At 39.5% G+C, this 243,793-nt stretch overlaps 1 protein-coding gene and 1 pseudogene across 3 annotated transcripts; both read left to right on the forward strand.

Annotated features, from left to right (window-relative positions):
- The first annotated feature begins 86,850 nt into the window (after positions 1-86,850).
- Positions 86,851-243,373, forward strand: COL8A1 (collagen type VIII alpha 1 chain). 3 transcript variants are annotated; one of them, XM_060010532.1, is made up of 5 exons: positions 86,864-86,956; positions 122,321-122,375; positions 187,171-187,290; positions 235,654-235,984; positions 238,802-243,373. In XM_060010532.1, exons 4-5 carry the CDS (start codon positions 235,657-235,659, stop codon positions 240,706-240,708), a joined length of 2,235 nt encoding a protein of 744 aa, XP_059866515.1. In that variant the 5' UTR covers positions 86,864-86,956; positions 122,321-122,375; positions 187,171-187,290; positions 235,654-235,656; the 3' UTR covers positions 240,709-243,373. The 3 variants fall into 3 exon arrangements, with proteins under 3 accessions (XP_059866516.1, XP_059866515.1, XP_059866517.1); XM_060010534.1 differs by lacking the exon at positions 122,321-122,375 and adding an exon at positions 170,689-170,751 and having other exon boundaries at positions 86,865-86,956; XM_060010533.1 differs by lacking the exon at positions 122,321-122,375 and having other exon boundaries at positions 86,851-86,956.
- LOC132424649 (mitochondrial fission regulator 1-like pseudogene) lies at positions 182,367-183,188 on the forward strand (annotated as a pseudogene).
- Positions 243,374-243,793: the final 420 nt, after the last annotated feature.

Genomic DNA, 243,793 nt, shown 5'->3' on the forward strand with positions numbered 1-243,793 from the left:
TTGTACATTAAAGTAGTTTACAAAGTGTTCTCACATATTTTTTCTCATTCTTACGTGACCTCCCCAATCCTCTGATGTAGATACAATAACAAGTATTCAGGTATGTTAATTTAACATCTATTATCATTATCATCACCACCACCATCACCTCTACTATCAGTAGAGTGAGCACTTACTATTTGCCAAGGTCTACACTAAATGTTTTATGTGGATCATCTCATTTAACCCTCACAACAACTCTATGCAATTGCTATTATTATTATCTCAGTTTTACAGATGAGAAAACATGGTTGATTGGGGCCTAGAATCTGGGGCTTCTGAGTCCAAGTCCAGTGTTCTTTCCACATTGTTTTAATAATATAGTTAAAGAAGAACAAAGAGAATGCTAAAGTTTCCAGTTCATTTCAGACAAAAATAAAGCAAGAAAGGGACCATGAAAAGAAAGTTAAATTTTCAGCCTCTTCCCAAAATAAATACAAAAATGCAGGAGGCAAAAATATTTGCCAGACTCTGGAGCTTTTGTAAATTGCAGTAAGGTTGCAATTCCACTAGCAGCTAAATGCAAAATTCTACTTTTAAACCTGCTACTGACCAAAAAACAAACAAAAAAGCTATGAAAAAAGAAAAGAAAGAAGACTTTGTTGAAAAGCCTGACAGTGTGGGGTGGCCTAATGTGACTGACAAAGCTCTTGTTTCCAAACCACCCTGGTTGCAGCTTGGTTGGTCTTTGGCTATATCAGATTCAATTTCTACTCAGCAAGTATTTAATGAGTGCCTACTGCATGTTTGATGCTGAGGGATATGGTGGTGAACAGGACATTTATTGTTCCTGCCTTTCTGGAGATTATGAACCAGAGGCGGAGACAGATATAAGAGATTATTTATAGTATAGTAAGTTCCACAACAAAGGATTCATCCTAGCCTTGGGAATCAACGGAAGCTTCCCTGAAAAAAAATGACATTTAGATGAAACCCGACAGAATGTAAGAGATCATCCGATAAAGAAGTGGCATGAGGACTCAGGGAAGAGAGAATCTAGGGAGCAGAAATGGGGGTCATTCACAAACTTGGAAGGATATTTACATCCTCCATGAGATGAAGGGGGTTTCCGAGGTTTCCATAATCTACTCCAGGGTGAAGGTTCAGAGGAGTGGTTATATAGGACCCTACACACCTACACACACACACACACACACACACACACACACACACACACACATATATGTGAATATATGTATATGAATATATATAGTCCATCTTTAAAATATTTCCCTTACTTAGCCAAGAAGTCCCACATGCTTAAAAAACTAGCCTATAACTCCTTTACTCTGGAAGGAAGCTGAAGGAAACACACTGATAGTTCTTCAGCTAATTACAGCAGTGATTTTATCAATGTCAGAAAAAAAAAAGTATTTATTTAAATGGATGTGAGAAGATAAAATGGAGATAGAAAAGGAAAGATGATTGGGGTAGGGATGTAAATATAGAAAAGGAAGGAATACCCTAAATGAAATAGAACCACAGCAATGAAAATAAAAATTTTAATATGATGAGCTCTCAGTTACCTGCCTCTGGCCTGAAGAATTCACAACTCATTATTCATTATTCCCAATTTATACCATACTTAGTATCACAAGAGAAGACTATACAGTGCAGCAGATTTACTTTCCTATGTTCTGGTTAAGTTTGTGAATGAAAAGTGAATACACTAGAACCCTTGATTCTTTTCCTTTACTTCATGTGTTAGCTCCCTGATTCATCTGAACACTCACATAAGTGTTAGTTTTGGATTGTTAAGGACACCAGATAACAGGATAAGAAAGCACCCCAAAGAGTATTAGGAAAGGAGGAAAATGACAGTTTCCAGAGGTAATTCAAGTGCTAAGTATTCTCTATATGTCCATCCAGATACACACATCAATCTTTTCTACCTTGCTCTGTGCTTAAGAGGTTGACCTGCATCAAGGCATTCCCTTGGGCTTCCAACTGACTGTGGTCAACAGGAGGTACCAGTAGGAGATCAGAGGATAGGAGACCAGTGAGACTGAGGTGCTTCCCCATCCCTAGTTGGTTTTTATTAACTTTGCCCACAACGTTGAAAATAGCCCCTCCGTTAATCGCTCCTTTATGGCCTAAGTTCAATGGGCCATCCCTTTCTTCACGCTGCCCACCCCCCACCCCCCAAATGGAAAAAGACAATCTAGTTACCCAGAAGTGCAATTCAAGTTTAGGGCAAGCATAATTGACAAGGAAAAAGTACATTCATGAGATAATATGTTAGAATAAGAAACCCAGCTGAAAACATCTTTGGGGTTATGTCCATCAATTTTTCTTTCATATCAAGAAGAGAGAGAAATAGCACTGCATTGGGAGGAGATGAGAAAAGAGACAGCTAGAACCATTTTACACAGTGATTCAGGATAACCATCAAGGGATGGAACAATGGGAGGAACTATTTGGAAAGAGTTGATGAGAGGTACACTGGACTTTTCTGTAGCATCTAAAAATAGTAGAGCCTTCCAAACACTTATCTCCAGTGCCCATTTCCCTCTTCATCCAGGCTAAGGTAAGCCCAGCCAGGATGACCTCAGTGGCCTTTTTCTAACCCTTCTTTCCAAAAATGAATATTTTATAAGAATATCTAACAATTTGGCAACAATTTTATTAAGTTACAGACCTCAGGCTGCTAATAATATAAGGAGAAAAGAACTTCTTATCTCTTTACTACCACTGTGGTAAAGTTCTACTGGCTTTCTCTTAGCTATAGGCATTAGGGTAATACAAACTTAGCTAAATGTCAGGTACTAACCAATAAATGAATCTCTCTCTCTCTCTCTCTGAGAGGTTTAAACCAATCACCAAATGTTTATCTCTGCTTCTTAGGTGAAAAAAATATATATTACATTATTCCAGATAAAGCTGCTCATTCTAATTTCTGCCATCTTCCTGTGTTGCTCCTTCAGTAACAATGACAGCTAAATTATTTTTTCTCAGCCCAGGAGTAATGTGTTAGGCTTCCTTTTTAGTGACAACAATCTTTTTGTTGCCAAATGCTTCATGTCTTAAATAATGGCTTGAATCTTGGCTGCAATTATAAGATAAGATTTTTCTCATAACGTTTTCACAATGGATTTTCATCAGCTCCTTTGTAAAGGAAATTAAAATTTGCATTTGACTTCAAGCTCATTTATCCAAAATTGGACACACCATTGGCACATTCAGACATGGTATTTAAAAAGGAATAAAATTTGCTTTATAGGGTTTTGTTTAATATTTTATCTCTAAAGAAAAAAGAGAAGAGAAATCTAATTGAAATTCATGAAGAATCAACAGGCTGAATGGTAGAGTGACTCAAAAGATAATAATTTCTGTAAACATAGGGTGCTAACTTCTAAATATGCCCAAAAGAAAATCTATCTACCTTCCAAATTTTCTCAGTAACATTTGAGATCCAGACAAGATGGCTATAAGCAGATTTGATGTAAAACAGAATACAAATCACCATATAATAAAGGCCACGATGGCAATAGGTTCCATACAGTGAGTAACACCCTAATTGTTCAGCGTAGACAACACAACAGATACAGCCTAATAAAAGCAAGATGTCCCCAGGAACTAGGAAGAAACTCCTTTCAGGCAAAGTAGTCAGCTCATTTTTTCCAGAACCCAAGCTGGGATTTTGCATAACCTGAGAGTAAACATCCCTGACGCCAGAACTTGAGAAATACCAAACTCTAAACTTGTGGAGAAGTGTCTATCCCTGATTCTGGATTCCAGATCCCTGGCTGGCCCCAAATGTCTCCTTCCTTTAATGCTGAGCAAGTACTTCCAGCTTTGATGGTAGGGGAGATTTGCCCATATGATGGTCTCAGATAGGAGAAAACATTTAAAATGAGACAATGGTTAATTCAAAGGCAACATCTGTCGGAAATATGATTGCAAACTAGGAAAGCAAGTTGTCTATCAGGAGACAAGTGATTCATAAACGTTTCTGGCAGGGGCTCACACAGATGGAGTCATGCACATATGCTATTTTTTCCCAGTGGGATTTTTGCCCAACAGAGTAAGTGATTGCAGACCTGAGTATGCATTGTGATCGAAAGCAAATGTAATAAATTTTCTGATCAAATCTCCATTGAATCTCTTCCCTTGTGATATTCCCCACTCTGGCTCCTTCCCTTCAGTAGGCAACTTGGGGACGTTCTTGACTGAAATGTTTGTGCAGATGCAAATGTTGTGACTTCCCTACTGGCAGGGATCTCAACCCTGACAGACTACAAGGAAAAGAAAAATCCCATGTCCACTTCCCAGCAGCTCTAGAAAAAATGCCATCAATCCTATTCGGGCCAAATGAGGTGTGGGAGTTGGTCTCTAGAGTGAAGACACCACGCACACAGAACCTGGAATGTTAGAATTGGGATCTTAAGGCTCGCAGACCAGACTTCTCGTAATACAGAGACTAAGACCCAAGGAGGTCAAAATGGCGTGCCAAATGCCTCATAACTAGACAATGACAGAACCAGGGTTATTAATCCAGCTCTCCTCATTCCAAGTTTAGTAGGCTTTTTCTCCACTTTAGCATATAATTTTTTCATTCATGAATTCATTTATACATCAAATTTTTTTTCAAAGCCCACCATATTGCAAGCAATATTCTGAGTGCTGGAAAAAACAGGAAACAAGAAAGACAAAAATCTTGACCTTAATTAGCTTACATTCTAGGGGGAGAAAATAAAATTCAGAAAAAGAAATAAATATATAGTATGTCAGATAATGGTCAATGCTCCAAAGAAAATAGACAAAGGTCAAAGGACAGAGAGTGATAAAGGGCAGCTATTTAAGAGAGGGTGGTATTTGATCAGAGCCTGAATAAAGTGAGGCTGCAAACCACACAAATAGCTGAGGGCAGAACTTTCCAGGCAGAGAAGAGTGAGTACAAAATCCAGGGAGTTTGAATGAACTTAGTGTGCTTTGGCGGAGGTAAGGGGGGGTGTTGCATGAACTAAGTGAGGGGGAACAGTGGAGGTGAGGTCAGAGGAGCCACTAGAGGGCTGATCTTACTTAGATGATTTTTTTTTTTTTTTTGCGGTACACAGGCCTCTCACTGCTGTGGCCTCTCCCGTTGCGGAGCACAGGCTCCGGACGCGCAGGCTCAGAGGCCACGGCTCACGGGCCCAGCCGCTCCGCGGCATGTGGGATCTTCCCAGACCGGGACACGAACCCGTGTCCCCTGCATCGGCAGGTGGACTTTCAATCACTGCGCCACCAGGGAAGCCCTTACTTAGATTTTTTTAAACAGGTTATTCTGGCTGTTAGGTGAAGAAAAGACTAAAGAGAGGGGAGAGAGAAAGAAAAGATCAGGAAAGGCAATAAGGAGGAATCTCCTTAAGACAGAAACTAAATTCCTTGAGAACAGGGATTCTTATTTGGCTTGTTCATTGCTGCAAAATCAATACCAAGAATAGTGCCTGGCACACATTGGGGTTTTAGAGGTATTTGCTAAATGAATGGATGCCTGAGAGGTAAGACCAAGGAGAAAGTTGACAGTGGCTTGAATTGAGACAATAGCAACAGAAACAGTGAAAAATGGATGGATTTAGGGGATGTTTTGAAAGTAGAAGTGACAAGAAAAGGTTCAAGATTGGATAAGTATACTTAGTAAGAAAGAACTCAAGAATGACCCCTAGGTTTTTGTCTTAAGCCCTCCGGGTAGATAGTGGTGACTTCTCAGGGAAGAACAGATTCAGTAGGGAAGATTAAAAATTCTGTCTTCATCATGTTACATTTGAGCTGTATATTGGTCTTTCAAATGGAAATGTTGGGTAAGCAGTTGAATAAAAGTGTCTGGAGCTCAGGGAAGAGATTAAGGTTGGAGATAGCAGTGGATGCACTTAAAACCATTGAACACCATAAGGTCACCCAAAAGATAAGTATACATGGGGAACTGAAGGGGTCCAGGGACCCCTAGGGCATTCCAGTGTTTCAAAGTGTGCAGTGGAAGAAGAATCAGCAGAGAATTTTTTCCCATAAAGAAGTAATACAGGCAAAGAAGTCTGCTGAAAGAGGACAACCAGAAATTAAGGTGTCCTAGAAACTAAGTGATATAAAAATGTTTCAAAAGGAAGGAGTGATGAACTGTTTCAGTTGTTCCTGAAAGGTCAAGGTGAGGACTGAGAATTACCTATGAGATCTGGCCACACTGAGGTCACTGGTGACACTAAGAAGTGCAGTTTCACTGGCATAATGGGGACAAACCCTCATTGGAGTGAGTTCAAAGGAAAGGAGAGAAAAGGAAGGGGAGACAAAAATAGACAAATTTTCTAGGAAATTTGCTACAAAAGGAATAAAGAAATGGGGAAGAAATTGGAAGAGGATGAGGGGGTTGAAGGAGGGTTTTTTTTTGTTTGTTTTTCAGATGAGAGTCATGACAACAAGACTGTATACTGATAGGAAGATCCAGTAGAAATGGAGGAATTCATGTAGGAGAGAAATGGGATACTTGCAAGAGAACAGTCTGAGTTAGACAAAAGAAAATGGGACCAATGCGCAAGTGGAGGACTTAGCTTTAGAGCAGAGCTGGCACAGTTAACCTGGAAGGGAGGAAAGGCAGAAAACACTGGGGCAGATATGATGTGGTGGTAGAAAAGAGAGGAAGTCCTGCTCTGATTGTTTCTTTATTACCAGTGACATAACAAGAAAGGTCATCTGTTGAGAACATGGAGAAGGAAGGAGTGTCTGCAATTTAAAGAAAGAGAAGGTGAGGAAACAGCTGTAGGAGATTGATTCCCAGCAAGACGCTCTATGCAGCACCTGCATAAAGTAGAATAGCCTCGATGAATCAAATACAGTCACGGAGGTGCCAGAAATTGAGGGACACTCTAGGAGCCAGGTGTGGGCAGTTAAGGAGGAAGGGGGTGAATCCAAATAAGAAATAGGTGCAGAAACAGGAGGCGGGAAGTATTTTAGACAATGTTCTCCTACCTCAAAAATTTGGAAGAAAACACTAAGATGGAATAGATCAACATTGCTCTTCACGGAGATGCAAATATCAAAAATTAGTAACAAATTTATTTTTGTGAATTCAGGAGGAAAACATTTTTCACCAAAAAGCTTTAGTTCTTTCATTTGAATAACTCATCATGAAATAATTAATATAAAGCCACACTGTGAACCAACAACCGTGTATCCATAGTATTACACCATTTAATTATATAGTAATACATCTTGTACAGGACAAAAGATTAATAACTTGTTAAGTTGAAGCAATTATCTAATAATAACAGTAATAATGACAGAATTATACGTTCTTTCAGAGTGCTTCAGTGGGCAGGAACCGGAAAGACTCATTTAATCTGAAGAGTTCTATTTATTCTCTATGGTAGTTTTATTTTTAGCTGCCTGCTTCTTTTTTTAGTGGAAGGTTTTGATTAATTCCTTTCTGTTTTATAAATGTCTCTCTTAAGTACAGTTTTAGATAGCAAAGCAGTTCAAATCTTTGAGTAGTTTGAAGGTTTTCTTTTTCCTTCAACACTTCTAAAGCACTTAAGTTCCAATGTGAGGTCCAAAAAAAGCAAAATAAATAGCTTAGCAATTTTGGACCTCCTCTAGGTTAAAGGAACCACCGCATTGTCATTTTCAAACTGGCTTCTTACACCACTTTGTGAGGGAGGGGATTAAATAATAAAACACACACACAGTCGTAGTTTTTGGGGGCTGCTTTAACAAAAATATCATAAACTGGGTGGCTTAAACAGCAAACACTTATTTCTCAAAGTTCTGGAGACTGAGAAGTCTCAGATCAGGGTGTCAATATTGTCAGGGACTAGTACAACCTGCTGACTTCTTGCTGGGCCCTCACATGGTGGACGGGGTGAGGGAGTTCTTTGGGGTCTCATAATCACATTCATGAGGGTTCCACCTTCATGACCTCATCACTAATCCTAATTACCTCCCAAAGACCTTACCTCTTAATATCATCATATTGGAGGGTAGGGTTTCAACACACAAATTGGCGGAGCAGGAGACAACAAAACATTCAGCATGTAACACATACACATATACACACACACACATCTCGCAGCTTTTTTAAAAAATTCAGAGAGATTTAGGACAAGTCTTTGCCTATCCTTTAGATTTCATTGCAAGGAAGTGTCCTCATAATTATTTTTGTTTTTATTCTGACCTTAAAATGAAGTTTATATTTAAAACATCTTGTGCTCATTCAGGTCTTAATAGAATGTTTTCAAAGTGGTTCAATGCATTCTACTAAGTTAAAACTCTTTTCTGACTTTCAAAATCTCCTTTATTCCCGCTGTTTAATTTCTTTTACCTTTTGCTGGTCCACACTCCCATTGTGTTTCTGGAGGAACGTCACTGCACACACAAGATGGCACCTTCATGCACCCATTTGGATTTCTCTGGGTGAAGTAGAAGCCCTCTTGTCCCATGTAGTTAAGACTACAACTAGGTGACTACTCTTTTGAATGAGCTGAATTCAGCAGGAAAGAAAGACAAAAGGAATATTGTTCTATAATGTTCACTCTGCTGTGATCAATGCCCTCTATCTAAGCTACTGTAACAAAGTAAGTCACACAATATGGGGGCTAATCAGGAATCTGAGCAAACCAGGACTAGATGAAATAAAGGCTTGAGAGTCCAACTGAGATGCAAAAATGGGCCTGGATTGGGACAGTTAGCCAATACAAAGTCATGTAACATGAAGTAAAAAGCTCAGTCTTTGAAGTGAGACTTATGTTCAAGTCCTAGCTATACAATTTGATGGGTGTTTAATCTTTAAAATGTTATTCAATTTCTCTGACCTTAACTATAAAATGGGGATAAAAATGGCCATACCTCAGAGAGTTGTGAGCATCAAAAGAGATGATATCATAAGGCAATTAGCATACACAAACATGTGTTATGCTTTTGTTGGCCTAGTTTATAAAGGAGGAAATGGATCTCAGTTAATACTCAAAACAGTCTTATGAGGTAAGCTCTATTATTACCATCTCTATTTTATAGACAAATAAATTGAAGCACAGGGAGCTTGAGTAACTTGCTTAAGGACACACAGCTAATCAAAGCCACAGACAAAAATCTAAACCCAAGCAGTCTAGCTCTGGAGTCTGTCTTCCTAACCACTACAAAAAACTACCTTGCAAAGTTCTTTGTTTTGAAAGGTCTGTTTGAAATGGGAGGTAAATCTGTGACAGGTATTAGTCAGTGGGTGGAAAAGAAGAGGATATAGCAAAAATGATGCCAGGCAGAAGTCAACATTAGGACACAGATAGGCAGTACTTGCTCTTATGGATGACATGTCTGTACAAAGATAGACACCAGAAAGTAGGGTGAGAGGCAGGAAAGACTGGAAGAATCTTTGGGGGGGGACCCACGTCTATCTGGTGTCCAGTGCTCATAAGGTGAAGCTTCAAAGTGGGGAACAGACATGCAGGTAAGGCTTCAACTACAAGATATGTGGGAAGAGATGCCACCATATTGCCCTGAATCCTAAGTCTGATTGGTGGGGAAAGTGACTTGGTACACAGAAGACAGCTATAGACCTTAAAGAAAGACAAATCAAAGCAAGGACTGGTATCATGCATTCCAGGGCACCATCCATAGGATTTGTTGAGACCACCCTCCATCAACAGCAGAAGATTTTATCCTTTGTTTCCACTGATTAGCACTTTATGATGATTGCAGATGTAAGATATTAGTCTGGATGTGCTTGGCTGAGTTTGCTTAATAGAAGCATGACTCATGGCTCCAGTTAAGACATAAAAGGTTATGCTGGTTTGGGGCTTCTTTTTTCTAAACCTCTGAGTGTCTGCATCTTTTTGTACAACCTTCACCCCTCTTCTTAAACCAAAGCAGTAGCTTGAGGTTGTGGAAATGTAACTAAACTAGTTTTACCATGGTTCTGACCTCTCTAAAAGGCTGTTTTCTTCAATGGGTTACTGGATACATGGCAAAAAATCCCAGGATCAAGTTGTATCTGGTTTCCTTCATACAGTCAAATTAGTATTGGGATTCTCTCTTGATTACCTACAAAGGGGCTGAAAAACAGCAGCCAAACTGGACATCTTTACCCAGTTCAAATTTATATCTTTATATTGTTCCTCTCCACTCCTTTCTTCTCTCTTCCCGTCCCCTCCTGGTCTCTTCTCTCCTCAGGTGTCTCTAGATGGGACTCACCAAGACCACCAGCCTATTAACACACAACTTCTTCCTGTTCCCTGTAGGGCAAAGGAGCTGTGGGCAGTCAGCACCAAAACTAGGGACAGCTCCTTTCCCTGGGGCTTCCCAGCCCGGTTCCCAGTTTTGGTCTTACTGCAGGACTGTAGCTGGTACCTAGGAGGTTCTCTGATCTCCCACGCTTATCATGGCTTTTAGTATAAGAGTCTGGCTGAACCGTTAAATTTGTCTTCTGCAATATTTTCAGATCTCTCATGGTCCAATGGTAGATAAATGGAGTCAATAGAGATTCACAGGAAACATCCAGTCTTAGCATTTGCAAATCAAAGATTCTTCACTGACAATTGTTAATCTAATAAATCTCAGATGCTGGGTACACTTAGAATCACAGAAGGGGTGGAAAAGGAATAACAACTCCACATCAGCATTTCAGAGTCCATCCTGATCTGAGTTGAACTTGCTAGGCTGGACTCCTGGAATACCTCACTGCCTCTAGGTCCTCACCAACTTCTCTTGATGCTTCCATAAACTTCCAAGAGGACAGACTGACTGTTCCAGCACTATGTGGACAAACCTTAGAAGCTTGAGCTAGCAGTTCTAGAGTTATTTGAGCATATTTCAGGACATGTTCTCTGAGATATTTTAGACTGTCTCAGGGATTACCATCTCAGGTTCAAAAGTCCTCTGTGGGCATCCAGAGGACTGAATTGGAATGTCGTTTTGCAGAGTCTGTGTGCGGTGGGGAAGCTTAAGGAGTCAGTTAAGACTCTATAGGTACTAGAAGGTACTCTGAAAAGTATTCTTATTTGGGAACACTGGTTTCTCCAGGTATAACACAGAGTATTGAATTGTAGCAGGGCAGTCACTAGATTTTTCAAACTACCTGTCCTTGCTCACAGAGAAGTTCAGGACCTGTCAAAATGGAATTCTAAGCATATATTTCTCCTTTATTAACATAATAATAAAACACTTGATTCTTCACTGACTCTCTTGTTTGGGTCTAGCACATCTTTGTATATATTTTTAGGGGGAAGTAAGCAAGAGCTCAACTGGTATGGACTCCTTAGGCTAAAAACACTTTCTACAACAAATGGCTTTCTCAGATTCAGTGTGTTTAGCTGAGACTATGCAAGACAATGCTAAGTGAGCAGACTGACACTTGCCCTCAAGTGAAATAGCAGATTCAGTTAAGTGAGCGTGTTTAGAAGAATTCAGAAAATTAGAATCTAGGTCCATCTGTGCAAGAGTGATAAGTGAGTGTGTAGTTACAGTTGCAAGGACTCAGTGATATGAGTCCAGCTAAAAGAATGGGCCTTATTTGGCCATCTCTAGGTTGAGGGAGGAGGTCCATTGTATTAATTTCAGGGACTCCAAGGAATCTCTGGATCTGTATTTAGAAATGACTGCTACTGGTGGATCAAGGCATTTTGCAGGGACAGTACATGTTCATCTTTAAGTTCCTTGAGGGAAGGTCCTTGCTTCAGCTGTTTACTGTTGAATCACTGGATCCTAGAACATGCCAGAACATAGTAAATGCCCAGAAATGTTTGCTGACTGATTGACGTGGCAATCCAGAACACAATTCAAATGCCCCATAAGCTTTGACCGATATGGTCAAAGGAGGCTTAAGGCTTCAGGAAATCCAGATAAATAAGGCCTGTGTCTCAGGGTATTTTCTGTGCATCAAGATCATTCTGGTAGCCTGTTAAAATGCATGTTCTAGAGCCTCTACCCCCAAATTCTGATTCAATACATCTCTTAGAGTGGGGCATTAGAACTTTATATCAGGCACCCTATGAGGTGAATCTAAAGTAGTCTGTCATTTGATAACCACTGCACTAAAACCTCCAGAGATGTAACTGAGTTGGGCTCCAGTCCTAGAGTGAGGGGCATGATTAGATTGGGAAAGGAGTACAGGGCACTGGCTTAGGTCTCTTTAGGCCATCTCTAGAACAAACTCTTCTCCCAAGAACACCCAGAAGCTTGTCTGAATGCAACCAAAGACATTTGAAAACCTATGTTCAAAGAACTGCTTCAAGTACAGGTAGGGAATATGAATTTTTATGGGCACGTCATTTGGATGATGAGTATGACAGTGCCTTTTCCATCCTGAGTCTAAGGAACAAATTTCTCTATAATTTCCAGGCATCCATAATAATAAAATTACCCTAGTTTCATATCTTTACATTGTCTTGATGACGAGAGCTTGTTCTGGGCTCCAATATACCAAATCAAATTGAGATATAGATATTCCCCAAGTATTCAAGTGGGGCCATTGTGACTCCACAACATATCCTATCCTACCACTAAACTCACTCACCTCTGTTTGATGGGAGAGCAGAGGTGAACTGTGTTCTAGAAAATGTCAGGAGCAGCCAGTCAGCTACAGAGATCTCAGGAGATGGAGAAGGACATTTCCAGGCACTTTTACTGAAGTATCTTATCTATGGCTGGATAAGATATGCATTCACATGTGAGTTCCTCTGGTGAGAAGTCATGAACTTATTATAAGGTAGGGCACAGCAGAGTGATTGTGATCCTAGATTTTTACTCAATAAACTCCTACATAATTCCAGAAAGAATACTTAGGGAAAAAGTTTCTCCTGCAAGAATTGTATTAATAATTTTAACATTTTCCACGTACCCAACAGTAACTCGTATACATGTCAAAGTTACTTGAGGTAATGGTGTCTTTGAATGCTCTTATAGCTCAGCTGGATTCCAAAGTGAAGCCTCCTGTAACCTCAGGCATGGTGAGGGAGCAAAAGAAATAGTGGAGGTATGATCCTTGGAAACTGACTAACTACAGACAAAGTCTTGGCCAAAGCAGCTGAACACATATACTTTTGAATTATTAGTGTGTAGAGGTCAAGTGATACTCTGCTAGAATTGGCCTCTAGTTGAAGTCCCTAGAAGCTCCAGGAGTGTATACATGGATTGAGAGCTCAAGAACAAAGCCAGAGCTTCAATTTAATTCCTTATTTAATCCACAAGGCAAAGATAAACTTCTAAAATCTGATAGGGCCAAGAGTTTTACCGAAAAACCACAAGTGGATTTAGAAGGTCTGTCAGTCAACTATTACTAAAATAATGCTGCATAACAAACATCTACAAAACATCAGTGCAACACAATAATAAGCACTTAGTTAGCTCATGCAGTGTTGGTTGACTGGAGGTTAGCTAATCCAGATTGAACTTGGCTGGATGTTTCTGTTCCGCATGTCTATCAATCGTCTCCTGAGACTAGCATTAGTCTGGGAATGTTTTTCTCATGACTATAGCAGAAGCACAAGAGAACAAGTGGATACACAGCAAGTCTCTTAAGGCCTAAGCTCAGAACTGGCACAGTGGACTTGCACCTGATGCTATCAGCCAAAACAAGTCTCAATGCCAATCCCAAACTCAAGGGGTGGGAAAATAAACTTTAGACCTTTAATGGGAGAAACTGAACAGTCATATGGCAAATTAGATGAATGCATGGAAGGTAATGTGATCTGCCACAAAGGTGATCAACAAGCATGCCAGATGCAAAGGGGACCATGATGGGACTTCTGCACAGATGTGAAGATGACCAACAGACCTGTCGTCCTAGGTCAGGCTGCTTCTGCAAAATACATTCCCCTCACATACTGACCTTTGTTACTACTGACTCCAGAGCAAGAATAATGAATATTGAATCAAATCTCCTCTGGTCAATGTATACCTTCTGAAATAGCTCTACAAGAATGAAACTAGTGTTCATTCTTCCCCTTAAACGTTATTCTTTAAATTCACTTCGCATATCATTAATACTTGTGAATTAGCATATCACTAATACTTTGGATAACAAATCAGTTATTATCTGGATGTAGAGGGGGCTTACTACTTATTGTACAATAATTACACACAGAAGGAATAAACAGCCTCTCTGCCTTTGCCAGACTTTAACGTTCTGATCATCTGGGTGTGGAGAGAATGAACTTCAAAATCTCGCTTCAGAGACTTCCAAATGCATTAAATTCTCAGTAGGTTTGGCAGTAACTGTAAAAATAATTGTGTTATGACTGCCAAAGGAGAAAGCTGTGTCTATCAGTTGGCTACCCAGGAATTATTATAAAATTAAAATCAGCTCAATTGGGTCTTGGCAACTAACCATATCCTTGAATTCTGAAGAGTATGAATCTATTCAAATTGCCTTTCTGCAGATTTCATAGAATCACAGAGGAATTAAGACACAACTTGTCATTTCTTTAATTTTTGGATCATACCTTAAAGATTGTTCTGTGTCTTCACAAACTTTCTTCTTTTTCTCTTTTATGTGTCTTACCAGAGAATTTTATCTCAGAATACTTCACCAAGTACAACTCAGCAGCTGTTCTCAGTTAATAGATTAAGTCAGTACACAAAATGTAAACTAAAACCTGCTTTGGGTGTTTGTTTTTAAAGTCAGAAAGTACATACACAGCTTTGAGACTTGCATTTTCCTCACAGGAGTTTCCAAATCAGGATGTTCCAAAGAGATCAATTAGGTAACTGCACTTGGAAGAGTGGGTATAGTTTTCAAAGAAAAAAAACGTCATTAAGGGAAAATACAATGTGTATTATGTTGGTTACCTGGATAATCAATGACTATTATCAATACTAGAAAAATGGATCTGCCTGTATAACCATAGTTTCACAAAGGCATCTAGCAACATTAAATAAAATTTCATTCACTAGATAATCCTCTTTATTTTTCTAAATAAGGCATGCCATCTAGCTTCCAAGGAAAGAAGTAGTATTTCAAAATACTCTTTCTCCAACATGGCAGTTACAAATGTAAATTGACCATACATAAGGAAATCATATGAGGGTTCTTTATACCTTTCAATACTTGTTGAAGTAAGGAGTTAAATGACCAAAAATTGCCACAGATAGGACATTTGTGAATGTGCAAACAGAAGTCACAGTTATAACATAAGCTCATTACTCCATGTAGCCACTGCCTAGACCACTGGCTTTCAAAATTTTTGACCATGACACACAGTAAAACACAAATTTAACATCACAATTCAAATACACATATTCACATCCTCAAACACACACACATAAACTGAAATAACAGATTCAGGAAATGGGTACTTAACTCTCATTACATATGGTACACGCTGATGATTTGTTTCTCCTCTATTTCATTGTTTCCAAATGCTGATAGCAATGTGTTATAAACAATTTTATAGCCTACTAATAGGTTGTGATCCCTATTTGAATTTTGGAGAAGTTGTTGAGCCTTAGTGGGTATCAAAGTCCAGGTTCCCTGGAAATCAGACCCCAAAGAAAAGCTTTAGTGCTTTGAGAGTTTTTATCTCAGGAAAGCAAGAGTGAGAGGAAAAGGAAGTGAGTCAGGGGAAAAGGAGGAACACATATAAAGTGGTACATTACTGATTTGGCCACAGCTTCATAAGAAAACACAGCTGGTTGCTTGGTCACAAAGGAGGGACATCTCCAGAATATCTGCATAGAAAAGTCCTTTGTAGAGGGTGGAGGAGGAAGGCAAGCTTTAACTGTAAACTCCTTCTCATATATAGTCTCTAATTGGTCAAAATTCACCCCATTTCAACTCCCTTACATTTCTGGATTATGTCGCCCAGTTCATCTGGGCAGAACCTCTTCCAGTAAGGTCAGACCAGGTGTTAAGGCAGCTGGGTGGGGTACCTGCCCATGGACCAGATGCCGATGCCCGTATCTCGTCCTTGAGGGAGCCTGAGACAACCTGAGATGAAGGGATGGTCATGGCAGCCAGTCTTTAAGACCCTGGAGAGGACAAAAGTTGTCACTGTTCTTTAGCCAGGAAGTGGGACAAGGCCCAGGAGTCCTGTAGAGCTGAGCACACGTGGGAGGCCCCCAAATCAGGGCCACTGTGTTGGGGAAAACACAGATCTTGGAGTTGGACAGGCCTAGGTTCATACATATCCATCTCCACTTTCCAGCATGTGATATCTATGTAAGTTGCTTTACTTTTTTGATCAATGATAATTATATCCTTATAATTTCCTCCAAAAAGGCCTTTCATATCTTTATTATACTTATTCTTAGTTATATTTTTATGCTACTATAAACGGTACCTATAAACTTTATTTTTGTTAATTAATGCAATTAACTTTATATATAGCAAACTTGCTAAGTTTTTATTAATGCTAATATTTTACCTGTAGTTTTTAAAATTCTCTATGCAAAGAAACCATATCTGCTATTGATAATTTTGTTTACTACTTTTTAATCCCCTAATACCTTTTAATTTTTTTTTAACTTTACTTTCTAGAGTCTTCAGTACAACATTGAATAGAATTGTAAAAATAGGCACACTTGTCTTATTGCTAATATTGAAGAGAAAACATTGTTTCACATTTAAATTTGATATCTGCTGTAGGCTTTTTTAAATTATAGTTGCTCTTTATCAAGTTAACAAACTCCCTTTTACTTCTAGTGTGCTGTTTTTTTCATGAATGGATGTTGAGTTCTATCAAACCATTTTTCAGCATCTATTGACAATATTTTTTTCTTTGATCTGTTAATATGGAGAATAAAGTTGATTTTTATACTGCTTTTTAAAAGCTTGCATTTCTAAAATAAACACAACTTGGGTATGATGTATTTTTTTTTTAGACATTGCTGGATTGGCTCTGCTAATATTTTGTTTAAGATTATTGTACATATGTTCCTGAATGAGATTCACCTGCAATTTTCCTTTCTTGTTTTGTCCACATCAGGTTTTTGGTATCAAGGTTACACTGCCCTCATAAGATGAGTTGAGAAATATTCCCTCTTTTACTCTACTTCAGAATAGTTTCTGTAAAATTGAAATTATTTGTTCCTTGAATGTTTGGTTGGACTCCATGGTAAAACCATGTAAGGCCTGGAGTTTTCTCTGTGGGAAGATCTTTAACTATCTGTCAATTTTCTTAATGGTTCGATGACTTTGCATGTGTTTTATTTCTTCTTGAATCCGCTTTGGTAAGCTATATTTTTCTAGGAATTTGTTCACTTCATACAAATTTTCCAATTAACTGGCACGAAGCTGTTCATACTACCTTTTTATTATCTCCTTAATGCTTGCAGTTTTATCCCCTTTTTCATTCCCCATTGTTTGGTTGGGACAGCTCATTTTTTCTTGATTAATCTTGCCAAAGATTTGTCAATTTTATTAGTCTTTCCAAACAACCAAATTTTGTTTCTGTTCATCCTTTTCATTCAATGCTCATTTTCTATTATGTTAATTTTAGCCCAAGTCTTCATTATTTCCTTCCTTCCATATTCTTAGGGTTTAATTTGCTATTCTTTTCCTATCCTCTGAAGATGAATGTATCACTCATTGACTTTCAATCTTTGCTTCTGTTTTGATATAATCATTAAAACCTAAAATTTCTAATTGCTGTTCTATTTGCATCTCATAAGTTTTGATAGTAGTATTTCACAATCATTCCGTTCTAAATATTTTCTACTTTTATTATGATATTTTCTTTGATTCGTGATCTTCTTAGAAATATACTTCTTAATTTCTCAATATGTGGAGTGTCTTTGGTTATTGATTTCTAGCTTAACTGCACTGTGTCCAAAGAACAATACAGGAATTTAAAAATTATTGAGACTGCTCTATGGTCAATTTTTTCAAATGTCCCTTGTGTTCTTATACAGAATGCATATTCTGTTGTGGGGATATGTTACTATCCATGCCCATTAGGACATGATTATTAATCATTATTTAAATCTTCACTTTCTTTACTGATTTCTTTTCATCCCATCGCTAAGTTTCTGAGAGGTACATTAAAACCTCCTTTTATAACTGTGGACTCATTTCTCTTTTAGTTCTATCAGTTTTTGTTTTATTCCTTTTGAGATATATGAGGTACACACAAATTTTAAATTATTATATTTTCCCCATGAATTAAATATTCTATCACTAAGAAGAGATTATCTAATTATGTTTTTTACTTTAAAGCATATTTTGGCTGATATTAAAATAGCTACAGCATTTTTCTTTTGGCTACACTTGCCTGATACATTTTTCAATCCTCTTCCAATCTATATATTTTAGCTGAAGCATTTATTTCATTTACATTTTTTGTAATTATTGACTTTCACAATTGTATCTACTATTTTTTTTGCAGTACACGGGCCTCTCACTGTTGTGGCCTCTCTCGTTGGAGAGCACAGGCTCTGGACATGCAGGCTCAGCGGCCATGGCTCACGGGCCTAGCCACTCCACGGCATGTGGGATCTTCCCAGACCAGGGCACGAACCCGTGTCCCCTACATTGGCAGGCGGACTCTCAACCACTGTGCCACCAGGGAAACCCTGTATTTACTATCTTAATTGGTGTTTTCTATTTATTCTACCTTTTCCATACTCCTATTTCTTCTCATTTCTTGCCCTTTTAAAATTATTTTCCTCATTCTTATTTTCCTTTGCTAGTTTTGAAGTTGTATACCCTATTTTTATCCTTATAATTGTCTTTCTAAAAATTATAGCATGTATACCATAAAAATCAACATTTTTACCTCCCTCTCAAACAGTACAATTTCTTTTTTTTTTACTTTGTTGCATGTATATTTTAATAGAATTTTAAAAAATTTTTTATCCACACCAAAAGTTGAGTGCCAGGCTGGTTTTCTCCTGCTTCAAACAACACAATTTCAACTTCAGCTACTTTCTTCCCAACTGTAGTTCTATTGATTTCCAATATTTTAGTTTTGCCCTTTATTTCAGTATTTCAGTTTTAACCTACTCTTCATTCCCATCTTTATTTAAATTTACCATTGTTTTTGCCCACCATTTCTTACTGAAGCTCAGATTTTTTCATCTAGGATCACTTTTATCATTTCTGAAATACATTATTTGGAAATACATTCTTTAGAAATCAGTTTAGTGATAATATTTTGGAAGTAAACTCAGTTCAGACTTGCCTGAAAATGTCATTTTGCCTTTGATTTTACAGAATAGTTTTACTGGGTTTAGAATTCCTAATTGACAATTATTTTTGCTTAGCATACTGAAGATATCACTATACTGGCTTCTGGCTTCTATTACTGCTGTAAGAAACCAGCTGTCAACCATTCCTTTGTAGGTGGCCAGTTTATTCCTTCTGACTGCTTTAAAGTTTTTTTTTTTTCATTTTTCATGTTCTCTAGTTTCAAACTAATGCATTTGGGTTAGGATTTCTTTTTTAATATCTGCCTCGGATTCTTTGGGGTTTATGCATCTGAGGATTTATGTCTTTCAATAATTCTGAAAAATTCTCAGCCATCATCTTTTTGGATATTGCTTCCCGTTCTCTTTATTATTTCTTTATGAAACTAAAATTACAATTCTGTGCAATATCTCATCCTCTCCTTTGTGTCTCTTAATCTTTTTCATATGTTCCCTGTATTCATCTCTCTGAGTGGAGGGGCAGCATCTACAGTTCATCTTTATGCTGAGGGTAGAGTGCTCTTATCCCAGCTTCTGGGAGGAGGCTCCTTTATTAGACTCCACACCTGAGTTTTGTTTCCTGTCTCATAACTCAATGAGGAAATCGAAGCTGAAGATTACTAGGTTCAACAAATGTCCTCAGAGGGACTTCCCTGGTGGCCCAGTGGTTAAGTCTCTGAGCTCCCAATGCAGGGGGCACGGGTTTGATCCCTGGTCGGGTAACTAAGATCCCGCGTGCCCTATGGTGCAGCCAAATAATAATAATAAAAAAAAGTAAAAAAAGAAAAAGTTTATTTTCACCAAGGGGGGAAAACCGTGGTGTGGTAGGGATGGTGGTGTGCTGAATTGGGTGATTGGGATTGACATGTATAAAATTGATGACTAATAAGAACCTGCAGTATAAAAAACAAAACAAAAAAACCCACAAATGTCCTCAGAATTAAAGTGAAATTTAGAGCTAGCTTAGCACTCTGGATCTCTGTCTTCACCTACCAAGATTTTAGCCTGATAATTCCTTTCTTTGTTGCTTACTCATTGATGATTTTAAGTACAATTACATAACATTTTTAGTAGTTTTCAATGGGAGGGTTGGACTGCATGTCTGGCCCACCATATTATCAGAAATAAAAGGTGATATTGTTCATGTAATTATAAGGCATAGACTAGGCATTCAATAAACAGTAGCTATTATTATTGTTATAGCTTATTCTCCGAGCCTAACCAACATATCTGTTACCTTCTTCCCCTCATGGAATCATCATACATGAAAAGAAATTAGATGTTTTTAAATCAGTAAGGAACTAATTCTTCATTGGTCTTTTTATTAACAGAATGCCAAGGCTGAGTCCTGAATTCGAGTAATTTGAACTAAAAAAGTAAAATGCCATGGCCATACATATATTCCAAGGCTCTCTAATCATAAGACAGGAAAAAGAGAACCAGCTCCCTTTATTTAGGTTTGAAAACAATACTTTTGATCATGCAAAACACCGTTAAGAACTGAAAAAAAAAAAAAGCAAAAAAAAAAAAACCAGATCAAATTATGCAGCAAAATCTTTTCCAGAAAACAGAAAATGAAAGACCCATTTTTCCACATAAGTCACTAACATCAATTGGTTAATATAAAATAAAATGTTTTTCGTTGCTCTGTGGCTGCATCTGATCAAAACTCCAGTGTTTGGTGAGTGTTGCTGCCTCTGTCTGCAGGAAAAGGAAAGAGGTTTGACACTATAATTTCAGAACTTCTAAACCAGACAGGGTCACTGTAAGGATACATGAAAGTCCTCATAATCTTAAATCACAAAAGTAAATATGAACATGCCTAAATGCCAATATCTTCTTAGTATTATCTCTTGCCAAGTTTGTACTGACAAATCAAATTAGAGGAAAAGTGACATTTTTCCACATTTATCTCATTCGTAAAATATCAACCACACGACTAGCTTTTGAACTGTCAGGATGATGGCAACATTTAACACTTCTCAAGGGAAGATGTCAAAGAGAGACCCAAGCTGTTACTTAATACTGTTGCCCCTTTTCAGATGTGAAGCAATGGTTCCAAGGACAGCAGTACTCCAAGAATGGCACATCTGTAGAAACAGAATCAATCATGATAGAACAGTTCTTTTATTTGTTTATTTGGTTTTGACCAGATATGTTATATGGATCAAAGTTACTGAAACCCTAAACTCTCCCAGTTCTGAAATGTGAAATGGTCATTAGCCATCCTATCAAAATTTAAGAGTACTTGGATATTTCCTCACAAGTACAGGAATCATAATGGATGTGAAGTTTGGGGTCATTTAGGGTGCATCCCCATTCCCAGCCTAGAGATAAGCAGTAAAAGGAAGGGAAGTAAGCCAGTCAGAAGACAGTTTGGAGTTAGTGCAAACTATAAAGGACCAGTCATTTGTGGGTTCCCAGAACCGGCCTGGGGAGAGAAACTGAGAACTAGGACCAGTAGAGATCAAAGGAATGAGGAGGCAGGCTTCAGACACCTGCCTGGCACATGGGGGAACTTCACCCTAGAGCATCAAAATGCAAAGGCAGGACCAGGGCACCCTGCACAATCTCAAACAGTTACAGGGGGACAAATATTTGGTAACTATATGTTGAACACTCATACAAGTCACTAAGGGAAAAGCACTAGTTAAGAATAGTTACATTAAATTTTTGAGAAGCAGATATAAAATAACTTCTGAGTTTGCTGATTTTTGTATCTGCTCCCAGCCTTACAACCTGGAACATATGTTGATGGTTGGGGCATTTGAACCATGAGCCACAAAGACTCATAATTAATCTTAGTTCCAGAACCAAAATAGGAGTTACATATTTTAAAGGGAGAAAAAAAAAAAACCTAAGCATTTAAAAGATTTTTTTCATCTTCACTTACAATATAAATTGAAGGCCAAACCACGAATCAGAAAGTATTCTCTAAAGCATAACTTCCAGCCCACACTTAAGTCTTTAGTTCTTTACTCCCTAGCACTGTGTACTGTTCAGCCAAGTGTATTTTAAAGCTATTCAGTTTAGTAGGACAAATAGGAGTTAGTACCAACTGTGTGCCAGGAAGGTTTCATGAGACAGAGAGATGAATAAGACATGGTCTTAGCCATTGGAGCAAACATTCTTTATACAGAGGCCATCAAGTCTCTGAGAGGAACCGTGCATAATTACTTATTTTTAGTATTTATTTAGTGTTTGTGCCCATGTAGCTCTAGACATTTGGACACAAGGCAAGAGCTCCATAAATGTCACTGAATTAAAAAGTACCACTAATTTGGCTCATGTATTAGTTTTGTAAATAAACACAAACTTAGTGGCTTATAACAATACCCACTTACTATCTCGCAGTTCTGTGGGTCAGAAATTCAGGCACAACATGTCTCAAGGTATTTCTATTCAGGGATCACAAAGCAGAAATCATGGTGTTAGCTGGGCTGGGATATTATCTGGAAGCTCTGGGGAAGATCCCACTTCGAGGTAGAATTTAGTTCACTGCTGTTGTAGGAATGGGATCTCCATTTCCTTGACAGATGGCCTCTTCATCTTCAAGCCAAAAACACACCTCAAATCTATGACTTCCTCTTCTGCTCCAGCCAGAGAAAGATCTCTGCTTTTCAAGGGTTATGTAATTAGATTAGGCTTGACCACATAATCAAGGATAATCTCCTTAGTTTAAGGTCAGCTGATGAGTAAGCTCAATACATCTGCAAAACCCATCATGCCATGTAACATAACATATTCACAGGAGTAACATCAGGGGGACCAAAATTCTGCCTACCACCGTTCATTTGACTGCAAGTGATATAAATCTGCCCCAAGTAGTTTAAGCCAAAAGGAAATGTATTGGCTAACTGGGAAGTTAGGAGTGATGCTGCCTGCATCATAGATGGATCCATGACTGAAGACATTAGACCTCAGACTCCATCTCTCAGCTCTGTACCCTCCTAAGTATTGCTTCATTCTCTCCTACTGCAGGTTGATCTCCATCAGTTCCAATTTTGTATGTTCTCAGATTACTGACCCACAGAAAAAGGGAACTACTCTATTCTGATATCCAGTCAGAGTCCCTCTTTTTGGACTTTGGATGTAAGCAGAGTGTTCCAATAATGACGAAATCGCTGGTGCTCTTTCATTCCAAAACCATAATAATTCATTCTTGATACTGAGACCCACTATGTCCTCCAGAGCACTCTGGGTTTTGATCTTTTCTGAGTCTTACCTCCTTGCCCTCCTTTAGTAGATGTTGTGGTACCCTAACCAGATCCCCTTTACCAGCCAGGGTATTCATTATCCACCTGCTATGTGTACTGCACCTAGCAGCTTTTACCTGCAACTTTCTCCACAGCGTCACCCTTAGCTGACTGGGACACCTCACTCAGAGATATCTGGGAGGATTCAGTATCCTCTACCCCAAGGCAGCCAATAATGGACTGGTAGGGAGGTACAAAAGTTCAGCCTCCTTGCCTCAAAATACACACTTTCAAAGTAAGAGTAGACTTTACCTGAGACCACATCCTTGCTTAGCTCCTCACACTTACTTATACTGTTTGCCTTCTTCCTTACAAGTTTTCCTGAAGAGCAAACCCTCAATGAATCATGGGACCCTCAATCTCTATCTCAGGCTCTGCTTTTAGGGAAGCAGATACTAAGCTACTTCCTATTAACTCTGCTGATTGCCTAATGCCCCACCCAAAGCCCAATTTTTGCTCGCCTCAGCAAGAATTCATTTCTTTTGCTTAAAATCTAGGAACTCCAACTAATATCCTAAGAACAGATAAAGGAAGGAAAGGGGAGAGTGTTCCATAATGACAACTGCACTAAAGCCACCTGCAGCAGAGAAAAATGTTGCGATGGGAAAAGTGTTACTTCTGAGTATCTTAAATCCTTGACTAATTTGTATGATCCAGGAAATCAAGAACCATGTTCTAGTAACCTTTATATCCTCCATAGCATGTAGCAGAAAGCCTTGCACAAAGCAGATGCTTAATAAACATGAATGGATCAGTCTCACAAAGGTAAATCCCCCCCGAGTGATTACTATCCAAAAGACAAAGTGGAAACAGACAAACTGAAAACGAATAGAAGTGTTTTTCTTACATGGATCACATTAATTACAACTAACATTTACATAGTAAATTACAGTTTACAAAATATGTCTACATTCATCATTTCAGTTATTCGTTTCAGTTATCATGCAAGATGAGTTAGCAACAGGCCCATTTTACAGATGAGCCTCAGAGAGGTAGAGACTTGCCCAAAATAGTATAGCTAGTGAGCACTGAACAAGAATATCTGATCTGGGCTTCCCTGGTGGCGCAGTGCTTGAGAGTCCGCCTGCTGATGTAGGGGACACGGGTTCGTGCCCCGGTCCGGGAAGATCCCACATGCCACGGAGCGGCTGGGCCGGTGAGCCATGGCCACTGAGCCTGCGCGTCCGGAGCCTGTGCTCCACAACAGGAGAGGCCAAGACAGTGAGAGGCCCGCGTACCGCAAAAAGAAAAAAAAAAAAAGGAGTAAGGAAGACCTCATGCCATTCAGAGCTCTTAGGGTTAAGTTATATTGTTACTCTCCTCTAATTCCTGGCATCTATTGTTTCAGCTGCTGAGCACTTTTGAGTTTCTTCCCCAAGAAAAAAAGCAAGGCCAATCCAATTTCTCTTCAGTTACATAGTTTCACTCACATCCTTTAAAGTGTAATTAATCAGGGTGGTGTGTGGCCACCTCCCACCCAACCAGGAGCCAAAACTTTCCCTTTAACCATTAGGAAAACATCTCCCACCAGGGAGAAAGCTCTCCTTGCTTATTCTCAATGCCAGAAAGCAGAGAGTGAGAACAGGTCATCTGTCTTGAATCCATAGGTATCATCTGGACCCCATGTCTGGTCTTTGAGGTCCAAGAAAACACAGAATTTCATCTAAGTAGCTCTTGAAAAATCCTCTGCAAATCTGTCTGAAACTGTCTGCTGACGAGTTTTCACACTCACACCGATAGTGTCTGATTTTCCATTCTTTTCTTTAATAACGTTTTTCTACCTGAGGCGGCTGATTTCAAACCATTTTATTTTAGGGCTGTTAGGCTTCCTACCAGCTGGAAAAACAGGAATACCCTCCTGTCTGGCACCAGGCTTCCGCTGCCCGCCCACCACCCCTACAGGCTCAACAACAATCATGATCTTGTCTGGCAATGTCCTCAATGTCAGCCAGATGATCCTTCCAAGTGAAATCCAAGTACACATGGAAGACAAAATTATCTGCCCCTATACATTTGTCCTTTGACCAAGAATTTTAAAGCCTCTTCCAAGAATCAAAAGGTGAAATCTCCCTCCATAGACAATATTTTTTTGGCCAGTATTGCTACAGCCAAAATGGTCCCAGTCACACATTTGCCTACATTCTGATTTAAGGGTCAGAGAGGGTAAGGGATACGCCCTAAATCATCCAGGCATTCAGCAATCAAGGGTTTCTTGTCCACAGTTCCCTCCCTAAGGTTCAGGTTGGTTGTTTATAAACACAATTTTCTTTGAAAGAGCTTGTTTTTCTTAAATCAAACCAATTATCTTGGTGCCAGATACCAAATAAAGGACTGCTTCACCACCTCTTCTTTTTCATCTTCCCTATTTAAAAGGTTTTTTTTTTTAACTGAAATAACATGTAGTGCTCATATTTCACAGAGAAAAGGCATAGGGTTGAAGAAAGAGGGACTAAAATCCATTGGAGGTCCCAACAAGAAAGTGGAGACATACTCAAAATAGGATAATTCAGAGCAAGGCTGTATTCCAGAGGCATGATTCACAAATGTGTGGGTTTAGGGAGCTACAAAGGTAAGTGCAATGACCTGGAGGCAGCTGAGATTTTAGCACCAGTGGGACTGAGGATAAAAGGGAGGAAGCCATATCAGAATCCAGAAGGAGAGAGAGCTGGGTGGAGTCTACCTTGTGAAGAACAGTGACTTTTGGTAGCAGCACACAGTTTGGTCTCACAGGGAAGGAGCCAAGGGAATACATCCTTGAGCTCACTGTCAACCCCCACACACAGCTTCCTGCAAGAGCTTTCCTTTGGCCAAAGGCAAAAGAAAGCCTGAGGGCTTGGAAAACCCTCTTGATTGAATCCATACAGGTCAGCCTCTCAGGATTAATAATTTTGCTGGGTTGTGAAGATTAGAAATTACAAAAAGAATCATTCCTGGTATGTACCAGGCACTAGTACTTTATTTCTTCTAATCCCTTTACCACCCTCTACTGTGCGTATTTTATCTCTATCTCACATATGTGAAAACTGAGGCTCAGAGACTTTCAGTAACTTGCTCAATGTGGTCACACAGCTAATAAGTATCCCATCCTGATTTGAACTCCATTCTGTTCTTTTTAGGATGTCCCACTACATATAAAGTGCCCATCATTGTGCTTAGTACACAATGAGTTCAGGCAGGTAATACTGGGTTGACCCAAAAGTTCCTTCAGGTTTTCCAAGTTACGGAAAACCCGAATGAAATTTAGGGTCAACCCAATGCTATTAATGATGGTAAGAAAAGAGCTGCTTCTTATTATGCAAAACTATGTGCTATGCTAAGCCCTTTACATACATAATCTCAGTTAATCTTCATAGCCACCAACAGATCTCATCCAAGAAAAAAACCTTTCCTTGTCACTGAAGAGATACACAAATTTTGACCAAGGACTACATGGTGACCATGAGAATCTGCCTCTCGGATTTCCCTGTGTAGGGAGTGTAACTGACTAAGAGCTCCAGGGGCCACACTCTAAAATGTCAACCCTGCCTTTGCTCCGAGATCACACTTCCCACCAGCTACTCTCAGCGACTGAGTACAAGTAGGATACTAAGTCATGCCGTTTCCTAGAAGATGGAGAATTCCTTTGATAAGCAACTTTGACTTCAGGACTCCCCAGTGGCCTCACCAAACTTTTCTTAGAACTGCAATTCAGTCTAACATGTTTCCACCCACCTCCCTCCCTTTCTTCTTTCCTTCCTTCCTTCCTCCTTCCCTCCATTTCTTCCTTCCTTCCTTCTTATTCTCTCTCTCGTTTGGGGTCAGACCTGCATTATACTCTGATGTCTCTCCCCATTTTTGCTCACAGGCATTTCCCCTAAATTTTTCTTGCAAGTTTAATCCTGCCTTGGTGTCTACGTTTTGGCAGACCTGCCTCTTGGAAGACCCTACTAACATGGACCATGGCAGTCTCATTGAAATTTGTCTTAAATATAGTATTTGATAGATGATTATTGAGTATTTGTTGAGTATCCTTTACTGAGTTGCTAGAAAGGACAAGAGAAATCAATCAAGCACTTATCCACAAGTAGCTTACAATCTAGCAACACATTTAATATGTACAAAGATAGCTGTCAGCTAGTTACCTGATATGACAGAAGAGATCACACTGGATGGTCAGATTCCATCCTTTTGTGTTTTATGCTATTATCAGTGGGAATTCCATGCATGTTCCCTGGCAATGTTTCTTTGAAAATTTGGTTCTGAATCCAATATCAAACTGTGGTTTTTTGAATCCTAAGTGGAAATGGCTTGGCAAGAAGAAAAAAAATGAACGGCTGTCTTTGTCCAACTATTTAAAATATGTATTTTCCAAGTATCCCGTTCTTTCCACTGTTTTTTTGTTTTTTCAACAAAGACCCCACAAAATATGTTTGCACTCAGAAAGTCCTCTTCTCTTCTGAGACAGATAAAGATTAGCAAAAAAGTCATTGGTCTAAGCATTCTTTTTATTTATATAACAGGCTACTACGTGCATCCCCCCACCCAAAGAAAACAAAAACTTTCCCTGATATTTTCTTATGTAGATATTTGACCAACATTCTTCTCTTTCTTCGTAATGAATTTTGGGGGTGTATGTGATATACACAAAGAGAGAGAGACACACACACGTACATACACACAGAAAGACAATTCTGGTTATCTTTGTTGTTGGGTATAAAATATATCTTGCACAAGTCAAAGAATTAAGAAATGAAAGACAATTCCAATTTTCTATTATTTTCTCACTTGAGGGAATTCACAGTCTTTTTGTTTAAAAGAATCCTAAAGTCCTAAAAATAACTACCACCTTTTTAACATGCATAGAGTCTATAACAACTAATTAATCACTCTGGAGACAGGATGAAGTATCTAGAGATAGACCATTTTAGTAACTTCCAGTTATGTTAAGTTAATTTACTTAGTGATTCAAGTGATTTCTCACCTTTGATATGTTTTTGAAAAACCGAACAAAAACTTTGTCAAACTATTGGCTGAAATAAAAAGGGAGCCTCCAAAGCTTGACATATGTCTTCATAATTTCCAGGATACCCATTTGTACTGAAAACAGCCTACAAAATGTAAGCAGGAAGTTAACGGAAAAAGTCTCTGCTTTCCTAAGGGTGTCTAAGTTATGTGGCCAGATGTCTTCAGTTATACTTGGGGCATCCAGCTGATTCTGAGAATCCCAGCATGATTGTGGATAAGAACTCAATGAAACATGGGTCCTAAGGAGTTATCTCCTCAACTGTGATCACAAGTGATATCTCATCCAGCCTGACCACAGATCAGAGCAGAAGCCTCCCTCAGCTGCATGGCATTCAAGACACCTATTCAGCTGAAGGGGCAGAATCTTCTCTACCTTCCCTTTCACACACCCCAAAGAATTACCCTTATTTGAAAATAATTCTTGACAGAGCAGAAGGAAAATATGGGAGGGTTTAAGATGAAATGAGGAAAATGGCCATCTCTGGTCAGTTTCATAAACTTCATTAGAGTTCAATAAACGCCTATTCTTTTTATAGAAACTTGCCTCCCTTCTCTTGGTCTGTAAAATTTCACAGCCTTAACACAGAATTTAGTCTGAATCTGTTTTAAATGAATCTGTTTTATACTTATCTTCCTTTAATGTAGCTTCTTGAGGGTTAGAACCAGGCTGTGTCCTCCCTCCCCCTAAACCACCCCTCCCAGCAAAGTACACAGTGGTTTGCACTTAGTAGACCAATAATTAGGTAATAAAAATTGGATGACCAAGAAAAATAAATCAATTACTTTTGCCTTCACGTATATTTTAACTTTCTGCATTATTGATTCATGAGTAATTAAAAGAGAAGAGTTTCAAAAATTCATAAAGATCTTTTATGTAAAAAATAATATATATATATATACACACCAATATTTGTAAACTGAACAATATTTTTCTTTAAATTTCTGTGACCAAAACTATCTGTGTGACCACAGAATTGTTAACTGGTTATTTTTGTCATTTAGAGTCATTTTTTAATTTTCTTTCTCTTTCCTGGCTCATTTTCCTTCATTAAGTCTTCCTGGGAAATTTCCCTTTCAGATTGGGTCAGAAGGCTGTGGCTTTTCTACTTTCTGTGAGGCAGCCCACCAGAGAAAGATGCTAACTGACCAGGAGGGGTAGAGATAAGATTCCTCTGAGGAATAGTTGAACTTTAAGAATTATTCTCCAGGGCTTCCCTGGTGGCTCAGTGGTTGGGAGTCCGCCTGCCGATGCAGGGGACACGGGTTCGTGCCCCGGTCCGGGAGGATCCCGCATGCCGCGGAGCGGCTGGGCCCGTGAGCCATGGCTGCTGAGCCTGCGTGTCCGCAACGGGAGAGGCCACAGCAGTGAGAGGCCCGCGTACCGCAAAAAAAAAAAAAAAAAAAAAAAGAATTATTCTCCAATGTTATATGGAATGACATTTTGAGATGGTTAAGTCAGAATTGTGGTCATGGGAGGGAATCAAGATTACCGTAGGAAGGTTAAAGCAGTCAAAAGCTGAAGCAGAAATGATCAAGATTTAAGGAGCTGGGCTTCCCTGGTGGCACAGTGGTTAAGAATCTGCCTGCCAATGCAGGGGACACGGGTTCGAGCCCTGGTCTGGGAAGATCCCACATGCTGCAGAGCAACTAAGCCCATGCGCCACAACTACTGAGCCTGCTCTCTAGAGCCCGTGAGCTACAACTGCTGAGCCCATGTGCTACAACTACTGAAGCCCGTGCACCTAGAGCCCGTGCTCCACAACAAGAGAAGCCACTGCAATGAGAAGCCCACACACCACAACGAGGAGTAGCCCCCGCTCACTGTAACTAGAGAAAGCCCGCACACAGCAACGAAGACCCAACGCAGACAAAAATAAATAAAATAAATAAATGTATTTAAAAAAAGATTTAAGGAGCTATCTGGGAAGTAATTCTGACTCCACAAGCAGCATTTACCAGTCTACCCGTTTTGTTTCATGCTCAGAATTTTTGGAGAGATGATAAGAGAAGAGGCAGGGCAGGAAGAGGGTAAATGCTTAAAGAAAGCTTGCCATGCCAAAAGCTTTTATCTTCCTTATATGTTCCCTTAACTAAGCAACAACCCATAATTCGTATGAAAGATAAACACAACAGTGGCCATTTTCACCTAAGAGTTGCACTCTATAGCTGAAGCTACCATGTCTTTTCCCAGCACATATGGTGTTACTAATGACCTGGAATATGGAGAGATTTTTCCAATCCCTCAAACAAAAGCAAAAGTGGCCACATCAGTATGCAGCACTAAAGAGAATTTTGAGCATCTTCAGTATTTAAGTAATTAAGATGGCCCAGAATATATCGGTCTGTTATTAAGCACAGATAAAAATGAAGTAGTTTCCACAATTTGAAGATGCACTCCCCTTCTTATCTTACTTGTATCCTCTAGAGCAGGGGTCTAGACCTGGGCCGTGGACCAGTACTGGTCCTCGTCCTGTTAGGAACTGGGCTGCACAGCAGGAGGTGAGCGGCAGGCAAGTGAGCAAAGCTTCATCTGTATTTACAGCCACTCCCTATCGCTCGAATTACTGCCTGAACTCCACCTCCTGTCAGATCAGCAGCGGCATTATAGGAGTGAGAACCCTACAGTGAACTGCACATGCAAAGGATCTAGGTTGTGTGCTCCTTATGAGAATCTAATGCCTGATGATCTGAGGTGGAGCTGAGGCAGTGATGCTAGCGCTGGGGAGCGGCTGCAAATACAGATTATCATTAGCAGAGAGGTTTGACTGCACAGAGACCACGATAAATCAATTGCTTGAAGGTTCATAACAAAACCCCATCAGTGAGTGGCAAGTGACAATTAAGCTGCATCTCGTGGCAGGCTTTATAGTGGCAAGGGAGTTGATGTACTTCAATTGTACAGCTGCATCTGGTGGCAGGTTTTAAGTCAGAATCTGACACTTATTTTAGTCCTCACATAGCCCACCCATTATTTTATTCACCACTTCCACCTGAGCCTCTTTCCCACACTGTGCACTTGTCTCAGGCACAGTTTTGGTAAGCCCACAAGCTAACCCTAGTCAAAATGAGTAAAAAACAAATGTCACTGTAGGGCTTCTTTGAAAAGGGGGAAAGACCCAATGATGAGACAGCAGAAGATTCTAAGACTGCCAACAAAAAGAAAGCTGCATTTAAAAAAATACCAAGAGTCCTACTTAAATTACGAGTTCATTGCAACAGGTGATTCACCTTCTCCAAGCCTGCTTTGTGTAATATGTGGCGACTGGCTATCCAAGGAAGTCATGAAACCTTCAAAGCTGCTTCGCCCCCTGGAGACCTAGCACTCTGCGTTAAAAGACAAGCCTTTGGAGTTTTTCAAAAGAAAAAAACGTGAACACAAAGAACAAAAGCAATTATTGAAGGCCACCACTTCATCAAATGTGTCTGCACTGAGAGCATCATTCTTAATGGCTCACCGCATTGCTAAAGCTAAGAAGCCCTTTACTATCATTGAAGAGTTGCTAAGGATATTTGTCGTGAACTTTTAGGAGAGGCTGCAGTTCAAAAGGTGGCACGTGTTCCTCTTTCGGCTAGCACCATAACTAGATGAATTGATGAAGTAGCGGAGGATACTGAAGCACAATTGTTAGAGAGGATTAATGAGTCACCGTGGTACACAATCCAGGTTGACAAGTCTACCAACTTTGACAATAAAGCAACAATGCTTGCTTTTGTGTGATATATTTTTCAGGAGGATGTGCACGAGGATATGTTATGTGCAGTTTTGTCGCCAACCAACACCACAGCTGCAGAGCTATTCAAGTCCTTGAATGATTACATCTCAGGAAAACTGAATTGGTCATTTTGTGTCGGTATGTGCACACACGGAGCCATGACTGGACGGCTTTCTGGTTTCACTACTCGGGTCAAAGAGGTCGCTTCTGAACGTGAGTCTACACACTGTGTCATCCATAGAGAAATGCTGGCTAGCCGAAAAATGTCACCTGAACTTAACAACGTTTTGCAGGATGTGATTAAAATTACCAGCCACATTAAAGTACATGCCCTTAACTCACATCTGTTTGCGCAGCTCTATGAGGAGATGGACGCAGAGCACACACGTCTTCTCTTATACACAGAAGTGAGATGGCTTTCTAAAGGTAGATCACTGGCCAGAGTTTTTGAGTTATGAGAGCCGCTCCATAGATTTCTTTTAGAAAAACAATCACTACTGGCAGCACATTTCAGTGTCACAGAATGGGTGGCAAAACTTGCTTACTTGCGTGACATATTCAACCTGCTCAGTGAACTCAATCTGTCACTTCAGGGGAGAACGACAACTGTGTTCAAGTCAGCAGATAAAGTGGCTGCATTCAAAGCCAAACTGGAATTATGGGGGTGATGAGTGAACATCGGGATTTTTGACATGTTTCAAACATTGGCGGAGATTTTGAAGGAGACTGAGCCAGGGCCTTCTTTCTCCCGGCTGCTGCATGATCACCTATCTCAGCTTTCAAAAGAGTCTGAGCATTACTTCCCAATGATAAAAGACTCCTGAACTGGGAAGGAATGGATCCACGACCCATTTGTGAATAAGCCAGGTGAATCAACTTGTCTGTGCTAGAAAAGGATCAACTGCTTGAGATCACAAATGACGGTGGCTTTAAGAATGTGTTTGAGACAACTTCAAACCTCCAAGCATTCTGGGTTAAAGTCAAAGCGGAATATCCTGAGATTGCCACAAAAGCACTGAAAAGGCTGCTTCCGTTTCCAACATCCTATCTTTGTGAAGCAGGATTTTCTGCAATGACAGCAACCAGCGACAAAATGAGATTACGGAGTAGACTGGACATGAGCAACACACCTTGGGGGTCACTGTCTCCCATCACCCCCAGGTGGGACCCTCCAGTTGCAGGAAAACAAGCTCAGGGCTCCCACTGATTCTGCATTATGGTGAGCTGTATAATTATTTCATTATATATTACAATGTAATAATAGAAATAAAGTGCACAATAAATGTAATGAGCTTGAATCATCCCAAAACCATCCTCCCCGCATCCATGGAAAAACTGTCTACGAAACCGGTCTCTGCTGCCAAAAAGGTTGGGGACCACTGCTCTAGAGGTTAAGCCCTGGACTTAGAGTTCCAAGAACTGTAACTGAGCTCCAGTACCACTTAGTACCTTGTAACTTTGGGCAGGTTACTTAGTCTCTCTGAGCCTGAATTCCCCCACCTTCAAAACTGGAATATGTTTATCTGCCTTAATTAGACAAAAGAGGTTTTGTAAGGCTCAAAATGAGAAATGGATGGAAAAGCATTTTGTCAATTATAAAGCACTTCGCAAGAAATTGTATTAAATGGATTATCTGTTGGTGGGGGCCCTTTGATGATCTTTACTTGAGTTCCACCAACCATTCAACAGTTGATCGGTCCTGACATGACCACCATCCAGTCCTTGGGCCGATCTTCCATTGCCTAAATACAGCACCGGGTAGGGTATAAATGAATTGAGACCAAAATCTGTGTTCTCCTCGTTCCTGACAGATCTCCTGGTAATCAGAATTCTAGAGTTGTTTTCAAAGATAAGTGTTGGGAGAGAAGTCATAATTACATCAGTTTAGGTCCTTAAACTGTAGGGGACTGTCTGTTTCATGTATTTTATTAAATTATTTTTGGAGAGCCCAAATTAAATTATATAAGTTTATGTATTTCATAAGAATGTACATAAATATTCATGTTCTTTGCTCAAGTTCTAGAAAACTCTTGTGAAAAGTATTCCTTTGCCCCTTGGATTTCAGTAAAGATGTTTTATTCTTCCTTTTAAACCATTTTAAATTATGTTCCACACCAGCAGTGTATGTTACATATCCTGCCAGCCAATAGCTAGACTGCAATGGCATTCATCCAGATTCTCATTTGTACATAAATTGTTTTAAAACACGTTCTCTATATTACATCCTAATCTCATTCCCAGCAAAATATACATGATTCAATATAATGCAAATAATATGATGATGAGAAAAAGTTACCAAGGAGCCAAAATGGTGTTATAAAGTCTGACTATAAAATCCATATGCTCACTCTGAAAATGTTCCAAATAAGCACTAGAAACTGACAGTTTAATGTGGTACTGAAAAGGTCATATCAAGACGCAGGAAGGCTCATGAAACTGAAGCACATGCAAAGGAGATAGTCAAAAGAGTATCAGAACTCCTGTCAAGAATTCAGTATAACATGAGGCCCAAACTTCTAGTCCCAAACTTAATATACTTCTGTTCATATCAGAGACAAAATATCCTATCTGTATTAGAAACATTGGGAAAGCAGAGTAACATAGGTATCGTATGTTTGCACTAATCCAAATCAATGAAAATTTTAGCCACAAGATTCCTTCCTTAGAATTAATAAATGTGAACAACTAGATTTTAAATTTCCCCACATACCAAGAAATTATACATCCATCTGCCATTTAATTCACTTGTCTGATGAGAATTCTTCATGTGCATGATACTTGACTATGTCTTCTATACAGTTTGCTGCTGGCTGTGTTAGGATAATGTTTCAGGCATGGTTGTTGGCTTATATATTCCCATGGTGCTTTCTCAAGATGAATCTCTTAAATAATTTTTTCTTAAGTATAGCTTCAAATGTGCATCTTATAAAAAGGACCATGAAGGATTTGCCAAGGCCTTTTAATTATTTTAAATTTATGGTCTACTATAACACCATCCCTATATTTCACCACATTTCCATATTCCAGATGGAGAAACTGAGGCAGAAAAAGGAAACTCTGATTCAGAACATTCAGTGATTGAGACAGAACTGTTGTTTCCAAATTCCAAATTTACAAGAGTTTTCTGGAGCTGCCTTAGAAGACCTTCCTCCAGGCATGATCAGAACTCTGACACACAACTAACTGCTTTTGTAAACAAGACAATGGCTACTGGAACGCCCTCTAATTGGCATGAGTGAAATCAAAAGCCAATAGAACCAAATAACCTTGGCCGAGGCTACATGACAATTCTGACAGTAAAACTCTGAAATGCAAACATGCAACCATTTAGCAGAAAAAATTAGAAGCTTCAACATGTTTTTCAATCCAACATAAATCAAAACAAACATTAATGGAGTCATGAGATGCTTCCAAACTGGCCTGGACAGAGCAAATCACTAAGCTGCAAAATAAAATATTCGAGGAGAAGCCCTCTTCCTTGAATGAGGCAGCAGACCCCAAGGTAATGTGTCCTTCCGTCTTCTACTTTTCCCACCAGTGTAGTCAACTGACTCAGTCTGAAATGGAACTGCTGCCTCATGCACTGGGTCCCATGGGAAGTAGCAGCCAACCTTCAACCTCCATTTAAATGAGAACAAGAGACAACACAGTGTTAAATCGGATATTTTCTGTATTGAGGAAAAGCCCAAGAAAAACAAAAAGAACCAGAGAAATCATAGGGGGAAAGTAAGCTATCCCAGCATTCTCCTACCCTGGGATGAGAAGTTGGTACAATGACAAGAGGAGACAGAATTTTGAGGATTATCTGGTTTGCGGCTACTGCTACATACTCTTATGTTTTGATTCAAACTTTATTAACTCTTACAGCAACATTGCATAATTAGAAATTGGCTTTTAATTCTAAAATTGAGATACTATTTCTCCCTCAAAAAGTATCCTAATAAATTAAGAATTAGAAAAAAATACAAATAACAATGTCAAAGCAATCAATTGTAAGTCTCTAAAACTGATAGTAATAAAGGTAAAAATCCTAACTCACGAGCTCAGACACACTGCTCTCCCCTTTCAACAACGTTTGTTACAGCATAGGTGTAATTTTATGTCTACTTCGCAATGTGTTTCATGATAAATTCTTCCTCAGTTGAGGGATCATTTTGAAAATATTTTGAATGGCAAAGTGCAGAATTCAGGGCAGCGACTTCCCTGGTGGTCCAGTGGTTAAGAACACGCCTTCCAATGCAGGGGACATAGGTTTGGTCCCTGGTCGGGGAACTAAGATCCCACTTGCCACGGGGCAACTAAGCCCACATACCACAACTACTGAGCCCACACGCCACAACTAAGACCTGATGCAGCCAAATAAATTAATAAATAAATAAATTATATATATATATATATATATATATATATAAAAGAATTCCAGGCAAACTAAAATATGTAAAACTAAATTTTATACAGCTCCTAGATTTCTAAATTGAAAGCTATTTGAAGAAATTATCTGTTCACATATATACTAGTATTCCATCTGTTACAAATTCATGACTTTTTGAAAGGAAACAGTCCATTAGGAGCATAGACTCATAAACCTGATAAACTAAAGCGTTTGGAGACCACTGATTACAATCCCCCAATAGAAGAAGGAAACTGGGTTAATAAGCCAAATCCTAACCTTCAACATGACACACTCAAATAGAAAATAAATCTATCAGCAACTTGCTAATGACCTTTTAAAACACGTTGCAGGATCTTGCTCTTCCATTAAAGGCTCGTTCCATTCCTCTCCCACTAACTCCAAAAAAGAATTCAGATTTGACATCTCTTGTAACTTGCTCCCTTAATATAAGAAGTTATGTGTACACTCAGCAAGTTCTTTGTAATTCTGATTCTCATATATTTTTTTTCTATTTTCTCATCCCTTAGAAGATCTTTTTCAAAGTTATGTATGGGAAATGTGGGGAGGGTTAGAAATATCATGAGCACAAAGGAAATCTGAGTAGATGTCTCTCTGTGGCCATTGGAAGAAAGTAATGACTAGTATTCATGGCTGCATGTAAAGAATTTTCACTGCTGAACTCATTGTGACATTTCAAGGAGAAAAAGTCCCCAGATACCTAAATAGTTATACTGAATGTATCATAAATTACACCAACTGGTTGTGCTCTCTTCCTGCAAAGAGAATGTATTAAATTCGTAAACATGAGCCAATACATTAGAATGTGCCAGCTCATGGAGTTCCTTTCACCCAAAGAAGAGACTCCATTTGATAACTATTCTTCTACTCCAAATAAATCCAGATCGGAAAAACACACCTTTCAGTAAAGTTGAAGGGCAGATACAAAACAGCATGATTCCTGCAAATCCTCGGAAACAAGACAGAAGCTTATCTGTCAAGGAACTGCAGGAATCCTAAAGGTCAAGACCATCTTGTTGAAAATCCTCACTTCAAAGATGAGAAGCCTAGAGAGGTGAAGTGCCCTGCTCAATGTCACAGACAATAAAGGGTGGTTCCTAACTAGAACTCTGAAGGCCAAGCTCCTGGAGTTCTCTAGTCATTCTTCTGACTAGTTCTGTGAGAGGACATAGGTCAGGTGATTAATTGTCCTTCCTGAAATCAGAATGTGACCTATATGTTTACTTGAATTGACTTTTTCATCTGTGATTCTTGGTACTCAACTATCATGTTGAGCTGACACTCACATGTTTATAAAATAAGCCTAAACTCCAAATCCTCCACACTATTACTATTAAAAATATTTATCTTGTTCCTTCAAACTCTGTAAACCTGCTCTTAAAACTTTTACATAAAAGTCCCAGACACGAGTTGTGGAAAAAATATTTATTAGATTTATAGATAGAATAAGATTTGTAGTCTGAACTTAAAAGCTTAAAGAAAAAAAATACTTCATTTCTTCAATATATTGAATATCTTAGAAACCAAGTCATTGCAATCAGTCCTTCATGAGCACAGAGGTTGCCCTCAAGGACCCAGAAAACTCCTACTGTCTTCTCCTTGGGATTTGTTTGAACTGAGGCAGGGAGAGAGCCTCCCTTTCCCCACCAGGCTTGAGCTGAGAAGCTGGTGGTCCAGGGCCGTGGTGTGAAGCAGGCTTACTGCTTTGAGAGAATAAGGGGGACGGGGAGAGTGTGTTCTGGGTATTTTGATCCCAGGTTCCTGTCAGCCCTAGGGCCAGCTCTGCTCCCACCTTTATCATGAGCAGTTTAGGTGAACCAAAGTATTCTCCTTGTTAGCTTTAGCTGGTTGGTTTGGGTCTTCCAACTAAAGAGTCCTAATTACTGTTGAGGAATGAAGGGAGAGACCTATGTTAATGCCCTTGTGGGTAGAATTAAGCTGTATAATTTGGAGAAAAAACCCCATAATGACACATATTTAATATTTGGGTCCTCATATAGCTTCTTCCTGAGGAAAGTTTTTCTCCCATCTTCTTGCCTTTTGACAACTCTGCAGGTTTGACCCCTCTCTGCCCTCTCCAGGGATTCCTCTCACCAAAGTCAAGGATCTGGTGGCACCAGGATGAGCCAGAGGGCACGGTGTGGACCATTTCCTCCTCCTTTCTTCTTCCTTTTGGTTCTGGGATATGAGGGAACCACAGTCACTGTGGATATTTTCTCAGCTTATTATGTGACTGGTCTCCAGATTTAAAAAGAAAATACTCTGGAAGAGTTATCAGTCTCTGATGAAGACATTAAAACTGTTTAAGCCCAACAGAGTACAGAGTTCGGATGGTGCCTGCATCCTAACTTCAACAGCTGGGGGACTATGGTGCCATTAATTGAAATTAGAAACTCAAAGGGGCAGATTTAAGGATAAAAAGGGTTCTGTTTGGTACAAAAAGAGTTTGAGGTGCTGAGTGATACCCCTTAGGTAGTGTGGTACATGGTTCTAAAGTTCAGGAAGCCAACTGGTGTTGGAGTAGCATGTTTTAGAATGATTGCCATTAAGTTGGTTTCTTATGTTTTGACTCCAAGTTGCTCGTTGTAAGACATTTTGTTAAGTGCTGGGTAGGGCACTGTATCTATTCTAGGAATGAGTTTGGAGCAAGAAATATAAAACCATCGTAGAATTGATCAGCTAGATAGTGATTTCTTTCTTTTTAAAAAAATATATATAATTTATATTTTATTGAGATAAAATTGACATATAACACTATTAGTTTTAGGTGTACAACATAATGATGGGACATATATATCTCAAAATGATTACCACAATAAATTAACATCCATCACCAAAATTTAAAAAAAGTCCCCCACACTACTGTATATAAAATAGATAAACAACAAGGACCTACTGTATAGAACAGGGAACTATATCTTGTAACAACTCATAATGGAAAAGAATCTAAAAAAGAATACATGTATAACTGAATCACTTTGCTGTACACCTGAAACATTGTAAATCAACTATACTTCAATAAAAAATAAAAAATAAAATTAAAAAATTAAAATAAAAAATTAAAGTCTCACCTATAATTTAAAGAGTATCTTAAATCAATCTCCTCCATGATTTTCTGCAGTCTTCAGCTGGAAAGGGAACTTTCTAAGCCCTAGGATACCTAACTTACACCTCTTATTTAGCATTTGCTACATACTTCCTTGTATTGCTGTTATTCATATATGCATTTCATCTGCCTTGCTGTGTCTAAAACACTTAGAGTTTAGGTCAGGACAGTGCCTCTCCCTCAGTTATACTCCTAAAATACACTTGTCTTTTGGGGAAGCCCATCAGCCCTTTGGAAGTCACTATCTGATTTGTATCAGAGTGAATTACTTATGGATCTGGATCCTGCAACAAATTAGGATGTCTGCTGATTTTCCACCATTTTGTCTGTTTTGTTGTCATTGTTGTTGTTGTTTTTAAAAGCTCCCATTGCACTTATTTTTGTATCCCACACTTAGGGAAATTAAGAACTAAAATAACATCATGCCTGGCATAAAGCATGTACTCAAAAAATATAGATTTACAAAACTGTGGAAATCCTTCTAAGGTGCTATTATAACACTAATCCATTCTTTTAAAAGCTGTGCAGTATTCCATAGCATGAATAAAGCCACTTTATCCAGTCATGTCCCTATTGAGAGTTCTTTGTTTCCAGTTTTTGGTCACTACAGAAAGAAAAAAAAAATCCTGCAATAAACAGCCTTCCACACTAAGTTCTGCTATAACATGATATACGCATCCCTAAAACTCACCTGGCTATGCAAAATTGTGCAATAAAAACCACAGGGCTTCTGCAAAGTATGCGGTTTGGGAGCACAATGTACAAAAACCTTCCCCAAGAAAGCAACATATTGAAAACTAGGACCCTAAAAACTGGTAGCACAATTTCACACATGATAAATGGTTAAGAAATACATAAATACTGCAATAGCTATGTCACTCAACCTTGAAAAAGACCTGAAATCTGCTTTAGGAAATGGGCATCAGAAGGGTTGTTGCTTGTGAGTTATCGTGAAGTGGTGGAAGAAGGGTTATCTGGAATCAGATAGAAAGTTATAACGCCAGATGTGGACGGGTGTAGCTCCTAACACACACAGTGAACTAAGGTAACTGGAGATGTATGAGGTGTATTTTGTGTTTTCCCAGGCAGCTGGGTTCAGCTGGGTGCAGTTTCCTGCCATCCCTTAGTATTTTTTGCATAGGAAATTGTGTATAAGCCAAAGCAAAACTCATGTTATGCTCAAAGTGTTCCCTAATATATCAATTGCATTGGAACAAATTCACATTTTCAGAGTAAAGTGTTATAGCAGAAGTGACTGCATAGGTATCTTTAGATGCCAGTGTTTTCATTCCTGTGGGTTAGATTTCCAAGACAGAGATTGATGGGTTGAAGGATTTGTGCCCTATGTTGGTTTTTAGATACTGTCAGATTGCATCCTAATCAGTTTTAACAATTTTAAGAGATTTTCTATTTTCATATCCTCAGAGAAAACAATTCAGTCCCAGACTCTACACCCATTTCTTCCCCAATTTGAGATAACAACTCTCCGACTTCCAAGAAGAGACCATGGACCCTGCTTTGCACTAGCCAAAGCAGCCAAATGGTTAATTTAAAGGACGAGGCATTTCCTGGGAAAATCAGGGAAGAAAGCTAGTCCTACTTACCTGCCCTTCGTCTCTGTCTATGCTGCTAAGGGAGAGAAATAAAAGATTCTTCAGACCCCCAGGTACTTTTTAAAAAAAAAGTTTTTAAATCTCTTTTGAAAAAGGTTGAACTACATAAAACAGAGAAGGAAAATAACATTTACTTATGACTCTACCAAGTAGAGATAAGCATTTTTAATATATTGGTGGGCTATGTCTGTGTGTTATGACATCATGTAACATTTAGTTTATCTTGACTACCTCATGTCATCATTATCATTAAGGTGCTGCTTATTAACACTATATACCTGCATAATTCTCCATTTTACAATGTACCATAATTTACCTGGACACTTTTCTATTGTTAAAAATTAGATTGTTTTCAAACGTATTCTCTCTCTTCCACTGGTATTTTTCTGTATATATAAATACATATGTGATTCTTTCTTTTATATATATATAATATAGTCATATGTAAATAATTATATGTAATTACTTCTTTAGAATAATTTCCAAGAAGAAGAATTTCTCAAACATAAAGAATACGTTTAAGGCTAATGACATAATTTGTAAAATTCCTTTTCAAAAAATTTACACCAATTTACAGTTCCACAAGTCCAGCCTTAACCAGATTTTAATATTATCTTTTGTGAACCTATCTTACTTTGATGTTTGAAATATTACATGCTCTCATAATTTGCATTTCTATTACTTGTAAGAATAAAATATTTTATCCTGGGCTTCCCTGGTGGCGCAGTGATTGAGAGTCCGCCTGCCGATGCAGGGGAAGTGGGTTCGTGCCCCGGTCCGGGAAGATCCCGCATGCCGCGGAGCGGCTGGGCCTGTGGGCCGTGGCCGCTGAGCCTGCGCGTCCAGAGCCTGTGCTCCGCAATGGGAGAGGCCACAACAGTGAGAGGCCCGCGTACCACAAAAAAAAAAAAAAAAAAAAAAAATTATCCTGTTTAACAGCCACTCGCTATCCTCTTCTGAAAATTTTCAGGTTCTGTATCATGCCTTTTATTAATATTCAACTTTAAAATAATGGTACTAATCCTTTGTCTATTGTATTTACTGCAAATATTTTAACAGTTTATTGTTCATCTTTTTATTTTATGAGGTTTTATAATATTAGAGATTTTACTAAAGTTTAAAATTTTTATCTAATGAGATTTGTCAGTTTTCCTTTCGTCACTCCTATTTGTTTACAGTTTGAGGATTTCTTTTTAATTTTTCAATTTACATACAGTAAAACTCACTCTTGTTGTACAGTTCTGTGGGTATTAAAATAAATGGAGCCCTATGATACCATCACAATCATGATAGAGAATGGTTCCATCACAGCAAATGTTCCCTCCTGCTCCCCTTTATTGTCAACAACCACTAAGCCTTAATTCCCAGAAACCACTAAGCCCTAATTGCCAGCAGCCACTGCTCTGTTTTCCATCCATGTAGTGTTGCCTTTCCCAGATGTCATATGATGAAATCATACAAGCTGTAACCGTTGGGGTCTGACTACTTTCACTTAGCAAAGCAAATTTGAGATCCATCCTTGTTATTGTGAATCATAGTTCATTCTTTTCATTGTTGAGTAGTAGTTCATGGTATGAATGTACTACAGTTTGTTTATCCCTTAACTAGATGAAGGACCTCTCAGTTGATTCTAGTTTGAGGCAAATATGAAGCTACTATAAACATTTCCATACAGAAAACATGTTTTCATTTCTCTTGGATAAATATCTAGAATAAATTCTGGATCATGTGGTAAGTATATGTTTAACTTTATAAGAAAATATAAAACTGTTTTCCAAATAACAATAGATTTTTGCATATCTATCAGCAGTGCCTGAGAGTTCCAGTTGCTCCAATCCTGGTGAGCACCTAGTACTGTTACTTTTTTTTTAGTCATTCCAATAGATAAAGTAGTATCTCATTATGGTTTTAATTTGCATCTCCCTATGACTGATGAAGTTAAGTGTCCTTTCTTGTGCTTATTTACCATCTGCATAATCTTCTTTGGAGAAGAGTGGGTTCAGAGAGTTGTTGTTGCTATGGTTACCCTCAGTGAACCTCAGGCTTCAAACCGAGGTTTGAAGAACTACTTTGTGTTTACGGTGGGGATAGTTTCCCCAGATGGGTTTTCTCAACATCTAATCTGCCCTCAGTCTTAGGTCTTCCCTTTGCATTAACCTTAGAGAAAGTATGGTTCCACACTCTTGAAACTCCCCCAGGAATTTTCCACTAATATTTGTTACTTGACATTTGCTGGCCTAGGGTGGGCATGTGGATGTGGGTGTGGGTGTGTGTGTGTGTGTACGTGTGTGAAGGGGTGGAAAAGGGTGGAAGCCTCTGTTCTGATTAAGAATCAGTGTTAGACATGCACTTTGACCCTGGATCTGGAGCGTGTGTTATTCTCAGTGTCCCTGCCCCTCCCTCAGGGATAGAGGATATTTTTCTATTCACTTCCCCCAGATGCAAACACTTTTTACCAGTGCCCTCCTCCCTGCCACCCCCCACCCCACATAAATTAAGCCTTTGGAGGATATAAGAAAGAAGTGTCCTGGTGGGGTTTTGGACATTCAGCAGTGATAGGAGCTCTATCAGTCTTCATGAGTGGCAGCCCACGCTCTTGGGCTCATACATAACGGCCAGCACTAGGAAGACCATCGTGTTCGATGCTCCCTGGTAAGAATGAATATCTGATAAAGAGATCTTCGCACTTTTTTCCCACCCCATAGATCTATTCATGTGCCTCTTCCCCAGACTTCCTTCTAATATTCCAATGTTTCTCCTTTCACCACACCTACCACACCCTAGTTCAACCACAAAACCATTAACAACTCAGGAGTCCATGTATATTCTTACCTCAAGCTGCTTTTCCTTCCACATAAAGTAGATGACTAAAGCTCTGCTCATTGAATTTTCCCTCACTACTGTCTTTCAGGGTTATCCCAAGTGGGGCTTCAGGGCAGCAGTAATCCTTTTCTAACTTGCCCCTATATATCAAGCCTACACTTACACGAAAAAAACTCTTTTTTCCTCCCTCTATTGGCTGATTTTAAGGAAACCCCATGATTGGAAACTGAATGAGGGGCGCTGGTGCAAAGTTTTAGATGGCAAGTGAATACAAAACCACTTGCTCTTGGGACTTCCTTGGTGGTCCAACGGTAAAAAAAATGTGCTGGGTCACTGAATCTTCAGAGTTTATTTCCTACCGTGTATCTTACCAAGACCTCCAACATTCTTGTTTGTCTGGTACAATTAACATGGTATCAGCAATAGATCAATGTGATGTTTTATGGAACATCCAGGTGGTCCAGATCCTGTTGGTCCATATCATGACAGAAGGTAGGAGAGCTAACAGGGCCCTGGGGTAAGGCCACAAATGTATACTGTTTTTTATCATGTGAATGAGGCTTGCTTCTAATCCTTCTTCATAGGTATGTGAAATAATGCATTTCTTAGATCCGTGGTTACATGCTTTGTACCTGAGGTGCTTTGTTAATCTGCTCTAGCAAAGATACAGAAGCTATCACTGGAACCACCCCTTGACTGATTTGCTGCCATCCTCTGGGATCCAGTTCTTTCTTTTAGGGGCCAGACAGGTGAATTAAGCGAAGATGTGATAAGGAACTCCTCTTCTGCATTCTTTAAATCTCTAACCATGGCATTCATATCTGTCACCACCCCTCTACCTGAGATGTGTATTGTTTTATCTCACTGTTCTAAACCCAGGCTCAGAACCCAATATGTGTATTCTGCCATCTACCATGTATGGCTGTTCATTCAGGGATGGGGTAACTAACAATAGGGTGAGCCCATGGCTCTAGTGAGTCCATGTGAGCAAGACTGCGGCCAGGACTCCAGCTCTTACCAGCCCCTATATAACCCCATTCTAACAAGGTACCATGATGATTCTTCAGACCCTTTTGTATCAGAGTCAGCTTGGGCCCTGTGTCCACTAGTCCTCAGAATATCTGGTTATTACCCTTTTCCCAATGAAGTTATCTGAGTAAATAGTCAAGTTCCTTTGGGGAAGGACTGAGGGAATTACGGCTATATATACTTGCCATGGTGTTTCAGGGTTCTTCCTTGTAGAGACCAGGCCTCTCCCTGTGTCAGTGCGTCCAGGAAGCACAACTTTTGTTCAGGTGTCTGCTTTGGCATCTTGATCACTCATTCTTGATTTGTTTGTGTAAATTAAATAATAACCTCATTGGCTCCCCTGGGAACGCTGAGTGTTTTTCAACCGGGGCCAGAGCCCTCTGCAGGTAAAGGTCCCTGGCTGCCATGCTGACTGTGATATTCATTATGGTAACTGCACCCACCTGGCTTATTATGGTTAGTGCTACCACCTGGTCTTTTTACCAGCCTCCACTTAAAGAGGACAGCTACCAATTAGCTTCTCAACCATGCAGATACACCTCTCACAAGCAGATTTTTCATCACCTAGGTAAATAACATGTCGTTCGGGCTCTCCCATGCAGCACAGCCAGCTGGTGGTTAGCCTAACTTAGATGTCCACCCTGCTGGCCATGTCCTCTCCAGCCTTTTGATCCCGCCTCCTCCATCGGCCATAGAAGTCCTGACATTTCTACTTCACTTCACGTGGGCCATGATTCCTCCCTAAGCCTCCAAGAACCATCTTAGGAGCATATTCGCCCCATCTCCTGCGTTCTTGATAGGGTGCTAAATCCTGTAACCTGGGAGAGTGCTCTCATGGAGATAGATTTTCCCTTATCCAGCCTAATGGTCTACCTCTTTGCCTTGATCCAGCACCCTAAGGATACACACACACCCACCCTCCTGGTTCCTGCCAATACATATTAGCCTGGCCAAATAGTTCCTTGGGTTTAAGACTCTTTACTCCCTTAGCAGGTGCAGCACTCCTTGACCGCTTTATATTGTGAATTAACCTTAGGTCTTGGGCCAGTGTCCAGAAATGAAGGTAAGGATAGCACTGAAGGGAGTGCGTGTTGTCTCTCAAAGCCTGTGTGTCATCTTCAAGCAGCAAGGGGGACTAGTATCTAACAATGTGGAGTGGGCCCCTTCTGTGGGTCCAGAGTTTTAGGAAATCTGAGGACTCAAGGATTTGGAAGACACAGATGTCCCCATTTCAAGTCTTCAATCCTACTACTTTCTAATAAGGGCCTTTATCTCAGTATACCAGACTTGCTGGGGTTGAAAATTCAACCTTCTCTGAAGTTCCACTACCCTCATAATCAACCCCTGGGCTTGATCTTCAACTTTTTCTTCCTCTAGTTGTAAGAGACAAAATTTTATTTGTATTCTGTCAAGAAGACCCTCTGGCTTGCATACTTTACCTTAAAGTTATGAGTTATTACCTCTTAGCCCTTGCCTTTCTCCAATGCACTGCTTGCACGTAGTAAAAGCCATCTGATTGCATTTGTCTGATAATTACTACTTTACCAGAACCTCTCAAATGCCTAAGGTATTGCACCTGGCAGGGCATTTCTTCCACTGGATACTACCCTGGTTCACCACTTGTGCAAGTTCTAAATGCACTGCTACGGATCCCTCCACCAGGGATGGAGTTCTCACTGCCCTCCAGATAGCAGGTAATCCAGCTCCAAAATTCCATTGTACAGTCTGGATCCTCAGACCACTCCTGATACCAACTAGTATTTAAGTTGGGTTCCCCAGAAAACAGATTTTAAGGCTGAACAACACCTGTAAAGGAGTAAGGAAGGAGGACTGAGCAAAGGGAGAAGCTGAACTTCTGCAGTGTAGTTCTAACAGGGGCCTTAGCCAATCCTTCAGGAAGCCCTGGATCTAGAAAGGTCTTTCAGAGTTTTCTAGAATTAAGGCAAGGAGGCCAAGTCTTTAAGGTACACCCACATAGACCAATTACTTAATTGTGAGCTGTCTCCAGGGAGTGGGTATAAACTTGAGCAAAGAAGCTATCTTTATTCTAGAGCAGTTTCCAAAGAGATACTCAGCTGTGAGATATTTGCAGCCATTACTCCCTGCAGGTGTGGGAACAGGGGCCACAGACCTGCAGGGAGAATCTGGGTGACACACTACAACACCCACTACATACTTCCACAACAACAACAAAGTGGTAGTTGGAAAAGATGTTCATGGAGGTCAGTATAATGATCATGTAGGAGAAAAAATGATGTTACAAATGGGGAAATCAATAAGTTCAAGCAAAAGGGGAGTTTTAATATTAAAATTATCAGGAAAGATGTTCATTAAAATCATCATAATGAACAGGTAGAAGAATTAATTGTATTATAAATGGAGAAATTAATATAGATAGCCACCAGTAAGTAAAAATAGGACCAAACCAACACTGGCTAAGAGATAAACTCTCCTAAGCACAAGATGTGTTCTGAAGCTGCACAACTGCCTCACCCCTGAATCAATCTTCATCTTAAAGTTGCTGTGCTGCATCTACACAAATGTTCATCTGCCTTCCTTCCATGCTACTACTAGCTGTGCTCAGACCCACAGGCAGGAACAGCGGTAATGGTGGGAGGTCTTGGTTTCCAAATGGATATTGTTTTGTGCAATTACACCAACCAGCACTATTCAGTCAGCTCTCTGCTTTAAGTGGGATGATGAGGGCCTGGGGGATGGGGTCTGGTTTCTGGTTCCTCGTGTAAGGAGCTTGGAAGCCATAATCCCATTCTAACAATAAGTGAAAAGCTGAAAAGACAACAATCAACAACTCATCCTGTATCCATAACAGAGGAGAGGACACAGGGCAAACCACTGCTGCCAAGCTTAGAGAGACAGGCAAATATAAGGAATTACCTTTGGGAACCAAGTGTAGGGCAGGAAGCCGGGAACTGTAATTGACGAACTGATGGCGGTTCAGCACGGACAAGTCTGAGAGTTAAAAATCTCCACGGAAATCCAGTAACAGGGGGATTTACCTCCAAGAACCCGACCAGATTCCCTCATAAAACATCAGAGGAAAATCCTCTCATGCTTCCAGCAGAGAGAAGGAGATAAGGAACCATTTTGAAATATCCCACAATGCTCTGTTCTTGATAGGCTTGCCCTCAGGGGAAACTAGTTAACCAGAGCCTCACCTGCTGGGTATTAACAAAACCTAACTGACTTGGGGGAAGGGAAATACCCAACTCCAGCCCACTCTAGCCATCCTGTCCCACCTAAGGAGAAAAAAAACAGAAAGCTTGTGAAGTTCACAGTCCAGAAGCATAGGCTCACCAAAAGACTGAGGCCTAGTGATTGGACTACAGAATGCTTCCCCTCTTCCACACCTCACCACCTCGTTACTACAGGCTTATTTACAGCAGTTCCTTTTACCTGTTACAGTCATGTTCAGCTACCAAGAAAAAATAACAAGGCATACCAAACAGCAAGAAACACACTTTGAAGAGACAGAGCAAGCATCAGAACCAGACATGGCAGGGCTGTTGGAATTATCAGACCAGGAATTTAAAACTATCATTAATATGCTAAGGGTTCTAAGAATAAAGTAGACAACATGCAAGAACAGATGGGCAATGTAAGCAAAATCCTAAAAAAGGACCAAAACGAAATGCTAGAGATTTAAAAAAAAAAAACACTGTAACTGAAATAAAGAATGCTTTTGATGGGTTTATTCAGGTAAGGAAAGAATCTCTGAACTTGAGGATGTCTGAATAGAAGCCTCCAAAACTGAAAGCAAAGAGAACAAAGACTTAAAAAAAAGAACAGAATATCTAAGGGCAATTACAAAGGGTGTAACATATGTGTAATGGGAATACTAGAAGGAGAAGAAAGAGAGAAAGGAACAGAAAAAATGTTTGAAACAATAATGATGAGAATTTCCCCCAAATTAATGTCACATACCAAACCACAGATCTAGGAAGCTCAGAGAACACCAAGCTGGATCAATACCAAAGAAAAGAGATTGAAATTACTTGAGTCCTCTTCCCTCCCATCTGAGGGGATTGCTTTTTAATTGGAATATAGTTGATTTACAATGTTGTGTTAGTTTCAGATGTACAGCAAAGTGAATCAGCTATACATATACATACATCCACCATCTGAGGGTTATTAATCAGCATAGATTATTGTAGGAAGTGTTGTCGAACCCAAGTTCATGTGCCTGATGCACAGTGAGGCCAAACAAACTGAAATGTCAGACTTCAAAGCAGAGAAAAGTTTATTGCAAGGGCCAAGCTAGGAGAACGGGTGGCTCATGCTCAAAAAGACCCAAACAGGGGAAAATTTTTAAAGGCAAAATATGGAGTGAGAGCTGCAGGGTGTGTGACTTTCTTCTGATTGGTTGGTGGTGAGGTAACAGGGTGGTGCTCCAGGAATCTTGCACTTAGCCTCAAGTTACCATCCTCTACTTGGATGGGAGCCTAAGTTCCTGCAGAAGAACTCAAAGATATACTTTTATGTATATTCCTTGAGGAGGAACTAGGTTTCACTGCTTTTCCTTTGTTTCTGCATTCCCTCATTTACCTGATTAGTAACTGTTTGAATCTGCCCTTTGGAACTCAGGGAAGGTCTAGGAGGGCTGAAGCCTTTTCCCTACAAACCAGAAACAGGGGACACAGAAAGGCTTTTGTACCCAGGAGGGACCCACAGGCCCTGCTTGATTTCAGAAGCATGCTTTTCAAAATTCTGTGGCCTGGATTATTCTTACCAGTTATCTAGATCAGTCTTCTTCATCCAATTTGGCATGTAAACTACTCTAGTTAGAGACTCTTAAGACCCACCAGTCCCACTTCTGTTTCTCCTGACAAACAACATTCTTAACCCCATTAATGGTAGGAGCAACACCATTTTAAATAAAAAGAGTCAAATGAGGTGGTTTCTGAACTTTATTAAAGTCACAGATAAATTATCATGCTATAAAAATTATAGAAGTTATTATATTGTAAATATAAATATTCTACTAATCCTCCCAAGGCCAACTTTCAACTCTCATGAGAACTGGCAATATTGAGACAGGAGGGAAGGAGACAGGGCACAGCGATTAAAAGAATGTCACATCCATTGAGAAGAAAAGGACACAACAAAAACTGGTTAGAATCTACTAGGCTCAAGATGGTGAAAGATTCAAATTCAAGTAGACCTTGAGCCTCATTATACGCTTGTTGTAACGCATAAGCGTGCTAATGATACACTCACAGGAGCCATGACAGTTCCAACACTGACCATAAAAGGCCAACACAGTGGGCAGTGGCCCAATTCCTGGAAATCTCCACCCCTCCCCCCAAATAGTTAAAATATTCCTCCCACTAGTTAGCCTATGCAATTACCCAGTTCATAAAAACTAATCACCCCATATTCCGGGGCCGCCTCTCACCCTCTGAGACGGCACACACTATCTATGGAGTGTGTTTCTCTCTAAATAAACTTGCTTTCACTTTATTATGGCTTGCTTTTGAATTCTTTCCTAAGCGAAGCCAAGTACTCCCACTTTGGCGGCCCATTCCAGGGAGTCAACAGAGACCGGGGCTGTGACCATCCTCTCACGTCCCATTCTCCTGCAACAGTATGACCTAGCCTGGTCTTTGGACTTAAATAAACCTCAGTCCTGGCTCTGCTATCCTGTAACTCTGTTTTTATGGGCAAATCATTTAACTTGTCTACACTTCATTTGTCTCTTTCATAAGCTAGATATATTAATGATACCTACTTCATTGAGTTGCAGTAAAGATCATTTTGCAATAGCATAAGCAAATAGCATTGGACCTGGCACAAAGAAAGCCCTTAATTAATGATACTTATACTAATTAGTATTATATTTAGTGTACGAATTACTATTATTTGTGTTACTATTAGTCACTGTGTAAGCAATCTCCTTTCTCGGTGTTCTTGGGTTGTCAGAACACAGCTTAACAGAAGCAAGAGTTGATCTTTTCGTGTTGTAAATTGTGGCCCTCCAGAGGAACAGCAACTCAACCCTGCTTGTTTAATGTGGTCTGTTCTGCACCATATGCGTGTGGGCTATTAATAAATGATGTTTGATGATGATGATGAGTTCCTAGAGACAGAGCTGCATTCAGCAGAGTCACTACATTATGCTTGGCCTAGCTTTCTGCTACTCAACTCCAGGAAGGCTCTTGTGAGCAGTACAGAAACTTCTGAAAATTTCCATTTGAGGTGAAGTACCATTGCCAGCAAGCCTTGTGAAAGGAGTCATTAACCCTCACCCTTTTTTTCTTGTGGCTCCTTCCAAACTGACCCTAGAAGGAACTTCTCTGCAGGCTGCCTGGTTCTCAGTGGTTCCATGCATTCCACAGCAGTGCTATCTGCCGTGAGCTCAGTGGGCCAACACCCAAAGTCCAAACTATGGAGAACAGTTTACCACAACTTCACCAAAAGGAGAAACAAAACCAAGGACTCACAGTCTTCAGTCCCTAATCCATGCAAAATGAGCTTACAGCTCCAGGGTCTCAAACAGGGTTCAAACTTTTTTGAAATGTTTGCATTAAGAACAGTGACATGTGAGCTTCCCTGGTGGTGCAGTGGTTGAGAGTTCACCTGCCGATGCAGGGGACACGGGTTCGTGCCCCGGTCCGGGAAGACCCCACATGCCGCGGAGCGGCTGGGCCCGTGAGCCATGGCCGCTGAGCCTGCGCATCCAGAGCCTGTGCTCGGGAGGGGCCACAACAGTGAGAGGCCCGCGTACCAAAAAAAAAAAAAAAAAAAAAAAAAAAGAACAGTGACATGTTAAACACCAAGGCTGAAAACTGAGATCAAGTGCAAAGACTTTTTTCCCCCATAACTTACATTAAAGTGACTGGGAGGCAAGAAGGGCTTTTTATCCAATGGCGATCAGGCCACATGAAAGAACACAGGCTCTTTTCCATAGGTAGCTCGCTTTCCAATCCAAGAAGAGTTTTCGACTTAGTTTTGTGTTGGTAAGTTCTCCTCACTACTGTAAAACTATATTTACCAGCTGTATTTGAATTAAAAGTCTCTTTTGTTTCCAACGTGTCCCCTTATTTTTAGAAGATAAAGAATTTCTTCTAGGGTGAAACGTTAACTTTCTTACCTAGGAAACTTCTACCCACCTGCCCAAGAGTTGTAGTTGGAAAGGGTCTAGTGACCCCTGGTACAGCCTTCCCAAGTAAGGATGCTTTGGACAGAGTGCTGTCGATGAACAATGCTTCCTTTCAGACAACCTTGGTTCTCCAAACACAGAGATAGCTGTGATGCTTTGCCAGATCTGGAGAGAGCCTGTGTTTAACAGTGATGACCTGGACTGGCAGCAACATTATGAGCTTTGCAGACAGTCTGTCTATGCAGGCTTGGACCTGGTTTCTAAGGTTCATTGAGACTATTGCCTGAAATAGAGGGGAAGAGTGAAAAGAGATTCAAGAGAGCAGAAGGACATCAAATCACATTTGGGGGCAAAGGGGACATAGGGAGAGGCTTCAGACAACTGTGCATCTCCTTGGTAAACAACAAGAAGCCTATGAGTTTAATGTTGCAAAAGTCACAGAAATGAGAAATCTTGCTTTGCTGCACCTAAGTTTATGTGTTTGCTGTTACACTCCAAGCCACTCTTTGATCCATTTAATCAAATTGTATAGCCACTTGATCAATCATTTCATCAAGCTTTTAAATTCATCCACAGAGACTTTGCAACATTATTCCAATTTTTTTCTTTTTTTTCATTGTGGACAAGTCTGTTGTTACTGGCAATGTGTGCAGGAACTAGTCCTGGTGACCTCTCTGTGAACCCACCTAAAAGTCAAAATTTGCAATTTCTTGTGCAGTGTAAAGCTGAGCTTTGACCTTGAGGACTTTGTTGTGGTGGCTTTCCCCAGGAAATCAGAGAGACTGGTCATTTCCCAAGTCCCCAGAAGCAGCTCTGTTGTGAGAATCTCTCAGGGGCCTCTGAGTAAGAATCTTCCAACTTAAGGGTTCAAGTACCAGTTTTCATTGGTATACAGAGGCTATAAACTAAATCTCAAGTCTTTCAAGAGGTGAAAGGAAGACAAAAGGAAGAGAAAAAAAAAAAGAAGAAAACTGTTTCTGAGAAAAAAAGAGGTGAGATAATATAAAACATAATAGGAGGGGGTAGGTTTGTGCTGCATGACCATAGCAGTATTTGCATCCTTTGGGAGTGTCTCATTTCTTTTGTCAGCCCCCTTCCATTGTTCTTGCCGGCTCTTCTCATGTAGAGAGCAAATACTTTCTCTGCCAATTACAATTGAATCTCTTACACTTCTGCTGGGAACAATCTGTAGGTTGGACTTTACTCCAGTTTACTTGGATGCCCTTCCTATTGGCCTTATTTCCATTGTGTATCATTTATCAGCTCTCCCTGAGAAATTAGGTACTGCTAATCTACACCTCACTCAGATATTGACATAACTTTTTGTCACCTGCAATTCTACTTGTAAAAAGCAATTGTGTACGCAATCAGATGTCCAGAGCCCAGCAGATCATCTTTACGATACACTTCAGCAAGATGCTCAACTTGTAGATTTATTCACCCATATCCTTCTCCTCTTGTTTATCCAACCCATGAGACCACTTCTGTCTCTTAGAACCACATGGCTTTGTGAGGGCCAGGATCAGTCAGTAAGTATTTACCTTTATTTGCCAAAACTTTGTTAGATAAACAAAATATATATCATCAACAGAGCTAAGAAAGACACTACAGGTTTAGTCTAAAAGTGTCATGTCTCATACAAAGAAATGGAGATCTAGAGAGGTAAAATAATTTTTTCAAGTCACCCTACAATATTGTGGTAGGACTAGGACATGAAAACAGTTCTTATCACAACTGCTGAGTTTTCACATGTTCATGGGGCTTCCAACTAAGTTGCAATGACATCTTAAATTCTATAACATCATAGCCCCAAAACATTTCCATGTGAACTTACATAGTCCCCTCTAGTTAAAAACTTCTATGCTGTTTGAAAATGCTTATCGATGCCTCATCTTCCTAATGTTTTCCACAAAAGCAAACTCTAAAGAGAAAGTTAATGATTTCTTATATATTTTTCATGGTTCAAATTCTCACTCACCTCATAGGTCCTGGGAAATCTTCCCTATCAACAGTCCCAAAAAAGTCATAAAGTAACACACAAGTCAGCAGGGACCTCAGTGAATACAGAGCTGCATTGGACAGGAAGTCTGTGATGAGGAAGCCTCAGAATTGTATACAGGGATTGAAAGATGGTAACTCTTATTCTGATCAATAACAGTTCTGGTAAATTAGGCAAATAAAGCATGCAGTCAAATCCAAGCTAATCCATTCACTGCTAAACACATGTGCCTTAAGTCTGGTCCAAGGTCCCTTCAAAGCAAGCATGCACATGTGTGTGTGCATACATGTGTGTGTGTTTCATCCACACAACTTTCACTTAGTGAGAATTTGTAGAACAACTACAATGTGCAGAATAGAGGGACTTAGAGAAGAAATGAGAGCACAGTCCCCATGTTTGAAGCCATCTTGCTCAACCTTCAAACACACCTGCCTTCATCCAGGTGTCTCATCATTTGACTTGGACTAGATATATCCCAGGTGCTGAGAAGAAAACACATGAAGAGCAGCCTCTCCTTCAAATGGCTCCTTTCAATACTTATTCTATGCTGAAGTTCATTCTTGCTTCTGGTATGTGTAGTCCCACTTTTTCAGATCTATTGAGTCAGATCCTTAATCTCTTGTACAAACCTTTGGCTTGTATTATTAATACTGTATCTTCTGATACTGCCTGGACCCTTGAGCCCTTAAAGGTCTCTCATTTTCCTGGCCTGGGTTCCCTGTCTCTGTAGCCCCCGTTTCTTACTGACTTTAACACAAGACACCTTCTTGCTCTCTTTGAATTTGACATAGTATGCTCTTGATACAGTAATTGCTAGTGCCTTTCTGACTTTCCAGTATCTTCTATTTCTGATGTTTGAGAAAGAGATTAATATTGACAAACAGAAGATGTGAGTAAGGTCTTAAAGAATATCAGGCTGTGGATAAAACCCTCTGGGGCACAAGCGTGATCAAAAGTTATTTATTAAGATTTAGAACAGCTAGTAAATTAGCAGAACCTGCTTAACTCTTACTTTCAAATAATCCAAACATTTTTTTTAACATGTTCAGCCTATTGTTAGAAAAGTTAACAAACTTACATAAGGAATTGGTCTAAAAATTTTCTCCCTAAATGTATGTCCTGGATTCAGTATATATTCAGAATGAGCTCTTGCATTCCATATATTCAATTCCAGAATCTCACACCAACGGTCCTAGAGCAACGATAGTCTTTTCTTCATTGATTTAAGATTAAAATGGCCACATGACCTTGTGCAGACATAAAGTAGTAGCAGACATTGATGAGTGTTGGAATAATTTTTAATATCAAAAGTTTGGCCCCTTGGACTTCCCTCGTGGCACAGTGGTTGAGAATCTGCCTGCCAATACAAGGGACACGGGTTTGAGGCCTGGTCCAAGAAGATCCCACATGCTGCGGAGCAACTAAGCCCGTGCACTACAACTACTGAGCCCATGTGCCACAACTGCTGAAGCCCGTGCTCCACAACAAGAGAAGCCACCACAATGAGAAGCCCACACATTGCAACGAAGACACAATGCGGCCAAATATATAAATAAATAATAAAATATGACTCAATAGGAACGAACCTATAAAGTTAAAAAAAAAAAGTTTGGCACCTTAATTTTTCAGCAAAAACTAATTAAATGGACAACACTAACTTCTAATATTTCAATTAACTGAAATTTTAAAATATTTAACGTAAACATTGATTAAATATTTAAAATATTTTAAGATATTGAATACAGTGGAAATCTAGTATAACCTAATTTGTTAAATGAGTTTTTGTCTGAGAGCTGAATGTCAGTTCCCTAAAATATGCCTGCACTGAGATGACATCACTAATCTTGCATCAATCAGTAACTATACTTAATTAAGTAATTTAAGGTCTTTAAGCCTCAATTCTCTCATGTGTAAAATAGGCTGGTAGGTGTTCAACTAAATGACACTTTAAATTCCTTCCAACTGTAAAGTTATTTGATTATGTGAATTCTGTAACACTGTGTCATATCATAAATATCACCAAAATATTAATCCTGTCCTCTGGCAATAAAAGGAAAAAAAAAAAACATAAGCACAAAATAAAGTCTCATACATTGTCTCCAGTGTGCTAAATAAAAGCCTGTAATTCTCATTGACTCTAAAAGGAGTTCTGCAGATGTGGAAGGAAGAACATAAATACTGTGCCTCTGTGAACTGAAACTGAATGACTGTGAACCAGACAGCTGCACCAAGAATGAGTTCACTTGAGTTGAGTTTTTGTACCTGGTACTCAAACCAGCTATGCACAATCTCAGATCCAATTTTATTTGCAACAAGAAAGTGTTAGGAGGTACAAGGGAGACAATGTATTTACCTGCAGGAGATTAGAGATTGAGAGATACCACAACTAACTTGCAAGTCATTGGTGACTATAGGAAATTTCTCAAACAGAAATATTTGCTAGGTTTTTCTGTTTTGTTTTATTTTGTTTTAAACCAATATCCACTTGAGCATCTACCAAGTCCCAGACTCTGCAGAGAAAGGATAAAGAAAACAGCTCTTGCCTTCAACTCTGTAGGGGAGATAAGACATACACAAACAGATACATATACTACATAGATATAAATGATATGTATACACACACATACACACACACACACATTACAAGTCAAGAAGTATGACCATGGTAATTAAACATTTTAAGAAAACAATAATGAACTGGATAAACTTGGTGAAAATTCAGTGAGCATATAATTATAACCCTAATGACTGTTTTATCTCATTAATAAAAGTGTTGGCACTTGTTTTAGCAGAGATTTGTAAACCTGTTCAAATCATTTCATATGTATCCTTCTATTACATAAAATATTTCTTGGAAACACTAAACTAAGAGCAAAATGGATGACTCCACCCCAACACACTGTTCCTTGGAATTTCTGACAATCTTGTTGAAAACTTAGAGGATTAAAATTTCTAATCTTGTTTTTTCATCTAAATAGTTTTTAACGAAATCTTTAATATCTTCAGTGGAAATAGCACACTAAATAGAAAATAAAGAATAAACCTGAATTTCTATATACCAAGAGATTAAACTTCCTTATAAGTTTGGCCACATGCATATAACTCTTCTCTCCAAAAATGTGCTAAAATATCAGTAGAGGTATTACCACTGCCAGCATGGCAGTTCCTTCCTTTGCCTGCTGGTCTACTGGAATGGGGATCCCAGAATGCCATAATGTGGCCTTTGTAGTTTTAAATTAAGTTAGATTCTTATTATATTCCCAGGTGGAAGAATTCCCCTTCCAGGAACCAGGATCGCTAGACCCACAGAACCAAGGGTTGCATAGTGATGGTGAGCTGGGTTTTCCATACATCCTGTAGGTCTCAGATGCTTATAGGCTACCTGCTAGGGACAATGCAACATATAAAGGTCACTGGTTTAGGACAAATACCGGATCCTGAAGGACAGTGTCCACCATATGCAGCTGTCAACAGGTCCCTAAATTGTGCCATCAAGAGGTCATTCCAGGGGCTTCCCTGGCAGTCCATGGTTAAGAATCCACATCCCAATGCAGGAGATGTGGATTCGATCCCTGGTCAGGGAACTAAGATCCCACATGCCGTGGGGCAACTAAGCCCATGCGCCACAACTACTGAGCCCACGTGCCTCAACTAGAGAGCCTGAGCACCACGACAAAGAACCCATGCACCACAACAAAAGATCCTGCATGCCAAAATGAAGATCCCACGTGCCACAACTAAGACTTGATGCAGCCAAAAAATAAAAATTAAAATAAAATAAAATAGGTCATTCCAGTGCTCTATCAGTCCAGCAGCATCTGAAGAAGACTGCAGATGTAAGCCATTAACAAAATAACACCCCCTGAAGCTGGGGGATGCAAGCACCAATCTATTAAAGGGAATCTGGCAAGGCACCTACAGCATCTGCTACGGGAAGATCAATAAGAATTGAAAATTGAGCCGATTCAAGTTTCAAAAACCCCAAAAGGCTAAGGACTCCAAGGAAACAAGTAACACAGGGAACAAAAAAAAGAATCATCACAAAGTTTAAATTCTCAAAAAGGTAAGAAAGAAATGGCATTAATTCAACCAGAGAGGGAGCATTAAAAAAGAAACAATCCAAAAATAATAAAGAACTCAGAGAAAGTAGAAATGTGATAGACAAAATTTTAGATTCAGTGGAAGGATTAGAAGATAAATCAAGGATATCTCTCAAAAATAAAATGAAAAACATTAAATGGGCTGAAAGTTGCTAAGAGTAAATATTAAATTCTCATCACAAGAAAAAAAATTTTGTGACTATGTATGGTGACAGATGTTAACTAGACTTACTGTAGTGATCATTTTGGAATATACACGAATATTGAATCATTGTGTTGTACACCTGAAACTAAAATAATGTTGCAGGTCAATTATACCTCAGTTAAAAAGAATGAAATGATTGAAGAATGAAAAATAGAATAGATAGAATGACAAGTTCAGAATTTTCTAATATTTGATAAATGAAAGTTCCAGAAACACAGAACAGATTAGGGGAAAATTTATCACTGAAATACTTCAAGAAAATTTCCCCAGCAAGACATGTGTCCACAGATTAAGAAAATTCACTAAATGCTCACACAATGAATAGATCTATAGGGCACGTATCATCACAAATATCCACAAGCATCCAGGATAAAGAGTGCAGAAACTTCCAGAGAATAAAAGGGGGGGGGAGGTGCAGTACATGCAAAAGAATTAGAATTGTATTCAAATTCTCAAGCGATACATCAGATGCTGAAAGACAGTGAGAAAATGCCTTCAGAGTCCTGAGGGAAGATTATTTTCAACCCAGAATTCCACATCTAGCTGAACTATCAATTAAGGATGAGGAAAAATAAATTCTGCCTTCCCGGCATCCTTCTTTGGGAAGCTGCTAGGGGACGTGCTCCAGCCAAATAGGAAAAGACAAGATGCAGGACATGGACATGGAACATAGAAAAACTAATATGGAGGTAAAACCCAGCATAACAGCTATGCAGAAGGCTTGAAGAATAATCAGTCTAGAATGGAACAGAAGTACAGAGACCTCAAGGAGAAAGGTCCCAAAAGAGAAAAAAAAATTATATGTTAATCAAAATGTGTCACCATTCGAGAAAATATACTGATGGGTATATGACCTATCTGATAGAACAAATGAGAAATAGAAAGAATAGGTACAAGAAGACTGTGTAGTATAAAATAAAGGTACATAATTAACTTAAGGAAAAATAGAAAGATGCACAAGAAAGTAAATGAACCCACAATACATTGTAACAGAACAGTGGAAATATTTGCATTATTTTCTGTTATTGTTATTTTGTGTTATTATTGGTATGACCACTGTCTACTGATTTAACTAAAAATCTTCCTTTATCATAAAATAAAATCAACGGATAAAGGCTAAAATAGATAACCCTATATAAGAATTATTATTTAGGAACACAGAAGCAACTACCAGAAGAAGTATCTTTTTAAGAGTTGAAAGTGTTGTCTCAGAGAGTGGTGATGATTGAGGGATAGATCAGAGAATTGCTGACGATCTTTATAAGCCTTGTCTATAAATATTGCATTATCTAACCATGTGTATGCATTACCATGATAAAAATTTAAACATTATATTAAGAAAATGAGATAATCTGTGATAACAAAAAATGTTTTACATTTATAACTGCCCTGTATAGATAATACAGGTAATTCTCAACATGCTAAGAAGGAACATATGAGCAAAGTTTAGCAAGTAGAAAAACCAAAGGTAATCAAATGAGAACCTGAAAGCCTAACTTGACCCCCTCTTAATTCTCTATCTGCTTAAGATAGCACTAATCTTCATTTGTCTTCAGAATTATTTTTATAAGCTTAGTTTGAAGTATTATTAATTATTGTTTTATGTATTTATAAAGTGCTTAGGACTATATTCATAACTTTACAAATCAAATTGCACAGAATATTGATAAAGCATATATCTGATAAAGAACTTGTATCCAGAATATAGAAAGATCTCTGATCCAATTTATAAAAGAACCAAATTTTTAAAAATAGGCAAAAGATTTGAACAGATACTTCACCAAGGAGATATATGGATGGCAAATAAGCACATAAAAAGATGTTTGCCATAATTAAACATTAGGGAAGTGAAAAATAACCACAATGAGATACCACTACACACCTATTACAATGGTTAAAATTAGAAAGATTGTCCATACCAAGTGTTGGTAAAGGTATTGAGAAAATGCAATACCCATAAACTGTTGCTGATGAGAATGTAAAATGGTGTGCAATCACTTTAGAAAATAGTTTGGAAATTTCTTTTTTTTAATATAAATTTATTTTATTTTATTTTTGGCTGCGTTGGGTCTTCATTGATGCACGCGGGTTTTTCTCTGGTTCGGCGAGCGGGGGCTACTCTTCGTTGTTGTGCGTGGGCTTCTGATTGTGGTGGCTTCTCTTGTTGGGAGCATGGGCTCTAGGCATGTGGGCTTCAGTAGTTGCAGCACGCGGGCTCAGTATTTGTGACTCACAGGCTCTAGAGTGCAGGCTCAGTAGTTGTGGCACACAGGCTTCGTTGCTCCGCAGCATGTGGGATCTTCCCAGATCAGGGCTCGAACCCATGTCTCCTACATTGGCAGGTGGGTTCTTAACCACTGAGCCACCAGAGAAGCCCTGGAAATTTCTTAAAAATTCAAAAGTATACCATATTTAAACATCATACCATAAAATATAGCCATTCTACTCCTAGGTATTTACCCAAGAGAAAAGAAAGCATACTGACCCATACAGAGACTTGTATGTAGTTCAAGTCTCATTGAAGCATGTACACTGTGAACAAGATACATTGTTCATAGTATCTTTATTTGTAATAGCCAAATGCTAGGAGCAACCCAAATCATCAATAGGTGAATAAACACACAAATTTTGGTATAGCCATATAACCAAATACTACTCAGCAATAAGAACTAGTGAATTTAAAAAAACAGAAATGAACTATTGACACATGCAACAACAAGTCAACATGGATGAATCTCAAAATAATTATGCTAAGTGAAAAAAGCCATACAAAAAGAGTATATATTGGGGGCTTCCCTAGTGGCGCAGTGGTTGAGAGTCCGCCTGCCGATGCAGGGGACGCGGGTTCGTGCCACGGTCTGGGAAGACCCCACATGCCGTGGAGCGACTGGGCCCGTGAGCCATGGCTGCTGAGCCTGCGCGTCCGGAGCCTGTGATCCGCAGCGGGAGAGCCCACAACAGTGAAAGGCCCGCGTACCGCAAAAAAAAAAAAAAAAAAACAAGAAAACACTACCTTTGTGTCCAACTGGGATCAGAAAGTCTAGCAGTATAAAGAAAAAAAGAAAATTTAAAACAAGAAGAAATGGTGTAAAAAGCAAGGAAACTGCTTTAAATAGACATTTCTCTAAAGAAGATATGCAAAAGTTAACAAGCAAGTGAGAAGATGCTCTACATTATTAGTCATTATGGAAATTCAAATCAAAACCACAATAAGATACCACTTCATACTCATTAGGATGGCTATAATCAGAAAGACAGACAATAAGGTTATAATAAAAAAAGACAGGCAATGACAAGTGTTGACTAGGATTTGGAGAAATTGGAACTCTCATCCATTATTAGTGGGAATGTAAAATAGGGCCACCACTTTGGAAAACAGTCTGGCAGTCCCTCATACAGTTAACATAGAGTTATGAAGTGACCTAGAAACTCCACTCCTAGGATATACCCAAGAGAAATGAAAACATGTTACTACACAAAACTTGTACATCAATGTTCATAGCAGCATTATTCATAACATCCAAATAGTGAAAACAACCCAAATGTTCATCAACTGATAAGTGGTAAACAAAAAGTGGTACATACATGCAATGTAATATTATTTGGCAATAAAAAAGTAGCATGATGTACAGATATATGCTAAAACATGGATGAATCTTGAAAACATTATGATAAGTGAAAGGATCCAGACACAAAAGGTCACATATGTACGATTACATTCATATGAAATGTCCAGAACAAGCAAGTCCACAGAGATAGAAAGTAAATTAGTGGTTTTCAGGGAAGTGGAGAAGGATAAAATGGGTAGTGACTGCTAAGAGTATGTGTTTTCTTTTGGAGGTGATAAAGTGTTATAGAATTAAATAGTGGTATTGGTTGCAAAACTTTGTTAATACAGTAACAATCACTGAACTGTACACTTTAAAACCATTAATTTTATGGTACATGAATTAAACCACAATGAAAAATACAAAAAGGAAGCAAACCACATAAAATGGCAAACTTATGCAAAGTAATCTTTATAAAAACAAATTTTAATGGTGCTGTATATAACCTAATACAAAGTGAAATGAAATATTAGTACCCATTGAGTCTCATGAGGGAGACTGAAGGAAACCAGTGTTTAAGAACCTCTGTGGGCCAGATACCAGCATAAGTGCATTTCCTGTTTTCTTATTAATCTTTTGAGGACTCTATTACTCATTATACAGATGAAGAAACCAAGTCTCAGAGAAGTTAAGTAATTTTCCCAAGATCACACAGTAATAGAGAACAGACCTGGGAATCCTGTTCAGAAGCCTAATTCCAAAGCATATTTTTTTCACTCTAGCACAAAACTCCTTAGATGGTTTTCAAATTCCATAAAATTCATACTTGTAAGTTCCTTCAGAAGTTGTGAAGTAAACTAGAACAGACTTATTTTCAAAAGCCTATGCAAATGTTGGACAAAATTAATAAGCCCAATGCATGCCCTGATTTGTCCCACCTGACTTCCTGACCACCTCCTGCATGACTGCCAAAGTTGGGGACAGCAGTTTACCCCAGAGCTTCTGCCTATAGCCAGTGGATACTGTATCCCTGCAGGATGTCTAGTTCATCGTTATAGTTCCCAAGCACTCAACTGTACTTTGCATTCAGTGGGGTTCAAGGCATGATTGTGGTGATTGAGTAAACAAACATTTTCTTCCCCTTAAAGTTCTTATAATCATTGGAGGTGTAAGCTGAGGACACAGTAAAATAACCACTTTACAATTCCATGGCCAGGTGCACCCAAGAAACCTCTTTTGCAGGAGAACACAGCTGTGGACAAACTTAACAGATGTGAAGTTATTCCCGAGTCCTTCTGGGAGAGGATTATAGACTGATGGCAATGGGCATTTTCCACATAAATGATAGGCTTATACTCTACAGCCCTCTTGGGTGAGACCACATGGCTAGGCTGAAAGTCAAAGGGGCAGACGTTACTTCTGGACTAGGCATAATTGCTGACCTCTTGTGCAGCTCCTTACCGCTGCATAGTGGCGGGCAAGTGCTGAGATGGTAGCTGTTCCACCAGGCACACGAGGAACTGTGGAGCAGAGCTCTCAACACACGCATGTGGGTATTTTATAAGTCACTAAAATTTTGAGGGTTTTTTGTTTCTATAGCATGACCTACCCTGTCCTGATTGGTTCAAGTCTCTAAAGTCAAGATTACATGCAAAAAATAGGGAGAAGTACAATTTAACTGGAATAGGCTTTACCATGAGGAACTGGAGGAGATAGGATCTGAAAGATAGTTTGGGGTCAGATAATCCAAAGCTTTGAAACCTAGTCTAGTGTAGAAGGTCTACTGAAGGAGGAAAGTACTATAGGAGTACTTTATGTTAAAAAAAAGTACTATAGGAGTACTAGTTATGTTAAGTCCAGAGAAACTATTGTGAGAAAGGAAACTAAAAGCTGAGCAATGCACAGTTGGTAGCAGATATCATGGCATGGATGATGCCCTCACTCTGAGATCCAAGAAGGGCTGAAGGCAGTCAGCTGAGGTCAGTGTAGAGGGGCCAGTAGGCAGGAGATGCCAAAAGCCAATCTGAGAAGTACAAAAGCCCATGGCTGTGAAGGGAGCTGTATTAGTTTTCAATGCTGCCATATCAAGTTACCCCAAATTTAGTGGCTTGAAATAACCCAGATTTATTATCCTGCAGACCTTAAATGAGAAGTCTGACCTGGACCTCACTGCCTAAAATCAAAGCATCAGCAGGTCCTTTCTGGGGGCTCGAGGGGATAATCCATTTCCTTGCATTTCCCAGCTTCCAGAGGCCACCTGCATTACCTGGCACATGGCCCCCTCCCTCCATCTTCGAAGTCAGCAAGGTCGCTGCCCTCTGACCCTTCTTTTGTAACATCTCTTTCTCTAAACAAGCTAGGAAAGGTTCTCTGCTTTTAGAGACTCATGTGATTATACTGGGCTCATTCAGATAATCCAAAATGATCTCCCCATCTCAACTTTCTTAACTTCATCACATCTGTAAAATCTCTTTTGCCACATAAGGTAACATGTTCACAGGATCTGGGGATTAGGCATGGCCATATTTGGAAGGCCATTATCCTGCTTACCACAGTAGCCAACTATTAAGAATGAGGAAGAGTCAAGGTATCAAGAAACAAGAGTGTGGGACTGGGCAGGACGATGACTTCATTTTAATGTACTCTGAACTATAGCGGGCCAGCCCTGTGTCCAGTGGCTCTTGTTCTGAGACCCCTAAAGGGCAAGTTCAGTGGTCTAAATGAGAAATGATTAGGCCTGTACTTTGCTTGTGGTAGGGGATGTTGTAGACAGCAGTGCCCACGATGCCCTGAGATTAACCCTTTGCATGCACAAAGTAGAGGCCCAATAAATACAAGCTGATGAATGGGTGGGTGAATGAAATGTTGCCCAAATAAACAAGACTTGACAACAGTCTGGATGCAAAAGGTGATAAAGAAGGAGAAGAATGAAAAAAGTTGACAACCAAGGAAGCAGCCAGGAGAGGGGCAAGACTAGACATTGAGGAAAAACATGGAAGGGCGTTACATGGGCTTTTTTTCCCAACTGTGCTCTGAAATTTCATTGTTTTTCAGAATTCCTGTTACAAAGCTGAAGGAGTAAACATACTGGCAAATAGATGTAAAGCTTGAGAAATTTAAGAAACTATATTAAATGTATGTTTAGAAAAGGATTCTTGGGCAGATATTTTTCAGGAAATCAAAAACTAGACATAATATTTGTGGAAAAGAATGGGGGGAACTTCTAATTAGGAGAGTAGGATCATTTTTAAAGGAGATTTTATATTCAAAGAGATCTAAAGAGATAGAACTATGTTTTAATTGTGAGACGATGTTTTTGAACGTGTGTGCCCTAGATCTTTCCAGTTAGGTATGCTGCATCTGGGTCCATTGACTTAGTGAGATGTGGTGGAAACTGAAAACTATAATAAATCACACCCCCTGTGGGCAACACCCGATTAAATTTCTTTCTGGCTTTTGCACAATGGTGGCAATGGCTTTAATCCAGAACATAAACAAAAAGCCATATGGAAGCAACAAACACATTAAAAAAATCTTTTATTATTCCCCAGTCCAAAGAACTTTTTGTCTAAGACTTTGTCTGTGACTTATTTATATTACTGAGTAACTCCATGCAAGAACGTAAAGCACAGATGACTACAAAAAGGCAGAATTTACATAGTCTAATGATTCCCATATAAGGGCGATAGATGTGCACGCCAAGAAGTTTAGCAATTCCGTTTTGGAAATTGATTTAATAAGATGGTGATAAGATGGTCAGTCCCATGATAACCCAGACATTTCTATTCTCATCTCCAGAAAATCAAGCCCATTCATTCTCCATTACCAATGTGCTTCAAAGCAACATGTAAATAATGGGGAAACTGCCACATGTTGAGTTTGCTAAAATCAGTCCCATGGTATAAATAGAAACCAGAGCTATAACCACTACTAATGCAATATGATAGTTGACGAGAATGACACAAGTCTTAAACCTCCTGTTTCTTGAAGCTTACCCTAGGGACTTGACAAACATCGATAAAGACCAGAAAGAATCAATTCAGCCTGCCACTTGCATTATGAGTTCTTCCAGATATCCACAATGAATATCCTACTAATGTAAATTGTCTCTGGTTAAACTTTAAATGTATGCTGGTTTTTCCTGCCATGCAATACATTCTTGCTGACAGCGGATCTGTGTATGAGAGTGCTGCTTACCTAGGAACACTATCTACACAGGAAATGAATCAAGATTTGAAATTCCCATTAGATCTTGCTACTTTTTTTATCAGTATCTAAAGGGGTTTGCATCATTGGGGATTTTATAAACATCGGTCAGGAAGAACTGATCCCACACTGTGGAACAGTTAACAAGTATATGCCGGCATGCAATACGTCTAACATAAAACCATGAGAATGTATATCTGAAGTTTACCACCAATCCATTTAGCCTTTAATGAGGGTGGCTAGAGCCATACTCTCAACACACTCTTGGTTTCCTTCTGTTTCTGTTTCCAACCCTATGTCACTTTTAATCCATCCAAAACCTGGCACCATGAGGTTTTGTCTTTTCATCTTTAATGCCCTTTCAGACTCTTAGCACAACACCTTGATTTCCAACTTGCCTTTCCCCATCAGACTTGGTATTTTTACCTGGTGCCCTTGCCATTTTCATTCATCAATCCATATTTTCCCATAAATATTAATTGAACCATGGTAGGCACTGAAAATATATTGGAGAGCAAGACACCAATGTTTGACCCACAGCTTCACTAACAGATCAACCTTTAGCCTGGTTTCTCCAGGTATGCCCCCTCAGTCTTGAAAGGTTCAAGAGAGTCCCTTGGCCCACTATCCTGCCACTGATTATGATGCAAGTATCATAGCCAAGCTGACCCTGATCCTCCAGCAGGGACATAGAGGAGATCTATAGAATGTCAGGGCCCCTGGCCTAGATTGGTCCTTCAGCATCCCACACTGCACTGTCTCTTTTTGGTGTCAGGGCAGATTCTACAAAGATTTGTAGGCACTCAGCCTGCAAGTGTTCAAAGGTCATTGCCTAAACCATGGTGGAAGAACTCTATTGCTCTTAGGTATTTTTTCACTTTGGTTATTTTTTTTTATTTCTGCTGTTAATGGCTTTGCTTAAATCTGTGCCATTCAGGGACATCAGGAAATGAGTCTCTTTGATACCACTCACTGCCTTTATACAACACTAATGGCTTTCGCTTCAAAGGAAGAGGGATGTAAATGGGAAAAATGGATTAGGTATAGGGAGGAATGCCTTTTTAGAGAAATGTTGTCTGGAAGACTCACTCCCATTACTCACAAGCCCTTTTCTCTCTGTCTCTCTCCAAATGTCCTTTCAAAGGAAAACAAGAAACAAAAAACTCTGGTTACTAAACTAATTCTATAGACTTAGGTAATTTCTATTTAACTTCTGCTTGCCCACAACATGTTGTTTACACCCACCCATTGAAAGTAGCTTCATGTTAGTGTCAAATGGAGAAAATCATAAACAGTTATGGAAATTTAGTGCAGACTACACACATCAAAAATATATGAATTTCCAAATACAAATTGGGGACAGAGAGAAGTTTCTAGAGCATCCCAATGAGTGGTCTGTGTTCAGAATTTCTAACAAATCCGTAAAAAATTCTCTGTTATGAATGAAATGCTTTGGTCAAATTTCAACCTTTTCCTCCAATTTTCTCCCAATTGTATTACGGTCTGTTTTACATAGGCAAATGCACTTGGCACACTGACAGTGAGTCAAACCATCTGAAGTGTATCACCCTCCACATGGGACAGTGTCTGAAATCATGTGGATATCACCTCACGCAGTAGAAGAGTTTCCTCTGGGCAGGGCGCTGAAAGGGAGCAAAATGTTTGCAAAATAAAAAAACAGAGAAAAATCCTACTCTTTATACTTCCAAGGATTTTCTAGACATGGACCTGTGTTCTCTTTACCCCTAAGCAACTCAGGAATTCTCTGACACACTACGGCAGCAACTATTGGGATAATGTGTCTCCTTTCTCATCTACTAGGTTGATAAATTCATACTTGCCCTACCCTAATCACAGCTAATGAAAATGACATGAGATAATACATGTGGAAATGCTCCAAAAAGCATCAAGTGCTATCTGTACTTAAGAGGGAGTGGTGATGTTGGTATGAGTGTTGGTCCTGGTGGTGCCGGTGTGGCAATTTCTCTGACAGGATTTCCCAATTTAGGGCCCACAGAGCACTAGTTCTGTGAGAAGTCCCTTGGAAAGAGTGGGGAAAGAGTGGCTCAGTGTGGGTAGGTTCAAATAGTCTTGGAAAACACTATGTATAACATCTGCATTTTAGAATTTGAAAAAAACACATTAGCCATGGAAGCTTGGAATAGCCCTGCTGTAAAGAACTCTATCTAATTTTAATAATCCAGAATTTCTGAAACATAAATGTATTGGAAGTATTTTTTCATACATATAACACCTATTAATATTCCAAGGCACCAGAGTCCCACAGAGAATTATTATTATTCAGAGGGGAAAGAAAATTAGATTCTCACCTGGACCAAATGCTTAAGGTATCCAGTCATCACTGTGGGTCCAAAAATAAGTGGTAATGAGTAACAGGCCAACTCTTTTCCCTCATGAGAAGGTATGCTAACAGCATGAAAGGAGGGATATTTTTATTTTAACAACTTTATTGGAGTAAAATTTCTTTACCATGGTGTGTTAGTTTCTGCTTTATATCAAACTGAATCAGCAATACATATACATGTATCACCATATGTCCTCCCTCTTGCATCTCCCTCCCACCCTCTCTATCCCACCCCTCTAGGTGGTCACAAAGCACCGGGCTGATCTCCCTATGCTATGTGGATGCTTCCCACTAGCTATCCATTTTACATTTGGTAGTGTATATATGTCCATGCCACTCTCTCACTTAGTCCCAGCTTACCCTTCCCCCTCCCCATGTCCTCAAGTCCATTCTATACCTCTGTGTCTTTATTCCTGTCCTGCCCCTAGGTTCTTCAGAACCTTTTTTATAATTTCTTTTCAATTCCATATATATGTGTTAGCATACAGTATTTGTTTTTCTCTTTCTGACTTCCTTCACTCTGTAAGACATACTTTAGATCCATTCACTTCACTACAAATAACTCAATTTCTTTCCTTTTTTTGGCTAAGTAATATTCCACTGTATATATGTGCCACATCTTCTTTATCTATTCATCTGTCGATGAACACTTAGGTTGCTTCCATGTCCTGGCGATTGTAAATAGAGCTGCAATGAACATTCTGATACATGACTCTTTTTGAATTATGGCTTTCTCAGGGTATATGCCCAGTAGTGGGATTGCTGGGTCATATGGTAGTTCTATTTTTAGTTTCTTAAGGAACGTCCATACTGTTCTCCACAGTGGCTGTATCAATTTACATTCCCACCAACAGTGCAAGAGGGTTCTCTTTTCTCCACACCCTCTCCAGCATTTATTGTTTGTAGATTTTCTGATGATGGCCATTCTGACTGGTGTGAGGTGATACCTCATTGTAGTTGTGATTTTCATTTCTCTAACGATTAGTGATGTTGAGCATCCTTTCATGTGTTTGTTGGCAATCTGTATGTCTTCTTTGGAGAAATATCTATTTAGGTCTTCTGTCAATTTTTGGATTGGGTTGTTTGTTTTTTTGATTTTGAGCTGCATGAGCTGCTTGTAAATTTTGGAGATTAATCCTTTGTCAGTTGCTTCATTTGCAAATATTTTCTCCCATACTGAGGGTGGTCTTTTCATCTTGTTTATGTTTTCCTTTGCTGTGCAAAAGCTTTTTAGTTTAATTAGGTCACATTTGTTTATTTTTGTTTTTATTTCCATTTCTCCAGGAGATGAGTAAAAAAGGATCTTGCTGTGATTTATGTCATGGAGTGTTCTGCCTAGGTTTTCCTCTAAGAGTTTTATAGTGTCTGGCCTTACATTTAGGTATTTAATCCATTTTGAGTTTATTTTTGTGTATAGTGTTAGGGAGTGTTCTAATTTCATTCTTTTACATGTAGCTGTCCAGTTTTCCCAGCACCACTTATTGAAGAGGCTGTCTTTTCTCCACTGTATATTCTTGCCTCCTTTATCAAAAGGTGACCATATGTGCATGGGTTTATCTCTGGGCTTTCTATCCTGTTCCATTGATCTATATTTCTGTTTTTGTGTCAGCAACATACTTTCTTGATTACTGTAGCTTTGTAGTATACTCTGAAGTCAGGGAGCCTGATTCCTCCAGTTCCATTTTTCTTTCTCAAGATTGCTTTGGCTATCCGGGGTCTTTTGTATTTCCATACAAATTGTTAAAATTTTTGTTCTAGTTCTGTGAAAAGTGTCATTGGTAGTTTGATAGGGATTGCACTGAATATGTAGATTGCTTTGGGTAGTACAGTCATTTTCACAATGTTGATTCTTCCAATCCAAGAACATGGTATATCTCTCCATCTGTTTGTATCATCTTTAATTTCTTTCATCAGTGTCTTATAGCTTTCTGCATAAAGGTCTTTTGTCTCCATAGGTAGGTTTATTCCTAGGTATTTTATTCTTTTCGTTGCACTGGTAAATGGGAGTGTTTCCTTAATTTCTCTTTCAGATATTTCATTATTAGTGTATAGGAATGCAAGAGATTTCTCTGCATTAATTTTGTATCCTGCTACTTTACCACATTCATTGATTAGCTCTAGTAGTTTTCTAGTAGCAGCTTTAAGATTCTCTATGTATAGTATCATGTCATCTGCAAACAGTGACAGCTTTACTTCTTTTCTGATTTGGATTCTTTTATTCCTTTTTCTTCTCTGATTGCTGTGGCTAATACTTCCAAAACTATGTTGAATAATAGTGGTGAGAGTAGACAACCTTGGTTGTTCCTGATCTTAGTGGAAATGCTTTCAGTTTTTCACCATTGAGAATGATGTTGGCTGTGGGTTTGTCATATATGGCCTTTAATATGTTGAGGTAAGTTCCCTCTATGCCTACTTTCTGGAGGGTTTTTATCATAAATGGATGTTGAATTTTGTCGAAAGTTTTTTCTGCATCTATCGAGTTGATCATATGGTTTTTCTCCTTCAATTTTTTAATCTGGTTTATCATATTGATTGATTTGCATATATTGAAGAATCTTTGCATTCCCACTTGATCATGGTGTATGATCCTTTTAATGTGCTGTTGGATTCTGTTTGCTAGTATTTTGTTGAGGATTTTTGCATCTATGTTCATCAGTGATATTGGCCTCTAGTTTTCTTTCTTTGTGACATATTTGTCTGGTTTTGGTATCAGGGTGATGGTGACCTTGTTGAATGAGTTTGGGAGTGTTCCTGCCTCTGCTATATTTTGGAAGAGTTTGAGAAGGATAGGTGTTAGCTCTTCTCTAAATGTTTGATAGAATTCCCCTGTGAAGCCATCTGGTCCTGGGCTTTTGTTTCTTGGAAGGTTTTTAATCACACTTTCAATTTCAGTGCTTGTAATTTGTCTGCTTATATTTTCTATTTCTTCATGGTTCAGTCTCGGAAGGTTGTGCTTTTCTAAGATATGTCCATTTCTTCCAGATTGTCCATTTTATTGGCATAAAGTTGCTTGTAGTAATCTCTCATGATCCTTTGTATTTCTGCAGTGTCAGTTGTTACTTCTCCTTTTTCATTTCTAATTCTGTTGATTTGAGTTGTCTCCAATTTTTTCTTGATGAGTCCGACTAATGGTTTATCAATTTTGTTTATCTTCTCAAAGAACCAGCTTTTAGTTTTATTGATCTTTACTATTGTTTCCTTCATTTCTTTTTCATTTATTTCTGATCTGATCTTTATGATTTCTTTCCTTCTGCTAACTCTGTGATTCTTTTGTTCTTCTGTCTCTAATTGCTTTAGGTGTAAGGTTAGCTTGTTTATTTGACATGTTTCTTGTCTCTTGATGTAGGATTGTATTGCTATAAACTTCCCTCTCAGAAATGCTTTTGCTGCATCACCTAGGTTTTGGGTCATCGTGTTTTCACTGTCATTTGTTTCTAGGAATTTTTTTTTTGGTAACATTTCTTACATGTTCTTTTTTTAAAAAACATCTTTATTGGAATATAATTACTTTACAATGGTGTGTTAGTTTCTGCTTTACTGTTTCTAGGTATTTTTTGATTTCCTCTTTGATTTCTTCAGTGATCACTTCATTATTCAGTAGTGGATTGTTTAGGCTCCATGTGTTTGTATGTTTTACAGATTTTTTCCTGTAATTTACATCTAGTCTCATAACATTGTGGTCAGAGAAGATACTTGATATGATTTCAATTTTCTTAAATTTACCAAGGCTTGATTTGTGACCCAAGATATGATCTACCCTGGAGAATGTTCCATGAGCACTTGGGAAGAAAGTGTATTCTGTTGTGCTTGGATGGGATGTCCTATAAATATAAATTAAATCCATCTTGTTTAATGTATCATTTAAAGCTTATGTTTCCTTATTTATTTCTTTTTGGATGATCTGTCCATTGGTGAAAGTGGGGTGTTAAAGTCCCCTACTATGATTGTGTTACTGTCAATTTCCCCTTTTATGGCTGTTAGAATTTGCCTTATGTATTGAGGTGTTACTACGTTGGGTGCATTAATTTTTACAATTGTTATATCTCCTTCTTGGATTGATCCCTTGATCATTATATAGTGTCCTTCTTTGTCTCTTGTAATAGTCTTTGTTTTAAAGCCTATTTTGTCTAATATGAGGATTGCTACTCCAGCTTCCTTTTGATTTCCATTTGCATGGAATATCTTCTTCCATCCCCTTACTTTCAGTCTGTATGTGTCCCTAGGTCTGAAGTAGGTCTCCTGTAGACAGCATATATATGGGTCTTGTTTTTGTAACCATTCAGCTAGTCTATGTCTTTTGGTTGGAACATTTAATCCACTTACATTTAAGGTACTTATCAATATGTATGTTCCATTTTCTTAATTGTTCTGGGTTTGTTCTTGTAAATCTTTTCTTTCTCTTGTATTTCCTGCCTAGAGAAGTTCCTTTAGCATTTGTTTTAAAGCTGGTTTGGTGATGCTGCATTCTCTTAGCTTTTGCTTGTCTGTAAAGATTTTAATTTCTCCATTGAATCTGAATGACATCTTTGCTGTGTAGAGTAATCTTGGTTGTAGGTTGTTCCCTTTCATCACTTTAAATATGTCCTGCCATTCCCTTCTAGCTTGCAGAGTTTCTGCTGAAAGATCAGCTGTTAACCTTAGGGGGATTCCCTTGTATGTTATTTGTTGTTTTTCCCTTGCTGCTTTTAACATTTTTTAATTGTATTTAATTTTTGATAGTTTGATTAATATGTGTCTTGGTGTGTTTCTCCTTGGATTTATCCTTTATGGGACTCTCTGCACTTCCTGGACTTGATTGACTATTTCCTTTCCCATATTGGGGAAGTTTTCAGCTATAATCTCTGCAAATATTTTCTCACTCCCTTTCTTTTTCTCTTCTCCTGGGACCCCTATAATTCGAATGTTGGTGCGTTTAATGTTGTCGCAGAGATCTGTGAGACTGTCCTCAAGTCTTTCCATTCTTTTTTCTTTATTCTGCTCTGCTGTAGTAATTTCCACTATTTTATCTTCCAGGTCACTTATCCGTTTTTCTGCCTCAGTTATTCTGCTATTGATTCCTTCTAGAGAATTTTTAATATCATTTATTGTTCTGTTCATCTTTGTTTGTTTGCTCTTTAGTTCTCCTATGTCCTTGTTAAATGTTTCTTGTATTTTCTCCATTCTATTTCCAAGATTTTGGATCATCTTTACTATCATTACTCTGAATTCTTTTTCAGGTAGACTACCTATTTCCTCTTCATTTGTTTGTTCTGGTGGGTTTTTACCTTGCTCCTTCACCTGCTGTGTGTTTCTCTGGTTTCTCATTTTGCTTAACTTACTGTGTTTGGGGTCTCCTTATCGCAGGCTCCACCTTCATAGTTCCCGTTGTTTTTGGTATCTGTCCCCAATGGGTAAGGTTGATTTAGTGGGTTGTGTAGGCTTCCTGGTGCAGGGGACTGGTGCCTGTGCTCTGGTAGGTGAGGCTGGATCTTGTCTTTCTGGTGGGCAGGACCTCATCCGGCTGTGTATTTTGGGGTGTCTGTGACCCTATTATGATTCTAGGCAGCCTCTCTGCTAATGGGTGGGGTTGTGTTCCTGTCTTGCTAGTTGTTTGGCATAGGGTGTCCAGCACTGTAGCTTGCTGGTCGTTGAGTGGAGCTGGGTATTAGTGTTGAGATGGAGATCTCTGGGAGAGCTTTCACCATTTGATATTACATGGAGCTGCGAGGTCTCTGGTGGACCAATGTCCTGAACTCGGCTCTCCCACCTCAGAGGCACAGGCCTGACACCCAGCTGGAGCACCAAGATCCTGTCAGTGACATGGCCAAAGTCTACAGCTGCTCCCAAAGTCCACCGCCTCAATTTTGGGATAATTCGTTGTCTATTCAGGTATTCCACAGATGCAGGGTACATCAAGTTGATTGTGGATATTTAATCTGCTACTCCTGAGGCTGCTGGGAGAAATTTCCCTTTCTCTTCTTTGTTCGCACAGCTCCCGGGGTTGAGCTTTGGATTTGGCCCCGCCTTTGCGTGTAGGTCGCCTGAGGGCGTCTGTTCTTCGCTCAGGATGGAGTTACAGGAGCAGCTGATTCGGGGGCTCTGGCTCACTCAGGCCGGGGAGGAGGGAGGGGTATAGATGCAGGTCGAGCCTGCAGCAGCAGAGGTCAGTGTGACATTGCACCAGCCTGAGGCGCGCTGTGCATTCTCCCAGGGACGTTGTCCCTGGATCGCGGGACCCTGGCAGTGGTGGGCTGCCCAGGCTCCTGGGAGGGGAGGTGTGGATAGTGACCTGTGGTTGCACACAGGCTTCTTGGTGGCTGCAGCAGCAGCCTTAGCGTCTCATGCCCGTCTCTGGGGTCCACCCTGATAGCCGCGGCTTGCACCCATCTCTGAAGCTCATTTAGGTGGTGCTCTGAATCCCCTCTCCTTGCGCACCCCGAAACAATGGTCTTTTGCCTCTTCAGCAGCTCCAGACCTTTCCCTGGAGTCCCTCCCAGCTAGCCGTGGCGCACTAGCCCCCTTCAGGCTCTGTTCACGCCGCCTACCCAGGTCCTCTCCCTGCGATCCGACCGAAGCCCGAGCCTCAGCTCCCAGCCCCCACTGGCCCCGGCGGGTGAGCAGACAAGCTTCTTGGCCTGGTGAGTGCCGGTCGGCACCGATCCTCTGTGCGAGAATCTCTCCGCTTTGCCCTCCGCACCCCTGTGGCTGCGCTCTGCTCTGTGGCCCCGAAGCTCCCTCTTCGCCACCCGCAGTCACCACCCGCAGTCTCCATCCACAAAGGGGCTTCCTAGTGTGTGGAAACCTTGCCTCCTTCACAGCTCCCTCCCTCTGGTGCAGGTCCCGTCCCTATTCTTTGTCTCTGTTTTTTCCTTTTTCTTTTGCCCTACCCAGGTACGTGGGGAGTTTCTTGCCTTTTGGGAGGTCTGAGGTCTTCTGCCAGCGTTCAGTAGGTGTTCTGTAGGAGTGGTTCCACATGTAGATGTATTTCTGATGTATTTGTGGGGAGGAAGGTGATCTCCATTTCTTACTCCTCTGCCATCTTGAAGGTCTCTGCGGGATTTTTTATTTATGAGTAAAGTCAGTGATACCGTTCCTCCTTCAAAAATTATGACTCAGGTTGGGATCTAAGAAGAGGGTCCCAAATACCTACAATTCATTATTTTTTAATAATATGCCTATAACTACTTTTGTCATAAAGAGAAATAGTCAGATGCAAATATATTCATGGATTTTAAAGATGTGCCATCTTCAAAGTCTGAAAACACAACAAATCAACAAGTGTTTATTAGTGCACTTAGCCCTATGCTGGTACTTTGAGCAACACAGATTTCTGCTTTCAAGGAGCTTGTAGACTTTTTAACTTCTCAGTTTGAGAAATTTATAATCTAGAAGGCAGAAGTGAAGAAAAGATTACACAAATTAAAATAACAAGTAATATCCATGTCTGCTGATATAAACATGGCTTAACTTCAGAAATGTCCAGTATGAAACCCTCTTGGTCTAGTTGTAGAGAAAGTGGGGATCGGGGAAGTCCATCTGATCCTGAACAGTGTTCTTCCTGTGCCAGATGGCCAGATGTGATCTGAGTACCTACCTGAAACTCTCTGGAAAGAAATCCAACACAGAAAGTAATAAAAATGAAGGTTCCAGAAAGGATACAAAAGACATACAACAAAACTAAATTTAATTGAAAACTAGGAAAATGAAGAAATTGGAACATGGAAGAAATGAGGATATGAAAAATAAGATGAAACCAAGATAGCATGACACAGACACCTTCTCCAAAATCCAACAGGACCAAAACTATAAGTAGCAAGTTACAAGAGTTCCATGGGACCTGGCCACTTTTTGCACAGGAATTTAAGTCTCACTTCTTAACAGGCCACTTGTTTTCCCATTCCCCTACGTAGTGATCTAGAGCCCATTTACCCACATGTCAATAGCTGTGATGTTTTTAATGTTATCTTGCAAATAGACTTGCCTATTTCCTTATACATAGAGTGAAACTCGAAGATTGTGACTTTCCTTCTAGGAAAATGAGTGGACTACCAGATATGAAGAGATCTCATATAGGCACACTGAGTGTGCTCACAAAACCATGTGGTGGCCCTAAGCAGAAATTACAGTGGCCAACCATTATATGCCCCCATTTAGTAAATAAATTCATGAATAATACAGAAGCCAGCACAGAACTCTAAATTGTTGCCTTTGTTGTCATGGAGACTCTCTAAGGCTATCTTGGAAGATGTTTGCCTTTAAAGGAAATAGATGGGAACCAGATACCCTGAGGTGGTGTCCAGCCATCACAGAGCATCCAAAGACAAGTGGCACCAACTCTTTTTTTTTTTTTTTGCGGTATGCGGGCCTCTCACTGTTGTGGCCTCTCCCGTTGTGGAGCAGTTTCCGGACGCACAGGCCCAGCGGCCATGGCTCACGGGCCTAGCCGCTCCACGGCATGTGGGATCTTCCCAGACCGGGGCACGAACCCGTGTCCCCTGCATCGGCAGGCGGACGGTCAACCACTGCGCCACCAGAGAAGCCCAGCACCAATTCTTAAGTGCATTCAGCATGAGGTGCAGCCTATTATTCCTTCATTTAGTCAGTCAAAACTCTTAGTGTGTGATGGTGTATAACAGGAGAGTGTATTCAGGTCCCCTTTTTCTTTTATTTCAAAGCAATATTGAAACACATCTACTCAAATAAGCATTGCACATTGACTGAATTGCCAGGCAGGAAGGCTCAGTGTTCAGGTCAACATGCAGACTGATCCTCCTGGTCCCACACCAAAAACACAAAGCATATCATTGCATTTTCCCCCCAGCAGGCACAGAGAAGGACCAAGCTTTCCTTTTTTGTGTGCTTCTTGATGCCATCCTAGCATTCAGAGTAACCACCAAAGATTGCCCTCATGAGCAAGGATCTTCTCTGAAGGTCCTTCTCTGTGCCTGCTTCTGGTGCCCAGAACTTAGCTCACCCATAGTATTGACCATATTGCATGGAAATTGCCTAGTTATCTCTGTCTCCCCAAAAAGACTGTTTAAATTCCGCAAAAATGGGAACCAAGCTATAATGGTCTTTTGAACCCCGGTTTCTATGACCCTGCTAGAAACATACTAGCAGCTCTAAAATTTTTTTGAGTCAAATGGAGTAAAAGGGGCTAGGAATAGAGAAAGATAGGAAAGGATTTAATGATTAATTTTCAAAAAATGTCCTACAGCTCCATTTTTCATTCTCAAGATTGCTTTGGTTATTCGGGGTCTTTTGTGTTTCCATACAAATTGTGAAATTTTTTGTTCTTGTTCTGTGAAAAATGCCAGTGGTGGTTTGATAGGGATTGCATTGAATCTGTAGATTGCTTTGGGTAGTAGAGTCATTTTCACAATGTTGATTCTTCCAATCCAAGAACATGGTATATCTTTCCATCTACTTGTATCATCTTTAATTTCTTTCATCAGTGTCTTATAATTTTCTGCATACAGGTCTTTTGTCTCCTTAGGTAGGTTTATTCCTAGATTTTTTGGTGCAATGGTAAATGGGAGTGTTTTCTTGATTTCACTTTCAGATTTTTCATCATTAGTGTATAGGAATGCAAGAGATTTCTCTGCATTAATTTTGTATCCTGCTACTTTACCAAATTCATTGATTAGCTCTAGTAGTTTTCTGGTAGCATCTTTAGGATTCTCTATGTATAGTATCATGTCATCTGCAAACAGTGACAGCTTTACTTCTTCATTTCTGACTTCAGACTATACTAAAAAGCTACAGTAATCAAGACAGTATGGTACTGGCACAAAAACAGAAATATAGATCAATGGAACAGGATAGAAAGCCCAGAGATAAACCCATGCACATATGGTCACCTTATCTTTGATAAAGGAGGCAGGAATGTACAGTGGAGAAAGGACAGCCTCTTCAATAAGTGGTGCTGGGAAAACTGGACAGGTACATGTAAAAGTATGAGATTAGATCACTCCCTAACACCATACACAAAAATAAGCTCAAAATGGATTAAAGACCTAAATGTAAGGCCAGAAACTATCAAACTCTTAGAGGAAAACATAGGCAGAACACTCTATGACATAAATCACAGCAAGATCCTTTTTGATCCACCTCCTAGAGAAATGGAAATAAAAGCAAATATAAACAAATGGGACCTAATGAAACTTCAAAGCTTTTGCACAGCAATGGAAACCATAAACAAGACCAAAAGACAGCCCTCAGAATGGGAGAAAATATTTTCAAATGAAGCAACTGACAAAGGATTAATCTCCAAAATTTTTAAGCAGCTCATGCAGCTCAATAACAAGAAACCAAACAACCCAATCCAAAAATGGGCAGAAGACCTAAATAGACATTTCTCCAAAGAAGATATACAGACTGCCAACAAACACATGAAAGAATGCTCAACATCATTAATCATTAGAGAAATGCAAATCAAAACTACAATGAGATATCATCTCACACCAGTCAGAATGGCCATCATCAAAAAATCTAGAAACAATAAATGCTGGAGAGGGTGTGGAGAAATGGGAACACTCTTGCGCTGCTGGTGGGAATGTGAATTGGTACAGCCACTATGGAGAACAGTATGGAGGTTCCTTAAAAAACTACAAATAGAACTACCATATGACCCAGCAATCCCACTACTGGGCATGTACCCTGAGAAAACCATAATTCAAAAGAGTCATGTACCAAAATGTTCATTGCAGCTCTATTTACAATAGCCCAGAGATGGAAACAACCTAAGTTTAGTCCATCATCGGATGAATGTATAAGGAAGATGTGGCACATATATACAATGGAACATTACTCAGCCATAAAAAGAAATGAAATTGAGCTATTTGTAATGTGGTGGATGGACCTAGAGTCTGTCATACAGAGTGAAGTAAGTCAGAAAGAGAAAGACAAATACCGTATGCTAACACATATATATGGAATTTAAGAAAAAAAAATGTCATGAAGAACCTAGGGGTAAGACAGGAATAAAGACAAAGACCTACTAGAGAATGGACTTGAGGAACTGGGGAGGGAGAAGGGTAAACTGTGACAAAGCGAGAGAGTGGCATGGACATATATACACTACCAAACGTAAAATAGATAGCTAGTGGGAAGCAGCCGCATAGCACAGGGAGCATAGCACAGGGAGATCAGCTCGGTGCTTTGTGACCACCTAGAAAGGTGGGACAGGGAGGGTGGGAGGGAGGCAGATGCAAGAAGGAAGAGATATGGGCACATATGTATATGTATAACTGATTCACTTTGTTATAAAGCAGAAACTAACACACCATTGTAAAGCAATTATACTCCAATAAATATGTAAAAGAAAAACAAAAAAAACGTTAAGGAAGAGTTACATGTACAAATTAAAAAAAAAAAAAATAGAACTCAGGCCCATCGGACCTACTGAATCACAATCTGCACTTTTACAATCTCCCCAGTGTACTTGTGTACCCATGAATAGTTGAAAGGTACATTTCTACCTCGACATGTCTTTTCTGTCTGAGAAATACACGCTTTTTATCCAATTTGATGTAAATAAAACACTCAAAAATGCAAAAAAAAAGTCCTACAATTCACAAATATATATTGACTACCTATGCTATGCTAGGCCTAGCATATATAGTCAATATATATTTCTTTTCAGCGGAAGAAAAGGTTAAGCCTTCAAGGAGGGAGCAATTAATTTGAGGAGAAAATAAGTGAGTATATGTAATAAAATAGTAAACAGTGGAAAATGTCTTAAGTACCAATTTCCCTGGGAGGTTCAGAAAAAGGATCAGAAAACATTTCCTAAAGAAGGTGGTTCTGAAGTAATAAAGAATTTGAGCAATTGTCCATATTGATCTGGCAACCGGTGCTCCATCGACCATAACATAGAAGATGAAGAGCTGAGCGCACGGATATTGTGAAAAGCAAATTTTTTCCCCTAGCTGAAGCACAGGGTATATAAATGAAATTGTAAGTGAAGACTGGGCTTGAATCTTGGAGTGGGGTCTTAAATGCCAGAAGATGAATTTGAATTTTTTAATTGAGGTATAGGTGATTTACAATATTATGAAAGTTTCAGGTGTACAACATAGTGATTCACTATTTTTAAAAGTTACACTTCGCTTATAGTTATCATAAAATATTAGCTATATTCCCTGTGCTGTATAATATATGGATTTCTTTATAAATAGTGTGGTGTCACTAAAGGTATCTGAACGAAGACATGACATAATCATTGCTGGGTTTAGGATGACTGCTGTGGGAGCAACAGGCAGGTGATTTGGGGATAGGACGTGCCAGTCTAAGGTCAGGAAAACTGTTAGCCCTCTTATCTCAGACAAACATTTTTGCCTGTCAAATTGGAGTTTTTCATGAAAATCTTAGGTTATATAAGATATAACTCAGCAGGAAACATGGGATTTATTAAAATTGAACATGAGGTAAATATTAATAAGAGCATAAGAGAGTAAACCACAATTAGAAAGAGTGGAAGATAGAAAATAAAGCAGAATTACGAATTATTCAGCAAGGGAGCTCTAGGGTCAAGACATTCCCATTTTTTAGATAGGATCAAAGATGGCACATGGTAAGAGTGAACTACACTTCTCTATTACCTTGGAAAGCTTTTACTTTTCCACTCTTGAGTAAGAAAAAAAAAAAAATCCCTGGACTATATTTCTCCCTCTTCATTGCACTGCCCCCGTGAGAGAATTCCTACAATGAAATTTTTCAAGAAACAGAAAAAGAATGGAGTGACTTAAGGTGTCACTGGTTATGGGGAGGGTAAGAGCTGGAAAAAGGTTCAGAGATCCTAGTAAAAGTCTATTAGTTTGAGAAACTACAAAGAACTATAATAATTTAGTCTATATTGAAAAGGGCAATCAAAGTTTTCCTAACTAAAAAAATAAAGAGGTGAAGCACGAGGGAGAGGGAAGAATTCACAGTGGGAGAAGAGTAGAGAGCTTCTTAGGAAATCAAATCAATGTATTTGGACATCAAGCAAATCTGGCACAAGAAATAGAATTTTCAGAACCTGGGGCTCTATGTGGGCTGGTTACATTTACATCAATCAAAAGGAGAATTACTACTTGATTCAGAAGAAGAAAGTTAAAAGGCCTCAAGGTTTAGAGGCTGATGGCTAAATCTGGGAGACTTCTGCCAAGTCCTAGACCTAGAGAGACAATGGTTACTGTTAAGTGACAACGGTATATTCCACCTTTGGGGATTCTCTATCTAGAATACAGACCAGGTTTAATGTTGGGGTGTGACCCCCTTGTAGCAAACACTGGACTAATGTATTATGAGTTCTTACTCCTGTGCCTAAAATTGAGCACGTGTATCATTGAATATCAGGTTGGCTTCATGGGCATGTTGAGTAAGAGAAGCATCTACCAACTAGTACAGAGCAGGCATCTAAAAGGTGAAAAGAACTTTAGAGAATGCCTAGTTAAGCCTCCTTATTTTACATACAGACCCTGAATCCAAAAAGGATAAAACATCTGCCCCAAGTTTTCATGGGTCATTAGTGACCCAGCTGGGACTAAACCCCATATTTCCTGACTCTGTGTCCAGTGCTCTTTATAAAGCCAGCGGGAGCTGTGAGGCAGTCATCTGTGGGATCACCGGAGTCAGTCAGCTCTCCACCATCTGGGCCAACAGGGAAACAGTGACTCACAGAATCCAAAGTTCCTTTGGAATGCAAGAGAGGTGTGCCTTTCTTCTGTGCTCTGAGCCTTTTCAATTTTTGTAAATAAAACCCTACTTTAAATGTCCTAGGAGAGCTGGCAATTGTAAGTGCCTTGCGGTCCAAGATCATATTTGGTGATACTTAGCAGAAGCTTAGGCTGCTGACTGGTGGGTCATTTGATAGATGGTGAATACATTTCTGTACATCGAACTTCAAATCATCAGTGATTTTTGTTTAGCCCCAAAGCCATGTTCATTTGCATTTTGATGCCCTCAGGAGTGGCAGGAAAAATTGGACTTTGAAATTTGCCAAGGGTAACACACAGGAAATAATTCAAAGTATTAAAAAAACCCCATAGATGTGATGGTATAGTTTTTAATGCCAGGGTCCACTGTTTCCTAATCCAGGAACATTGAAAACGCAAGGATCTCTACATCAGACCTATTATCTCGGGACTGATACTTTTTGACAACATTAAAGCTACAACAGGTGAAGAAAAGACTGGTTCCTCTGACACACAGAGCAGCTCCACCCTTCACATTAATCCCATCTATCATCCTGGCCACACCCTGGGAGAATTCTGCCTTCCCATCTTCTTACAGTCACCCAGGACACCGTAGGGACACTCTGGGTGAGAACCACCATTGCTTCTGCCACCTCACCCAGACTTCCAAGTCTGCAGGACACAGACGCTCTGTTTTCTCTGTTCCTAAGTATGCTAATGGCCCTGGACATACTGGCAAGCATTTATATGCAAAGCTACTATAAAGAGCCTATTCAAAGAAAAGTAAATTCTTAATAATATGCCATTTCCATCATACCATTCTACTGCTCAAAAGTCTTCAATGACTCCTCATTGCCTACAGTATACAGTTCAGACTATGAGGTGACATTTAATGCCTTCCCCGGGCTGACTCCATCTCTCCTTTCCTGCTGCTTAGCTTCATTGTTCTGCTACACAGACCCTTCACTTAAGTCATGCCGGCCATTCACCATCGCCCAAATATTCCTGTGCCTTCCCTAGTTGTATACATTTCCTCCCTTGTTGTACTATTCATCACTCATCTATCCCAATGTTACTTTCCACAGTTAGCTCAAATGCCAGCTCCTCCCTGAAGTCTCTTTGCTACCCAACTCTCAGGAATTTCATGCTTTTTTTTCTTCCATGAGAGTAAATCTACATACTTGTTTTCCTCTGCTTTGAATACCCCACACTGCCTGTATCCATTCTTAATAAATATTTGTTAATTGAATAATTCTAAATAAGAAAAAAAAAAGCTTCCATTTTCAAAGCCCTTTAAAATAAGGTAATCATCTGTAGTTGTTATTATATTCACACAATGGAAACTTCAGAGCCATCTAATATGTTGTCATTGGATTCCTTTCTTTCTACAAAAGACCAAACTAGGTCATTTCAAACCTAAGTCACTTTCAAGAGATTCTAGAAGGGCACTCTAAGAGTCAGCAAAGAGATCACATTCCTGGATTCCTGACTTGTTGTCCAGATCTGCTACTGAATCAGATTCAGGCAAGTGTGAACTGGAGAAACAAACTAATCTTTAGCACCATCCAAACAAAATGAAAGGAGCTCTTTTGTTACCGTGGCTGGACATTCAGGTTTGAAAGGAGGAAGTGGTGGAGGAAAAAGGAAAAGAAAATACAGCCATCAATTGCCTTCCCTTTGAACGTGCTTTTCTTGCCTTCTCTGTTTCTTTTTTTCACAACTATGTGATGGAACTGGAATGTTTGGAGGCATTAAATCAGAACTGAAAAGATGATTTGCTATAACCTGATGAGGCTATCTACTAATACGTTTATCACTCAGACGTGCCTCTAACTGGGTCCTATTTAGTTTGCCCAGAAAACATTTCTTTGCTAAATTATAAAGTTCCAGAAGTGGTACCTTCCCTGTAAAATCCCATTTGGTTTCAGGGGTCAGCCCCAGAAGAGTCAATGCAGTTTTATTTCTAGGTCCAGTTACAAGGGTTGTTCATATCATAGACTTCTTTCAGTGGATTTAGCCACGTTCTCAAAACACAACATACTATTTCTGAAGAGGGTCTAGAGATGAAAAATTATACCTATTAAGGCAAATAATTAATGTCATGAAACATCATGAGTAACATTCGAATAACTGTTCTAACATCAAATTTGTGTTTATGACAAAGAACTTAAAATTTTCATCTCATACATCACTAATCCTCCTTCATACCCTGGGCACATGGGAGTCTACGACTCCCAGGTGTAACCAATTGAGAGTAAGCTTAGTTACAAAGAAAGCAATTGAGACTTTGAAGTCTAGAGGCAGACAGATGGAAATATGAATATGTAAAAACTATGTCCAGTGTAACCTTAACACATATGGCAGCTAATATTACTATTATCCAAATGCCACTTTGGGGTATTTTCTTAATGGATTTCTTTAAAATCCTTTTACATAGTTGTGGACCTTTTAAAACCAATGGTTCTTAAAGGGAGGAGGGTACTTTTGCCCACTGCCCCCCCCAATTTGGCTAAGTGTAGGGACATTTTCAATTTTCATAACTCAGGGAGAAGGGTGCTACTGGCATCTGGTGGGCAGAGGCCAGATAAGCTGCTCAACATCCTATAATGCACAGGAAAGATTCTCACAAGAAAGAATGATCTGGCCCAAGATGTCAATAGTACCCAGTTCAACAAATCCTGCTCTTGGCCATCATTTTTCCTTCTCTTGGAGTCTGGTAACACCCCGTCCCCCCAAACCCCCTCTCCACACACACAAAGACATCAGGACCTAACCTGTGACCGGGCTAGGTGTTCTATACGGTGGTCTGATGCGCAGAGTGCACATGCTTTGCAAGATCACCAGCTGTGGCTCCCCCTCTTGTTAGCCTGAGCTAATTGCTTAACCCTTTGAAATTCCTTTCTTAAAAAACGAGAAAAAAAAATCTACACAATATGAATCATACCTAACCTCGTAAGGTTGTGGTGAACACTGAATCAAGTTTTATATATGCATATATATAGCTATACATATTGTATAGTTATGTATCAATATTTTCAGTAAAAGTTATTTCCCTTATTCTTTTCAGCCCCACCCATCCATCTCCCGGTCCCTCCCCGCGCCTCCCCCCCCCCCCCCCCGCCCCCGCCGTCAGTGTCCCTCATCCCCTAGGGTTCTCAGGTTCTCTGAGGGTTCTCATCCCTCAGGTTCTCTCTTTTAAAATGCCTTAAGTCCTTTGGTGGCAAAAATCAAGCTTGGACTAGGAAGTGAGTCACCACTCAGCAGCTAAAGGAGTTTGTTTTTCTTTCTCTGAATGTACTTCTTAAGAATTTCAGCCTGATCCTTCAGCCTCTTGTTGGTTGAATCCTCTCTTAATGTTTAAGACACACAAAGAGAGAGCTATGGCACCAAGACGCTTTCCAATTGCTAGGAATGAAAGTTTTTGAAATACCGAAAATAACCAGAGGGCAGAGAGCCCTGAAATCCTGTTACATAAGCAGATGTTGGAGGACCGGGCTGGTTTTGAGGTTCCTTTCTCCAAACGCCAATCTCCGCTGATCCTTTCCAACCTTTGCTGGATTTGCCTTAATGCTGCAGAGAAGTCTCAAGAGGGGCCTCTGGATGCTGCTCACTACCGGCAGCACCAGGAGAACTTGCTTGTCAAAAAGCACAGCCAGGAGTGTTGAGTGAAGGGCCGGGTTTTACCAGCGGCCGGTGGGAGACAGGGGCTTCGGGGCGCAGCGGGCAGCGGGATCGCGGCCGGCGGGGGAGACCTCTGCCCCGCGCTCCGCCTGCTCTGCGTCCCCCAGCGCCTGGGATGTGCCACTCCGACGGCCAGCTTCCCCGCCTTTCCCTCGCCTATGAACTCTTCAGTAGCCCTGAACCGTTATTTAGCTTTTCAAATTCGCAGAAAACACCTTTTGTTATCACGATCACCCACGACTCCCGCCCCCCACCATCATCAAAAATGTCATACAAGGGCTTCCCTGGTGGCGCAGTGGTTGAGAGTCCGCCTGCCAATGCAGGGAACACGGGTTCGTGCCCCGGTCCGGGAGGATCCCACATGCCGCGGAGCGGCTGGGCCCGTGAGCCATGGCCGCTGAGCCTGCGCGTCCGGAGCCTGTGCTCCGCAGCGGGAGAGGCCACAACAGTGAGAGGACTGCGTACCGCCAAAAAAAAAAAAAAAAAAAAAAAAAAGTCATACAAAATGGAAAATAATCCATTTCCCCTTTCCTTCTATATATTGCTTGTTTGACTGTCTCTGTCTCCTATTCATTTTCTCCCCAACCCTCTCCCTGTCTGTGGGCTACATCTCTTTGTCTATATCTATTTCTCTTCGTCTTCTCTCTCTGTCTCTCTCTGTGTCTCTATCTCCCTCTCTCTCTCTCTTTCTCTTTCTCCCTCCCTCTCCCGTTTCCACTGCTTCCTCCACTCCTGCACCCCCCCCTCTCTCCCTCCCTCCCCGTCTCTCCTCCCTCTTTCGGGCTCTTTGCTCTGCCCTCCCCGCCCCTCCCCAGAGAAGAGTGTCCAGCTCCCCCCGGGGCTGCTCGCCCGCCGCTCCTTCTCTGCCCACCTACTGTGAGGGGCAGCTCCTCCCACCTGCGCATAAAAGCCAAGTGCATGTTACCAGCAGCGGATCAGAGCACTTTCCCGGTCCTCTCCTGTGGGAGCCCCCGGCCTCTCTTCTGGATCTTACGTGCTCAAGGTAAGATAACACTTCTGCAGGCATCTGACCTACTAGGGGTTGCTTCGGGGGGAATAAATTTCCTCTGGTCAACATGCTTACTGTTTGGGTAGAGCTGATTCTTACGGATTCCAGATCAGCTGCTCCTTTAAACCAGCAACTGGTTTGAAAACAAACTTCTGTTTGAACGGTAGAATAAAAGTTCATTTGGGGCAGAAACAGCAGCATAAATATTGCAAAAACCTTTTCTCCTTCTAAATCACTTTTCCCCTTTTGCCGGCTGTTGCGGAGGTTAAAGTGTATCTGTTGGGGTGCTTTCCTGACCGTTTTTCATTGTAAATATTTCACATATCAGTGGGGCAAGGAAAACTTTGTCCCATTGTCAAAAATGTACTTTAAAAGAACACAATGAGTTTCCTAAAAATAGCACAGTCAAAGGTCTGCTAACAATTTTGCAATGTTTTCCAAACCCCCAAGACAGCTTCTGTGAGTCCTTTAAAAAAATATCTTTCCAGGTTTAAGTGCTTGGAAAAAATGATGCGAATGGGTGCCCTTTGCACAGAGACGGTAATCAGGTGGCTGTTAGATAGGAAAGAACAAATCCAAATTGACAAGCTGGGGCACAGTGTGAGAGCGCATAGCTATCTTTTCAAGACGTCCTAAAATGAGAATTGTGTTGGAATAAGAAAGTGTATAAAAGAACTTCATGAATTTCTATACACACACCTGAACATAAAGCGTTTCAATGTGTTTCACAGTCAGAGAAGAATACAGGCCAGATTATCCAATACCTCTGTTTACACCAGAGGGTTGTAAAGAATGATTAGCTAAGAAGCCTTTGGAAGTTTGATCCCTGCTTGTCACCCTCTTTTCCCTCATCTAGTAAAAATTGACCTGATTGGCACCCGATTCTTGCAGAGGTATCATCTTTAAGCTACTCTAATTTTTAAAGACTTCAGTCTTTACCTTCTGATTTCTGAAGTCTGAGAATGAGTGTTGTGCACCTGTGAAAGGAAAAACGTCTTCCGCAGCTACTTCTGGAAAACCAGACACTTGGTCCATGAAGTCTGCCTTCAGAATCTGTGGGCTGTGTGGGATGAAACTCTTTCATGTGGGAGAAAAACCCTCTTCAAATATTTCCTCTGGGGAATTGCAAAAGGCTGCTTAGAGACAGCAAACCAAAGCTGGCAGTCAGGAAACCAAACCACTATTTCAGCCCTCAAGGTTCTTAAAGTAAGAGAGGAAAAGTTTTACTTTTTTTTTTTTTTTTGGTTTGCTTATATTGTTTCACTTGAAAGGGGAAAACTCCAAAGATGTAAAAAATTCTTCACTATTAAAGAAAATAGAATCATTAGAAGTCTAACTGAGGGTCTTCCAAACCTTTCCTCCTTGTTGTTTGCATATCAAAAGAAATAATAAAGGTATTTTAAATGCCTATTTGGCACAGAGAGGATTCAATGCTATTATTCAAATGAAAGAGTCATATGTAAAACTTTCTGTCATGTGAAATTTTGCTTCATTGGAAAAAAATTATTGCTAGGAGTGCGGTTTCCTTTAAGAAAATGATATAAAATTACTATTGGCCATGATAATATGTGACCTGAGCATATTAAAATACCTTTTATCTTGAGCCACAGTGCAGACTGCTTGCTTCATATTTGCAGTAAGTGGGTAATCAACCATGACAAGAGCACAGGTATGGGACCAGGCCAAACCAAGTATGTGGTATGTCCAAGCTAATTCCTCTTTTATGTTAGTGCCGGACTCACACCCATCATCACAAGGGTGAAAACACACTGCTTCATTCACCAGATCCCCTTGAGGAAAGCTATCTTTTCTGGGAGGAAAAAAAAGTGCTGCTAGTGTAAAAGAGCTCCCTGTTATTCCTAAATTTGGGGATGAAAAGTGTTCTCCCACGGTTTGCTTCTGCTTTTCCTGGCAGTTAATCCACTCTACCGGCTATGAACCATTTAACCGTAACTGCCTTCCCCATGTGCCATCACATTCAACACCCTAAATAACTGGGTGAGATCATTCTAGGCTGCTTATGATCTAACTTTCCCAGGGGTCTTTACCAGACACTCAAAGTGATGCTTTCTCCACACTTTCCTTCTTAAATGTATAGAAAAATCAGTGGTGGGGTTTCATGGAGTTACCCCAATGTCTCTCCCTTTGCACAGGATGTGGAGGCATGAGTCTCATCTATGCCATTATATAGCTGCCCCCGGATTGGCTTCATGGCCATACCTACCCAGTACCATTCCAGCAGGCTTTGAGTGACTCTTTTAATGTTTCTCATAAAAGAAAAGATAAGCAGCTGCCTGTTTCACTAGAGACACGGGGAGAGCGCTCTGTTGATGTTGAGGGCCTGCTACACTTAGGGAGACACACATTTCAGATCTTCTGCTATTCCCAAAATTATAAAACAATATTCTTTCAATGATCAGAAAGTATACCCCACCTTAATTCCATTTGTGAAACAAATATCAAGGAGGGGAGGATGGGGGTGAGCAGAGAATTGAGAGAGAAGCTGGGCGGAATCACTCCTAGGAAGTACCCCAGAAGAGAAAGATCAGAATCTCTGTTACAAATGCAGCTGCTGTTTGCTCTTATTTATGTGGAATATGGGGAGACACTGAAGAGCAAAAATCCGTATCTGCTTTTGTTTTTTTTCCTTAAATCAGTGAGAGTATTTCCAGTAATAAGTTAAGATCCATCTCTACTATGTCCTTCTCTAACAGAAGAGAACAGCTCGGTTCTAAAGACCAAAATGATTTCAGGTCTGCCCCACATTAAAACCCACAGAAATGGAGCTTCCCTAGTGGCGCAGTGGTTGGGAGTCCGCCTGCCGATGCAGGGGACATGGGTTCGTGCCCCGGTCCGGGAAGATCCCACATGCCGCGGAGCGGCTGGGCCCGTGAGCCATGGCCGCTGAGCCTGCGCGTCCGGAGCCTGTGCTCCGCAACGGGAGAGGCCACAACAGTGAGAGGCCCGCGTACCGCAAAAAACAAAACAAAACAAAACAAAATGCAGAAAACCCACAGAACTTTGCCAGTTATAATTTTAAAAGCTACATTATGAATATAAAAACCTCAGAACATATTTTTAACTAATGGGTGGTTCACATCAACAAATCCACCCCTAACTCTCCCAAAGGGCCCCATGTTCAGTAACTACACACAAGTTAGAAGTTACAGGCAGCAGTTTACTCCTTCCTATCCATGGTCTTCCACTTTGATATGGCAACTTGCAGCGCTATTGAGATGCAGCCGTATTTCCCAACCTCTGGTACTCCAAGTATCCCTCTGAAAATCAGGTCTTTCTTCAGGCCTTGGCTTTCTTCTCTTCCACCAGGCCCCCATAAACGTACATATGCATAATTCAAAGAAGGTATAGATCTCCAGACTAGAGTGCACTCTTCTGAGAGTTTCATTGTTCTAGCTGTTGAGTGAAAAGAAAAAAAAAAAAAGAGACAGAGAGAGAGAGGGGAAGTTAAGAGAAGAATGAACACCCTATGGAATTTAGAGAATCTTTCATTTTAACATTGTGTAAAAAGAACCCCTTACTACCCAAAGCATCTAGAAATTTAAATTGAAAAAAAAAAAAAAGGGCCAGATTACAGGTTGTTACAAAATGCTAAGGATATAATGAAAAAGATCTTCCAATGACCTGGCAGTCATTGACATCAGTTTATGCCCCACAGTACCAAATTAGAGCTCTGCTAGACTTCCCCTTTGCAGAGACCCAAGGAGTGAAAACTGGGAAAGAATATTAACCACATTTCAGCACCAAGAGAGAAGCCACTAATTAGACATTCCACTATCACTTTGGTAACTATGTTTGCTGTTTAAGGAAGGAGGTTCTTAACAGTCTATCCTCAAGCAAATGGATTTGCAGCAAGAGGGCTAAAGAGGGTCACACACAAGGTCGGAATGTCTATGATCTGGGGGCCCTATGAACACAAATACACAAAGCAGTTGGAACTGCATGGAATCAGACTGAAGTGAATGAAACAAAAATGTTCCCAAGAACTGATCATAGAGTAATCAGCTAAAATAATAATGAATTCTAACTTCTCAATGTAACAAAAAGCAAAAGCACCTCAGGACACCCATAGCTGACTATGTAAAACATTAAAACACACAGATGGTCCACTTTCAATCTCCTCTATTAATTTTGGGCTCACTTCTATTGCCCTTCCTGGAAAACAAAAGCTGTCCTTCTCTCCTTCAGCACAGGGTTTGCAGATGTGGTCATGCCCCTCTGTGCTACCTCCTTTTTTTCTTTCAGTGGAAGAAATCTCTTTTCAATGCTTATAGATCAAGTTTCTGGAGTACCACTCATAGTTGTGTCATTTCTCATTATCAAAAGTCTCATACTTCTCTTAAACAGGATGTAAATTTTCACTCCAACAAATAAAAAGGCTTTACATTTTTCTAAACCATAATTCATATACCTAGAAGAGAGGTAATTTAAACTTGCTACATGCCTCCAAACTGAAATGAAGTTTCTAAGCATTTTATTTATCTAGGCCCTATTCTAACTTCTTGGGGTTTAAAAATTTATTTAGGGAATCACACAGTATAAATGCTGGAAGGATCCTCAGAGCTAATTTTAACTAAAGTTAATTTTACAGATGAGAAATGTCAGAGAGGCTGATGTCTTGCCTAAGATCACCCAGATGTGTGTAGGAGAAGCAGGGCTGGAGTTCATATAGCCAAACTCTCTGATCAGCACTCTATCTGGAATAACTATAATGTGTCTTCCCCGTATAGTGTGTATCTAAGATGTTTCTAACTATGCCGAGAATTCTGTTGGAACATAAAATATAGGATTCTCAGAAACCATAACCTGGTAGAGGTTTGGGGCTGCAACTATACCTCTGCAGAATATTTGGAAACACTGATACAGCCCCTTGTGAAGAGTGAAATCATTGTCACCATCACAGGGACCTTGTGTGTTTTCTTCATTCCAGGGTCTGATACATAATAACTGCTTGGTAAATCTGTGTTGAGTGGGTGAATGAATGAAAAAAAAAAAACCAAAAAGCCTAAGTATAAAATATCCATATTTCTTAACTCCTTCCATAAAAATCCTTATGAGTCTATAGGGACTTAGAGAGACTCAAATCTCAAGTATATCAAATTTAAGATTCCTTTGTGCTTTAGGAAATGTAGGAGAGTTCATTTAGCCTTATCAATGGCTAAGCCCTTTCCCTGCCTGCAGTGTTTTCACTAGTCCTTACATTTGCCCGAGTTCTAGAAATAGTACTAATTTTTGCAGCAGGCTTAAGATCGAGTTCCAATTTCTATGTGGCAGAAATAATGTATTATTTTTATGTGATGATTTACAGAATAACCTTCCTCCTCTCCTACCACAATGACAGTGTGTTGCCAATATAGCCACCTAGCATCTCCCCAGGTCTTTAATGAGAGAAAGGGCAAGATATGCATAATGGACCATCAGAGGAAACTTTGAGGGACATACTGGTTGAGGGGTGTAGGCATGAGAAGTGTTATGACACAGGGGAGGGGTCATCAAGGGGCCAAGAGTATAGAGAGAGGATAGTGCAGTTAAGAGGGTCCATTCCTCTGAAACAGAAGAGGGAGAAACTCTGGAGAGTTTTGAGGTGCTAGAAAAGAGACTTTTAATACGATCATCTGAGCTAAGACCTACTCAAAGTTTTGGGAGGTGAAATCCTCTTTGGGGCAGGCTTCTTTCGGTGTAACACCATTCAAGGACTGCCTCACATTGGTGAAAGCTTTATATGCTTTACATCTATTAAAACTCTTCTTAACCCTTAACTGGACTTCCAGTTAAGAAAGAAAAGAGACCTCATTGTAGACCTGACTCTGACCCAGAGTACTAACTCCATGGATGTCATGTCATCAAAATGTTCTCTGCTAAGATAGCAATACAATTTTTAGGAATACATAAAGTTACCGCAATGTGGAAAATGATAAAGGTAGAAAAGAATATTCTTGGATGTTTTCTAGAAAGAAGTTACCCTGTGGACAGATGTTACCCCAGATGCTTGTTCACTTTCCTGTGAAGCATGCCTGACAATTGCGTATCTTTGAAACAGTCACTGTGTTTCTGAAATTGACTTATTGTGTGTTAAAATTTACATGGTCTATGACTAAGCATCCTTGTGAAAACATAGTTTTAAGTAAGTCTTTCTTGAAGACTGTCTTTCTTAAGCTCTCTTGATGTGTTTACATCTCAGGATGTTTAGCCGTTGGCATCATTTGATGTGCTGAGGTTAAAGACAACTAGTCACTTCATGTACTACTTTTCCAACTCTAACTGAATAGGCCTGGGTGCGGGTGTCAGCTGTTGGCTTCTCCAGGAAATAAAAGGTATCAGCCTGTTGGGGAGCTTCTCCAGTCCTCTCTGTTAGCGAGATAAAATAGAAATTCTGGGCCATCATTAAGGTTTCATGTATTAGGGCAACTATGGCTTGTTTATGCAGATATTTCACTACCCAGTAGCAGAGTGGCTAAGCCACAGCTGTCCTCAGTTCAACAGGAGGACAGCAAACTTTCAGAGCTGGTTGAAGGGCGTTGTCCAGGACAGCTGGGAGATGTTTTGTCAGCTCTCATCCCATTTACTGTGTTCCTCTATCATGCCACGTGCACGCTAAAGATAAATCTAAATTTGGTCCGTAAATTCAAAGTGATGGCTGCACATTATTATATTTCCTTAAAGATCTGTACTTAACAATTGTCCTGTCTTAAAGTCCAAAGGTCATGGTGTTCATCAGTGCTATAAATGCAAACAAGTGGCCTCTTGTTAAAGGGCAGACACAAGGTAATGCCAAGGACTACATGAAGGGAGACGCTAGGTAGGGCTAAGAATTTGTGGCTGAGGCGGCCAAGACTGTTGAGGTTGGAACAATGAGGGAAGAAAAGGGATCTGCAGTAAAAATATGCTATTGGAGTCACAACCCCTAGTCTAACATCTTGTCTAGTTCCCCACCTAGCTCCCAGTTGATTCCAGTCCCCTGCTGTTCAAATGAGTGGGGAGGGAGGTTATGACCAGTAGAGGGAGCCAGGGGGTTGAGTGTCTCAGGATAGAAAACTGACTTGTTCCCAGAGGGAGCCTTTAGATTTGCATTTTTCTGATAAAAGGCAGAACAAGGTGTCCTTTTCAACCAGTGGCTAAAATGTACCACAGGAGTATATCACATTGTTGGTTTTCTTTAAAAAAAAAAAAAATCCCAATTTAAGCCTCTACAAATAAATCACCTGCATTTCAGCAATGCCAGAAATGTCCAGGCTTGTAGAAGTCTAGTTGAAAGAAAACCAAGGCAATCTTAGAAAACTTTCCTTCCAAGGCCACCACCAGCCAAGACTAAATGCTCAGTTCAGTAATAAATAAACCACAGCAGCTGGGAGTCAGTGAGAGACAAGTGCAGAGAGAGCAGAGAGCCGAGAAGATCTCATGGGTTCCAAAGGGAAGCCCCAGTGTCCTGCCAGGACCAGCCCCTGGTCACCAGGACAGGGGAAGGGAAATGCAAGAAAGATGGAGGCGGAAATGGGCCAGACAGGCTTCTCCAATCGAGATGGCCCAGAACCTGCACTCCAGGATCCTGGTCTCTCCAGGAGCAGCCAGAGCGTTGCCTAGGCCGAAGTGAATACCCTTCAGTTGAACAGTTCCATTGCGCAGTGGTGTGGGGATGGCTTGTTAAGACTTGAGACAATTGCGTGAATTCAGAACGCTCTGGAGGATAGAGATCAATTAGGACCATTAAAAAAAATCCTTGGCATACCAGGGAAGGGCCGCTTGCTTTGTAAAAATTATGACATTCACAGGAAAACAGAGCAGTCCTCTCTCTAAGACTATTACTGATCTCAATAGAAATGAAGCTGTGAAGTTCGTATGCGTGTGGCCTGAGAATCCCGTTTCAGAAAATCTTCAGTGTTTTAATTCCCAGAACACCTTGCCTCATTCTGAGGCCTTGATCATCTGTGTGCCTTAATTTATTTATCTTAAATAGAAGAACCATTCTCAAATAACCACTCTCTTTACCATTTAGAGACACTAGAGGTCTTGCCAAGTATTTTACAGAATGGTGCTGCTTACGCATACACACATAGTAAACGGATTGTACTCACGATACCTGGAGAGGGCTCTTGGTATTTATTCAGAACCAAGTCGAAAGGGAATACAATTCCAAATAAGCAGGCAACTCGCCAAGATGTACCAAGGGCATTTTTATTTCTTAGAGTACCAAGAACAATTCTGCATGTCTCAAGGGGCCAGATAAGGTCAAGGGTAAGTAGAAAAAGGAAAAGAAACAGTAATTAAACTATGACTTAAAGAGTCTCCAGAGGCCTATATGTTCCCCTATCCATATTTGACACCAGTCAACAGATAATTCCTCATATAGAAAAAAAGGTTTTGTGATTTTAAAATTCTATTTTAACTGGAGAAAGATATTTTTAATAATGACGGTTACATTGTATAAAATCTCTGAATGTCACTGCTTCAACATTCTCCAAAGTGTGTTTCAAAAACAGTAATACCTGGGATAGTAAAGCATTTATGCAGAAAAAGGTTCTGTGGCCAAATAAATTTTAGAAATACTCAATGAAATAATATGACCAATTTTATTCACTGCAAGATTTCACAAAGAGCTTAATATGCTCTGTATATTTTCATTCTTCAAAAACGTTACAGTAAATAGTGTGCCCTCAACTTGTTTGATGACAAAGCTTCCCAACTTGAGAGCATCTTCCTGGTATTCTATGGTACGGCTTGGGAACAGCTTAGGAATCACTGTCCTATTTCATTATTTCAATATCTACTGGGACATGGTATTTTCAGTGTTGCTAGTTAATATGTAATACACATGGAGTGTCAGTATATATTATGTGCTATGTCAAACCATAAAATAAGAAACAATCCCAGTGTGATTTCCAAACCCAACGGAAAAGGGAACAAAAGAAACAGATGACTATGTCTTGGTCCCATGGCTCAGTTCTTTATAATAATAACTGCAGAAATGTCAGAATAATTTGTTCGTTACATTCAATAGGTGAGAGAGAAAAAGGGGGGTGGGGAGTGATAGGAAGAAAGAAATATAAAGGAAGGAAGGGAGGGAGGGAAGAAAGGAGGGAGGGAGAATATTGGATAGATTGAAATGATCTCTTCCTTCCCTCATCTTTCCCTGTGTCTGGATATTGTTACAAATAGAGAAGTGGCCAAGAATGAGCAATAAGTCAGTAAACAAGAAGCCCAGATAATTTCATGAATTAGCTCAACAATCTCTGAGCTGATAATTCTGTTTCATCATAACCACCACTAATTAACCAAGATCATTAACCAAACATCTTTCTTGAGCATTTACTTTTTCACCATCAAAAGGGAGCTAATTCCTGGAATAGGAACACACTGATATTCTAGTATATCTTGCTACATCGGATATTATTTGTTTACCTGTGACACTCAGACCTCCTGCCCCCACCAAATTGACTATATCTCTTAGGGCCCTACTCTGGGACTTCTCTTTTCCCTTTACAAAGATAATGCCTGGAGGCCAGTATCCCAAAGGCAGTGTGGTATAGCACCCTCTGCTTTAAGAAAATAAATAGCCCACAGTCATCCAAGGGAGAAACTCAAACTCATCATTACTAGTTATAGTAATAGATACTATCTAGTAACGTACTGCTCTCATTATCTCTGTTCCTTACATCAACCCTACAAGGATGGAATTACATTCCCAATTTAAAGATGAGAAAAATGGAGCCTCTATTTGGTCAAGCAATTTGCCCAGGCTCACACAGCTGGAAGTGGCAGAGCCAGGACTCCTGTCCAGGTCATGCTCCAAAGCTCATAGTTTTCCTGCTTCTTCATGGTGCCTCTCGTGAGGTCTTGTCATATCTTAAAAGGAAGAAAAAATACTGACTCCCTCTGTCACTACCTCTGACTCATAAAGAAAGTGAGAGAATTCCAGTGGCTCTGTTCCTAGACACTGCCAACCGGCTCAGCTTTTTGTTTAACACTGTGATTTTAATTTCTTTTTTTTTTTTTTTTGTATTTTTTCCTAAAAGCATGCTGCCATTTCAGAGCCAAAGAAGTAAGGGCTGTGTGACTAGAAAAATAAACAAAAAAAGCTATCAATTCTCCCTAGGGTGATTTATAAGGGCTAAGGTTTCTCCATAAATTCTCCCCAAGTGATCCCAAGTTGCCTGGCATGAGGCTGGGAAAAAGAGTGACAAGCTAGCATGTCATTCCTCGGGCAGGAGAAATTCCCATGATTATATGAGAAACAGACGAGAACAAAGGCACTATGGCATGTTAAACAAACTTGAATCCAGCACCCCATATCATTCTCTTTGGCGTTACTCTTACTATATTCCATACCCAGGTGATGAGAGTGAAGACAACTTAACTGAGGTCCCAAGCCACGTGAGTCACCTAGACAAAAGTCTGTGTTGTCTACACCGGCTGCTTAACCTGTCTGAGCTTGTACAGGTGTCCCCCGCTTTCTTAAAGTTCACTTTGTTCCACTTCACTTTTACGAAAGACCTACATTAGTTCTTGTTTTCGCTAATGAAACCCAGAGGATTTTCACTTTTATGGAAAAAAGCGAAAAGCAAAAATATCACCCAGCATCCCTTTTGCAGCACCGCCAAGCTCCTTCCTCAGGAACGACACTCAGCATCAAGCCACCATGGCTTTGAACTGTGTCTGGGAGCACGTGTGCTTCATCTGGATTTATATTTTGCATCTATTAACAAGATGTGTCCCAAGGTGCTTGCTTCTTCGCTTTACGCCATTTTGCCTTATGAAAGGTTTCATGGGAATGCTCTGATTTTGGAGAGCAGAGGAAGCTTGTATATAGAAAATAATATACTTCGAGCCCCTCCTTTGTGCTGTGCCAAAGACAGAAGAGGAAACAAGGTCTAGCTCTTTCCACGTGGTCACATTCTGATGTACTTCTTTGCTTGTGTACTGGATCTTCCCTCTCTGCCTGGAGCATTCCCCATTTGATCTACTGAATTTATTTGTACTCCTCCTCCAAGATTCAGATCAGGAAAAGACCCCCCCTCTGAAAAGACCTGCCTATACCAGGCCTGTCTTGTCTGCATGTGAACCTCCCCAGGCACCCTAGTACTCTGTGCACAGCCGTGTCACGGCCATGTCCACGCTGTAATGGCATTAGCTAATTTTTTGTATGAGACAGTGAGCTCCTTGCAGGATTCATGTCTTGTTTATCTCGGTGCCTACAATGCTTAGCACACAATAGGAGCTTAATAAATGTTAAAGGAAAAAAAGGGATGTGGGAACAAAATGTAGTGATGGTAAATGAGAAGGCTCTAAATATGCTTTTCTCTATCCCCATAAATTTTTCCAAGAGATACATTCTCATGCACACTGCTGTGCACGCATGCACACATGGTGTTACTAGGCTCAACTCTGTAGCTAACCGTGAAGCACAGGATGAACTCCCATTAGTAGGCTAATATTAACTATAAGCCATCTGTGTACCAAATTACATGAGGAAACATTATTTTCTGGGTAGTGCCACTGTCCCAGGACTGTCAGTACCCTACTCAAAACCATTCAGTGGCATTAGAAAACAGGACTAACACCTTAGCTTGCCAGCCAGTCCCTCTGTCTCTCACCCCAATCCAGCTTTCCATCTTCATCCCTCCCCAGCCTACACCAGGAATTTGACCTAAGCCAGATGGACTACTCTTCCCCTAAACATTCTTTTCTCTTTTCTCTTTTCTCTACTGAATATCCCCTACTGCCCTTTACGCTTGTCAAAATAACCATAAATTCAGGTCCTATTAAAGTCTTCCTAAACATTGCCACCTGCATTGATTTTCCCCTATTCTCAACTGACAAGCAGTTATTATAAATGTCACCTATGTGTTGCCTATACCCTGTATTGAAGAAATCGGGGCTGTCTACTAGAACTTTCTGCAATAATGGAAATGTGTTATATCTAGGGTAGCCACCAGCCATATATGGCAACCAAGCACTTGACATGTGGCTAGTGCAACTGAGGTACTGACTTTTTAGTTTATGTTTTTGTAACCTCTTTAAATTTAAAATTAAATACACACATGTGGCTAGTGGCTACTGTACTGGACAACACAGAATATTTAACTTTTCATGTGCTATGTCTCGTATCCTCGATGACCATATAAACTATTGAAAAAAATTGAATAAGATGCTTTTTTTGTATCCCCAGGGAATGCCATGACCACAGTAGTATTCATTAAATATTGTGTTCAATGCATTACTGGCTACTGGGTCTGTCTCTAATAGCTATAGTCTCCTAAAGAAGTCCTCTCCCCTACATATAAAATTTTAATAAAGTAGCACAGATTGTATTTGCTTTTTTTTTTTTAATGGTTTAAACTCACTTAGAATGGCACTATATCACTACCTGGATCCTTTAGCACTCTACAAACGAAATAAGATGAAGAATGATTTGAACTGAGTCTCTGAAAGAGAAAGTTCAATTATTCATTACTATCTCATTTTTTTTCCTCTTTGGGGGGAAACATGTTTTAAATGTTTTCTAAATATGTTTCAGACCTGCTGAGACATAGAATTGCTTCAATTTTCAATATGACCTTTTCTACAGAAAAAGACTGTCCCCAGGGACCTGAAACAAGCTCAGCCACCAGATTTTTGCTTTTCTCTCCCCCTGAAGCCCCATCACTTTCTGAAGGAAGGTGGTTCTCCATCACAGATTTTCCCAGGGTATTCTTGTCTCTATATCTAGTGAACAACCTGAGCCTCTTTGAAGAACCTAAACCTCTACCAGCAGGTCAGTGGAGGTCACAGGTCTTTGGAATTTGAATGATGTGCCCCTGGCACTTGCTGGCTTACCGATGGCCCTTCAGGAATCATCAGGCCAACAGACCAACCACCCAATAAAATCCCATGCCTGGCAAAGCCAAGAGCAAAGTGATCAAACAGTCTGGCTGAGATTAGATTCTGACTTATTAATAAGCTTTCAGAAGATAAACCAGAATGTGTCTCTAACAGCAACAGTTTACAGGAGATGTTTAATGATTTTGGAGGTGGGCCACACCACATGCCTTCCTTCTGACTCAGTGAAGACTGGGACAAGGGCAGAAGAGACGCACGAAGCCAGGGCAATCCGCTGTATCTTTTCCATTCACAGCTAAGTTTATTTGGAGTGACTGGAAAAACATTCAATGAAAACTGTTTTTCTTTAACATCTTTATTGGAGTATAATTGCTTTACAATGGTGTGTTAGTTTTTGCTGTATAACAAATTGAATCAGCTATACATACACATACAACCCCATATCTCCTCCCTCTTGCATCTCCCTCCCAACCTCCATAACCCACCCCTCTAGGTGGTCACAAAGCACTGAGCTGATCTCCCTGTGCTATGCGGCTGCTTCCCACTAGCTAGCTGTTTTACATTTGGTAGTGTACATATGTCCATGCCATTCACTCACTTCATCCCAGCTTAGCCTTTCCCCTCCCGGTGTCCTCAAGTCCATTCTCTATGTCTGTGTCTTTATTCCTGTCCTACCCCTGAGTTCTTCAGATCCATTGTTCCTTTCTTTTTCTAGATTCCATATATATGTGTTAGCATACAGTATTTGTTTTTCTCTTTCTGACTTCCTTCACTCTGTATGACAGTCTCTAGGTCCATCCACCATGCTACAAATAACTCAATTTCATTTCTTTTTATGGCTGAGTAATATTCCATTGTATATATGTGCCACATCTTCTTTATCCATTCATCTGTCGATGGACACTTAGGTTGCTTCCATGTCCTGGCTATTGTAAATAGAGCTGCAATGAATATTGTGGTACATGACTCTTTTTGAAGTATGGTTTTCTCAGGGTATATGCCCAGTAGTGGGATTGCCGGGTCGTATGATAGTTCTATTTTTAGTTTTTTAAGGAACCTCCATACTGCTCTCCATAGTGGCTGTATCAATTTACATTCCCACCAACAGTGCAAGAGGGTTCCCTTTTCTCCACACCCTCTCCAGCATTTATTGTTTGTAGATTTTTTGATGATGGCCATTCTGACAGGTGTGAGGTGATACCTCATTGTAGTTGTGATTTTCAGTTCTCTTATGATTAGTGATGTTGAGCATCCTTTCATGTGTTTATTGGCAATCTGTATATCTTCTTTGGAGAAATGTCTCTTTAGGTCTTCTGCCCATTTTTGGATTGGGCTGTTTGTTTTCTTGATATTGAGCTGCATGAGCTGCTTGTATATTTTGGAGATTAATCCTTTGTCAGTTGCTTCATTTGCAAATATTTTCTCCCATTCTGAGGGTTGTCTTTTCTTCTTATTTATGGTCTCCTTTGCTGTGCAAAAGATTTTAACTTTCATTAGGTCCCATTTGTTTATTTTTGTTTATATTTCCATTTCTCTAGGAGGTGGGTCAAAAAGGATCTGTGATTTATGTCATAGAGTGTTCTTTCTATGTTCTCTTCTAAGAGTTTTATAGTGTCTGGCCTTACATTTAGGTCTTTAATCCATTTGGAGTTTATTTTTGTGTATGGTGTTATGGAGTGTTCTAATTTCATTCCTTTATATGTAGCTGTCCAGTTTTCCCAGCATCACTTATTGAAGAGGCTGTCTTTTCTCCACTGTATATTCTTGCCTCCTTTACCAAAGATAAGGTGACCATATGTGTGTGGGTTTATCTCTGGGCTTTCTATCCAGTTCCATTGATCTATATTTCTGTTTTTGTGCCAGCACCATACTTTCTTCATTTCTGTAGCTTTGTAGTATAGTCTGAAGTCTACGAGCCTGATTCCTCCAGCTCTGTTTTTCTTTCTCCAGATTGCTTTGACTATTCGGGGTCTTTTGTATTTCCATACAAATTGTTAAAATTTTTGTTCTAGTTCTGTGAAAAATGCCATTGGTAGTTTGATAGGGATTGCATTGAATCTGTAGATTGCTTTGGGTAGTAGAGTCATTTTCACAATGTTCATTCTTCCAGTCTAAGAACATGGTATATCTCTCAATCTGTTTGTATCATCTTTAATTTCTTTCATCAGTGTCTTATAGTTTTCTGCATACAGGTCTTTTGTCTCCTTAGGTAGGTTTACTCCTAGGTATTTTATTCTTTTTGTTGCAATGGTAAATGAGAGAGTTTCCTTAATTTCTAATTCAGATATTTCATCATTAGTGTATAGGAATGCAAGAGATTTCTATGCAATACTGTTGTATGTTGCTACTTTACCAGATTCATTGATTAGCACTAGTAGTTTTTTGGAAGCATCTTTAGGGTTCTCTATGTATAGTATCATGTCATCTGCAAACAGTGACAGCTTTACTTCTTTTCCGATTTGGATTCCTTTTATTTCTTTTTCTTCTCTGATTGCTGTGGCTAAAGCTTCCAAAGCTATGTTGAATAATAGTGGTGAGAGTCGGCAACCTTGTCTTGTTTCTGATCTTAGTGGAAATGGTTTCAGTTTTTCACCACTGAGAATGATGTTGGCTGTGGGTTTGTCATATATGGCCTTTATTATGTAGAGGTAAGTTCCCTCTGTGCCTACTTTCTGGAGGGTTTTTATCATAAATCGTTGTTGAATTTTGTCAAAAGCTTTCTCTGCATCTAATGAGATGATCATATGCTTTTTCTCCTTCAATTTGTTAATATGGTTTATCACACTGATTGATTTGCATATATTGAGGAATCCTTGCATTCCTGGGATCATGTTGTATAATGTTTTTAATGTGCTGTTGGATTCTGTTTGCTAGTATTTTGTTGAGGATTTTTGTTTCTATGTTCATCAGTGATATTGGCCTGTATTTTTCTTTTTTTGTGGCATCTTTGCTTTTTGGTATCAGGGTGATGGTGGCCTTGCCAAATGAGTTTGGGAGTGTTCCTCCCTCTGCTATATATTGGAAGAGTTTGTGAAGGATAATTGTCAGCTCTTCTCTTAATGTTTGATAGAATTCGCCTGTGAAGCCATCTGGTTCTGGGCTTTTGTTTGTTGGAAGATTTTTATTTTCAATTTCAGTGCTTGTGATTGGTCTGTTTATATTTTCTATTTCTTCCTGTTCAGTCTTAGAAAGTTGTGCTTTTCTAAGAATGTGTACATTTCTTCCAGGTTGTCTATTTTATTGGCATAGATTTGCTTGTAGTAATCTCTCATGATCCTTTGTATTTCTGCAGTGTTAGTTGTTACTTCCCCTTTTTCATTTCTATATCTATTGATTTGAGTCTTCTCCCGTTTTCTCTTGATGAGTCTGGCTAATGGTTTATCAATTTTGTTTATCTTCTCAAAGAACCGCCTTTCAGTTTTATTGATCTTTGCTGTCATTTCCTTCATTTATTTCTGATCTGATGTTTATGATTTCTTTCCTTCTGCTAACCTTGGGGTTTTTCTGTTCTTCTTTCTCTAAGTGCTTTAGGTGTAAGGTTAGGTGTTTATTTGAAATGTTTGTTGTTTCTTGAGGTAGGATTTAATTGCTATAAACTTCCTTCTTAGAACTTCTTTTGCTACAGCCCGTAGGTTTTTGGTCATCATGTTTTCAATGTCATTTGTTTCTAGGTATTATTTGACTTTTTCTTTGATTTCTTCAGTGATCTCTTGGTTATTTAGTAGTGGATTGTTTAGCCTCCATGTGTTTGAATTTTTTACAGATTTTTTCCTGTAATTGATATCTAGTCTCATAGTGTTTTGGTCAGAAAAGATACTTGATAGGATTTCAATTTTCTTAAATTTACCAAGGCTTGATTTGTAACCCAGGATATGATCTATCCTGGATAATGTTCCATGAGCACTTCAGAAGAAAGTGTATTCTGTTGTTTTTGGATGGAGTGTTCTATAAATATCAATTAAGTCCATCTTGTTTAATGTATCATTTAAAGCTTGTGTTTCCTTATTTATTTTCATTTTGGATGATCTGTCCATTGGTGAAAGTGGGGTGTTAAAGACCCCTACTGTGACTGTGTTGCTCTCAATTTCCCCTTTTATGGCTGTTAGCATTTGCCTTATGTATTGAGGTACTCCTATGTTGGGTGCATAAATATTTACGATTGTTATATCTTCTTCTTGGATTGATCCCTTGATCATTATGTAGTGTCCTTCTTTGTCTCTTGTAATAGTCTTTATCATAAAGTCTATTTTGTCTGATATGAGAATTGCTACTCCAGCTTTCTTTTGATTTCTATTTGCATGGAATATCTTTTTCCATCCCCTCATTTTCAGTCTATATATGTCCCTAGGTCTGAGATGGCTCTCTTGTAGATAGCATATATATGGGTCTTGTTTTTGTATCCATTCAGCCAGTCTATGTCTTTTGTTTGGAGCATTTAATCCATTTACATTTAAGGTAATTATCGATATGTATGTTCCTATTCCCATTTTCTTAATTGGTTTGGGTTTACTCTTTTAAATCTTTTCTTTCTCTTGTGTTTCCTGTCTAGAGAAGTTCCTTTAGCATTTGTTGTAGAGCTGGTTTGGTGGTGCTGAATTCTCTTAGCTTTTGCTTATTTGTAAAGGTTTTAATTTCTCTGTCAAATCTGAATGACATCCTTACTGGGTAGAGTAATCTTGGTTGTAGGTTGTTCCCTTTCATCACTTTAAATATGTCCTGCCACTCCCTTCTGGCTTGCAGAGTTTCTGCTGAAAGATCAGCTGTTAACCTTATGGGGATTCCTTTGTATGTTAATTGTTGCTTTTCCCTTGCTGCTTTTAATATTTTTTCCTTGTATTTAATTTTTGATAGTTTGATTAATATGTTTCTTGGTGTGTTTCTCCCTGGATTTATACTGTATGGGACTCTCTGTGCTTCCTGGACTTGATTGACTATTTCCTTACTTATATTAGGGAAGTTTTCAACTATAATCTCTTCAAATATTTTCTCAGTCCCTTTTTTTTTCTCTTCTTCTTCTGGGACCCCTATAATTTGAATGTTGGTGCATTTAATGTTGTCCCAGAAGTCTCTGAGATTGTCCTAAATTCTTTTCATTCTTTTTTCTTTATTCTGCTCTGTGGTAGTTATTTCCACTATTTTATCTTCCAGGTCACTTATCCAATCTTCTGCCTCAGTTATTCTGCTATTGATTCCTTCTAGAGGATTTTTAATTTCATTTATTGTGCTGTTCATCATTGCTTGTTTGCTCTTTAGTTCTTCTAGGTCCTTGTTAAATGTTTCTTGTATTTTCTCCATTTTATTTCCAAGATTTTGGATCATCTTTACTATCATTACTCTGAATTCTTTTTCAGGTAGACTGCCTATTTCCTCTTCATTTGTTTGGTCTTGTGGGTTTTTACCTTGCTCCTTCCTCTTCTGTGTATTTCTCTGTCTTTTCATCTTGCTTAACTTACTGTGTTTGGGATCTCCGTTTTGCAGGCTGCAGGTTTGCAGTTCCCAATTTTTTTTGGTGTCTGCTCCCAGTGGGTAAGATTGGTTCAGTGGGTTGTGTAGGCTTCCTGGTGGAGGGGACTGGTACCTGTGTTCTTATGGATGAGGCTGGATCTTGTCTTTCTGGTGGGCAGGACTGCATCCAGTGGTGTGTTTTGGGGTGTGTGTGACCCTATTATGATTTTAGGCAGCCTCTCTGCTAATGGGTGGGTTTGTGTTCCTGTCTTGCTAGTTGTTTGGCATAGGGTGTCCAGCACTGTAGCTTGCTGGTCATTGAGTAGAGTTGGGTCTTAGCGTTGAGATGGAGATCTCTGGGAGAGCTTTTGCCATTTGATATTTGTGCGCCGGGAGCTCTCTGGTGGACCAATGTCCTGAACTCAGCTCTCCCACCTCAGAGGCTCAGGCCTGACACCCAGCCAGAGCACCAAGACCCTGTCAGCCAGATGGCTCAGAAGAAAAGGGAGATAAAGAAAGAAAGAAAGAAAATAAATAAATAAATTTTTAAAATAAAGTTATTAAAATAGAAAAGAATTATTAAAAATGAAAAAGTAATAAGAAAAACTAAAGAGAAAGAAAAAAGAGAGCAACCAAACCAAAAAACAAATCCTCTAATGATAACAAGCACTAAAAGCTGTACTAAAAAAATAACAAACAAAAAAAAACAAAACACAGACAGTCAGAACCCTAGGACAAATGGCAAAATTAAAGCTATATAGACAAAATCACACAAAGAAGCATACACATACACACTCACAAAAAGAGAAAAAGGAAAAAAAGAAAAATATATATATATATAAAATAAAAAGGGAAGAGAGCAACCAAATCAATAAACAAATCTACCAATGATAATAAGCTCTAAATATTAAACTAAGATAAACATAAAACCAGAAACAAATTAGATGCAGAAAGCAAACGCCAAATCTATAGTTGTTCCCAAAGTCCACCGCCTCAATTTTGGGATGATTCGTTGTCTATTCATGTATTCCACAGATGCAGGGTACATCAAGTTGACTGTGGAGATTTAATCCACTGCTCCTGAGGCTGCTGGAAGAAATTTCCCTTTCTCGTCTTTGTTCGCACATCTCCTGGGGTTCAGCTTTGGATTTGGCCCTGCCTCTGCATGTAGGTCGCCTGAGCGTGTCTTTTCTTCACTCAGACAGGACAGGGTTAAAGGAGCAGCTGATTCAGGGGCTCTGGCTCACTCAGGCCAGGGGGAGGGAGGGATACGGATGCAGGGCGAGCCTGCAGCAGCAGAGGCCAGCATGACATTGCACCAGCCTGAGGCGCGCTGTGCGTTCTCCCAGGGAAGTTGTCCCTGGATCGAGGGACCCTGGCAGTGGCGGGCTGCACAGGCTCCTGGGAGGGGAGGTGTGGATAGTGACCTGTGCTTGCACACAGGTTTCTTGGTGGCTGCAGCAGCAGCCTTAGTGTTTCATACCTGTCTCTGGTGTCCGTACTGATAGCCACAGCTCACACCCGTCTCTGGAGGTTGTTTAGGTGGTGCTCTGAAGTCGCACACCCCAAAACCATAGTCTCTTGCCTCTTAGGCAGGTCCAGACTTTTTCCTGGACACACTCCCAGCTAGCCGTGGTGCACTAGCCCCATTCAGGCTGTGTTCACAGAGCCAACCCCAGTCCTCTCCCTGGGATCCGACCTCTGAAGCCTGAGCCTCAGCTCCCAGCCCCCGCCCACCCCGTCAGGTGAGCAGACAAGCCTCTCAGGCTGGTGAGTGCTGGTCAGCACCGATCCTCTGTGCAGGAATCTCTCCGCTTTGCCCTCCGCACCCCTATTGCTGCACTGTCCTCCGTGGCTCCGAAGCTGCCCCCCTCCGCCACCCCCATCTCTGCCAGTGAAGGGGCTTCCCAGTGTGTGGAAACCATTCCTCCTTCACAGCTGCCTCCCACTGGTGCAGGTCCCGTCCCTATTATTTTGTCTCTGTTTTTTCTTTTTTTCTTTTGCCCTACCCAGGTATGTGGGGAGTTTCTTGCCTTTTGGGAGGTCTGAAGTCTTCTGCCAGTGTTCAGTAGGTGTTCTGTATGAGTTGTTCCACATGTAGATGTAGTTTTGATGTATTTGTGGGGAGGAAGGTGATGTCCACGTCTCACTGCTCCGCCATATTGAAGGTGGCCCCCCAACCTTTTTTTAAAATAATAAAATAAAAGAATTTACCCTGCGATCATCAGCCAGACAACGTCAAGAAATAATTATGGGTGTGTATTTTCCTCTGCCTTGTAAAATATTTACAAATTGTAGGATAAGCAAGCCTTAGAGTATAGTAAAGATAGTAATAACATTTCAATTGTAAATTTTTTTATATTTAGTCATAAAAGAATCACCATGTGTTTAAATAACATTTGAATATATATAAATAAAATTCTCATCTGCAGACAGGAGCCAGTGGCTAAAGAAAGAATCCATGACTCCTTTGTAACAGAGCAAGCACTCTGGAGAGGTTTAGTATCTTATTTTTATAAACTAGAATTCATTATCACCATATGAGCAAGAGAGTGTTAGCGATTATCTTAATTTGGGGTCTTTTAAACATGAAGATAGTGATATGATAATAACCTTTGTAGAGAAATTTACAGTTTATGACATATATTCTATATACTTTCTTTTATTTGAATTAGAGATTTTTATCTATATTTTACACACGAGGCTGTGGAGACTTAGAAAGATTAAGTAAATTTCACATCATTTAGATACTAAGTGTTGGAGCTGGAAGATGAGCCTGAAGTCCTCTTCTTTCTACTAACCTAGGCTGAGACTTAATGGTGTCACGTCCAGGAATGGTCCTGGCAGCATAAATGAGAAACTGCAGCAAAGGAAAGCAAAATGATCTTTAAGGGTTACTTATCAGATTCAGTGATAGAGAATGTGCTTTTCAAGAAGTTAGAACCCAAACTCCCTACAATGATAGCAGTTAATGTGTATTGAAGGTTTACTCTGTGCCAGTCAGAATGATGAAAGCTTTTTTTTTCTTATGTATTACTGCATTTTATCCTGATCACTTTCCTGTGAGACAGGAAATGATGTGAGAGAGGTTAAATAACTTCCTCAAAGTCACATAGTTAGAAGTAAAGTTAACCAGAATATGAAACCAGTAGATCAGATTCCTGAGCTCTCCTCTTTAACTGCGACATCATTGACATTTTGTGACATCAGTGACATTCACAACACCCTATTAATAATCTGGGGACAAACAGATTTGCAGTGGTAGAAGGACCAGCAACATAGGAAATGCCATTAATAATCATCAGGAATAGTTTTGTAGGTTGTTTTCTGTACAGCTTACGATTTTAAAGAACACCCAATTCACTTGAAACCCACCTGTAATTTGTAAAGGGTATTTTTAAATCCCCCTTTTAATTAATGCCAAAATGCATGTCATTTACAGGAGAAAAAAATGAAACATCTTAAATCATCGATGAGAAGCCACTGTCATAAATAAAAGCACTAAATTTTGCATAAGAAGTCACGGGTCATGTACTGCCTCTGCTACCTAGCAACACAGACACACTGGGTGAGACAGTGGGTCTCATCCAGTGTTCGTTTTCTTTGCTCTGAAATACGTCTACCTCTCAGGATTGTTACGATGTTCAATAAGATAACATATGAGAAGAGTTTGGCACTCATTAGGTACTCAGTAAAAGTTATTTGATAATAATGACTACGAATTATTGAGGGCTTACTTAAATATTGCTTTCTACATAATGCAAATAAGGGCACTAGGGATCTCTTTGCCTTGTAATTCATTTGATGAACTCTGGACTCCTACTCCAGGGTGCTTCTTTGAGCTCATCATGGTGGCAGTGTGGGCTATTTATAGGCTCATCTGTAATTCTGGTCTTCTGAGGATTTTTGGTTTTGGAGTGTAAGAGGGTTGTTTTTGTTTTGCTATTGTTGTTATTTGTTTGTTTGCACTAAATGGCACTACATCAATGTCCCCACCAGTTCCCCAGTGGAGGTTTCTGCGATTGCATAATCCCTTTCCAGTTCAAGGCCACATCCCTCCCTTCACCATGACAATGTATGTCACACACAGGCAGTTGTGGTATCATCAGAAAAAAGATGGCCATCCTGGGTGCCTCATCTAAGGTCTTAGCTCATCCCATGGGCTTCTGGAGCTTTATGCTGCTATGCCCTGTACACTCCCATTGAGGCTGCTAGCATCCCAAATGCATTTTGATCCCTTCACTTTGATGGAGTAATATACCTTCTTTTTTATTGAAGTATAATTAACTTACAATGTTGTGTTAGTTTCTGGTGTATGGCAAAGTGATTCATATATATATTCAATGTAAATATTCTTTTTCAGAAGTAATATACTTTCTTAAGCCATGCCCACTCTCCCTACAATGTTTAATGTCAGCACATCAGGATCCTGTCTTATGTGAATCCCATTTTCCTATTTTAAAAAGCCCTAGTCTTCTTATCTCTGTGCCTTAATTATCAAGAAGACTTTCCATCCAGTCTCTCTCAATAAATGGCTCTAAGAAGCCCAATGTCAGAATAAGAAAAACTGCAAGCTATAGTGAAGGCATTTTAGTTCATAAAGACAAAGGAAAAGGGGCCATAAGAGTTTTTAAATACTGTCTCTCAAGTTCAATTACCCTAGTTTTGTTTGTTTAGGACTTCAATCTCAACCTTACTTACTCATTCACTCAACATATAGCTTTTGGGGACCTATTATGTGCCGAGTCCTGTGCTAGACACCATCAAGGACTGTTTCACCTGCACTTATGACTAGCAGCTGAAAGGCCTAGAAACCAATAAAAAGCCACTTGGAGCATAAATGCACAGGGAATATAAGAACTCCTTTTTTCTTTTTCTTCAAAGGGGAGGCCACTTTTTGGGCCTTTTTCATGTTGGTCATGTGTTCTGAGCCTTCTTAGGGGCCAGTGTCCTCTCACAACACACCCATCCTCACTCAGCAAAAGGCTTTCACTCAACAACTGTCAAGGATTCAAGCCCCATCCCACTTTCTAGGTGCCAAAAATGTAACAAGTCAGTACCTTAATAGACACACTTCAGACATTCAACACACATACATAAAAATGTACAAAACAGTAAACTATCTTTTTTATGGTATTCTTTCAACTAAAATTGTTATGAAATCTTCTTAATTTTGTTGCCAACAAGATAAAATGAATAGTGAGTGTCCTAGGGATGACCCCAAGACAGTGAGAAATCCTAGGGCCCTGGAACAGAGTCAGGCACTTTGCTTTCCAATAAATGCTGGTTGGATGAATACTATCTGAATCACTGGGAAAAAATAAGTTATTCCAAGCTGGGTTTCAGAATTAAAATATATTTAAGGTAACTTTTCATTTATCTAGCATTCCAATTTCTGAAAACTTCAACCCTACAGAACGCAACTGAGGACAAAAAAGTAAGTCAAAAGTGCTCAGAGGTGAAAAGATGGTGGTCATTAAGGTTCATATTCCTAAGCAATTACAAGAAGTCCTCGCATCGAGCCTATTTACTTCTATTTTGCAAATAATTCTAACAAACTTAGTTCTCTGAGTCCTGAGAACATAGCAAACTTGAAGTACCGAATTTGAAAAGGGAAAGGGGATGCAATAAGTAAGTGCACTAACAGCAGGAAGAAATAGAATTGTAGAAGCCTAGCAATACAGGAGGAGGAAAAGAAGCTATAAAATGATAAGAATTTCTAAGGCGTATAGCATTCATTGAGGAGATAAATTGTTGTAAAGCTTTAGGAAGTTCCTGGGGGAACCACTGAATCACAGCTGAATATAAATATTGACATATTGAGTAGTATCTTTTAAGAATTAAGGAAATTCTATATTTCAAATATATAATATCAAAAATATCAAAATAATATCAAAACAAGAATATTTTGGTCCTGATGGGTCTAAAACATCAGCTATTAGGAAAATTTTAATTATCCAAAATGTCTCATTCCCTAAAGACTCAGGAAAGTTGATGTTATTCTACTACGTATGAGTGTGTATGCACGCACATATGCACACATGTATGTAAATTATATGAAGTAGAATTCCTATTACGATAGAATTCCTAACATGTAGTATAATGGATTATTAACTTTTTGGTTGTCAGCTTCCTATAAAAGCATGATCAAAGTGGTTACCTGGAATCCAAAACCTTGGGTTCATGCTATCTTTTTTTTTTTCATGTAATACAACTGAGATCAGGGAAATTACTTCACTGCTCAGTGACTCCATTTATCTATTTGTATAATGAGAAAAACAAAAGCTTAGCTCACAAGGGTCTGGTGGACTGTTTCCATTTCAAAACCTGGAAATGTTTAATGTAAATCCCAATAATACCCTGGTTTGTTTTTGTTGTTGTTGTTTTGTTGTTGTTGTTGTTTCTTGCGATACATCCCGGACGGGGGCACGAACCCGTGTCCCCTGCATCGGCAGGTGGACTCTCAACCACTGCGCCACCAGGGAGGCCCCTGGGGTTATTATTTTTTAAGCAAACACTGTTAAAAAAAAAGATGCAAAGGAAGTCAGTCTTTCTTTCTCCACAATCTTTCCAAAGAACACAACAAAGAAACAAAGAGCCAAACGCTCTGACTCATGTCTTTTTCTAACCGTGTTGTGGTTAATTTGCTCCTGCATAAAAAAGTAGTCATGGGGCTTCCCTGGTGGCGCAGTGGTTGAGTGCCATAGCTCTTGTCTTTTAGGGCGTTCATTCACACTGTTCTGTCTTTTTGCCTAGAACACTCCTCCTTCTCATCACTTCCCAACTCCCTAAGCATTCCCAGAAGCCTTCCTTGAACCCCAGAACTGGATTAGGTGGCCCTGCTCTATGCTCAGACATTGCCCCAACATCCCTCTATGGCATCTAACACTCTCACCATAACTTTTTAATTAACTGACTCTCTCTCCTGCTGACGCCATTATAAATCCCATGATGGTCTGAATTGAGTCTGTCTTACTAAGCAGTGTGTTCCCAGCACTGAGCCTAAAACCAAGCACAGATATTCAATATTTGTTGAATGAAAGAATGAGTGAAAGATACACAAATGATAATCAGAGAAGCACAGATATCAGAGACAAATCAGCAGATTCAAGAATCAACCAGGGTTCTAGAAAAAGTGAGTGGTCAAAAGTCTGGTCAAAGAAGTCAGAAATCAAGAAGTGTTTAACAACCAACAGTGCAAGTGGGGAAGAAAAGGTCTAAGACAGGCCCTTACCAATAACAGCAAGCAAAATCTGATAGTCACAAAGCCCAGCCAGTCCCTCATGCTCATCCTGGGCAAAGTTCCCCAGAGTATTAGAGTGTGGTACAGGAACTATGTGCATCATGAGTCTACATCCCCAGCTAGCCTTACTGACTCAGAATCTCATGGGCTGGGGCCATAAATCTTCACTTTCAACCAGCATCCCAAGAGATACTTATGCACCTTAAGGTCCTAGGCTGGAAGTGGGCATAATCACAATAGCTGATTGAGTAGACAGAACAAGAGTGAGAAGCAAACACCCTTCCCTGGTGGTGTCTAGCTCAGCATCGTGAGCCCCCAGTTGCTCTCCATGTGGTGTATGACTCGTGGATAAGGATACTTTTGCCCTGGTCCATCCATAATGAGCTAATGCACAGCTGGTCCATGGTTGACCCTTGAAGTTCCAACAAGGGCCATGTGCATTGGGTGGGGGGGGGGGTCCTTTCACGGCACTTTAGTCATAACTCCCACTTAGCTTCTCACTGTGGCCTCCCTTCTCCTATTTGGGGCGTGGCCCAGTATAATCCATCTCTGCATTCTGTCTGGACAGAATGAATATTTAACCAACATTCAATAGACAATATTGCTTTGTCCATGACCTGGACAAAGGGCAAATAATAATAATAACTATGAAGAATTCATTGTAAGTTATCACTCCTCTGAGGAAAACAAAAATGTCCCCTTTAGCCCCACTAAGCCTGTGGTTTTAAAACCCTTTCCAATTCTGCGTTATTGTCAAAGAAAAATAATTAGATATGGATGACTGAAAAAAAACATCTAGAAAGTTCTATCTGAGGAAAAGAAGTTCACCTCAAACCAAAATTTCCTGTTTTGATCTTGTGCTCCAAGCAGTCTCAATTTTTCCTTTGGGTTTTACATATAGTTTTGTCATTTATGGTCATGCCTGTAATCTGTTATGCTCACAATGAGTCCAGGATAAACACTGATTTTTGTTACTATTCTATTATTTATAGCTTAATATTACTCTTCACCTTTCTCTCAAGACTCTATTCTAACACAGCCATTTGACGTCAGTACAAAGCACCTTAAGTCCCCAATAAACCAACATGTATGTGATGTGGGCAGGAAAAACAATGCATCTTGACTTTCCCAAAGTCATTTGAATCAAATGTTTTAAGTGTAATTGAAAACATATTTTTGTAAGCAAATAGAGCCAATAAACTAGAAAAGCTCTATGGAAACACCAGGCTCCACTTCTCTGGTTTTTAATAAACTGCAGTAGAGGCCCTTAGGAAGAGTGAGGCAATTGTGTCCCTACATGGAATCACACAGGAGGACAAATGCTCATCCACAAGCATGGTTCATCTCTCACAAGTGCTCTAGGTAGAAAGTCTAGCAGGGAAAGAAGAGGAAATATGTCAGGGCCCCAAGGCTTTGTATAACCTCCCTCCTGTCAGTGTGCGGACCTGATATGCCTTTATACAGGTGGTAAGATTAAGGGGGAGAACCTCATTGCCTTTGTGCCCCTATGACCCCAAGATCTAAAACCATGATTATCTTCCTATAATTATTTTTTTAAATAAAACCACAAAGGAAATATCCTCGTGGGCCAGGTCCCTTTCTCGGTTGCAGTGACGCAACTCCCACTAAATCTGTGTGATACCATCATCTTTCTTCCTAATGTCAAACATTCTGCTTGGTCTTTCCAGCCCCTGAAACTGGAATCCTATACTGGTGCAGTGGGGCTGGCACTGGGAAGGATTCTGAATGATGAGATTGAATCCTTGGCACACATTGAATCATTCTGGCACGTTGGCTTTTCCTATAATTTCTCTAGCTATGAATTGGAGCAGATTTATTTACTCAATTTATAAAATGGCACGATTCATTAAAGTAAATCACTTGATGTAAAAGAACTAATTATAGAGCTTCTAGTAAAAATAAGTAAAAGCTTTTTACCCTAGCGCTGGGGGCAGAACCAATTTCTGAACTATAGGTTTTTGCTGTGTGTATGTGTTAAAGTTCCAGGGGACATGATTTGACCCAAATTTGTTTAATAGCTAAGCATGATGTAACAGGCTTTTACTTTATGAAGAACAGAATAGCTATGTAAAAAAATATCCTTTTCACTGTCTATGTCTATGTCAATTTCTTTCCTTTTTTTTTTTTTTTTTTTTTTTTTGCGGTACGTGGACCTCTCACTATTGTGGCCTCTCCCGTTGCGGAGCACAGGCTCCGGACACACAGGCTCAGTGGCCATGGCCCACGGGCCCAGCCGCTCCGCGGCATGTGGGAACTTCCCGGACCGGGGCATGAACCTGTGTCCCCTGCATCGGCAGGCGGACTCTCAACCACTGTGCCACCAGGGAAGCCCGTCTATGTCAATTTTTAAAAATGGATCTCTTATGCAGTGCTGACAAGGGAATGGAGATAGGGAAATGATCATACACTATTGGTAAGAGTCTAAATTGCTACAACTTTTCAAAGTTGAACTAGTAACTCCACCCCAAGAATCTATCCTACAGATATACTCACATGTTTGTTTTAAGATATAAGAATGATGATGTTCATCAAAGGACAAAAATCAACAGAGTGACAAGGCAACCTTTGGAACGGAAGAGAGTATTTGCAAATCATATAGTTGATAAGGGGTTAATATCCAGAGAACTCCTACAACTCAACAACAAAAAGTAAACAACCCAATTTTAAAATGGGCATAGGATTGAATAGACATTTCTCCAAAGAAGATGCCCAAATAGCCAACAAATACATGACAAAGATGCTCAACGGCACGAATCATTAAGGAAATGCAAATCAAAACCACAGTGAGGGGCTTCCCTGGTGGCGCAGTGGTTGAGAGTCCGCCTGCCGATGCAGGGGACACGGGTTCGTGCCCCGGTCCGGGAAGATCCCACATGCCGCGGAGCGGCTGGTCCCGTGAGCCATGGCCGCTGAGCCTGTGCTCCGCAACGGGAGAGGCCACAACAGTGACAGGCCCACGTACCGCAGAAAAACCACAGTGAGATACCATCTCACACTCATTAACATGGCTAACTATTAAAACAAAAACAGAAAATAAGAAATATTGGTGAGGATGTGGAGAAATTGGAACCCTGTGAACTGTTGGTGAGAATGAAAAATGGTGTCACTACTATGGAAAACAGTATGGCAGTTCCTCAAAAAATTAAAAATAGAATTACCATATGACCCAGAAAATTCCACCTCTGAGTATATACCCCGAATAATTGAAAGCACAGTCTCAAATATAAATGTTTACATTCATGTTTGCTACATAGCAGCACTTTATTCACAATAGCCAAAAGGTGAAAACAAGCCAAGTGTCCACTGATGGAAGGATGAATGGATAAATAAAATGTGGTATACATATATAATGGAACATTATTCAGTCTTAAAAAGGAAGGAAATTCTGACACATGCTACAACATAGATGAAACTTGAAGACATTATGCTAAGTGAAACAAGTCAGTCACAAAAAGACAAATATTGTATGATTCCATTGATGTACCTAAATAGATACCTAAGTAGTCAAATTCATAGAGACAGAAAATAGAATGGTGGTTGCCAGGGGCTGAGGGGAGGACAGAATGGTGAGTTATTATTTAATGGGTATAGAATGAGAGTTTTGCAAGATGAAAAGAGTTCTGGAGATTGTCACAACAATATGAATGTACTTAACACTACTGACCTGTACAGTTAAAAGTGGTAAAGATGGTAAATTTTATGTTATGTGTATTTTATCACAATTTTTTTAAAAAAGAATAATGGTGTTACAGTAATCATGAAAAACAGAAAACATGCAAATCCTTCAAATGGAAAACAGCTATTGAATAGAATTCCATGCAACCACTGAAAAATGTTGTATATATAAAGTTATTAACTTGGAAAGATGTCCAGGATCTATGTTTTGAGTCAAAAAGCAATTTTCAGAGCAACATGCTTATATTGACTGTATTAGTTTGCTAGAGTTGCCATAACAAAGTACTACAAACTAGATGACTTAGAACTGTAGAAATGTATTGTCTCACAGTTCTGGAGGCCAGAAGGCTAAGACCAAGATGTCAGAAAAGTTAGTTCCTTCAGAGGACTGTGAGGAAGAATATGTTTCATGCCTCTCTACTAGTTTCTGATGGTTTACTGGCAATTTTTAGTGTTCCTTGTCTTTTAGACAATGCGTTACCTGAATCTCTCCCTTCATCTTCACATAGTATTCTCCCTGTGTGCAGGTTTATCTCTATGTCCAAATTTCCCTTTTTCATAAGGACACCAGTCATATTGGATTAGAGGCCCACCCTACTCCTGTATGACCTCACCTTAACTAATTACATCTGCAGCAAACTTATTTCTAAATACGGTCACATTCTAAGGTATTGGGGGTTAGCAGTTCAATATACGAATTTTGGGGGGACACAATTCAACCCATAAAAAGGACCTTGTTTTTTTCTTACTAGAAAAGCTATACACATGTACATATGCATATATGTATATAAGTGGGTAGATGCATATATGAATATATAAAGGACTGAATGGTGCACATCAAACTGCTAACTGGGGTTACCCTCTAGAGAATGGTGGGGAGTGAGGAGGGTGGGTAGGCAGTATTTATACTTTTAATCTCCACACTTTTGAATTGATTGAAAAATGTTCAACGGGCGTGTGTAACTATTGCAAATTTAAGCAAGCAAATTATAAGTTTTTAAGGCACCTTATAGGTGTTCATCAAGGTATATAGTTAGGTTGCCTTGAAGAGAAGTGGGAACTACAACAATTAGGTGATCCAAACTTGTTGGAGTACTTTTCAGCTATCAAAATGCGAAACAGTAATATTTCATATGTTCCCCCCAAAAAGGGCTTATGAGTCAGCGGCAGAGTGGAAATAGCACTGTACTTGGAGTCCAGAGAGCCAGAAGGAGCTCCATTTCCGCCACTAGCTGGCTATGTGACCTTAGGTTCTTAACTGCATTGGCATTTGCACTTTCATCTTTAAATGTTTCTGTAAATTCCAGATATGCAGTCCCTTGGTCTATGTTTATTCCTATCTGGCTTATACATGCATGTTTTATGTCACAACAAAATTTGACCGAGCCTAAAAATAGCCAACCATCACTTCTCTCAGACAAAGATCTGAACACAGAGGCCATTGATTTGAACTGTGTGCTTGAAGGACAGTATGTTGATGATCTGTTATATAATCAGGTGGCCTGATTCTTCCACTCTGCCTCTGCAAAATGTCTATGCCACCCTTTGCTATTACTGTGGGAAGGACAGCTTCCACTGCAGACCCATATAACAGAGTTGAACCCCACAAACCTACGTCAGTCTTTCAGAGCTTTTCTTCATTCCTCCGTTCAATCAGGAAATAATTATTAAGTACCCACTGTGAGTCAGGACAATAGCAGGCCCTGGGGATTCATTGATCAGCAGAATAAACAAGGTCCCTATTCAGCCGAATGAGGTCAAGAAAACACGTAATTACAAGGCAATGTGGAATGTGTTTTGGTAAAGGAATTGCAGTGTGCTCAAGGGATTCCAGTTCTCTGAGTTAGGGGCCCCTAACTCAGACAAAGTTTTCGAAAGACTTCTTTCCACAGAATTGCATCAACTCAGCTTTGAAATCATGAGTTAGGTAATTTTGCCCACCACTGGCTTTCCAAGAATTCTGTCTTTCATTTGGGTCTGTGGTTGCTGGGGAGAGGCAAGGCCCAGGAAGGGAGTAACCAAGCCCCTGTTGTTCAGCTGCCCAATGAAGAGAAACAATGGCATCTCTGACTGGGAGGCATTCTTCCAACTTCCCGGATGGTGCCATGTTTTCACTCAACGTAGGAGAATCCACTCTGCCAAGTTCAGGTGTAAAAGGGGTCAGATATTTGATCACAAGGCCTGAGCATAATGAGAAATACTTATTCCTTCCTCATCAGAGTCAACATCCATCACAGCCCACTCCTCAGTTTTACGAACCAGTACATCAAACACAGTTTCTCTTTGAAAGTCTATATGACATTCTGAAAGTCTTTGGAGGGCGCGTTTGCTAGTTTCCTCAGGCACAGCACATGACAAGGTGATATGGCTCTGGTGTCTCTAAGTCCCCTCAGAATTCTTGTTTCCTGTCCCCATAAGGCTTCTCTACGTTGACCTGCAGAGCTCAAGCAAATATACAGTTGTGTTTTGTAACATTTTTTAAAAGGAATTCTGATCAAAGTGGTAGTGGTAATATTTTGTTTTGTCTTGTCACTGCAATAAGCTCTACAAATTTACTAAATCCCAATGTAAGCTGATGTCTGACTCTTTGACATCTTATTTTCCAGAAATGCCCACTGTCATTTTTTTTCCATGGCAAATCTACACTAGAGGAAACAAGCTTGATAAAAAAGGGATGGAGATGATGAGGTTTTTTTTCCCACAGACAAGGATATACCTGTATCCCTTATTGAAGCCAGGTTTCTTTGGAATTTTTTAAAATACAGACAATTTTTAAAAATTTCCTCATGCATCTAAGAAAAAACAATTGGTTAAGTTTTTTCCTAATCCTGCCTCAATTCTATAAATTCCTGTACCAGAATTTTCTGCATACAATGGACATTTCATCACAGTTCCTTGATTTGGAGGCTCCAAAATCAAAAGGCCTACCTCCAATTACCAAATATTCACTGCATATAGCAGCAACCTCAGACCTCAGTCTATCCATGGGATCTATGTAGGATTCTATCACACTGAACGAATAAGTACATCCTCCCACCATAGAAAGGATGTGGTTATGTAGAATCCAATGTGCCACTATACTATTGCCTGTTTTTTATTCATTATTTGTTTTACCCCACTTGAATGTAAGCTCCAAAGAGCAGGGTCCTTATTTTGTTCCCTGGTGTCTCCCCAAGGCCTGGAGCAGTGCCAGGTACAACATAGGCCCTCAACTACTATTATTGAATGAATGACTATAACAAGGTTATTTTTCTCCAATGGCAGCTCTCAGACTGGCTCTTCTGAATCATCTTTATCCTTTGATGACATCCTGGCTAGATTCTGTAACTTTCTGGTCACTTTCAGCAATGAAAGGCTCAATCCAGTTTAAAACTTCAACCTCAAATCCAGTGCAAATCTTTCTTTCTCTGCTCTTCCACTCTTCTTCCCAGCTATGGATGCTGGCATGACCCAGCTCTCCTTTTAACACCCTTTTCTACTCCCATTTATGGAGGCCTAGCTTTTGAAGTGTTTGGGGTAGGAGGAGGGAGAAGAAATGGACCAGCTTTTTTTAACTTAACCTCCTATAGTTGAAGTACTTTTTCTATTGATTAAAGCATCTTTGCTGGGTAACAGGTACCTTCTATGAAGTCCACCTGAATCCCAAGAAACTAACACATCCTCACCACCAAAAATGGAAATGGGAGCCGTTCCATGTCCTTTCGTCCTCCTTGGTATTCCCATCTCTCAGATTAGAAATCCAGGGTGCCAGGCTTCCCTTCTTGCAGGGATTCTCAACTTATTATAAGAGAGGTTCGTGAAGACCCCCACCTTTCTGGCCCCAGCCTCTCTCTTGGCTTTGAGGAGTGGAAAGCACCCACCATCTCCCTCCCTCCCCCAGGAAGAGCTTCTCACCATGAACACACTCTCCCTCACAGGCTGATGTTCTCAGTTCCCAACCCTTCCCATCTCCTTATACTCTCTCAGATAGAGTGGGGTGGGTGTGGGGGGAGGAATAAGGAATGTTAAGTATGGTTGCCTTGGGGCTGGCACTTTGGGGGTCTCTCTCAGTAAAGCCACACTGAGGTGTGAGGAGAAACTGGTGAGTCTTTTTAGATTTACCACCTTTTTGTTTCCCACTGGGACCCTACACGTCGACTTCAATGCAACAGGAAAAGTCCTATCAACATCCTGTTATTTCTGCTCCAAAACTGACTGTCTATCTTTTAAATTTACACCTCTCTCCAGGCCTGGTATATGCCTTGTTCTGTAGCAGTTACGGAGACATTCAATAGATATTTATAAAATTCTTAATACAGGATGAGGTACTTGAGATGTTGACCAGAAATTCTAAACTTCAACCTGAAAGCTGCTGAAAATACCTTATGGGAATCAATGTTACAAATCCTGTTGAAACCACAGAGACTTCAGACCCATGCAGGAATTTCTAAACCCCGCTCCAAACGTTTACAGGATTCAGGGCTGGGGTTCCCCAAATGCTCCAATCATCAGAAAATCTCCCATATGAAGCAAGAACAGGGACAATATTTTTTTAATTAAGTACATGCTTAGGGAGAAATTAAAAACAGAAACATCTGATAATGAGGCAGTCTTTTATCTCTGTTTGCTGCAAGCATCTTGGGCTTCAAAATGTCTCACTGGCTACTGAAACCTAATGTCACCAGAGTCCCAAAACAGATATATTTTGCCACAAATCGCAGATGCTTAGGAATCCTCCTCCTTGAGATTCGATTCATATCGTGTGCCTTGACACTGAGTTTTCTCTCTGCCACAACTCAGAAAAAGTTGGTGGTCTATATGGTTTTGCTTTCACATTCACAGTTTTACCAGCTTTCTTGGATCCTCAATTATCACATTAATTGCATCCCTCTGTAATATATGCATTCAGGGAACAAAAGTTCAGATCAATGTGGAAAGTTATTGGGAAGGGTAGATTAATCTAATTTTGTTGGTTTCGACTTTCCATTGAAACTCGTTTCCCGTCATTATATAAACCAGTTTCCCTCTCTGTACTTTCCTTGCTCTCTCAGTAATAAAGGACATCTACTTTTCTCAAACAAATACTATGGCAATTTAATTGAAGAATAGATGGAAAACAAAACTTGCAGTTTATGGAAGAAATCTCCTTTCTTCCAGCAAAAGTTCTGTAATTAACCATACATCCTTTGGGAGATCTTAACCTCTAATCTTCATTTTCCTCATCTGTCAGTTTAAGGCCAGGCTCATGTATTGTCCATTTATTGTCTATTCTGTACCATTTATTGTCTATTATCTGTCTGTTCTATGGAGAGCATTTATCATGTTACTATTTTATTTTGTATTCAAAATAACTCTATATAAAAGGAATTATAATCTGCATTTTGTAGATGAAGAAACAAATTTAGAAGGTTAAGTGATCTGCATAACATGTGGCTTGGCCAGTCGAAGATAGAACCTGAATCCAAACCCTCGTTTCTTTAGTTCTAAAGCCCTAATTCTAATTGCTGTAACATGCTATCACCTAAATGAGCTCTGAGAGCCCTAAACTATTCCTTCAGGTTCTATGTTCTGAGCCATGGAACTATTTCATGTCATTGCAAGAGGCATTATTGGTAAATTATTATTCCTGGCTTTATATAGAATAAAAAATAGTATACCTCAATATTTTGTAACTATTTTTGTATTGTGAATGGTGGAGAAAAAAGAACTATCAGGTAGCTTCATCTTCTTTTTCTTCCAAAAATATTCTACCTAAACAAATGTTTTTTTCTTTTTTTAAAGACTCCCTCAAATAGAGATGATACAGCCTTCCTTAGAAGACCACCTATTGCTTAATATTGGGAAAAAGAGTTTTTCTCTGTCTGGTGTGGCTCCCTTCAATTCTAATTTATTGTCCGTACATCAGAGTGAATTTGATCATTGTTTCTTATCCCTTTTTCTTGTGGGAAATAATAGGACAGGATGTGCTTAAGGGGAGATATAAAAATATTGTATTGAGACACCACAAGGAATGTTAATTCCTTCTTGCAGTCAGTGTTTTAAGGGGTGTCTGTACAGAGTAAAAATAGATGGACAGATGAAGAGTGCAAGTCTCATGTAAAAGGAAAGTATTCATCTTCTACTCTTCTTTTAAATAACAAAATTTCAATATCATCCGTGCCTAGGTTTTCTGGACTTGGAGAAATAACACTTAAGGAAGAGGGTGGAGAGGAAGGAAAGGTAGGTCCAACTGATAGTTAACTGATTTCATCAAGAATTATCTAATGTGCTTAATAAGAATTATCTTCTACATATGTGCTGGCCTAGAAAATGAAAAACGTCTTGTCCATCAGTCTTTGAAGAATTGAATCATCATTTTCCTATCAGCTAAACACTCAGTGTAAGAAAGAAACATTTGAGAAGATAATACAGCAAATTTAAAAAAAGATAGAAATGAATGAGAATTTGTAGACCTTTTTTTCACTTTGGCAAAGCTATTATAGATAGTATTTTTTCGAGCATCTGGCTAAAACAAAACAAAGGTTTCCTGTCAGCATGGAAAAAGCAATTCCTGTCTAAAATTGTGTTATCTGTTTTTTAGTCCACTTAATTAAGAAAGCTGCTAAATGTCATGCTACATGTCATCAAATGCCCTTTATAAAACTGATTTCAATTTTTCATGGGTTCATCCAGTTTTTGTGTTCTCACTATTTAATCCTTTAGGGTTTTTTTAAATGAGAGTCTTCATTTCTAAAAGTCAAAGATACACTATTCTTGTTATAATTACTTTTTGCACATCACAGTTAAAAATATACCAGAATATAAAAATCCATTGAAGATCAAGTCATCTACTAAAATATAATATGGTCTCACACATATCATTGACACTTACTTTTAAAGAGGAAAACTCAGATATGGAAACTGCTTGAGTTGAATTGAGCTATATTAAGTCTGACCCTCTAATTTTTCACATAGAAAACCTGAGTCTCAAACTTGAATGAAATGTAGATCGCAAAGTTAGTAGTGGAAAGCTGACATGAGCCTGCTTCACTACTACACTGTTCAAAAAATATTTAACTAGTTATTCTGTGCCAGGTGTAGTGTTAGGTTTTGATGATTCAAAAGTGAAAAAGACAGGGTGTTCAGTCTGAAGAATCTTGTAATCCAATGGGAGAGTAAAGTAAATAAATTGACAAGTAAATTTTTGTGTAAAGAGTAACTTACACACTTAGTAGCTTAACAAATTTACATTTATTATCTCACAACTTCAGTGGGTCAGAAATTGAGTATTTTAGCTGGATCCTCTGCTTTAGGGTCTCTTACAAAGTTTCAATCAAGGCATCAGTCAGAGCTGAGGTCTTATCTGAAAGCTCAACTGGAGAAGGCTATATTTTCAAGCCCATGTGGTTGTTGGCAGGATTTAGTTCCTTGTGGTCTGCCAGACTGAGGTCCTCAGTGTCTTGCTGGCTTTTGTCTGAAGGCCATCCTCAATACCTTGCCACGTGGACCTCCCCAACATGGTTGCTTCTTTTATCAAAGTGTGTAAGTCAAAAAGGCAACAGTGAGAATCTGCTAACAGGATGGAGGCAGGGATAATTGGGGGCCATCTTAAAGTTTATCCACCACAGAATTTTATAGTAAAACATGACAAATGTTGTGAAAGAGAAAGGCACAGGGGTAGTGGGAGCACAGGAGATAGGATCTAAACCAGACTAAGGAGGCTGGGCTATCATTTGAGTTGAATTTTAAAGGATGAGGAGTCATCAGATCAATGAAGAAGGAAAGATGGTCATTCCAGGCAGAAGTAGGGCCTATAAATAGGTAGAGGCATTAAAAAGTACATTTTTCATGTCTTTGTAGGTAAGTTGGAATGGCACAATATTAAATAATTAGGAAGGATGCTTTTTGCTTAGGATCAGCAAATTTTAGAGTTGAAGACTCCAGATGGAACAACTAAGGCTCAGAGATATTAAACCTAGCACATGGTAGATATTTAATAAATGTTGAACAAATTAATGAAATGTCTTTGTAGCACTAGAAATGAGCTTCCACTCTCATACCCCAAACAGTAACCACATAAGTCAGCCTCCATATCTTTAAGAAAAATAGGAAAGATAAAATTAGAAGTGCTGGGAGATAGATAGAAGAAAAGTATGTTTTATAGTAAAAAGAATTCTAGAGACAGCCAGAACCTACTGGAAAAGAAACAGAAAGTTAGATTTCAATTCTAATTTCTATTCATAGAAGTGAAAATAAAAGGGGAATTGCTATGATGTGATACCAGCCAGCTCTTTGGGGAAACAAACAAACAAAAAAGCTTTACAGACATATAGGTAATAATGAAATTTTTGCAACTAATTCTTTCACGTCATTCCAAAGGAAAAAAAACTTTTCCAGAGTCTTTTTCTTGAACTTACCAAACTGCTATACAATTTCTGACTCAAACACAATACACCACCTCTAGGATCCAAAAAAGAGATGGCTTATATTTCACATATTTATATCAGGCTTAGCATTTTTTTCCTCGGTCTGAAATATACACGTTTTATATTTCAGCTGAAGAGCTTATTTTCCAAATGAGGTTAAAAAAAAGCCAAGGTACTATCACTCTGACATTAGCAGTAGTTACCTAAAAATATATATATATTTTTAAGTCATAACCATTTTAGGAAGTTTTTGAACCAAAGAGGAATTTGAGTGATAATCGTCATATATCTTGTTGCATGTCAGGTATGATTGCCTGAAATGCGGTGAATGGAACGACACATTTATGATTCTTTCATTCATATAAAGTTAGCCTAATGTTGGTCAAATTCAGTCATCCTGTTGTCCCATGCTTATGGGTAAACCCACTTGGAACCAGCTTTTGGAGAGAAAGCAGGGGACTGTTAAATCTATCAGTGAAGAAGATACCCTCTTTTCAATGCCTCTGGAGATGCTGGATTGTTTGCCTTCTTTACCTCTCCGTGTGGCACACCCAGTCTCTCCTGTTGTGTGTGTGTGTGTGTGTGTGTGTGTGTGTGTGTGTCTGTCTGTCTGTCTGTCTGTGTGTGTCTGTGTGTCTGAGTCTGTGTGACTGGTGGGGAGGGAGTGTTTAAAACGTGTAATTCCTTTTTATCAATTCTCTACAAATCTGCAAACAAAATCCTTGAGGAAAAACATTTTAAAGAGTATGGAGCATGTATTAATATATTTAAAATAGATAACCAACAAGGACCTACTGCATAGCACAGGGAACTCTGCTCAATATTGTCTAATAACCTAAATGGGAAAAGAATTTGGAAAAGAATAGATACATGTATATGTATAACTGAATCACTTTGCTGAACACCTGAAACTAACAGAACATTGTTAATCAACTATACTCCAATATAAAATAAAAAACTAAAACAAAGAAAAACGAAAAAATAAAAAAGAATATGGAGCATGAATCAGGGGGAAGGAAGATGATTTAAAAGGAATAGGAGTAAAATTATTTTTTAAATATGAAAAAGTAAAGGTAATAATTAAGATGTATGTGATATCAAAACCTTCTTTGAGAGTATTATAGAAAAGACAATTCTTCAGATGCTTTACAGCTCAGAAACATTTTTTAATTTCTTTGATGAGAGGATGTTTTAAAGTAGAAAAGTTAAAACTCTTGATTATGTACACCAAGTTTTAAGAGGAGTAAGTACTCAATTATCTAGACCATCTCTCCCAAATCTGCTACAAAAGTAAAAAGCAGGACTTTGGGAACTTTGGCTATTCATTTGATTGTCTTCTCTATAGAACATCCTAATTAAATTATATGGAGTTATCCACTTTAGAGCCTGAGATCTTTTAAAGAGAAAAGACACAAGTAATCTGGAACTATTGATACCTGAAGGGCTCCACAGAGGCAGTCAGCAAATTAATCCATAGGGAGCCTCCACAGCTCAGAGCAGGAAAAATTAATTAAACTTCCACATTTCCAGAAGAGCTATTGAAAAGAGAGGTAGAAAACCTATTCTCTATTTCAATATCTAAATTCTTTTTTTCTAATTGAAGCATAGTTGATTTACAATGTTATGTTCATTGCAGGTGTACAGCAAAGTGACTAAGTTATACATATATATACATATTCTTTTTTCGTATTCTTTTCCATTATGGCTTATTACAGCATATTGAATGTAGTTCCCTGTGCTATACAGTAGGACCTTTTTGTTCATCTATTTTATATATAGTAGTTTGTATCTGCTAACCCCAAACTCTTAATTTATCCCTCCCCCACCCCTTTTCCCCTTTGGTAACCATAAATATTTTTTCTATGTCTGTGAGTCTGTTTCTGTTTCATAAATAAGTTCATTTGTGTCATAGTTTAGATTACACACGTAAGTATTATCATATGGTATTTGTCTTTCTCTTTCTGACTTACTTCACTTCATATGATAATCTCTAGGTCCATCCATGTTACTGCAAATGGCGTTATTTCATTCTTTCTTATGGCTGGATAGTATTCCATTGTATATACGTCCCACATCTTCTTTATCCATTCATCTGTCAATGGACATTTAGGTTGCTTCGACATCTTGGCTATTGTAAATAGTGCTGCGATGAACATAGGGGTGCATGTATCTTTTCAAATTGGAGTTTTCTCTTAGTATATGCCCAGGGGTGGGATTGCTGGATCATATGGCAAGTGTATTTTTAGTTTTTTAAGGAACCTCCATACTGTTCTTCATAGTGGCTATACCAATTTACATTCCCACAAACAGTGTAGAAGGGTTCCCTTTTCTCCACACCCTCTCCAGCATATGTTATTTGTAGACTTTTTAATGATGGCCATTCTGACCAGTGTGAGGTGGTACCTCATTATAGTTTTGATTTTCATTTTTCTAATAATTAGCTTCAATATCTAAATTTCTTATATGTAGGTGACATTGCTGCTTCTTTTATATAAAAAATAACTATTACTTTGATTTATAGGGAAGATTTTTGTACTTCCATTAGATGTATATTGGAACTACTCTTTCCTGTCTTCCATGTTTTCTTAACTTCTCTGATATTTTCCATCTCCTTATCTCTCTGGTCTTCATTCTGAGTGCTTTCCTTATGCCTTCAATTTATCTAGGTTTTTGTTTAACACATCTCTTGGGTTAGACTCTAGTTGTGTTTCTGCACTACTTGGGTTATTCAAACTCAGGTCCCACAAGAAGCCTGGATTTGGACTTCCAATTTCCACCATGGCCAGGGAAGATGATCTGTTTCCAAGCCATATCCCCATGCTATATCCTAAGCCTGCCTCTGGACTTCTACCTCCTTGTATGAATTAGACAGGCTATTCCCAAATATATTTCCCCATTGCACAAAGTCCTTTAGACATTAGCTTCTAAAGCATATATCCATGCTAATATCCTTGGCCCGCATGGCATCAACCACCACTCATTACAATGATTTAAGTTCCCTCTATTTCTTGCTACTTAAAAGATTTCCCTTTCTGGCTTTTGAACTTAGCTTTGTAGCTAATAGTTTTTAATTTATATTATAGCTGGCATTACTACATAGTTCGAGTTAGAAGATATGCTTCCTACATCTGCTTAGTCAGCCAACCTTTCCAGAAATCAATTTTGATGCTGCAATAAATAAATCGGGGGATTTTTGTAGCTAGATATCTTATTAAGGTAGTGCTTTACAAGTAAGAAACAGATTCACTTCTTTGAATTAACAAACTTTCACTTCTGTTGACGCTTCCATTTCTGGTGGACTTTTTTTTCTTTTAACATTTAAGAAATGCTTTGTAGTGAAAAATAGTACAAGGTCATAAGTCCATCAAAATTACTACATGTGGTTATTGAATGGGCAACACATAGTTTAGTATCACATAATTTGGCACCAAAAGTTGAGGGAGAAGGGCTTGGTGGACCTCCTTGATTAAAGAGTAAAATTCCTTGAATTTTCTAGTGAAAAAAAGGCTGAGTGAATTTTCAGATTCGGATATTAGAGACATCCTCGTTGCCTTCAAAATCTATTATGAGACTACCACCACCCATGAATTTGCCTAAATCATTTTATATTTCTTTATAACAGTTTTAAAAACAATTTTTTGCCTTTGGTACAAATAACTTGAGTTTATTATTCATTAAATTAAACAGTTTCTCTATTATTTGTCCTTAACATTTACATGAAAGTAAATTTTATACACTACTTGAGGAGAAAAAAATTTTTTTGTTTTTCATTATAATTTTATTTTCCTGCCTTTGTTTCACTCCTATTCTGATTCTGAGGCAACTGTTGATCTTCAGGTATTTCTTTTAAAATCTATCTTATGTTCAATTTTAAAGAAGTAGCAGAGCATAGGTGTTGAGATTCCCAGTCAGATTGCTTGAGTTTGAATCCAGTCTCCACCACTTACTACTAAGTGTGCAACTGTGGGTAAGCTTTTTAACCTCTGTGTACCTCACCTTCCACGTCTGGACAATAGGGATGATGATGATGATGATGATGATGATGATGATGGTGGTGATGATGATGATGATAGTGCCTACCACATAGGGTGTTATAAAGACTAAATGAATTAATATAGAGAGAGCATTTAGAACAGCCCTCAATGTACATTAATTATTATTGTTATATTTCAAATTTCCATGTGGCTTTTTGCACAGGCACCTCTAAGAGAATGTTTCTAACCATAACCTAGCCTAATGATTTCATAGTTTTATGGAAAAGTCTCAAGGTACAATATCTTGAAGCATATTAAAAAAAATCTATCCTTAATGCTATCTCTTTTCATGATCACTTGCTTTTTTTCATGAATGGATGCCTTAAAGGTAATGAACCCACATAACCCTTCCTTTTTTCTATCAAAACCCTTCGTTGAGACTGTTGACAGGAAATCCCTTGGGAATGGAGGGAGTTGAGGCAAAAGAAGAACACTTCAGTTTAGTGGCCAGAGGGGGCCCTCACACTCCCCTGCTGGTGCTTTGAGCCAAGATAAACAGGCTTGGCAAGGGGTGCCTTACTCACTCCATCCTGTCAACTTGGAGGTGAAGGTTTTCAACTGTGGTATTGCTACTCCACCCAACTTCTGTTCCATTTTTAATATACCTTTGTGATAAAATGTACTGTATCCATTAAAAAAGTCTTGAAGGTGTGGCTGACAAGAAGGAAAGCAATATCCTGCCAATGCCTCAGACTTGAAAGGCCCTCCAGCCCTAGCTCATGGACCACCCTCTCTATTCTGGCTTGTACAGCACAGGCTCCACATTTTGTTCAGTAAAAGCAACAACATCCACATACCTCACCACCTGGGAAAATGCCATAAATTGTCCCTAGTCATGTGTGCCCTGGCAAACACCCAGGTAAATGACTGAGCTCACACTGGCCAGTCACAGAAAGAATATTAGTGTACCTTGCTTCCCTCAACAAATGTGTTGCTGAAACTGCATGAGAATCAAGTGTTTGCAAATTAAATCACTTCTTGAATTCACCAGGAATTTGCTACTTAATAAATGCTCAGCGGGTTACTTACTGAATAATAAAAGTCCTTTGTAAAGTAATAATTACCCTTTAGTTTATCTGTTTTCACATTTCAAATTTTGGAATCTGGTTTTCCTTAAAGCAAGACACATCTGTAGCATTAGTTTCTCTACTATAGGTGTCACTTAATCTTTGAGGGCTCAGTTCTTTTTTAGGGGAATGTTAGGACACCAGACTCAATGACCTCTACAGTCTCTCCCAGCCCGAAATTCACTTTCCTACAAAGGCAGTCTAGGAATAATTATAGAAATGTCTTTTTGTTTGGTTATTCTTTCTGCTTTTATCATTCCATTCACAGTCTAAGGAAAGTGTGCTCCCAACATCAGTTTCTGGAACAGTTCCTTCTGATGCTTCACAATGGCATAGAGAGCTATAGCCATGGTCAACTGACATTTTGAAGTTCCTCAGAGATCTCTTTCCATTGCTACCTTTCCTGCTTTAGTTTTGGCCCAGAGAAAAATTATCAAAGATCAGAACTGCTTCCATCAGCTTCATAGGCTAAGACCTTCTTTCTGGATGTTGCCTGGAGCATAAGGCACTACATACAATATCTCATTATTTGCTATAAGCATCAATGATACACAAAGGGAAAATCATGTTAACTCCACTTCATATCTTGTAAAAGAGTACCACAAGATACTTAGGTTACTCACCCAAGTCACCCAGTCAGTAACTAATGAAGCTAAACATGATTAATTTTGTGACAGAATTACTAGCCTATGCTGCTTGAAGTTGAAATAACTAACACCAGAAATATTTTAGTAAAAACTTCCCTTATCATCCCCACTGAACATCACACTTTTCATTTAGGGAATCTATGCATTTACCAACACATCCTTGGAATAATCTCAAGAACAAAAGGCAACTGAAAGGTGATATTTATGAGCTATTGGCAGTATGCCTCAGGTTATACAAGCCACAAGTCTCCAAAAACAAGTATAACTAGCATTTGATTCCCCCTGTGGCTGAAGAAGTACTTTCATATTAAATGTAAACATTTGATGTCACAGAGACAAAAAAGAGTGTGCTATTCATGTCAGTATTATTTCACCTCATTTAGTTGTGTAAATTTTTGTGATAATAGGAAATGGCTTGGCAAACTTCAAGAACTGATCATTGTATTTGGCATTATTACTGGTTGTAGAAATAGCATTGTAAACTACCAGCTAACATTTAAAAGATTATTAAAAGATATTATGAAACACTTTATGCCAGTAAATATGACTATTTATATGAAATTATTACCAGACTGACACCAAAAAAATAGAAAACCTGAATTGTCTGATATTATGAAAGAAATTAAAACTATTTTTATAAACCTTCCCACAAAGAAAACTCTACTTTCCAGATAGTTTTGCCAGTGAATTATCTCAGAATTTAAAGAATAAATAACATAAATCTAAAACAAATATTTCCAGACAGTAGAAAAAAGGGACAAGAGACACTTTTCTATTATTTAACAGCCCAGCAGAACCTTACAAGGACATTACAAGAAAGAAAAATAGCAGACACATAGATGCAAAAATCATAAACAACCTTAGCATGACCAAATGGACTTTTTTCAGGAATGCAAGGATGGTTTATGATTCACAAATCAATCCATGAATTTACCACATTTATAGAAAAAAAGAGAAAATCACATAATAAATGTAGTAGTTTCAAAAAGCATTTGATAAAATTCAACACCCATTGATAATGAAAGTACTTAGCAAACCAAGGGGACTTTTTAAATCTGTAGGACTTACAGAAGTCCTACAACAAACATTTTCCTTACTTGTGACTTTTGGAACAAGGCAAGGATGCCTACTATCACCATTTTTGTTCTAATTATACTGGAGGTCCCAGTCAATGCACAAGACAAGAAACAGAAATAAAAGGCATAAGGATAGGAAAGGGAAAATATATAATTTTTGTTATTCATTATTAGAATTAATAAATGCATATATCAAGCCTGTTGGATACAAGGTCCAATATCCAAAAAGCAATTAACTTCTATATGCAAACATTAAACAAATAGAAAATGAAACTTTTAAAAAGACATCATTTACAATAGCATTTAAAACATTAGCTTATCAGGTATGTGAAAAGGAATTTAGAGAATAGACCTCAAGAAATTACTGTTTTAAGAGTAATAATCTGATGGGACAAGTGCTAAAAAAATAGATCAAAAATCCATGTAAATACAACTAAATTGATAGTAATTTTCTAAAACCAATCCTCATATCTTTCTTCCTCTTTCTCTCTTTTGTTAGCCCCTACATTTCTTAAAAGCAGGATATCACAGCTATTTGAATATTCACCAGTGATTCCCTGATAACATCAGAAAATAAAAATGGACTTTAGGAAAATTTCCATTGAAACCACTGGTTTTAAATTGGTTTTATGTTTTAGAGGGAGAGTACCAAAAGGAAAAAAAATAACACATGATGGTCAAAGGTCTTTCTGGCTCTCTTAAAATCATGTAATCAAATAGCTTCCTCATGCATAACATCTTATATCACATGAAAATATACAAGGTGTCTAAAGAAGCAGTTTTGAATAGAGGATTTCTGAATACCATCTCAGGCAAGGTCTAGAGAACTCAATATTATGTGATTTTATGATAAATTTTCTAGACAGTATGGCCAACTACAAGTCTTCCTTTGTACTTTTCTGTACAGTTCCTCACTCAGAACAGATCTAGCTGTCTATGGGAAGGTTCTGCAGGACAAAGAGCTAAGATTTGGCCACTTACACACAGACCAAAAATGAATTACCCAGGGTATGCTAGCAGAGGGACTTGAACTTAAGGACAGGGGAAAATCTGCACAAGTTGCCAATGGTTTGTCAGAGTTGTAAGAAAAGAAATGGGAAATTAAAAAAAAAAATTCTTATTGGCATAATTTACATTGGACAACATGAGCACATTCCAGTCAACCTACTTCACAGACATGATCTCATTGGTCTCCCCAACATCCTTACAAGGAAATGAGGGGGACAAGTGTGACTCCACCCTTCAGGCCAAAAGCCCCATTGCTCACTCCCACTTGTGGGTAGGAGTGGGTGGAACACCTTTATACAGGGGAACAAATTATCACCTTCCTGGCTTCCCTGCAACATGTGGGTGAATAAGTTTGCCTTTCTCTCCTTGAGGCAATACAATTCCCAAAACAATTTGTCTGAAATGTTGGGGACTGAGTCACTGGCCAGTGATATTCTCAAACAACTGCTGGGTTGTTTCTCAACCATTGTTTTGTCATTATGACTTGGACTCGATACATCATGTAACATAAGTGCCTGTGATGAAATTTTTCTCATTGGCCTAGAGGAGACTTTTAAGAAAGGGAAGACAATGGTAAACATGGAAGAGGAGTCATTTTACACTTTTGCAATAGAAGGATATGTTACCAGCACTGAGCTCATCTAGAATATAAGATTTGAGAACAGGTAAAGTCAGAACATTGAGTATCCAGAAGTTCTCTCATATAGTAAACTAGATATGCAATGTTCTGGGTGTTGTTTGTTGTTGTTTTTGCAACTAGATTGCCTCTCAAGACTATTTTCACTCCTCCCTTTGTGTGCTTAAAAATAATGTCACATGGGCTTCCCTGGTGGTGCAGTGGCTAAGAATGTGCCTGCCAATGCAGGGGACATGGGTTTGAGCCCTGATCCGGGAAGATCCCACATGCTGTGGAGCAAATAAGTCTGTGTGCCACAACTAATGAGCCTGCGCTCTAGAGCCCGCGAGCCACAACTACTGAAGCCTGTGTGCTGCAACTACTGAAGCCTGTGAGCCTAGAGCCCATGCTCTGCAACAAGAGAAGCCACCGCAATGAGAAGCCCACACACCACAACAAAGAGTAGCCCCCGCTCACCGCAACTAGAGAAAGACTGCGGGCAGCTACGAAGACCCAACGCAGCCAATAAATAAATAAATAAGTAAATAAAATAAATCTATATATTAAAAAAAAAGTGGCAGAACTGTTCAAATTCTCCATCAAAACAGTTACTAGTAATTATAATTTTGAGGAGAGCTCTTTGGGAAAGAGAACATTTTAATAACAAAAATCCACTGGAGAGTGTTTTTCACATTAGGAAACACAGGATAATTTATTCAAAAACCAGCTTCTTAGGACTCACTGGAGTGTCCTATACTTAAAGATATGTTTAGATTTTTCTTTCTCCCACTACAAATAAAGTGTTCCAAATACTGAGGGATGAAAAGCACAGGAAATCATTCTCCATATAAATGTTGACACACAAACTCACTCTAACCACATATGGATATCTCTTACGGATATAGAACTCAGCAGCTTCTAGCAGTCATCTGAGATGAGCACCATATGTGACATAATAATGCATTATTTCACTAAAGCTTTCAGAGCTTAAGAAAATAGCCTGAGGAATAAGACTGCTCCTTTCTGAGCCAAGGTTGCAATCTTCTAAGTCTAAAACGTGCTTAAAGACAGACATTAGGTAATTGTAAAAGCCAAGGGAGATCAGTTTAAGAATATGGAATAATATTACTACCAACTGCCCTTTTCTGTGTTCAATCCAAATAGAAGCTGGACACATAGGAAGTGACATTTGTATAATAACAAAGAAAAGGAGAATGAGAGAGAAACCTTCCCACCTATATTCTTTGTAGGATTTTATTACTATCTGCTCTTTATAACCCCAGAAAATGGGAAAATTATATTTGTTCAAAACATTACAGAAAGTCTTCCTCTGTCTTTCTATGACATAGTTTCAGGTCATTATTAGGCAATTTCATTTCATATATCAATAGTAGCCTATTTGTTTATTGAAATCAACATAAAAAGCAGCTCTTGATATCAAATAAAGAGCCTTGAAGTCAGAATACTTCACTCCCACTAACTTGGTGTATGGTCATGAGACATGAGATAAATTATCTCAACAGGTCTTTCCAGAATTATTCTATTCTTTTTGCAAATTGGTTTATATTTGTAGAAAAGGTTCAATCTGTTTCTGGCATGGCAATGGCCAAGTCAGAATCTCTATTTGACACAGTCAGAAAAATAGGCCAACACATTACACATTTACAAGATGAATTACTGTGGATAAAATATACATAAACATGGATTGGGGTGTATTTTTAATATCCAGGGAAATTTTCATCCCTGAGTTATTTCATTAGCAACTGTTTCATCACATATCCCTGGCTGAGAGTTTCCAGTAACTCTAGGTCAGCAATTGTAGACTCTATTTTCAAAGAAAAAATCTCTTATATTTTCCATCTGCAAAATTTTTACACCAATGGCCTTGTTCCTTAAGGGTCCAAAAAAGACTGAAATATTAGACGGAGGGAAAAAAAAAAGATTTATGTAGAAAAACTTTCTGACTGGGGGGTGTATTTAGTCTAGAAACAAAAACTCTAAAGTGTGGCTGGCTTAATAAAAGTCATCACGAATATGAAAGACCAGCTGCTCTGAATTTCCTCAGAGACTAGAACCCGAGGAAATGGCCTTCAATTACAGCAGAAAGTGGTGCTTTGGGTTAGACGCAAAGAAGAATTTCCTGGTTGGGTCTCTGAAACAAGTCACTAAGGGAGACTGTCACTGCCTCTCAAGGATATTTTGACACTTGAGACAGATATTAGCCCATGTGTATGAAGGGCTTCTATATTCAGGCTCCACATTAAGCACGTATGTTGGTTATCTCCTTTCATCAGTACGGCAGCTCTATGAGAGAAACGTTATTGTTGTTCTCATTTCATGGATGGGAAGACTACCGTTTGTTAAGTAGCTAGCAAGCAGAGGAGCTGGGATTTGAACCCAGAGAGTTGGACTCCAGAGCCAGCTCTTTTCACCATTAGGATTGATGCAATGGCTATGCAACAAGAAAGAGAAGCTATTGGATTTGACCTTCAAGTGTAGGGAGACCCTTAATACAAAGAAATATAATCTGATATTCTCCATCTCCATCCACTCTGAAATCACTGGAAAAGGTTTAAGTGGCTTAGAGTTGTGTAAAGGCCACAGAACATATAAGAACTTACCAGTTTTGTGATTTAAGGCATGTCACGTAACCTCTCTGATGCTGTTTCCTCTTTCACTTATTTAACACTATTCATTGAGCACCTATTACACCAGAAATTCAATGGTGAATAAAATCTTGAAAATGAGAAAAATACTAACTACCTCCCGCTGGCCGTGGTTACCACTCAGTCAGCACCAGTTCCCCTCCCACTCTCCCTTCTACCAGGGACTCAGGCTACAGAGGAAGAACTTTCTGACGTTAAGTTTTGTGAAATATGCTTCTAAGTGCAGAAAGAAAGAATAGAGAATTGTTATCTTCTGAATGAAGGATGAGTTTTGCAGAAAAAGTTCAGAGAGAAAAAGCACCAGATTTTAAATTATTTGTTTTCTCCTTTGTACTTTCATAGAATTTTTCATACCTCTATTATAGTGCTTATCATATTTTAATTATTCTTTCACATGTCTTTCTCCCCAGTGAGACTCTGGATTCTAGAAGACAAAGTTTATCCTTTGCTCCTTTCCATATTTACCAAAATCATACCAAGCCCTGAGCCTAGCATATTGTAGGCACTCATAAAATATTTGTTAAATAAATAAATATTCCTGGTCGGAAAAAGGAGAATAAAATCATAGGAAAGAAAATATAAATTTAACCTTACTTCATATACTAAAATTGACAGACCAGTCATTGAAAACGGAAATTCTTTTTTGCTTTATTTAGATGTGGGAAGAGCTATAACTAGGCACAATACATAAGCATCTTTGATGATTGTTTAATACCTCCAGAACTCCTTCTCAGCAGCTCTTAAGGGATAGGACAAATTCTGGTTTGTGAAAGGGAGTGTGGGTGGTCCTGCTGGGAAGCAGGTGGATAGGACCACATGATATCTTCCAGCCTGAGCTTCAGTGATTCAGTGATTCCAAACGAACCCTTAGGAATCCTTCCAATCATATGATTCCAGTTACCCTGACTGTGCCTCAAATAAACTCATATAAAAAGAAGAGTCCCGGGGCTTCCCTGGTGGCGCAGTGGTTGAGAATCTGCCTGCTAATGCAGGGGACACGGGTTCGAGCCCTGGTCTGGGAGGATCCCACATGACGCGGAGCAACTGGGCCCGTGAGCCACAACTACTGAGCCTGTGCGTCTGGAGCCTGTGCTCCGCAATAAGAGAGGCCGCGATAGTGAGAGGTCCGCGCACCGCGATGAAGCGTGGCCCCCGCTTGCCACAACTAGAGAAAGCCCTCACACAGAAACGAAGACCCAACACAGCATAAATAAATAAAAATAAATTAATAAACTCTTACCCCCAACATCTTCTAAAAAAAAATACAAAAGTCCAGCTATTGAACCCAGTATTGTCATGTTGTAAACATTCTGATTTTACATCAGTGGCTTCTCTCAGCCAAGCTAAAGTGCTGTGAATGTCGACTAGGAGAGTCCGTGACTTTGCCTCTATATGATCAGAAGAGTAGGCTGAAAAGTCAAACATTTCATGAAACCAGGTTTGGGGGCCAAGACCTGAAATGAGCTAAATTATTTAAGTGGATTCACTAAGTAACCTCTTCAGAACAGTCAGACAGGTTCAGGTTCTGGGACCCTACCACGATGTCATCAGGTCTGAAATCTCAGAGTGTCCTGCATTCACTCAGGCTTTCAGTATCAGATGATGTAACCCAAACATGCAATGGGGACCACACTTAGAGTATGAGTTTACAAGAAGTGCTGTCTTCTCAAGTTTAATCACTGTGCATTGAGCATCTTCTGGGTGAATACGATTGCACTAGACATTTTATATACACTATCTGTAATCCTAAAAACAATCCTGGAAGGCAAAGGTCATTATTCCCATTTTATATCTGTAGAAATAGGGCTTCAGAGAGGTTATACAAACTGCCTGGTACTGTCCAGCTACTAAGTTAGAGTCAGGATTCAGATTCAAATGCCTCTCTCTGCTTGCCTTCCTAAAGGAGTGGGGTGGCACACTGTTGATCATTTATAAGCATCTGAGCCCAAAAGCTGTGAAAAGATAGACCAGTCGACTTAAAGCATTATTGAATGGGGAGTTGTTTGTTTGGTTTTTTGTTGTTGTTGTTAATGAGAGTTTGTCATTTGGTTTAAAACAGTTGTACATCTTTTCCCTACTGAAATGGAGAGCTTTCAGATCTCATCAACCCATTTCCCTCTGCTATCTGTGAACTGTCAGTATTATTTTAATGACAGAAACATTTCCTAAGATAGAGTAGGGTATTTTCTTTATAATATCTGAACTTGGCACCTTGTAGAATAAGCTTCTGCACAGGAATTGTGCTTCCATTACCTAATTGCAAAAAGTTGCCAAAATTTAAAAAGGTTCTGGGAAGGGGAGACAGTGTAAGAATTCAAGTGGACCTTAAGGTCTCACTCTTAAAAGAAATGGAAATATTTTTGGACTGTATTGTCATCCTATTTGTTGATGTAGCTACAAAAGGAAGGGAAGACCAAAAAGCAATAATTTGTTTTTCCAGTTTCTCCAGTAATACCTACAGTTGAATTATGCTATTCATAAAGAAAATATTTCTGAGTATTTTGCAAATTTTACCATCTTTGAAAAAATGTTAATATACTAGTTTAATGTCTCACTCTAAGCAGTAAATACATTTATTCTTAATGTAATAAAAACTCTAAGGAAAAAATGATGTCAGTCAACTACACTGAAAGCTCAATCAGTAAGAAAACAAATGCAAATAATACAAAATACAGCATAAAAGGCTGACGGAAAGGGATGCACCTTAACACCGTCTTACTATCATCAAAAGTGGTAAGAAGAAAGAATAAGAATTTTTTATACCCGTGGTGTGTCCAAAATATGAATATCTTTCAAATGCCACACATTTCAATCTTTCATTTTGAATTGTATTTTATATGCATAACCATGAAATAATACTTAGTCATATTCTACTGAATAAGAAATTAGTACATTATTTCCATCTTTGCTAATTTTTCTTTCTCGCTTCCCCATGAACTTAAAAATCTGTAAAATAAAACTGTATCAGTATGAAGAAATGAGACCAACCCTTCCCTGTACTGTCTATACCATACCCTATGTCACTATACATTTTTCTCCCCTTTTCTCTATGTTGTAGAATTTTCAAGTCTTAAAAAATTCTCCAGTCTTGTTTTTCCATCTATAATTCTTCTGATGGCTTTCCACATAGAGTAAAAAATTTTATTTTCAATCCAATTATCTCTGGATACTAAAAGCCTATGGCCAGGCCATGTTGATTTTGCTTACTTAAGTCTGTAATATGGTAATAAATAAGTTCATAATAAGAGTGCTAATTCATCCATCAAGGCAATTTTCTGTGATTAAAAAAAATATGGATAGGGCTTCCCTGGTGGCGCAGTGGTTGAGAGTCCGCCTGCCGATACAGGGGACACGGGTTTGTGCCCCAGTCCAGGAGGATCCCACATGTCGCGGAGCAGCTGGGCCCGTGAGCCATGGCCGTTGAGCCTGCGCATCCGGAGCCTGTGCTCCGCAACGGGAGAGGCCACAACAGTGAGAGGCCCGCGTACCGCAAAAAAAAAAAAAAAAAAAAAAAAAAATATATATATATATGGATATAATAGTCAGGCTACCTTACCCACGTGAGGTACTTAGCCGGGGACGTGGCAACCTTTTCAACCATACAAGCATTTATTTTGCATATAAATTTATTTATTTAATTAATTTATTTTTGGCTGCATTGGGTCTTCGTTGCTGCACGTGGGCTTTCTCTAGTTGTGGCAAGCATGGGCTACTCTTTGTTGCAGTGCGTGTGCTTCTCATTGCAGTGGCTTCTCTTGTTGTGAAGCACAGGCCTTAGACTTCAGTAGTTGTGGTGTGTGGGCTCAGTAGTTGTGGCTCATGGGCTCTAGAGCGCAGGCTCAGTAGTTGTGGCACACAGACTTAGTTGCTGTGGGATCTTCCTGGACCAGGGCTCGAACCTGTGTCCCCTGCATTGGCAGGCGGATTCTTAACCACTGCACCACCAGGGAAGTCCCAAGCATTTTTATTTTTGTCTTTTTGTTTTCAATATTACAGAAAATAATTTTGCCTCTAATAAATATTTTAATATTATTGCTATTCTTTATCAAACCCTGGAACAGAAATCTCCCAAAGGTAGTTACTTTTGAAAACTTCATAACCATGTAGCCCTAAATGGAGCCTAAAATTTCCCAAAAAAAGAAAAATAAATTAAAACAATAGTTTAAATGCATCCTCAAAACAATAGTAGAATCAAGGGTTATGTTTTTGACCAAAGACCTGCACTCAACTTTTAATAGAATTTACCACAATATTGTGTAATATTAGTGGTGCACCTTATTCAATTTAGTATTAACCTTTTTACAATATGTGAAAAGTAAGAAAAGAGAACAATGAAGTAGTTAATCATTCTTTTCACTTCATGTTAGTTTATTCAATAGATTTCAGATGGACCTAGAGATGATAATATTAAGTGAAGTAAGACAGAGAAAGACAAATATCATATGTATCACTTATATGTGGAATCTAAAAAAATGATACAAATGAACTTATTTACAAAACAGAGATAGGCTCACAGACTTCGCAAACAAACTTATGGTTACCAAAAAGGAAAGGAGGGCAAGAGGGATAAGTTGAGAGTTTGGGGTTAACAGGTACATACTACTATACACAAAATAGATAACCAACAAGAACCTACTGTATAGCACAGGGAATTATATTCAATATCTTCTAATAACCCAGAAAAGAAAAGAATCTGAAGAATATATATCTGAATCACTTTGCTATACACCTAAAACTAACACAACTTTGTAAATCAACTATACTTCAATTAAAAAAAAGTAGATTTCAGAGAGTGTAAATCCATAAAAGTGTCCATGCAGCAAGAGCCAGGGGACCCTGGGGAGAGGGCTATAAAACAGCCAGGAGCCAGAGAAATACCTTCCCTCCCCCAGACTAATAAGAATAGTGAAGTTTCAAGAGGAGGTCTCCCAAGGCCCAGAGGCAGAAAAATAAAGGCTTAAAAGCAAGAGAACGGTGGGTGCCAGCTGACTGGGCCACGTATAGGGCACTCCTGCTATATAAGTGCTCAGCATGATCACCACAGTGACCTCGGCCAAGCTCTATACCTGCCCATCTCTGAAAGTCCAGATGCCATGGAGCCACCTAGCGGCAGGCGGACCAGTGGTTGCCAAGTCAGAGAAAGAAAATTTGAGTCCCACCTGCCTCTACTGCCTTTTTGACATTAAACAAATCACCAAAACTCCTTCAGTTCCCATTTCCTATTCTGCAAAATGTTGATAATAACAATGACTGTGCTAAGGATTGTAAGACAGCAGAGGTAAAAAGCACTTGGTGACCTATTAGGCACTCTGCAAATGTTAGTTATCCTTATCTGTTCATGTGTCTCTGTGTGCATGTGTGTACTATTAAATAATTCTAAAATTTTCACATTTCACAGATGGAGAGGGTAGATGAGGGAACTGCACTCAGCGTGATGAGGTTGGATGTGGGGAGCTGTGCCTGAGCAGGAGGTTGCAGCTGTGCACACAGGCGCACCAATGAATACACACACTAGGTGTTGACAGTTACAGCACTTCACATTGCATCCTGGATGATGCCACCTGATTGCTTACAAACATACTGGATATGGGCCAGAAAAAAACCCAATACCATTCTTATTCAGGGTTCAAACTGTAAAGCAATATTTTAGATAGGCTTCAGTGAGAAACATAATCTTATTATAACAACTAATTTAATATGGTTGTTGTAAAACTTAATAAAACCATGCGCATGAGAGCATAACAAATGTTTATAATTTTGGAGAGTTCATGAATAATTGTACAGTCACTATCATGATAGTTCCTCACACTCTGCATCTTCCAAACCACTTGATGAATTATTTCACCCATAAATTGCCTGTGAAAGAAGGCAGCATAGAGAAAGTTGGCTTACTTAAGATTTTATCAACCAGCTGTTACACCACCAGCACTTCTTCACCAGTACGATCATCCACCCTCACGCAAATCCCCAGAGGGCCTCCCACACTCTTAGAGAAAACAAGTTCCAAATAGCTATAGGTTGAACTATATTTTGTGTTCTAATACAGTAAAAATCTGAAATCTGTTTACACTATATGTGGAAATACATATCCGTTCTCAAAGCACACCAAATGATAGTGTATTAGTTTCCTATTGCTGCTGTAACAAATCACCACAAACTTAGTGGCATAAAACAACACAAGTTTAATATCTTACAGTTCTGGCAGTCAGAAGTCCAAAAAAGTCTTACAGGGCTAAAATCAAGGTGTCAGCAGGATTACATTCCTTCTGAAATTAGAGGGGAAAATCCATATCCTTGCCTTTTTTAGCTTCCAGAGGCAGCCTGCATTCCTTGGCTCACGGCCCCTCCTTCAATTTTCTTTTTTTTTTTTTTTTTTTTGTTTTTTTGTTTTTTTGTTTGTTTTGCTTTGTTTTTGCGGTACGCGGGCCTCACTGTTGTGGCCTCTCCCGTTGCGGAGCACAGGCTCCGGACGCGCAGGCTCAGCGGCCATGGCTCACAGGCCTAGCCGCTCCGCGGTATGTGGGATCTTCCCGGACCGGCGCACGAACCTGTGTCCCCTGCATCGGCAGGCGGGCTCTCAACCACTGCGCCACCAGGGAAGCCCCCCTCCTTCAATTTTCAATCATATAACTCCAACCTCTGCTTTTATCATTATATCTCCTATCTGACGCTGACTCTCCTGCCTCCCTTTTTATAGATAAAAACGCTTGCGATTAGATCGGGCCCACTCAGCCAATCCAAGATAATCTCCCCATCTCAAGATCCTTAACTTAATCACACCTGGAAAATTCTTTTTGTTATGTAAAATAATATATGCACAGGTTCTAGAGATTAAGACTTAGACATTTTAGGGGGGGTCTAGTATTCAGCATACCACAGATAGTTCACTGTTTTATCAATACTTTTTCTCTGGAAAAAAAAATGCATTGGGCACATTAAAAAAAAAAAAAACGCATTTAAATATGCCCACTGAGCCTTTGTGATTGAGTTTTGCAGTCATTATGTCCAATTCTTCCTGCCTACGTCATTCTAACACAAGTTTTCTCACCCTCAGCCCTTCTAATATTTTGGGCCAGATATTTCTTTGTTGTGGGGAGCTGTCCTGAGCATTGTGGGAATTTTAGAAACATCCATGGCCTCTACCCACTAGATGCCAGTAGCACTGCCCCCATAGTTGTGACAACAAAGAGTGTGTCCACACATAGCCAAATGTCCCCTGGGTGGGAAAAAATTACCCTCAGTGGAGAACCACTCATCTAACAGAAAGCAGCCAAATTATGGTAGTTGCCTCTTTACAGGCAGTAATTCATAGAAGGCAAAAGATTTGGAGGTATAGACTGATGGCTAATTTTAAGGGGGCAAACGTGAGTCATGTATCTCAGCATTGTAGGCTAAATTTACTGCTAAGTGTATTTGTCCAAAAGACACAAAACTCAGAGCTGTCTTATTCAATGGCAGTAACTCTGTGATGTAATTATGTCTTATTCAATGGCAGTAACTATGTGATGAGTCCAGTGTGGGTTATGAGGCTTTCAGTGCTTTGGCTATCAGGCTGAGAGTGGTGCCTTAGTACTCAGTGTCTTACAAAAGCTGTGAGCTCTTCAGCAGTGGGACCCATATCTTATTATCTTTCTTTCCACAGAGCATAATCTCAGCCTACAACCTGCAACCTTTCCATTATACTATGATGGTTCTCAAAACACAGGGATGATGGTGTTTCTGAAGGGATACAGGCCAGGCCCCAGAACTCACTTCTTGGCTAATCCCCCAGGCATTGATTCCCAAGCTTTACTCATTTGAATACCCCTTTCACAATTTCTTTTTATCATTAATTACTCAGTATTTATCTTTAAATCAACTTGTGGTTTTCAAACATAAATACTACTTTAACAATAATATATGTGAAATCATGTTTTATAATGCTATAATGCTGTAATTTTTCTAAAATGCACTAAATTAAATACGTAACTATAGTTTCATGTTTATCCACATGTCATTTAGAAGTATCTCACCATTAGATACACACACAAGACTTTTAGAAACATTGGCCTGGAGGCAACCAACATCAGCAAAAGCCTCACATTTATTTCTAGATCTAAAGAGGTTTTTCCCATCTACTCAAGTTCCTCACAGGTGAGGAATCATCTCCAAAGTACAGCAAACCAAACTGTTCACAGATGCTGAAAGCTCTCACAATCGGAGGGAAAACCTCAGGCTACTATTTACACAATCTTTCCTAAACATCTTCCTTTTCATTTTCCTTTAAAATAGATAATAGTTAAGATATATGCCCTTAAAAAACGGCATTACCAGGTAGTTTGTACTGATATGTTTAATATATGACATCAGCCAGATAAACACAGAAAAAGCAAACTCTGGGGAAAATAATCCAGACCAGGATTTCCCAAAGTGTATTTCACAGAACATTAATTCTATAGGATCTCAGTAGACATTACATGGAAAAAATGTAGGGGAGGAGGTTGGCAGAGATCTATAGTCAAATAATTGGAGGAACTGCTGTTAAACAAAATTAAAATAATTTTTTATTGTAAGACTGCTCAGAAACTTTCATATTCTACTGTGCTTTGTGAAACTTAAGAGAAATATACATTAAGCACGCAGTCCTAAATTTATTTAATGACAGATATCCTTTTTTTCCCTAAGAGCATTTCATGGAACTGATGTTCGAAGGAACATATTTTGGGAAAGGCTGTTTACTCTGGATTAGAGAAAATTTTATTTTCCTGAGATGAAGAAAAAACTCTAGGATAATGGATATTTTTAAATTCATGCTATCTTATTTTTTTTTAATATCTAGAGGTTCAAGACTGTTTTTTGTGGATTAACTTTGTTAATCCCTGCCTTGCACTTCCAGAGACTCAAAAAACATTACTGGATGCGAATGGCAAATAAACATAAAAGACAACGTGGAAATTCTTTTAGGGGCTATAGCACGGTTTATACTGGCTACTTCTTTGCTTTGAGAAGTAAATAACTTCTTTTTATCTTAACTCATGAAACTCCACAGAATGTGGGCCCTGATAATCTAAAACCAATCTTTGTTCAAGCTGGTATCACCTGAAGAGCATTAATGGACAGCTGTCACAGCAAACAGGATATTTTCCTTAGTGGATTCTTACTTCCTCTCCATGCACAGAACATAAACACACAAGGGCCACTCTAAATGGAGACTAAGGCCATGAACTGGAAATTAGTTAATTTGTCAAATTTGATTTTCCTAGCAACTGCTACATATGGTTTGACATGAAATTGTGAAAGTAATGAGATAGTGTAGCCAAAACACTGAACTCAGAGTGACTCCTAAGAAATGTAAAGCCCAAATGTCATCAGAGTTTTAGCTTTGGAAGAAATACAAGAGATGTAGAAAGTGACATCGTCATCAAACCAACAATCATGACACCCGGGATTCTCATATGGGGTGCACTACTCGACTGTTGGGTGAGCTTGGACAAATCATGCTGCCTGTTTATGACCCACTTTCATCTACAGAATGAGAAAGTTGGGAAAAATGATCATCCAGCACCTTGTAGGGATCAGTAGCATCAGTATCACCTGGATATTGTTAGCAATGTAGAAACTTAGGCCTCACGCCAGACCTACTGAGTCAGAATCTGCATTTTAACAAGATTCCTTGATGAACTAATGCTATACACTGGTTTTCTAACTCAGTTCCTAGCACCTCAGACCATGCCCATCCTACCCATCCTCACCACCACCCAAGCACCCTCACGGCAGAATTAACAGTAAGGACTAATTTTTTTTTTTCTTCAGTTCTGGTATTCCAAACTCTCTCTTTCGACAGGGAAGGAAACTGAGGCCCAGGGAGGTAAAGCAGATTTTCTGAAACCACACAGCTAATTAGTAGCAGAACACAGATTTTGTTATTAGTTTTCCCAGTGCAGTTGATTGTACTGTTTCACGAGAATGTTACCAAAATGATGTGATTAAATTGCCAAGTGTTAATGTTATAACAAATGAACAGTGATGCTTTTCTTCTCTTGGAAAAGACTTTTTCTTTAGTTTAAAAATGACTGCTTTTTAATGAAATTATTTTATTTCTGGAGATTCTTAGAGAGGAATCGAGTTACAGGATGTCTCATTCCTCTCCCAGGTGGTAGGAAGACCTCTAGACATAAGCCAGATGCTTACTCTCCCATTTCCTCCCTCTCTCACCACTGACACCCCCGCCGGTGTACACATGCACACACACACACACACACACACACATGCACACACCCAATGCTGACAATGTGTAATTCCATTACGAATGACAGCAGAAACCATGAGTCCACGATCCAGGATGCTCACAAGTCCAGCTTTAATTAATAACCCCTTTAGCAACCAGCATTGTGCCTTGTCTAAAACAACTGAAACCTTCTGCCACTTGAAAACCAAATCTATCTCAAGTAACCACAAAGAAATGGATGGATATATATAGGTGGAGAGAATAAATAATATATGGTCGCATTAAACAAATTTCACTAATTCAATATTGAGTATAATGGGCATTTGTATGTTCCCCAGTGATGAGTGTCTCTTTTCACCTTGGGACAATCTTTCCTTTCCATTTTGTTCCCACTCCTCTTTTCACTATTCCCATTGAATGGTGACCTTGAAACAAGGGAGATAGGACTCCAAAGTCAAGAAGAAGAGCAAATCCACCTGAAAGAACAATCGAGCACACTGTATTTGGCTGTAGAAATACTGTCAAAGGGGTTTGCCTCCAGACTACTCTGGGTTTTGCCTCAAATCAAAGCCCCAGGTATTATATTTTTGTTTTTGTTTTTGTTTTTGCGGTACGCGGGCCTCTCACTGTTGTGGCCTCTCCCGTTGCAGAGCATAGGCTCCGGACGCGCAGGCTCAGCGGCCACGGTTCACAGGCCCAGCCGCTCCGCGGCATGTGGGGATCTTCCCAGTCCGGGACACGAACCCGCGTCCCCTGCATCGACAGGCGGACTCTCAACCACTGCGCCACCAGGGAAGCCCCTATATTTAAAATGGGGAAAATATAACTGCATGGTGCCATGTTTACCCTTTGGAAACGATCTTTTCTTTGTCTTCTCCCTCGTAGCATTATCATCTGAGAAATGTCAATCCAAATGCATCAAACCAAAAGTTAATTTCAGTATTTCTTTTATGCTTGATAAATCTCAAGCATCTTCCTCACTCTTTAGTTTCTTGCTGTCTGTAAATCTTTGTAAATTGGGGGAATTCTTGTTCTTAGTTTCTTTTTCTTATACAAAATTATAAGATTTTTTTTTTGATAGATCAGCAGCATTCAGTGTGACAACATTAGGTGATTTACAAAGTTTAGCCAAATAATACAAATATCTAGCTTGTGGATGGGGACCAAAGAATAGATCAAAATGCATACTCCCTCTTTTCAAGAAATTTTTGACTGTTGGCAGAAGTAAAAACTGTTGTGGACCTTTATAAAAGACAGGCGTTAGGGGATATAATTAACCAGCTCCCCAACCAAATTCTATATTTTCTTCTTTTAGTAATAATTGTTAAGGGCACACATCATGAACCACAATCCATCCAAAATAATAAACAAATTTTCACACCAAGATTTTGTAGCAGTCTTTTCAATATAAATATGAGAGCCACATAAGTAACTATAAATTTTCTGGCAGCCATATTTAAGATTAAATAGGTAAAATTAATTTTAGTCATATATTTTATTTAACCCAATGTGTTTAAAATATTATCATTTCAATATATAACCAAAGTAAAACTTTACTAAAGAGATATTTTACATTAATTGTAGTAGTCTCCATGTTAATCTAAAAAGATTAGGAGAAGAAAATAGTTAGGATGGTTTGTAAGCAAAAGCGTTGAAAAATTATTGAAAAAGTATTCTCAATAATGAACTAGCATAAGCCCTAAGATAATTGAATTATAATAGCCTCCTACTTTTTGTATCAATAAATCTCAAAAGAAAACTGAAGGTTTCTCTCATCACTACTTATTTTATGAGTGAGATTTGCAGTTAGTATTCAAGTTTCTCCATAAAAAAATTAAAAATAAAGATAATTTAAAATCATAAGACCAGCTGGCTGTTCCCTCTCTCTCCCCCTCCCCCTATACTTGTATTTGCTTCCATCAAAGCAGTACCACAATTTGTAATCATTTCATGTATTTGTTGGTTTCCTTCCTTTTCACACGTGTTCAGCAGAATATAAGCTCTGTTGGAGTAGGAACCACAGATCATGTTATGTTCACTCTTATATACAGAGTACCTGTCCTCCTGCCTAGCAATGAGAATCACTCAATATTTGTTAAAAGAATTAAAAAACAAACTAAGGAACATCAGCTAGGTCAGTATAAAAGTAAGGGTCTTTTTTCATTCATAACACACACTAGAATTCTAAATATGGTTTATTCTAACATCTGAATTGAACAAAGCAGAGAGAGTAAACATATCAAAAGTTTCAACTTCTGTAGCACATTCCTGGGCATTTAAGAATAACTTCTTCCTCCAAATGTCAAGACTAACAAGATTTAAAGCTTGTCTGAGTCCCACCCCAAGGTTAGGAAGGATCTGTGCTAGGTAGGGGCACCTACCACAAGAAGCCTGGACCAAGGAGAAAGATTCTGAGAGTTGGGGTATTTTCACCCAGAGTAGCCAACAGCAGCTCAGTCAGGGAGGACCTCTGAAACAGGATCAAAGAGGGAAACTAAACGTGGAATCCACAGCAAGGCTGAGTGAATATCCAAAAATCCTTCTGAGGGAACAAACAGGGGGCACAGTACCCTGAAGGGCTGGAGGCCTGTTTGCACACGGCCAGCAACTCACAGACTAGACATAGAGGGCCCCCCTGCACAGACTCTGAGCAGCCTTTCGTCCGGCCCAGGGTCACGTGGTTACCCCACCATCATAACAGAAACTAAAACCAGCCATGCTCACACCAGATTATGACTACTAGACCTTAAGGTGGTAACCAAGGTAGAAATAGGGGTATTTATTTTGGAATTCATGTGACAGATTTACGCATAACTCCTTCAGATCTATGTGCCATATTTTCACCATCCTCCTCTCAATCCCACTTTTTTTTAAAGTTTTTTTTTGTTTAAAAAATGTACTGTGTAGTAATTTAATGTTTGCTATACTCTCTGCCTGAAATAGACAAAAATTTAAAACCACACACAAAAAACCTGAGTGCCTCTTTGAGGTATGAAATGCTTCCTGTTAACTACAGGAGATGTTAAAGGAGTAGCTGCGAAGAAGAAACCTTTGGGATAATTAGATCTGATAATAAACTTTATAGGTTTATGACTCAATTAAATTAGCCAGATTAGGAAGTTAAAAGGAAAACAAGCAAATTGTTTTAAATGCTGGCATTCCCTAAAGAGATGGGGAAACTGAGATGAAAGCATGTTTTAGGGAGTTAACTGAAAAGGCTTTGGCACGAGAGGTGGTTTGAGAATCTTTCAGCACCTAGGAGTGACTCTAGCTTGAAAAATACACAATTCTAACAATGAGGGTTATAAATTCTCACTGACAACAGAGAGTCAAAGGAGATTGGAGATACTCAAGAGTCATTGCAGCTGCTTACATTTGGGAGGCCAATTTCTTTGGGAGGATTTGTGAATACACATCTATGCAATTTGTTCTTTACTTCCTAACACATAACCCTCTTTAGACCCAACTGTATGTCCCCCCCCCCCCCCCCGATACTGATGGTACTACTGCTACCTGGCCAGCTCAGAATACAAACATTCATTTAAGGGAAACACCAGAATTGATGACAGAATAGGATCTACAGTAAGCATTCAACTGACTGGGCATCTGGACCACATTTTGCTTACTTGGAAGTCCCATGTCTACAGACATGTGGGTTGTCTTCCACTTACAAAGTTCTAGTAGCTTCCCATGTAGAGGCTTCCTCACCTCCCCATAACTTCATGATTTTGCTTCTGGTTCCAAAGTACAGAAGGAACTCATTGACAAAACAAGAGGAATATTCAGATAATAGTGTGTTTCTTTTCCTCTGTGAGGACCAATGGACAAGCTCACTGGAGAGCATCTAAAACCGTAGCCAGGCCCTGGCTGAGGGAACTGGGAAACAGCACTCATTTTTAGTTTAGTCTGTTAAGCAAAATATCAGCCTTGAATTAATTTGGTTTCAATTTACCGTTCACAAAACACGTATATAGTGAAAGATCTTGTGCTTGTGTTTTCCTTGCTGCTAGCAAATTTCACCCCATTTAAAATGTAAAAGGAGAAAAATAATGGTGCTAACCAGAGCCAAGCATAATATGGGTGGACACAGTACAAACTTTCCCTTAGAAAGTTTTACCCGCAGACTTCATGGGTGAGATTTCTTCTTAACAGAAAAAGAGAAGTATATCCTCTGGCAGTAGAGTATTTCGGATACAACACATATCCCAGTAGGATACAACACATATCCCAAAGGATCTTCATTCTCCTTAATTTTTGGGAACCCCACCTGCTCTAGTACAGAAAAGGAAATTGGACACATTGAGGAAGCAGAAGTGATACACATTATCCTCTCAATTTTGTCCTCTTTAAATAGAAGTTTGATGATTATTCTTGAACTGCCAGATCCTTTTCACAGTCCACATCTGAATCCCACACACCGTTAACCAATAACATTCACAAAAACTTATGCCCACCCTAACTTCCCTCCCTTAAAAAAAATTTCAGCTATCAACTTCCACTTAATTATAGAACTCTAGAAATCATTAATTTCAGATCTGAAAGACTGTGAGAAATCATATCCCATGCATGCGCGACTGAGGTCCTTCACAGTGAAATATTAATATTTCTTAATTAGAGACAGGGCCAGGTCTTCTAACTCTCAATCCCATGCTCTTTTCATTATACCAGTTTTACATGAAAGAATGAAAGCACTAATTGGAAAGCACTTTGGTATTACTGGGGTCCATTATTGTTCTCTGCCCTCTCATACTTTTGTTGTTCAGAAGGAGTGTGCCTGTAAGTGAATGATGAGGTGATCTAAGCCACTAACTATGCATGGAAGTCTTCCCCACAGTGTCATTTCAAGTGTGATGGAAAGACCTTCTCTGTCTGCCTCCCAGCCCTACCATACACCAACAGCTTCCACCATGAGGGATTCTGAGCGTCATGCGAGGCACCACTCTATTCCGTGTCCTAGCTTAAAATTCAAACATTCTAAAAGGGATGATACTTTTTTTGTTGGTGAGTCTAGCTAAAGGTTTGTCAATCGTGTTTATCTTTTTAGAAAAACCAGCTCTTAGTTTCACTATCTTTGCTATTGTCTTTTAAGTCTCTATTTCATTTATTTCTGCTCTAATGTTTGTTATCTCCTTCCACATACTAACTTTGAGCTTCATTTGTTTTTCTTTTTCTAGTTCCTTGCAGCACAAAGTTAGGTCATCTGTTTAATACTATTTTTGTTTCTTGAAATAGGCACTTATTGCTATGAATATTCCTCTTAGAACTACATTTTCTGCATCCCATAACTTTTGGTATGTTACATTTCCATTTTTGTTTGTCTCAAGGTATTTTTTGATTTCCCATTGAATTCTTCTTTGACCCATTTGTTGTTCAGTAACATGTTGGTTAATCTCCATATATTTATGAATTTTCCAGTTTTCTTCACATAATTAATTTCTAGTTTCAACAGAGCCAATATTTTGTAATAATTGTAAATGGAGGGTAACCTTTTAAAATTGTGTAGAAAAGGAATCAACTAAAGGATAATTAAATTTTAAAATAAATAAATAAATAAAAATTTTCTAGTTTCATACCATTGTTATTAGAAAAGATGCTTAACATGATTTCAATCCTCTGAAATTAATTCAGAGTTGTTTTTTGGCTTAACACATGATCTATCTTGGAAAACGTTCCGTGTGCCCTTAAGTATATATATTCTGTTGCTTTTGGATGGAATGGTCTGTAAATATCTGTTAAGTCCATCTGATCTAACGTGTTATTAGGTCAAAGTTTCCTTATTGATTTTCTGTCTGGATGATCTATCCATTGATGTAAGTGGGATATTAAAGTCCTCTACTATTATTGTATTGGTATCTATTTCTCCATTTAAATCTATTAATATTTGCTTTATATATTTAGGTGCTCCTATGTTGGGTGTGTAAATTTTTACAAGTGCTTTATCTTCTTTTTAGATTGACCCCATTATCATTATGTAACATCACTTTTGTCTCATATTACTATTTTTCTTTTAAAGTCTTTTTGTCTGATATAAGTATAGCTACTCCAGCTTTCTTTTGGTTTCCATTTCCATGAAATATCTTTTTCCATCCCTTCACTTTCAGTCTGTGTGTGTCCTTACATCTAAATTGTGTCTCTTGTAGGAGCATGTAGATGAGTGTTGTTTTTTTATCCATTCAGCTGCTCTATGTCTTTTGGAGAATTTAGTTCATTTACATGTAAAGTAATTATTGTTAGTTATGTGCTTATTGCCATTTTGCTAATTGTTTTCTAGCTGCTTTAGTAGTTCCTCTCTGTTCCTTTCTTCTTCTTTTGCTCTCTTCCTTTGTGTTTTGATGACTTTCTTTAGTGGTATGCTTATATTCCTTTCTCTTTATCCTTATGTATTTACTGTAGGTTTTTGTTTTGTGGTTATCATGAGGCTTACATATAACAAGTTATAACAAGTTGTATTTTTACATAAAACAAGTTTTATCCTTACATATAAAATAGCAAACTATTTTAAGTTGATAACAACATAAGTCTGATCCCATTCTAATGTTCAACATTTTTACTCTCCCCCACCCCATGTTTCATGTTTTTGAAGTCACATTTTACATCTTTGTATCTTGTGTGTCCCTTAACTAATTCAGACATACTTTGAAGATATCGTGGTCAGTTCTAGACCACCACAATAAAGCAAATATTATGATACAGTGAGTCACATGAATTTTTTTGGCTTCCCAGTGCATATAAAAGTTATGCTTACACTATACTATAGTCTATAAAGTGTGCGATAACATTATGTCTTTAAAAACCAATGTACAAGGGTGGGAGGGAGGGAGACGCAACAGGGAAGACATATGGGAACATATGTTTATGTATGACTGATTCACTTTGTTATAAAGCAGAAACTAACACACCATTGTAAAGCAATTATACCCCAATAAAGATGTTAAAAAAAAAAAAGATATCCTAGATCTAAAAAAAAAAAAAAAAAAAAAAAAAACCAATGTACATACTGTACTTTAAAAATGTCTGAAAAAAAATGCTAACCATCATCTAAGACTTAGCAAGTTGTCATCTTTTTTCAATAGTAACATCAAAGATCACTGATCAAAGATCACCATAATAAGTATTATAAAAATGAAAACATTTGAAATATCACAAGAATCACCAAAATGTGACACACAGACATGAAGTGAATGGTGCCAATAGACTTGCTCAATGCAGGGCCACAAACCTTTAATTTGTAAAAAAAAAAAAAAAAAAAAAAAAAAAAAAAAAAAAAATGCAGTATCTGAGAAGCAAATAAAGTGAGGCACAATAAAATGAGGTATGCCTGTATTACAGTCATAGTCATTTTTTACTATAATTATATTAGCTTTTATAAGTAACCAATTCAGTGCCTTTACTATATATTTACTTTTCCAGTGAGATTTATTCTTTCATATGTGTTCTTGTTACTAACTGGCACCATCTGTTTTTGGCTTGAAGAAGTCCCTTTAATAGTTTTTGTAAGGACAGTTTAGTGGTGATGAACTCCTTTAGCTTATGCTTATCTGGAAAACTCTTTATCTCTCCTTCAATTCTGAAGGATAACCTTTCCACATAGAGTATTCTTGATTTTAAGGGTTTTTTTTTTTTTTTAAGCACTTTAAATATATCATGCAATTAGCTTCTGGCCTGCAAATTTTGTGCTGATAAATCTGTTGATAGTCTTATGAGGGTTCCCTTGTACATAAAGATTGTTTTTCTCTTGCTGCATTTAATATTTTCTCCTTGTCTTTAACTTTTAACATTATAATTACAATGTTTCTTGTTGTGGATCTCTTTGTGTTCATTTTATTTAGCACTTTCTGGGCTTCCTGGATCTGGATGTCTGTTTCCTTCTCCAAGTTAGGGAATAAAATTATTCAAGGAAGGAAAAATTCAGCCATTAATTTTTCAAATAATATTTCTGCCCCTTTCTCTCTCTCTTCTCTTTCTAGGGACCCTGTAATGTGAATGTTAGTTCATTTGATGTTGTCCCATGAGTCCCTTAAGCTATCTTCACCTTTTTTCATTCTTTTTCTTTTTGTTGTTCTGTGTGAGTTCCACTGTCTTGTGTTCAGATTGACTGATCCCTTCTTCTGCTTCATCTAGTCTGCTGTTGAACCCCTCTAGTGTATTTTCAATTCAGTTATTGTATTCTTCAGCTCTGTGACTTCTATTTGGTACTTTCTTATGTTTTCCATCTCTCTCTTGAAGTTCTCACCGTGTTCATCCATCCTTTTCCCCAGTTTGGTGAGAATATTTATGACTGTTACTTATAACTCCTTATCAGGTAAAGTACTTACCTCCATTTCATTAAGTTTTTTTCTGAGGTTTTATCTTGTTCTTTCATTTGGAACATACTCCTCTGTTTGACTCTCTGTGTTGGTTTCTACACAGTAGATAAAACAACCACCTTTCCCAGTTTTGAAAGAGTAACCTCGTGTTGAAAATGAGTTTTTTTATTCAGCCCTGCCCCAGCTTCTTGTCATCTCTCAAACATCTGTGCTTCTCAAGCAGCCTAATATATATATATATTTTTTTCTTAACATCTTTATTGGAGTATAATCGCTTTACAATGGTGTGTTAGTTTCTGCTGTACAACAAAGTGAATCAGCTATACAAATACATATATCCCCATATCTCTTTCCTCTTGCATCTCCCTCCCACCCTCCCTATCCCACCTCTCTAGGTGGCCACAAAGTACCAAGCTGATCTCGCTATGCTATGCTCAAGCAGCCTAATATATTTTTAATAGCTCCCAGTGGTTGAAGACATGGCAAGACCTTTTTGTGTCCCAAAGGGAAAGAGCTCAACATCTAGATCAAGCTGCCAGGAAGTCAGACCTTCAGGCAGCTGCTTTTAAGAATATGCAAATATATACAGTTCTGAGGGACAACAAGCATAAATCTTGCTGGCCACCAGAGTCAGGTGACCTGAAGGTGTTCCTTGGGCTGCAGTCGCAAAAATCACACTCCAGATGAGTGTGTAAGCTTCTTTCTGGAAGATAGTGGTGAGCTGGAGCATGGTAGAAGGAGAGTGCCAAGATGGCATTCATAGCCTACGTTCCTTGAAAGTAGCTCCATCGGCCACTAAATATGTGCCAAATCTAAACCTTGCCCCTCAGGCTGAAGCCCCAGGATAAGAAAAGTGGTGTCCTTCACAGAAAGACTGAAAGGTGTGCCTTAGTCTGCTGTCTGAGCTGTGCCCCGGGGATCGTAAGCCTGCCAAGAACCATCCCTGTGATTGCCATAGTCCCATGGGACCCCAGAATGCAAGCTCCTCCAGCCATCAGAACCAGGCAATCAACGGGTGTCCCCTGGGTATCAGCTGCAAAAACCAGGCACCAGACACATGTAAATCTCCCCTCCAGGAAACACTGGCCCTCTGGAGCACAGCAGAGAGTGAGAGTGAAGATAGCACCCATGCTCCAAGATCTCTAGAAAGGATTACAGTTAGCCCCTAGATACATGTTTTATTAGAAGCCTGCCCCTCTGAACACCGTCATGAAGATTAGCTAATAGACCTCCTTCACAGAAAGACTGAGCTCCTAGGTCTGTTGCCTCTTGCTGTGCCCTGTGGGTGGTAGCTATTTAAGAACTACCATAGGTTATAATCCTGTGGGAGCCACCAGAGCCAGGTGATATAAAGGTGTCCCCTGGCAGCAGTCACAAAACTCAGGGTGCCAGACAGGGGTATGAACTCCTTGCTGGGTGACACTGATTATTATAGTCCCATGTGACCAGGAACATAAGCTCCCCTAGCCTCCAGAGCCAAGTGATCAAGAGACATCTGCTGTGCAGCAGCCACAAAAATTGAGGCACCAGACATATGTAAAGGCTCCCTTCTGGGAGATACTGGTGCTCTAGAGCATGGCAAAGGTAGAGGGTGAAGATGGCATCTGCTAGACTCTGTCTACATAGAGTGTTCCAGCAGGCTCATAGAAATGTGAGGTTTTAATATAGTAGATGAGCTTCCTTCACTTTGGGTATGATCAGCTACTTCTGAGCTGGGCCCTGGGACAGGTGAATCCAAGTACACTCGTCCTTTAAGAGCTGTCTCCCAGATCACTACCATCTTGTGAATCTTAGGATACAAGCCCTGTTGGTTTTTAAAATTAGATATTTGGGGGGATCATCTCGCAAGTGCATGTCTTAAAAGTTGAGTGCCTGATGTGGGATCTGAACCCTTTGCTCCTCAGGGAGAAGCTCCAGGTTTTGAGTTTCCTTCCAATTGTGGGCCACTATGCCAGGGATGGGGGGTTTATGGCAAGATATGTCCCAACCTCTTCTATCTGCTTTGATGTGGTCTTCTTCTCGTTTTCCCAATGTGTAGTTGTCACTCAGCCAGTCTTTAGATTTTTTAAGAGGAAATTGTTCCATTTGCAGTTGTAGACTCAGTGTGTCTGTGGGAGGAGGTGATTTCAGGATCTTCTTATATCACCATCTTGAACCAGAACATGAAGTTGCTTTTTTATAGACATGGTCAAGGAAGGTCCCAGTATGAAAGTCACATTCAAACAAAGACCTAAAGGAAACAAATGAGTGAGCTATTAAGATTTCTAGGGAAGAGTGTTTCAAGCAAAAGGAACAGTGGGTGCCAATGTCCTAAACAGGGAGTATGATCGGTGTGTTTGAAGAACGGTAAGAAAGCCAGTGGGACTAGAGTTTAGTAAGCAAGAGGAAGACTGGTAGAAGCTGAAACCACAGAGCTCCATGCAGACCCTTGTAAACCATCATCAGGACCTTGGCTTTCACCCTAATGGAGATTGGGATTCTATGGAAGTGTTGAGTAGAAGAGTGATAGGATCTGACTCATGTTTTTTTTGTTGTTGTTTTTTAAATATATTTATTTAATTTATTTATTCTTCGCTGTGTTGGGTCTTTGTTGCTGCACGTGGGCCCTCTCTAGCTGTGGTGAGCGGGGGACACTCTTAGTTGCAGTGTGCGGGCTTCTCATTGCAGTGGCCCCTCTTGTTGTGGAGAACAGGCTCTAGGGTGTGCAGGCTTCAGCCGTTGTGGCTCACGGTCTCCAGAGTACAAGCTCAGCAGTTGTGGCGCACGGGCTTAGTTGCTCCGTGGCATGTGGGATCTTCCCAGACCAGGGCTCGAACCTGTGTCCCCTGCATTGGCAGGCGGATTCCCAACCACTGCGCCACCAGGGAATCCCCTGACCCATGTTTTTAAAAAATCATTCTGGCTGCTCTGTTTAGATTAGACTTTAAAGAGGCAAAAACAGATGCCTGTATTACTTCAGTTATGCATCACGAGTTATGAGATTTGTACAATTTTCCATTTTGCATGACCAAACAGGGAAGTCATACAGAGGGTAAATAGAAGAACCAGGTTAACAGCCCAGGCAAGCTGGCTCCAGAGCTCATCCTTTTAACCTCTACACTCTCAGTTCTCAAGAAAGATGTCAAAGGCTGAGGCAAGAAAATGTTATGCAAATATCATTGGCTGGAGACCACTAGGCGGAAGAAGCATCATTTTGCCTCGTTCGATTTCTATTATTTCATGGACTGGCTTGCACTTTGTAGACAATGAGTCAGAAGTACCTGGCTATGTCAATTGTTTAAAAAAAAAAAAGAAAAGTATATTACAAGCCAGAAATATAGGAGTTATTAGCAGAACATAATAGTAAATTTCTAGCAGGTGCCTAAACTGTCAACTCCAATACTGGAAGGGGGCCTTGCACATTTACTTGCTCGAATAGTGCACAGTCAAGGAGAACATGAAAAGAACTGAGATTGTCTTTCATAACCACTCTGTTGATATTACTCATCAGTGATTCTCAACCTTCATTCCCAGACAACTCGGGTTTCTCCAATTATTTAAAACTTGTAAAGAAATCCTCCACAAAATTGTTATTATCATCATGTCAATTCTCCTCTACAATTCTTTTAAAAATTAAACACCTGGTTGCCAAACCTTCAAAGAGAAAGCTATCATCATGAAATATTTTCAACACCATCTTTGAACACAAAGAAACATAACTAAATTAGCTTCTTCTGTGATGTGCCAGAGTTTCAGAACTTTCACAATTAGAATTTGTAATATTAGTAAAAAGCCATCTTTTCACAAAATTATGTAAAATGTTTACATAAATAATTATGTAAAAATGTGGTGGCATTGGGTTTCCCTGGTGGCACAGTGGTTGAGAGTCCGCCTGCCGATGCAGGGGACACGGGTTCATGCCCCGGTCCGGGAAGATCACACATGCCATGGAGCGGCTGGGCCCGTGAGCCATGGCCGCTGAGCCTGCGCGTCTGGAGCCTGTGCTCTGCAATGCGAGAGGCCACAACAGTGAGAGGCCAGTGTACCGCAAAAAAAAAAAAAAAATGTGGTGGCATATATATAAGTAATTATGTAATAAAAATTATACTTCAGGCATGGTGTTTTTTCTCATTCATTTTTTTTAGAGATTGTCAAATAAATTAAATGAATCCCACCGAATAACCAAAACCCAATTTAGCTCAAAGAGAATCTGCTGAGTGCCTTACCATTTTGAAGGGAAAAGTAAAGAAGTAACTAGATATAGGATATTCCTACACTCAAAGAATTTACAACCTTGTCATAAGGACAAGGCTTATATATCTTATATCAGGAAGGAGAAAAAATGCAGATAGTAGTTAATAACAGTGCTGAATCCACAGGGCAGCTGAGAGCAGTCTTGGGCTCAGCTCCCGAGCAGCCTTGGCCTGCCTCAGCTCTCACTCCCTCCTGCCAGCCAGTTCTTCTATTCTCTCTCGGAGCCCTCCAGACTGTCAACAACATGGGTCAGTTCACTGCATATTATTACACTTCTGTACTCCCCATTTGAATCTTGTAAAGTGCATACACACACTTTTAGAAGTGTGAAGGGGCTTTCCTCCTCTCACCCAAGTGGAAGGCCCCTACACCCGTAGAGCAGGAGTTTTGATTGATTTGAGAGAAGAAAGGTTGATCCAGGCAATTCTGAACATGGATCCCATTAATACAGTGACAGTCCAAGGCAAGGGACCCAAGAGGCAGCTTAGGACAGCAACAAGGTACTAGATGTGCAAGAGTTTGGGAAAGAAGATATTGAAATGTGGAAGAGCTTCCTGGCAAGGCACGTAGGAGGGGTGCTATCTTTCAGATTTGACAGGCAGGACTCAGTAGAGGACAACTTTATCTACATGTTATTCTGCTTTTCCCCCACAAGACATGTTAATGGTAGAGTTATTTGATTCCAAAACTTGGTTTTCCATTAGAATCCCGAGGTAGTTCTGATGTACTGACTCACTGCAAGAGTTTATATATTCATTTAACAAGTTTATGGAGCCTCTGTTATGAATTAAGTGGGCCTCTGAGGACCAGCCCAGAGCCCAACCTCCATTGTTTCTATAGGCAATCTATGTTCTGAGTTCGTGACTACTGATTTACGCCATTGGGAACTCTTCCCGGTAGTAAATAGATGGTTTCTTGTATTCTTTCTGTATTCCACTTGCATGCTGCCTTTTCCTTAATTTAAGGACAGTGTGAAAGTTCAGAAGAAAGGTCTGCATTGCTAGATTTTATTTACTTCTCTCCCTTTATTTGTACTTGAATTATTTGCATGCTGGGAAAAACTCATGCGATGGCATTTTTATAAAAGTCCCAAGAGATATCTATCACTGTAGTGGTTGAGAAAACCGTAATACAAGGCAGATCACTTGATTTACATAACAGTCTGCAGATGAAGAACATGGTTTATGTTTCAAAAATTGGAAGAAGTCAAAAAGTCACTTTTTTTTAAGAAGCAGGGAAACTTTGTTTTGATTTGTGGGATGAATAAACTCCTGCCCCCAGGTATGACCCTTTTGGGGGCATAATAAACAAAGTAAAAGATGAATAAAATGAATAGTTATTTATTCCATTCACCCAATTTTAACATCTTCCCAGTATAGAATATGACGATAAATAATTAGTCATACCTGTTTCTAAATGTCAATATATTTTTGTCAGCACACATTATATTTTTTATCTCTTTCTGTTCCACGTTTTCATGAATGTCTTAGGCATTTTAGGAAAAAGTCCAAATTGTATGGTCCTTAATCATAACTACAGTGAACTGAGTGGCAAGTAAAATCAGCGTTAGGTCAGGAAAATTATGTACTGGCTTCAGAAAAGCAAAGGGCAATGTAGTCTTATTCTCCCAACAGCCCCACCCCGCCTGCCTCAAAAATCACACAGGTTGGTGTTTGCACTCGCCCTCCTCAGCACTGGAAAATAGCGACCATGTGAACTCTTGACAGTCAGAAAGGATGTTAATCTCCAGTTCAGGTCTTCCATTTTCCTAACATGATCTTACGTGAAAGAGCAGAGGAAATTGTCTCAATGAAAACCAGCTTTGTTTCCACAGTGTTTTTTTTGAAGTTGAGTCATTTTCTAAAACATAACATAACGTGCTCAACCGTATCTGATATGGTCATTTTCCCAAGGAAAAATGGAGAAAAATTGCTGAACCCCGGATAGAATTCCCTGTTGGAATTCCAGGGTTAGAACTCCAAAACTCTAAACACATTTTCAGGCGGATGGCCTTGTGTTCTTACCAAATGACATTTATATTTGTCCATGATAAACAGTTCGGACTCCTTGGCTGGTTGGGTTTGGTAAATCTGGAGTTTGTCAGCTGCCTTTTCTATAGAACACAGGTTATCTCAATTCAGATACCTTAATGTGCATATTTTCATGTCATTTCTAAATAATTAATTCAGACACAACCTTTTTACTTCTGCAATGGTAGATTCAGAAACTACTTAAGGAAGGTATATAGATTTTGCTGTTCACAAGTAATATCGGGTTTTCTTAGGATCACTGCCAAAGGGATATTCTTATATAAAGTATCAAGGAGGAGAGCTAAATTTAAGTAAGACAGCTGCCAGGATCTGTACCAATCTAGCTGAATGATCACTGCCTTGGACTGATTTATATAATACGCGTTTTTTAAATGTTTAGCTTTCCTTTTTCCAAAAGGATTTGGGTCAGCTTATAATAACACAGATAATGCAGTAAGATAAAAATAGATTAAAAATAAGTGAAAAAGATGAATCGAAGAGGAACTAAGGGTAAAAAAGTGATATGGAATATGGAGAAAGGGTGTACACTAAACATGCATCATGACGTGCTGTATAGTTGCTACAGGCAGGTCACAGATAGGGCCCAGATCTTTCTATCATGCCACGGGGAAAGGAAAACATGATCAGTCACACACACACACACACACACAAAATGAACCCACTGCTCACACTCTTGTTAACACTGAGGCCAGCTGTGCAGGCCTGAGAAGAAGGGTTACAACGCAGCAATCTGGGCAGAATAACCAGGCCCTCAAGCCCCAAGACGGCACCAGGTGTTAGTTCAATTTTACATCCAACTGGAGAGCACCTCTCACTTTATATTAGTGGTGAAACCAAAAAGCTTCAAAACTTCAGCGAGCTAGACATTATCCTCCTTTCTTCTGCCTGTAACAACCCATCAGTTTTCAGGGAAGGGAAGTGCATAACTACCTCCCTGATGAGCCTAGTAAGCATGTTCAGGAAGAGGTCACTGGGCTGTCCCTTGCTTCTGTTTTATTCTGGTACTGATACCTTAGGCAGGGGTGTAGGAAAGTCAAATGATCTGTGTGATTCCACCCAGGCCCTGACTAACTTGAGGCATTATTCCTAGAGAGAAAATTGGAGAAAAATGTCATCAAGTAAGAAAAATATAAAATAAATAAAAACACACAAGTAATTAAATTAAAAGCCTGATAGTCTACATTCATGTATACCTGTTTAATAAAATAATAGTTAACATTTATCAAGCACTTCCTATGTGTAGATACCACTCCAAGAGCTTCACAATTTAATTCATTTAATCCTCCCAAGACCCTATGAGGTAGACACTGCTGCATTTTTGCAGACCTAGAAACTGAGGCACAGAGAGGTTAGATTATTTCCCCAAACCACACAGCTAGTAAGTGGTGCCATCAGGATTTGAATCCTAAGGGTCTCACTCCAGAGCTATTCTCTCACCTATGAACCCCAACATCCACCTCACCTCATCCTTCACCATTTTGAACTTCTATTTTCCTTGGGTTATCCTGACCTCCTTTCCATAAAAAAAAAAAAAAAAAAAAAAAAAAATGTTAAAGGAAAACCTGGAGCATTATTTGTGCTGCCGGTCCGTCATCCCTTAACTTCTTTCTCAAAGACACGGCTGCTGGTGATGTGTGGTGAGCAGACATCTGAGGAAGCACTGAGCAAGTTCCGTCCTAGAACTGGAAACTAAAAAAAAATGCCTTAATGACAGACAGTCTGCGGTCAGGAACTTAACTCCGGGGGAGTGGCTTGTCCCTAATTCCTCATTTCTCCTTCATCGCTGCGTCTCCATTGCTCTGCCTCGTATCCAAAGTTCAAATGTTTACTCCTCTCACTTGGCCCATTGACTTGCCTTGCCAGAAAATCACCAGCTTGAATTATTCTGATGATAAAACCTTCCTCCTGAAGCTAGAGCCTACTTCCTCTGCCCATCTTTGATCTCTGCAGAATTTTTCTTTTTTGGAAAAACCATACTGGCAAGCACACCAAACTCCTTCCACATACTTGAGATTTTACAGTGGCTTTTTTGGAACTCTGCTGTATTTTACATGTCAGTTGATCTCTGCTGGAGAGAGTGCCACAAAGACCTGTTGACACCTCACGGCAGAATTTCACAAAATGTTCTAGGAAGAGATAATTTTCTAATTATACCACCAAATTCTGCTTAGGAAGGCATTTTCCAACCACTCCATTTTCAGTGCTGAGAATAGTCTGAGGGTGAAATTAGACATGGGGTATATACTTTCCTTTTCTTTCTCCCTTTTTTTTTTTTTTTCCTTTTTGGTATTAGGAAGTGTTGCCTAGAAAACTGTGCCTTGCTTTCTACGTGCTCACCTGAGAAAGCAACCCTAAAGAAATGCTATTTTTCTGTGATCCACACCCAGAAGTGACGGAAGGAGGACTCATTCCCTGAACCCATCGGGTTTAGGGCCCCCAGAGGAATGTGGCCCGTCATTCTGTGTCCCTTTTGTCCCATCTCTAAAACATTTCTTTCTTCTCTTGTCCGCCTGGACAGCTCTTGTTCCAACCACCAGATAGAAAGGCAAATCCCTTTTATCCTTTAGACCTTGTTTGAGCTTCGATTCACAAGGCAGACTTTCCTGACCCACTATACAAGTGTTCCCAAAGTGTGACCTATGGACCACTTGCATCGGAATGATCAGGGCCCAGAAAACTGCATTGTAACAAAGTTCCAGGAGATTCGTATGCACGTGAAAGTTTGAGAACCTCTGCTCTATACTGAGTTAATTCCATGCTCTATCCTCCCATAGCCCCTGTCCACCCCCTAATCGTAGTGCTGACCAACTTGTTTAATATCTATCCTCTACCTCGGATCATAAGCTCCATCAGGTCAGAGACATAACTGAGTTTTAAGACCTTGGCACTTTCTGGCTTATAGTAGGCACTCGTTAAACATTTATTGACATGAATTGAAGCAAATCAATTTTTCAGAACTTTTTTTTTTGTAAGGAATACTCAATTTCTTGAATTAATCTGTTTCCACTTTTAGCAGAAAGTGACAAAGCAATTAAAACAAGTTTATATGAAGAATTTAGTCAAAAACCAGAACCCACAGAATGTTCACATGTCTTTCCATATTGAATCTGACCTCAGATTGGTCTGTTTGACCTGTGTGATTTCCATGAGTGTACTGAATAAAAACACAGGCATTGTTGGTGATGAATAATTAATTATTGCCCAGAAGATGAGCCTTTTTTGTAATGTTTTTTGAAAGATTTTCAAGAACAAAGCTTAAAACATAAAGAATTTTTATATCAAAATTCAGTCAAAGAGAGACAATGATACATAAGGAAATCCCTTTTAATCACAGACCCAACTCCCTTCTCGTGTAAGAAAAGCCTGGTTATTTAACTCACTAAAAACATTATATCCAGAAAGAAAATTCTGGGTTATATGTTAAACTAAAAAAAAAAAAGAGGACTTAGGAATCCCAGAGTAAAACACTGTTATCTATGAAACTGGGATATTTCCCAGACTTCAGCTGGGCTACTCCCCAAATATTCTCTCTCCTTACCCCACCCAAAGAACAGTGGCATCCATGGGAGAGGAACAGGTTGTAAGAAAGGGAAAGCCACAGTACATATAAAATAAAACAGCTGTTACCTCCGTGTGTTCTCCAAGCACCACTAGGAGGATTTAATACAGAAAAATAATAAAATTATAACTCTTGTAAGGAATTCAGTTATGTTCAAATAAAAGGGACATTGTTAAACTAAGTTTCCAGTGCCCCATAAACAAAATTCCAAAAAGCACTGAATGAACTGAAGCCAAGGAAATGCAAGCATTTCACTGACTTTCCAAGAGTTTAATCTACTTGGTCAGCTACTGTCAGAAGGAATGGTCAGTCTGTTGACTTTCAATAATAATGTTTGTGCCAGGCACAGGTATGGTAACATTTGTACCAAGCACAGATATTATTATTATTATTATTATTATTATTATTATTATTATTATTATTCCTATTTTATAGGTAAGATGGTAGAGTTAGAGACATTAACTAACTAGCCCACAGTCACACAAGTCACAAACGGCAAGTGGTAAAGTTAACATCAGGGCTGTACGCATCCAGGACCCAAGCTGCCTACACTGTTAAAAACCTGGAAACTTATGCTATTAAGTCATAATTTCTTAATAAACTGAATGAATGTGAGGTAGAAAAAATATACTATATTTTCTTATGTAATTTATCACCCCAATCCAGGGCCTTACTTCTAAGAGATGAAATTTGCCATTTTGGAACTCTACCTGGGGACCAAAAGGCAAATCTGTCCTCAAACCAGAAATGATGAAGGGGGGGGTGGGTCCCAAGAAAGTTTGGCTGCCCTGGACAATTTATTATGAAAATTAGAAGACTCTCTTCTGGACTTTTTTTTCCAATTTCAAATGTTTACAGTGATCCAGCATTGATTTTTCACTTCATTATCTCACATATGAAATCACTTCCTTTCCTGGTTTAGGACAAGGAAGCAATCTGAAAGCCTTCTGACTTTGAGAAACTACAACAACAAAAAAGAGAAAGCAAAGAAAAAAAATTGTGACAGTTATTCAGTAGTTACATACAAATGAAATTGAATTAACAGTCTGAAAATTCAGGGAAAGTGAGTCACTTTAATAGAAACAAGTGTAATAGTCACCATATGATTAATTGCTTTGTTTTCAGCCTTCTGAAAACACTTTCTCTTCTCCTCGCAAAACCCTTTCCCTCTTTTCTTTCTTTTTTCAAAACTCCTGGGATTTTTTTGCACATCTGCAAAACCAATGTCAGTTCCAGGTTCCTATTCTGGTGTTGAACCAATCTGGCTTCCAGTCTCAGAAAAGGAAGCTAATTCTCACCAGACAAACAAATGGAGGTGACCTAATACCTGGTGGGGGGGTGGGGGGCCTGACTGATAAATGACAGAGAATTTCAGGCCTGTCTGGTCCTAGACCACTGACAAACTAAACCACGTCAGAGCTTAGAGGCAATTGATCAGGTCATGGAAAAACAGGTGAATTTTACTTTTGAGTAGAGGGAGAGACTATGGGATAGAGAGAATTGTAAGAATAAGCTAAGTAGTATGGTTCTTTTTTAACAGAATGTTGTTTAGGAAAAAATCAGCAACGTGGGGATAATATTTTCTACCCAACTACCTTCTCAATGATGATTTATGTCTCCAAACTGAGGCTGGTTTAAAGAAAAGAAAAAACATTTTGATGCTATCAATACATAGAAGTAATGCTCTCAGTTTGTGACTTTCTTTCCACTAATAAAAATCCTTGAGCCTGTCAGGTTTTTGTCAACCTCTATTAAATTCATGTAAATGTGGAAGTGAACAAAACAGAAAATCTATACTCTTTGGAAAGGGACAAAGTTATACTTTGGAATAAAAAATTTTGAAAGGTTAGGAGAGAATGCACTTAGGACCATTTGGGGCTAAAAACAGAATCAGATCTTATTATCCCCATCACGACCCGTGAAGAAAAACTGAGTTATTTGTGACGATTCAATTTGTACTTTTTTGGAGGGAAAAGATCCCAAACAATTCCTGGAAACTCTACTTCTCTGAGAAGATGGCATTTTTGCAAACTGAAGGTAAAGGCATGAGTAACATATGTAGTACATTTCCCCTTATAACACTGATCTGTTTGAAGTTGAGGCAAAAACCGCTTGGCAAGGTGTACTGGCCAAGCCAATGGCAAAAGTCATTTCAGTTTATCCTGATTCCTTTCCATGGTCCACCTCCAGCCTGCCGGACATCCGGGCCCATGATTTATAAGTCTTGATTTGAAAACCAAGCTGCTGAAGATGGCTAGAGAACCCCACTCTCCTTGGCACTGCCTTTTGCCCTATGTCTGCAGAGATGACGTAAGGGAAAAGATCTAAAGATTTTCCAGAAACAAGGTGGATTTCAAAGAGCATCAGACTGACTGTTTTTTGAAGGACTATCTAGCCTAAGAAAGACCTCATGGAACTGGGAATCAGACATGGGATCTTTCCAAAGGTAGAGTGATTCCCCAGCCTGGTTTGCCCAGGTCTTTCCTGGTTTTGGCCCTGAAGGTCCAGCATCTCTGGAAGCCCATCCTTCCATGCAAACTGGCACAGTTGGTCACCCCAGTAGGAGACTTTGGATGCCTTCGTGGCACAAATGTTGAGAAAGAAAAATCCTAGCAATACTGAGAACAATTTGTTCAACGTGAGCAAGGGAGAAAATTGGAATAAAAACCCTGATAATAGCGGCTGACATGCACAGAGCCCTTGTTTTGCACCAGGCCTCTGCTGTGTGTTTTGCAAACATGATTCCAGTTAATCCCAATTACAGCTTTGAAAGTTACTTCTTATAGTCCCCATTTTACAGATAAAGAAACTGAGGAAGAGAGAAATTCAAGTAACTTGCCCAAGTTCACACAAACAGTAAGGATAGAGCCAGAATGAATATCACAAAGTACACTGAATTTAACCAAGAGTGATCCCTTCCACTTTCCACCATTCAAAATCTTCTCAAGGGGCTTCCCTGGTGGCGCAGTGGTTGAGGGTCCACCTGCCGATGCAGGGGATGCGGGTTTGTGCCCCGGTCCGGGAGGATCCTGCATGCCGCGGAGCGGCTGGGCCCCTGGGCCGTGGCCGCTGGGCCTGCGCGTCCGGAGCCTGTGCTCCGCGGCGGGAGAGGCCACAGCAATGAGGCCCGCGTACCGCAAAAAAAAAAAAAAAAAAAAAAATCTTCTCATGCCCCATGCACAGCCTCTTTAAGCTTTAAGATGGAATTAGAACAGGACATATCTTTTCTTTGTTTGCTATCCCAGGAACTTGCTAGATGCCAGATGCTCCCTCAAGACATGGACTAAGGAAGAGAGAAAACAATAAAGCTAACGCTCGTTAAATGGCAATTGGTTTAGCACCTCCTAAAACAGAATCCATAAGCTTCTATGGAATAAAGCTATAAACTCTTACAGCAAAATTACTTGCATCCTGCATGACTTAAGACCTTCAGTGCCTTCTCTCTAAAGCATTCTTTCAGTCATTGATCCTAGGCACTGGGCAACTTCTTGTGAGCTAAGCACCTTGCCAGACAGCTGCCCAGGAGCCCTGTTTAATCCTTCTCTCAAGGAGCAGTGGTGTTGTTTGAATAAAGTTGCCACTGTCATTGTTTGGCTTACCACTTAAGAGTATTATAGGCTCTGGGAGTGGATTTGTGGGAAAAAATTACAATTAAAAGAAATGTTAACAGTGTTCCATTGAAATACAAAGTGTATAGTTGCACAGGAGGAGACAACTTGTCCCAGACTGGTCACTAGAGGATTTATCTTATGGAGAGAAGCTGTTTTACATAAGCTGGTTTCCTGTAGAAAAACAGAATGCTGGAGCTTATGGCTCTGACAGGGGAGGGGAAAAAGGCAGTCTGGATGTATCTCCAGGTTAACACTTAAAATCAGGCAATGGAAAACACATCCAACTGGGAGTCTAACCACTGATACACTTGGATGACAAATTCAGACTTTCACATTTTAACTGGGAGTCCCTGACATCTCTCTCCCTGGACACATCTGAAAACACATGTATCTACCACTAGAGGGCCAGAGTCATGGCTGTAATGCAACTGGCGCTGTCTTTTTTTGTACCCAGACCATCTGTTTTCGACTTAGTGTTTTACTGGACTTCCTAAAACCTGACCTACCTCAAAGTAAAATGACATTCTTTTTCCCCCAAGGGCACCCTCCTCCATGAAAGTAAAACATAAGCATTAGGACCAGCTGACTAGAGGAGGCAGTTTCTAAAGTCAATCACATAAACTTTCCAGATTCTCAAGAAAACAAATGACTCATGGAGATCTAGACGGAGGTGTCCAGTGCGTCCCAAAATTTCAATAGACGTAATGAGGAAATGGAATTTATCTGAGGAACTGACCTTTGTTCTGGGGCTATTGCAACTTAAAGGCACATCTGCATCCTACTGGCCACCTGTAAGCAGCTCCCTTTATGTTTGTTGGCAGTAGTCCCAGGGATCTCTTTCCAACCATCTATCCAGTATTCATCTCTCCTTTCATCCATCCAGTCAACAAATATTTGAGCATGATCTTAAGCTCGGGAGTACAGCAAAGATCAAGACAGACAAAAGTTCAAGAGTGGTGACGGAGAACATTTAAGAGACTGTTACAGTAAACAAATGAGAAATGATGGCGGCTTGGACTAGTAGTGGAGACAGTGAGAAGTGAACATATCAGTGATCCATTTTAAAGAGAGAGCTGACAGGTCTTATGATGGTTTAGGTACGGGAAATAAGGGAAAGAGGAGAATCAAGAATGACTCTGAAGTACTGGGCTTACACCATTGGGTAGGTGGTAGAGCCATTTCCTGAGACTGAATAATCCTAATTCAGGAAGGTAGAATGAGTCCTGTTAACTGTTACTCATTTTATTCCTTGTTTTCTTGAGATACAAGAGGCTATGTATGCTTTCAGCCCTTGGCATCTGTAATGACAGCTTTTCAATGCAAATCTTTTCTGCATGTATCTCAAAACAAGCAAAAATTTGTTGGAGCCAGAGATACGTAAACTGTCAGCAAAAAGAAAATAACTCTCCTCAGTATCTGAGAAAATGAAAGAATAAACAAAGGCTTACATTCTGATTTTGCAGTCCTCCTTTGCTCCTGAAATGAGCAACTTGATTAAGTCATTAGTAAATGGGAATGCTACAGGTAGGGTTAGGGTGGGGACCTAAACTGTCTACTCTCTAGAACAATCTGCAAAGATTAGTGGATTCCTAGAGACTGCTTCTCTGAACAGCCTATTGTATTTCCATATTTCATGGAGTCTATGAGACAGAATTAAAAGGTCTTATACATTCACTCTGGAGCACTTCTCAAATTGCCTTTATTAAAATAAAAACACTTTATACTAGTATAACCCTTTCATCTAAAGGTGGAAGAATTTGCAATCAGCAAACTGCTTATTTATTAGGTGATACCCTTCAGAATCTAAATTAAACCTGGTGTGTCACATTGTATACCATACCCTGGTACACATAGGTTGGGAATTATAGGGCCAGAAGTAGCCTGGTATAGAGTAGGGTAATAATTCTCTTAGTAGACTTATTAACTACAACTGATCGGTGCATGAACATATGCAAAAGACTTCCCTGAGAATTCTAATCCTCATGTTGGTTGGGAAGCACCCTGTTTATCTGAATTCCTTCAGCCTGTGAAAGTTTACCCATCAGACCAGCCACTTGAATAAGCACCCAGGGAGCTGCGCTGAAAAAACTACTTCTAGGACAAACATTCCGTCAGAATGATTAGACCAAAATGCAAATTCATTAACTCTGTGAAAATAACACATAGCTTCTTCTAATCATAATGACAGTGGAGTTTTTTATGCGTGCTCTAAAAGGTGCCACAAGAAGAAAGCTTATTAAATAATAAGAATTTCAGTCAGCACATCTTGTCAACAATGCTGAAAAAAATAGAGACCCAGACAGAAAATGTATAGTAAGTAGGTGGTCTTCCTGTCATACCAGATGACTCATCCTCCCCTCAGAAGCCCTCTCAATGGCACAAGCCACAGGTGCAGTCAACCCTCAGCGTTTCTTTGCGTGACATTTGAACTTAGGAAGAAAAGTATTTTGCTAACCCCTTGGTGCTGAATGTTTGACCTTAAAGCTTACCGTTTGTTCCCCTTTTGTCTCAATCCTCATGACTACAAATGCTATTACTAGTCATAAGATTGTTCAGTCCCTTTTAAATTCCAGCCTTGGTATTTGACTCTCTGGCCTAAACATAATAGAGAAAACAAAAATCCTATCTAAGGGGCCTAATTCTTTCACCTTTCCTATGAGCTCCAAATTTTCCCAGCTGTATATGGAGCCAGCACCTACGTTAAGTTTTAGCAATATATGCCCCTGAATCCTTCACTGAGCAAGAAGACATTACTAGTTAAAAAAAAAAAAAAAAAAAAAGGCATAGATTTGTGCATGGACAGCCCTGGAACTGAATCTCAGCATTGCTACTGGTGAGTTAGGTGACTTTGGGAAAGTCATCAAACCTCTGTGTTTTTCACAGTAAATGGAAGATACATGAAGGGCTATTATATAAATATACATATATCATATAAAATTCCTGGCACAAAATAAGCATTCAGTAAGCAGCATATATTATTATCATCGACAACATCATTCCATTTATGTAAAGGTAGGAACTGACTGAACACTATTTTCCATTTCAGCCTATGCCCGGCAAGGCTTAAAATCTTTGATCTTATGATTGGACTGTTCATGACCACACAAAGGTATGACACATCCAAGATACCTCTTAGAACAATCCATTTAAGAGAAATTCAGGCTGTTTTGAGTTTAGTCTGAAAAATCCATCCTAGTTTATCCATCATAAAAGATCACATGGGTGCAAAAATGCAAAAAGACTCATAAAGTGTCATTAGACACTCAAAGTGTCATTAGAAATGAAATTGTTCAGCTCATTCTTTACAGATGTGAAAACTGAGGCCCAACTAAGACAAGTAGCATTTACAAGGTCATGCAACTTAGTGATGAGCTAACATCAGAAGAGGACAAAGTCTCAATTAGGTTTATAACTTAAAACCTCTCCTACTCCAGTGATGGTTCTGATACTTTTTAACTAACAGTGGGTTTTCAGAGAGCTTGACTTGCCCAGCATTACAAAACAGTGATAAATTTGAGAGAGATCACTTTGTGTGGATGGAATTGCCCAATTCAAATATTCTCTAAAAGCTCATCTAGCTCTCAATATTTTATTATTGTTCTGCGTATTATTCAAGGAGACCCTTTACATGGACACATATTGTTCATCAGTCTCCAAAATGTTTCTTCTCTTCTAGCCAGACCAGTCTCTTTACAATCCCACAAACATTTATTCCATTGCCAAATCTTTCCCCATATGCACAATGATCTCCCCTCTCTTCTCTATTTATCCAATTCCTATTCACTCTGCAAGACCTAGTTTTCCATCTCTTCTGTGATGTAATCCCTCACTTGTCTGGCGACATGAATCTCCCTTTCTTTGGAACTCCTACAGTCCCCAGGGCTAGCCCACAGCGGAGAACACAATTATTACTGGTATGATGTTCTCCCCACTGTTTCTTGTGTATATTATCTTCCCAAGTAGACTTATGGCCCCTTGAAGACAAGTACCATGACTTAGGCTTATCTAGTTGCAGTGAAGAACACTATGATGGATGAACTCATAGAAAGTATTCAGTTAACACTCAGTTGATTGGACGGGGGGCAGAGAGGAGAACAAACATTTTCTTGTTTCTTTAACCATTCTTGATTAACTTCTGTGAATCCACAAAAGCTAATACAAAAACTTCAAACCAGCAAGTTTGATTGAGGTTTTGAACTAATTAGAACTAATTAGGGAGGACAGGAAAGGACAGCAGATAGGCTGCTCCTAACCTCATCCTACAATCCTTTCTTCAAAATGTGGAGAAAATCAACCTGAGACTTCCCAGGTGACTGACAGCTGTTTTTAAATGAGGTTTCCACTTCTGCAGCATCAATTTCCGGCAATAAGTCCACTCCTTAGAAGTGAAAATTTGGGGGGGATAAGAAAAGTCTTATTGAATCCATGTGATGACAGATGAATAATATGAACCTCCATGAGCCAAAATCATTTAAAAAATCAATTGCATACTTAATTGTACCAGAATGGCACAGCTTCATTATATAAACATGAAGTGACACTGGCGCATCTTAGGAAAAGACTTCTTATCCTCCCTCATTTTCTTTTAGCATGTATTTATTGAGTGCATCTTGACAATGATGATGATAATACTGACAGAATATTAAATATTAAATAAACATAAAAAAGGTAAAAGACCAGATTCAAGAGTCAAACAGTCTGGGTTTGAATTCTGGGTTCACAACTTGGTAACCATGTGGGCAAGTCACTTAACATTTCTATGCCTCACTTTCCTCATCCACTAAGTAGGAAAAATAATAGTATTCATTTGGAGATTTGTTGTAAGGATTAAAACAAGATAATACATGAAAAAAACACTTCGAATGTGTTTTTAAACACATAGTAAGCACTCAGTGAAGATTAGCTATTTACCATTACTATTACTATCATTATTAAATACTTATGTCAGGCACTATGCTAAGCAGTTTATATATATTTTAGCAGATATAAATTTTGTAAAAATGTGTGAGTGTGTTCACTGATAAGTTTCAAACACCAAGAGGAGTTCTTAGCCCACATAGGCACTGGGTAAATAATTTACTCTTCGCCACAGCCTTACAATGAAGCAGGCACCCAGAATATCACAGTGAGCAGGACAATGTCCTAACCTTCAGGTTGGGTGAGGAGGAAGAGGGGCCATGCAGAGAAGACAGACAAGTCAACAGGGAATTCTGATAAAGGTTGATTGCTCTGATAAGATAGTACAGGGCATTTGCGAGAAGGTATGAGGAACACCTAATCCAAACTCAAGGAAACAACAAGGCTTTCCGGAAGAAATGGCATCCAGACTGAGACGTGAAGGATCTGTTCACCTGCAAATTAGAAGTCAGGGTATATGGCAAATCCAGCAGGTGAGAGAGTGTGGTCATTCCTTTTTCTGTGTATAATTCAGCACAGATGAAATGAGATGGGGAGAGAGGAGCCACCAAGGTCAACGGGGCTCTGAGTGCGGTAACAGGGATGTGGATTCCATCCTAATGGCAATGGGGCCATGCTTCCTCCATCCCACTGGGTCCTCAGAGTTCTACCATTTGCTCTGAACTACATTAACTTTGGTATTCGTTTGCTCATTTGCAAGTCCACATTGCTAGAGTTATAATCACTTATGGCTTTCAGATCCAGGCCTGTTTTTGACCATCTTTGTGACAGTGGTTTCTAAGACCAAAGCTATCTTGAACCTTCTGAACCCAAAGCCCGTGGGTGGACAGTTATTATCAGGAATGGATCCAACAGGATCTGTTATTTTTGCCCCAGAACTTCTCATTTGGGTACCTCCCCAGTACCATACTATGATTCACCTGGTCAATCTCTCTCTGCTAAGCTTATAGCAAAAGAGGCAGGTTAACTTTTTGTGCATGGCTGACCCAATCTCAGAATGAGTGTATCTTATATTCTTTTCAAATATTAAATGACAGGTGGAGAATTTTCAGTGAAGGAGATAAGTGGCAAGATGTGGAACAAAAAAAGTTTCAGAATCCTACTTACCTTCCATTTAACATGTTCTTAATGCCAGTTTTTACTGTGCATGTATACTATATTACTCTGGACTTCCTAGGTGATCCCCCAGCTAACCTGAATTTTTCTTTCTAGAATTCAAGGTGATAACATTACGTAAGGATAATAATGATATGTAGATCTTCAGCAGGAGATCTCAAGGGAATTTTATATTCACCAAAAAGCAGCCTTTTATATAAATGTGTCATGTCAGTTGGTGTAATTACCTGAGAAAACCTAAATTCAAACAATCTTTTCCATCACTGAGCCATGTGTGAATTGGTTTATCATTGAAGAATGAACTCCTTAGTGGTTAAGATATTAGGAAAATTTTTAAAAAAGGCTGTGTTCGAAAACTGGAACCTAGTACTAGACTATAAGCTAAGAAAAGGCAGTCGTTGTTTTTGAAATTAAAACCGGTGAGGAAAGCAGATAATTTAAGTCAAACCCTTAGAAGGATGGTGAGGAATTTCAGAGAACCAAAACAAATGGGGGGAAAGACCCCATCATTATTCTCTTAGCCCTACTTTTCCAGCACTGCTTTGTTTGTGATTTCAGTGTAGTGAGAGAGATGAGGGAGGGGAAGACAGGTAAACAAGAGGCAGGAGAGGAGGAGTGGGGAGATGGATGAAAAGAAAGGGATGAAAAGATGAAAGGCATGGTGGAGAGCATTCTCAGAGCCATTTAGAATTAGGGAGTAGCACTAAAGATAGGGGAGTGCAGTCATGCCATGCCCCTTGCGTACCACCAACTCCAAACACCAAGCCAGGAGGTACGCCTATTGGGTGGAAAGTGCAAATGTTACTCAGGGACATGCAATGTGGGTTATGTGGTACAAGATGGGACAAACATGTAAAGAACTGTTTAAAATGTCAGCTGATTGCTAAGCTGTCCAGTCAGCCAGCCAGTGAGTCCAGGGCACTTGCTTTGTGCTCAGTTGGTATAAAAGCTGTCATCACAGCCTAGATGGAGAGGGCTGAGAGGGAGAAGAAAGGGGCCTGATGATGCTCACAGGAGGGCAAAGGAAATGCTGCAAATCTACGTAGATCTGCTGTTTGAGGCAGAAAATAAATTGCTGACAACCTGGTAGTAGAAGAAAAGTGGCTCAAGTTTATACAAATATTCATCCTATTTTGATATCTAGAATATGAATCAGACTTCCCTTGTTTAATTAGCCATGAGGTTTGATGAAGAATATTTTTCAAGTCAAGCAAGGAAAAACCAGGCTAATGCATGAAAGTACAAAAGGGCAGAAGAAAGTATCCACCTTTCTTATAAAATCCCTTAGAATATTTCAGCAGGCGCTGGGTTTCTTAAGTGAGGGAGGTGCTGTGGCTAACCCTGATATGCCTTCTGATGCTTAATTCAAAGTTCAGCAGAAGTTTAAAAGGAAATGAAATGTAAACTGATTACTCAATATATAATCACTTGGAGAAAGAGATCCACCCCAAAAATATTTTTGCCATGGACTTTTTTCAGTGCCCTATTTTTGAAAATTCTTTCAATAATGTAAATTAAAAAAAAATTCCATGCTACTTAAGTGTTTGAAATAAAAGAACTGTCTTTTACGGAGAACCCTATGTGTCATCATTTTCTCAATATGCTTGCTTTAGTATGTGCTTTAAAAGACCCCAGGGAATGAAAGATGGGAAGCATATTCACGTGGATAGAGAAGATGGAGAATTACAGGCTCCTTTCCAGTGGACTAAAAGCAATTTAATGAAAACAGTCATATATGATATCAGCGGCCTTGCAAAAACATTCAGGCAATAATACACTGAAAAATGATTTAGCGTATGCAAAAACTCATACCCTTTGGCATTAAGGTATCATATAAGCAGAAGTAGGTACCCAAGAGGACTTATATTAAAATACGAATACCTCAGTAAAGAAAAATGTTAAATAGAGTTTAGAGATTCTTGCTTTAGAAATCAGTCATAGGATGACACACAGTGACACACATAGGATTGCCACTATTGTAAGAATAGTGGTTGTTAAGGGAAAATAGCTGCTCTTTTGGGCCAAAGAATACTTAGAACTTAGCCATGGAATTGCTGAACATTAAAGGTACGTAAAACCTTAAAAATATTTTGTCTATCTTCTCACTTTATAGTTGTGAAAAACAAGACATTCCCCCTCACCCACTGCAATATCTAGAGGTAAATTCTTTCCCAAGGGATTAAGAGCTAGGAAGTGGCCATTAATAGACTGAGACTATCATCTCACCCATTCCAAGAAAACATGAAATATAAATTCTAATTTCTTTTATATTTTTATGACCTAATAAATAAGACCTGATTGGAACTAGAGAAATGGGACATCTTGACATGTCAATATTTGTAGAATGAACCTCATGAAATCAGTTATGGAAATTCACAATTTTAAGGGATCTAAGAAGACTATCTTACCTTGAGAAAAAGTCAGAAGTCAAAGGGAAAAAAAAAAGTATAAATAGATGACATCTGAAAAATCCTTTGTGTCCAGGAAAGAAATAAGCCTGAGGTGTGTGTTTAACAGCTGTATTCAGAAGAACGGCTATTGGGGGCAGTGCTCTCCTCTCTAATGAGGAAAGAAGAGGAAATGAATTTAAATTACAACCAAAGGAATTTAAGCTAGATCGAAAGATCTTACTGGCAGTGAAGGTTTTATAAACCCTGGAAAAGATTCCTGGGGAGGTTTTTAAATTCCCTATCTGGATATATTTAATAGAAGAGAGATACCTATCAGCCTAGGATGGTTGAGGTAGAGACCTGCCGGGAATTAGCTTTCAGCTGAATTCTGTAAATCTAGATTAATTCCTGACAATGTTCGAGATGTCAAAGACAGCAAGTGCTAGACAATGGCGAAAAGTGTTGCCCCTTATTAAAAAAAAAAACTCACCCAAAGTAATCATTTCCTTGGAAAATCAATTGGCATATGCTAGCTGGTTATGAATGGAATGTACAATTATAATACACTCTGGTTTTTATTTTCTTTTTAGCCTGGTTTCCAGTGGAAAGAAGGCTTATGAAATCTCTCTGGCAGGCTATGCCCTGCTTAATACTTTTTACTTTCCTTCTTTAGGCTGATTATAACCAAATCTCTTAGAAGAATCTAGACTTAAGTAGCAATACATGCCCCTTCAGAGTAATACCTTTGTTTCCCTCCTAATTGAAAGAAGGAGGATGATTCCACCAATGCCATCACCTGCTTGCTCCTTACCCTCACACAGACTCCAGCAAGTTCTCTGCAACTTGCAGAATTTCCCCTCATTTCCAGTGCACAGACAGAGCACTTGCACGCACAGTTCATACCAAAATTCTCTAATTTGTTGTACTTCTTTGTTTATACAGCTGTGTGTCTGTTTGCCCCATTGTGTTCACCCCATCTATTGTCTGGTTTTTGTTGTGAGCTCCTGGAGGCGAGGCATGGAGTCTGTTTAGTTTGCTTTGCATGACACCACATGTGCACACTGTGCTTGACAGTGATGGTTCCTGGAATGACTGGATGCTCAATCAATAGACTCCACGGATTAATCAAAGCTGGAGGTAGAAAACTAAGACTCAGTTCTTAGACTCTGTCATCCCATGATCCTCCTATATGCAGCACACCAAAGCCATAAGAACTGTCAGGGACCATCAGGAACAAAGCAGTATGGAGAAGGGTCTGACCAGCAACTGGAAAATCTAATAAACCAGGATCTGAAATGCACAGAAAGCAAGACTGCATTCATTTGGGAGTTTGCCCACCACCATGACCCTCCTTTCTCTTGTGTATAAGCCCAGTCTTGCAGGTGCTCTCACTTCAGAGCATCATCTGTCAGATTTCAGACACTCCACAGAAAACTATCAAGTTCACAGTCTCTCAACTTTCTTATTTCTTTATGTTTACAATCCAGATATTTTCACCAGAATTAATATTTTTCCCTTCCCACCAATCCCTCCACAATCCTCCTTCAACCTTACTTTATGCCAGCCTTCCTCAGTGACCCAAGAGGACAGAGACAAGTCGATCCACGTTTCTTAGCTGGGTTAAAAATTTCCAGTACCTGTTCATCCCTGAGTGTCTTCAGAGTTACATCAAAGGACAAAATGATCGATAAAAACCCTTCCCTCAGGAAAAGCACAGAAAGTGACATTTCATTTAATTCAACAAATATTTTCTAGGTACCAATTATGAGCCATTCATTGTGTGCTGAGGAGAGAAAGAGGAGCAAAACATAAGCTCTATCTTCAAAATGTATATACATGTGTGTATGAGTTAATTTAAAATTTTATTAAAGGATCTTAAATATAAGAAGATTGCTTTATTGTAGAATCATGGTAAGGATTAAATAATATATATGTAAATATACTTAGCACAGAACTTGTCAAGTAAGACATCCTCAATAAGTAATAACTATTACTATTGCTACTGGGTTATGGCTTAATTTAGGGCAGTTTTTTTGTGAAGGCTCTCCCTGGAAATCCAACTTGACCTTGGATTATGGACAATATGTTTGATTGTTATGGGTGTAAGAGGAACCATCACATTCAAGCGCAAAAATAAAAACCAACTATCATCAAAAACATTGAAGTCAATATTTTCCCATCAAAAATGGAGCTCAACCATGTTCTGATACTCCAAGAGTCTGGCTGCAGTCTTTCTCTGTGAAGATTCTGGAGTATTCAGAACATTGACCATATCCCAAACACACACAGCACAATTTTTCTCCTTCCTGCTTCCTTTTACCATGTTCTGCATCAAAGTTATTCCACAGACAAGTGACTACTAAGATACACTTGAAGTTTTTCACACTTATTTCAAAGGTACATAAAATGATTATTTGGGGGCATCATTTTAATTAGTTAGCTGTTACTGAATCAGTATCATCAATTAGTCTTCAATAAGAATAAATCCATTTTTAACTGGAGGTGAAACCAAATCAAATTTTACTCACTCAAAGCATTTTTCTTAAACTTGCCCAGAACAAATTGCTTCACAGGTCATCTTAGATGAGGTATAGTGTCTAATTAATCAACTACTCAATTATTTAATTATATGGATGAATATACTAATGGATCATAATGCAAATGCTAAGGTGATTGAATGCAAGGATGCCAAAATATAGTCAGTCCAAACAAAGGAATTCACTTACTTTGCACTTGTTGGTTCAGTTTAAACATTGCTGTATAATGCAAAATATCTGGATAACTGAAAAGAGACTCCATATAAGATTCTCCTTGAATATATATAAAAGCATAGCCTTAGTCTTTTTCCTGAACTCTGTTGTTTAGAAGATCTCTGACCACACCTTGAATCACCATTATATTCTTACTATTTTATCCTGTCTGAAAGTTATCTAACAGTTTCATTTGAAAAGGGCTACAATTTCTCAGCAAGGATGAGGAACTTCTAGGAAACGTTTGATATATTTCTAGCAATGGGAAAAGTGTCAAGAGGATGTACCTAGAATGAAAATCTCATTGACTTCTTCCTCTCAATTATCTCTTCTTAACTTGCATTATGAAGACCTAATTTTAGATTCCAACCATTGAAGCTTCTGCTCTCCAGTTTTCTAAACTAAAGTCACTATCTCTCAAATTTATTTGCATATTGAAGTGTTAATTAATTTCTCACTTCATCCTTCCTTATTCCAAACGGTAGGAATTTCAGATATACTTTAGATCTTTTCAATCCTTTCTTCTACCAGTTCATTTATACTTGGCTTCTTTAAACTGTGTAACCATAATATGGGTCTTAAAAATAAAGGAAAATGAGGGCTTCCCCAGTGGCACAGTGGTTAAGAATCTGCCTGCCAATGCAGGGGACACGGGTTCGAGCCCTGGTCCAGGAAGATCCCACATGCCGTGGCACAGCTAAGCCTGTGTGCCACAACTGCTGAGCCTGCGCTCTAGAGCCTGTGAGCCACAACTACTGAGCCCACGTGCTACAACTACTGAAGCCCGCATGCTTAGAGCCGGTGCTCCACAACAAGAGAAGCCACCGCAATGAGAAGCCTGCGCACCACAACGAAGAGTAGCCCCTGCTCACCGCAACTAGAGAAGAGCCCACACACAGCAACGAAGACCCAACACAGCCAAAAATTTTTAAAAATAAATTAAAAAATAAAGGAAAATGAGTGTCTCTCTAACTGCAATGTACTTGAAAGTAGGCCAGTTATCCACAATCCAGACCCTCAGTAGTGGCTTAGTACAACCTTAGGAGATTTTTTCCCTCTCTCCTAGTTTATCAGGATTTAGTCATTAATTCAGAATTAACCCTGTTTCAGTAGATATGGAATTTCACAATCCTAGTTTTATCTGAGACATACAACCTTAAGTTTTTATAAAAATCAGCTGAAGGATGAAGGCATTCCTTCGGATGGGTGGAGAAAAGGAAATGGCCTGCCCACCCCTTGCTCCGGCTCTCCAAACATTATTAATGAAACCAAATCAGATGCACCACTCCATGGGACTGTAAGAATAGCTTCCAGGAACCTCAAGGTACCTCACCTAACTGTCCTTCTAAAGCCCTGGCATTTCTAAACAACTCAAATGCACGTTCCTGTGGAAATCTTGTGCCCAATTTAATAACATTGTTAAATCAATGAACATTTTCCATGCTCCAGACAACTGCCATGAATCAGTTCAGTAAAATACAGTGTCCTTTGAAAAACCTGAAACTAAACCCTGGGATAATGTCAGTGGGATAAAAATAAACAGTTCCTTTGTTTTGCCGATTCCTAATTGACCAATCTTCTTTAATATTGTGTGAGAGAATAGGATCTGTCTTCTGATGACCTTTACTCACTTGTTGCACAGTTTTAAGGATTAAACGAGAGCGTACGGATAACACAATTAGCAAAGAGACTGGCCCAAAGGATGTGTTTAATAAATGTGTATTTCCGGGCTTCCCTGGTGGCGCAGTGGTTGAGAGTCCGCCTGCCGATGCAGGGGACGCGGGTTCGTGCCCCGGTCCGGGAGGATCCCGCGTGCCGCGGAGCGGCTGGGCCCGTGAGCCATGGCCGCTGGGCCTGCGCGTCCGGAGCCTGTGCTCCGCAATGGAGGAGGCCGCAACAGTGAGAGGCCCGCGTACCAGGAAAAAAAAAAAAAAAAAGTGTATTTCCCATCCCTTCAAGAATCATAAGAATGCGGCCTGCCTGGCTGTGGAGGAAGTTCACAACTGGTGGGGATAGGCTATGTTGGAACATATCAAAACTTGAGCCTGAGTGTCTGAATGTTATATCATTTCTGAAATGGTGTGGTATATCTATAAATAGCAATTCAGATTTTTCTCATGAATTTTATAGAAACAGGTCTCATTACTGCAGAATCTTGCGGTCATAGTTGGCCACTGAGACCCAGCCACTAAGGTTCCTGCAGTTCCAGAGTGAATGACACCAAGAGGAACACCTTTAACTCTCATCTACTCAGTGGGGCAATTAAGACAACTCCCCATTCCAGAGGTTTGTTTTAAACCAGCCTCAAAAGATGAAACCCTGTTTTCAGCACTTTCAGAGCTGAAAGGGGAGTCTTTCACTAAGGTTTGCTCCTTACCCAGTAAATAAATCACATGTTCAGCAACACGAAAAATATTGGTGGGAGGTGCACATTCTTCAATTCAAAGCAAAGAGCCTGTTGACTGGTGGTCTAGTTTTGAAAGCATCTGATTTGACAGGGGAGCTCTCATCACACTACTGAAATAATTTTACGTTGTTGTGATTTTGTTTGTGGGATTTTCTTTTTTTGAAATTGAAGCAATGTACTTTAATCAGAACCATCAAAGCTTTGAAAAATGTCCACAAAACTTACAATGTCTGGTTTTGTTTCAAAAGTACAAAAGTATTTGCAAGGCATCCAGCAAATATTTATGGATCAACTACCACGTGCCCATCCTTGTTCCAATTGCAAGGGATGTTACAGTGAACAAAACAAACAAGTTCCCTGCTCTCGAGGAGGAGTGGGGAGATAGGAAGGGTTGGTGTTGACAGAATGTATGAATGAATAAAAGGTATGATTAAGTAGGGAACGTATAAGGGCTACTGTGCGATGAAAGAGAATTAGATTAGAGATACATGAAAATGAGTGGCTGACTTTAGATCAGACGGTCAAGAAAAACCTCTCTGAGGAAGTGACATGTAAGTTGAGATTTAAATAGTGAAGAGCATTCCAGGTGCGGGAAGAGCAGAGGCCTGAAAGTGGGGATGAGCACAATGTTTCCCATAAGGAGAAGGCCAGTGTGGCTGGAGAATAAAGGGCAAGGGGGAGAGGGGGCTAAATCGGGAGGTAGGCAAAGTAAAAATCATACGGGGCCTGGAAGCCGGGAAAGAAATTTAGGTCTGATCTAAGTGCTATGGGGCGCTATTGGATGTGAGAGCGGGGCTGTTAAGTGGGTAAATGGCATGATCTGACTTAAGTCTTTCAAAGTTTACTGCATCTGCCGTGAGGAGAGTGGAGCAACAGTAGGTACATTTTTAATGCAACTGGAACCATGGAAGAGTTGTTAATAAGGAAATGTGGAGGGGAAGTGAGGGCGGTTGAGTCTACGCGCCGCTGTGGTAGGAGGGGCTGTGAGGGGAGTGAGACCAGAGCGGGACTCTGAGGAGGAGAAGCCTGGTGTTCCTTGAGACGGCCTGAGGTGAAAGAGTCAGCCTCCAGCCTACCCGAGCCCCCAGAGCTGCCCTGTGGCTGCCTTGTCCTTCAAGTGCAGGAGCCAGTTGAAACGTGGGGAATGGAAGCCAATGTGACCGTCTCAGTCTGGCAAAACAAGCCGCAGGGGGCTGTTCGAAGTGTAATGAGAAGGATGGGTACCAACCTGTGTCTGAAGCCATGTCCCTCAGAATCCTTGGAGGTGCTGCCCAACATCTCTGACCTGGGTCTGAGGGCTGTGCCCCGAGTCCCTACCCTGGCTCACATCGCCTGGATGCTATAGATGAAGCAGAGCCTTCTGCCGGGGTCAGGAGCATACATGGCCCCTGAGGAGCCCCCGGAGGCCCAGCCCTCTGATTGTCATGCAGCGCAATGCCTCAGGGCCCAGCCTGCAGGAGATGGAGAAGAGGCTCCTGGCCTCTAAGAAGCCCTGCCGGCCCTAAGCCGCCTACGGAGCTGCAGGATGAGCTGCGCCACCTGCGCAGCTAGATGGCTAAAATCGTGGCGTCTGATGCAGTTTCGGCTTCATTAACAACAGATTTCTTACCTCCAGAAAGTTCAAAGGTCTCTCCCCGCTTACCTTGTTTTGGATCTTCATTCCACTCTACAACTTCCTTCGCCGTTAGTGACATCGCCGAGGAGACCCAGGTAGACTCCCTGAGCTTCCATCAGTCCTCCTGATTTGTTCTGCCAGCCCTGATATTTGCAAACCAGAACACAAAGCTACTGTGTCTCTCTGTCCCAGGCCAGCAGCTTTGCAGACATGATGGGTATCCTGAAGGACTTTCACCGGATGAAGCAGAGCCAAGATCTGAACCCGAGTTTATTGAAGGAGGAAGACCCTGCCTTCCTTATCTCTGAGTTTACTCTGAAGGAAGAAGATATCAGTAGAAGAGGAAACTGATGGCTCTGAGCTCTGCAAACTCAGTCTCCTGCTCCGGGAATTCCTTCAATAGCTGCCTTCCTCACAGCAGATGTTTCTGCCTCTCAATTAGAAATCTTCTGCAAGAGTCTTGCCAAAAGCTTGCACTAAAAGAGAAGAGCTGCATTATATGTTTTCCATATTTCAAACTTAGCAGAAGCTAAGGCCTGTTTTGAGCTGAGACATGTTGCAGCTAATTGTATAGGTTGGAATGTCCCAGTTTAAAGGGTGAGATAGAAGTTTCTGTTTTTTTCTTGTCCCTGGGTGAAAACAGGTCCTAAGTGAATGACCAACTTTATTGTATTAAACTCTGGACATGTAATATTAATTTATTTTCCAGAAAGTTTGTGCAATGTATACTCCCACTTTACCCAAACCAACATTTAATATTATTTTTCTTTATCTTTGCCAATTTGATAACCAAAATTTTAATTCAATTGTTTAATTCACATTTCCTTTACTTACTAATGAGGTTGAACATTTTTTACATGGTTTTTAGCCTTTTTTTCTTTTGTGAATTTTATGTTCATATAAGTGCTCATTCTTTAATATGGTGTTAGTAATTTTTTCTTGGTGATCTGTAAGAGCTCTTTCTCTAGGAAGGGTATTAAGACTGTCTTTGTCAATTTTTGCAGACAAATTCCCAGAGTGACTTTTACATTCAATTTTTAAATTTTTATTGTAAAAATATCACACGTACAAGCAGGTATGCTCCAGTTTTCTGTTGCTGCATAACAAGCCACATCAAAATGTAGTGGCTTTAAAACAGCCAACATTTTATTGTATCTCACAATTTTATGGGTCTCAGCTGGGAGCTTTTTCTCTCTCCTGGCTTATTCACCTGGTAGACTGGCTGACCTGAAGGGCCTCAAATGGCTTTACTTGTATGCTTAGTGCCATGGCTGGGATAGAAGGAAGGCTGAGCTCGGCTGGAATTGCCAGCTGGAGCACCTAAATGTGGCTGCTTCTGCACGGTGGCCTCAGGGTACTCAGACTTCTTAACTGGAGGCTCAGAATTACAAAAGACAATATTCCAGAAACAAGGCAGCAACTTCCTGGCCTTTTATGACCCAGACTCAGAAGTTACATAGTGTCACCTCCCGCTGTGCTCTATGGGTCAAAGCAGTCACGAGCCCTTCCAGATTCAATGGGAGGGAACACAGAGGAGGGCCAAAGAATTTGTGACCATGTTTTCAAACTTCCATAGGGTACAAAACATTTCAAAGAATAAAACAAATTCCACTTCACCTTTTAAGTTGTTTATAATGTTTTTAGTAAGCAACCGGTTTTTAAGTACTTACATTAATCTCTTTCTTCTTCTTTGTGATTTCTTCCATTGCTTTGTAATTCATTTTTTAAAATTATTTTCAAAGTGTGTGTCTACAAAATCAAGGACATTATCAGTTACTATATTGGGAGAAATGACTTTACGGTCTTTAGATGCTTTAAGTACTATGTATTCTGGCTGCATTCATTTAATATAATTCTTAATCCTTTTCCTCTTTAAATTTCCATCAGTGATACATTGGAAAACTCATCTAAAAATTCAGGTTAGCCATACATTTAATTATATAGTTGCTGTGTGGAGGGGAAAAAAAAGAAGTGTGACTAAATAGTTCTTGCTTCATACTTTGCCACATTTCTGGTTCATTCTTCCAAAATGAACTGAAATGCAATGAGCTACATTTGGTCTGTGTAGCTAGTAGTTCCCATCAGGTGTTGCGATGGTGCTCAAATACTGAAAAATTTGATTCATTTCATAAATGTGATTGTAGCACTCTTTCTTACAGTGTTCTGAATGACAAAGCAAAAAGGTGTCCTCCTATAACAGTATTTAATTAGTAATTATTTTAAAGGACATTCTTCTGGCTAATAGAGAGGAAAGAACTCCTTGTAAACATATATTGTAAAAACTCAATAAATGCTAAATGATGATGCTCATCTCATGCTCTAAAAATTTAAGTTGATTTTTTTTCAGTTATTTTCTCTGTTTCCAATAGTGCATTTCAAAAACTGGTTTTGTCTTCTGATTATGGAACTGTGAAAGCTGTGCAGAAAGAACTAAATTGAATAAGATGTATGACACACACATAATCGTGATCTTCAGTGTTTCTATTTATCATGTGTATCTTTCTCCTATTTTATTTTCACCATATCCAGAAAAAAAAATTGGAGGAAGAAAACATTGGAAAAAATCTTATTGTCTAATGCAGTTAGTCACCATGAGGGCAGGGGTCATATCTTTTTTGGTTTTTTTCAACATTTTACCTGCAGCACTAAGCATTGTGCCTTGCACATAGTAGTGCTCAATGAATATTTAGTGAAGAATGATTTGGGTAGAGGCACAAAAGTATTTACCAGCCTGTTCCTGTGATCTAGTCTGAATCTGGAGAGTTTCTTTTTCATGGAGGCAGCTATGTGTGTGGAGCATCTCCTCCATATCTGTTTCCACTACTTGCTATTCATACCACACAAGCAATGGACTGGAAAAGTCAAGCCCTTGAGTCCATTTACCATCTGAACTTTATTATGAGAGATCATTTGAGATTCCATGGTTTTCCAGAGACAAAAGGTTCTCAAATCACCTATGGTTAGCCCAAACTTTATTTATGTCTGAATATCCACAAGTTGAGCCAAAGTTCAGAATGCTGCTGGGTCCACGCGTCAGGCCCGAGTACACCTCAGAGGTTGGGCCTTGTGTTTTGCATACACTCGTGTTTTATAGACATTCAGCAACTAGAACCATTCAAGTAGTTCTTCATTTTGTGTTGAACACAGAATACAGGTAAAGTCCAGAACTATACTCTCCAATATAGTAGCCATTACCCACAAGTGGATATTTAAATCCAAATTAATTAAAATTAAATAAAACTAAAAATTTAATTGCTCAAATGTACTAGCCACATTTGAAGTGCTTAAATAGCCATTTGTGGCTAGTGGCTACCATATTGAACAGTGCAAAACGAGAACATTTCCTTTATCACAGAAAGTTTTACTGAATAGTACTGTTCTAGAATACATCACTTATATCACATTGCAGAAATTCTAAATTAGATACCCAATTCTGCACTTATTTCCTAATCGACCAATCCTGGCTTTCAAATCTTTTTATTTATCTAAGTGTCTAAAGCTTCCCTGTTTAAATCTTTTTTGAACAACAAATATAAATAATATTTCCTAAACAAGTCTCTGTGAAATATACCAAAACAAAATAGAGACTATCTACTATGCAAAACACAGAGTTAAATTTCTGAAATTCAGTTTAAATGGGGAGAAGTCCCATATGACTCGTAAAAAGTCTAAATTACACATGGTTTATAAAGCATACTCAACTAAATTACATCAAAAGCTCAGACGAAAACCTGAAAGTATTGCTGAATTAAAGCTCTACCAGACCTGATTTGATACATAATAGAGAATAATTTCTAACTCGAATACTACTGTATGCAAATTGGATGGAAATGTGTTGATGGCAGAGATCACTCCTCTTAAATAAACCTAACTTTTCTCCCTGAGGTATTACTTCCTTATAAATTTCCTTCCTCTGTAGCAACTGCCCACATCCTTTCTAAATTATCTGTAACCTGTATTAATGGAAATTAAATTAATGGGAACCTAGCACATAATATAACCATGAAAAGCAATAACTGTATACTAAAAAAAAAAGGTTTATTTGGACAAAAGCTATATATAGTATATGTATAAAAATAAATAAGTGCATATTTGCATACACAGAAATACAAAAAATTATTCTCTCTCCTAATCAGCATACAAAGACCTCTAATATCAACTAAATGTGCACTTACATTTCGGTCAATAACAGCATCTTTTATTGAAGTGTGTCTTTATACATTGCTGGAATGTAATTTCTCCTATGATCCCAAAACAATACACTTTGATCATAATCCAGCTTCTTGTTGTCTTTCCAATTGAGTAAAAGTATCCTCTTTTTTTCCTACTTCAGAAGCTGTTCCGGAAGTGGAGTAGCGTCGGGTGAAGAGACAGAAACCAGCCCCAGACGTGCCACAGGAAGGCACAAGCAAGGACGGTAGTCCTCGATTCCGCAGGCGGGCCGAGTCTATATGTAAGTGTGAGAAGCCATGGAGGGCGCGGTGGCCTGGGGGCCGGTGGTCCACAGGCGTGGCAGCTGCGGTGGCGGAACTCACTGTCGCTGTTCGGGAGACAGGGGCTGTTGGCAGACCCTGGGGTACCCGGCCTGCCTGCAGGTCCTATCTCCCACCTTCATCTCCACTGCAAAAGTCTTGAGACCATCGCTACTAATGCCAGGTTTTTAAATCTCTGAGAGTAAAATACATGTGCAGAGTGTGATTCGAGCTGATTTTTAAGCCCAGGCATGTTGAATAGAGTCTTAAAATAATCATTGCCATAGGACCTGACTAGATATCCAAGTGTTCACCAGATGCTAGAAGCTAGATTTTGCAAAGGAAAATTGCTAACTTAAGCTTCTTTTCATGATTCAGCAGAGGGTTTTAAGTAATAAAAGATCTGGAGATTTGTAAAATAAATAATTCCAGTGCAAATGGGAAAATTAAAATAATCTTATCATCTCTCAGTCATGTCTGTATGTGCTTTTCTACCATTATCAAATTTCTCTTAATTGGCCCAATTTTTTTTCTGGCTGATACTTTACAGTTTTATGAGTTGTAATGAAGAAATGATTCCTATACTACCAAATGTAAAATAGATAGCTAGTGAGAAGCAGCCACACAGTGCAGGGAGATCAGCTCGGTGCTTTGTGACCACCTAGAGCAGTAGGATAGGGAGGGTGGGAGGGAGACACCAAGAGGGAGGAGATATGGGGATATATGTATACATATAGCTTATTCACTTTGTTATAAAGCAGAAACTAACACACCATTGTAAAGCAATTATACTCCAATAAAGATGTTAAAAAAGAAATGATTCCTTTCAGATGACTGAAGTGCCATGTACTAAATTTTCCTAAAGACAATCTAGGATGTGTGAAACAGAGCATGATATAATGTATATGGTTTCATTTATATACAATATTGAATATATCAACAGTGAAAAATAATAACAGCATGACAGAATTTCTTTTATTCCTTAACAGATCTCTCAGTAGAAGCAATTAAAATGTAAAGTACATCATTAACTTTTGAACTTCGACAGAAAAAAATATCATACATTTCTGACGAGTAGACATTATCTCATAGTATCCACAGCCATCTTATGCATATTACCCTTGCCTGGTCTTAAGTGTGACTTCTGGACACACAACTCAATGTTTCCTAATATTTAATAGTACAATGGCTTTTTATAGTCTACTTAATTTTATTTAGTAATTGAAAGAATGAATAGTTAAGATTCCTCAGATTTTTGTGTTCTTGCTGGAGGTGCACTTGAACAAAAAGAAAAACATAGTATCTAGCTCTATAGTTAATGCACATGACCACATCCTGTCTAGAATGAATCCATTCAGAGTTCCTGGAGAAATGCAAATACATTATTCATTTTCCTAATGTATCACATTTTACTACGGGCACCACTAACTCTATCAAGGCCAGATGTTAGCCAAATGAAATATTTATAATGCAAAACCACTGAATTAAAAAATATATGCTCATTTAAGCAACAGGTTATAGAACTCAAGCCAATCACATATTTTGGAGAAGCTGAAGGAGGACGCCTGACGTGTGTTACATTCATAATGTCAGGGTAAGGTTCTGAACTCAATCCAGAGAAACTGTATAACTGTTGCAGCCAACTAAAGCTCAGCTGCTTCTGGATTTCTTGTAACAAAATCTTGCTGCCAAGGGCACTGATGGGCTCACCCAGTAAAAAATTACAATAATAATGTTAAAGTAAATCATAAAAATGCAGAAGGTGGTTATTATAGGGCAGAGGAAAGGAATTGTTTTTAAAGTTATGATGGAAATATCAAAAATACATTTTATTGAACTTTTAAAAAATTAAACTTTGTTTTTAAACTAGGGTGCAAAAGCAAGGAAATGTAAAGGTTGTTCAATAAACGATTTCATTCAATGGTCAACAGCAATGATTCAGCAAGTGAAAATAAAAATTACATTTATTTAACATAGTCAATTCAGGCAGAACTGAAGCTTATATTCTGATAGTTTTCTAGTAAAAAATAACCAGATGAAAGTCATTTTTAAGGAGGAATTTTGACTGAAAGGGAACAAAGAACTTGAATGCATGTCTTCTCAGTGAAAATGAACTTGGCATATGCTTAATTTCACATAGTATAAAACTAAATATTTCATGTGGTTTTTAAGTTCTAGGAAGAAATTCATTTGAAACAAATGTAGAAAATAACCCAAAAATTTAAATATGAAAACTATGACAGACTTACATTTAGGGAAATAGATCATAATAAGTAATCCTCTGTATGCCCTCCAAAAGTAAAGAATGTAAGTTTTTAAATTATTTTTTGGATAATCTGGAATTTCCTTTCTGATCATCTTTATACCTTCTGAAAATATAGATTCCTGAATCATATATCATAGACAGTTTGGTAGATTCCATATTTTCCTCAAGTTGAATAACATATTTCTAAGTGACATTTATCAGAGAAACAAGCTCCATTTGCTCCTTAAAATACCTGATGTGTCTTACACACAGTAAGCACTAAATAATATTCTGAATTGAACTGAATTATTTCCACTTTCTGTTCAGAGATTAATGTGTCTCTTGGATTCACACTAGAGAGATGGTGTCTCACACATGTGGATTAATGAGCTACATCTGTAACCAAAAATATCCATGGAAAACCTGCTGAATTGATCCATATCTGTTTTATTAATCAAGCCCAGTGTGGAAGGGCTTTCTTGTGGTTGTACTATATTTTGGAGATAAATAGAGTGGGGAAACCACACTTCAATTTAGAAGTTGTTCGAAACATTGAAGAACGTAGGGTTTTGTATTATATGACAGCAATAAAGTCCACTCCTTGATGGTTGTAATGCTGATGTATAAGTATATAAATATCTTGTATGTATAATTTTACTGCAGAACATTATGACAGTGGCCAAGAAGACCCTAACCATTTAATATGGAATTTACTTCTTGCTGCCACTCTCTTCCTTCCTCATTTTTTAAAAACAAAAACGTTTGGGTTTTATTTTTAGCCAGCAAGTTAGGAACAGCCAATAGTTGAAGCAGATGGCTAGAAGTCAGAAGCCCCAGATTCTATCCTTGATTCTCCTACCAACTGGGAATGTGGCCTTGTGCAAGTCATGAGAGTAAATCTACAATAAAAGGGGGTTATAATGCCTTACACATGCATGGTGCTTTATGATCTTACACAGCACTTTCAAATATGATATATTATTTAACCTTCCTCACAGCCTCCTAAGACCCAGAGACACTAAATCAATTGTTCACAGTCATCTCAATATCAAATGTCAGAGCAAGGAACAGACATATATGAGGATTCCAAGCTGGTCTTTGTCGCCTTTTCTCTATGCCACACTGCCATGCTATGGTACCTCCAAAGCTGGGCTGTCCATTATGGTAGCCATGAGCCACATGGGGAGATATAGCACTTGAAATGTGGCTAGTCCCAATTGACATGTACTTGATTGTAAATTTACACACAGAATTTCTAAGACCTTGAACAAAAAAAATAATGTAAGGTATCTCATTAATATTTTTATATTGATTCCACATCAAAATGATAATATTTTTGATACCTTGAGTTAAATAAACTATGTTATTAAAATTAATTACACCTGTTTCTTTAACTTTTTTAATGTGACTACCAGAAAATGTAAAGTCACATACATGGCCATTGTTTCTGTTGGTCAGAACTGGACTAGAGGATTCCATTGTTCAGAGTCCACAGTACGGATTTCACAGTCCTGGACTTCTTTATACACCTGTCTTGATGTAGCTGAGACCAATTTCCAAAGACTCTGTCGAACATAGAGCAATGTAGTTTCGCAACAATAATTCAGCCATTCTTACCCATCTTTTATAGGCAGGAGAAAAGTCAGACTTTGTTAGTTGATGCCTCAAATTCCTCATTCATTAAAAGGTCTCATTTTATACTTGTAGAATGATTGAAAAGCTTAGAGTAAAAGTACCTTGGGGGGCCTCCCTGGTGGGGCAGTGGTTGAGAGTCTACCTGCCGATGCGGGGGACGTGGGCTCATGCCCTGGTCCGGGAGGATCTCACATGCCGCGGAGCGGCTGGGCCCGTGAGCCATGGCCTCTGAGCCTGCATGTCTGGAGCCTGTGCTCCACAACGGGAGAGGCCACAGCAGTGAGAGGCCCGTGTACCACAAAAAAAAAAAAAAAAACCTTGGAAAGAACTATAAATTATATTTATGACTCTGTAGCACCTTATTTTAAAATGTGTTCCCATTAAACATTATGAGTGAATGAGACATTGGACTATTAGGTGATATAGGCAATGTAAAATAATAACTATATATAAATTTATTATAAAATAGAGTATATTTTATTCCCCCTACCAACACTTTAAGATATTTTATATATAATCCCTAAATAAGTAGCTTATTTCTGCTTTGAAAAATCTAAGTGAAAGTCCTCAGGAAAAATGGGTTCATATTTAGGAGAAAAAAATATATATAGCAAAAGACAATAGTCAGGCTCCCTGACTTCAGACTATACTACAAAGCTACAGTCATCAAGACAGTATGGTACTGGCATAAAAACAGAAATACAGATCAATGGAACAGGATAGAAAGCCCAGAGATAAACCCATGCACATGTGGTCACCTTATCTTTGATAAAGGAGGCAAGAATATACAATGGAGAAAAGACAGCCTCTTCAATAAGTGGTGCTGGGAAAACTGGACAGCTATATGTAAAAGAATGAAATTAGAACACTCCCTAACACCATACACAAAAATAAACTCCAAATGGATCAAAGACCTAAATGTAAGGCCAGACACTATAAAACTCTTAGAGGAAAACATAGGAAGAACACTCTATGACATAAATCACAGCAAGATCCTTTTTGACCCACCTCCTAGAGAAATGGAAATAAAAACAAAAATAAACAAATGGGACCTAATGAAATTTCAAAGCTTTTGCACAGCAAAGGAAACCATAAACAAGATGAAAATACAACCCTCAGAATGGGAGAAAATATTTGCAAATGAAGCAACTGTAGCAAAACTACAATGAGGTATCACCTCACACCAGTCAGAATGGCCATCATCAAAAAACCTACAAACAATAAATGCTGGAGAGGGTGTGGAGAAAACGGAACCCTCATGCACTGTTGGTGGGAATGTAAATTGATACAGCCACTATGGAGAACAGTGTGGAGGTTCCTTAAAAAAACTAAAACTAGAACTACCATACAACCCAGCAATCCCACTACTGGGCATACACCCTGAGAAAACCGTACTTCATAAAGAGTCATGTACCACAATGTTCATTGCAGCTCTATTTACAATACCCAGGACATGGAAGCACCCTAAGTGTCCATCAACAGATGAATGGATAAAGAAGATGTGGCACATATATACAATGGGATATTACTCAGCCATAAAAAGAAACAAAATTGAGTTATTTGTAGTGAGGTGGATGGACCTAGAGTCTGTCATACAGAGTGAAATAAGTCAGAAAGAGAAAAACAAATACCATATGCTAACACATATATATGGAATCTAAAAAAAAAAAAGTTATGAAGAACCTAGGGGCAGGACAAGAATAAAGACACAGACGTAGAGAATGGACTTGAGGACACAGGGAGGGGGAAGGGTAAGCTGGGACGAAGTGAAAGAGTGGCATGGACATATGTACACTACCAAATGTAAAATAGATAGCTAGTGGGAAGCAGCCGCATAGCACAGGGAGATCAGCTCGGTGCTTTGTGACCACCTAGAGGGGTGGCATAGGGAGGGTGGGAGGGAGACGCAAGAGGGAGGAGATATGGGGATATATGTATACATATAGCTGATTCACTTTGTTATAAAGCAGAAACTAACACACAATTGTAAAGCAATTATACTCCAATAAAGATGTTAAAAAAAAATAGCCCACAATACTGAAAAGTAAAATCTATTTGGCATTTATTATGCAGTCTCAGGCACTATACTAAGAGTTAGACCAAGATTATCTCATTTAGGGATTTGAAAATTAGCAACAGAGAGCAGAACCAACTTTTAATGGTTAAAAATTCTTAACCATTACTGCCTCTTAGGTCAGTGCTGTTTGAAGTCACAATGTGAGCTATGGAGACAGTATTAGAATATGAGGGAATATTGGGCAATAAGAGCAGAAGTCTGCCCTCAAAGAGGACACAAGTTGGCAGACTTGTGAACATGTTTTTGAAAAATACATGCTTATAAACAAGATTATATGAAGGAGGAATTACTCTTCACTTTCTAAAGGTTTCTTTATGTTACGATAGAAATCTTTATAGCAATGTTCTCCAGTGTGTTAAAACTTACCTATTATTTATAAAGCAAAGGTCTAATGTAAAACAAAACTATATAATATGAGTTTCAGAGCTTTGTTTTTCTCTATGCATAATACCCACTTGGAGGAAAGTAGGCTGAAATAACCTTAAATATTTTCTGGAAAAAGAAGAAATGATGCCAAATAATCAAAATGGCACTGAAAATCACAAAACAGTGAAAACTGAAGAGTTATATAACTTTTTATACAATAAAAATAATATGTTACCTTTGAAGGCTGACATTAAAAATTGTGTATGTAAGCTAATCACATATTAATATTTTTAAGGATTTCAAAATATATAACTTATTGCCAGTTTCTTAATGTTCATGCTTACCTGGAATGAAATTTTTTTTTTTTTTTTTTTTTTTTTTTTTTTTTTTTTTTTTTTGCGGTAACTGGGCCTCTCACTGTTGTGGCCTCTCCCGTTGCGGAGCACAGGCTCCGGGCGCACAGGCTCAGCGGCCATGGCTCACGGGCCTAGCCGCTCCGCGGCATGTGGGATCTTCCCGGACCGGGGCACGAACCCGTGTCCCCTGCATCGGCAGGCAGACTCTTAACCACTGCGCCACCAGGGAAGCCCTGGAATGAAATTTTAAAAAATATTAACAATAGCCAACTCTAGGTAGCAGAATTTTAGATATTTCTGTACTTATTTATACTTTTTTGTAATAATTCCAGAATAAGCAGGTATTGCTTTTATAATAACTGAATAGAAAATTTATTGTAATCAATTCCAAAATTGATTGCAAATGAGAAAGGCAAAAATTATCTTGGGGGGAGCGTAAAATGCAAATTTTGTTCTCAATCACAAAATTTTAAAATAATAATATATTTTATAGGTTCTTCTTTCCAGTCATTATTGCCCTTCCATTGATTCAAGATAAAGCAACCTGTGGACTACTCAGTTTCTCTAGACAGTGAGGGTGAAAGGTAGATTGGGTTTTCTAGATTTTCTTGAGAAAGCAATTTACCCTCAGCTGTGAACATGAGTATAAAGATCAAGGTTGTAATATGAGCTCTTAAAGCTCAAAGTTGTTATTGCAGCAATCAGAAAAGCAGAGCATCATGTAAAGTGTACCTCTTCACCGTAAAACAAACTGACCATAAATCATTTCTAATGGTATCTACTTAAAACTGGCCTTAGACCTTGAGATGTATAAAATGTCATGTGAGAATATATTATATAATCATATCTTTGAGCAGGATAGGGCCTTAGTGATGCTAAAAAGTGAAATATAGAGCTGTTTTAGGCATCTCTTTCAAATATTCATGGAGAAGTATTTAGTCTGCTAACTTCTTTTATGACAACAACACTAAAATTTTACTACAAAGAAAACTCAGAAATGAGTTCCTTGTGTCATTTGATCATTAAATCATAAATCCACAGACCATTAGAGCTGAAAGGGACCTTCTAGACTATCTCATCCAATACCAGTATTTTACAGATGAGAAAACTAAGAAGCATAAATTATTTTCTCAGGAAAAAATGAAACCACTGAAAAATATCCCAAAGTATCCAGGAATTTCTGTAAGTTTTCATAGGAAGGAGTAGGTATTTCAAATCCTACCAGAACTTGATAGTTTGGTTGTGGGTACTCCTGGGCAAGGAAGAAAATATACTAATATTGGCTAATTCATATAATATATGAAAAACACATTTACAGTGAATGCCTATAAAGTAAAAACCAAAAGCATAACAAAGCCAGTGATTTCAGACTAGATCACTCACTCATTACTCAGCTTCCTTTCTTCAGTGAGTCCAATAATTGAAAGGAGCTTTCTTTGCCACTTTTCATACACAAATCATCTATTATCCTGGCTACTTCCACAGTTGCTGATAGACCAAAGAATAATGGGACATTCATTACTTGAGTTAAAAAAGAAAGGGTGTCAAAATCCTCCTGATTTTATGCATTTATGAAAAATATGCTTATAATAAAATTATATGTATTAAAAACATATTCCTCATCCCCCCCAAAATACATACTACACATTATGGACATTGTCCTGGAACAGGTACATATTAAGACTCTTTTTCTAAGTTTGTCTAAGAAACTGAAATAGTAACACTTGATTTTAAGGAAAATAGGACAATGCATGTACTTGTACTGTCATCTATAAAATAGGAAGAAGAGTAGATTCTCACAAAGCTGTTTAAGGATTAAATCAGTAACAGTTGTAAAGTGCTTAGTTCAGTGCTTGGCACATAGTTAACACTCACGAAGTGTCAGATAGTAGTCCTGGTAGTGATATTATTATTTAAAACACGATGACTCCTCCAGACACACCCTTCCCCTCAGTCAAACCAAACTCTTGAGATTCCCCTCACTGTTTCATGGCACATGCTCACCCCTTTCCAAATGTTCTTTCCCTACTTCCCCTGGTGAACCCATCAGCCAGGGTTCAGCTATGAAATTCCCTCCTCTAACTTGTCTTCCCTCATCCCTGCTCCTGACTTAGCTGCATTCACCCATTTCCCAGGGTGCACTGCAATATGCCTCTTCTAGCAATTGAGACATGACTTTTTTTTACTTGATTCCCCCCTCTCCCATCTAACACACACATGCACGCACGCACATGCACGCATGTACACATGGAACTGAAGGTGCATCACACTCAATGCATCACACACATATTTTTGTATCTCTATAGAAACACCTATTGAAATGAATGAACTAACTCCTATATAAAAAAATAAGTGATTTTTTTCTTCATAAGTAGTTATCAGGCTAGAATGTGTATCTAGTGGCCTCAGTTTTGAAGGGGAAAAGGGGTGAAGGATATAGTGGGAGAGCTTGGGGATACAACTTGGCAGCCCTGGGCCCTGGCTCTGCCACAAGACTAACCTTATGGTCTTCAGTGAGTCATTTAACTGCCTGGACTCACTCTCCTTCTTAGCAAAATGAATGAGTTGGGCAAAATATTCTCTGAAGACCCACTCAGTGCTAACATTTATATGATGCTAAACATTGGTTCATCTCAGTGGTTCTCAAACTTCAGCAGGGATCAGAACCATCAGGTGGGCTTGTGAAAACTGATTCCTGGTCAGCGGGTCTGAGATGGGGCCCAAGAATTTGTATTTTTTATAATTTCCCAGGTGATGCTGAGGCTGCTGGGGGTGATGGTGCACCAGACTTTGAGAACCAGTGGTTAATCTTCTTAACACAGGATATCCTGACACTGTCCTTTTGCCACCTGGCAGACAGTAAATTCACAGTAGGGTGGAGGCAAATAAACCCAGGCTTCTGTGAAGCTGCCATCAGGAAGACTGTGTGCCTTTGGGTGAGTCCCAAGAGTGGCCACAGAAGGCAGACTTTGCTGATCGTAACAGTTCTGTTAAAGACCCACGTTGTGGGCAAGGGACAGCCCGAGTTCACAATGCTGCAGGGCACAGAAAACAAATTCTAGGGTTTGAACCATCTGTTAAAGCCTACTGCTTCTGAAGTCACAATGGATCACAACTGCCATCTAGTGATAGCTTTGAATTACTGCATCTAGAGACTGCGGAATGAAATGATGCTTTAATTTGGAAGCTACTACTTTTTACCAAACTGTTCAAGATGAGAACTTCTGAGAACAAGCTCTAAAGTATGCTGGTCTTATCTACACTTGTACCTAGGCACTGTAGAAATAAACAGGCGTATATCACTTACTATGTGCTAGGCACTGTTCTAATACTGTATCTATGTTCAGTTATTCACAGCAACCCCATAAGACAGATACAATTATTATGCCCACTTTATAGACAGGAAATACAACTACAGATGTACAAAGAAATTAAGAAACTTGCCTGAGGTAGAGTGGTAGAGCTGGAATTGAACCTAGACAGCTCCTGGAGAGATATTCTCTTATATCAGCAATTTAAATACACAGGTAACGGAAACAATTGGTACCTGCACAGTAGTCCCACCTTTACCATGGTTTTCTTTTCTGCAGTTTTTTACAGTCAACCACCATCTGAAAACATCAAATGGAAAATTCCAGAAATAACCAATTCATAATTTTTTAATTGCATGCTGTTCTGAGGTAGCATGATGAAATCTCATGCCCTCTCACTCCGACCCACCCAGGATATTAATCATCTCTTTGTCCCATCAGTTAGTCATTTAGTAGCTGGTTCAGTTATCAGATCGACCGTGGCAGTATCTCAGTGCTTGTGTTCAAGTCACCCTTATTTTACCTAATAATGACCTCAAAGCCCCAGAGTAGTGATGCTGGCAACTCGGATATGCCAAAGAGAAGCCATAAAGTGCTTCTTCTAAATGAAAAGGGGGAAGTTCTTGACTTAATAAGGAAAAAAAAAAATCATATGCTGAGGTTGCTAAGATCTACAGAAAGAACAAATTTTCTATCTGTGAAATTGTGAAGAAGGAAAAAGAAATCCATGCTAGTTTTGCTGTCACACCTTAAACTGCAAAAATTATGGCCACAGTGTGTGATAAGTACTTAATTAAGATGGAAAAGACATTAACTTTGTACAATAAGATATTTTGAGAGACCACATTCACATAACTTTCATTAAACCATATAATTGTTCTATTTTATTATTAGTTATTGTTGTTAATCTCTTACTGTGACTAATTTATAAATTAAACTTTATCATAGGTATGTAGGTATAGGAAAAAACATAATACATAGGGTTTGGTACTATTCAAGGTTTCAGGCATCCACTGGGGGTATTGGACCATATCCCCCACAGATAAGGGGTACTACTGTGAATAGTTCCCAGATATGGGTCTGAAAATTTTTATGAAATATATACTGAAGAATTAATTTTTTCTGATTCTTCCAAATGAAATCAGCTCATGTATAATAACTAAAGAAATGTATCTACCTACACAAAGACACCACAATGCAACAAAAACAGCACCAACTTGGAATCAACTTCCAACTTGCTGTGCAACTTTGGACAGGTTGCTTAACCTCTCTGGGCCCCACGTTCTTCATCTATAAAGTAGAAAAAATTAAAATGGAGTTCACGTGGTTTGAAGTTCTTTAAAGCCAGATTAAATTTTTGAGAACTGCTCAAGTTATCCAGTGAATGTGGTCACAAGAGCAAATAGGGAGATAATGGAAAGTAACCATACTTGTTGTTCTCAAATTGTCCTGCACATGGGAAAGGAGACAGAACAGCAGGTTAGATCTCCTGGTCTGTTATGCAGACGTGCTTGTGGTAATAATAACACTCATGGTGAATGCAGAGAAGTAGAGCTCAATCAGGGAGATCTATGTTTCACTTCTCTTCCTGAGTGCTGCACTTGGCTTGTGCACGTGAACTCTGCACCCCTGTACATCCCTGCCTTCCAAGAGTCCTCACCAAAGCACTCCTGCAGAAAAGTCGAATCTTTGCTGGTGGATTGAGGTCCAACCCCCCTCACTCCAGACTTCTTTTATCAGATTTCCTTGGATTTAAAAACCTGCTCACTGCTAAGCCTTTTAACTCTTTAACCTAAGACTTCTCAGTTACCAAACCATTTCTAACCTCAATAAACCAAACACTATAGGATGGTTATCAAACCAAAATACTAGTGGTACAGAAACACAAAGGTTGGTTATTTGCTTGGTGCTGAGCTCTGATTGAGCAGAAAAAATCGGTATTTCCAGCACCTATTAAAGGATCTTTTGGATTGAACACATAGAATGTAATTATGTATTACAATTTACATGAGAATTTTCCTTCAAAGAGCTCGTTTCTATAAAGTTATTTTTAAAATAAAGATCCTCAAAATAAGGTGATGGTACCTAAATAATAGTGACTCAGGATACGTTTTTATAAAGAGATCCTAAAACTTGCTGATATGAAAAATGTATTTAAAATAGTCAGACTCGGACTTCCCTGGTGGCGCAGTGGTTGAGAGTCTGCCTGCCGATGCAGGGTGTCCGGGAAGATCCCACATGCCGCAGAGCGGCTGGGCCCGTGAGCCATGGCCTCTTAGCCTGCGCGTCCGGAGCCTGTGCTCCGCAACCGGAGAGGCCACAACAGTGAGAGGCCTGCATACCACAAAAAATAATAATAATAAATAAAATAAAATAGTCAAACTCATACAAACAGGAATAGAATGGTGGTTGTGAGGGGCTGGGGGCAGGGGAAATGGGATGTGCTGTTCAGTGGGTATAAAAGTGTCAGTTATGCGAGATGAATAAGTTCTAGATATCTGCTGAAGGACATTTTGTTTATGGTTAATGATACTGTACTATACCTTTAAAAACTTAAGAGGGTAGATCCTACATTATCTGTTCCTACCATGAAAGAAGGGAGGGAGGGAGGAAGGGAGGGAGGAAGGAAGGAGGAAAGACTGTTGCTGTCCAAGTAAGGTCAGACTTTAAAAACCGCAGTAACTTTGAGAAACTATTTTTTAGGGAAATAGGATTAGTTTTCAACATTATTCTTTGTGATCTATGCAATGTCATATAACCATAACTTTCCAAAACTTAAATTCAAAATATTATGCATTTGTCAAAATAAATATTAAATTTTAAAAGGACTATATAAGGTCTCAGAATTTTTGATGCAAAAAAAAAGGAACATATCCTAAACTTTGAGCCTGAGCAACCAGATAGATAAGTGGTAATATCATTTTCCAAAATAGGGAAGCCTGGGGTAGAATTAGTTTTTTAAAACTTATAATCCTCTAATCATGTTAGTTAATTTCATTTCAGAGTTAATTTTTTAAAGTGAAAGGAATTTTTAATTCAAGAGGATTTGGGATATGTCACCCCCTTTTTAAGGCTGAGCCATGTTTAGCAACAGTGATATTCCACCACCATGTGGACTCCCACTCTGAGATAGAATTCTGAACCAGACAATCAGCCTGATCCAGTGTGATGTTTCAAAATATTCTTTTGTAAAATAGTTTCAAAAACCCATGACTGGAGAATTATAAAATCATGCCTTCTGTCTAGGACATGTTTATAAATATGCATAATGGAAGCCTAGCTCTCCACTCTTTCAAGAAGTAAGGTAAAAGTCCATGGCTCAGTTCAAAGGAATGTTAAATACTGGCCTGAGATTTATACTCTTGGGAAAGAATGTTACAGTGGAAACAGGGAAGAAATGTGCTTGGTTTGTGAGCCAGTGGCTCTTTTGTGGGAACCAGAGTCCTGAACTTTCAGGCAGCTGTGTTGTACTGAGTGTGGCCGCAAAGATCTGGGGACAGTGCCATCATCGCATCACCCATATATGATTGCTAAGAGCAAGAAAACCCTTTGGGGGTACAGAGACTTAGCCAAAGTCGCCGTAAATCTGGATAGAACCAAAACTAAGTAAACAGTATTTTAAAAATGGATACAGGAATTATTTTACTTATATGTAGAGAAAACTGAAGGGACACCAAATTCCAAGGAAATGTGGTTCCTTTGTCAGGTCCCCCTTTTTCAGAGAATGCCTCCTTTTCAATATTTTAGTTTGTCTGATGGATACTAATTAGCTATGATTTTTTATAGATGAAGACATGAAATTCTCATGGCATATAAAGACAGGGACCTTTCCATCTTCTTTATTGCTGTGTCCCAAGCAATTAGAACTTTACCTGGCACACAGCACTCAGCAAATCTTTGTTGAATGAATAGAGAAAAGATGGAACAAATAGCTAAGTCAAAGGAAAAAATAGAAAGTAGAAAGGAATCTTCTCTTTCTAATTGTTTTTATGTAAAAAGCCGTATTGTTGGCTGAAATCTAATAAAAATTACAAGAGAAAATTTTCTTTCAGGGGGAGCAGCTCTTGTATAATGCACTCTTTTTCTCTGGTGTCAGCACTGGGTTCTCATTGCCCTGCATATTTATAACATTCATTGGCACTGACTGAGCATTAACAGATCTTTATCTTGAGTTTCACCAGTTTTTATGTAGCCTACATATTTCACCCAGTCTTCATAGTCTTTGTCAAGGGGGCATCATCAAACTGGAGACTTAAAGAAAAAGTTGAATAATTGACAGGCTGGCAACCACAAAATTTGATTTCTTTTGACCACCCACTCAGTTCTAAGATACTATGATTCTAGTTTGCCTTAAATTTACATCTGTTTGGTCTTCTTAAAAAAAAAATTTTTTTTTTTTACATTAATTCATTCACCCTTACCAGTTCTGACCTCAAGCTCAAGGGCAGTCTTTTTTCCATTGCTTTCATTCTATCTGGCCGTAGCTATTGAGTAGCTATGGATTGAAGCTAGTAAAGAGAGAAAAATAAGAAACAAAAAAGGAAACATCCTTTTAGGAGAGCATCTGATGAGAAAATAGAAGCCTCACATATCTAAGGCATAGGCTTGCCTGGAATCTGGTCTGGATTTTAGAGGCTGTTATCACTCAGCCTCAAGTGGATCAGCATGAATCTGTTCTTGTATCCAATGTTCTTTGAGATCCTTGACTCTAAGACCTTTTAGAAATGTGTATAAGTCATTCTAAAGTGAGAAAATGAATAGGATGCATTCTATTAGAAAGCTAAGAGGAGAGAAAATAAATCTTTCCCATCTCCCTTTTTGGTGACATTATACTTTAAAAATAGGTATGGGGAGGAGCTCAGGGGAGGAATTTCAGTTAGGCTAATCTACTTACTAATAGAATTTCTTCCAGGATACAAGAGCCTTTGGCAAACATTGGTTGGCACATTCTTCCTAAAAGGTAAAAGACTTTTTCTTCCTTTGGCAGGTTTTAAAAGACACTTAAGAGTGTCAGGCAAACCTTCCAAACCATGGCCAAAAGCAGGTTAATCCAAAACACACAACATCCCCAGCCAGCTCAAGATCAACAACAAAAAATTAGGTCTCGGGATTACAGGATGTTAACTGTGAAACATAATCCCGTGATATTTATGGCTCCGGAGACTGGGCAGAGCTACTCTCGAGCGCTGTGAAATACTCCTTACACTGGGGCAATTGCTCATATTTGATGCTGTAACATGTATCGTACTGAAGAGAACCAGTTAGTCACAATCTATGCAGTAGGGTCATAGTTCTCAAACTTTAGAGGGCCTAACCATCAACTGGAGCAAGCCTGTAGAAAATTTGGGTTTTTGGTCCACTTCCCAAGCCTATCTAGTCAGACTCCGTGGGGAAGGAGATTGGGAACAAGGAAGGTCAATGAGTAAGGTGCAAATGTTCTGCACACCACACATTGAGAATCACTGCCCTGGAGTCTGGACAAGGTCCCTAAAGTCAGGACTGTCTCCAGCTCTAATTCCCTGCACCTAGCACTAAGGCTGGAACCTGGTAGATACTCAAGGACTATTTAAAGAATGAAAAGCAGTGAGTATTGATGGATGCCAAGGACTGTTGTAAACACTCTACACATATTAACTCATTTAATCCTCATAATAAAGGACTATTATTAGCCTTGGCACTTGCTGGGCACTCTGCTCCCACACTGTCCAAAGTGTCACCTGACTGGTTCCTTTGTTACATTCAAATGTAAAGTAGCATCAGTTTTACACCCATCCCATCACCAGATCCTGTTCCTTTTCTTTACAGTATTTGCCTCTAAAGTTATCTGGTTTGTTTTTTTTTGGTCTGACTCCCTTCACTAACATTTAAGCTCCATGAGAATAGAAATCTTGCAAGTCTTATTTGACACTGTATCTTTAATGCCTGACTCACAATAGACACCAAGGAAATATTTAAATATTTAACTGAATGTATGTTAAAAACGCATAGTAAATGCAAAGTAAAGAAGTTGTGTTTGCTATATAATTTCTTCGTTCTCTCAGAACTTCCAAAATTTATTATGATAAGTATGAAAAGTGAAAGAAAGACTTCTAACCCAGAAATGTCCTGAAGCTGCTTTCCTGATCTACCTTGTCCCAAGTCAGAGACTGGACATGAGAAAAAGGGAGAACCAAGTAAGGGTTAAAATGGAAAGTCTGGAAGATTTTTCACTCTAGGGCATCAATATTTTCTTTGAAATGAATTCTTAGGACATCAGACACACCCATGTTCAAACATAAGTTAAAATCATATTCCAAGATTAAATGTACATGATTTTTAGATTAACCAATGTTTTTATTAGCCACATAATGCCTGCTTTACTAGTTTAAGAAGCTGTACCTACATGACATCAGAAGAGCTAGTTAAAACAATGAAACTCAAGCTGATGCTTCAATTGTGATACCGTGCACCTCAGATTTGGACTTGAACCCCTGTACCGGGACTCGAAACCAGCCTAAGCCCAGATTGGGGCTCGAACCCACGGTCCTTTAATTAGAATCACTCATCTGGTGTCTGGACTTACTGAGGCTCAGGTTCTTTGTGTCTCAGCACAGAAGGAATTCAGCAAGAGGCAAAGTGATAGGCAAGAAGTAGATTTATTAACATAGGATGCTTGTAAGAGACACAAGCGGGCAGGCAAGGGAGCTCTGCCCTAAGGATTAAGTGGGCTACAATTTTATAGTCAAAGGAAAGGGGGAAGGGAAAAGACTGCCTTCTTCGAGTAGACATGAGGCTTACATCACTAGTTCCTCCTTCGTATCAGGCAGGAGAGTGTCTGACCCTATGAGGTCAAACTAGGATTATCATAGCGCTTATTCAAATCAGTAGAAGGGTGGTGACATTTTTCTTCCACCTAATGGCCTGGGGCATATCTCTTGCTTTTATTTATGGCTTTATAGTTAAGCAAGCCTGCTTTGTTCCACGACGTTCCAATAGCTTTCTTTTTCTTTTTTTTTTTTTGCGGTACGCGGGCCTCTCACTGTTGTGGCCTCTCCCGTTGCAGAGCACAGGCTCCGGACGCGCAGGCTCAGCGGCCATGGCTCACGGGCCCAGCCGCTCCGCGACACGTGGGATCTTCTCGGACCGGGGCACGAACGCTCGTCCCCTGCATCGGCAGGCGGACTCTCAACCACTGCGCCACCAGGGAAGCCCCCAATAGCTTTCTTGAGCGATCATTAACTTACAGTGGTCTCCCAAAGTTTCCTAGGTTTCCCTCTCTATCTATAGTCCCCTACTGGGACTTCTACAACTACCTGTATAACTATGCTATTCTATCCCTATCAGTAGTAAGAAGAATGGGTAGACCAGTTCACTCCAAATGGTGACTGTGTCAGGATCATTGACCATTTTACCCTGTGCCAACAAAATTAAAATCAGGAACTGAATGTAGACACAGGAGAGAGAAAGAAACTCATTTTAAATGGGTTTCTCACATGGTATAGCTCAAAACCACGGGTCCTTTGAAAAAGGCCACTAGCTAGTTGATGTCATATCAATACCAACCAAACTCCGGCAGGATTCTGACCATGGATGATCAAATCAACCTCCCCCTCTTCATTTATGGTAGTGGGTCTCAGGCAAACAATAGCTAGGGCCAAGGGATTGCTGCTGAATGAAGTTTTTTGTTCCAAGTCATTTTTACCACTTGCACTGAAATGCCAGAAATGAATGTTGTCAGGGATGCTGTTGGATAGAACATACTCAAAATCAACTAGAAACATTTAATAAAAAAGTTTTTCTTGTTTTATTTTGAGAATATCTTTTTGCTATGATCACTCAGGGAGTTAGCCAGACCTGGGTTGGCTTCATTAGTCATCTCAGAGAATGTGGAGAGATTATGGGAAAATCTTTCCATTTTTGAGAAATTGCTGATTACCAATCATATTCACTTCAGTCAGTCTTTGAGGCTTAGTACGAAACTTGGAAGTACCAAAGTAAATGTGGGAAGGGGCAGAGGAGGTCATGCAACCAACAGTGAGGTCTCTTCTTACTACAGGAAGGCGAAGATTCTTTGCAAAGACCTTCACCTCAGAAGAATCTTGCTGCCATCCACCCCACCCATTGAGAAAGATTTAATCAGAATTTTTAAAAAGATAGAAAGAAATTTGTTTTCATTTTTAAATTTTGCAAGTTCAATCAACAAACGTAATTTCCTTGTCCACTACCCAGGCCTTCAAAACCATCTGGGTTAACTCAAAGCCAGGTTTAGCACTTTTTGTTTCCATTTTGTGAGCAAAACATGATTTGGATTACAAATTTCTCTGAGGTTCATGCATAGAGCTGAGAGACTCTGTCATTTCCTTATCAGAAGCAACAGGAGAAATTCCAAATATGAAGACTCACAAAGATTTATTGCCTCAATTCCCAGCCTGACACTTGGCTCAGCACAGCGAGTACACAGCCAAAAAGAAGTCCTTTACTAAGGTATGAAAGGAACTGGCTGCTTGTGAAGTCCAGACTTGGGAGTGACACAAACAGGGGTTTGGGCTTTTCCAAGGCCAGCAGAACCTAGTCTGTTTGAAGTCGGATCAGTTGATTTCTTGAACATTTCAAATAAGCAAAATTCTGCAGGAAATGGGAGCCAGATGCATTTTTAACTCAGGAGTTCCTCGGAAGACAGGCAGAAAATAATCAAACGACATCCTCTAGTTTCATTTTGGCCCTTCTCCTAGACCTACCCTCTAGAACTATACCCCAGACATGTATGTAGAGACAGTGATGGAATAAACTCCAGGAGGGGTACAGGTAGAAGTGTATCTAAATAATAATTTGAATTTATTTAGATAATAATTTAAAATTTATTTACATAAGAGTTGTATTTAAATACAAAAAGAAACAATATGTGTCTGATATAAATGTAGACAAATTGAAAATACTACATTATTTGGAAGAGGCTCCAAAACATTTTAGGAAGCATCTATTGTAAACTAGGCACTTGGTTGGCAATTTTCACAATGATCCTCTAAGGTAGGTTGTCATTATTCTCATGATACACTTAAGAAACTGAGGCTTCTTGAGATTCAGTGATTTGCCAGAGGCCACAATGACTGTAAATGAAGAGGCTCATCAAAGGAGTCCCCAAGTGGTCCTCAGGATTGAAATCTACTTGGAAAGAATCTAAGACTAAGCTTCTTCTACACTAGCTTTTGCTAGTCCTCCATGTGACCCAGGAATAAATGAGCAGCCTGTGTTGAAGATGAGTCAGGAGTGGTTGGCAGCTGTTGCCTGCGCTCTAGAGCCCATGAGCCACAACTACTGAGCCAGAAACACCACCACGCCAAGTAGGCACAGGCAACCTTCCCCCATGAACTCAGAGGGGAGAAGGAAGATGGACTCTCCTTCTCCAAAAAGCTTTGGCTTCAGACATTTAGAGAAAACATAAGAAACATGAAAAGAAGAAAACAGACTCACTTGGCCACACCTAGTCACTAGCTTGCTAATACCTTGTTCTTTGTTCTTGTGACTTTCACAGAAGATGAAATATTTCTTGCCTCTTAACTTCACATATGCTGCCCAGAAGCCCCCAGGTTTCCTGGAATTAAGGATTCCAAATATTCCAGCAATAATTTTCTGACACCAAGCTTTGGCTGACAGAGAGCAGATACATACCATGTTTGGTACAACTGATGTCTGGGGATTTTTCCTCTGCTTTTTCTTCCAATGAAACTGTCCCATTATTGGTTTTGATTTATTAATTATGATATTTCCCTTTCCAGAAATCTCATTTGCAAGATAAAAAAAAAGGAATAAAAATGGTAACGGATAGCCATCCCTGGTATTTTGTTAGTTCTCCTCGGCTTTTGCTTTTGAACAGTCTGCTCTGTTTCTTGGGCGCTTCTGGGTCAGCAAAGAAAATCATGGACATTTTAGCATGGAATTTTTAATGTGTATCCATGTTAATCAGGACCACTCCTAACATTTGTGATGCTTTGGGCAAAAGTACAAGTGGAGGCCCTCATACCATACATTTAAGTATTTAAAAGTTATGGATTGGGACTTCCCTGGTGGTCCACTGGTTAAGACTTCGCCTTCCAATGCAGGGAGTGTGCGTTTGATCCCCGGTCAGGGAGCTAAGAGCCTCATGGCGGAAAAACCAAAACATAAAACAGAAGCAATTTTGTAACATATTCAATAAAGACTTTTAAAATGGTCCACATTAGGCTTCCCTGGTGGCACAGTGGTTAAGAATCCGCCTGCCAATGCAGGGGACACGGGTTCAAGCCCTGGTCCAGGAAGATCCCACATGCTGCGGAGCAACTAAGCCCGTGTGCCACAACTACTGAGCCTGCGCTCTAGAGCCCACGAGCCACAACTACTGAGCCCACGTGCCACAACTACTGAAGCCCGCACGCCTAGAGCCCGTGCTCTGAGAAGCCACTGCAATGAGAAGCCTGTGCACCATATCGAAGAGTAGCCCCCGCTCACCACAACTAGAGAAAGCCCGTGCACAGCAATGAAGACCCAATGCAGCCAAAAATAAATAAAGTTTTAAAATAAATAAATAAATAAATAAAATGGTCCACATTAAAAAGAAATATATATGTGTATATATAAAGTTGTGGGTCAAGCTAAATAGTTAAAAAAGTTAAATAGCTTCTGTTTTATCCTCTGCCTTGGCAAATATACATTCATAGCGACCTGAAAGGCCACATTCAGATTTGGAATTCTCAGACTCCTTGAAGTGCTGCACAGGAATGCAGAGGTGCAGGGAGGCCAGCCTACCCCTGGCTCATTTGTTCCCATCTCCAGCTCAGCCGTCGACCACAAGAGGTTTCACAACCAGGCATGTGAAGACGCCACCTGCACAGCCAACCCCATTCACAACCACTAACAAACAGTTGCTCCCTGGCCCCATGTTGGACCCAGAGGTGTACAGCCCAGGGGGACAGTCCATCTCAGGAGGCTGAGCCCTGAGAAGAAGCCTGTGAAGTCACTAGAAAGAACTCAAGATCATCCGGTTAGAGAATTCTAGGGTACGTGTACCCGAGCATGGTCTAGAAGAAAGCAGACTCTGGACAGCACAATCTCTGGGATCCTTACCCCATGGCAAGTGGAGAAGGTACAGCTTCAGGAAGGTCAGAGCAGAGGCCCCTCTTGGCCTGATCCAGGTAGTACTTGGACTTAATGTCCCCTTTATTGTAACGGCTAAGTAAGAATTAACCTTATACTGGACATGTTTTATCCATCATTTCCAAGTAACAGCGAAAGACATCTCAGAAGGATATTTAGAACTAGAAGCTCAAGATCCATGGTTTCTCATAAGGCGAGGCATCTCCACCTCAGTATCACTGAGGATTATTCAGTTTGCTCTTTGAATTGCAAGTACAGTCATCTGATTTCCCGCTCCAGTTTCCATGGTCCAAAGCCAACGAAGAAACAGAATCTGTTAAATATTCAAAAGGAGACATCATTAACAATGGATTATTATCTAACGTGGAAATAACTTAATTAAAAGGAGGGAGTATAAGTACATATTTCATTGTCATAAATTTCCTTAGAAGATGAAACAAGTAAGAGCCGGAGAAATGTACTCTGGGAGATGGGAAGGAGGGAAGAGTGGGTTCCTTGGGTTTACATTTGTTTCAAGCGAGGTAGACTGTGATTCTCCCTCCTGTCTAATGCCCTGGATCCACTCCTGCCTCTGTCAGTAATAATAACAACAATAAAAACAGCTAATACTTATATCGCACTTACTCTGTGCTAGACGTTATTCTAAGAGCTCTACCTATATTTACTTATTTAATCTGCACAAAAGCGCTACAAAGTAGCTATTATTATTATCTTCATTTTATAGAGGAGGAAAGTGAGGCATAAAAAGATTTTGGAAAAAAGGTAAGCCTTGCCCAAGGTCATGTAGGTAATAAGATTCAGAGCTGGGATTTGAACACTGGCACTAGAGTCTGTGCACTAGCAACACATTCTACTACTTCTTGGGATGGTTTACCACCCAGGGACTGGCCAGCTCAGCTATTTCTCACCCTCTGCTCGGCCCTGCTTCACCAAGCAACCATGCATTTGCCCCTAGTAGTTGGAGGTTTGACCTGGAAGAGTGGGTGTCTCTTTGGCTGACCTGGGACTTTCTGTTTACTGTGGGATGAGAAAAGCTTCCAATAGTTGTCACCATGAAGTGCAATGTGGAACCAAGGACTTGGTATTAAGCCCTTTTCAAGTTGTGTATTAGCAGTGGTTTTTTACTGATGCTAAAATTATTAAAGTCATTTTTAAGATAAATTGTTGAATACTGCATCATTAAAAAAAAAAAAAAAAGGAGTTCAAGGAAACCATAACAGCCCCAGATTCTCTCAACAGCTATTGGGACTTTTTTTTTTAAGAGGAACTTTGTATATTGAAAATTTATTTATTCTCTTGTCTTTAAGGTTCACAAAAGATTAGGGGGTTTGTCTTACTTTTCTTTATTTTCAATTCTTATTAGAGTACCTTACATATAAGAGGTGTTCAGAAATTTTTAAATAAATAAAGTTTTGCCATATTCTTCAATAACCCTCAGTTTTAATCTGGAAGCTCAATGAATATAAAGAGCAGAATAACATTTGCATAAAAATTCCAAATTCAACCATTGTGGGCGGGCATTAATGGGGAAAGTTTATGTATGTTCCAAAGTCTATTCTATATTCAAAATTCCTATTCAAAGAGGTGATATGGTATAATAGTTAAGTGCCTAGACCCTGGAAGCAGCCTCCGTGAGTTCAAATCCCAATCCAGCTACTCATTGTCTGTGGGGCTTTTTACTTGTTAAACTCTTTATGCCCCAGTTTCCTCACAGGTAAATAGGAGTGATTATGATAATAGTTTCTGTATCAGGGGGAATTTTCTGAAGATTAAATAAGTTAATCAACACAAGGTGGTTAAATGAATTAACATAAAATGTTTTCAGTACTGCTTGGCAAATAGTAAATTCTCCATGAATGTTAGCTGTCATGCCAAACCATCCCATAATTTAAGAACAAATATGGTTTCTTTCAGCACATAAAATAGTTGTATTTTTAGGGATTGATAAAGTAGTTAACCATATTTTTTCTTTACGGTTAAGAGAACAGTTAACAAAATAAAACCAGAAATAATAGAATATAACACCTGCTGCATTAGCCACCAAGTGTAAGCGACATAATAAGCTATGTCATGAAAATATGGTTCAGAGACAAGGTCTTGGCTCTCACAGAATCAGCTGACTCACTATCTTCCTCCCTACTCTTAGCAGGCTTCACCCTTCTAAGAATTTAAGGAGCAGGGACCACAATCTTAGCTGTAGTCTGCCACAATTGATCAAAGTCACACCAACAAACACCAAGGGAATAAACTGCACAAGTCCCAGACCAACATCATATCCATTCAGCAAAGGGTATCTAGATAGTTCAATGGGAACCCTCAAGCATGTGTTTTTTTGTTTATGCAATGAAGCCAGAGGAAATTACAGCAGGACTGCATAGCCAAAATGTTCCAAAGCATACACACCAGTTTAAATCCCTTTTGGAGTCTAAATTCCTTCCTTCATGATCTTAACCTTTGCTGTAGGAACCCTTCCTGGACTCCTCCCCAGGCCATTCTTCACAGTGAAGCTTGGAGCACTCATGGTACTACTTCTAGTTACTGTTTACTTCATTGGCATGTGGGCTTCTCATTGTAATATCATTAGCATAAGGCAGGGGTTCCTGCTGGCAAAGTAACCAGAGTAATGTTCAGTTGTCCCTTTAGCTCCTTTTGGTTGTATCCATGTTCTTGGCTTCCAGTCTAAGAATGTTAACATTTCATAGTTTCCTCTTATTTCTTTTGTATATTTCTCCACACAGTCTCATTGGCCTCTTATAGTTTTTCCTTAATTTATTAATATCTCATTTTTATTTCTTCTAGATATCCTCAATACCTTAATATCCTCAATCCAACACAAGAGATTTCTCTTCTGATGCCTACTCAGAAACATCAAAACTACATTTTTGTTTCAGGAAGGTGTTTCAAACACAATTCAATGCAAGCATATGTAAATATCAGATGCTAGCTCAACAGACCCAGGACAGATTATTTCTTTTAAGGACGGTTTTATTTATGGATGTGCCTAAGATACCATAATTGGTTGATAAAAGATATATTAATATCCTACTGGATATTATGAACTATGGCAATAGCAAGAGTGCAAAGCTATATAAATGCTTATCATGATAGCTACCCTCTTTTGAGTTTCTGCTACTTACCAAGTCACTATAAGACATTTATTATCTACTATGATCTCAGTAAGAATTATTATTCCCACTTTCCAGGCTAAGAAATGGAGGTTCCTCAGTTACACAGCTGGTAAGGCAGAGCCAGGATCCAAATACAGGTGGTTCAGAATCCCTCGCCCACAGGCTCTCTCTGCCTTGAAGGCCCCTCTCAGTACATGGCCCCCAGTCACTGCAATACATTTCGGAAGGAAGAACTGAAACTCAAACATCTCTGCCAATCGCTGCGAAGCAAATTATCACTAGAATTAACTAAGAAATGAAAACTAAACTTTTATATTCCTGGTTCATTGTATAATCTTTCATGGATAATTCAATTTCCCCTAGTGTTTTCCTTGAGAGAGAAGATAATAAATCTTGAGGAAAAATATGGTACTACTAAAATTAATATTCACCATAATAACTGGATTTGACTTTAGGAAGCCAGTGCTACTGATAGTTAAAGATGATGTCTTCTTAGGGAGGGAGACTTTCTTATGATATCACATTGCACATTTGTGTAAAGTACTAACTTCTTTAACTCTTTCAAATATTTTTTGTGTACCAGCTCAACAATAAGTAAGGACCTTGATAACTTCAAAGAGATGGTGCCTCGTCCAAGCCTAAAATGAGCCATGGTCTATCCTTTCCCTGTGGGTTTTATCCCACAGCTCAGAACTGACACCATTTACAGTGCAACCCCATTCCCTTTAGAAAGTTTTTTCTCTGGTGATTTGAGATCTTACCAATTTTGCCACAGTTTATAAATCCTGGAGCTCCTCAGACACAAGGTTTTCATTTAATATTTAACTTTGGCACAGACACATTTTTAAGTTTCTCCAGCCCAAAACTTGGAAAAGAGCTAAGGAAAAGTAGCCAGGAGAACTTTACAACAATATTTTTAAAACTTCATATGTCCAGATTTAAAAATAAATACATTTATATTTTCTTCAGAAACAGCAATAACTCTGAGCTGACATGATTTTTAATAATGCTCTTGGTAACAGTTGGTGGACCCAACATCTTTTTTGGGGGGAAAAAAAAAGAGAGAAAGAAAGAAGAAAAGAAACCTCAAATACCTCCCATTTACCTGTGATGATCTGGCTCAGTCCTTGAGAGGATTAGGAGTGTTTCTTTCATAAAGTTACATTTCATTAGGATGAACGTTTTGCTCCAACCCAAATACATTGCAGCCCATCATCACCATTTAAGTTGATTATCAAAAAGCAGATCAATGTATAATGCATCCTGCCACTGCATCTCGAATCACAACACGCAAAGTATGGAAGTGCAAGTTACTACAAAAGACAAAGCAGAGGTCCCAAAACAAAGGAGCTAGAAGCAAGATAATATTAACGATAATAATAAGACATATATCTCAGAATCAGTGTGAGAAACCAACACTAGAATAATTTCAAATTCCAGGATCTGTGAAAGGAATGTTGCCCCATTCTCCTCTTGATTGTGATATAAGGAGATTGTCATAATTTGTAAAATACAATGGAAACTCGTCTGCACATAACTAAAATTTGATTGAAATTGGCACATAACTAATTTCATCTCAAATGAGATTAACTATTATTATTATTTCAAATAGTTGAAATTTTTCCTTTTCTCAAACTGAGAAAGTAATTGGTGACATTAAGGTAAATTAATAGTAGTTGCAAGGGCAAATTTTAGCCAGAAAGGTACTACATTCCTGGATATAAGGAACCCCACAAACCCAAACTCTAGAGAGCTAAGCAGCTCCAAAAGAGACCTTTTTTTTTTTTTTTTTTTTTTTACCCCAGTTGTCCCCACTATCAAGCACCAAACCATCTGGTTTGATTCTGCACGTACTAAAATGACCACATGAGACTCACAGTTTATAATCAGCTGATGGCAGAGTAAGGCCTTCAGGTGGCAAGGGCAGTTGCACACCAAGGGCTGACATTTATGAATCACTAACTCCAGGCACTGTTCAGAGCACTGTATATGGGAAAACTTCACTTACTCTTTACAATACCCAAGTGTAATATATAACACCAGTTATCACCATTTTTTATAGGTAAAGAGTGGCAGGTGCAGAGAGGTAAGTAACTTGCCCAAGGTCACCCAGACCATGAGTGGCAGAGGGAGAATTTAACCCTAAGCATCTGGTTTAGATCCCATACATGTAACCACCCTGCCATGCTTTGTCTCACACTTACCATCCTCCAGTCAGCCTACCAGTCAGACTTCCCAGTAAACTGCCTTCCAAATACCTGATACAAAATGTCAGGTAGACCCAGCTTGACAGAGTCCTCAGACCACCACCCTTTTCCTTCTCATTGCCCAGAGACTCTCATCCCACCCACGTCTGTTCCTCCCTGAGGGGTCACCCTCTCAGTAATTCTCCAGCCCTCCATTCCAACCTGTACCTTCTCATAGGATAATGACTTCTGTTAGAGGATAGGTAAAAGTTCATCTTCTCAAAATTATTAACACAAATATGTGAATGACTTAATTGGATAACTCAATCCGAGAGCATTTGCATTTCAGAAGAGGGCTTTATTAACCCAAATAAATCGTGCAGGAGGGGACTTTGTTGCTATTTGGTTGTTTTTACGGTGCCTGTGGTACAAAAGGCGCAGCATTTGGAGTCAGAAAGAAGTTGCAATCCTAGTTCTGCCACTATCGCCTATGTAAAGTTGGGCAAGTAACTCAATATTCTGAATCTCTGGCTCCTCACCTATTTTAAAAAATAAAAGCAACTCTTCACAGTAGTGTTGTCATGATTAAGATGATATATGTCTAGCACCTAACATACTGCCTAGCACATGGTGGGCATTCAATAACTGTCAGTCTTTATCCTATTCTTCCAAAACTTCCCAGAACATAGAACCATGGGGCTAACCCCTGACATAGACTGCCATCATTTTGGCAGCGAAGCTGGATCGACAAGGCTTCTCAGTAAGGGCAGCCATCCTGCTATCTGCCTCCTTGGCAGGCTGCCCTCCATTCCTAGGGTCATTGGAGAAGGAGAATGAGTCAGCAGGGACTCTGGAAGGCTAATGAGACTGCAGCTTCACTAAAGACCAATGCTCATGATGTTGGATTATACGCCATAGGCTGTTTTGTAAAGCGATTCATCAACATTGCCTACAAACTTATCCATTCATTCAACAACATGAAATAACTACTATGTGCCAAACGTTGCGCTAAGCCCTGGGGAATAAAGAAATTAAAGTAGCCAATGTACTGCCATGTGCTACCTGGTAGCAGAGGTGACAACAAAAGAGAGAACAGCAAAGTCCTTCCCCCAAGAGGTGTACACATGCAGGAACACACACTCACAAGACACAGAACCATACCCTGAGAACAATGATTACCATCCATGGTATCATCCGTTCAATTAGTCATTCTCCAGATTTTTATTGAGCACGAACTACGTGCCAGCCGCTGGGAAACAGCATGTTGAATGAGACAGGCCAGGTTCCTTCTCTCACAAACTTTATAGACATAGCAGGAGGAATAGACAATGAATATAATAAATGAGCAAGACAATTTCAGTTATTGAGAAATGTTATGAATGCGGCAGTGTGACAGTGAATGACCAGATTTGAACATTGCCTCGGTCAGAGTGGTCAAGGAAAGCTTTTCTGGGGGATGGCATTTAGCTGAGACTTGCATGACACGAAAAGGAGCTAGCCATGTGCAGAGTTGGGAAAAGACCATTCAGGCAGAAGGAACAGCTTGTGCATAGGCCCTGGCAGAAGCAAATTGGTGAATTCAATGAATGGAGGAAGTCAGCGTGTCTGGCCCTTAATCAACAGGTAGAGGTGGAATGAGGGACAGGCAGGGACCAGTTGAGATCAAGGTCTGAAAGCAGTGAAGGGAGTTTGGATTTTATGCAAAGAATAATAGGAAGACATTGGAGGGATTTCAGCAGAAGAGTACTGTGCTCTGATTTACATTTTTTTCAATGATAATATTTATAGAATCACACTCTAATAAGGTTAAATGGAGTCAGAAGAAGAATTCCTTTCTCGCATTATACATACAATGATCATCAACTTTAAAATAATTATAACATAATACACTAATTCTAACTAGAAGTATAGTTTCAGCATCACTAGGCTAAATGTAATGATTCAGCCGTTCAGAAACATTCAGTAGCTCACGAGTCCATAATGACCATCATTATCCAGGTGAGGCAAAAGAAAAAAAAGTATCCTTTAATAAATTCTGAACAAATAGATACCAGGCAAAGTAAACTCTATTTGAAATTAACACTCCTTCAGCCTAGTGTGCATTCTACAAAACAGGCATATTTGAGCTGTAACCTTCCTAGCTCATCAAGCTGGGTTTGTGATTTATGTTAATCCTGCACAGTGGAGAGTGAGCCAGGTCCTCTTCTGTGTTTTCCAGTCATGAATCCCAGCATGCTAACTGTGAAGGTGCTAATGGTCCAAAGTGTGGCATTAGGCTGGTGTTCAAGGAATCTTAGCTTGCCCCCTCTCTGGGGATGAGGTGCCCTTCTGGTGTGATCCAAGAGGCACCAAGAGGCCACCTTGCCCCAAAGATCTTCCTAGTGATCCTCACGCCCCTGGACTTCCTCATCACAGATTCCTCCTTGAGGTGATGGGAACTTTATTAAAAGACAAATGTCTTATCCAGGAAGAGTAACCCAATGACACCATTGTCAGTCATGAATCCCCTCCAACACTGGTTTCTTAAATTACCTGGTTGTTGCTAGCAGAGTCCATTTGCAGTTTAAGTCAGGGGAGAAGTTTGGAAAGTCAAAAATGTGGTTTTAAAAGGAGCACACTGAACTCTCTAACAACCTATATGGGAAAAGAATCTGAAAAAGAATAGATATATGTATAGTTAAATCACATTGCTGTACATCTGAAACTAGCACAACATTGTAAATCAAGTATGTTCCAATATAAAATAAAAATTTTTTTCTAAAAGGAGAACATTGAAAAATAAACTGTGGTATTCAGCAGTTAAAAAGAAATGTACTATCAGTCTTATTTACAAAAGCCAAGATACAAAAGATTATATATATACATATATATGTGTGTATACATATATATACCCATATATATACATATATATGTGTGTGTATACACACACACACACACACACACACACACACACACACACACATACACACACACACACACACTGCCTCTTTGGGCACTCATTTCCATGCCTGCAAAATGAGTATAATAGCACCTGCCTCCCATAGTTGCTGGGATTGTATTAAATGGGATAATTTATGTAAAGCACCTAGCACAGTGTCTGGCACTTGGTAAACATTTATTCAAGATTTTTTACTCTTAATATTTTTATTAATAATAGAATTGGCAGTGCCTAAAACATTCTCAGCCATTACAAAATATGTGTTCGATGAATTAATGACGAGACTTCAATTAACCCCTGGTAGTGCCAGTGTCGGAGCAAAGAATGATGTCTGGTCTCCATTTCACAGTGAGACTATTCCAGATGTTAAGGTCAGTGGTAGCCAGGAGTGAGTCAAACCCTCCTCTAACAGGATTCTGCTGAACTTTAGTATATTGCTTCTGCTCTGATTATTGTCTATACCTGTATGTTTCATGAATCTGACAGGACACAAAGTAAATTAAAATTCAGGCTACCTATTATAATTTCTAGTTGCAAAAGATCTTTATTTTGAGGATCTTTATTTTAAATTAACTTTATAGTAACTTGAGCTCTTTGAAGGAAAATTCTCATGTAAGTTGTAATACACAATTACACTTTTTATGTTCAATCCAAAAGTTCCTTTAACAGGTCCTGGATATACCAATTTTTCTACCCAGTCAGAACTCAGAACCAAGCAAATAGCCAGCCTTTGTGTCTCTGGACCACTATGTCCACATCGAAAACTACAGGTGGATGGAGAGAGAAATGATAGATTGGAAGATGAATAGGTAGGTGGGTAGATGATAAACATATATAAAAAGGAATTTTCTTCACATGTTTGTGAAAATGTTTTATCATTTGATTTTGGTAGCAGCTGGAACAAGTAGAGTTCAGCAGTGAGAATCAGATTACTCTAAAAAAATTCAGAATATATTATCATATGCTAAATAATATGTAGGTTTACGAATTCTTTGCCTGACTCAGACTTCTCATGGATAACTCATTATTTTTTAAATATGCTTCTGTATAAGGCCAGATGCTCATAGAGATAATTCAAAAGTTATGTTCACTATGCAATGTCTTCCATTTGCATTCTTTGCAAGTCTTGTTGAGACTGATATTAAAATAAGTTTGTTTTTTGTGGATACACATCAAGGACTAGAGTGCAGAAAAAGCCCAATCACACACTGGAAGATGGAGGGAAGCCAGCATGAGATTGTAAAAATGCTGGCAATTATCCTCCAAGTGAGTTGGTCAGCCCAACACACATGAACAGGAGTTGAATGTTTCCCTGTGACTAATTTCGCAGAGATGGAAACTGACCCAGGGAAGAAGTCTGAGCAGTCAACTGCTCAGCTGGCCAACCCCTCTAGACGATGAGTCATTCCAGGACAGGGACCTCATTCTCCACTCAGTGTTGTGTCTACAGCACCTGGCACTTGCTAAGTACTGAACAATGTTGAATGGATGGATCAATGAATTAAGTAATTAAAGGATGAAAGCATTTCTCTGCCTTCCTTATATCTTAGAATTCCAATCCCCAAGTGGAGCACTGGGGGAGGATCTGGAGGTTGTTGCACAAACAAAGGCAAATGGCCAAGTAGTGTTTATAGGGAAATTTTAGAGGGAGGAGCAGTAGCAGGTGTGAGGGTTCCCCCTTGTCCTTGGCACATTCCAGGCAAGAGTCATGCACAAATATCCAGCAGGCCTGGAAGTCAGACTCCAGGAGAGGAAGCTGCCCCTTGGCCTGTGAGGCTTTTAAACTGTGTGACTCGGGAAGCACGAGCCCTTCCTCTGGTGTGATCAGAGGCTGAGATCAAATAGCTCGACAATGTGGCAGAATTTTGGCTCCAATCCCCTTCCTGGATACTCATCAATTGTGACTGAGGGGAGCAGTAGCACCTCGCCTATCTGGGAGATGGGGTGCTAGCCTTGCACCTCCAGATAAATAATGCAGTGAGCTGGTGGCAGGATTTGCCCCATCCATGTGCATGTTTGAGAAGCATCGGTCCCTCCCCTGGCATGATGGGGCGAGGGAGGGCTGGGGTCTGAGTCTTGCAAATGACCAAGATTGTTCATCTCAAGCACGTTAGGGCTGGGCTATAGTCAGTCTCCATGGAGCTTTACTGGAGGTGGACCCTTCTTGAATGCATGAGCTCTTGCCTCTCAGTGGGGATGCGGTAGACAAAAATTCATCATGCCATCATGACCAGCCCTTCTCCCCAGGAGCTGCTAGAGATTCTTTGTGGCAAGGCTAAGCTTCAGGCCACCACCTCATGCCTCTGACTTCCCTAAGATACCTATTACCTTGTACCTCCATCTTACTATCTACCGATTCCCAGCCAGGGCAACGCACCCAGAGCCCCTAAACTGCCCCAGGCCCCATTCTTCTCAATTGCCTGAGTCCCAGTGCGTTGGGCCCTGTTCTACATTATAGATCAGTCATTTGTCATAAAAACCTCTGGAATATATTAGCTTTCTCAGGTTCTGGAACTTTAACAGAAATTGTGGGCACTTAGCAGACCTATGGAGGAGGTATTTTGGTTCCAGGTAGGGATGGGTGCTTTTTAACACCACCCTAGTCATCCCACATGGCATTTCCTCCTTGCTTATAAAGGCCCTGCCCTTGAATCCAGTGAAGAGGGAAAACGATTTGGTTCGTGTGTCCCACTCTGGCCCTTGAAGACATTGGCTTTTATTCAGACTCAGGTTCGAAATGGGCTGATGAGGTTGTAAACACTAGGTAGGAATCAGAAACCTGGAAAGGAGAAAAAGAATTAGGGATAGAGTTGGGAAAGGACAAGGGAAAGGGAAGAAGCAAGTGTAAGAGAAAAGGGGATAAGCAGGAAGCGGGATCAAGACAGGAAGCAAGACCAGTTTCTTTGCATTTTTTTCAGACTTTGTCTTTGCCTTGGGTTGCCATTGAGGTGGAAGTGACATCTTAGTTGTGCTTGAATCCTTCATGGTTCCTAGCACGGTTCACAAAATGTTTGTTGAATGGGATAAATAAGAAAATTAAAGTGGTATGTGGTAATAAGCTCAGTGAAATGGGTCATGGGTCATGGTGACACTACCCCAACATCCTCACTGCATGTTGTCTGGTCGGCTTCGCTTCTCAAGCGAACAAAAGAAGGAAAAAAAATGAAAAGATTTTATTTTAATGGTAATTTCCATGACAGTAGCTGAAACCCCATCTCTTTGGAGATTTTTTTTCCCCTCAATATCCAGATTCTATTACTCTTACAGCAGAGAAGCTAGAAGCCTAGAAAAGCTGAATGGCTTACCCAAGGCCACACAGAGGCAAGTGTCAAGCTCAGGACAGACACTCCTGTTTTCCAACTCTCAGGGCTACGACTGTGAGAAGGCGAAATTGAACCCCATAGGATGTTCTGTTCCAGAGCAGACACAGATTAAGTATAAGATTCAGGTGAATTAATAAAATATAAAACAAAACGTGGGGAAAGTAAAAATAAATTGTAGACTACACAAAGCTGAAATGGGATCATGACACCCAATCCTTAATCTGTTTGCTATTAGGGTGGAGAGCAAGATAGTGCTTTGCTTTCTGGAATTCAGACATACTTTCTATTTATTATTTATAAATTTGAATATTTAAAGGAATACAAGGAAAACTCACACAAGCCAGGCTGGGCCTCTTTATAATGTAAATACCTTTCCAATGGGTAAAAAAAATACTGAAAGATGGTGAGTTTGTCTTCTGACAGTATTTCCCACACTTTTTTATTGTTAGCAAAGCTCCCTTGGAGTGTAACTAAGAGTTTCAGAGCAGTGGTAATGTTAAATCAAAGGGAAGGAAAATTTCAACAAGAATCAAGCTGCCCCAACTCCCCCTTTATTTTTAAGCAGAACCATCAAAGGGCAGCTAATGGAACTATACTTAAGTGGCATTAATTCATCCCTAAGAGGACTCTCCAAGAGTTTTATTGCTACATAAGGGAAAGCCATAAACCAGCAGGAGGAGAAAGCAAAGAAAATAAGTCTGGGGAGTCATCTTGTGTAAGAAAGTGAGCAGGTGGTCCGTAATGTGTCCTTGGCTGGTTTCCACAGTGAGGAGACAGAAATTCATGGCAAGGATGTGGCCCACAAAACAGGCAATCACAGAGAAAAGAATCATGGGACTCTGCAAAGTGTTGTTGAAGAGTTCACATGAGTATGAAATCATCACATGTTCATCTCTCCCCCTCCTTCTCACCCTCCATCCAATTTCATGTTAATACTCGATTCCACAGCCTATTGCCTGACTCTTTCCAGTGTCTGGCATAATTAGGACAGAACAAAAAAGGACTAGACTGGGTAGAGACAAGGACAGTGAGTTTTTAGACTTGAAAGGAACATTGAGGATCATTTAATCTGACACTCTCGGTTTTACAAATAAGGAAATGGAGTCTCAGAGATTACCTTTATGGAGGGTGAGAACTTCAGGGATTTTTCACTTGAGGTTTAGAGTCCTAAATTGAATATTAAGACTGGGGATTTAGAAAAATGCCTCCGTGATACTGTCATTCAGCTCAGGCCAAGTCTAAGACCTTTAGAGCAGCCATAGAGACTATTACAAGCATCCTGTGATGAATGACAATTATCACCAATCTCAAGATTATGTTACCTTCAATCAACCCTTCCCTGTCTTTACAAAGTTTGTTATTTTTAAAGCAAAAAGAGCACTCGATTTCTAAGGAAGCAAGCCTAATATGTAGGATTTCTCCTTCTTGTGAGTTGGCAGGGGACACTAGAACACAAAATCAGGAGTGAGAATGAAAACTATAGACAGAGAGAAGAGGCAGGTTGATCCAGTATTCAGAAACTGTAATGCACTCTCAGCCTTCCCACCACCCAAGATCTTATTTAAACATTTAGAAAAGGTGGGAGAAGATGGGATAAAAATATGGTGCCATTCATTTATTGGCTTGGCCAAAAAGTTCGTTTGGGTCTTTCTGTGCGATGTTACGAAAAACCCAAACGAATTTTTTGGCCAACCCAATGTTTGTCCAACAAGCAATTATAAAGCCTATTTTGTACACAGTTATGAACCAGGTGCAGAGAATCCCCAGAGATAAATGTCTGACCCCAGGGCTCCAGACACTTGAGAGAGCTTGTATATGGAGCTTCCTGCCCCCCATAGCCAGTTGGTAGATTTTATGACCATTGTTCAAAGAAAAATACATTACAAATTTGCTTCACTTGGGGGAAAATTAATATTTTCTATTTAAATAAATGCTTGTGGCTAAAAAAGATTTGGGATTTATTTGGTATTTTGGATTTGAGGTTACTACTTTGCACTTACTATAAAAGAAGCATATGTTGAATTGAGTCTGTTTTTTCAGATACAAAACTCAGTGTAGTTTTGAATTAAGCAAGGATCTATGGTGCGGGGGAGGGGGACATGAATCTTTCAGACGCAAGTCTTGGAATATGGTAAACACTAAATAAATGTGAACTATCCAATATTATTATTCGTCAAGTTCCTGAAAATAGTACGAAAAGATCAAGCTTCTAAAAAAAGTGATCTTAAGCTGATTATTTTTCTAACCTAAAAATATAGCTATTATTACTCGTGGATCTTACTTCCTTCAACAGTAAAATATAGCCTAAGTCCTGCAGCCGCTCCCACAAGGCCAACCTGCTGCCATCACCGCCTAGAAATGTCTTTGGTTCTCTGAATGTTAAAGCCAAAGCCCTTCACAGTCAATACAAAGACAGCCTGCAGTGGCCAGTTCTCTATGCAAAGGGGAGCGAGACGAGATGGAGCATTTGAACCGAGTGCTCTCGGGCGACAAGCAGGTGGGGCAAGGGCTGAGGGGTGGGAACTCAGGCGCTACACTTGTTATCCACCTAGGAGGAGCTATCTATACGTGACCTGTCTTTGGTATCTCAGGCAAGGGGACAATTGGGCAGCCTAGTTTTCATAATAGGTCTGGAGCAAAGTGAAGACAAAAAATCATTATCTTTCAAATTCTTCAAAAACAGGACTGCAATTAAGTGTGGTGGAACAGGTGCCCATAATCCCCTCTACTGCTATTGCTTCTCGTCATCCTCCTTCTCCCTCTTTAAATAATAACTAACACCTACCTATACAGTGCTTACTATATCTAAGCACTGTTCTCGGCATTCTACCTGCATTAATTCCCTTCACATCCTCCATAACCTCACAAGACAGACAATGTTACCATCATCCCCAACTTATCTTGAGGAAATGGAAGAACAGAGAGGTTAAGTAACTTAACCTTAACTAGGTCTAAGATCACAGACCTAGAACATGATAGAATCAGGATTTAGTGCAGGCAGGTTAGCTCAGAGTTGCTGCTCTTGAACATTATCCCCTACAGCTGCCCTTTAACTGTTGTAGCTGCCAATGTCTGCTTCTAGATAACACCCTCCACTTCCCTCCTTACTCTGCTGAGCAATTACCATTCATTCTTCAAACCTTAGTTCTAACACTGTCCCTCAAGGACCTTGTGTCTCACCAACCTGCCACCCACACACCCCGTCCAGGTTAAAGTCTGTTTTGTCTTTATTGAAGCACTTACACCAGATTAAGATCTAACTTGCAATAGTTGACTGGAAACTTCTTGAGAGTATGTCCTTGTTTCTCACTTATTTTTATATATAGCCAGCCACTAACATAGTAGTGCCTAAAAATTCCATATAAGATTGTTGAATTTAATAATTAAACAAATCAACGTGACACAGTAGAGAGAAACAATGCCAGGAGTTAGAAATTTAAGCAAATAAAGGCAGGGGAATTCCCCCATACAATGTTTTAGCGCAAGAGAGATGTTAGAAACCATCTGATACCAAGGCACCCAGCAGCCTAAATGTTGGATTCTGCTTGCAGGTAGGCATTTGTTTTTTCTACCAGACATTATTTTTAAAGAAATCAACCCCAAGTGTCAAGATGAAGAGGTTTCACAAAATGTCCCAATGTGTGGCTTCTCGTGAAAAATTGGAAAACCTGCCCAAACCAGGCAAACAAGTGAGTAGTTCAACTACTGCCCCATTGGATAGGGTAGTGCTCCCTAGTTCACTGCAAACTCTGGCCAGCCGACTCCACTCACTCCCCGGTCTCCCTGCTTCCTCCAGGTATTTAGGCTCTTTCCCCCTCTAATTCAATCCCCTCATCTTATAGTTTAGGAAGAGGAGGCCCTGAAAAGCACAGGAGTATAACATGACAGAGAGGTGGCTACATACACCCCAGGTCTCTCATCTCCAATTCAGTTTCCTATCCCCACTAAGTCCTAAGAAATAGCACTTATAAAGCATGGTTATCAGTGCAATTCCTCATTTTTGTGAATTCTTTGTACCCTGTAGCAAAGTTTGCTGAAAAAAAGGAAGGTCTCTTCCACACTCCCAGCCTCCTTCACTTAGGCATCTCCAAGAACTGGCATTTATTACATAATTCTTTGTCCTTTCCTTTCTCCACTTCCATTTTCTCTGAAAAATGTTCAGTGGATTAACTGTGAAAGCCTTATGATTTTCCTCCCAGACAGCACATCCATCTCTTTCTCCCTCAAAATAAATTCCACCCCTGAAAGAAGCAGAACTTCCAATACCAAGATAGCTGTGGTTTGGTTGCTTTCAGTGCTTTGCCTGTGTTCAAAGGGCAGGATGTTACCACGCGGGCTAATTATCTATATGGAGCTGTGGTTGAAAAGTGGTGGATTTAGAGACTGCCCTCTCTGTGGCTGACAGTTTATCACAACTTGGCATTTTAGGCTTAGCCCCAGCTTGAGAGCTCAATTTTTTTTGTATTTAAATTCATTTTTGGGAACAGTCCTGTGGAATGATCTCTGCTACTCTTAAACCGTGCAACAGAGAAAGAACAAATTCACATTTTTACTGACCAAGAAATTGTTGAGATTTTTTTTTTAGTTCTTATATAATTCAGAAATTTTCATGGGTACATATTGTAACTTTAGTAGGATTGCTCTTCTGACTGGAGATTAGCCATATGAGTGTGTGTGGGCAGGGGGAGGGGAGAGCAATTATGGAGGAAATTTATTAATTATTTTTATTTCCAAGTGCTGTTGATTTGATTTAATATTTTGCCCATGTGTGATAGAAACTCTAGAGCTTGACTTTTAACATCACGTCATTCAAGGTTATGTGGCTCAAAGTAATCTTAGCTAAATAAAACTTCAACACCTGAATCCCCCAAATCACCAGTTCGAAAGTGAAAAAAAAGTCAGTTGGCAGCCTCGCGTCCGCTACCTCTCGCCTTTCAATCCACAAAGACACGTATGCATCCATACAGTAATTTCATTAATAAATATCTTAGTATTATGGAAGACGGAAAAGGCTAGGATTTCTTGCTTGGTTTAGGGAATTTTGGTTTGTTTCAGTTTCCTATAAAAATACTAAAATGAAGAGTCTACCCGCCATGAAAGCCAGCTAATTAGAAGAAAATGCTAGCACAGGAAGTTGGCTTGCTTGCTCAATCTTCTGGATATACTGATAGAGTAAATACTAAGTGCCAATCAGAATGGGACAGAGAAAAGAGACCTTCCTGTGCTTTTCAGTCCTTCCTTGCCACCATCGTAGGAAAATACTGGGAGAAACATCCCTGGTGGCAAAGGGCTCTCCATCCTGCTTCCAGGAAGTGCCCAGGCTGGCTGGGAACTGGCCCTGCTGTACTTTATATTTCAGCTTTCTCAATTTTCAAAACTTTGACCAGAACTAACTCATTTGAGTGTCACCTAATCTCTCAACTTTTCTTGGGTAAGATGCTGAGCAATAGTGAAGCATCTAGAAGACACAGAGAATTGCAGAAAAGTAGAAGAGGCAAGAGCTTCTAATATGACAGCCTTCCTCAGGAAAAGTTGGAGTCCAAAGGCAGGCCATCTCCTCCTCCTTATGACTCCCTCCCACATCTAGAGGCTACCCTAAGACCCCAAGTTCTTCAAGTTCAGGACCTGGATAAAGGTCATTCAGGAAACAAGTTATGTGCCTTTGTCTTTTTACCTAACTTGGTTTAAACTTTCTAGTCTCTGCAACCTTAGATATTTTGGGAATGAGTGTGATTTTATCATTTTACTTTATTCAATTCATTCATGTTATTTACTAAGAACAACTTCTACAACAACTACCAAATTTCAACTATGCATATGACAAGGAAATTGCTGAATTTTGTTTGGTTGAAATTCACTTGTAATCCCATTGGTCTGCACAGAGTTCAGGATTAAATAAAAGTGTTTGCAGTGAACAAATGTTCCATGAAATTTATATATTTTTTTCCTTCCACTTTTATCGAGATATAACTGACATATGGCACTGTATAAATTTAAGGTGTACAGCGTAATGATGTGACTTACATGCATCATGAAATGATGACCACAAGAAGCTGAGTGAACATTCATCTTCTCCTATAGATACAAAACACAGGAAAGAGAAAAGATTGTTTTCCTTGCGATGAGAACTCTTAGGATTTACTCTCTTAACGACTTTTCATAGATACCAAACAGCAGTGTTAATTGCATTTATCATGTTGTGCATTACATCCCGAGCACTTATTTGTCTTATAACTGGAAGTCTATACTTCCATGTCCATGATATTTATATGTTACAAAATACATTATAGTTAGTTGCTCTTAACAAATATTTTTACAATGTCCAGTTCAGTGATTTACATTAGATGAGACTTCCTCACACGTCTCTCCCTTGCAAAGGCCTGAAAACACCGTTATTTTACATTATGTCATTTACACAAGCTGTAGTAGTGCCAAGAAGGCAGAAAGATGCTCATGTGAATGGTAGAGTTCTCTCCAGCCCTTCTCAGTCACACCAGGAAGGAATTTGCCTTGCTGCACATCGCTGGGCCCATGGAATGGGGAGGGTCTTATTCTTGAGAAGCCCTCATCTTTGCCTGCCTTACTATAGAGCTGCCTCTAAATTTTGGATCTTCCATTTTTCTTCAAAAATGAACATTATATATATAAAAAAAAAGAACATTATAGCTCCTAAAAACGACTACATCATCCTATTCACTTCCTACTTCGCCTTCCCAAGGTGCATACTTTGTATTCATTTGTCATTCCTATGACAGGAGGCATACTTGCTGAATGACTCTGGGGGACATTTTGAGCCTATACATTGTAGGGAGGTTTTATCATTTGTAGCCATTTTTTAAAGATTTCTCAATAAGCTTCAACTTTTAGTCAATCTTCGAATATGGTATAAAAGAGGTTATAAATCACATTTTTGTCTGTAAATTTTATTTCTTATTTAGGTTCTTTCTTTGGTTTCTCGTCAGATACACCTTCTTTCATCAGAGGGATACTTGCAGGGGGGCTGTTCAGACCCTTCTCCCTCCCTCTCCACCTGTAGAAGGTGGGGGGAGTGAAATGCTGAAAAGTAACCAGAAGTGTGAGATGACATCCAAAAGGCTTAAGCATGTACATTCATGAAATCATTTGTCCATGAAGTATGGATTTGTTGTTCATGTTCACAGCTACCATAGAGTTTTAGAACTAGAGGGGACCTTGAGGTCATTTAGCCAATGTCCCTGTCCTGCAGATGAGGAAACTGATGCCCACTCAGAGTAGGTGACTTGCTTAGGTCAGAACCAGCATTTAGGTGCTCTGTGCTCTGCAAACAATGATGCCTTCATATTATGGGAAGAAAAGCTAAAAACGAAAAAAGGGTTCCACTTTAGAACTTCCCTTTTAGGGGTTCTCTCAAGTGTTTTATAAACTCTTTGGCAGCTGACATGATTCCAGTTAGAGAAACAAAAGGAGTTAATTGCAGACTTCAATTATGTGAACTATTATTTTAAGTAAAATATTCTCCAGATGTTTCCCACCTCCTTTGAGAATAGAAAAGAGGAAATGAGCTTAAATTTCAGCAAGAAAGATTCAGATTAGATATTAGGAAATGTAGGTCTGTGAATCCTGCAGTTGGTTACCAGGGAATGTTGTGAAATCTCCTCTTCTGGAGAACTTTTGGAATGTGGCAGTTGGCCATCCATTTCAGAGGGGTTATGTGGGTGGCCCATAGAGCCAAAGACACAACCTAATTGACACCTCAAGTTCTGTAGGTCCCAAGAGGTCATGCTCTGCCCATAGCTAGGTGGTGGGGCTGTTCGCACCTCTTAACTATAGCAAAATTCAGGATTCATCAGTGAAGCACATGTTCAAGTTCAGTTTTATACATGTATCAGTCCTAATAGGTGTAATTGGGTAGACTGACTAAAACTAATGAATGCTTATTGGATATTTTTGCCCACTGCCTTCACTGATTGATTGACTAATATCTGATGGTTTAATTTCTTTGGGATCCATCTCAGCATATTCACCTTGACTTCCTTAATACCTTCCAAGCTTGTGTCCCTAGTCCACAAAGCAAAAAGTAAGGGATCCAGTCCAGGATCTTCTCCTATATACAGGGAAATTCTTTATTTCAACGAAAAAGGCAGCCTTGGAATTTGGAGGACAAGATGGAGAAAAGTGGATGTATAATTAGATCTGCACCTTGTTATCTAATGTATTGATGATATCTCCTAACAATAATCAAATGAGAATTACTTTTTAAAAATTTTTATTGAAATATAGTTGATTTACAATGTTGTGTTAGTTTCAGGGATACAGCAAAGTGATTCAGTTTATATACATATATAAAATTTACACCTGTAACATATATTTATATATATATTATTTTCCAGATTCTTTTCCATTATAGGTTATTACAAGATATTTAGCATAGTTCCCTGTGCTATACAGTAGGTCCTTGTTGGTTATCTATTTTATGCATAGTAGTATGTATATTTTAATCCCAAACTCCTAATTTATCCCCTCCCCCCCTTTCCCCTTTGGTAGCCATAAGTTTGATTTCTATGTCTGTGAGTCTATTTCTGTTTTGTAAATAAGCTTATTTGTATCAGTTAGATTCTACAAATAAGTGATATTGTATGATGTTTGTCTTTTCAAATAAGAATTTAAAATTTCTAACTTGGCATGTAACAGTCTTGAATTTCAGTAAAATAATCAACTGTATAAATACAGGATGGGGAGATATCATTTGAGAGAGTTTAGTGTTAAAAAAAATAAAAATAAAAGACCTAGTAAGTGGACAAAGGATTAATCGTATGTATTTAAAGTATGTTCATGGTGCTGGCATAAAGTAAGTGCTCAAAAACGTAGCTAATATTATTATAACTTTGATGTTTATTGCCTTTCCTCCCCTAGCCATCCTCTGGTTCTGGTTTTCTAAATACAGTCACTGATTTTGCCCAATGCTAATATAAAACAGCACTAAACCATTCTTCTACCTACCCCCCAAAAATCCATTCCCCCCAAAGAATTAGGTTTTCTGAAGGTATCATCAGAAGAGTTAGAGTTTCTTCATCTCTGAGGAAATGAAGGAGGGAATTTACAATATGTATCCTATTATAAACACAAAAAGTTCAATTGAAAAGACTTTTTCCTTTCTTGACTGCTTCTCCATTGGAAATCTTTTCTCCGACTCTTTCCCACGCAGCAATCACACTTAATCTCCTCCGGAATCCCCCAGAAGGCCAACTTTCCATACCCTGTATTATTTAGAGTTGTTTCTATCTTCCTTTAAAACCCAGGTGCCAGCCCATCCAAACGCAGAAGGCTCAGTTTCTACAGTAAAGTGGGTTTCAAAGAGCATCACCTCAACATCCTTACCCACCCTCTCCTTTGTTTTTCTCCATATCATCCAACACACCATACATTTATGATTTTATTTAGTTTGTGTCCCCATCATAATCCTCAAAATGTTAAAAACACAATTCTCATTTGTAAGTGAACATGTCAAAGTTTTAAATGATGACAAAGTCAATTTGAAATATAATGTTAAAAATCTGGGTTTTTCATTGTAATGAGCAGATAAAAATGTATGCTGAGATAATGCTAAGTTTGATACAAAACTGGTTAACATTCCAAACGGCAATAAAACCATAACCTGAGTGGGGTTAATCAACATAGTTTATAGAGTTGTTAATGTCCTGTAATACTAATAAATTACGCAACAAAGTTACATATCCCTAGTTCCATTACCCTAAGGTGGGCTTATTTACATGGCAATAAAAGATCATGTGACCATCTATCTTTTGCCTTAGCCAAGTTGGGGGATATATTTCTTAATACCCACTTCCCCACCTCCCATTAAAAGTAACCTACATGTGCACTGCCATTTATGAATCAAAAAAGTGGGTCTCCCCTATAAGCTGCTCAGATAATAAAAATAGCAACAGAAGTTGCACAAGAAGGTCGTAAGTTGCCTTATGAATGTTTCCATCATTATTAATATTCAGGTAGGAAATATGAAGGCCTTCTGTCAACAACTGTTGTAGGAAGGATTCCAAATGGGGAATGAGGCTGAATTTGATATTTTCTAAAGCCCCTATCAACACTGCAAGTTTTGACTGTAAGGGTGCATCAATAAATGTTGAGGAAGTCAAAAGAATATCACACATTTTCCTGGTTCTCAGGAAACCTACGATTACGGTGAGGTCTAATGGACAAAAAACAATAGGAAAAAAACATAAGGTTGATTAGAATTATATTTAACTTTGTGTTAAACTTTCAGTAGTACTAGCAGAATAATGATGTTTGAGGAGGTAGGTAGGGAAGACTTTACAGAAGAGGTAGGAATTGAGTTGGTCTGGAGGAATGGTAGGTGTTATGGGCTGAGTTGTGTCCCCCCAAATCATATATTGGAGTCCCGATTCCCTGTACTTCAGAATGACTTCATTTGGAGATAGCGTCTTTAAGGAGGAAATTAAGGGTAGGCCCTAATCTAATAGGACTTGTGTCCTTATAAGAAGAGATTAGGACACAGACATGCAGAGGAAAGACCATGTGAAGACGCAGGGAGTAGATGGCCATCTACAAGCCAAGGAGAGAGGCCTCAGAAGAAACACAGCCTACCAATACCTTTATCTTGGACTTCTAGCCTCCAGAACTGTGAGGAAATAAATTTCTGTTGTTTGAGCCACTCAGTCTGGGGTACGTTTTTTATTGCAGCCCCAGCAAACCAATACAGTAGGGTTGAAATATGGAGAGGGGTTTAAAAAGAATAAGAATCCTCCAGAAAAAAAAGAATACCATGAAAAACGAGGTCAAAATGAGGACTGACATAGATGAGGAACAGAGTCTTGAAACAGGGGTTTACATTAATGAATGGCACATACAGCTACCTTTATCATTAATAAGACTCTTTCTTTTTTCCAGTATTGTGTCTTAAGAGAGAAAAATAAACCTTTCAACCTTCGCACCTCTATCCAAAATTTACTTCCTCAGAGAGGTCTTCCCCCACCATCCTTCCAAAACAGCATCTACCACCCCAAGCCATTTTCAAGCCCTTTCCCCTGCTTTATTTTCTTCACAGCACTTAAATCTGAGATTACAAAATTTATTTTTAACTTGTTAATTACATGTCTTCCCACACTAGAATGTGAGTTCAATGAGATCAGGGACTTACCTCTCTAATTCACCTCTCTTTCTCTAATCCCCAGAACAGTTTGTAACACTTAGTAGGTATACCATAAATATCTGTATCTAGCGAATGAATTTCCCTGAGAAAAGCAATCAATCAGGAGAGAATTTTCTTTGAGAGGCATGGAAAAGCCAAGAAAACAATTCTGGTAAATATTGGAGGAGTAGGATACTGCGTGACTTTCCCTTGTTTTAGGTGTGGTGAATCTGAAGCCTTGAGAAACTACAAACTCTGTGTGAGGGGGCAAGTAGGGGGCACAGAGGAGGGCCACCCGGCAGCAGATGAGACAGGCTTGTCCACACCGCACACAACACGGACACACATGCACACACATACCCCAATACAGACATGCTGGGAAAGGGAAAGGGAAAGCTGTCCCATATGAAAGGGAAAGTTGGATTTAGGGCAAGGATTGAAGGTTTAAATACTTAAAACATTCTTTCAGACAGTAAGCCAAAATCTCATGAGGATCAACATACAAATAAAATGCTGAGGAGCATCTAAAATAATATATATCACATTACTCTGTTATATACATTACAGATCACATGAGGAAACTGAAACTCTCTGCAGCCCTGCCCAAATATAGGGAACCATTTAGGGCTGTTCAAAAAATGACCAGGACTGGCGACTCTGACCCCAGAATGAATAACTGCCTTGGTTCAGCTGTTCTTTCTTGCCATTTTTAACAAGTACGTTTTAATGGCCATTATTGTTTTATTCATGTTAGGTTTATCATTATTGCAGTTAACCTCACATTTACTTTGGCTAGTATCCTTTTTTGAAAGTCTTTGACATTTCAGTTGGTTTTGATTTGTCTTTTTGGTCACACTCCATTAATAATAACAAACGTGAGGAGTGCTTTTCGGCTTACAAAGAATTCATAGTATCATTTGTGCCCTTGAACAGCACTGTGGGAGAGTCAGAGATTATAATTTCTGTTTTATAAGCAAGGAAACTGAAGCTCAGTGAAGATAAGGGACTTGCAGAAAGTCATAAACACAGAGAATGGCAGAGCTACAACTCAACTCCTGCCTTTTGGTTTCTTCTACAATGCGCTTCCTGTATGACATGACACCCATCACTAAGCTAGCCTGGCTGGCAAAGATCCAGTGTTCACACACAGTATGTATGTTTATGTTCACATGTACTCAAGCACACACACACCACATAACGGTTATCAGATAGAAACCCAAGAACACATTAAACAGAACTCACAGCATTATTGTGTTCTACATCCTTAGAAAAAGAAAAAAGAGGCAAGAAAACCCACTACCACCATTTCTCCCCAGCAGGAATTCTGAGGTTCCTTCTTCCCACCAGGTGTTTGTACAGTGTTACACAAATCTGATGTTCTTTTGAGTGATTTGGGGAGAATCTCCACACCACTTTGATCACCAAAAATATCCTCAGGGACAAGAGGGAAATGAGTAAGGATAAGTCAAGTGGTAAATTCTAACCAGGGCCCCTACATAAATATTCAAGCTAAAACTGAATGAAGTTTATTTAAATAAAGATCCAGAGAAACGGCAGATGGCAGACTGAAAGAGGTAGTTTTCAGGAGAGAAAGGCCAAGCCTATGAGAGGAAATAATTGTAGTAGAGCAGAATCCCAGTGGGCCTTTGGTATTCAACTGGTCTTCTTCCAAGCATTTCACCCTCTTCCAATTTTCCAGTGTTTCATTAGACTGTCCTGGTTTGAAGATTATTAAGTAAATCCAACACAGCCACTGAACTGAAGGAAGGGTGAAGGACCAAGCATGCTATCTATTATCACTCCAAGTTCAGGGTTTAATAGTGAAACTCATTAACCTCCAAAGATAGAATTAAATCCCAGGCTACACATCACCAGATATTACCACTGTCAGCTCTCTTGTGACTGCCTTAGACATTGAATGTTAGAGTCAGATGGGGCTTAGAGAACAACTGAGTCTTATTTTTAACAAAAGAAGTTGAAGGGATCTGTTCAGATACACAAAATTAAGACGAAGTTCTGGTCTTATGAGTAAAAAAAGTAAGGAACAGTGGTGCATAGAACAGGCTGTAATTTGTCTTAAATGGGTGTGCATATTCAGAGAATATCTCTGGGAAAATATGAAGGAAAATGGGAAATGTTGTTACTTCAAAGGGAAAGGATTTTAGATACTAAAGAACAGAAGTGAGAAGAAAATTTACTCCCCCCCCATATCCTTTGCTACTCATTAATAGTTTACACATCTGTCACTCCTACAAAGAAGTGTAAGCTCCTTGAGAGCAGGGCCTATTGACTATATTATAGTCATCTTTGTAATCCCTGGGTGGGTCTCTCATTGTGTCTCATAAATACTCAATAAACCACTGTTGAGTACTTACAACAGATGTTCTTTTTCCATTTAAAATAAATTTGACTATTGAGTATAAATCAATATTAATTTTGTGGCTCTTTCCAAATGGTTTATAACAATTAATCATTCATATAAGGACATAAAATAACAGCTTTCTATCTTCTCCCATTTAGAGTACACTTGAAACAAATAGTTCTCGAAGACTACTCTGACTTATGAAATAGAGAAAGTTGTATAAATCATTTTGCTGACAGATGTTTCTTCATTTTCACCCCAAAGGGGAAAAAATGATTAGTTAGTATATTTAGAAAAATTGTAATGCAGTGAATTTCATGGTGGAGATTTTTACTAAATATTTTCTTAGGTGCTTTTTATTAACCAATTCTTCTGTAGCCTGTTCATACTCTTGGCATTACTCTTGAATACGATGTTGCAAAGTCAACCCACATTTTCTAAGAAGTGGAAAACTATGATCCAGAATTAAGTAAGGCAGAAGCAAAGAAAACAAACTCTTAGGAGAATCGAACTTAAATTATTTACTCAGTTAGTTACTGGATTAAATTATTTACTCAAGTTTACTCAAAGTTTTCCAGAAGACAGTTACATTAAAAACTGTGAGAAACTTGCCACTTCTTTCTCCATCCCCCCAATTCCCCCCTCCCCCCACCCCGCCACGTCCCATCTCTCTCTCTGCAGCATTATGATGACACTCCATTTAGGATTCAGATTTTCGTTAAGTCCCTCTATAAGATGTGGGAGCAAAGCCTTATGTGTAGTTTTAGGACCTCCGGGTAACTGAGCAGACGTCGATGTGTACCACACTTGCCCTCTAGCGGGAATTTGTGAAAACTGCAGTTCCCTGGGATGTTGGTTCTTCAACCCTGCGCGTTTCCAAACACCCATCTCGAGCTGTTTTTTATAAACAGATAAACCTCATTTATACTTATTCTACTAATTACTAATTTGCAAAGGGTGCTATTAAAAGGCTTAAAACAGCTTATTCTTGCGAGTAAACATCTCTATCTTATTTACACAACAAATATGCTTTGTAAACTCCTTTCTTCATAATAGTACAAAGATAAACTTTAATGATCTCCAGGTCCAATTAACCTAATTCTGAACAAATGACTTCATAGTACATAATTAGAAGAAAGAAATGGTATCCCTGTATGTACATAATTATGATGGTGATTTTTTTTTTTTAATGACATTTTGGGGCTGTCACATGAAGTACCTTCTTTCCAATTCAGAAGATATCTTCGGTTTTTATTGTTGTTCTTGTTTGCTCTTTAACCTTTGTATGTTTATGACCACACCAAAGCAGCCAAAGGACATCTGACATATGAAAAACTACTGCCTCTGGCATAAAGCCTATAAATTATTAACTGTTTCCATTTACAACAGAATTTCAGCACTTACTAACAAAGTTATGACTTGCCACTAAGTTTGCTTCATTTTGGAGAATCTATTCTATCTGTTAGGATTAAGTTCAGTGCAAATGTATGGCACCCAAAATAACAATGGCTTAAAGAAGGTAAATCTTTCTCTCTTGCGTAAACAAATTCCAAACTTAAGGATGAATATCAATATATGGCGCCTCCAAGTTCAACCAAGGCTCAGGTTTCTTCTAGCTTGTTGCTCTACCATCCTCAATGCACAGCTTTCACTCCATGGTTCATGGTGTCTGGCCTGTTTCCGGGTAATATATATCCACATTCCAGCCAGTGGGAAGAAGCAAGAGGAAGAACATGCTCACTCCCCTTAAGGAGCATTCTTGGAAGTTGCACCCATTACAACTACACGCAACAGACCAGAACTTTGTCACGTGGCCACTTCTAAATGAAATGCCGTAATTCTAGCCTTGCTCTGTTCCAGCTGAAAGTCAGGGGTGCCAATACTATGGAAGAGGGCAGAGTTCATGTTCAGGGACAACCAGCAGTCTCCCCATAGCTTGCAATCCCACCAGCTGCCTTCATTTGATAGACCCTACTCTTTCCTGGGTTTTGTCTGTTTTCTATTGAAAGGTGACATCTTCCCTTCCATTTGTCTTCCACTCATGAAGTTCTGCTAATAAAGACCATGATTCCTTTTCTTTTTTTCTCCCTTCTTTCTCTAAGTAAACTCCGGTCACCTGGCCTGCTGGTTTTCACCATGTTGGTGCGTACCTTCCTCCACAGGTGATGGCTGGTCCACCTGCCCTTCTGCAGCTGCTGGGAGTACTGCTTACCATTTCCCTGGGTTCCGTCCGGCTCATCCAAGCTGGTGCCTACTATGGCATCAAGCCGCTGCCACCTCAAATTCCTCCTCAGATTCCACCGCAAATTCCGCAATACCAGCCCCTGGGCCAGCAAGTACCTCACATGCCTTTGGGTAAAAATGGCCTTAACATGGGCAAGGAGCTGCCCCACATGCAGTATGGCAAAGAGTATCCACATCTACCCCAATATATGAAGGAAATTCAGCCAGCACCAAGAATGGGCAAGGAAGCAGCACCCAAGAAAGGCAAAGGTAACATACTTCGGTTCTGCTGTAAGACAGCAGCTTTCCAAAACCCTAAACAATACGCTGCGGGGGGGGGGAGAGCTAAATTTTAGACATTTTTCTTTTAGCATGTGTGACTGACATTCATTAACTGCCTGTGTCCTAAACCCTATCCTTGAAAAGTTCAGGTCTTGAAGAAAGACAAAATTATTGTAAGTTGTGCTTTCTTATTTCAACAGCATCAAATGACAAAAAGCATACTTCATAACAAATAAGTTTAGTCCCTTACTCATTATTTCTTTATTCAAACATACAGCAACTAATGAGCATCTCTTTTTGTGTCAGGCTCTAAGCCAAAATGCTAAGGGATATAGCAGTGGAAAAAAAGAAAAAAGAAGTGATGTCAGTCTTCAGAACTAGGAGAGCAATGTTATAAGAACCTGCTGTGTTAAAAAAATCATATAAAAGCACTTTGTAAACTAGGTGCCAGACAAATGTGTTTTTAAGAGTGCTCTAATTAAGTTGTTACACATGTCAATCAGTAAATCTACAGAAGGAGCCCAAAGAGTACAGACTATATACCTACCTAGAGATGATGATACCTGAAAATCTCTCCATTACTTTCTAGGCATATTCATTAGTTATTCAACACCAGCAAAATGCCTATCACTGTGAGAGACATTTTCTTTTTTTAAAATTTTTTTAAGTCTTTTTTTTTTTTTGGCCACACCGCGTGGCTTGTGGAATCTTAGTTCCCCGACCAGGGATTGAACCTGGACCCTTGGCAGTGAGAACACAGAGTTTTAACAACTGGGCCACCAGGGAATTCCCGAGAGACATTTTCTTATAAACTCAGTTGGGTTATAAGAAACGTAGGAAACCTAGCACTTGCAGGAAAGGAATTGCAATCAGAGTAGCAATTCCCTTTGAGGCGGTGGAGGCCATTCCCACTGGTCCCTGCAAAAGCAGGAAGCTCTGCTTCTGGGGAACTACTGGATTTGGTACTAATAGGCCTGAGTGCCTAGAGGCCAGAAAGGAGAGAAACCTAGTCATTTAACCTCTTTGAAACTACTTTTCTTCATTTGTAAAGTAGGATTATTGAGAGAGTCTATGACATAAGGTAAGTACTAAATAAATGCTAAAGTACCATAAAAAACTTTGCTGCAGTTGGTCATTCAACAAAACCTAAGGAAGAACAGAATATACTCCAGGCACGTGCTAGACATTAGGGATTCCTGATGAATGTGATGTGACCCTGCCCCAGATGCTCTCTTGACAAAGGAGCTACACAGTTCCTGCTTAGCAAGAGCACACAGTAGTAATCCTATTAGCATAAAAGAAGTATTTCCAGTTTTCTTCCCTTTAGGAGCTGATATTCCACTTAGGGGATTATCTCAGTCATTTGTTTTCCTTCCTTTCTTGAATGGCCTGCCTGGATTTTGAAACTTCCTGTACTTATTCAGATGGGTACCAGATTGCAACTGAGGAATTTGGAAAATACATGAGTTCTGTGGTTCTATTTTGTTCCCTGACAATAGCTCAGTGAAAAATACAATGGTCAGGATTAAGATGCAACTAATGGTTAATATAAGACTTTGGGACCATCAATTTCATTTTTTTATGTTATTCCTTACTCTCAGTAGCATGAGAGGTCCAGAGTTGTGTTTCTCTGCAAGGCATAGCATAATCAGTATAATTACATGTGCTTTGTATTTCGATAACAATTCGAGAAAGCATAACGCCTTTCACATCTATTTTCTAATCTTGTAGTGTGGGTGTATTATTCTTGCTGTACAGACAGGCAAGCAGGGATGCTGATGGCTTAAGTGACCCAGTCAAGGTCTCATTTCAAGGCCAGAAAGAGAAGCTGAGCTTCCTGCTAATCCAGTTTAACTCCTTTTCCGCACTGTTTATCATCCTAAAATACCTTATTCACTACTCCTGTTTAAAAACCAAATTTGCAAGTGAGAAGTAACTTATTAAATTGAAGAATTAATATTTGAGGCTTAGGAAATCCTACAGCATATTAAAGAAATTAAACACATCGATTTGACTCTAGAGGACAGATTTTAAGATGTTATTAAACCACATACAGAATAAAAATAAAATGCTTCTATTCTTCCCTGAGTCTACATGATAATGACGGTCATCCTCTACATCATAGTATATTTCAGCACAAGAGGAAATATTATTTTTCCATATATTATATTTAAAATTCAAGGACATAGAAAAATAGAGTATAACATTAAATAGGGAAAAAATAAAAATGACTCCAACACTGTTTGAAATACACACACACATATATATATACACACACACACACACATATATATACATACATATGTACATATATATAGAACACATGAGATGGAAATACAGATAAATGTCAAGCGATTATCTCTGAGTAGTGGGCTTATAGGCAACTTTGATTTTTCTTTGTCCTTCTTTGAACTCTTTATAGTGAATACACCATAATATCTCCAAGTTTGTACTAGGAAGAATGTTTCTTCATTACTTTTTAGCTGTTTTACTTAACTAATGCTGATAAAAGCAGCCACAGATATCAGTTCCCAAAACAGTATCTCAAATATGACAAAGAAATTATCAGCCTGATTGTCCATTAAGTACTGATAATACAGTCCTGGAACACGAGCACATTATTCCTAGTCTTTCCTCTTGATAAGTAATAGGCAAATGTGTCAGAAGTAAATAATGATCGAAGTGAGGGATGATCAATATTAATCTCTCTCTCTCTCTCTCTCTCTCTCTCTCTCTCTCTCACACTCTCACTCTCCCTCCCTCCCTCCCTCCCTCCTTCTCTCTCTCTCCCCCCTCTCCCCGCAGAAATACCATTAGCCAGTTTAAGGGGGGAGCAAGGTCCCCGTGGAGAGCCTGGCCCAAGAGGACCACCTGGGCCCCCTGGCTTACCAGGTCAAGGGATACCTGGAATCAAAGGAAAACCAGGGCCACAGGGATATCCAGGAATTGGAAAGCCAGGTATGCCTGGAATGCCAGGAAAGCCAGGAGCCATGGGAATGCCCGGGGCCAAAGGTGAAATTGGACCCAAAGGGGAGATCGGACCCATGGGGATCCCAGGACCGCAAGGACCTCCAGGGCCTCACGGACTTCCTGGCATTGGGAAGCCAGGTGGGCCAGGGTTACCAGGGCAACCAGGTGCCAAAGGTGAGCGAGGACCCAAAGGACTACCAGGACCTCCAGGCCTTCAGGGTCCTAAAGGAGAGAAGGGCTTCGGGATGCCAGGTCTGCCAGGCCTGAAGGGTCCTCCAGGGATGCATGGCCCTCCCGGCCCTGTCGGACTTCCAGGAGTGGGCAAACCAGGAGTGACAGGCTTCCCTGGGCCCCAGGGCCCCCTGGGAAAGCCAGGCCCTCCAGGCGAACCTGGGCCACAAGGCCCTATAGGGGTCCCGGGGTTTCAAGGACCTCCTGGGATGCCTGGAATTGGAAAACCAGGCCAGGATGGGATCCCTGGGCAGCCAGGATTTCCAGGTGGCAAAGGGGAACAAGGACTGCCAGGACTGCCAGGACCCCCAGGCCCTCCAGGGATCGGGAAACCCGGCTTCCCAGGCCCCAAAGGCGACAGGGGCATAGCGGGTCTTCCTGGGGCTCTGGGACCAAGAGGGGAGAGAGGACCAGCAGGTGCCCCTGGATTGGGGGGCCCACCAGGAGAGCCAGGCCTGCCTGGAATCCCAGGTCCCATGGGCCCTCCAGGGGCTATCGGTTTCCCTGGACCCAAAGGAGAAGGTGGGGCTGTGGGACCACAGGGGCCAATAGGTCCCAAGGGTGAGCCAGGGCTTCAAGGCTTCCCAGGAAAGCCAGGTTTCCTTGGTGAAGCTGGGCCCCCCGGCATGAGGGGTTTGCCAGGTCCCATAGGGCCCAAGGGGGAAGCTGGGTATAAAGGTTTGCCAGGGCTCCCTGGTGCCCCAGGGCTGCTTGGACAGAAGGGAGAGCCAGGAATCCCAGGGGAACAGGGCTTACAGGGCCCCCCAGGTATCCCAGGGATTGCAGGCCCGAGTGGCCCCATTGGACCTCCTGGAATTCCTGGCCCCAAAGGGGAACCGGGTCTCCCAGGGCCCCCTGGGTTCCCTGGAGTAGGGAAGCCCGGAGTGGCAGGACTTCATGGCGCCCCAGGGAAGCCTGGTGCCCTTGGTCCCCAAGGCCAGCCTGGCCTTCCAGGGCCCCCAGGCCCTCCAGGACCCCCAGGACTCCCAGCTGTGATGCCCCCGACATCACCACCCCATGGAGAGTATCTACCCGATATGGGGCTGGGAATTGACGGAGTGAAACCCCCCCACGCCTATGGGGCTAAGAAAGGCAAGAACGGAGGGCCAGCCTACGAGATGCCTGCATTTACCGCTGAGCTGACTGCGCCTTTCCCACCTGTGGGGGCCCCAGTGAAGTTTGACAAACTGCTCTATAACGGCAGACAGAACTACAACCCGCAGACGGGCATCTTCACCTGTGAGGTCCCTGGGGTCTACTACTTTGCATACCACGTTCACTGCAAGGGAGGCAACGTGTGGGTTGCTCTGTTCAAGAACAACGAGCCCATGATGTACACGTATGACGAGTACAAGAAGGGCTTCCTGGACCAGGCGTCCGGGAGCGCGGTGCTGCTGCTCCGGCCCGGAGACCGGGTGTTCCTCCAGATGCCCTCTGAACAGGCTGCGGGACTGTATGCCGGGCAGTATGTCCATTCCTCTTTTTCAGGGTATTTATTGTATCCCATGTAAGAAAGAAAAAAAGAGAGAAATTTAATAGAAGAAAAGAAAAGGATGCACCAAAAAATCCAAATGGGAAACATAATTGCTTCAAAACATTTATATAGTTGGAAAGTTATATTTAAGTGAAAGTCTGAACCATCATGTACAAATAAAAACTAAGATGCATGTTTAGTGCTCTGCACAGCAGCTTGTGATTGAAAATGATGGGATAGATTTATGTATCAAGTACTGACACTTGTGTTGTACCCACTGGAATCGTATTAGCTGTTTATGTTATGTGCTTCCATGATAACCTGCTTATTCAGATCAAAGTATTTCAGTATGAAAGAGCATAGCTAATGAAAGTCACTCGCTCATACTGTTTACTTTAAAATATTTATAAATATGACTTAAAGAAATGTCAATGATAACAATTACATACCGTATTTACTTGCATAATTTCCTCTGTATTTGTGCAGATACTTTGCCATGGGATGTGGGAGAGCTCTGCAGTGCTTTTCCCCAGTGAGGCGTGGACAGAGAACCAGGGTAGAGCTTTACTCCAAGGGATGTTTCTCCCCTGTCGGAGGCTGTGTCTTTCACAACAAGAGTTCTACTCAGAATTGTGTGTCTAGTGTCCCTAGAAGAACAACTGTAGTGTATTTACTCGTGCCTTCTGTGTGCCTAGCACTGGATGAGACACTTCTGTGGGGCCTAAGACAGTGCCCCGTAGGGAGCTAACAAACCAGCTGGGAGACATGAGTAGGAAGTAACTCATTTATTCCTCACGGGTTCTTTTTGCTTATTATTTTTTTTTCCTGTGATTTTTTTTTTCTTTCTTGTTGTCTCCATGTAATTTCCATTATGACCCAACTAATATAAACACTTGGAAGTCATAAGAAAAAAAGTAACCCTCTCCCCTCATAACTTTCCAGTTTTGCGGAATGTTCATTATAAATAGCAGTTATTAATTGTGTTTACATGCGTATAATAATCCCCCTCCTTTGCCTACAAACACAAATGACTACAATGAGGTTTCACCCACAAAGGGGATATCAGTACTTTTTAGTAGCTACTGAATTTCAAAGAAATTTCCCTGTGTAGTACACATACAAATCGGTGTGTCATCTGAAGTTCCAAAGTGAATTTCCTAAATCCAAGCCGTCCTTTGATCGGGGAAAGAGGGGGGAGTTTCAGAATTACATAGGAAAATAAATTGTTTTGAAAAAATAATTTCTGAAGTTTTAAATTAAAAAATAGATGTATTACTTCCTGCTGTAGGTACTAAAAATGCAGGAAGCAACCTGTGGAAGAGCACCTGGAATGTCAGAGGGCAATGACAGCCCATGCTTTTTATGTCACCCCACAAGTACAGGAGTCAATACAAATTTAAAGAGAAAAGTAAATTTTTTTCCAGGTTTTCATTTAGGTACATACTAATTGCTTTGCACATTCAAATCTGGTCTCGAAACACAGACAAAGCATTTCAAGTTGGCTATGAGTCTGCTGCTGACACTATAAGCCACTGGAGGGAATAATGTGGGGCTATGGTGGTGGAGTCTTGTATCTACTCCTCAAAGTTAAGAGTGTTGAAATGAGGGGATAGGTACAGATGAGAAGATACACAAATAAATACGGTATAAACACACATGGAATCGTGTCTATGTCAAATCTGAATCATTTTAACCATCAAGAATATTCTCCTCAGCCTAATATCTGTCTTTTCCCTATATGGTATACAAGCACCATTTCTTCTCAATTTCTTAAAAAGAGAAATGAGTTCATTACCACGTGGTTTCTTACTCACAGCTAATTATATGACAAACTTTTCCCATCAAAAACATATCCCACCCAACCTTCATTTTCAAAGCAGACAGCATTTATGTGGCCAAATATCCTTTGGGTTGGTCTTGAGGATGCTGGTTTTGGGACGATGGCTATGACAGCCACATGGATCCACTGGGCTCTGTCTGCTGAAAAGCTGCATTGAAATGGCTTGGAGGCAAGTCAGATCAGCTGATTTATAAAACTGTATTTATCTGTACATGTATGGGCTTTTTATTTCCACCAAGAGAGAAAGTAGCTCTTTAGTCAAAACCAAATTTCACTTTTCAAATACCTTCCAACTTATTTATTGGTTGTTACTCAATTGCATGTGTGTGTGCGTGTGTGTGCGCGTGCATGCGCGCATGTGTGTATTATCAGGCATATGCTTCTAACTTTTAGACAGGGGAGGAGAAAAATCTATGCCAGATACTGTATATTCTACAATGGTGCTAATCTCAGAGCTAAATGAATTACTCCATTTAATTTAAAAAGAGTTTTAAATAATTATCTATGTATCTTTGTTTCCCTTTTGAATGTTGCACATCATGTTAACACATTTAGTGTAAAAGCAGATGAAACAACCACATGTTCTAAAGTCTAGGGATAGTGCTACAATCCCTATTTAATTCAAAATTAACTAGAACTTTTCCATGTGAAATGGACCAAACTGACAATATTGTTATTTAAATACAGAGTTTTAATGCAGGATGACATCCCACAGGGGAAAAGAATGTCTGTAGTGGTGACTGTTCTCAAATATTTTACAGAATACTGGTAACTTTGAGTTTCCATGATAGATTTGAGACATGTCAATAGCAAATCATTTTTGTATTTAAATTTTTGTACTGATTTGAAAAAAAAAGTCTTATTAAATACCTTTAAAAGTATGTTTCTCATCTTGTTCATATCACTCAGCTGACACTGTTTGAACTTCGTAACTGTTTATCCCCCAACGTGTTAATTAGCTGCTGACACAGAGACCTAACATAATCCTAGCTTAACGGGACAATTCTTTCTCTTTGACATAACAACTGCAAGCATAAGCAGGCTGGGGCTCATGTGGCAGCCCCAGTCAGGGCCCCAGGTTCCTTCTATCTTGTTGCTTTTCCACCAAGAGGGCGTGGCCTGCATCTCCAGGGTCCAGGAGAGCTAACCACCACAGGCACATTCCAGTCAGTGGGAAGGAAGAAAAATCAGGAAGGGGAGAGCATGCTTCCTTCTTAAAGAACTCAACCTAGTGGTTGCTTAGATCACCCTCCCACATACCATGCTCTGAATTTAGTCACAC

The sequence above is a fragment of the Delphinus delphis genome, chromosome 4 (assembly GCF_949987515.2).
Source record: "Delphinus delphis chromosome 4, mDelDel1.2, whole genome shotgun sequence".
Classification (NCBI taxonomy): domain Eukaryota; kingdom Metazoa; phylum Chordata; class Mammalia; order Artiodactyla; family Delphinidae; genus Delphinus; species Delphinus delphis.

Bases quoted from the DNA above. Each gene is read 5' to 3' on its own strand.
- COL8A1 (XM_060010533.1), top strand. From the start codon at position 235,657: ATGGCTGGTCCACCTGCCCTTCTGCAGCTGCTGGGAGTACTGCTTACC. The intron at 235,985-238,801 runs GTAACATACTTC...CTCTCCCCGCAG, and splicing joins AGCACCCAAGAAAGGCAAAG to AAATACCATTAGCCAGTTTA.